The sequence below is a fragment of the Amblyomma americanum genome, chromosome 1 (genome assembly GCF_052857255.1).
Source record: "Amblyomma americanum isolate KBUSLIRL-KWMA chromosome 1, ASM5285725v1, whole genome shotgun sequence".
NCBI lineage: Eukaryota > Metazoa > Arthropoda > Arachnida > Ixodida > Ixodidae > Amblyomma > Amblyomma americanum.
The window spans coordinates 423,321,641-423,609,998 of record NC_135497.1 but is presented as its reverse complement, the minus strand read 5'-3'; the positions used below and the strand labels follow the sequence as shown (position 1 = coordinate 423,609,998).

The following is a 288,358-nucleotide window of genomic DNA, read 5'->3' as shown; positions in this document are numbered from 1 at the left end:
TCCAGCAAAGTCAACGACTATCGAAAATATTTACATGCGCACCCCGCGTGATTTACAGGCGTGCCAAAAACATTCAGAACCATCTAGTCCACCCCAAGGAACACAAAACCCCAAAATATGGATGCCAGCCCTGTGGTAAAGGTCGCTGCAAAGTTTGCAAGCACATGAAGACTACGTGTTCCGCAACTAGAACGAGGTCAGTTTTCCAGCATTCAATCAACGGCAAGTTTGACTGCGACTCATCAAACATTATTTACCTTCTTGAATGCACTGTGTGTAACAAGCAATACATAGGAGAGACAAACACTGCATTCCGCATTCGATTTAACAGCCACCGAGGAAACACACCAAGTCTTTCCCCAATCTTCCCCTATCCAAGCATGTAAACTCAGAAGGACACCCATTTGGCCAACTAAAAGTAACAATTATTCAAGGGGGCTTCAAAAACAGGCGAGAACGTGAACAACGTGAATTCTATTTTATCCACAAGTTTAATACTATTCAAGAATGTCTTAACGAAAAGCCTGGTATCCTTTCTTTTATTCACGACCTCCAAACAAAATAATACTGCACCTCTCGTTAATTGGCTAACTCAGATATACCCTTTATAACTCCTAGTGTATATCCCAGGCAATCATACCCCTCCTTACTTACACTATCCTGCCTCGTGCAGTATTGATAAGCTTTCACGTTCTTTCCTTACTTTTTCCCGACAATTTGAAATCTTTGTACACAGCTAGCCCAGCCCTCCTCCACTACAACCAAGTATTCCCGACGAAGTCGGTTCAACGACCCGCCCACGGAGAGGGGTGCACCGTTCTTACACATGTGCTCGTTAACGTAGCCCACTCCTTCCTTAACGTTCTAGCCCTCGGCTCACCGGAAATTAGTGAGACCCCCCAAAAGGCGCCTGGTTTGGCCTGTTCGTCGCTGCCAGTGTCATTTGCGCAGCGGCGCCTCTTTGGCCACGCATCTGCAGCGGCGCCCATCTTTGTGTTTGTGCATTTTGTTTGTGTCTTGTTTGCACGTTTTGCTTTCGTACGCCTGTGGTTGCCGCGCTGCCCATGTCCCCCGCACCGTCTTCCTCTCCCTTTCTCTCGTTTCGCCATCTCCTTTTTTTACCCCGTCCTTCCTTACTATAATAGTTCAACTCCTTTTTTTTCTTTCTATTTTTTGCTTCCTCCCCAATCTTGTCCCTGTCTGCTCCCCACACCCCTATCTTTATCTTTTTTTACTTTCTTGTTCAATTTTTTTAACTGTTGTTGCTATTTGCTTGTTACACTCCTTTTGCCCTCCTCTGCAGCTCACAAACTTAAAACGCTCATTTGACGCGAGACCACTACAGTCCTGAAGAAGACCGCACCGCGGTCGAAACGTTGATAAATAAAAGTGTCTTTGTAGAAGTGCCCACTTCTCTTAAATATCTCTCTCTCTCTCTCTCTCTCTCTCTATATATATATATATATATATAAATATATATATATATATATATATATATATATATATATATATATATATATATATATATATATATATATATATATATATAATTAGAACAAACACAAAAACAACGAAGCAAGTGACATATAGATTAAATGCAATGAAAACAATGAGCATGTATGTTCACTAACAATAGTTTACAGACGCATGAAAAGAAAGAGAAGACCCGAGAAAAATAAAGAGAAAAGAAACACTCAATAGGCATACATGTCACCGGCAGACAACAGAGGAACATAAAATGCAACCTGGCTATATATTAACAAAATACATTTTTAACTCGCTTGGTTTAACACTATCCAAAACTTTGTACTTATTAAGAGTGGTCGGTAAATTCTGTTCAAGCGTTTGTAGTTTATAATTAATTCGAAAATATGGAATATACCAGAGATCGGTATTTCAGGTGTAGAGTCAATTCGAAGCGGTCCTTAAATGTGTAGTACGTATTAAGAAATCTCTATAAGCAGGAGAAGAATGGTAAAAGAACCTCAAAATGCGAAAAACATATATGTTCAAAACGAATTATGTTATAATTTCTAAAAGCAGTTTGCGTTTGAGAAACAGATAAGGAAGGTTTGCAATGTAGCGGATCATTTTCTTCTGCAGAACTTGTATTTTTATCACATTTGTTTTTGTGGTGGTTGCCCAAACAGAGTTACGGAACCGAAAAGAGCATGATAAATTTGAATTTTCATGTGAGTGGGAAGGAGCCATCGACATCGTGTTAGAACACCTGATACTGAAGACAGCTTTTTGCAAATATTTTCCACATGTCGATCCCACCTGAGGTGCGACGAGAAAGTAACTTCAAGGATTTTGTGGCTGTCTACAATTTGAATTTCTTGACCTGCGTATTTAGGAGCGCGTTGTAGTTCGACTGGCTTGTTCCTTGCACGGAAAATTGTTACCTTAGTCTTTGTAGGGTTTATTTGGAGGCAATTAGAAGAGGACCAGTTCTCTAGTTTCGTAAGGATTACGTTGCACTCTTCAATTAACTTGTTTATGTCGTGACCAGGGATTAGTAAACTGCTATCATCGGCGTATATAATAAATTTCGCTTTGTCATAAATATGCACAATGTCATTTATATAGATGTTAAAAAGCATCGGGCCCAGAATGCTGCCTTGAGGCACACCATTTCGTACCGCCAGAAAAGAAGACTGATGGTTGTGGATATAGACAGATTGTTTTCGATTTTGCAGGTATGATTTCATGAGGTCTAAAGGTGTTCCACGAACTCCGTTTTGAGAAAGTTTATGAGTTAAAATTTGATGGTTTAGGGAATCGAAAGCCTTACTAAAATCAATGAAGAGTCCGACAGTGAGAATACCTGCTTCAGTGTTTTGCAGGATACATTCCTTAAGTGATAACAAAGCCGTTTCCGTCGACTTTCCCCTTCGGAAGCCAAATTGAGCATCAGACAGGATTTGTTTTGCATTAAAAAAGTTCACTACCCGGGAAAAGATTACTTTTTCCAAGCCCTTTGAAAAGACTAGAATCACTGATATTGGTCTATAATTGGACACTACATCTTTATCTCCCCCTTTAAACACAACTGTCATTCTTGCTTTCTTCATTTATTCCGGGTAAACTCCCGTTTCAATTAACAAATTGAAGATGTATGCAAGCACAGGTGCAATATATGATAGTACACATTTGACTGGTTTTATCTGAATATTGTCAACATCTAAGGCTTTGCTATTATTCAAATTCATAAAGGTCTCATTGGTGGGCTCAAGGAAAAGGCTTTCGAAAGGGCTACAAGATGAAGGAACTTCAGGTAGATGCATCATAGGTAAATGGGTGGTTAAAAAATTGCTGTTTAAATGGCCAGCAAGAGCCTGACCGGATAATTCCGAGCCCTTATAGATTATTCGTTGAGCTGGCGCATTTTTCGTATTGCGACGGAACAAGTTATCTACAACTTTCCACACAGTGTCTGAATTTTTCATTCTAACATCAGAGAACAGTTTTTGATGATACACGATCTTAGCACGCTTAAGCTCAGCAGATTATTTCTTGTTTTATTTTTAAAAAGAGATTCTAGAGAGCGATTATTTAAAAAGGCATGGTACTTTTTTGCTCTTTATTATTCTTCTGAGCTCTGGCGTGATCTATGGTTCTCTTATTCGTTTAGAATGCTTAATGTTCTTTATATATTTGTACAAAAACTTTGATAAACGCTGAATATGCATTATTTGAGACTTATATAGAATAACTAGGACTCCCGCCCAAAACCATTTCAGCTTATCTGGGTACCTCCAACCTTTTTTATTTGCGTGTAACTCCAGCCCCTCTTCATCTTTGTTATTGTAGCCGCTATTGTTTCTCAAGTACCATATTGATATTAGCAGTTCCTAATTCAAGCCTTCTGCAGGGTTTGAAGGACCTCTTTAATTGGAAATGAGGAGAACACGTGCACAGGGTGGAAAGCGTGTGATCTGCCAGGAAACACTGAGGCGGCCCCGAGAAGGGCCTTTATTAAGGTTGACAGCCGTTTTGTGCCTCTTCACTTGGCCGCGACGACACAGCGTGTGCGGTCCCCATGGTTTTGCCCCAGCTGTCGAAGCAATCCTCGGGCACGACCTTCGACATCTGATGTTTTTACTTAAAAAACACATGGACCAAAGTCGTGCTGTATGCAGTGCGATCGCCATGTGGTTCCACTGACAGCGAACAATCATCCACCTAGCCCTGCTCTTTGGACAGATTCAGGAAACGACTGAAAAGAACAAAAGTAACGAGCAAACAAGTTAGAAAGCAAAGAAACGAAGGCGCTCAGCGCTAATGCTGTAGCGAGGTCTAATATGTAAATTTTCACGGCTAGCGTCGATTTCTACAAAGCGCGGGTAGTCGCTACGGAAATAAACAAAGGCGCACTGGAGCTGGGTAAGTCTGCAGCTACAAGCACGAGTTTTTTGTCTCTACCGCCGATTTCCACACCGCGCGATCGTCATAACTTTTCTTGGACTTGCTGTTGAAGCTGACAGCGATCATAAAAATTAAGGCCGCCGACTGTAGTGACAGAGGCTTGCCATTGAAAGGAACAAAGCCGTGCACTTTGTCAACCAGGCAACGAGGCCTAGCGCGAGTTTTAGAGCCGACTTGGACAAAGCGCGAGACGGCGCGCGCTTCTAACGCTTGCCGACGCAAAGAAACAAAGGCGCGCTGCGCTGGGATAAAGCCGTAGCGAGGTCTAATATGTAAATTTTCACGGCTGCCGTCGATTTCGACAAAGCGCGAGAAGTCTCTAAGGAATTAAACAAAGCTGCACTGCACTGGGTGAATGCTGGACACTTTGGCAAGGCGCGATTTCCACAATGCGCGAGTCAGAACTTCTGGACTTACCGTTGCAGCTGATAGCGATCCTAAAGGGCAGATTGTAGTGGCAGAATTATTGTGGCCACTTTTATCCTGGACTTTCCACTGCAAAGGAACAAAGGCGCACTGGGGTCGATGCCCCGGCGTCTCGCCACGTGGTATCGGTCCGCGGCAAATAAGGAGAGCATCGGCTCGCCAGAAGCATCCAGGAAACGATGCTGCAAAAAAAGTTACGTTACAAGCGCCGCAATTTGGCGAGTTCTGCACGAGAAAACTTGCGAAAACGTTTTTCAACCCTTACCTCGTGATTGAGAACGTGCACGCGCGACAAGCGCTTCATCGTGGCTGTCAGACGGCGGTTCAGATGGCGACGCCGGCGGTCCTCAAACCGCACCTTATGTGGGTCGTCGTAATGGAGTTGCAAAAGTTTGAACACCAGCACGACACTAGCCACGTGATCCTGCAGCAGGAAATCGAGGTCCTGGAATGCGCAAGGCATGTAGTAAGCGGTACAGCACTTCATGAAGCGAAATTTGAGATAAAATGCGTACCTTTATGTCGCTGGCGATTTCTCGCTGGTCAGCGCCTTTTGGGGGTCGTCGCAATGTCGTGGAAGCAAGAACTGTACAGAAATTTCAGCTGCGCACCACGCAAAAAAAGCCGTACCTGGGACAGCTCCCGAAACGCGCGCGTCGCCGCCTACGCTCACGAAGAGAATTCCCGCAGACCACGCACGCCCGGCGGCCGGCCGGCCGGCCGGCCCTAGCGATTCCCTAGGCGCTCTAGGGACAGGCCGAGAGAGAGGCGCAGCGACCCCACATCCGATTGAGAACGAGGGCGAAGCGAAAAAACGTCACGCAGACACGCATCCCACCGACCAATCGGCGTTTCCAGCCTACCGACCCGCAAACGCTTCTGGTCGACAATACCTGTTCCTGCACAGCTGGACTTTCGGCAAAATGCAAGCACGTTGCTGCAGTTGCTGCAGTCCTCATCCACCTGTACAGGTAAGTAGAACGCTCTTTTTATCTTTTCGCCAGCCGGTGTAAAACATCGGTGTGGGAACGCACGACTTACTGCTCGTCTAGTGCCATGTATGTCGAGCTGTTTCGCTGCTATGAAAGAGGTGAGTGGTTTGAAAAGTTGAGTTCATTAGATTGCGCCGATTGCACAGTGCGGCACGCGAACTCGCCTTCCCTTTCATAAAGCTGTTGGCTGCACGTGCTTGGCTTTTTCGCCAAAACAAATATCGAATAGCCTGTGGTGGTAGGGGTGTACAGAAAATTTTAAACATTTTTATGCATTGATATAGCGTTTGTTTCCCCTCAGGTTTGTAAGGGTTCAGTAAGCCGTAAGCTGATCTTCGAATTGCCTAGGCACAATGGAATGTGGTCGGTGATATTACCGGCAGATCCCGTTGCTGGCAGACCGCGGCCTGTCGGATAGACCGACGACGACGCTAGCACGACCAAGCGACCGGTCATCTTCGTAGTGTGACCGTTTTTCAGGCCGGCGGACAGTCGCCCGATCTCCTCGGCAGATCGGCGGTTCCGCGAAACCACGCCTGTGAGGAGACGACGCGTGCGTTTCCAGAAATAAGCGAAACGAACACTTCGACCCTCGCCATAGATAAACACAGCAAATCCAGTTGCTGGAAGTTTGCTTACATACATGCCAAATGTTCATGTTTTGTTGTAGCATGGCTGCAAGAAGTTTATCAGTATGCACTGGGCCTTTACTTGTGTCTAGCTAATATCTTATTAATTTTGTACAGACATTACCAGCAGCGTGAGCCTGATGTTGCTTTAAGAGCCTGTTTTATGTATTCTGGCTGCTTGAATAATGTGCACTTTAACTGTTGTTTTAGCTGTTGTCAAAAATTAGTAAATCCTCTGATTCATTCAAAATATTTCTTTTAGGGTAGGGCTTCGGGCATTGCAGGTGCTGAGCTGCACAGATGTGGAATGTGCATGGGCAAAAAAAAAAAAAAAAGGACGTGCAAGAGAAGTACGCACCAAGGCCGCTGTGGAAATCTTGCCACACAAAACTGCCCACTCCTACACGTCTGCTTCCCAACAACGATCGGGAGAGCATGGCTGCATTACTTTGCAGCAGTGCACCAAACTCTGCATTGGCATTCCACAGGTAAATGCTACATGCATATAGTTTGTTTTAGTGCTGGTGGGTGAAACATGAATGTGAATGCCTTATCTCTTCATGGTGTTTTTGAAATTATTTGTGTATGGAGTTTTTGGTTAATTTCTTTTATCTCCTTTAAGTGTGGCTCCTTCTATGCATTATGCATTTCTCTGCTGAGTCTCTACCAAGGTTTCAATGTCTGTTTCATTTGCTTTTCAGCTTTACACAACAGTTGCGGTTTTTGATAAGCCAACACTTCTGATAGAAATTGAGGGTAAGTCAACAGCAGTACTCAACTGCCATAATATAATAATGCTTGACAGTGAAATAAATGATTTGGGCAGCCCATAAGGCAGAGTAGGTTTGCTTCCTCTGAGGCAAATGTCATCATCCGTCGGCTGCAGCTGCCAAGTTTCGAGAAAGTTGCACAGCCTTCCTTTGCAGTTGTACTACTTTGGTTAGGTAAATGCTAACATTCCACTCAATGTAAAATGCACCACTAAGGTTCTGCACAGATGTTACTGTAAGCAATAAAAGAAATGTACAGGCAGCATGGTTTAGCATGCTTACAGATAACAGAATGTGATGACCAGAGACAAGTGAGGACACAGATGGCCCTAGGTGTTGCAACTGCTTTGCGCTTTATGTTGTAATGCTTATGCACCATAATTAATCGTATGGTGTTACCTTGGCGTGGTATTCAAGAAAATTGTGAATTGACTAAAAAAGCAGAAAGATATGTCTGCTTCTACACTTAAGTCTTGTTCATAGTGAGGTGCACTTCATTATTGCCAAGTGTTCAACAATATTGTATTCTTTTGCAAAAAACCCAAGCAGCCAGGACAGCTGAACTCTTCATTGCCTGTTCAAGGAAAAAGCAGTGAGTATTGGCAAGATGTAATAAGAAATTCTGGGATAAATATGTAATAAGCTGCCCACATAAAAAGTGTAGTAGCAGGAACTTTCATTTCGTGTAATGGTGAGCATATGCTTACAGCCAGCTTCGTATCATGTATTTTTTTACATGCCATAACTGGACTGAAGAACTTGTTCAGTCAAGTCTATGTAGCATAGCTTCTGTTTTCATAACGGAACACGTAAGAGCACTACCATGCTATAACTGTCATCATGAGGCCATTATGGCCTGCTGATATCAGAAGAAATGTGGCTGAATGTAAAACAAATTTCTGTTCTTGCAGTGAGGCAAAAGTGCTGCAATAGTCTGCATATATATATATAAGTATGGTAACATGTTTGCCACTGTTCAGTTTCTCAGCACAGCGCTTTCAGGGGAACATTTTTTGGTGTAGTGTGCTTGTGTAGTATCATTCGTATCATTCATAATTAGTACATTTTTTGTCCTCCTTGAAGCTGTTTAGATGGCAAAACGGATGTCATAGGTCTTGGAACTATATTAAATTTGTTGTCTTGTGGCTCAGAAGCATTTAAGGAAAAGTGCTTTGCTTTGTGACATTATGAAAAGCTGAATATGCTTCTTAAAAAAGTGCAAAAGACATGGACGCAGACAGAAGGGACACACACAGTACTGACTCTGCTTTTGCAGGTACTGGAATATGCTTTTGAACATGCGCTGAATATGATTTTCGCAGGTACTGGAAAAACACACGCAGAAAAACAGATAGGAAAAAGCCTGGCAAGCGTTAAAATAATTTCATGTTACTCCATTCGCTTCATACAGATCTGCTAAATGTACACCTTTCAAGTGAATCATTTAGAGCTTGCGCAAGGTGAAGAAAAACTTCCTCATTCTGGTGCGCAACATGAAGGAAGGGAATGTTTAGAGGGTACTGTAGGTATATATACAATTTTTTAGGCAAAAGCTAGTTACTAAATAATTTGCACCAGGGGAACACCAGTCAATGAGCGCAAAGTAAGTTGAGTGCAGAGGTGTATGTTGAGAAAACGAAAGCAAGATGGTTCATAAGTGCCCTTGCTCTGTATTGTCTGATATAGATCAATGGCTGATTAAGCGGCTAAACAAAGTAAATCCTTGCATCGTCATGTGCTGATTGCAGTGGCTTGACATGAAGTGATTAATTGTACAGTTGTAGGAAGTAGCTGGCTATTTTTGAGGCAAAGGTGTTTAAAAGAAAGTGAGTGTTAATTCACTAGTACCGCTGCTCTTTTTTGATGTTCAAGAACAGCTGTTTTAATGTTGCTATGTGCTTATTTGTGCAAAAAAAATACCCGATGCTATTCCTGCCCTCCGCCACTTCTGGTGCTGCTCAAAGAAGAGGCAAAAGACCTGGAGAGCAAGACTCCAGAAGGCGTGTTGTAGTACATATGTGACATGTGTGGCCCAGAGACTGTCCGGAAAGAGATTGAGCGTTTAACACGCGGTCAGCAGTCTGCACCAGCATGGCACAAATATAGGAAGGGCCTTGTAACTGCAAGCATTGCACACGCTTGCATGACCCGTGCCAAAACATATCTTCGCGCAAAGGCTGGCTGCACCAAATATTGCTCCATTTCTGAGCCTCATTCTCAGAACATCTCATGTAAGCACCCCTGCCATGTGAGCTGGTAGTGCCAAGGAAGATGCTGCATGAAACACATATGTGCAGTGGCAGGAAGCCCAGGGCCATAAAGTCGAGTTGCAGCAGACTGGCCTCATTTTGCGCTGTGATCTGCCATTTATTGGCAGGGTAACCTTTCTCTGCCAGTGCTGCGAGGGCAAGGAGGTCCTTTTGGAAATTAAGTGCCCCGTAAAGCTGCAAAATTCTTCTAGAAGTAGTGAAATGCTGAGGCTAAAGTTAGAATATATGACTCAGCTAAATGTGCAGATGGCTATCTGTAGTGTTAAAGAAGCACACTTTTTTGTTTTTGTGATAACCTGCAATTTACATGTGTAGATGTGATTTATGAAGAAGAAATGTTTGAATCGTTCAAAGACTCGCTTGTTGGCATCTACAAGGCATGTGTAGTGTCCGAGCTTTTGCAGAAAGTAGGACAGTAAATTATTTTTATTCGTTTAGTCCCTTGTGTCTTTGCTGCTAAGTGCCAGATGTTTTATCATACTGCCTAAAGGGGCCATAAAACATGATAAAAAGAGAGCAAGGAGTACAAACTAAATTGTGGGGTGTAACATTCTGAAGCAACCTGTGGGCTATGAGGGACTCCATACTGCAGGGCTCCAGATTAATTTCGACCAGCTGGGGTTCTTTAATGTGCACAGAGCGAGAGTAAAACTTATTTGTTGGTCAGTGTTGAGCAGTGTGCTGGTGAGGGCCACCTATTCCAGGAGCCCTATGGCATCTGAAACTGCTGTTGACCAGCCGATCAGGTGAAGCTAGTCAGCCAAGTTGTAGCTGGCCAGGGCGGCTTCGCACTGCTCCAGGGAAGGGTTAGGAATTGGGGCACCACGAGATCACGCCAACATATTGCAGCATGAGTGCTCCTTTTGCGTTAAGCCTCCATCGAAATGCAGGCATTGCATCTATGAAGTTGCAAATACAAATCACTGATGAGGCGTAGGTAAACCTGCTCTTTGCCCTCACCAGAAAGTGCACATCCTTGTTGCATAGGTGAATTTCCAACATGCTTAGCCATTTCCCTTGCTCTTCTGTTATCATACCAGTTTGTGGCCCCTTTAATGCTTAGGACATAATGGCAGGTGCTCAGTCTGTGATATGAAAACTGCAAACATTACTTCCTGCTTCTTACACGGTACCTTTCTGCGCAGCTGTTGAAATTAGGGGACTGGGAGCATTTTTGACTGTATTCAATCTGAAATAAAGCCCAAGAATGCCTCTATCTTTTTGCAGAGCTAGGCAGCCGTGCTCGAGTTATGACTATCTGCTTCTAGTTGTTTCACGGGAATATGCCCGAAGTATGTGATGATGATTATGGATTTTTATGGCGCAAGGGCAGCTATGGCCAAAGAGCGCCATGTCACAAGGTATTTTTTCTTTTTCTCAAGGTGGGGTCAGAGACCCATTTCCCAAGCATTTCACCCTAAATAAGCCGAGCACCAGACCAGGGGAAAGCTTGTACCCATTGTATCACCGGTGGGTACCCGGCGGCACTGGGGATCGAACCCCGCACCTCCCGCATACGAGGCGGATGCTCAACCACTTGGCCACCGCTGCGGTCACGCCCGAAGTATGTGTATGCACTGCCCTGGCTTTTGGAATGCTAATGCTTGACGGTCACACCTAACATGTGGTCACTTGAAGTGCCTTGCAATGATCCTCATCTTTCAACACGCCTTTATTGAAAAGCCGGCTGAAAATCTGTTTTGATATGGTTTGGCCATGCATGCAAAACATGTCAGATTTATGCCCTATATGCACTCAGGGAAGAGAGTCGAACAGCCAAAGGATAACAGGTTACAGTACAGCTCGGAGAGCACACGAAATAGAGGTACAAAACAATTGTGTGCATGCAATCACAGCAGTGGCCAGCGGTTTGAGCATCCGCTTTGTGCGCAGAATGTGCAAGGTTCACTGTCCAATGCTACCAAACAGTGACCACTGGGTATAAGCTTTTGTGTTTGAATTGCTCAGAAGAATGGGATTCTTTCCCCACCTCCAGCAGACCACACTTCAGCCATGGTGTTCCTTGCACCATAAATAAAATCAGTTTGTCAGTTGTTTGCAAGCACATTTATTCAACAAGAGCAATTTTTTCTTCAGTATAGTTCTTTGGCTAGTTGGTATTCTTGATTCAAGCTCATAGTTTTTCAGCGCAACGGCACACAGTCAAAGAAAAAAAGAATAAAAAGAAGGACGAACACATTGCTGTGCTCGTCCTTTTCTTTGACTGTGTGCTGTTGTGCTGAAAAACTATGCGCTTGAAGCAATTTTTCCATTTTGTTACATTTAGCATTCACATACAACTTCAAAAATTTACACACAATTGCAGTATCTCACAGGAAACGATGTGCAGCAATAATTGGGGATGAAAGGTGCGTTATACCGGCAATGATCATGCGGATGTCGTCCAATTGCCCAACCATGTTCCATGGCACTTTTGTTGCCAGGATCTTAAAACGTTTTCATCCGTTGGATTGCACGTTCGACATGCACCCTGGCCGAAGCAATTGTCTGGGTTCGAAGAGCTTCCCCCTTAGACAGCTGCTGCTTTTGTTTCTTGAACGGAGGCCGGATAAGGTCAATGAGATAGTGTGCACAAATTTTGTCGATTAAAAACCCACGATCAGCCATTATTGCATCTGATACTGGCTCAAGTGCATCAATCAGGCCACTTTGTTCGAGTATGGCCTTGTCGGATGCGCGTCCCTCATAGCCTTCGCTTATATAAGCAATCATGCCAGCTGGAGTGACGGCTACCATGTACTTAGCTGTAAATCCCCTCTTGTAGTGTGAATACACTCTCAGTGCACACTGCCCCAAAGCTATCTCGGTGCAGTCGAGAACAACTCTTACATTAATGAACTGCTTTGGCAAGTGTTCAACAATTTCCTCTTTTGAGGGGAGCATGACAACAGATCTTAGAACTTCAGACAATACCTGCACTGTTTCTGCAATGATGCTGCTGCATGTTGTTATTGCGGAGTCAAACAAATGCCTGAGGAAGGCGGTTGATATATTATGTTTTAACTTCATCAACGTTAAAACAATCCTCTCTTTTGCTGACGTGCTCTTGACCAGACAGTGGGCGTAACTTTTTGTAGCACTCGATGAGTGCGTTCAGAACTGCTCCTGGCGGCAGCCCTGTGAATGTAGTTACATTTTTGTCACTTATCATGTCTGCAAACCTTTTTTGGAAATCCTCCAGATGTCACTTGCACTGTTTTGTTTTCTGTACAGCGCTTAAGTGAGCTTAATTCCAGGAGGATGCCTGCTATATCTTTTTCTTGCTCCAAGTGCTTGGTCAGAAATTGTGGCGCTTGAACTGTAGTTGTGCACGAAGAATGCTATTGGAAAAAAGAAGTGGCAATCACATCGCTTAGTAAAGCAAGTTTTGCTTTACACAACACACTTACACATTGGAAAACAAGACAGTTGTAGCGTTCATGCTAATGCATGTACTTATTGCATCAATAAAGAAAGTGTCGAGTGAACTGTGAACCCACTGTATTCTCTGCGTCTTCGCTGCTCAGAATCATTGGGAAACTGTGCTCTATCTCTGTGTCTTCGTTGCACAGAACCATGGGGGAACTGGAGCCCCAGGTCAGACTAGAGTCCTGGAAGAAAAGTTTGGTCTTAAGATAAAGAGATTTGCTTCACAAGTAAAACAGTATGAATGGCAAGTTGCCCATGCCAATAAGATTGAGGTGCAGTGCATTTGGCAAGTATTCTCAGATAGTGAATGGCAGTTTACCAGTTTCTCTTGCTGTATGTTGCTAGTACTTGCTATGGGGCAGAAACACTGACGCTATTGAAAGAGGTTGAGCTTAACGCAACAAGGTATGGAAAGCAAAATGATAAATGTAGCGTTTTGAGACTGGATGAGAGCAGAGTGGGACAGGGAATAAACGCGTTAATGATATTCTAGTCAAAAGCACTGGCAGGGCATGTAATGCAAAGGTGAGATATCTGATGGTCATTAAGGAGGGCAACTGACTGGATTCCAAGAGAAGACAAGCACAGCAAGAGGCAGCAGAAAGTCTGGTGGGTGGACAAGATTATGAAGTCTGCAGGTGTAAGACGGCTGCAGCTGACACAAGACAGGGTTAATTGGAGAAATATGTGAGAGGCCTTTGTCCTGCAGTGGGCGTAGTTAGGGTGATGATGAATGATGGTAAATACCGTGCTGGTGCTAGCCGATTTGCCAGAACAAAACTCTGCTTTCTCGGGTGACGGTGAACAGGGCTGTGTGACTGGTTCAGTCTGGAACATCTGCAGTAATAAAAAGAATCATAGTGCAGTGCAACTGTTTGCTTGGAACAATACTCCACACAAACATATGGTACCTGGGCAGAGCGTCGGGCACGCCGTGCAAGCCTAGCCGACGACAACTCCTTGATGCTGGCAGCCTTGTTTTCGTTGTGTGTTGATAGTTTTGGAAGATTCTCTGTTGGTATAGCTGTTTTCTTTTCGCGGGCATTTTAGTTGGCACTTGAGCTCTGAGAAATAAAACAATCACTTTTATGTCTTGTGGCTTTTCTCAAGTGGAAAAAATGGTGATTGGAGATGAAGGCCATCAACCATGGAAACAACAAATTTTCAATCACGTTAAGAGACTAACTCAAAACAATACAGATGGCTACCCCAATCCATGTTGTAGAAACTATTCGGAGCCCTCCCCTATGATGTCCCTCGTAGCTCATGTGCACCTTTTTAAACCCCACATACCATAACACATTGCCCTCAACCTAGGTGTCGGAGTCGGTATACTGCTGAAGTAAAATTTGTTCAATACAAATGAGGACAGCAAATGGTAAACAGAGTTTGGCACAGCCATTTGTGCTTGCTATATATTTGAAGTATACAGTAATGAGCAAGCTTTTCTGGAAGGCCTGAGCAGTGTACTGTGTAGTAAATGAAGTGAGCTTTAATGCAACTGCTTTGCTAGGGCCAAGGTACTTGTGCCTGCACAGTTTATACTTCCTGAATTTTTCGCATGCGGCAACTCAAATGCAACGAGTACAGAACTAACGAATTCATTGGCGCATTTACCAGGCTGCCTTGGAATTGTGAAGTTTTTGAGCTCAGTTAAGGAGCGATCCCTAACTGGGATTTATATGACGATCGAACTTTGATCAGAGGTCGGCTCACTTGAGCAGAGCACTCGAGCGGCGTGTTGCAGAGCAAATTAAGCTCAAACTTTACACAGCTGCTTCGCTAGGGGCAACCCACCGTGTTGGCTCAGTGCCTTGGCGTTCAACTACTGATCCCAAAGCAGCATGGTCGAATCCCGAGCGCGGCGGCCGTATTTTGATGCGAGGCGAAATGCAAAAACACCCATGCGCTGTAGCATGTGGGTGCGCGTTGAAGAAACGCGTTAAAGAGTGGTATAAATTAATTTGGAGCCTTCTCTTACAGCCCATGTGTCGCTTAGGGACGTTAAACCCGACATATCGCTAAGGGCAAGGCGCTTTTGCGCCTGTGCGGTTCGCTTATCGGCTGCGCTCGAGAGCAAGGTATGTGCTTTGGAATTTGACCTCATTTACTTCGCACAGCACCGCTTGAGCGCTCTAAGCAAATCATTGTCACATCTGTACGCAGAGAATGACCCGCACGTTTGGACAACGGCCGGCATTGGTATAATAATATAGTACACCATAGCAATGGGGCAGTGCGCGCCGCCTTCGCCCAGAATTTTGTGAAGAGAACGCCTCTTCGGCTCCGTGTTCTTCGCTGCTGGCCCGAACATCTACAAACGGATACATGCAACTTGAGGCGGTGTTACTCAATTGTCGCCCCGGCGAACACATTACACAATCGAAAGGATCCCAGAGTCATCAAAAGCGGCACAATTGCAATCATTCTCAGTCAGCACCTCCCGTGTCTGCACGCACGTATCGAACTCGCAAACTTTAGTATGCTAACAGTACTTCACTACTCTCCCGGGAAAAAGAATTGCTGAGTAAACTGGCGGGAGCAGACAAACATCGTTGATGATACCTGCTTTTCGATACGGAGCCTTGTTATCCACATTGCGTCGCGGATCGTCCTCGCACAAAGGGAACTTACGGAAAGAGATTGAACAGTCTTTCCACCTTGCCGACACGCACTGCGGAACACAGCAATGCTCCTTAGATTTTTGTTTCTTCGCCGCTGGCCGCTCCATTGTGCTTGTTGTTGTTGTTGTTGTAGGTGCTATGTACAGTACGTTGTGCAAGCAGGGGGGTAAAGCGCGGAGAGGAGGTTGTCATACACTCGGGCCACTCGGGCAGCGCCATCTTGCTACTCCCATAGTTGCCTGTACTTATTAGTTGTTTGCGCTACTGAAAATTAAGCGAATATTTTCAATATAGCTACATTAAATATAAACTTCTAAAACTTTAAACATCCAAGAAGATGTTTGAGCATTACACCAAACTCTTTTTGTTGTTTCAAAATTTGAAATATGCAAACGTGTACAAGAAAACTTGGGAAAGTTTCGTTTTCGTTTCGTCTGCTGTAGCAGCTGTAGGTTACCTACATATGCTAGTTTATTACTACTTACGGCGTAGACTGCAGGACAGAATTAAGATACGGCAGTTTCATACGCCCAATACGCGCTGCATTACACACCTCTCCACCCCATGTGTCTGCTCAAGGCACTCCCTTGCATAGTCCACTGAGAGCGGTCTCCCTCTTTTTCGACCGTGCGTTATAGCCACTCTTCGCACTTTGGACTCATTCACTCCCGCCGCTCGGTTCGCAGTCTTTCGCACGAACGTTGCTTTCACTGCTGGTGTTGGTTTTGGATGTCTGATTCTGTGCCAGGAAAGCGCTGCACACGCAAGTCGTTTCCCGTGCGCTCGTTGGCCGATCGTATCTCTTGCGCGCACGGCGGTCGATCGATCGCACACAAGAATCTGGCAGCGTTCAGAGCGACACCCGAAACTACCATAGAAGTCGGCCGGGCGAGTAAGTCCGCCTTCGATCAAAAGCATAAGAACACAGATAACAAATAAGATAATACAGAGAACAGAACCTTCCGCTTATACACGCACGCCTGTCAGTTGCTCAGTAGATGCCGTAAGCACGCAGCGCGCTGTGGCTCCGCGCCTCGCGATCTACCGCTTTGTCTCGCTCGTGCACAGTTTCCGCAGAATGCCGCCATCGTGCTTTATGTGTGAGTACTGTTCTCTGAAAAATTCATAACGGCACTGTCGCGTTTTTTTTTAAAGATTTTCCGCTGCAGTGATGAGCAAGGGCACAAAAACGTTGACCGCTTGGCCATGCAGTCCTTCCAGCAGTTCTGCCAACGACATGAGCAGAGCTTGAATGAAGTAGAACATTACAAACAGAGCCCAGCACATGTAATTGGAGTGATCAAGTTCGTTTTGAAGAAATATGTGACACTCAGACTGAGAGAGGAGGCTAGAAGGATAACAGAGAAGGCAAGAGGGGCATATGTTAGAGCACTGCTTACAAAGCAAATCTTGTTTCAGCATCAATAACAACCATTTCCAATTGCACTAATCAACTTAGCGACATATACATGAAGGAGTCCAAAGTTAATGAACTGTAAGTGTATATGTCATAATGAGCCCCTCGATTATCTCCCTTTGTCTGCACCGCAACTTAATGACAATTATTTAGTGCAAAGCAAGGAATGAAGGAAACACGAATAAACTAATAATAATAAATTTTTACAAGCCAAAGTCGCACTTGTGTTATGCAGCACGCAGCAGAAGAGGATTCTTCAATAATTTTGATACCTGGGGGTCTTACACACGCCGAAAATTTATTACAAAATACAGAGTACCAGCTGTTCCAACTAGCCGCATTGCATATTCTCTTAAATACTCCTGATTTTAGATTATCACAAGTTGGCGTTCAACAACTGTTGATACAGCGACAGTAGTGGGGTAGCTTCACCAGTGCATTGTAGGAATGAACCTGGCCAATGTACATGTATATAGAGTAGTATCGCAGTGTAAAATTCAGGACTGCGTTCCATTACCTTGCAAAGATCTCTTGTCGCGCCTTATGTCAGATAAATGGCAATGATGCATGACATGCAAGGTAAATATGTCTGTTGATTGTAGTAGAAGAAATAAGAATCCTTTTGTTGAAGTTCCTTAAAACACACCTTATATGTGTAATGCAACAACTCTTCACCAGTGCAATGTTCAGTGCAGAAAATGTTTCCGAAGCTAAGATCACTGAAGTGCTCAGCAGGTACTCAAACATTTATTCGCGTTAAAGAAATCTAAATGCAAAGCAGTTGCACATTTCAGCTTTTACACAGATGCTCATGTGCATTTCTGAAGGTTCTATTTTTTTGGTTTTGTGGGGTTTAACATCCCAGAGTGGCACAGGCTATGAGGGATGCTATTTCTGAAGGGATCTGCACCAAATGCACAGTCCTGCTATAGATAACAAGTATGATGAAGAGTGACATCGAACATTTATTCGAACATTGTTCATGCAAAATCACTGTATTGATACTATGTTGAACATGTGTTTTTTTTTTCCAAGTTTCCCTCAGTACTGCATCAAGGCTGCCCTATTAGGTGTTCAACAAATGAGAGCAGAGGTCTTGGTACTGTTTCTATTTTTTTTTTCATGTGCATTCTTTGAGTGTGTGAAAAGATGTGCAAAGTATTGAATGCTATATTGTGTATGACTGAGACATTATTTACAAGCTATGATACTTTTGTCTAGTGTGTACAACAGTAACATCAGGGAATTTATGGCAGAAATAAAAAGCAGGCATTCACAAACATAACTGCTGAAGTTAAAAGACTGTCAACTATGAAACCAGCTGTAACTTTGCTGTGGCAGGTTGCTTAATAATCTCACATGCTTGTAATTTTGCAGATACACTGATTGTCAATTTTTTGTTTTACAGAATATGGCCTGAATTTTTAATATTTCCAAAGCTGTACGCAAGCAAACCGCATTCCAACGTTTCTCTTTACTATCATCACCTTGCACAATACTCTGTTAGTGCTCTCCGAGTGCGACTTATCCCACATGTCTCTTGCATAAAGCTCTTCCATGTATGTACGCTTTGGTGCTTCGTTGCAAGCAGATTAAACCTTTCGGAACGGAGTCTGTTACAGATCTTCCGTTGTATTCAAACAGAATTCGCATCTTCACAGGCAGCGGTACAGAAGGCATGCGCTGCACTCCGCGCGAGTGTCGTCTCCCTTCTGCCTCGTCTCCTGTATGGAACACCAACGAGATCTGACCGCCGGAGAAGACAGGAGGTGGCGATGGTGCACACTTTACTAAAGAGACTCCAGGTTACGCCAAAAGGCATGGGGCATGCATGCTTTATAATACCCCGTACATCAAAACAAACCTTGCTGAACCTCGCCAACCATCCTCGTTGATCTCGGCTCACACAAACACAAATCATACGTAATGAGCGGCACAAGATTCACCACTACCTGGAAGTATTGGAAGTATCTTCGTGCTCGCACCATCGCGAACATTTTGCGCATGAACTAGAAAGGAATTCAACACAGTACGTAAGCAAGCCGCAGCACCATTCCTCGTACAACTTTTTGACGCGCACTACGAAGCGTGCGGCCATACTGGGGGAAGTTGTGAGGTTGCCAGATTAGTACGCTGCAAACTGCCGTTAAACCTGGTCTAGGTCGCCTGGACCATGCAGGTAATGCAGGGAACCATGAGCGGAGTAACAAGATGGCTGTCGTCCACGGTTATAAAAAAAGTGGAGAGGGTTTACATTGGAGTGCTGCCGCCGCTTTCGCTCTAGTGTTGGTAGTAGTAGCTCTATGTGTGCAAGCGGCCGCCGTCTGCTTCGCAACCTCACTCGGTTGTTTCGAGCGCCTGCCGCTAGGCGTCGCATGGAATGCTGGACTTGCGAATAGCTTTTGCTGCTCCACATAGGCGGCGCTTCCATCTGATAAATGTTCCGTCCCCGAAGTTAAAACACGTGGAAAAGAGCCACGGGCGAGGGCAATGCTCCTCAACACACAGCTGAGGAAGATGTGCGCCTCGGGGAACACAGTTTTCGTTGACTTCTCCGAGCTCTTGGAGGGCGACAAACGGATGGCGCAGGATGGCGTACACTACCTGGCAGCCACAGCTCGCCAAGCAGCAAAAGAAGTGGCACTCGCGGCTCGCTCTTTTTTAGAGTGGAGGCGAGAGCCTCGGGGCGGACGACCCAACCGACTGCATCCGAAAGCGCCGGCCCTGAAGAGCGGTCGGCCGGCCCTTGGAAAAGACACACCCCGTCGACAAGTGGAACTGGCCGGGAAGAAACCGAACACAGCCGATGCGGTCGGGGCAGCGGAACCAGCCCCAGCAGACCAAGGTGTCCGGGCGAGCTCCGGAACAAGGACAGGCCTCACACAGGCGCCTTCACCTTGGGCCCAACCGATGTATTGGGAACAGCTGCCCCCCAGGACGCAGCTGCCGCTGTCGGCGGCCCCATGGCATCTGGGCACGATGCGGAGCAATGTGATGACATCGCACGGTGGCCCAACCCCTCTCCAGGCGACGCCGCACCTCTCGCAATTGGCTCAACCGGGGGGAGTGCCCGGCGACCTTTTCCAGATGGTAGGCGACTTCGTCCGACACCACATACGGCAGCAGTGGCCGCGGCAAGCGCAGTAAGGGGCGCGCAGCAGCGTCGCCGCCCAGCACCTCGGCGCAAGGAGCAAAGAAGCTTCAGAGTTGGCTTTCTCAATCTGCACGGCGCTCGACGAGAACAAAAGTGGGCGGAACTGTACAGCGCGCTTCGAACAGAGGAAGTATCCGTATACGCGGTTGCCGAAACCCACCTCCGCGATCTCGAGGAGCCTCCCATCGACCCGAGCTGGTGTTGGGCGGGAAAGAACAGATTGGGTGAAAGTCGGAAAGGTGGAGGTGTGGGAGTGATGTGGCGCCGTGATTTGGAGTGGCAGGCGCAAGAGTGCAGTGATCGTGTGGGTCATGACGAGGCATGCAGCGACCACTTATGGGTGGTAGGCGATCTTCTTGGGGTCCCCACAGCGCTATGCGTGGTATATCTTTCCGTACGCAGCAATCGTCCCGACACTAACTGTGGTTTAGTGGAGTGCGTGTACAGAGACGCTCACCTGGTTGCAAAGGACAGGGAGGTGATCATTCTTGGGGACTTCAACGGCCACCTCTCCGAGCTTGACGGATACACTGACGCTAACGGTGACCTTCTCCTCTGGCTGGCGGAACAGCTCCAGCTCAACATCGCCAATCTAGACTCGAGATGCAACGGTCAATATACGTGGTGCGCCAGAAACAGTGCAGCATGTATTGACTATGCGCTGGTATCGCCTCGTCTTCTGAGCCTTATGCAGCACCCCCACATTGATGAAGAGGGGTGGTTAGCATGGGCAGCGACCATAATCGCCTGCGTCTGGACTTCACCCACACACATCGTCGGAAAAACAGACCCCAACGGTCGAAAGCTCTCTACCTTCCGGTAAGGCAGATGGAGGTCGTCGCCAAGGAATTCGAAGAGAGCCAGAGGCGGCTAGGAGCCGCTACATACGGCGAGTACATGGAAGCCTTGCGTGCGATAATGCGCTCACATATGGTCCACAAGGGACATAGGCAAGCCTACAAGAAGCCATGGTGGGACAGGCAGGTGGCAGAGGCATGGCAAGCGCGCCGGGACGCGAACCGCGCCCATCACAGGGCGGTGAAAGATAAGGACCAGGACGCAGCAGCAGTGGCGTGGGACATGTACCTGCAACGCAAACATGAAATGCAATCACTGGTGCAGGCGAGGTTGGCTGCCGCAAATCTCAAGCAAATGCAAACCCTGCGGGCAGAAGGCAAGTCGGCGGCTCAGAAATTCTGGCGGTATGTCAGCTCCCTGGACAGGGAAAGGGTGGGGCCAACAGAAATGGTCGATAGTGCCACGGGACAACCCATCACCGACCTGCAACAACACGTCACGGACTACTTGTCAGGCCTCTTTGGGCCACCAGCCTGCATGCCTGAGGACAAGCTTGAAGGGTCATCGCCCTCAGCTCCATCCCAGGACCAACCAGATATCGCATGGGAGGTCACACTGCCAGGCATGAACCGGGCACTGGGCCGCATCAGCGCTTGCACAGCCACGGGACCCGATGGAATACCAGCTCGCCTACTAAAACTACTCGGTCCAAACTCGAGAGAACAGCTGGCCGAGTTGTTTACCACCATTATTAATGGCGGAGACATACCCGAGGACTGGCGCAATGGCAGGGTGGTGCTCCTGCTGAAGCCCGGCGGTAATGCAGCCCACATCGGCGACTACCGGGCACTCACGGTCACCAGCGTGGTGTACCGAGTTTTCATGCAAGTCTTGAAAGCGTGGATCAGCGGATGGGCAGAATCAGCGCACGTCCTAACGGAGCTGCAGAATGGGTTTCGCCCGGCGGCTAGAAGACAACCTCTTCGTACTCACCAGCTGTACAGACATTGCCAGGAAGGAAGGCAGGAGACTCATCTGCTGCTTTCTGGACGTCGAAAAGGCCTATGATAACGTCCCGCACGAAACTCTCTTCCATCGCCTTGGTACTCTGGGAATGGCACCACCACTTCTCGAGACGATAAAGGGGTTGTACAGGGAAAACGTAGTCACAGCCGTTTTTGGCAATGTGCATTCGGAACGGGTCTACGTACACAGGGGGCTTCGGCAGGGATGTCCATTGTCTCCCCTCCTCTACCTCCTGTATGTGGCCGGACTGGAAAAGGCACTCCTGCAGGCAAACCTGGGATTCGGCCTTAAGTACAGCACCACAGGAATTGACAACTCCAGTCGACTGCCGGGTCTTGCCTTTGCTGATGATTTGGTAATCATGGGAGAAAACACAGAGGATGTGCAAAAAATGCTAGACATTTGTGCCGCTGAGCTGCGAAGCCTTGGCCTCAAGTTCAACCAGCGAAAATGCAGGGTTGTTCAGCTGGCAGGCGAGGCGAATGATCAGCTATCGCTGACGTTGAATGAAGAGACCCTGACAGTCGACAAATCGTATAAATACCTGGGCATAAATTTGTGTGCTGAGACTGACATGTTCAGACTGCACGAGGCCAAGGTCCGTCAATCTGCACTTCGAGCGCAATGCATCCTCCGACGTCGGTGCCTGTGGGGGTGCCACCAGTACACCATGGTCCGCGACCTCTGGAAGCTCGCGCACGTGCCAGGACTCACATTCGCCAACGCGGTCGTCTGCCTCCCATCAGCCACCAGAAATTGGTTAGAGCGCAGACAAACAGAGGTCGGCCGCACTGCAGTCGGATGTCATGGACGGGTGGCCAATGCAGCCATTCAAGGCGACCTGGGATGGTCTAGTTTTGAGGCAAGGGAGGCATGCAGCAAGCTGGAGTACCGCGGTCGGCTGCAGTTCATGAGCCACAACCGATGGGCAAGGCGGGTCTTTGAATACCTCGCTGCGACATGCCTACGCACTACATGGGTGAAGCGCCTCCACAAGATAGAAGGCAAGTATGGACTTTTCCAGACACCCATAAGTGCCGAATCGCCAACGGCATGGAAACAGGAGGCAAGGAGACGGGTCCAGGAAAAAGAGAATCGCCAATGGCTGCAGGCGCTCGCGGAAAAACCGACACTGGCAGTGTACCGCGAGTGCAAAAACAGCATCGGACCTGAAAAGATTTTTGACAACGGCCTGGGTAGCGCATTGCTGTTTGAGGCCCGTGCCGGAGCGCTGCGAACACTGGTGTACCGCCGTCGCTTCGACGCAACACCAGAAGCACAGGCAGCAATATGCCGATCGTGTGGCGACGCGGAGGAAACCATCGAGCAACATACGATGCCGACATAGGGCACCACATTCCCACAGGCGCTCGGGTTTCACTGTCCTGCAGTGGACGACGAAGGGGACAGCTACAAGGTCAAGAGCGAGGGGGTGCTGCGAACCAAGCGTCGACTAACTCTTTGGTGGAGCACTGTGTTTAAAAGCGCCAAACCGAAGAGTCGGAAATGAACGAGGTCGATGACCGAACCTCCCCCCCCCACCTCCTGACTTTAGCCTTTGCGTGTTTTTTCTTTCTCTTATTTTTCCTTTTTTTGTGCATTTTATCTTTCTTTCTCTCCTTGTGTGCTTCCATCTTCTTGTTTTTTTTTTGTTTTTTTTTTTGGCCGGGTGCCCAACCTAGTGGTGCCCACCCGTTACAAAGGGCAAGGCCTCAAGTATCTATCTATCTATCTATCTATCTATCTATCTATCTATCTATCTATCTATCTATCTATCTATCTATCTATCTATCTATCTATCTATCTATCTATCTATCTATCTATCTATCTATCTATCTATCTATCTATCTATCTATCTATCTATCTATCTATCTATCTATCTATCTATCTATCTATCTATCTATCTATCTATCTATCTATCTATCTATCTATCTATCTATCTATCTATCTATCTATCTATCTATCTATCTATCTATCTATCTATCTATCTATCTATCTATCTATCTATCTATCTATCTATCTATCTATCTATCTATCTATCTATCTATCTATCTATCTATCTATCTATCTATCTATCTATCTATCTATCTATCTATCTATCTATCTATCTATCTATCTATCTATCTATCTATCTATCTATCTATCTATCTATCTATCTATCTATCTATCTATCTATCTATCTATCTATCTATCTATCTATCTATCTATCTATCTATCTATCTATCTATCTATCTATCTATCTATCTATCTATCTATCTATCTATCTATCTATCTATCTATCTATCTATCTATCTATCTATCTATCTATCTATCTATCTATCTATCTATCTATCTATCTATCTATCTATCTATCTATCTATCTATCTATCTATCTATCTATCTATCTATCTATCTATCTATCTATCTATCTATCTATCTATCTATCTATCTATCTATCTATCTATCTATCTATCTATCTATCTATCTATCTATCTATCTATCTATCTATCTATCTATCTATCTATCTATCTATCTATCTATCTATCTATCTATCTATCTATCTATCTATCTATCTATCTATCTATCTATCTATCTATCTATCTATCTATCTATCTATCTATCTATCTATCTATCTATCTATCTATCTATCTATCTATCTATCTATCTATCTATCTATCTATCTATCTATCTATCTATCTATCTATCTATCTATCTATCTATCTATCTATCTATCTATCTATCTATCTATCTATCTATCTATCTATCTATCTATCTATCTATCTATCTATCTATCTATCTATCTATCTATCTATCTATCTATCTATCTATCTATCTATCTATCTATCTATCTATCTATCTATCTATCTATCTATCTATCTATCTATCTATCTATCTATCTATCTATCTATCTATCTATCTATCTATCTATCTATCTATCTATCTATCTATCTATCTATCTATCTATCTATCTATCTATCTATCTATCTATCTATCTATCTATCTATCTATCTATCTATCTATCTATCTATCTATCTATCTATCTATCTATCTATCTATCTATCTATCTATCTATCTATCTATCTATCTATCTATCTATCTATCTATCTATCTATCTATCTATCTATCTATCTATCTATCTATCTATCTATCTATCTATCTATCTATCTATCTATCTATCTATCTATCTATCTATCTATCTATCTATCTATCTATCTATCTATCTATCTATCTATCTATCTATCTATCTATCTATCGGTCGGAGATTTTCCAAGGTATATGTCAACGTGTCAACCGTGGCCATTGGTTTTTCAGCTTTCGTGATTCTTGTCACTTCAGACGATCTGCATTCGGACACGCAAAATGTGGACATCTGCAGGTCGTCGCGTCATCTCTACATAGTTAAGCTCTTTATAAGTTGTGTAGGAGCCCAAAGAGAAGCATCGAGCGCGCGTACCTGCGTGCGTGTACGTATGTGTCGCATAGCGCGTCGTTTGAACTTGCTGTACCATCGTTGTGGTGGTGTCTGCTTGCGAACGAGTCCGTCGTACCGACGTCCGATTTCGTGTATCGTAGTAAGGTTTTTTTAAAGCGGATCACTGCTTTGCCTTGGCCAATCAGTCGCTTCGAAGCGTTTATTTTCGTTTCAGCTTGCTGTGCTGCTGTCATTCTCGTCTGCTTGCCCGTGCGCGATATTCAGACGGGCGGCCTTGTATTCCATTTTTTTTCCCTTCAAAGCAGACTTCTCGAGAACAAAGCGGCAAATCAATGGCGGCTCTACCCGACGCATGAAATAATGCTAACGTAATTCGCAAAAGAGATGTTAATTGAAAAATTATAGACTGATTAGCTTACTGTCCGCAGGTTACAACATATTTACAGTCGCTAACAGAACGAAAGCGACCTAGCTTACGCGAAGGGAACAGGCAGGTTTTCGGACAGCGAGGAGCGCAACAGCAAATCGCGATAATGTCGGCCTTTTCTTCGTCCGTGTCAAAAAGTTGCGCTGTGTTGGGGTCCTTGCGGCGAGCATGATCAGCCACGCTCGCCGGTTTCCGGAAAGGTTACGATCAGGCTGCGATATATAGCTTTCATAGACTGCGAAAAAGCATTTGATTTACTGGAAACAGCAATCGTGCAGGCATTTTGAAACCAGGGTGTGGAAGAGGCACATGTAAAACTGCCAGAAAATATCCACAGGGACTGCACAGCGGCCATCGTTCACCGCAGGCAAAGTGATAGAATAAGTGACCAATAAGCAAGGGTTTGAAGTCTCTCTCTCTAACGCTATTAACCGCGTGTTTACGAGACTCACTCAGGGGGATAATTGGGAGGAGTTGGGGATAGAAGTTTATGGAGAACATCTTAGTAGACTCCAGTTCGCTCATGACGTTGTTCAGCTAAATAACTTGGGAAATGAATTTCCGCGCATGGGAGATTTAAACACTTAAAGTGGAACAGTGGGACTAGCAATTAATATGAAAAAAAACTCGGTGTTTAACAGTCTGAGAACGGAGCAGCAGTTTAGGTAAGTGGTAGCCTATGCCTATCTAAAAACGTTGGATAGGCAGCGAGGTACTAGGGCAAGTAGCGACCTCAAATACGCACCAATGGAAGGGAAAAGCTAGGAGAATAAAAATGGGGTGGAATGCACTTGGCAGGTACTCTCAGGTCATGAACGGTAGATTACTTAGCAGTGTCCCTTAAAACGAAAGGACAGTGTGTATATAAGGGGCAGAAACTTATAGGACAATGGATAGGCTTGAAATTAAGTTGAGGATAACGCGGGGGGCGTAAAGTTGAGAGACAGAGTGCAGAGTAGGCCAGGGAACAAAGACAAAAGATGTAAATGATATCCTAGCTGAAATGAAGAGGATAAGGGCGTGGACAAGGCGTGTAATGCGGAGAGCATGGTAATTGGTGGTTCCTTAGTATAACCGAGTAGACTCCAAGAGATAAGCTTAGCAGGGGGCGGCAGATTCAGGTGGCCTGATGAGATTGGGAAGTTTACGGGGATACGGGGTGGCCGCAGCTGGCGCAGGACAAGGTTAATTGGAAATCGCTGGTCCTCTAGTGGGGGAGGAGGGAACAACTTTATTCAAAAGGGACAAAAAGAGGAAGCTAGGGCATGGAAGAAAAAAAAACCTCCTCCATGGCCTCCTGACAGGGCTGCGAACGTCCAGGAGCACTCTGCTGGCAGCCTGGTCGATCCGCCGACGCTGCTGTCCTGGACCCGAGGCCCGTAGCGCCGTCTCCCAAGAGGTTCTGGTAGAGTTTGGAGATCGGGGGTATCGATTTGGGCACAAACGTAGTTGATGAAACCAGCCACCTCCTTCCCACATAGCATGCACTCGTTCGTGTGCGACGAGGTTGAACCTATGCTTCATGATCGGCGATGCGGACCGATCCTGTCGGGAGCTGTTTCCAAACAGCGCTCCCGGATGGGTTAAGATTCTCGTGTGGAGGTGCTTACAACCTAAGAACGAAGCGGCTTTTCCCTGCCAAAGGACCCCCTTCCAGCCAATAGCGCCGGCCGATTCTCATGACCCTACTAGCATGACAATGCAGGGAGGGGTCTATCCCTGCTCATGGATGGAGAGGACTAGCCCATTTCATCTGCCACACAATGCATTTTTCACGCCAGCAGGGTCATATGAGAATCGGCCGACGCCATTGGCTGGACGGGGAAAACCTCTTCGTTCTTGGGTTGTATTGGTTGTATACGACTATAGTTCCGCGGTAACACAAAGTGAACAAGGGAGGGGGGAGCCTGCCAACGTTTCGACAAGAGGTGTTATCTTCGTCTGGGCAAAGCATTCATCATCGGAGGGACTGTGATAAGGCTGTAGCCATTATGCCTGAACAAGATGCACGCTTCCCATCTTAACAACCTTCGCACTTGGCGCCCTCCTCCCCCTCACTGGGCCTTCCTCCTCGCAGTGAAAGCCCCATGAACTCATTGTCGAGAAGAAAAGACCTCTTGTCGAGACGTTGGCAAGCTCCCTGAGGCTTCTCCCCCCCCCCCCCCTTGTTCAGCTTGTGTCTTCAAGTAACCCATCTACCTGCCCTCTCTCTACCATAGTTGCGCGGAAGTAACTTATGATTGTGTTGTAGTCCAATAACATCTCCGCTTCTCCGTCGTATGGGGTAGGGTGAGTGTTCCGCCGGCACCCCAAAGTATGAGAGCAGCCCGAGAACTGTTCCGCGGAACAGTTCTCGGGCTGCTCTCATACCCTGGTGCCCAAATGACAGAGATTCTGTGGCTGAGGCGGGGGGGGGGGGGTATTCTTGAGAGCTTCCGCTACTTTGCTGCAAGTTCTTTTAAGAGATATCTATATACTGTCTGCGAGTCCGTACATATTGTGCTGATGGTCTCATCTATTGCAGCTAGTCTGATGGCCTCTGCTATGGCCAGCCTCTTTCCATTGTTCCTATTTCTTTGGCCATAGTCCTAATCCTCAATTCGCGCGTGGTTATTAGGCCTAGGGTCGCATCTACCACAGTGCCCTCACCTGTTATTTGAGCCTTGGCTGCATCCTTGATTCTTGACTGCCCTTCTCTGAATGCCTTGGCTCGAGCAATTCTTGTGCCCCGATGTCCCGATGTAAGTACGGGTGCGTGCTTCTCGGGAGGGGTTTGAGGTTGACTTATTCTGCTGCCCGGAGAAGTATCTCTTCTCTTCTCCTCCTTCTGTCTCCTTTTCAACTTTGTACCCCAGCGAACTGCGGAGTTTACATCCTGTCCCAGTTGTTCTGAGTCGTATACATTGCTCGATTCTATGTGCCTCTAAGATCTCCTCCACCGTGTTGTGCACACGCAGTTGTAACTGCTTAAGAGCGCTCGTGCACTTTATAAGGCACAGTGCTGTTTTAGCCGCCTTAGGTAGAATCGTATTTGCTTGTTTCATTTGCCCTTGTGTGAGATTATGGTACGGTATATAGAGAGCCACTCAGGTAACTACCTATGCCTCTAGCAATCTCATGGTGGCCTTTTCGTTCAGCTGTGATTGCGATTCGCCACCTTTCTTGTGAGACCCGTTAGTCAGGTGGCCTGCTTCTTTGTCATAGTAAAATTGGCATCTGTGTTGGCTTCTATGTGTAGGCGGGCGAGACGAATGTACAGCGCAAGACACAAATACAAGGGACAGAAACAGTGAATGAGACACGAAAGCACTGTGTCCCTTTCACTGTTTCTGTGTATTTGCGTCTTGCGCCGTACATTCGCCACGCAGAACCCTTCCAGAACTAGCCCATCAACTCGCTCTTGTTCTATGTGTAGCTCCAGAATACCGCTACGTTGTACCCTCGGAACTCGACCATCCCCTGTATTAGTTTTAATCTCCAGGCCTCCTTTTCGGTGTCTTCACCAGCAGTTCACTTTTGTCCTGTTTCCCCTACTGCCTCCGTGACCACATTCGCCGCTCCCATGGAGTGTCTAGTGCTTCCTCTATCGACCTTCTCAGCTGTCACATGTGGGTGATATCTGTGTATATGGCCCCTGCACTTTCTCCAGTTCTCGTGAGAGCCGTGGCATATAAATGTTGAATAACATAATAGGGGTTAATACAGCCCCTTGTCCCCCTGTTAGGTAGCCGAAATACCGGTGTGGTAATCGGTCCTATGTTAATTTCTGCCGTGCAGTTACTTAGGAACGCTTTTACATGTTTCCAGACCTGGATCCCAGACTCAGTAAATCCCAGGGCTTCGAATATGTAGCTGCGGCTAGTGTTGTCGAATGCCTTGTGCACGTTCAATGCTGATATTGCCCTTGTGCTAGCTGCCGTCTTTCTGGTACAGAATATAGTCTTCTTTAGTAGTAAGGCGTCCTGCACCGATATATTCGGTCTAAAGCCGAACTGCGAAGGTGTGACGTGCTCATGGGTCTCAATAAAAAGCTGTAGTGTTCTTACCCAGGCAGCTAGTCGATGAGATAAGTCTCAGATGTTGCAGTGTTTCCCGGTTTGGGTATTGTCGATCAATCTGCGCATGGCTCCATTCCCGCGGCTGCGTCTCTTCTATCTAGTGTTTGTTAAATAGGGTACCTAGTTCCTCGATAGATGTCTGATCCAGGTTGCGAAGAGCCCTGCAAAAGGCCCTTTCCAGGCGCTGTATCGCTGATGATGCTGTTAGCTCTGTCTCCTTAATTCTTCACTACCTAAGGGGTGCCTTTCCACTGTCCTGCACTGTGGGTTCTGGTTTGTATAGCTTATTTAAGTTGCTCACAACATTACAAACACAATAGTCGCTGCGTATCTGTCTCTGAGCGGTTTTTCGACGCGTGCGAGTCCAGCGTCGACCTGAGTATATTCCAAATCCTTTTTTGCATCCAGAGCACCCTTCAATATGTTGCAGAATTCTGTCCAATTATCCCGCGCCAGTTGCGCCGCCTATTCCGCCGTTTTAGTTATCTCCGCAATGCGTCTGCTTAGTCTTATATTCAGGCGTTGTCTTTTCCGCCGCTTAACTATAGCTGCGCCTTGTTTTCCATAAGTTCAGCATGTTCGGATCGACCTGGGGCGCCTCCGGTGTGTTGGAAATGATTCTGCTACTATCTCTGACAGCCATATGCATCTTGTATATCCACTCCTTCATGTTCTGTAGGGCCATCCTTTGCCGGAAGCCGTTCCAGCACTCTTGGTCATTCCACCCGAAACGTCCCAGGCTGCAAATAAAAGCGGCCATCGCCGATTCTTTGGAAAATATTGGGCTAGTTGGCGATTATGTTAATGGAACTTCAACGAGGTAATCTTCTTGAAAAAAAATTTTTGCTCGCGTGAGCGCTGTTTGAAGTTCCCGCGAAGAAGCAAGAGAAGTAGTTAAAAGTTTTTAAAATCAGACGTGAAACTGGTACAATGACAAATCTTAGTTTGGAATTTTCACTTCCATTGCTCTTTCACCTGGCTTCATTAATGAAGCCATGTAAGAATTTCCTGCGTTTTCTTGGTTCAATAACAAAGCAAAATATATGCTGTTTTAAGACATTTTTTTACATAAACGTCTTTAATGTTGCAGCCACAATAATTTTTTCTGCTTTGATCTGTTGCTGTAGCTTATGCTAAAAATAAATTAAAGTTGTTAAACACAATAATTCTTAAGAAAATGCTTCCAAAGTTCGGAATAAGTAACTTTTCCTGAGATTCAGACCTAATAAGTATCAAGGCCCTCCAGATAAAAAAAAATACGTGAGAAAGATCATAATACGTACCAATTTTGTTGCTTGCAATCTAGAAATTTTAATTCGATGAAATTTGTTTGAGGCGATAAAAATATTTTTGGAGTCTCCACCAGCATCCTTGGTAGATACTGCAGAGCTGTGTCTTCACTGTAGAACACATACTATCGTGCTCAGCATGAAATTGGTTGTTGTGTTTTGGAGGGGGGGACGCAAATGGCGCAGTATCTGTCATATATCGCCGGACACCTGAACTGCGCCGTAAGGGAACGGATAAAGGAGGGAGCCAAAGAAGAAAGGAAAAAAAGAGGTGCCGTAGTGGAGGGCCCCGGAATACTCTCGACCACCTGGGGATCTTTAACCTGCACTGGCATCGCACAGCCCACGGGCGCCTTAGCGTCAATGTGCTGTGCGATGAAAATTGAAAATTGGTTTTTGGGGAAAGGAAATGGCGCAGCACCTGTCTCACATCTCGGCGCACACCTGAACCGCGCCGTAAGGAAAGGGATAAAGGAGGGAGTGAAAGAAGAAAGGAAGAAAGAGGTACCGTAGTGGAGGTCTCCGGAATAATTTCGACAACCAGGGGATCTTTAACGTGCACTGACATCGCACAGCACACGGGCGCTTTAGCGTCCCTGAGGTAGGTAGGTAAACTCTTTTATTGCGCCCAAAAACAGGGGACCAGTCAAAGGACCGGTTGCACTGACTTAGAGGAGGTCGGCGGGGATCCTTTGGGATGCCGCGGCCTCCACCGCGCGCTGGATAAGCCAGCGTTGGTCTGCTGGCTTGGAAGTACACAGGAGAGACTCCCACGTCTCTGGGGTGTTTGCGTTGTCTGTGTTGTAATGTGTACAAGTCAACACCATGTGTATGAGTGTGGCCGGAGTTGAGCAGTGTTTACACATGGGGGCTATCTGTTCCGGAAAGATCCTGCTGTATAAGAGGGGGTGTGGGAAGCTGCCAGTTTGTAGTTTGCGCCATTGGACGGCCTCGCGTCTTGTTAGATCGCGGTGTGCGGGAGGATATGTGCACCTTTGGAGTCGGTAGTGCTGGAGTATGTCCGTGTAAGTGGTGAGTAGAGAAGCGCGTGGGATATTAGTGTCAGCGGAAGCAGGGTGGCTGATCATACTCTCGGCTCGGCAGCTGAGATCTCGAGCGAGAGTGTGTGCCTGGGCGTTTCCGCTGAGCGACTCGTGGGCTGGAGCCCAAAGAAGTAAGCGAGATGTGGAAGAGGGTGCTGTAGAACGTAGAATGTGTAACGCCTGGCAAGAGATACGGCCAGCATCGTAATTGCGAATAGCCTGTTGAGAGTCACTGATGACGACTTTGGTATTAGGGTCGGCTAGCGCGAGCGCAATGGCAACCTCCTCAGCTGCGGTGACTGTTTCTGCATTGCGAATGCTGCAGGCTGTGTACCAGCTGCGGTGAGGGGCCTCGATGGATCCATCGCTGGCCTCGATGGATGGTAAGAGGCGTCCGTATACGTGACGTCCGGACGTCCGCTGAAGCGTTTCTCGAACTGACGAGCCCGGTCGGCCCGTCTCTCGGCGTGGTGTTCCGGGTGCATCCGTTTGGGAATGGGAGGAATGCGGAGATTTAGGCGATATTCCGATGTAAGTTCAGCGTAACTTGGGGCTGATCTCGGCGGGGAGATCCCAACTTGCTGCAGTACCGCTCGGCCAGCGTGTGTGAGTGAGAGCCGCTCATACTGGGCGGTGAGGGTTGCTTCGATCAGTTCGCTCACGGTATTGGAGATTCCGAGAGCCATGAGCTTATGGGTAGCTGTGGACATGGGAAGACCTAGGGCCGTCTTGTATGCTTTTCGAAGTGACGCGTCTAGCCGTTCGCTTTCGGCACGAGTGAGACGTAAGTAGGGTCCAGAGTAGGTGATGCGGGAGCAGACGAAAGCTTGAACGAGGCGCAGGAGGTTGGACTCTCGCATGCCATGATGCTTGTTGGAGATTCGCTTAAGGAGGCGTCCGATCTGCACAACCGACTGGTCGATGCGTTGGATCGTGATGTTGTTGCTGCCGTTGGCCTGTAGATGCAAGCCCAGGATCCTGATGTTGTCTGTTCGAGGAATCGGGTTTCCTTGCACCTGGAGGTTGATGTCCGGAAGTATCTTTGAAGGGCGTCGTCCAGGGGAAGGAATGATGATATACTCGGACTTTGTCGCCGAGCACGTGAGGCCAACTGTACTTAGATAATCTCCGATCCGTTCGATCGCGGTCTGTAAAGTCTCTTCAATCTGGCCGTCACTGCCGCGCGTGATCCAAAGTGTGAGGTCGTCAGCATAAATGCTGTGATGCAGGTGGGGGATGTCGGCCAGTAGCTTCGGCAGGCCTATCAGTGCGACGTTAAAAAGAATCGGCGAAAGTACGGCGCCTTGCGGCGTGCCACGGTTTCCCGGAGAGATGATGGAAAGATCTCCCGTGCCGGCTTTAAGTTGCACTGTGCGGTCGGTGAGAAAGTTTCGGATGTACGCATACATGCGATGTCCGACACCGAGAGCTTGAAGTTGTTGAAGAATCGCTTCATGGAGGACGTTGTCGAATGCCTTGGCAACATCGAGGCCGACGATGACTTTCGTGCCTAGTGTACGTCTCATGACTACCTGATGATGGAGAAGAAGCATAATGTCCGGGGCTGCTAAATGAGGGCGGAAGCCGAACATAGTGTCTGGTAGAAGATGGTTGTCTTCAAGGTATCGTGAGAGTCTGGTCTGGATAACGTGTTCCATCAGCTTCCCAACGCAGGACGTGAGAGAGATGGGACGGAGGTTGGCCAAGGTTGGTGGTTTGCCTGGCTTGGGGATGAGGACTAGATTGGCGCATTTCCACTCTTGAGGGATGGTACCGCTGGCCCAACATTCTTGAAAATAGTCGGTAAGAGCATGAATGGATGCGTCGTCTAGATTCCTAAGCATTTTATTTGAAATGCGGTCAGGACCGGCCGCCGAAGTCGTCTTGAGGCGATTGAGTTCTGCTCGGACCTCCGCTAAAGTGATCGGAGCGTCTAGACAGATATTTTCCGCGCCCTGATAGAAAGGGAGGTTGGTTGTTGGTTCAGGGCGGATGTAAGTATTTATAAGCTCTTGTTTAAGCTCGTCAGACGTGCCAGGATACTGGTGGAAGATTCGCTCGAGCTGTTGGCGTGTTTGGAGCTTGCCTCCTGCTGGGTCGAGTAAATGTCGAAGGAGGTTCCACGTCTTACGAGCGTTTGGAGTGTTGTTCATCTGGTCACATATGGCTGCGCGTCCGCAAGCGAGCGCACGAGTTGAGCCCCAGCTTTCACAGCTGTTGTGACGTCATATCACGTGGTGCGCCGATGTAGGTCAAGTGGTAGCTACGCGGCCGCGCGCGGCGCAGCAAGGAAGAGCTCGATTGTGCGGCTAGTATGCTTCGCATAAAAAATTATTTACATATGTACACATGGCAAGGTTACCGGATACAATGACAGTGACAAGTGTGATGATGATTATGGATTTTTATAGCTCAAAGTCATCTATGGGCCAAAAGCGCCATGACACAAGCTATTTACGATTACTTATGGCGGTGTCAAACACCTATTTTCCCAAGCCTTTCACCCTTGATAAGCCGAGCACTAGGCCAGTGAACACCTTTTACCCATTGTACCACCGGTGGGTACCCAGCGGCACTGGGGATTCACAAGTAGACATGCGGTTCCATAAACATCTTTGAGTAGCACACGAATCGCTCGTGGGCGGTGTAAAACGGGATAACATGCTTATTAACAGAATGACATATGAGTGAAACAGCACTAACCTGATCTGATCTGATCTGATGTGACCCCGGAAAAAAAAAAACACCGGACCATACAAGCATGACAACTGCACCGCGAATAAAGCCAACCGTCCCCACCGAAGGGCTCTGACGTTCATATACATTACACTCTACAGTGCACTGGTTGCTTTGCGAGAATCCTGTAATTGTTGATGGAGTATATGGAGGCCCCGAATCTCAAGACCAAAAGAAAATCTAGCACTCCGCTGGTTGCACAAGGTTTGTACATTATTATGTCATCGGAGCAGTTAAACATAATAATAGATCATTTCATACTCAAAACTGAGTGTGGGCCTTGGAATGGTTCCATTTGTTTGCATTGAATGAGTGCGATAAAATTGGTTTTCTAGGAAAGGATAGGGCGCAGTAATTGGGTCACTACAAGGTGGACACCTGAATCGCGCCGTGAGGGAAGAGACAAAGGACGTAGTTAAATAAGAAAGAGAGAAAGAGGTGACGTAGTGAAGAACTCATAATTTCAACCGCCAAAGAGTTCTGGCACTCATTGATATCGAATAGCACACGGGACTCCAATACACCAGATTGATCAAAACCGAATCGGATACTCCCCTCCCCACTGAACCAACTCAACCCCATCCCATCGGTTTGCCCACTTGTTACACCCCACCCTCATTGCTCCGTGCTGTACCAACTGCGGCGCCAGTTACGTCCCACTCTATCACTATATCTGAGAATGCCCACATCCAGCCTGTGTCCAACTCGCCGCGGTGGCTCAGTGGTTAGGGCACACTGCTATTGATCCGGGGTACCCGGGGTCGAACCCGACCGCGGCGGCGGCGTTTCGATGGAGGCGAAACGCAAAGGCGCCCGTGTGCTGTGCGATGTCAGTGCACCTTAAAGCTCCCCAGGTGGTCGCAATTACTCCGGAGCCCACCACTGCACAACCTCTTCCTTTCTTTTTGACTCCCTCCTTTATTCCTTCCTTTAACGGCGCGGTTCAGGTGTCCGTCGATATGTGAGACAGATACTGCGCCATTTCTTTTCCCCAAAAATTAGGCAGTGCCTTAGCTCTGGTTAAGCCTGGATATACAAGCGAAAAGCCAGTCGTACCGCAAAAATTTTTTCCTTCCTTTTTACTATTATTTTTAATAAAACCACTACCACCACCACCACTAAGTCGTACCACGTAATCCTTGTAACGGCGAGTCTTGGGATTTTCCTCTTCTGACTCTCTTGTTTCCTCTTCCTCAATCGCTTGTCTGCTGCTAGCTGAAGATAATAATAATAATAATTGGTTTTTGGGGGAAAGGAAATGGCGCAGTATCTGTCTCATATATCTTTGGACACCTGAACCGCGCCGTAAGGGAAGGGATAAAGGAGGGAGTGAAAGAGGAAAGGAAGAATAGGTGCCGTAGTGGAGGGCTCCGGAATAATTTCGACCACCTGGGGATCTTTAACGTGCACTGACATCGCACAGCACACGGGCGCCTTAGCGTTTTTCCTCCATAAAAACGCAGCCGCCGCGGTCGGGTTCGAACCCGGGAACTCCGGATCAGTAGTCGAGCGCCCTAACCACTGAGCCACCGCGGCGGGGCGCTGAAGATGCGGCCAAGACACACTTTTCAGCTTCTTTTCGACGTCGTTTAGCAAGGCGTATTTCCTATTGTTCAGGCGCTTCGGCTGCACGTTTAGCTTTGCCTTAATCATTTTTTCACTGTTGTCCAGCTAACTCACAACGAGTACTTCTGGATCGGATGAATATAGTTTCTGAGGTTTTCTGCGTAGTCTAGCTGCAGCCGCACTCTCCTTCCCTTCCATGTCGAGTGCCCATGGCTATTCTCTGGCAAGCGGTTATATAGTCGGCCTCCGCGACAAACACGCGCTTGCGGCGAGCGTCAAACGATGACGCTTAGCGCGCGGCCGTGGCCACCTGCATCGCGCGTGACGTCTAGCGCGGCAGCGGCGAAAGGTCAGGCGACGGAGTCGGCGGCGGCCACCCGCGCCGTGCGTGACGTCACTCGTGTTCCGACATACTCCGGCTCTCGCGAAGCGCGGTGTTGACTAGCGTAGTGAAGCTTTTCGCGTCAAAACCCAATTTTCAATTTCAACCTGTGTCCCAGCCATTTTGAGCAGCTCGTGCTGGCCGACCAGGACAAGTTGGATGGGAAGGGCTGAGGATTCTTGTAGTCGGGAGACTCCCAGGAAGGTTGCGCCTATATTTTAAATAAAGTTTAATCCCTCTCTTTTAACTCGACAGCGTTAAGAATCTCGTGTCGCAGAAAAGCCGGCGTCGTCGGCGGCATTGGCCGTGAGCGCAAAATGGCGCATTTCGGTGGACACCTGAACCGCGCCATAAGGAATAAGATTTTGCTTCTCTTACGGCGGAGTACGGGTGTTCAGCGAGAATTGTGAGACAGGCGTTATTTTGTTTCCTTAAAATTAATAATAATTGGTTTTTTTGGGGGGAAAGGAAATGGCGCAGTATCTGTCTCATATATCTTTGGACACCTGAACCGCGCCGTAAGGGAAGGGATAAAGGAGGGAGTGAAAGAAGAAAGGAAGAAGAGGTGCCGTAGTGGAGGGCTCCGGATTAATTTCGACCACCTGGGGATCTTTAACCTGCACTGGCATCGCACAGCCCACGGGCGCCTTAGCGTCAATGTGCTGTGCGATGAAAATTGAAAATTGGTTTTTGGGGAAAGGAAATGGCGCAGCACCTGTCTCACATCTCGGCGCACACCTGAACCGCGCCGTAAGGAAAGGGAAAAAGGAGGGAGTGACAGAAGAAAGGAAGAAAGAGGTTACGTAGTGGAGGGCCCCGGAATAATCTCTACCACCTGGGTATCTTTAACGTGCACTGATATCGCACAGCACACGGGCGCTTTAGCATCCCTGTGCTGTGCGATGAAAATTGAAAATAGGTTTTTGGAGAAAGGAAATGGCGCAGAACCTCTCTCAGATCTCGGCGCACACCTGAACCGATCGCCGTAAGGGAAAAGATAAAGGAGGGAGTGAAAGGAGAAAGGAAGAAAGAGGTACCGTAGTGGAGGTCTCCGGAATAATTTCGACCACCAAAGGATCTTCAACGTGCACTGACGTGGTACAGCACACGTGCGCTTTAGCGTCCCTGTGCTGTGCGATGAAAATTGGTTTTGGGGAAAAGGAAATGGCTCCCGGGTTCGAACCCGACCGCGGCGGCTGCGTTTTTATGGAGGAAAAACGCTAAGGCGCCCGTGTGCTGTGCGATGTCAGTGCACGTTATAGATCCCCAGGTGGTCGAAATTATTCCGGAGCCCTCCACTACGGGCACCTATTCCTTTCTTTCTTTCTTCTTTCACTCCCTCCCTTATCCCTTCCCATACGGCGTGGTTCAGGTGTCCAACAATATATGAGACAGATACTGCGCCATTTCCTTTCCCAAAAAACCAATTATTATTATTATTAAGGAAATGGTGCAGTACCTGTATCGCATCTCGGCGCACACCTGAACTGCGCCGTAAGGGAACGGATAAAGGAGGGAGCCAAAGAAGAAAGGAAAAAAAGAGGTGCCGTAGTGGAGGGCCCCGGAATACTATCGACCACCTGGGGATCTTTAACGTGCACTGGCATCGCACAGCCCACGGGCGCCTTAGCGTCCCTGTGCTGTGCAATGAAAATTGAAAATTGGTTTGGGGGAAAGGAAATGGCGCAGTACCTGTCTCACTTCTCGGCGCACACCTGAACCGCGCCGTAAGGGAAGGGATAAAGGAGGGAGTGAAAGAAGAAAGGAAGAAAGAGGTACCGTAGTGGAGGTCTCCGGAATAATTTCGACCACCAGGGGATCTTTAACGTGCACTGACATCGCACAGCACACGGGCACTTTAGCGTCCCTGAGCTGTGCGATGAAAATTGGTTTTGGGGAAAAGGAAATGGCGCAGTACCTGTATCGCATCTCGGCGCACACCTGAACCGCGCCGTAAGGGAAGGGATAAAGGAGGGAGTGAAAGAAGAAAGGAAGAAAGAGGTGAAGTAATGGAGGGCTCCGGGATGATTTCGACCACCTGGATATCTTTAACGTGAATTGACATTGCACAGCACACTGGCGTTTTGCGTCCCTGAGCTGTGCGATGAAAATTGAAAATTGGTTTTTGGGGAAAGGAAATGGCGCACAACCTCTCTCAGATCTCGGCGCACAACTTAGCCGCGCCGTAAGGGAAGGGATAAAGGAGGGAGTGAAAGAAGAAAGGAAGAAAGAGGTGCCGTATTAGAGGGCTCCGGAATAATCTCTTCCACCTGGGGATCTTTAACGTGCACTGACGTGCACATGAGCGCTTTAGCATCCCTGTGCTGTGCGATGAAAATTGAAAATTGGTTTTTGGGGAAAGGAAATGGCGCAGTACCTGTCTCACATCTCGGCGCATACCTTAACCGCGCCGTAAAGGAAGAGATAAAGGATGGAGTGAAAGAAGAAAGGAAGAAAGAGGTGCTCTAATGGAGGGCTCCGCAATTATTTCGACCACCTGGGGATCTTTAATTCGCACTGACATCACACAGCACACGGGCACTTTAGCGTCCCTGTGCTGTGCAATGAAAATTGAAAATTGGTTTTTGGGGAAAGGAAATGGCGCAGTACCTGTCTCACATCTCGGCGCACACCTTAACCGCGCCGTAAAGGAAGGGATAAAGGATGGAGTGAAAGAAGAAAGGAAGAAAGAGGTGCCCTAATGGAAGGCTCCGGAATAATTTCGACCACCTGGGGATCTTTAACGTGCACTGACATCGCACAGCACACGGGTGCTTTGGCGTCCCTGTGCTGTGCAATGAAAATTGAAAATTGGTTTTTGGGGAAAGGAAATGGCGCAGTACCTGTCTCTCATCTCGGCGCACACCTTAACTGCGCCGTAAGGGAAGGGATAAAGGATGGAGTGAAAGAAGAAAGGAAGAAAGAGGTGCCCTAATGGAGGGCTCCAGAATAATTTCGACCACCTGGAGATCTTTAACGTGCACTGACATCGCACAGCACACGGGCGCTTTAGCGTCCCTGTGCTGTGCAATGAAAATTGAAAATTGGTTTTTGGGGAAAGGAAAATGCGCAGTACCTGTCTCACATCTCGGCGCACACCTTAACTGCGCCGTAAGGGAAGGGATAAAGGATGGAGTGAAAGAAGAAAGGAAGAAAGAGGTGCCCTAATGGAGGGCTCCGCAATAATTTCGACCAACTGGGCATCTTTAACGTGCACTGACATCGCACAGCACTCGGGCGCTTTAGCGTCCCTGTGCTGTGCAATGAAAATTGAAAATTGGTTTTTGGGGAAAGGAAATGGCGCAGTACCTGTCTCACATCTCGGCGCACACCTTAACCGCGCCGTAAAGGAAGGAATAAAGGATGGAGTGAAAGAAGAAAGGAAGAAAGAGGTGCCCAAATGGAGGGCTCCGGAATAATTTCGAGCACCTGGGTATCTTTAACGTGCACTGATATCGCACAGCACACGGGCGCTTTAGCGTCCGTGTGCTGTGCAATGAAAATTGAAAATTGGTTTGAGGGAAAGGAAATGGCGCAGTACCTGTCTCACTTCTCGACGCACACCTGAACCGATCGCCGTAAGGGAAGGGATAAAGGAGGGAGTGAAAGGAGAAAGGGGTACCGTAGTGGAGGTCTCCGGAATCATTTCGACCACCAGGGGATCTTTAACGTGCACTGACATCGCACAGCACACGGGCGCTTTAGCGTCCCTAAGCTGTGCGATGATAATTGGTTTTGGGGAAAAGGATATGGCGCAGTACCTGTATCGCATCTCGGCGCACACCTGAACTGCGCCGTAAAGGAAAGGCTAAAGGAGGGAGTGAAAGAAGACAGAAGAGAGAGGTGCCGTAATGGAGGGCCCCGGAATAATTTCGAGCACCTGGGTATCTTTAACGTGCACTGACATCGCACAGCACACGGGCGCTTTAGCGTCCCTGTGCTGTGCAATGAAAATTGAAAATTGGTTTGAGGGAAAGGAAATGGCGCAGTACCTGTCTCACTTCTCGGCGCACACCTGAACCGCGCCGTAAGGGAAGGGATAAAGGAAGGAGTGAAAGAAGAAAGGAAGAAAGAGGTACCGTAGTGGAGGTCTCCGGAATAATTTCGACCACCAGGGGATCTTTAACGTACACTGATATCGCACAGCACACGGGCGCTTTAGCGTCCCTGTGCTGTGCGATGAAAACTGAAAATTGTTTTTTGGGGAAAGGAAATGGCGCAGTACCTGTCTCACATCTCGGCGCACACCTTAACCGCGCCGTAAAGGAAGGAATAAAGGATGTAGTGAAAGAAGAAAGGAAGAAAGAGGTGCCCTAATGGAGGGCTCCGGAATTATTTCGACCACCTGGGGATCTTTAACGTACACTGACATTGCACAGCACACGGGCGCTTTAGCGTCCCTGTGCTGTGCAATGAAAATTGAAAATTGGTTTTTGGGGAAAGGAAATGGCGCAGTACCTGTCTCACATCTTGGCGCACACCTTAACCGCGCCGTAAAGGAAGGAATAAAGGATGGAGTGAAAGAAGAAAGGAAGAAAGAGGTGCCCTAATGGAGGGCTCCGGAATAATTTCGACCACCTGGGGATCTTTAACGTACACTGACATCGCATAGCACACGGGCGCTTTAGCGTCCCTGTGCTGTGCAATGAAAATTGAAAATTGGTTTTTGGAAAAAGGAAATGGCGCAGTACCTGTCTCACATCTCGGCGCACACCTTAACTGCGCCGTAAGGGAAGGGATAAAGGATGGAGTGAAAGAAGAAAGGAAGAAAGAGGTGCCCTAATGGAGGGCTCCGGAATAATTTCGACCAGCTGGGGATCTTTAACGTGCACAGATATCGCACAGCACACGGGCGCTTTAGCGTCCCTGTGCTGCGCGATGAAAACTGAAAATTGGTTTTTGGGGAAAGGAAATGGCGCAGTACCTGTCTCACATCTTGGCGCACACCTGAACCGCGCCATAAGGGAAGGGATAAAGGATCGAGTGAAAGAAGGAAGAGGTGCCGTAGCAGAGGGCTCCGGAATAATTTCGCCCACCTGGGGATCTTTAACGTGCACTGACATCGCACAGCACACTGGCGCTTTAGCGTCCCTGTGTTGTGCGATGAAAATTGGTTTTGGGGAAAAGGAAATGGCGCAGTACCTGTATCGCATCTCGGTGCACACCTTAACCGCGCCGTAAAGGAATAAAGGATGGAGTGAAAGAAGAAAGGAAGAAAGAGGTGCCCTAATGGAGGGCTCCGGAATAATTTCGACCACCTGGGGATCTTTAACGTACACTGACATCGCACAGCACACGGGCGCTTTAGCGTCCCTGTGCTGTGCAATGAAAATTGAAAATTGGTTTTTGGGGAAGGAAATGGCGCAGTACCTGTCTCACATCTCGGCGCACACCTTAACTGCGCCGTAAGGGAAGGGATAAAGGATGGAGTGAAAGAAGAAAGGAAGAAAGAGGTGCCCTAATGGAGGGCTCCGGAATAATTTCGACCACCTGGGGATCTTTAACGTGCACAGATATCGCACAGCACACGGGCGCTTTAGCGTCCCTGTGCTGTGCAATGAAAATTGAAAATTGGTTTTTGGGGAAAGGAAATTGCGCAGTACCTGTATCGCATCTCGGCGCACACCTGAACTGCGCCGTAAGGGAACGGATAAATGAGGGAGTGAAAGAAGACAGGATGAAAGAGGTGCCGTAATGGAGGGCTTTGGAATAATTTCGAACACCTGGGTATCTTTAACGTGCACTGACATCGCACAGCACACAAGCGCTTGAGCGTCCCTGTGCTGTGCAATGAAAATTGAAAATTGGTTTTTGGGGAAAGGAAATGGTGCAGTACCTGTCTCACATCTCGGCGCACACCTTAACTGCGCCGTAAGGGAAGGGATAAAGGATGGAGTGAAAGAAGAAAGGAAGAAAGGTGCCCTAATGGAGGGCTCCGGAATAATTTCGACCACCTGGGGATCTTTAACGTGCACTGACATCGCACAGCACACGGGCGCTTTAGCGTCCCTGTGCTGTGCGATGAAAATATAAAATTGGTTTTTGGGGAAAGGAAATGGCGCAGCACCTGTATCACATCCCGGCGCACACCTGAACCGCGCCGTAAGGGAAGGGATAAAGGAGGGAGTGAAAGAAGAAAGGAAGAAAGAGGTGCCGTAATGGAGGGCTCCGGAATTATTTCGACCACCTGTGGATCTTTAACGTGCACTGACGTCGCACAGCACACAGGCGCTTTAGCGACCCTGTGCTGTGCGATGAAAATATAAAATTGGTTTTTGGGGAAAGGAAATGGCGCAGCACCTGTCTAACATCTCGGCGCACACCTTAACCGCGCCGTAAGGGAAGGGATAAAGGATGGAGTGAAAGAAGAAAGGAAGAAAGAGGTGCCGTAATGGAGGGCTCCGGAATGATTTCGACCACCTGGGGATCTCTAACGTGCACTGGCATCGCACAGCCCACGGGCGCCTTGGCGTCCCTGTGCTGTGCGATGAAAATTGAAAATTGGTTTTTGGGGAAAGGAAATGGCGCAGCACCTGTATCACATCTCGGCGCACACCTGAAGCGCGCCGTAAGGGAAGGGATAAAGGAGGGAGTGAAAGAAGAAAGGAAGAAAGAGGTGCCCTAATGGAGGGCTCCGGAATGATTTCGACCACCTGGGGATCTTTAACGTGCACTGGCATCGCACAGCACACGGGCGCTTTAGCGTCCCTGTGCTGTGCAATGAAAATTGCTTTGGGGGAAAGGAAATGGCGCAGTACCTGTCTCACTTCTCGGCGCACACCTGAACCGCGCCGTAAGGGATTTGATAAAAGATGGAGTGAAAGAAGAAAGGAAGAAAGAGGTGCCCTAATGGAGGGCTCCGGAATGATTTCGACCACCTGGGGATCTTTAACGTGCACTGGCATCGCACAGCCCGCGGGCGCCTTAGCGTCCCTGTGCTGTGCGATGAAAATTGAAAATTGGTTTTTGGGGAAAGGAAATGGCGCAGCACCTGTATCACATCTCGGCGCACACCTGAACCGCGCCGTAAGGGAAGGGATAAAGGAGGGAGTGACAGAAGAAAGGAAGAAAGAGGTTCCGTAGTGGAGGGCCCCGGAATAATCTCTACCACCTGGGGATCTTTAACGTGCACTAATATCGCACAACACACGGGCGCTTTAGCATCCCTGTGCTGTGCGATGAAAATTGAAAATTGGTTTTTGGGGAAAGGAAATGGCGCAGCACCTGTATCACATCTCGGCGCACACCTGAAGCGCGCCGTAAGGGAAGGGATAAAGGAAGGAGTGAAAGAAGAAAGGAAGAAAGAGGTACCGTAGTGGAGGTCTCCGGAATAATTTCGACCACCAGGGGATCTTTAACGTGCACTGACATCGCACAGCACACTGGCGCTTTAGCGTCCCTGTGCTGTGCGATGAAAATTGGTTTTGGGGAAAAGGAAATGGCGCAGTACCTGTCTCACATCTCGGCGCACACCTTAACCGCGCCGGAAGGGAAGAGATAAAGGATGGAGTGAAAGAACAAAGGAAGAAAGAGGTGCTCTAATGGAGGGCTCCGGAATAATTTCGACCACCTGGGGATCTTTAACGGGCGCTGACATCGCACAGCACACGGGCGCTTTAGCGTCCCTATGCTGTGCGATGAAAATTGAAAATTGGTTTTTGGGGAAAGGAAATGGCGCAGCACCTGTATCACATCCCGGCGCACACCTGAACCGCGCCGTAAGGGAAGGGATAAAGGAGGGATTGAAAGAAGAAAGGAAGAAAGAGGTGCCGTAATGGAGGGCTCCGGAATTATTTCGACCACCTGGGGATCTTTAACGTGCACTGACATCGCACAGCACACGGGCGCTTTAGCGACCCTGTGCTGTGCGATGAAAATTGAAAATAGATTTTTGGGGAAAGGAAATGGCGCAGTACCTGTCTCACATCTTGGCGCACACCTGAACCGCGCCGTAAGGGAAGGGATAAAGGATCGAGTGAAAGAAGAAAGGAAGAGACAGGTGCCGTAGTAGAGGTCTCCGGAATAATTTCGACCACCTGGGGATCACACCTGAACCGAGCCGTAAAGGAAGGGATAAATGAGGGAGTGAAAGAAGAAAAAGATGCTGTAGTGGAGGTCTCCGGAATAATTTCGACCACCTGGGGATCTTTAACGTGCACTGACATCGAACAGCACACGGGCGCTTTAGCGTCCCTATGCTGTGCGATGAAAATTGAAAATTGGTTTTGGGGGAAAGGAAATGGCGCAGCACCTGTCTCACATCTTGGCGCACACCTGAACCGCGCCGTAAGGGAAGGGATAAAGGAGGGAGTGAAAGAAGAAAGGAAGAAAGAGGTGCCGTAGTAGAGGGCTCCGGAATAATATCTACCACCTGGGGATCTTTAAAGTGCACTGACATCGCACAGCACACGGGCGCTTCAGCGTCCCTGTGCTGTGCGATGAAAATTGAAAATTGGTTTTTGGGGAAAGGAAATTGCGCAGTACCTGTCTCACATGTCGGCGCACACCCGAACCGCGCCGTAAGGGAAGGGATAAAGGAGGGAGTGAAAGAAGAAAGGAAGAAAGTGGTGCCCTAATGGAGGGCTCCGGAATAATTTCGACCACCTGGGGATCTTTAACGTGCACTGACATCGCACAGCACACGGGCGCTTTATCGTCCCTATGCCGTGCGATGAAAATATAAAATTGGTTTTTGGGGAAAGGAAATGGCGCAGCACCTGTATCACATCTCGGCGCACACCTTAACCGCACCGTAAGGGAAGGGATAAAGGATGGAGTGAAAGAAGAAAGGAAGAAAGAGGTGCCCTAATGGAGGGCTCCGGAATAATTTCGACCACCTGGGGATCTTTAACGTGCACTGACATCGCACAGCACACGGGCGCTTTATCGTCCCTATGCCGTGCGATGAAAATATAAAATTGGTTTTTGGGGAAAGGAAATGGCGCAGCACCTGTATCACATCTCGGCGCACACCTTAACCGCACCGTAAGGGAAGGGATAAAGGATGGAGTGAAAGAAGAAAGGAAGAAAGAGGTGCCCTAATGGAGGGCTCCGGAATAATTTCGACCAACTGGGGATCTTTAACGTGCACTGACATCGCACAGCACACGGGCGCTTTATCGTCCCTATGCTGTGCGATGAAAATATAAAATTGGTTTTTGGGGAAAGGAAATGGCGCAGCACCTGTATCACATCTCGGCGCACACCTGAAGTGCGCCGTAAGGGAACGGATAAAGGAGGGAGCGAAAGAAGACAGGAAGAAAGAGGTGCCGTAATGGAGGGCTTTGGAATAACTTCGAACACCTGGGTATCTTTAACGTGCACTGACATCGCACAGCACACGGCCGCTTTAGCGTCCCTGTGCTGTGCAATGAAAATTGAAAATTGGTTTGGGGAGAAAGGAAATGGCGCAGTACCTGCCTCACTTCTCGGCGCACACCTGAACCGCGCCGTAAGAGAAGGGATAAAGGAGGGAGTGAAAGAAGAAAGGAAGAAAGAGGTGAAGTAATGGAGGGCTCCGGAATGATTTCGACCACCTGGGGATCTTTAACGTGTATTGACATCGCACAGCACACTGGCGTTTTGCGTCCCTGAGCTGTGCGATGAAAATTGAAAATTGGTTTTTGGGGAAAGGAAATGGCGCAGAACCTCTCTCAGATCTTGGCGCACATCTGAACCGCGCCGTAAGGGAAGGGATAAAGGAGGGAGTGAAAGAAGAAAGGAAGAAAGAGGTGCCGTAGTAGAGGGCTCCGGAATAATCTCTTCCACCTGGGGATCTTTAACGTGCACTGACGTGACACAGCACACGAGCGCTTTAGCATCCCTGTGCTGTGCGATGAAAATTGAAAATTGGTTTTTATGGAAAGGAAATGGCGCAGTACCTGTCTCACATCTCGGCGCACACCTTAACCGCGCCGTAAAGGAAGAGATAAAGGATGGAGTGAAAGACGAAAGGAAGAAAGAGGTGCTCTAATGGAGGGCTCCGCAATTATTTCGACCACCTGGGGATCTTTAATTCGCACTGACATCGCACAGCACACGGGCGCTTTAGCGTCCCTGTGCTGTGCAATGAAAATTGAAAATTGGTTTTGGGGGAAAGGAAATTGCGCAGTACCTGTCTCACATCTCGGCGCGCACCTTAACTGCGCCGTAAAGGAAGGGATAAAGGATGGAGTGAAAGAATAAAGGAAGAAAGGTGCCCTAATGGAGGGCTCCGGAATAATTTCGACCACCTGGGGATCTTTAACATGCGCTGACATCGCACAGCACACGGGCGCTTTAGCGTCCCTGTGCTGTGCAATGAAAATTGAAAATTGGTTTTTGGGGAAAGGAAATTGCGCAGTACCTGTCTCACATCTCGGCGCACACCTTAACTGCGCCGTAAGGGAAGGGATAAAGGATGGAGTGAAAGAAGAAAGGAAGAAAGAGGTGCCCTAATGGAGGGCTCCGCAATAATTTCGACCACCTGGGGATCTTTAACGTGCACTGACATCGCACAGCACTCGGGCGCTTTAGCGTCCCTGTGCTGTGCAATGAAAATTTAAAATTGGTTTTTGGGGAAAGGAAATGGCGCAGTACCTGTCTCACATCTCGGCGCACACCTTAACCGCGCCGTAAAGGAAGGAATAAAGGATGGAGTGAAAGAAGAAAGGAAGAAAGAGGTGCCCTAATGGAGGGCTCCGCAATAATTTCGACCACCTGGGGATCTTTAACGTGCACTGACATCGCACAGCACACGGGCGCTTTAGCGTCCCTGTGCTGTGCAATGAAAATTGAAAATTGGTTTTGGGGGAAAGGAAATTGCGCAGTACCTGTCTCTCATCTCGGCGCACACCTTAACTGCGCCGTAAAGGAAGGGATAAAGGATGGAGTGAAAGAAGAAAGGAAGAAAGAGGTGCCCTAATGGAGGGCTCCGGAATAATTTCGACCACCTGGGGATCTTTAACGTGCGCTGACATCGCACAGCACTCGGGCGCTTTAGCGTCCCTGTGCTGTGCAATAAAAATTTAAAATTGGTTTTTGGGGAAAGAAATGGCGCAGTACCTGTCTCACATCTCGGCGCACACCTTAACCGCACCGTAAAGAAAGGAATAAAGGATGGAGTGAAAGAAGAAAGGAAGAAAGAGGTGCCCTAATGGAGGGCTCCGCAATAATTTCGACCACCTGGGGATCTTTAACGTGCACTGACATCGCACAGCACTCGGGCGCTTTAGCGTCCCTGTGCTGTGCAATGAAAATTGAAAATTGGTTTTTGGGGAAAGGAAATTGCGCAGTACCTGTATCGCATCTCGGCGCACACCTGAACTGCGCCGTAAGGGAACGGATAAATGAGGGAGTGAAAGAAGACAGGATGAAAGAGGTGCCGTAATGGAGGGCTTTGGAATAATTTCGAACACCTGGGTATCTTTAACGTGCACTGACATCGCACAGCACACAAGCGCTTGAGCGTCCCTGTGCTGTGCAATGAAAATTGAAAATTGGTTTTTGGGGAAAGGAAATGGTGCAGTACCTGTCTCACATCTCGGCGCACACCTTAACTGCGCCGTAAGGGAAGGGATAAAGGATGGAGTGAAAGAAGAAAGGAAGAAAGGTGCCCTAATGGAGGGCTCCGGAATAATTTCGACCACCTGGGGATCTTTAACGTGCACTGACATCGCACAGCACACGGGCGCTTTAGCGTCCCTGTGCTGTGCGATGAAAATATAAAATTGGTTTTTGGGGAAAGGAAATGGCGCAGCACCTGTATCACATCCCGGCGCACACCTGAACCGCGCCGTAAGGGAAGGGATAAAGGAGGGAGTGAAAGAAGAAAGGAAGAAAGAGGTGCCGTAATGGAGGGCTCCGGAATTATTTCGACCACCTGTGGATCTTTAACGTGCACTGACGTCGCACAGCACACAGGCGCTTTAGCGACCCTGTGCTGTGCGATGAAAATATAAAATTGGTTTTTGGGGAAAGGAAATGGCGCAGCACCTGTCTAACATCTCGGCGCACACCTTAACCGCGCCGTAAGGGAAGGGATAAAGGATGGAGTGAAAGAAGAAAGGAAGAAAGAGGTGCCGTAATGGAGGGCTCCGGAATGATTTCGACCACCTGGGGATCTCTAACGTGCACTGGCATCGCACAGCCCACGGGCGCCTTGGCGTCCCTGTGCTGTGCGATGAAAATTGAAAATTGGTTTTTGGGGAAAGGAAATGGCGCAGCACCTGTATCACATCTCGGCGCACACCTGAAGCGCGCCGTAAGGGAAGGGATAAAGGAGGGAGTGAAAGAAGAAAGGAAGAAAGAGGTGCCCTAATGGAGGGCTCCGGAATGATTTCGACCACCTGGGGATCTTTAACGTGCACTGGCATCGCACAGCACACGGGCGCTTTAGCGTCCCTGTGCTGTGCAATGAAAATTGCTTTGGGGGAAAGGAAATGGCGCAGTACCTGTCTCACTTCTCGGCGCACACCTGAACCGCGCCGTAAGGGATTTGATAAAAGATGGAGTGAAAGAAGAAAGGAAGAAAGAGGTGCCCTAATGGAGGGCTCCGGAATGATTTCGACCACCTGGGGATCTTTAACGTGCACTGGCATCGCACAGCCCGCGGGCGCCTTAGCGTCCCTGTGCTGTGCGATGAAAATTGAAAATTGGTTTTTGGGGAAAGGAAATGGCGCAGCACCTGTATCACATCTCGGCGCACACCTGAACCGCGCCGTAAGGGAAGGGATAAAGGAGGGAGTGACAGAAGAAAGGAAGAAAGAGGTTCCGTAGTGGAGGGCCCCGGAATAATCTCTACCACCTGGGGATCTTTAACGTGCACTAATATCGCACAACACACGGGCGCTTTAGCATCCCTGTGCTGTGCGATGAAAATTGAAAATTGGTTTTTGGGGAAAGGAAATGGCGCAGCACCTGTATCACATCTCGGCGCACACCTGAAGCGCGCCGTAAGGGAAGGGATAAAGGAAGGAGTGAAAGAAGAAAGGAAGAAAGAGGTACCGTAGTGGAGGTCTCCGGAATAATTTCGACCACCAGGGGATCTTTAACGTGCACTGACATCGCACAGCACACTGGCGCTTTAGCGTCCCTGTGCTGTGCGATGAAAATTGGTTTTGGGGAAAAGGAAATGGCGCAGTACCTGTCTCACATCTCGGCGCACACCTTAACCGCGCCGGAAGGGAAGAGATAAAGGATGGAGTGAAAGAACAAAGGAAGAAAGAGGTGCTCTAATGGAGGGCTCCGGAATAATTTCGACCACCTGGGGATCTTTAACGGGCGCTGACATCGCACAGCACACGGGCGCTTTAGCGTCCCTATGCTGTGCGATGAAAATTGAAAATTGGTTTTTGGGGAAAGGAAATGGCGCAGCACCTGTATCACATCCCGGCGCACACCTGAACCGCGCCGTAAGGGAAGGGATAAAGGAGGGATTGAAAGAAGAAAGGAAGAAAGAGGTGCCGTAATGGAGGGCTCCGGAATTATTTCGACCACCTGGGGATCTTTAACGTGCACTGACATCGCACAGCACACGGGCGCTTTAGCGACCCTGTGCTGTGCGATGAAAATTGAAAATAGATTTTTGGGGAAAGGAAATGGCGCAGTACCTGTCTCACATCTTGGCGCACACCTGAACCGCGCCGTAAGGGAAGGGATAAAGGATGGAGTGAAAGAAGAAAGGAAGAAAGAGGTGCCCTAATGGAGGGCTCCGGAATAATTTCGACCACCTGGGGATCTTTAACGTGCGCTGACATCGCACAGCACTCGGGCGCTTTAGCGTCCCTGTGCTGTGCAATAAAAATTTAAAATTGGTTTTTGGGGAAAGAAATGGCGCAGTACCTGTCTCACATCTCGGCGCACACCTTAACCGCACCGTAAAGAAAGGAATAAAGGATGGAGTGAAAGAAGAAAGGAAGAAAGAGGTGCCCTAATGGAGGGCTCCGCAATAATTTCGACCACCTGGGGATCTTTAACGTGCACTGACATCGCACAGCACTCGGGCGCTTTAGCGTCCCTGTGCTGTGCAATGAAAATTGAAAATTGGTTTTTGGGGAAAGGAAATTGCGCAGTACCTGTATCGCATCTCGGCGCACACCTGAACTGCGCCGTAAGGGAACGGATAAATGAGGGAGTGAAAGAAGACAGGATGAAAGAGGTGCCGTAATGGAGGGCTTTGGAATAATTTCGAACACCTGGGTATCTTTAACGTGCACTGACATCGCACAGCACACAAGCGCTTGAGCGTCCCTGTGCTGTGCAATGAAAATTGAAAATTGGTTTTTGGGGAAAGGAAATGGTGCAGTACCTGTCTCACATCTCGGCGCACACCTTAACTGCGCCGTAAGGGAAGGGATAAAGGATGGAGTGAAAGAAGAAAGGAAGAAAGGTGCCCTAATGGAGGGCTCCGGAATAATTTCGACCACCTGGGGATCTTTAACGTGCACTGACATCGCACAGCACACGGGCGCTTTAGCGTCCCTGTGCTGTGCGATGAAAATATAAAATTGGTTTTTGGGGAAAGGAAATGGCGCAGCACCTGTATCACATCCCGGCGCACACCTGAACCGCGCCGTAAGGGAAGGGATAAAGGAGGGAGTGAAAGAAGAAAGGAAGAAAGAGGTGCCGTAATGGAGGGCTCCGGAATTATTTCGACCACCTGTGGATCTTTAACGTGCACTGACGTCGCACAGCACACAGGCGCTTTAGCGACCCTGTGCTGTGCGATGAAAATATAAAATTGGTTTTTGGGGAAAGGAAATGGCGCAGCACCTGTCTAACATCTCGGCGCACACCTTAACCGCGCCGTAAGGGAAGGGATAAAGGATGGAGTGAAAGAAGAAAGGAAGAAAGAGGTGCCGTAATGGAGGGCTCCGGAATGATTTCGACCACCTGGGGATCTCTAACGTGCACTGGCATCGCACAGCCCACGGGCGCCTTGGCGTCCCTGTGCTGTGCGATGAAAATTGAAAATTGGTTTTTGGGGAAAGGAAATGGCGCAGCACCTGTATCACATCTCGGCGCACACCTGAAGCGCGCCGTAAGGGAAGGGATAAAGGAGGGAGTGAAAGAAGAAAGGAAGAAAGAGGTGCCCTAATGGAGGGCTCCGGAATGATTTCGACCACCTGGGGATCTTTAACGTGCACTGGCATCGCACAGCACACGGGCGCTTTAGCGTCCCTGTGCTGTGCAATGAAAATTGCTTTGGGGGAAAGGAAATGGCGCAGTACCTGTCTCACTTCTCGGCGCACACCTGAACCGCGCCGTAAGGGATTTGATAAAAGAAGGAGTGAAAGAAGAAAGGAAGAAAGAGGTGCCCTAATGGAGGGCTCCGGAATGATTTCGACCACCTGGGGATCTTTAACGTGCACTGGCATCGCACAGCCCGCGGGCGCCTTAGCGTCCCTGTGCTGTGCGATGAAAATTGAAAATTGGTTTTTGGGGAAAGGAAATGGCGCAGCACCTGTATCACATCTCGGCGCACACCTGAACCGCGCCGTAAGGGAAGGGATAAAGGAGGGAGTGACAGAAGAAAGGAAGAAAGAGGTTCCGTAGTGGAGGGCCCCGGAATAATCTCTACCACCTGGGGATCTTTAACGTGCACTAATATCGCACAACACACGGGCGCTTTAGCATCCCTGTGCTGTGCGATGAAAATTGAAAATTGGTTTTTGGGGAAAGGAAATGGCGCAGCACCTGTATCACATCTCGGCGCACACCTGAAGCGCGCCGTAAGGGAAGGGATAAAGGAAGGAGTGAAAGAAGAAAGGAAGAAAGAGGTACCGTAGTGGAGGTCTCCGGAATAATTTCGACCACCAGGGGATCTTTAACGTGCACTGACATCGCACAGCACACTGGCGCTTTAGCGTCCCTGTGCTGTGCGATGAAAATTGGTTTTGGGGAAAAGGAAATGGCGCAGTACCTGTCTCACATCTCGGCGCACACCTTAACCGCGCCGGAAGGGAAGAGATAAAGGATGGAGTGAAAGAACAAAGGAAGAAAGAGGTGCTCTAATGGAGGGCTCCGGAATAATTTCGACCACCTGGGGATCTTTAACGGGCGCTGACATCGCACAGCACACGGGCGCTTTAGCGTCCCTATGCTGTGCGATGAAAATTGAAAATTGGTTTTTGGGGAAAGGAAATGGCGCAGCACCTGTATCACATCCCGGCGCACACCTGAACCGCGCCGTAAGGGAAGGGATAAAGGAGGGATTGAAAGAAGAAAGGAAGAAAGAGGTGCCGTAATGGAGGGCTCCGGAATTATTTCGACCACCTGGGGATCTTTAACGTGCACTGACATCGCACAGCACACGGGCGCTTTAGCGACCCTGTGCTGTGCGATGAAAATTGAAAATAGATTTTTGGGGAAAGGAAATGGCGCAGTACCTGTCTCACATCTTGGCGCACACCTGAACCGCGCCGTAAGGGAAGGGATAAAGGATCGAGTGAAAGAAGAAAGGAAGAGACAGGTGCCGTAGTAGAGGTCTCCGGAATAATTTCGACCACCTGGGGATCACACCTGAACCGAGCCGTAAAGGAAGGGATAAATGAGGGAGTGAAAGAAGAAAAAGATGCTGTAGTGGAGGTCTCCGGAATAATTTCGACCACCTGGGGATCTTTAACGTGCACTGACATCGAACAGCACACGGGCGCTTTAGCGTCCCTATGCTGTGCGATGAAAATTGAAAATTGGTTTTGGGGGAAAGGAAATGGCGCAGCACCTGTCTCACATCTTGGCGCACACCTGAACCGCGCCGTAAGGGAAGGGATAAAGGAGGGAGTGAAAGAAGAAAGGAAGAAAGAGGTGCCGTAGTAGAGGGCTCCGGAATAATATCTACCACCTGGGGATCTTTAAAGTGCACTGACATCGCACAGCACACGGGCGCTTCAGCGTCCCTGTGCTGTGCGATGAAAATTGAAAATTGGTTTTTGGGGAAAGGAAATTGCGCAGTACCTGTCTCACATGTCGGCGCACACCCGAACCGCGCCGTAAGGGAAGGGATAAAGGAGGGAGTGAAAGAAGAAAGGAAGAAAGTGGTGCCCTAATGGAGGGCTCCGGAATAATTTCGACCACCTGGGGATCTTTAACGTGCACTGACATCGCACAGCACACGGGCGCTTTATCGTCCCTATGCCGTGCGATGAAAATATAAAATTGGTTTTTGGGGAAAGGAAATGGCGCAGCACCTGTATCACATCTCGGCGCACACCTTAACCGCACCGTAAGGGAAGGGATAAAGGATGGAGTGAAAGAAGAAAGGAAGAAAGAGGTGCCCTAATGGAGGGCTCCGGAATAATTTCGACCACCTGGGGATCTTTAACGTGCACTGACATCGCACAGCACACGGGCGCTTTATCGTCCCTATGCCGTGCGATGAAAATATAAAATTGGTTTTTGGGGAAAGGAAATGGCGCAGCACCTGTATCACATCTCGGCGCACACCTTAACCGCACCGTAAGGGAAGGGATAAAGGATGGAGTGAAAGAAGAAAGGAAGAAAGAGGTGCCCTAATGGAGGGCTCCGGAATAATTTCGACCAACTGGGGATCTTTAACGTGCACTGACATCGCACAGCACACGGGCGCTTTATCGTCCCTATGCTGTGCGATGAAAATATAAAATTGGTTTTTGGGGAAAGGAAATGGCGCAGCACCTGTATCACATCTCGGCGCACACCTGAAGTGCGCCGTAAGGGAACGGATAAAGGAGGGAGCGAAAGAAGACAGGAAGAAAGAGGTGCCGTAATGGAGGGCTTTGGAATAACTTCGAACACCTGGGTATCTTTAACGTGCACTGACATCGCACAGCACACGGCCGCTTTAGCGTCCCTGTGCTGTGCAATGAAAATTGAAAATTGGTTTGGGGAGAAAGGAAATGGCGCAGTACCTGCCTCACTTCTCGGCGCACACCTGAACCGCGCCGTAAGAGAAGGGATAAAGGAGGGAGTGAAAGAAGAAAGGAAGAAAGAGGTGAAGTAATGGAGGGCTCCGGAATGATTTCGACCACCTGGGGATCTTTAACGTGTATTGACATCGCACAGCACACTGGCGTTTTGCGTCCCTGAGCTGTGCGATGAAAATTGAAAATTGGTTTTTGGGGAAAGGAAATGGCGCAGAACCTCTCTCAGATCTTGGCGCACATCTGAACCGCGCCGTAAGGGAAGGGATAAAGGAGGGAGTGAAAGAAGAAAGGAAGAAAGAGGTGCCGTAGTAGAGGGCTCCGGAATAATCTCTTCCACCTGGGGATCTTTAACGTGCACTGACGTGACACAGCACACGAGCGCTTTAGCATCCCTGTGCTGTGCGATGAAAATTGAAAATTGGTTTTTATGGAAAGGAAATGGCGCAGTACCTGTCTCACATCTCGGCGCACACCTTAACCGCGCCGTAAAGGAAGAGATAAAGGATGGAGTGAAAGACGAAAGGAAGAAAGAGGTGCTCTAATGGAGGGCTCCGCAATTATTTCGACCACCTGGGGATCTTTAATTCGCACTGACATCGCACAGCACACGGGCGCTTTAGCGTCCCTGTGCTGTGCAATGAAAATTGAAAATTGGTTTTGGGGGAAAGGAAATTGCGCAGTACCTGTCTCACATCTCGGCGCACACCTTAACTGCGCCGTAAAGGAAGGGATAAAGGATGGAGTGAAAGAATAAAGGAAGAAAGGTGCCCTAATGGAGGGCTCCGGAATAATTTCGACCACCTGGGGATCTTTAACATGCGCTGACATCGCACAGCACACGGGCGCTTTAGCGTCCCTGTGCTGTGCAATGAAAATTGAAAATTGGTTTTTGGGGAAAGGAAATTGCGCAGTACCTGTCTCACATCTCGGCGCACACCTTAACTGCGCCGTAAGGGAAGGGATAAAGGATGGAGTGAAAGAAGAAAGGAAGAAAGAGGTGCCCTAATGGAGGGCTCCGCAATAATTTCGACCACCTGGGGATCTTTAACGTGCACTGACATCGCACAGCACTCGGGCGCTTTAGCGTCCCTGTGCTGTGCAATGAAAATTTAAAATTGGTTTTTGGGGAAAGGAAATGGCGCAGTACCTGTCTCACATCTCGGCGCACACCTTAACCGCGCCGTAAAGGAAGGAATAAAGGATGGAGTGAAAGAAGAAAGGAAGAAAGAGGTGCCCTAATGGAGGGCTCCGCAATAATTTCGACCACCTGGGGATCTTTAACGTGCACTGACATCGCACAGCACACGGGCGCTTTAGCGTCCCTGTGCTGTGCAATGAAAATTGAAAATTGGTTTTGGGGGAAAGGAAATTGCGCAGTACCTGTCTCTCATCTCGGCGCACACCTTAACTGCGCCGTAAAGGAAGGGATAAAGGATGGAGTGAAAGAAGAAAGGAAGAAAGAGGTGCCCTAATGGAGGGCTCCGGAATAATTTCGACCACCTGGGGATCTTTAACGTGCGCTGACATCGCACAGCACTCGGGCGCTTTAGCGTCCCTGTGCTGTGCAATAAAAATTTAAAATTGGTTTTTGGGGAAAGAAATGGCGCAGTACCTGTCTCACATCTCGGCGCACACCTTAACCGCACCGTAAAGAAAGGAATAAAGGATGGAGTGAAAGAAGAAAGGAAGAAAGAGGTGCCCTAATGGAGGGCTCCGCAATAATTTCGACCACCTGGGGATCTTTAACGTGCACTGACATCGCACAGCACTCGGGCGCTTTAGCGTCCCTGTGCTGTGCAATGAAAATTTAAAATTGGTTTTTGGGGAAAGGAAATGGCGCAGTACCTGTCTCACATCTCGGCGCACACCTTAACCGCGCCGTAAAGGAAGGAATAAAGGATGGAGTGAAAGAAGAAAGGAAGAAAGAGGTGCCCTAATGGGCTCCGGAATAATTTCGACCACCTGGGGATCTTTAACGTACACTGACATTGCACAGCACACGGGCGCTTTAGCGTCCCTGTGCTGTGCAATGAAAATTGAAAATTGGTTTTTGGGGAAAGAAATGGCGCAGTACCTGTCTCACATCTCGGCGCACACCTTAACCGCACCGTAAAGAAAGGAATAAAGGATGGAGTGAAAGAAGAAAGGAAGAAAGAGGTGCCCTAATGGAGGGCTCCGCAATAATTTCGACCACCTGGGGATCTTTAACGTGCACTGACATCGCACAGCACTCGGGCGCTTTAGCGTCCCTGTGCTGTGCAATGAAAATTGAAAATTGGTTTTTGGAAAAAGGAAATGGCGCAGTACCTGTCTCACATCTCGGCGCACACCTTAACTGCGCCGTACGGGAACGGATAAAGGATGGAGTGAAAGAAGAAAGGAAGATAGAGGTGCCCTAATGGAGGGCTCCGGAATAATTTCGACCAGCTGGGGATCTTTAACGTGCACAGATATCGCACAGCACATGGGCGCTTTAGCGTCCCTGTGCTGTGCGATGAAAACTGAAAATTGGTTTTTGGGGAAAGGAAATGGCGCAGTACCTGTCTCACATCTTGGCGCACACCTGAACCGCGCCATAAGGGAAGGGATAAAGGATCGAGTGAAAGAAGGAAGAGGTGCCGTAGCAGAGGGCTCCGGAATAATTTCGCCCACCTGGGGATCTTTAACGTGCACTGACATCGCACAGCACACTGGCGCTTTAGCGTCCCTGTGTTGTGCGATGAAAATTGGTTTTGGGGAAAAGGAAATGGCGCAGTACCTGTATCGCATCTCGTTGCACACCTGAACTGCGCCGTAAGGGAACGGATAAAGGAGGGAGTGAAAGAAGACAGGAAGAAAGAGGTGCCGTAATGGAGGGCTTTGGAATAATTTCGAACACCTGGGTATCTTTAACGTGCACTGACATCGCACAGCACACGGGCGCTTTAGCGTCCCTGAACTGTGCAATGAAAATTGAAAATTGGTTTTTGGGGAAAGGAAATGGCGCAGTGCCTGTCTCACATCTCGGCGCACACCTTAACCGCGCCGTAAAGGAAGGAATAAAGGATAGAGTGAAAGAAGAAAGGAAGAAAGAGGTGCCCTAATGGAGGGCTCCGGAATAATTTCGACCACCTGGGGATCTTTAACGTACACTGACATCGCACAGCACACGGGCGCTTTAGCGTCCCTGTGCTGTGCAATGAAAATTGAAAATTGGTTTTTGGGGAAGGAAATGGCGCAGTACCTGTCTCACATCTCGGCGCACACCTTAACTGCGCCGTAAGGGAAGGGATAAAGGATGGAGTGAAAGAAGAAAGGAAGAAAGAGGTGCCCTAATGGAGGGCTCCGGAATAATTTCGACCACCTGGGGATCTTTAACGTGCACAGATATCGCACAGCACACGGGCGCTTTAGCGTCCCTGTGCTGTGCAATGAAAATTGAAAATTGGTTTTTGGGGAAAGGAAATTGCGCAGTACCTGTATCGCATCTCGGCGCACACCTGAACTGCGCCGTAAGGGAACGGTTAAAGGAGGGAGTGAAAGAAGACAGGATGAAAGAGGTGCCGTAATGGAGGGCTTTGGAATAATTTCGAACACCTGGGTATCTTTAACGTGCACTGACATCGCACAGCACACGGCCGCTTTAGCGTCCCTGTTCTGTGCAATGAAAATTGAAAATTGGTTTGGGGAGAAAGGAAATGGCGCAGTACCTGCCTCACTTCTCGGCGCACACCTGAACCGCGCCGTAAGGGAAGGGATAAAGGAGAGAGTGAAAGAAGAAAGGAAGAAAGAGGTGCCGTAATGGAGGGCTCCGGAATGATTTCGACCACCTGGGGATCTTTAACGTGTATTGACATCGCACAGCACACTGGCGTTTTGCGTCCCTGAGCTGTGCGATGAAAATTGAAAATTGGTTTTTGGGGAAAGGAAATGGCGCAGAACCTCTCTCAGATCTCGGCGCACACCTGAACTGCGGCGTAAGGTAAGGGATAAAGGAGGGAATGACAGAAGAAAGGAAGAAAGAGGTGCCCTAATGGAGGGCTCCGGAATTATTTCGACCACCTGGGGATCTTTACCGCGCACTGACATCGCACAGCACACGGGCGCTTTAGCGTCCCTGTGCTGTGCAATGAAAATTGAAAATTGGTTTTTGGGGAAAGGAAATGGTGCAGTACCTGTCTCACATCTCGGCGCACACCTTAACTGCGCCGTAAGGGAAGGGATAAAGGATGGAGTGAAAGAAGAAAGGAAGAAAGGTGCCCTAAAGGAGGGCTCCGGAATAATTTCGACCACCTTGGGATCTTTAACGTGCACTGACATCGCACAGCACACGGGCGCTTTAGCGTACCTGTGCTGTGCGATGAAAATATAAAATTGGTTTTTGGGGAAAGGAAATGGCGCAGCACCTGTATCACAATACGGCGCACACCTTAACCGCGAGGTAAGGGAAGGGATAAAGTATGGAGTGAAAGAAGAAAGGAAGAAAGAGGTGTCGTAATGGAGGGCTCCGGAATGATTTCGACCACCTGGGGATCTTTAACGTGCACTGGCATCGCACAGCCCACGGGCGCCTTAGCGTCCCTGTGCTGTGCGATGAAAATTGAAAATTGGTTTTTGGGGAAAGGAAATGGCGCAGCACCTGTATCACATCTCGGCGCACACCTTAACCGCACCGTAAGGGAAGGGATAAAGGATGGAGTGAAAGAAAAAAGGAAGAAAGAGGTGCCCTAATGGAGGGCTCCGGAATAGTTTCGACCACCTGGGGATCTTTAACGTGCACTGACATCGCACAGCACACGGGCGCTTTATCCTCCCTATGCTGTGCGATGAAAATATAAAATTGGTTTTTGGGGAAAGGAAATGGCGCAGCACCTGTATCACATCCCGGCGCACACCTGAACCGCGCCGTAAGGGAAGGGATAAAGGAGGGAGTGAAAGTAGAAAGGAAGAAAGAGGTGCCGTAATGGAGGGCTCCGGAATTATTTCGACCACCTGTGGATCTTTAACGTGCACTGACATCGCACAGCACACAGGCGCTTTAGCGACCCTGTGCTGTGCGATGAAAATATAAAATTGGTTTTTGGGGAAAGGAAATGGCGCAGCACCTGTCTAACATCTCGGCGCACACCTTAACCGCGCCGTAAGGGAAGGGATAAAGGTTGGAGTGAAAGAAGAAAGGAAGAAAGAGGTGCCGTAATGGAGGGCTCCGGAATGATTTCGACCACCTGGGGATCTTTAACGTGCACTGGCATCGCGCAGCCCACGGGCGCCTTGGCGTCCCTGTGCTGTGCGATGAAAATTGAAAATTGGTTTTTGGGGAAAGGAAATGGCGCAGCACCTGTATCACATCTCGGCGCACACCTGAACCGCGCCGTAAGGGAAGGGATAAAGGAGGGTGTGAAAGAAGAAAGGAAGAAAGAGGTGCCCTAATGGAGGGCTCCGGAATGATTTCGACCACCTGGGGATCTTTAAAGTGCACTGGCATCGCACAGCACACGGGCGCTTTAGCGTCCCTGTGCTGTGCAATGAAAATTGCTTTGGGGGAAAGGAAATGGCGCAGTACCTGTCTCACTTCTCGGCGCACACCTGAACCGCGCCGTAAGGGAATTGATAAGGGATTGAGTGATAGAAGAAATGAAGAAAGAGGTGCCCTAATGGAGGGCTCCGGAATGATTTCGACCACCTGGGGATCTTTAACGTGCACTGGCATCGCACAGCCCGCGGGCGCCTTAGCGTCCCTGTGCTGTGCGATGAAAATTGAAAATTGGTTTTTATGGAAAGGAAATGGCGCAGTACCTGTCTCACATCTCGGCGCACACCTTAACCGCGCCGTAAAGGAAGAGATAAAGGATGGAGTGAAAGACGAAAGGAAGAAAGAGGTGCTCTAATGGAGGGCTCCGCAATTATTTCGACCACCTGGGGATCTTTAATTCGCACTGACATCGCACAGCACACGGGCGCTTTAGCGTCCCTGTGCTGTGCAATGAAAATTGAAAATTGGTTTTGGGGGAAAGGAAATTGCGCAGTACCTGTCTCACATCTCGGCGCACACCTTAACTGCGCCGTAAAGGAAGGGATAAAGGATGGAGTGAAAGAATAAAGGAAGAAAGGTGCCCTAATGGAGGGCTCCGGAATAATTTCGACCACCTGGGGATCTTTAACATGCGCTGACATCGCACAGCACACGGGCGCTTTAGCGTCCCTGTGCTGTGCAATGAAAATTGAAAATTGGTTTTTGGGGAAAGGAAATTGCGCAGTACCTGTCTCACATCTCGGCGCACACCTTAACTGCGCCGTAAGGGAAGGGATAAAGGATGGAGTGAAAGAAGAAAGGAAGAAAGAGGTGCCCTAATGGAGGGCTCCGCAATAATTTCGACCACCTGGGGATCTTTAACGTGCACTGACATCGCACAGCACTCGGGCGCTTTAGCGTCCCTGTGCTGTGCAATGAAAATTTAAAATTGGTTTTTGGGGAAAGGAAATGGCGCAGTACCTGTCTCACATCTCGGCGCACACCTTAACCGCGCCGTAAAGGAAGGAATAAAGGATGGAGTGAAAGAAGAAAGGAAGAAAGAGGTGCCCTAATGGAGGGCTCCGCAATAATTTCGACCACCTGGGGATCTTTAACGTGCACTGACATCGCACAGCACACGGGCGCTTTAGCGTCCCTGTGCTGTGCAATGAAAATTGAAAATTGGTTTTGGGGGAAAGGAAATTGCGCAGTACCTGTCTCTCATCTCGGCGCACACCTTAACTGCGCCGTAAAGGAAGGGATAAAGGATGGAGTGAAAGAAGAAAGGAAGAAAGAGGTGCCCTAATGGAGGGCTCCGGAATAATTTCGACCACCTGGGGATCTTTAACGTGCGCTGACATCGCACAGCACTCGGGCGCTTTAGCGTCCCTGTGCTGTGCAATAAAAATTTAAAATTGGTTTTTGGGGAAAGAAATGGCGCAGTACCTGTCTCACATCTCGGCGCACACCTTAACCGCACCGTAAAGAAAGGAATAAAGGATGGAGTGAAAGAAGAAAGGAAGAAAGAGGTGCCCTAATGGAGGGCTCCGCAATAATTTCGACCACCTGGGGATCTTTAACGTGCACTGACATCGCACAGCACTCGGGCGCTTTAGCGTCCCTGTGCTGTGCAATGAAAATTTAAAATTGGTTTTTGGGGAAAGGAAATGGCGCAGTACCTGTCTCACATCTCGGCGCACACCTTAACCGCGCCGTAAAGGAAGGAATAAAGGATGGAGTGAAAGAAGAAAGGAAGAAAGAGGTGCCCTAATGGGCTCCGGAATAATTTCGACCACCTGGGGATCTTTAACGTACACTGACATTGCACAGCACACGGGCGCTTTAGCGTCCCTGTGCTGTGCAATGAAAATTGAAAATTGGTTTTTGGGGAAAGAAATGGCGCAGTACCTGTCTCACATCTCGGTGCACACCTTAACCGCACCGTAAAGAAAGGAATAAAGGATGGAGTGAAAGAAGAAAGGAAGAAAGAGGTGCCCTAATGGAGGGCTCCGCAATAATTTCGACCACCTGGGGATCTTTAACGTGCACTGACATCGCACAGCACTCGGGCGCTTTAGCGTCCCTGTGCTGTGCAATGAAAATTGAAAATTGGTTTTTGGAAAAAGGAAATGGCGCAGTACCTGTCTCACATCTCGGCGCACACCTTAACTGCGCCGTACGGGAACGGATAAAGGATGGAGTGAAAGAAGAAAGGAAGATAGAGGTGCCCTAATGGAGGGCTCCGGAATAATTTCGACCAGCTGGGGATCTTTAACGTGCACAGATATCGCACAGCACATGGGCGCTTTAGCGTCCCTGTGCTGTGCGATGAAAACTGAAAATTGGTTTTTGGGGAAAGGAAATGGCGCAGTACCTGTCTCACATCTTGGCGCACACCTGAACCGCGCCATAAGGGAAGGGATAAAGGATCGAGTGAAAGAAGGAAGAGGTGCCGTAGCAGAGGGCTCCGGAATAATTTCGCCCACCTGGGGATCTTTAACGTGCACTGACATCGCACAGCACACTGGCGCTTTAGCGTCCCTGTGTTGTGCGATGAAAATTGGTTTTGGGGAAAAGGAAATGGCGCAGTACCTGTATCGCATCTCGTTGCACACCTGAACTGCGCCGTAAGGGAACGGATAAAGGAGGGAGTGAAAGAAGACAGGAAGAAAGAGGTGCCGTAATGGAGGGCTTTGGAATAATTTCGAACACCTGGGTATCTTTAACGTGCACTGACATCGCACAGCACACGGGCGCTTTAGCGTCCCTGAACTGTGCAATGAAAATTGAAAATTGGTTTTTGGGGAAAGGAAATGGCGCAGTGCCTGTCTCACATCTCGGCGCACACCTTAACCGCGCCGTAAAGGAAGGAATAAAGGATAGAGTGAAAGAAGAAAGGAAGAAAGAGGTGCCCTAATGGAGGGCTCCGGAATAATTTCGACCACCTGGGGATCTTTAACGTACACTGACATCGCACAGCACACGGGCGCTTTAGCGTCCCTGTGCTGTGCAATGAAAATTGAAAATTGGTTTTTGGGGAAGGAAATGGCGCAGTACCTGTCTCACATCTCGGCGCACACCTTAACTGCGCCGTAAGGGAAGGGATAAAGGATGGAGTGAAAGAAGAAAGGAAGAAAGAGGTGCCCTAATGGAGGGCTCCGGAATAATTTCGACCACCTGGGGATCTTTAACGTGCACAGATATCGCACAGCACACGGGCGCTTTAGCGTCCCTGTGCTGTGCAATGAAAATTGAAAATTGGTTTTTGGGGAAAGGAAATTGCGCAGTACCTGTATCGCATCTCGGCGCACACCTGAACTGCGCCGTAAGGGAACGGTTAAAGGAGGGAGTGAAAGAAGACAGGATGAAAGAGGTGCCGTAATGGAGGGCTTTGGAATAATTTCGAACACCTGGGTATCTTTAACGTGCACTGACATCGCACAGCACACGGCCGCTTTAGCGTCCCTGTTCTGTGCAATGAAAATTGAAAATTGGTTTGGGGAGAAAGGAAATGGCGCAGTACCTGCCTCACTTCTCGGCGCACACCTGAACCGCGCCGTAAGGGAAGGGATAAAGGAGAGAGTGAAAGAAGAAAGGAAGAAAGAGGTGCCGTAATGGAGGGCTCCGGAATGATTTCGACCACCTGGGGATCTTTAACGTGTATTGACATCGCACAGCACACTGGCGTTTTGCGTCCCTGAGCTGTGCGATGAAAATTGAAAATTGGTTTTTGGGGAAAGGAAATGGCGCAGAACCTCTCTCAGATCTCGGCGCACACCTGAACTGCGGCGTAAGGTAAGGGATAAAGGAGGGAATGACAGAAGAAAGGAAGAAAGAGGTGCCCTAATGGAGGGCTCCGGAATTATTTCGACCACCTGGGGATCTTTACCGCGCACTGACATCGCACAGCACACGGGCGCTTTAGCGTCCCTGTGCTGTGCAATGAAAATTGAAAATTGGTTTTTGGGGAAAGGAAATGGTGCAGTACCTGTCTCACATCTCGGCGCACACCTTAACTGCGCCGTAAGGGAAGGGATAAAGGATGGAGTGAAAGAAGAAAGGAAGAAAGGTGCCCTAAAGGAGGGCTCCGGAATAATTTCGACCACCTTGGGATCTTTAACGTGCACTGACATCGCACAGCACACGGGCGCTTTAGCGTACCTGTGCTGTGCGATGAAAATATAAAATTGGTTTTTGGGGAAAGGAAATGGCGCAGCACCTGTATCACAATACGGCGCACACCTTAACCGCGAGGTAAGGGAAGGGATAAAGTATGGAGTGAAAGAAGAAAGGAAGAAAGAGGTGTCGTAATGGAGGGCTCCGGAATGATTTCGACCACCTGGGGATCTTTAACGTGCACTGGCATCGCACAGCCCACGGGCGCCTTAGCGTCCCTGTGCTGTGCGATGAAAATTGAAAATTGGTTTTTGGGGAAAGAAATGGCGCAGTACCTGTCTCACATCTCGGTGCACACCTTAACCGCACCGTAAAGAAAGGAATAAAGGATGGAGTGAAAGAAGAAAGGAAGAAAGAGGTGCCCTAATGGAGGGCTCCGCAATAATTTCGACCACCTGGGGATCTTTAACGTGCACTGACATCGCACAGCACTCGGGCGCTTTAGCGTCCCTGTGCTGTGCAATGAAAATTGAAAATTGGTTTTTGGAAAAAGGAAATGGCGCAGTACCTGTCTCACATCTCGGCGCACACCTTAACTGCGCCGTACGGGAACGGATAAAGGATGGAGTGAAAGAAGAAAGGAAGATAGAGGTGCCCTAATGGAGGGCTCCGGAATAATTTCGACCAGCTGGGGATCTTTAACGTGCACAGATATCGCACAGCACATGGGCGCTTTAGCGTCCCTGTGCTGTGCGATGAAAACTGAAAATTGGTTTTTGGGGAAAGGAAATGGCGCAGTACCTGTCTCACATCTTGGCGCACACCTGAACCGCGCCATAAGGGAAGGGATAAAGGATCGAGTGAAAGAAGGAAGAGGTGCCGTAGCAGAGGGCTCCGGAATAATTTCGCCCACCTGGGGATCTTTAACGTGCACTGACATCGCACAGCACACTGGCGCTTTAGCGTCCCTGTGTTGTGCGATGAAAATTGGTTTTGGGGAAAAGGAAATGGCGCAGTACCTGTATCGCATCTCGTTGCACACCTGAACTGCGCCGTAAGGGAACGGATAAAGGAGGGAGTGAAAGAAGACAGGAAGAAAGAGGTGCCGTAATGGAGGGCTTTGGAATAATTTCGAACACCTGGGTATCTTTAACGTGCACTGACATCGCACAGCACACGGGCGCTTTAGCGTCCCTGAACTGTGCAATGAAAATTGAAAATTGGTTTTTGGGGAAAGGAAATGGCGCAGTGCCTGTCTCACATCTCGGCGCACACCTTAACCGCGCCGTAAAGGAAGGAATAAAGGATAGAGTGAAAGAAGAAAGGAAGAAAGAGGTGCCCTAATGGAGGGCTCCGGAATAATTTCGACCACCTGGGGATCTTTAACGTACACTGACATCGCACAGCACACGGGCGCTTTAGCGTCCCTGTGCTGTGCAATGAAAATTGAAAATTGGTTTTTGGGGAAGGAAATGGCGCAGTACCTGTCTCACATCTCGGCGCACACCTTAACTGCGCCGTAAGGGAAGGGATAAAGGATGGAGTGAAAGAAGAAAGGAAGAAAGAGGTGCCCTAATGGAGGGCTCCGGAATAATTTCGACCACCTGGGGATCTTTAACGTGCACAGATATCGCACAGCACACGGGCGCTTTAGCGTCCCTGTGCTGTGCAATGAAAATTGAAAATTGGTTTTTGGGGAAAGGAAATTGCGCAGTACCTGTATCGCATCTCGGCGCACACCTGAACTGCGCCGTAAGGGAACGGTTAAAGGAGGGAGTGAAAGAAGACAGGATGAAAGAGGTGCCGTAATGGAGGGCTTTGGAATAATTTCGAACACCTGGGTATCTTTAACGTGCACTGACATCGCACAGCACACGGCCGCTTTAGCGTCCCTGTTCTGTGCAATGAAAATTGAAAATTGGTTTGGGGAGAAAGGAAATGGCGCAGTACCTGCCTCACTTCTCGGCGCACACCTGAACCGCGCCGTAAGGGAAGGGATAAAGGAGAGAGTGAAAGAAGAAAGGAAGAAAGAGGTGCCGTAATGGAGGGCTCCGGAATGATTTCGACCACCTGGGGATCTTTAACGTGTATTGACATCGCACAGCACACTGGCGTTTTGCGTCCCTGAGCTGTGCGATGAAAATTGAAAATTGGTTTTTGGGGAAAGGAAATGGCGCAGAACCTCTCTCAGATCTCGGCGCACACCTGAACTGCGGCGTAAGGTAAGGGATAAAGGAGGGAATGACAGAAGAAAGGAAGAAAGAGGTGCCCTAATGGAGGGCTCCGGAATTATTTCGACCACCTGGGGATCTTTACCGCGCACTGACATCGCACAGCACACGGGCGCTTTAGCGTCCCTGTGCTGTGCAATGAAAATTGAAAATTGGTTTTTGGGGAAAGGAAATGGTGCAGTACCTGTCTCACATCTCGGCGCACACCTTAACTGCGCCGTAAGGGAAGGGATAAAGGATGGAGTGAAAGAAGAAAGGAAGAAAGGTGCCCTAAAGGAGGGCTCCGGAATAATTTCGACCACCTTGGGATCTTTAACGTGCACTGACATCGCACAGCACACGGGCGCTTTAGCGTACCTGTGCTGTGCGATGAAAATATAAAATTGGTTTTTGGGGAAAGGAAATGGCGCAGCACCTGTATCACAATACGGCGCACACCTTAACCGCGAGGTAAGGGAAGGGATAAAGTATGGAGTGAAAGAAGAAAGGAAGAAAGAGGTGTCGTAATGGAGGGCTCCGGAATGATTTCGACCACCTGGGGATCTTTAACGTGCACTGGCATCGCACAGCCCACGGGCGCCTTAGCGTCCCTGTGCTGTGCGATGAAAATTGAAAATTGGTTTTTGGGGAAAGGAAATGGCGCAGCACCTGTATCACATCTCGGCGCACACCTTAACCGCACCGTAAGGGAAGGGATAAAGGATGGAGTGAAAGAAAAAAGGAAGAAAGAGGTGCCCTAATGGAGGGCTCCGGAATAGTTTCGACCACCTGGGGATCTTTAACGTGCACTGACATCGCACAGCACACGGGCGCTTTATCCTCCCTATGCTGTGCGATGAAAATATAAAATTGGTTTTTGGGGAAAGGAAATGGCGCAGCACCTGTATCACATCCCGGCGCACACCTGAACCGCGCCGTAAGGGAAGGGATAAAGGAGGGAGTGAAAGTAGAAAGGAAGAAAGAGGTGCCGTAATGGAGGGCTCCGGAATTATTTCGACCACCTGTGGATCTTTAACGTGCACTGACATCGCACAGCACACAGGCGCTTTAGCGACCCTGTGCTGTGCGATGAAAATATAAAATTGGTTTTTGGGGAAAGGAAATGGCGCAGCACCTGTCTAACATCTCGGCGCACACCTTAACCGCGCCGTAAGGGAAGGGATAAAGGTTGGAGTGAAAGAAGAAAGGAAGAAAGAGATGCCGTAATGGAGGGCTCCGGAATGATTTCGACCACCTGGGGATCTTTAACGTGCACTGGCATCGCGCAGCCCACGGGCGCCTTGGCGTCCCTGTGCTGTGCGATGAAAATTGAAAATTGGTTTTTGGGGAAAGGAAATGGCGCAGCACCTGTATCACATCTCGGCGCACACCTGAACCGCGCCGTAAGGGAAGGGATAAAGGAGGGTGTGAAAGAAGAAAGGAAGAAAGAGGTGCCCTAATGGAGGGCTCCGGAATGATTTCGACCACCTGGGGATCTTTAAAGTGCACTGGCATCGCACAGCACACGGGCGCTTTAGCGTCCCTGTGCTGTGCAATGAAAATTGCTTTGGGGGAAAGGAAATGGCGCAGTACCTGTCTCACTTCTCGGCGCACACCTGAACCGCGCCGTAAGGGAATTGATAAGGGATTGAGTGATAGAAGAAATGAAGAAAGAGGTGCCCTAATGGAGGGCTCCGGAATGATTTCGACCACCTGGGGATCTTTAACGTGCACTGGCATCGCACAGCCCGCGGGCGCCTTAGCGTCCCTGTGCTGTGCGATGAAAATTGAAAATTGGTTTTTGGGGAAAGGAAATGGCGCAGCACCTGTATCACATCTCGGCGCACACCTGAACCGCGCCGTAAGGGAAGGGATAAAGGAGGGAGTGACAGAAGAAAGGAAGAAGGAGGTTCCGTAGTGGAGGGCCCCGGAATAATCTCTACCACCTGGGGATCTTTAACGTGCACTAATATCGCACAGCACACGGGCGCTTTAGCATCCCTGTGCTGTGCGATGAAAATTGAAAAAAGATTTTTGGGGAAAGGAAATGGCGCAGTACCTGTCTCACATCTTGGCGCACACCTGAACCGCGCCGTAAGGGAAGGGATAAAGGATCGAGTGAAAGAAGAAAGGAAGAGACAGGTGCCGTAGTAGAGGGCTCCGGAATAATTTCGACCACCTGGGGATCACACCTGAACCGCGCCGTAAGGGAAGGGATAAATGAGGGAGTGAAAGAAGAAAAAGATGCTGTAGTGGAGGTCTCCGGAATAATTTCGACCACCTGGGGATCTTTAACGTGCACTGACATCGAACAGCACACGGGCGCTTTAGCGTCCCTATGCTGTGCGATGAAAATTGAAAATTGGTTTTGGGGGAAAGGAAATGGCGCAGCACCTGTCTCACATCTCGGCGCACATCTGAACCGCGCCGTAAGGGAAGGGATAAAGGAGGGAGTGAAAGAAGAAAGGAAGAAAGAGGTGCCGTAGTAGAGGGCTCCGGAATAATATCTACCACCTGGGGATCTTTAAAGTGCACTGACATCGCACAGCACACGGGCGCTTCAGCGTCCCTGTGCTGTGCGATGAAAATTGAAAATTGGTTTTTGGGGAAAGGAAATTGCGCAGTACCTGTCTCACATGTCGGCGCACACCCGAACCGCGCGGTAAGGGAAGGAAGGGATAAAGGAAGGAGTGAAAGAAGAAAGGAAGAAAGAGGTGCCGTAATGGAGGGCTGCGGAATAATTTCGACCACCTGGGGATCTTTAATGTGCACTGACATCGCACAGCACACAGGCGCCTTTTGCGTTTCGCCTCCATCGAAACGCGGCCGCCGCGGTCGGGTCGAACCCGGGTACTCCGGATCATTAGCCGAGCGCGCTAACCACTGAGCCTCCTCGGCGGGTACAAAATGTATGGTGGGGCAGCCAGAAAAAGAATGTAAACCAATATGCCCCTGCCTGTGCCACTAAGTATAACAGGCAGTATGAACTCCAACTCTCTCTTTTTGATTCAGGGCTTGCTTACGATAAAACGGTAATAAAACAGTTGAAGAAAAAGAAACTATCGCTGCTCGCAGTGTCATTGCTAAAAAGAAAAGCCATGTGCAGAGTGACGCAAGCGGGCCAGCGCCAGAGTCGGCAAAGTGGCACCTCGACGCTCGAGGAGCTGCGGGTTTGACAAAACTAGCTACCTGCGTGTACTACCCGTTGCCGCAATCGTGGGAACCGGGCCTGGAACTGTCGCTATCAGCGTGTTCGCGAACCACTGCGCCGCGCGGTATTTATTATTCGTCACCGTATAAACCAACAACTTGGTGACAGCATCGGCTCCCTCTGGGCGCCCCGTGAGCCCACTTCACGGCTCGAGGGCTGCGTGCCTAGTCCTAGACGAGACCATGGAACCACTGATATATGGCAGTAAAAGGCAGCGCGATTCGCACCCAGTCTCCACAAATAAAATACATAAAATGGCGCTTGGCCTCTCTGAAATTGTGTTTGGGGAGGCTGCCTTTCGATCGACCAAATTGATGTTGTGGTTTTTCCACTCTCCCTCATAGACCTTGCCCCGGGATGGCGGCGTGTAAACAACATCGATTGATGTGCCGAACACGATCTTCCTGTCGTACCTATGGCTGCGGAAAAGGGGCTATTGTTCTGCTACTCCAGACGACCATTACATACGTGTTGCCTGGCCCGGCGAACTCTCGCATCGATTCTGGTGTAGCGGGTGCAGGGTAGAGGGCGTGACGCGCGGTCGCTCCTCTAGGCGGCCACGTTGAACCAACAATACAGAGGGGGTGTTGGTTGAACACGGCCAGTTGCGCAAGGCCTCCGCCGCTGGCGACCCGTCAGAGGTCAAAGATTGAGGCTTCACACATACCTCGGGGTTTTCAGCTTTGCTAGCGAAGTATTGCTTTTGCGCTAAAAAGTCGCAACAGAGCGCCAAATGTTTTTTTCTTAATTTTTTTCCCCGATGCCTTGTTTCATGTCGGCAGGAAAATTACGAGGTGCTCAAGCGGTAAAAAAAGAAGTCAGGTGGGAGGGGCGGCAAAAATGTTTAGAAGAGCTATTTATTATTCCCTGTACACCAAATTAGCAATATCCGCCGTGGTGGCTAAGGCACTGAAGAAAAAAAAAGCCGTGGTGACTCAGTGGTTATGGCGCTCGGCTGCTGACCCTAAAGACGCGGGTTCGATCCCGGCCGCTGCGGTTGAATTTCGATGGAGGCGAAATGGTTCAGACGTCCGCCGATATATGAGACAGATACTGCGCCATTTCCTTTCCCCAAAAACCAATTTTCAATTTTCCAATTCTAGAGGCCCGTGTATACTGTGCGGTGTCAATATACGTTAGAGAACCCCAGGTGGTCTAAATTTGCGGAGCCCTTCACTACGGCGTCCCTCGTAGCCTGAGTCACCTGGGACGTTAAACCCCCATAAACCAAATTAGCGGGTTTTTTTCCCGACAAATCTGAGGTGGCCTAGCTCCACACCGTGTGAGAGTCACTTAATTATCTTTATCAGCGCGACATCCGCATGGCGGTCCAGCGTCTACGGCCGCCCGCCCCGCCACCAGGAAGGCGATAATCACCCCGCAAACTGGCGCCATCCGTCCGACGCCGGTGATTATCTGCTTTCTGGTGGCTTTAGCGCAGCAGCAGCACAGGCCGCTCCCGGCCGGGCGTCGCTGACACACGCACGCCGCCATGGGACGTGTGGGTGTGGCTGCTTGCGCTCTTCCGCCAACCGGTTGCGGTTTAACGCGCTCTGAGAGCCGGAATAGAATATTTTTTTGGAATACTCACCACTTCTGCGAATATTCGTACGAAACGAATAATCGTGCAGAACAGCAAGGCCCTATAGCGGCGGCGCTGCGGCACGATTATATGTATAACCTACGGAGTTATCGCCATAGCTGTAATCTCCATTAAAGGGTATAGGCAACACGAAGCCAGCATATTAACCCTGTGACCGCCATGTTATATGCATAGCAGTGGCGTAGCCAGAAGTTTTGTTCGAGGGGGGGTGGGGGGGGGGGGGGGGGGCTCATGTTGCAGCCCGGCTTCCTCATTCAATTTGTGGAGGGATCAAACGCAACAATAATAACTGCATTGCCATTGAGAATGCCATTGTGTATTAGATAACGCTATGCACTGTCTAGACAAGTGAAATATGTATTTTTTTTAATTGAAAGAATGTATTCGTATGTCTTAAAAATCGTGGCAGACATGATTACAAGACAAACTGAGCAGGGGACAAGACACGGGAGAGAAGCAAGCAGGACTCGTCCTGTTTGCTTCTCTCCTGTGTCTTGTCCCCTGCTCAGTCTTACGTCTTGTAATCATGTCATACCAACTGTCCCCTTGTGGTTCACCCGTGGCAGACATAACTGACAGCAATGCTTCCATGTTTTTGCGTATTTATTTAGCAAAGAAAATATCACACCAAGTCTAGAACTACATCGATCTGGAACCAGCAAACCAGTGCATGCCGCTGATATGAAAAGCGTAAAGGTCATGAAATTAGCAAGTAGAGGACAAATGTTTTAATGAATTTTTTGCATATGCAACGGCCAGGGAAAAATCTCAACAATGACGCTGTCCTTTGCTCCAGTGTACTGTGCAGCAGTCATGTATTCGAGTAATTGCACTGAAATTTCAGTCGCCATCGATAGGCCCTTGAGAAAGTTTGTGCTAGGATGGGGCCCCCCTTGCGTTACATGACTCCAGGTGCATGGGCGTTGCAAGTAAATCCAACCCGAGTTAGCAATGTTCGCGCCAAAATGTCCTTTCTAGTCTGAAAAAGACACTGTAGGTGACAAAATCCAGAATGACTCCCGGCGCCGGTGGTTGTTTCGGTCAGGGGTGCGTGACCGTTCGAAAAAATTTCGGGGGAAGGAGGAGGGGCTGAAGCCCCATAAGCCCCCCTGGTTACGCCTCTGATGTATAGTACAGTTACCTTTTCCTGCCAGTTCCGATAGCAAATTATATGCCGCCACCTCTCAGTAGATGAGAGGGGCGAGATCTATATATGAGCCGTGGCTGTGGCTACCTCGCAATCTTCATGTATGGGCATTATAAACGCCGCGACTCGAATGGATCGCGCAGAGAGATCGCGGCAACGTGCGGCGCACTGCGCACAGTCGGCATGGGCCTTTTGGAACAATCGTCGAAGAAAGTACAGCGTGCCTTATTGAAACATCGCACCAATTATTCGAAAACTCTTCGAAATCTTGACAACTTATTTGATTTGTTTCATGAAGCGAATAGTAGAATACACGATTCGCAATTCGAAAGTATCGAATGCTCGAACACGCGCCTCTAGAATTACACAGTTTTGAAAACATATATAAAACTCTTCTGGCCAATACTAACTGCGAGCTACAAATGTCTACTTACAACCTCTAATTACAACAGTGTAAAAGTTAACTGTAATAAATTTTAGTTCACAAACGGGCGAGGAAGTAATTGTATTCTTAGATTCTCTTCCAGGAATTTTTATCCCTGCCCACAGCAACAATTAGGGGACCAACGAGCAGCCCACCAAAAGCAGACATCCTGGGGCCAGACGTCCGCAGCGTCCTCTGTATATTAAATAATTTAATTTCGATAGTCAGCCCAGCGCGGAAGCAGTTATCATTCACTACTACATTTTTGTTTTTTACCTATTCCTTTTGAATCCCATCCCCCTTAACTGCCCTTATCTCCCATTATCTGCAACTGATTTTTAATTAATTTTTGTACTTTCTGGTATGCAAAATTCTTATTACTCTTTTCGAGCGCTCTTTTTTATTTTTTATTGGATTAAGCCCGTTATAATTAAGTGGCATGAGCCGGGACGCTTTATCTTTAATTCTTTTTAATAAGTCCCACCTCTGTAAACAAAAACTAAACCATACTACGCGTCTAACTAGGTCTCTCATTTCCTCCACGGTTGGCGTCACTATGTCTGAGAAGCCGTTCTCTTAACTCAGAGTTCATTTTTTATACTCTCTGACGGAACACACGGAAATTTATCGGGTGTTTCAGCGAACAAAATTCCTCAAAGTGGGCCGTTTAAAATACAAATATTTTCAGGAACACACTCTCAGCCGTGGCGGACGCCAGTTGCTTAAATAACCATACTCATTAGCTAGGCAATTAAGGTGCTGTTTAACTTTTAATTACCAAGGTCTGATGGTTAGTGCCACTGGCGAGTTTGTTGTCACTGACAAGGCAATGCCAAATCAGTTTTTAAAAGGAAGAAAAAGTATTCTCTAAAGCTCTGCAACGCAAGAAAATCCGGTGACCACCCCCTCCCCTCAGGCCGAATCTGCGCGCACGAGACGCGTAGGAAGCGCAGTGTTTTAACGCAATGTTGATGATATGCTGCAGTGCCTAAGGCGCCAAATTCAAACTGCCTGCGCTTTTGCACCGCGTCATGCGCATTTAACGCGACAGAAAATCCGGCGTCGGCGTTGTGAGCGAAAAATCATGCGTCCCCATAGAGCAACCTAGGAGGCAGGTGGGCCACCCAGGTCACGTGACCTTGCTCCGTCATCACAACCTGCCCACCGTGGCAGTTAAATTAATGATTGGTCGCTCGGGAAGAGCAACCTAGGTCTCCCGAGCCCCAGCGCTGGGGGCACCTGCCATCGCAGGGCAGTGGCGCATCGCTTAACCGCTATACACCACTGCGCCAGGAGGGTTATGGTGACTCCCAGGGATCTACGAATGTTAAGTAGGGGATGACCTTCCGCATATATGGGAATGAACCCATCAACGCTATCGCCTCATACCCTTTAAGGCGGAACTTATTTGTGCCCTCTCCAATTTTTTACTTGGTCGCTTGGTGCAAGTAGGAGGATAGTCATCGGCAATAACATGGTCGTTATTGCACACGTCGATAATCAGTTTTGTTCGCTGAAACGCGCAATGTATAACAGTCGGTTCGAACAAAAATCCTTGTGGAAATGGCTGGAAGATGCACGTCCATAGCGTGTGTCGAAACAGTTTAGTTGTTTCCCCACACCCGCGTTCCGTAAACTTCTGTTGACAATAGCACATTTACGGGCCTGTTATAGCGTGCATGAACCAGAAACGAGTATGTGCTAAAAGATTAATGCTTTGTTAAAATAGCGCCCGGTCAGCTTGTTGTCCATGTACGGAAGAAACCTTTCGTCGACAGGGAGAACAGGTCGTCGTACTACGGTGAACCATGACCCAGACCATGCAGGTCTCAGACCGCATAGGCCCATTCGACGGCTTTGACTTGAGCGTCTGGGTCTCAGCTGGCCTTTACAGAAACCATGAGCCAGGTGAGGGAGCAGTGTTGAAGCTTCCGCTTGCGGTAACTCCGCGAGAGTGAGGGGAGGAGGTGCACACAGCCTCGCACGAGTAGGACATCAGTTGAGTTCTCTGGTTTTGTCTTTCATTTCTACTTCCGCAGGAACAAACAACCAGGGTCTGTTCACTTTCGACTGCAAACGCTCCAGCCATCCAAGAAAGAGAGAGAGAGAAAAAAAGTACTCACAAGGACAGTTTTAGTAAAACCATTATTTCCTTTAGTCCCTCCGGAACGCGGCAGTGTTGTGTTCTGCCCCACGTGTTGCCTGCTGCCAAGGTAATTGTCTCTTAAGATGCCGAGGGGCGGAAATTCTTAAACTGTGCGCTTGGGATTTTGGAAAACGCAGTGTGCAGAATTTCGTGCCTTTTGGACTGCTTTTTAGTTCACCAGTGCTCATTTCGCAATTTTTTTTTCTCTGCATAACAAAAACCAATGTAGCCAATCTTTGGTTCACTTCCAATGCACATGTGGTAGGCCATGCCAGCTAAATACCAAGTTTTTGTGATGACATAAGCTAGGGGTCACTAAAAAACAAAATGTCACGCTTTGCCCCACACTCACCTATTGCGAGCTTCCTTTCGTCACAATCAATTTTAATTTTCATATTTCCCGACTCGACGTCGGCACGAATCCGCTGCCGCAGTGCGCCTATGGCCTTTATCGCCTAAAAGGAATAAACTCTGCTGCTTTGCCTTTCACGCAAAGTAAAGTTCGGCAGAAGCCCCGCCAAGCACTTGCGTGGAAAACGGACCTTGGAAACGCGGATTGTGATTGTGGCGTTTTTAAGTCCCGAAGCGACTCAGGACATGGGGGACACTGTAGTGGAGGGCTCCTGATTAAATCACGCCATAGGAAACATTGGTTGCGCTTTCTAGGCAATCACATGTAAGAAGACAGGACAGGCGCCTGTCCTGTCTTCTTACATGTGATTGTCTAGAAAGCGCAACCAATGTTTCCTATTGCAATGAACCAACTTGCCCAACAACGCATCCTGCTAAATCACGCCGCTTGGGCTTCTTTAGCGTGCAGTGACATCGCACAGTACACGGGCGTTTCTTTATTTACATCGAAATACGGCCGCCGCGGCCGGTACCGAACCCGCGACCTTGGGATTAGAGCTTTAATTGTAAAGCAGTTGAAAAACATCTTTACAGTAAGGAGAGAAGGAAAAGTTCTGGGACGCAGTGTTTGAAATGTACAGTATTGTGCATCTTTATAGTGAAGACTTCAAAAATTTTTCTCCCCTCAACCGCTGGCTCGTTTGCGGTAAAACTGAGCATAGAGCTTGCGTATTGTGATAGCTTTTGTCTCGTGGCAAGTTTTACAACGATACTTACTTGATTCAACAGCAAAGGATGCAACTCTGCAATCGTCTGCGCCGAGATCGACGAACTGAAAGCCGCAAGCGCCGGATCGCCGCGAAGGGCGGCAGTGGCGTCATCAAAGGACCTGCGCAGCTTGTAATGCTGACCTCGGAAACCTTCACGTCATGGCGCTTTCCTCTGCAAACAACAGATGGCGCCACTAATGCCTTTAGGCTAGAGTCACTGGAAAAAATTTCAGAGTACCGCAAAGGTCGGGATTTGACTGGCAACACTGAGCGGCCACCGCCATATACCTTCCAAGCCGACTGCGTCGCAGGAAGGCCGCCGTGTTGGAAGAGCTCGATATTCGGTGAAACATCGGGTCGAGTGTCGACTGAAGTACAAATACTTTGTGCCCGGAGATGATGGTTGCTAAGAACGAATAGAAAATGTTATTTTGTGCGAAGTAATGCAGCTTGTGCTTTTGGGCACGAACATCGTGGACCGCCGTCGGCTTGTTTTCAGTGTTTCCAAGGAGGACGAAACAAAAAACCTGATAGTGTCAGAGGCACGTACGCTCATTGTATAATTTCACAAGCTAAATCGGATACATTTTATTTAGTTCGTAATCGGATACCGCGCGTTCTCGGCTCTGCCGTACGACTTTGCCCGCCGTATGCAGGACACACTGTGACTGCCGTGTGCGCACCGGTGTTTGGCCGTGATCGTAAGCCGATCTGTGCACAGCAGGCGTAAAAACCAACTTCGATGGCCATTTTGCGCAATACATCTTGTGGAAGGCCAATATGAGTCATTTGCGTGATTACAGCAGCCTCTGTACACTGATAAGTGAGAGTTTGCTATTGCGATTTATGAACGCGGCTGTCTAGTGCGTTCATAAGCGGCTGCTCTTCCGAGCTTATTTATGACTGCTTTTATTGACAGCGATCGTCGCGGTCTGCGAAAAACAAACGCCATGGGTCTATGTGACTCGAGGCGAGAGCGCGCTCACGTGCGCGGAGAAATCATGTGAGTACTTGGCGCACGTGAGGACGCGGAATTGTCGTGTGACAAGTGTGCCTTCGCGTGCCACGAGCACGGAATAATCGCGTGTGCTGAGCAACAAACGCGTACACGTGTACCCGCGTCAAGTGTGCAAGGCGCGAACGATCCCTGCAATGAACTCCTATTTTCGTAGCATCGCTAACATCGCGTGCACTTCGCTTAAATATCTTCTTAAACAGTGCCGAAAAGCACAAGCAAGGTGTACTTACCTCGCACACGCGGGTGTTTTGTGTAGGCTTGAAGTTCTCCCTGCCGATTCTGTGTAACCACGCAGAACGACGCTCGCGGTCATTTATCAAGGTCGGAATCGATAAAAAAGTCTTTCCAGACTCGATTCGTTTGCTGCATTCGAAGGCGTAACAGCAGCCAGGCATGATTTTCTTGCAGTCAAACGCGAGGGCGACAATCGGAACACAAGAAACCTGCGCTGCCTGCGCTCTAACTCAACCGGCCCGCCCGGCGCTTGGAAGGTATATGGCACCCCAAAGTCACGTGGTGCGGTTGGGCCAATGAACGCGTCGGCGGCGAGGGGCAAACGAATGCGATACTCTGAAATTTTTTTTCCAGTGACTCTACTTTAGTCGAAAACTCTGAGTTGGCGGCTTTTGGTTCGTCGATTTCGAGGCAGACGATTACGGGTTTGCATCGTGTGCTACTGAACCGGGTAATTGCTGTTGACAAACTTACTACGAGGAAAAAGTTACCGCAATACCCAAGTTATGTGCACAGTTTCAGCTTTGACGAGCCAGCGTTGAGGCAAGAAAAATTTTAAGTCTTCACAATAAAGATGCACAGTTATGTTGTTTTACAGTTATGATTCGTTCATTAAACTAGTGAGAACCTAATTTAATGAGAACTCTATTAAAACAACTTTTGTTTGAAACATTAAGCAACTGATCTCCACTAGGGGACTGGATGGCGCATCGGGTGCCCGAAAGTGAAGCAACCGGAAGTAAGCGGCCTTGTCCCGGAAGTCAGCCTTTGGCAGTGCACGAAATCAGGCCTCAGCACGGTATTTCAGTTTCAATTTTCGCTTCCCACTTACCATTTCGTCTTTTCACCGTTCTCGTGTTTTTCCACGACGATGCCTACCTGTTGCGCCGTCAACTGCATGAGGAGATCAGCAAAGTCTTCGGGAAAGACGTTTCAACAATGAGACTCCAATGCATCGCAATGGGACGACACTGGCAGACGACAGGACGTCGCTACACACAGCTGGTACGGAGCCTCGTCTGCTCCGCTCTCTGTTGTCCCGTTGCGCTAGCTTCGCCAACTCTGCTCTTTGTTGCGATGCACATTATCGCGCTCAAGCCAAAGTTACACATCAGTGGGGGATAAATTGAAGAAAGAATAGGTGGACAACGTCACCAGGCAGCCGACTTTGCAGTGACAATTTTACCGAATTATGTTCAGACCGAACCCGAGGGAGAGGCTACTATCTGGTGAGGTGCCGATGGTTTTCTGCTGGTTCACGTTAGCGCATCCAAAAGGTATGGTACTGCTTTTTCGACAGAGTGTATCAAGTACTGTTTCGTACTGCAGCAAATTATGCCTGAATGGGCCTTTATTCGTGCTTCTTGGTGCAGTTGACTTCAAAAAGCGCTTGTCACTGGCGCTGCACCATTCGTCTTTCTGGTCAGTCGTTTCTCCCGCGCGGTGCAGCTGAAACATGGATGTTCTGTGGAGTTGTGTTTATATATCGTCTGCTAATACGTCAGCGATACTTTTGGCAGTTTTCTCTATGTGATCGCGACGATGAGTGAAATAGAGACTGCAAGCACAAGCTCCAGCCCGAGTGGAATCGTTTGTATAAAGAGCCGATGAAGACCGGCAAGGACACTTCGCACCGAGTCAGGTATACATATGCCAGCCAACGGTCCAAGTTGTCACCGTTTTCGGCGTGACTGTTTCGCAAATGGGATATTGCACTCCACCCTGCTAATGAGATGTTATAGCCGCACTCAGCCATGCGCGAGCGACCTTTCGAGGAGAGTTTCATCGAACGTCCCCTCCACCCATGTACACGGGGCGATGAAAACAATTGGGAACAGAGTGGAGCCTATATATGCGCTCCGCCGTTCGCATTCCTTTTCATCACGCTTTTACTTCGGTGGTAGAAAAAGGACGCTAGAGTTGTCCGTGATGCATTCTAGGACGACTCATTACTTTTTAACCACCCAGGTAAAAGCGCGATCAAAAAGGTTGGAGGACTCCTGTGCTGCGCTTATGAGTGACGTGACAGCGTACGCCGTTTGGCATGTCATGTGATGCAGATGCGACTGTGCAATTTTTTTACAAGATTATTTTATTAGGGCGATGACATACACCGATACTTGGCATCAGCAAGCACTGGCTTTCCATTTTGAGCAGTTTGACATCTTTGAACGCCTTTTTCATTTTTTTCTCAATTGTTTCACTTGATTGATCAATCACATACTCTAATTAGCATAATAAAGCATTGGCTTTTAATTTTGAGCATTTTGACCGCGCTGAGCCCCCTTTTTAATTTTTCATTCCTTTATTAATCAACACATTAATTACAATGATTTCATTAACTCGTCATCGCCTATCACACACCAGTCAATCATCACTCACTTGAACCAGAAATTATCATGATACAATTTTCTTCACGCAGCCCCCGATTATTTCCGACACGCGGTGCCGACTACGCCGACGGCTTTTCGGCTACAGGAAGAGCGCTCCTGACAAGGTTGGGTCGCGACCCAAAGGGGCATCTCGATCGATCCGCCGATATACCCGACGAGATCCGTAAAACCCTGCAGGTCAATCCAATTCCGAAAAACATGGACCCAAATCTCCACGCGGCCAGGAGACAGGCGCGGGCAGATTATGTGGAGAGGCACTTAGCCAAATTAGAAAACAGTCTCCACGGATGCAGCCATGTATCCATGGAATAGATGCGAAAGCTTCTACAAGACAGCTTCGGCATGGTAGTTGATAACGCAGGCAATCTAATCACCTGCGCAACTACACGTAGCGTCAGGATAGCGGAGGAGGTCGCTGTTGCGCTGGCAGCGGCTGAGGGCTATCGAAAAGACGTATCATTGGTCACTTAACGGACTCAAAAGAGACATGCAGAAACTATACGAAAGGTAGAATCTGCAGGGCTGCCTTAGCTATCCTCCGCGAAGCAGTGCACCTCAGAAAAACAGCAACCCACAAATTAATCTGGATTCCGGCACACACAGGGATAGAAGGAAACGAAAGGGCAGACAGCTTGGCTCGAGAGATCACGTACCGAGCCGAGAGGCCATACGCCCTGGGACAGCACTTCACCGCGGAGATCGGATTTTCAGAATACCTAAACTACCAAAGAGCCAGGAGAATTGGATACTCCCCACCACATAAGGGCCTAGCACAACAGGAAGCAGCTAGTTGGCGGAGGCTGCAAACGGGAACATTCTTTAACCTACATATACTTAGCAAGATGTATCCTACACAGTATAGGAACACATGCCCGAGGTGCGGGGCAACCCCCACGCTTTACCATATAACCTGGGAGTGTAAGCGAAACTACACGTTCCGCCAACACAAAACCCCGAGTGCGGAGCAGTGGGAGGCCGGCTCACTAGCTGCGAGCTCGCCGCCCAAAGGGCAATGGTGCAGCACGCAAGCGAAGCAGCGTGACTCAGTGGAGCCCTGGACTAGGGGCCCAACCCTGCTTTGAAGGTCGAGAGTCTGCAGCGATGCAGACGAAGACCGAACGCTAAACCCTTAATGGACCAAATAAAGTTTTTCTCTCTCTCTCTCTCTCGACCGAATGAGCTGCATAAGCGCTCAAAAGAGATTCGAACAGAGGAGCGCGTAGGCGCCGCGTTGTTCGCGTTTATTCCTATCGCGATAGTACGTGGTAAACGGGGAGGTGATGAATATTCCGAGGGAATATGTGCGGCTGACAAACTAATCCCGCTCCCGCCTATCGCTCGAAGAAATTTCTGGGAGAATGAGCTAAGCTTCGACGGAGTGCCGGCTCTCCGAAATAATCGCGCGAATCGGTTGCTCGACGCCGCGGATCTCGGTGCATGCCCCCCCCCCCCCCCCCCCCCCATTTCCCGCCACTCTTCGCGCGCGGCTGACGATATCTTGCATGCGGTTGCCTTTGAGGGGCGGTTGCCTCAAGTGCTTTCGCACGTCCTACTCGGTTTAACTACGTTAAAACCATACCGTTTTTTTTTTTTGCATTTTAAACATTTTGTTGCTACATGAGTTACTTTGTTTTGGTTTTCTTCGCCATAAACTCACGTGTGCACCTATAGGAACTGCAAATTACTAGCCTATAACACTCTCATAAAAAAGTACAGCGACGTGCTGTGCGGTTTATTTATAATAGATACAGAACTGATTCCCCACCTTTATTAATGACGGCAAATAATATCACACCACTTCATGTGAGACGCAACATTCTCCGCCCACCCTAGCTCCACCAATAAGTCATTCACGGCAAACTAGGCACTTCTCCCGCCCCCTATATAGTTTTCTGAAACGCGTCCAACTCGTCATCGCCACGATCACAGGTCGACGCTATACTTCACGAAAAATAACGCTTTTAAGTTTTCTTTTTTTCCCGACTGTAATGCTCTACCTGAGAGTGTGATATCCGCTGGTGACTTTCTGAGGGCACTTCGTGATGTATTTTAGATACTGCATATAGGCGTATTCTTCCTTTTTTTTACCAGTCATTGATTCCTCTTGTATGTTATACCTGTGTGTCCTCCCTGCTTGGACCTAAGCAAAAGGTCTGCAGTATGCGTAAATAAAAAAATACAGTGCAGTAGCATTCTGAAGAATACACAAACTAGCTCAGCTGTCCGCCCCATTGAAGCAGATGTTTTGTCATCGCTACATGAGTGATGCATATAAATACTGCACCAATCATTTTGTTTTCAACACAACCATCAAAAGAGCGGTTTATCTGTTGCCGGATGCCGTTTTTGCAAGGAACGCATTCCCTGAAAGATCGGAATCCAGTTGCGCAAAGAAAAACTGAAAGCGCAAATGATGCGGAGATTAACATTTTTCGACGGCGTTTCACACTCCTCAAAGCTATAAATTGTTGCTCGGTGCGTCACTTTCCCAGAAAAAATAAAACGCGCTTCATCTAGCTCCTTTGAGCATAAGTGAAGCTGGACTAGGGGTTAAGGGCAGCCCGTTCCACCCGTTTGCGCCCCATGTTTCTAGCCGATCGTGGTTTTAGCTAGTTCCTCTTCTATAGCCCTGACTGCACAGTTGACTGGTCTTAACCTAGATGTGTGCCATACCGAACTGCTCGAAAACTTTAATTTTTGCCTGCTCGTACCTGCAGGACGACGCAAATCTACGCACTTCCGCCTTTCAGAGGACTGAAGCAAAAAGAATTGAATTCGATAAGTTTATCCCATTTCTATGGTAAATGTCATTTCTTGGTCCCATTTACGTTCACATTAACATTTCTTGGTCCCATTAACCATTGCAGGGTCGCTTTAATAATACCCATGGGGTGTCAACTTAATGTCACTGTTTACGGTCGCGCAGTTAAATTTAACTGTGATATAATACGCGATCGAATGAGTTTCACTAACTTCCTGGCATTCAACATCGCACGTGTCATCTCGACGGCAAATCCCCAACACAACGCAAAAAGGTGCAGTAACATAGGAAACTACAAAGGAAACGTTGCGCCTTAATCATTTTCTATACTCAACATATTTTGATATGCTAAATATAAATGCGGCGTTACTGCAGACAGCCTCCCCCCCATGCCTGCTTCCAACGCCACGTAGCGCCACGTAGCCGCTGGCACTAACCGTGCCGCTATGTTAGGCTCGAGTTCTAGATGGCGCTAATTGCTGCTTCTGTACGAACGCAGTACGGAGGGTCCAATATTGTCTCTTTCCTTTTCTCAAAAGAGCCGCGATAGGCCACCGCACAGTATCGCTCGCTTCGAGCCGTTATTCGGTTAAGTATAGGCTTTTCCACTGCATATTATATTAGGACATTGGCAACTATGTAACCATAACAAGCTACCACCAATGCTAAGGGAAGACTCGGGAAGTGGGGGCAGAAAAAACGGCATTTGCTGACTTATCCTCCCTCCATCAGAAGAGGGAAATTAAGACTCTCTGATTTCGAGAAAACCTGCTCTGCTCTGCCCCCCCCCTCCCCCTCCCTGGTCCAGTTTCCCGACAAGGAAAGCTGGATTTCAATGTGCACATAGGAGAGCAGCCCCTACCCCAGTTGCTCCCTCCAAGCGTTTCTCATAAATCTGCCATTAGCCAGTCAAAGCGAAACCGTGCACAAGCGTTTGCGCTGGTCATCGCGCGGACCACGTGACAGGCGGCTCATCTCGGTTTCGTAACTCCAGAGCGAAAGCGGCGGCGGCACTCCCACGCACACCATCTCACATGCTTGCTAACCGCGGTAAAATGAGTTTTTTTTTTTTTTGAGGAATGGAAATTGCGCAGCAACTTTTTCGCTTCGTGGCGGGCACCTCAAATGCGCCGTGAGGAGAGAAAGAGGTTTCGTAGTGGAGGGTTCTGGAATAATTTCGACCACCCGGGGATCTTTACGTGCACCGAAATCGCACAGCACACGGGCGCCATTTGCATTTCGCCTCCATCGGAACGCGGCCGCCACGTCGGGTTCGAACCCGGCTACTCCGGCTCAGTAGCCAAGCGCCCTAACAGCGGTAAGCAAGCCATTTCGCCAACAACTTGCGACAGCCGACCGCTACTAAGTACAGGGCGTGCTAATCTGGCAACATTGGTATTATCTGATCACGTGGCTCAAACCGGCACTGCCCTGAGTCATGCTACGGTTCAAACAGATTTCAACGGTTGTTAGCAGTGCAGTAAGATGCTGCTTAAGTGGAAAAGCTTGTGCAACTGTGCGAAGGAAAATCATGACGAGGATTACCCTTACCTGCGCTGCTCTTCGGGCGCATCAGACGAAATGGCAACAAAGGTAAGATATGTTGTCGATCACTGCGGACTCCCACACCGTCACTTTTTTTGATGGTAGCGTTTCCTCGTGCAGTAGCGGATGTAAGTGCGACTATTTGTGCCTTAGTTACTGGTAACTAAACTGTTCGTGCGAACCAAAGGGTCGAGATACTCATCGACACGTATTCACAATATATACCAGTTTCTGAATATGCCTGGCTGCTACCCATAGAGCTTTGGCTGTGCAGTGCAACTGAGCGCCAATTACTGCTGTGGCTGATAAACGCCAGTATGCTTATAAGAGTCGAGCAGACAGTCTCGATCAGACCATGCCCAGTTTACACCCCGAAACCAGAATGATGCGCACTGCTTTGCGGTGGCGGCGCAAAACCTCCTTGGAAATGCGCGGCCGGATTCATGTACGTCCATGGCCGGACTGAGAGTTACGCGCGCTCCGCTGTGTTATAGTAGCTGCGTCCGGACCAGTTGTTGTGGGCCAAATGACAAGAATGATTATGGCGATAATGATAATAGTATAGGTTACGAGGAAATGAAGGGCGCAGCAACATTTCCACTCGGTGGGCAGCTGAACCGCGCCGTGAGCCAAGGGACAAGTGCGAACGCAACTGCGGAGTGCTATGATAGCGCACATGGGTAGCATCGCGCAGTGAAGAGCTATGCAACAGCAGAGTACTCTGGTGAAGAGTGGTAGTGCTCAAGGCTCATTCAGCTGGCTCGTCTTCGATCAGGCAAGACGGGACGTGCATGCGCGCTTGCACCGGCGCGCGCACACACGCACATTAGGCCCAAGATGCTGTGCACGGGCTTTGAAGCATATGCCACACTGCAGGTCTACGCGGACGTTTTGCCACTGGCCCGAGCCATTCGTGGACCGTTCTTGCTTGCACGCAAAACTCGATCGTAATTGAAGCTTCGTCGTGCTGGCACCAGCTGAATCTTCAACATCTGTAGATTTATTTTAATAATACATTTCTTTCTATAAAATGGTCTAAATCGAGCTCTGAAATAGGACTTCGATGTAATCAGAAGGCGAGTACAGGAAGATTATCAGTAAACGACACGGTATTGTAATGTTTGATTGCGTAAAACAAGCCAGGCATCAAAATCCTTGCAGGCAGATTTAGCGACCCGCCTTGCGAATCCAGACTCATCATTGCCTCGGCTCCTTCATTTGGACAACTTTACCCTCCTTTCATCAATAAAGGAACTCCTCCGGCGCCGCACACGTGCTCTCATCCCTCCGTGTGCGGTAACCCTCCCCCGCGGTCTTACCCGTGCAGAGGCTTTCCCAAGGATCACTCAGCTCGCGTACTAAGTTGAAGGCTTCCCAAAAGAGAACACGGAAAATGCATTTTATTTCGCTAAGCTAAAAGAAAAAAAAAACTTTTCGAGCGACCGCTGTCTACGGTGTGCATGCAAGCAGCTCAACAGCTCGCAGCAGACGACGCGGGGCGTGCATGCCCTCATGACGTCAGCGATCAGACGTTGCCAGACCAGCAAGCAGTTCGCAAAAGAAATGAAAAAAATTCGTTTGAAATATTTACCGCACAGAATCAGCTGAAAATTGGGGGAATTGTAATTTAACCTGTTGGGAATTAAAGGGTATGCAGGGTATGCGTGAAAATAGGCTGTCATGGCCCCTTTAAGACAAGGACTGAGGAAGATATGACACCAGCGCTGACTTCAACTAGTTCTTTTGCTGAAAAGTGGGCGGGAAAACATGGTGCGCTGTTTTTTCCAAATATGAACTACCAGCTAGCCCGTTCGACCACCCTTGCAAGAAAAATTGGTTCTCGACCAATTAGTTTCAACTAAAAATTTTCCGATTGGACCCATTTTTTTTTTTTTTTTTACTGGGCGTTGAGGGGTCGGGTCTATGAGTGGAGTGGTCCAGTCAGCCCTACAGCAAGAGGGGGGTTGACTCGCAGACTCCTTTCACGCCTGGCAGCGAGTTCATGTAAACGGGCAGTCCTCTAGTTGGGGTGGCGTCGCAGCTCGATGCCTGGCCGAGGCTAGTTGTATCTGAAACAGTCCAAGAACATGCTAAGTTATCATGACTACTTAAGTTAGTATAACTTTGTAAATCATGGTGAAAAAATATACAGATATACAAATAAATTCAAAGCACCTTATTACAGTGATAGTACAGTACAGCAGTGAGATGCTATGCAATATTAAAACATAAATGCGCTATAGCTGCACAAAGGGAAAAAAAATTGAAGTGCAGCATCAGAATAAAACAAGAAAGCCCTCAAATTTTAAAAGATGAAATTCATGAAATTTCGGTATACATGAAATGGATGAAAATAGCCCGTTTGCTGTAAGCACTGTTTGCCACATGTAAAATAAATTGTTATTTAGTGTGGAACCTAATAGTGCGTCAATGTGTGCGACAAGCAAGTTAGGAGTACTGGAACTGCAGTACATACTCCTAACTTACTAATGCAACTGCAGACAGAGTAGTTAATTTGTTTAAATATAAAAATAACCCAACTATATTTTACCTGCTCTGCCAATGACAGATTGCTATTGCAGAACAAATTTAACATTGTGGTGATAGGGGCTGAATGTCAGTATTGTGACAGTTTGATTCTGAATAACACGGAATAAATATTATTGAGTCTGATGTGATAATTTATGTGTGAGAGAATAAGAGGGTCATATATGAGGTCGGGGGTAATAGTGTAATGCGCTTTTACAAGTACATTATCTGGTTAGCAAACTTGTTTATGGCAGCTTTGACCTAGTCCGATTTAATGTTACATTTGTGTTGGACAAAATGAGCTTGGTAACATAAAATTTCCAAGAGAGTTGGCTAGAATAGGTGGGGCGATTTTTGTTGTAGTCTAAAAACAGCAAACTAGTTTCAGATGGATTAATCTGGAATTGATTGACGTGGCGTTTGTTTATTATGCTTAGGTCACAAATAAATCTTGTAATTAGTATTGCTACGCATTCATCAGAACTTATCCTCGTCTTGTCAGCGTGAAGTATGAAATATGATCAATGCAGACAGATCATTTGTGCATGTTGAAAATGGAAGGAGGCCTGATATAGAGCCCTGTAGTGCAGCAACTACAGGCTTTAGAGGAAAGACTTAAAATGATGATATGCATTCTCTATTTCAAATAACTTAGAAGTATTAGTAATGGAGGACTGGCTGTTCCTGTCGATTCAGGTTAGGAGTTAGAATATGCACATTATTTCAATAAATGCTTTGGTGAAATTTGCAAATGCAGGTCTGTCATAACTTTTTGTCAATGTAGTTTTTTATTCGGTTTGTGAGGGTAACAAGAGAGTGCAAACTTGTCTGAAACGAAAGCTGGAATGGTGGTACTTGGCTAGGCATATTTCAATATTTATTACTTTACTGAAGAATGATAGTGCATGAATTGTTCAGCAGTTTGTCAGCAAAAGTGATTGCTATTGTCGAAAACTGGTGCACATCTGTATCTCTAGCTGCAGAGCGTTCTGAATTTAAACGTGAAAATAGCAGTGTGAACAAAAAGTGTTAGTGATCAGATACAAGATATGACTTAGGTGCGACTTGGATGGATGTCGCCGAGCCCAGTGCTCGCTGTTGTTATTATCAGGTTTCTTGTGATGGTAACTGTTTTAGAGCGTGTGGCTAGAACCAGAGTGAATGAATAAACATTTATTGGCAGGTGGCAAGGTGAAAGGTTGCATCCTCGGAGAAGTGGTGTCAGTGGTGAAAAAGGAATTCGCAAAGGCATTAGCTGTTTCTTGAGAACTGCTGTGCAAGATACTTTTGAAAGTGATTTTGGATGTGTTTATGGCTTTTGTTTCTGTTCCAAATGTACTCAAAATATCCCACGTTTTTATATGCATTTGCTGGATTTCAAAATTTTACTTTTATATTAGCTTACTCTTTTCTGTTTTAACTCCACAAAATAACATTTTGAAACTTTTTATAGTTTGTTTGTTATTAGCTGCACAGAACACAACTTTTGAGGACAGTTTATATTTCCAAGAGTCAACACTGCAGTGAACTCATATCACTAACAATTGGTAGGCTGGTATGAACACGGCTGTTATTGCAAATTAATTCTTGAACAGCTCTGATGGCCAGTGATTTTGTAAATGCACTAGTCTTTTTTTACACTACAACAAATATAGTATTTTACGTAGTGTGCAGATTGGCTTTCAGCAGTAGTTTTCCCCATGCTTGAAAGGGCCCTCTGAGCATGCCCCCAATCAACTGCAAAACCCATATATCTACTTAATGCTCATGATTAGTCTTAACATGGTGTCCCAGTGCAATGTGCAGAGAGAGAGAGAGAATGAAAAGGAAACGCAGGGAGGTTAACCAGATGTGAGTCTCCGGTTTGCTACCCTACACTGGGGATGGGGGATAGGGGTTAGAAAGATGACAGAGAGGAAAATACAAAAAAAGGAACGTGCACACATGGAGACACACACACACAAGGCGTTCCAGTTAGTCTTTCACACAGGCCGGTAGATTGTAAGAAGCGCAAAAGCGCTTGCACGGCCTTCTTCTGCGAATGTGCAATTATGCTTCATGGACATAGACCTCATAAAATGTAGTATGAACCCTGCAATGCTGGTTGTATGGCTAAATTCTTAATTTCTGATTTGGTTTTTCAATCAAGCTAAATAATTGGCCACTTCTGTGAGAACAATGGCTCATATACTTCCATAGTTCAAATAGTGCTATATTAGTCTTGGCGCTCAAAAAGAAAGTGATAGCCATTGCAGAGTACCTGCAAGGTGATAAAGTTTTTTTCTCCTTGACTGACATGTAAGCTTGTGAACTGCAGATGCTCTGAGTCATATGAGGGGAGTGGTGCACATTTTTGTTATTTGTTGTGGTCATTTTATTCTCAAGGATGTTTCATGCACTCAAAAAATTAAAAAAAAATGCTTCTTCATAATTGTACATATGTTGAGTGCACACAGGTGCTTCGACAGGCCTACACCAAGCATCCTGAATGCTCATTTTTACATCTATGCTACATTATTTGAATGCATGTTTTGCAGAGAACCCTTTACTGCACAATTTTTGTTTCATAAAATTATTTCAGGAGATGCAGGCAGCCGAAAGAATCACCATGTGCACATGGTGATCCACCATGCGCATATGGCGACCGTGTGCACATTCACCATTGGGCCACCATGCGGCACATGGTGACCCAAAATAGGTATGTTGCATATTTGCAACAACATGCAAATAAAGAACACATTACAAAAATGAACACCGTGCTTAGTGAGAATGAAATACAAATAATGAGTATTGAATCAAGCAGAACGAAGGAGTCATTTCGCAGTGTGGTACAAAAGAAAACAATTGCTTTTGTTTGTCGCGCAGACGTTAGTACCACACTTCAAGCAATAGCTCACACAGATTCCTGTGAAGATATAGGAGGCGCTGCCTGTGCATTTGGGAAACTTGCAATGCTGCCTCTTCTGGCTCCAAACGAGGCAGTGACCAACCTGAAAACAGAAATGCATTTAGTAGCTCTGAAACGTCGCATGATGTTTCAGAAATTATACCTCATCTAGCCTGACATCCTGTGTTGAAGTGGGTGCTGTTGGGACCCCACAACGGCACCCCTACGAAAAAATTCAGGCATTCTACAAAAAAAAAAAAACATACTCTAGAAAATAAGTCTACTCTCAGAATCATCGTCACTCCCGGAAAGATCCTTGTCTTCGCTTTCCGAAGGAATCGCCAGGTCATACAAGGTTTTAGGATCCATCGCCTGTTCTGACAAGAGACTCTATGTTTTATAATAAACAGCACATCTCCAACCAAAAACTTTAATTTTGGCCAAATGTTTCGAAGCCGACTCGGCTCCTTTATCGGTGACTGAGGGCAGTAGCTAGCGTCTTTAAGTATGGAGGGGGTCGAAGGAACCAAAGCTGTGATGCGAAAGGCGTGGGGGAGGGGGAGGAAAGGGGGGTTAAGGCTGTTTGTGTGGAACTGTGGGGAGGCGGTTAATGGCGACTTTTTTTCGTTGAGTTGAAGAGCGAAGTCCCTGAGCATATACTGGGAGCAGGTTTCCTTTTGTGCGGTTGATGCTGTTCGGGAACGTGCCCTGGGACTTCGCTCTTCAACTCAACGAAAAAAAGTCGCCATTGACCGCCTCCCCACAGCGCGACAACGTGACTAACAGCCTTAACCCCCCTTTCCTCCCCCTCCCCCACGCCTTTCGCATCACAGCTTTGGTTCCTTGACCCCCTCCTCCCCTCCATATCAAAGACGCTAGCTACTGCCCTCAGTCACCCCTGATGAAGGAGCCGAGTCGGCTTCGAAACGTTGGGTTAAAGTTAAAATTTTTGGTTGGAGATGTGCAGTTTATTATATAAATCTTCAAACCCAACCACACAGGCAAATCTGTCAAAATGTTGTTTTCGAGACTCCATGTGCACGTTGTTGCACATGCGCAACATAGCAACTTTCAGCTTCCAGAAATTAACCGCTTCAAAATAAGAAAGTTTCGTGACTTCTACACATTGAGAATGATAATAAGCAAAGGCCAAAAAAGTTGAATGCTCTTAACTCAGTTCAGAAACTCAATAAAATTGGAAAAACTTATCGGCGTTACTGCACACAAGCTTCCATCATGTTGTTTGGTAATAGTTCCGCTGAAGAAGCAGAGATGGCAGCACAAGACGGCGCGCATTTCAAGTGTATGTTGCTGAAGTGCAACAGCCAGCACAGGACGCTCCAAATCGAATTTCATTTTGTTTTTGGAGCAATTTATGGCTACTCTGCGTATATGCAACAACGTGCAGTAAAGAGTTAACATTAGACGGAAAAATGACCACCTCATGTGTCGAATCTCGAGAAGGATGGGAAAACAAAACAAAAGCGCTCTGGGTATTCTCTCGTTCATCTGTAAATGGAATCGCACCAACGTTTACTCAAAGTGCAACACGAAACTGGGCTTACTTGTAGCTTGAACTTGCGGAGTTGCTCGGCGATTTCCCGTCACTAGCAAACGTTCTAGAAAGTATTGCAACGCTCTTGCACTGCCAATGAGCGCTAGTTTGTAATGTTCTCATGCGGCTTGTTTTGCGCACTGCAGCAGTTCAAATGCAGCACATTTCTTGTACTGCAGACAACTCCAGGGTGCGTTAACCTTACGCTTCGAACGGTGCTAGCCGAGCAAACGCGCCTTTCTTCCTGTGTGCCAGTTTGCGTGGGCTTTTTGGTGACGATTACCTCGCCAGTACAACGCGAGAGAAGCTTCTCCCCAAGTCGGCGTGCTACTCAGTACATGTACAGCATCCTCGATAACCCGCACCGGTGCGCACTGATCGGCCTCGGTGAACGGGGCTGACGGGGCGCACCTTGCTGGGGCGCTTTTTTGTTGCCCGTCGTGCACCGAGAAAAGCGGCTGCGCGCCGAGGAGCGATCCCGGCAGGCATCGCGGGCGCAGCAGACGACGAAGACAGACACCGTCATGGCCAGTGGCGAGGCCGCAAAAGCGCGTGTTGCTGCTCCTCCTACTGAATGCTATCAGTTTTCCCCGCGCACTGCGTCAATTTTCAGCGCCACTGTCACACGCGCCTGACGACAGCTGTCGATAGCATTCAGCAGCAGCAACACGTGCCTTTGCGGCCTCGCCACTGGCCATGACGGTGTCTCTTCGTCGTCTGCTGCGCCCGCGATGCCAGCCGGGATCGCTCCTCGGCGCGCAGCCGCTTTTCTCGGTGCACGACGGGCAACAAAAAAGCGCCCCAGCAAGGTGCGCCCCGTTCACCGAGGACGATCAGTGCGCACCGGTGCGGGTTATCGAGCATGCTGTACATGTATCACTGCGTAGCACGCCGACTTGGGGACAAGCTTCTCTCGCGTTGTACTGCCGAGGTAATCGTCACCAAAAACCCACGCAAACTCGCACACAGGAAGAAAGGCGCGTTTGCTCGGCTAGCACCGTTCGAAGCGTAAGGTTAACGCACCCTGGAGTAGTCTGCAGTACAGGAAATGTGCAAATTTGAACTGCTGCAGTGCGCAAAACAAGCCGCATGAGAACATTACAAACTAGCGCTCATTGGCAGTGCAAGAGCGTTGCAATACTTTCGAGAACGTTTGCTAGTGACGGGAACTCGCCGAGCAACTCCGCAAGTTCAAGCTACAAGTAAGCCCAGTTTCGTATTGCACTTTGCGTAAACGTTGGTGCGATTCCATTTACAGATGAACGAGAGAACACTCAGTTACTAAACTATTTCACAATTAAACGCTCACGAAAAGCAGCCTTTGTTAAAAATTAAAGTACGAAACTGCTTACATCCGGGATTTGGCGTGGAAATCCTTCAATGCTCTAATGGCTGCTTTTGCTGGCATGTAAATTGTTTGAATTATTCTCTGTAAATTGCGTGGACACCTAGACTGTATTATAGAGTCGCGTATCTCCGTAAGGTTGTAGGACTTGATGTGGCCCAGTCGGATGAAAAAAAAATGCAGAATGTAGTTCATGGAAATGCGTGCGATGCCGTGAGAGAGGAACCACAGGAGGTTAGTAAAGGACGTGCTACAGGAACTAGCGATAATTTCGAGACGGGCCAGAGGCAAAGCTTGAATTCCCTGCATTCCAATTTTATGGCAGATTTAACCGAGAGCGACGACGACGAGGCATCCGAGGTAACCCTGCATTTTTTTCTGTTATTCCTTTTGATCTCTGCGTGTGCGCCTCTCCTGTGTGCGTGTGCCATACGAAACGAGAAAAAAAATGCTGCTGCGATTGTTAGGCCTAAGGAGGGCTTTTTCTGTCCCCATCGCGTCGGCCAGCCGCTCGCTCCAGCATTTTTTGCCGCGGCGCGGTGAGTAGGAACAGGGTCCCGCCCAGCCGTGCGGCCGTCACTGGCTGAGCTCCGGGTGCGAGCCGGCGCGGCTTTGCGAGCCCTGAGCTTCCATGTCGGAAACTGAGGGACAGTGGCGAGAGCTCGCGGGACAGCACGAGGGTTGCGGTCCCGGCGGCGCCAGCGCGGAGCAGACCCCGCGCTGTTGCCGGCCGCGATCGTGACTCTGCTGCGGCCGCGTATTTGTCAGCATGCATTTTGCGAAGGCTCGCTGCGTGTGCTGCGCGTAGCCATCGCGTCGCGAAAGAAAAGCTGCCACTAGCGGAGGGTCTAGGCCTATCGTCCCCAGACCCCCCTCTTTCACGACTTCACCTCGGGATATTGCACCCTTCGGTCGTTTGTCTCGGCACAGCCCCGCTCCGGGGCATCCTGGCGTGTTTTTTTGGTTTCGTTACGTGCATATGGATTCGTGTGTGGACGTGGAGACATTGTAGGACAGAGGAAGTGGGGCCCCGTGCCCTTTCGTGGTGCCGAATTTTCGGGAGCTTTAACGAATGAGCAGCTGGGCCGACTGCCGGGCGATGTTTCATCGTACAGGTCAGACCCCTCGGCAGCCTCCGAAGCAGGGCGCGTCGCTGCGCCCCTTTTATTCTCTGTCGTGCCTTCTCCCCGCGTCACGTTGTGAGTCGCCGATCCGTGCCCCCGTCGAGAGTGAATGCCCCGCTGCCAACGGGCGCAGACCAGCAGTGCCCGGGACGGTTTGGCTCCGCGAGATTTCTCGCTGTGCCGCGCCCGGGAGGGGCTCCCACTGTTCTGGGTGAGTCTAGCGGAATATTTACCGATTTTATTTTTTTAGCCGTACTCCGTCGTTCGCAGCCAGACAGAACAAAAAAAAAATTTGAGGAAGGGCGCTGGGGGAGGGACTCTACTGCGCTAGGCCTAAACCTCTGGGCAACGTGTATTGTGCGCTGTTATGCAGCAGTACGACTGTGCGAGCAATGGGAAGGCTCCGGTGAACTGGCCGGGCAGAGAATGAGGAAAGAAGAAAACTCATTTAACTTGCTCCTGCGTGGCTTCCGTTCCTGAAAGGTGTGCGACGTGGTCCAGTCGCCTCGTCGTGTGGACGAGCATCGCTTTTGAATTCGTCCTGATGGCACTCGGCCGCCTAGTAGGGCTGTCTAGTTGCGTGTGTCAGTGGTGTGCTACCGTTAGCGAAATGCTAATGTGCTCGGTGTGTAGCTGGTTCTTTTACCCGTCAGAGAGCTCGCTGCCGGGCAGCGCTCATGCTCGGACCGCAGCCGCGATGTCCTAGCCCTCCGTTGACAAGCGCCTCGGGGTGAGCGCGCGTTGTCGGGAAGCCATCTGCCCGCTCTCGCATATGCCTCCGTCACTGGCCGTCGTCCGCTGACGCGAGCACTCGTCCAAGAGTGCTGCCATGTTGTCTACTTCTGTCACTAGTGGTGTCTAGCTGCAGCGATTTGAATTGGCTTTCTCGTAGCTTTTAGCGAGCGTTGGAGTCAACTTTCGCATGCCCCGCCTCCTCGTGAGACAAAACGCTGGCAGCTTTGTTTTCTCGTATACTCAGCTTGACAGGTGGGGCCCCCCCAAGTGTAAATTGAACGCGTTAAGTGAGCCCCTCGCAAACAGCTGTGCGTGGCCTTGATTCAGTGAGCTCTTGCCCCTGTGCACCTCATCCATCTTCTGAGCTGTGTTCTTTGCATGTTAGCTGATAGCGTGCATAGTCCAGGCGTCATGTGTGTGCGTCCAGTACTGCACCATTTTGAAGCCTACTATTTTTTGTGCACCTTGTATCATGGATGTGTGCTGTTCCCTGCATTGTAGCATGAATTTAAATTGTTCATTGGGCCGCAGCGGTGGCTGAGTGGTTATGGCGCTCGGCTGCCGGCCCGAAAGACGCGGGTTCGATCCCGGCCGCGGCGGTCGAATTTCGATGGAGGCGAAATTCTAGAGGCCCGTGTGCTGTGCGTTGTCAGTGCACGTAAAAGAACCCCAGGTGGTCGAAATTTCCGGAGCCCTTCACTACGGCGTCCCTCATGCCCTGAGTCGCTTTGGGATGTTAAACCCCCATAAACCAAACCAAATTGTTCATTGCTGATCACATTTTGCACAACATGTGGCCACTGCCATTTCTCGGTATGTGTTTGCCGATTATACCACTCCTCTCAAACTTTGTCAGCTGTGTGGTGAGCTTTGACTGAATGTGAAGGGGCATCACTCTCAATCACTCTGTATATATGTGAAATTATGTTTTCATTGTTTTCAGTGTGTCTGTGTATAAAATGTGAATGAGTGGAAAAGGTCACGTTTTTTGAAAGCTAGTAACCATTGCAGTTGCTCACTGGGTAGAATTAATGCACATTTTTGGTGAAGGAATCATATGCTATTCCTTTAAAGGCAGTTTGTTCTGTAGGTGTTAGCCACGCATGTTTATCCATGATGCTCTTGGGACATTTTTGTCGTAAGCCTTCTCTTGTTAGACTTGCATTGGTGCCTATTAGTGCTGCATTCATTATTTGTTTTGGTTATCTGCTGTGGTGGGCAGGTTGCAGAAAGGAAAGAGCCTGCCCCACAAGGGAAAGTGTGCTATCTTATCTGTTGCATTGAAACAATGTGTAGTGCTGACTGTGATGAAAATGTGCATGGTTATTTGCTGTGGTGCATCTGACAGTCACATGAGCCTTCATGTCACACAATGACCAGCTATTTCTTGACTTGCGCATGTCATGGGTGCCATGGTGGTGTACTATGTGCTGCCAGCAGTGTTGGTGGCAAAACTGTACCAGACAAATGTGAAATGCGTGGTTTGCAAATGTAGCCAGGATAATTAATGGCAGTGCAAGCAGTTCAGCTAGGCAAATTGAAACTTGGTTACTACTCTTGTCTATTAATGGCAAAGGCAATGGGAGTGCAATCTGATTGCTTGCTTGCACTGTGTGGCAAGTACTAGGCGTACTAGTAGTTGGCAACTATTTTTTTTTGTCTGAGTGGCTTCATAGCATGAATTTAAGTTTAATGGTTGTAGTGAAGAAAGTCTCATCATGTGTGCTACTTCAAGCAGATTGACAAATGTCATTACCTGTCCATGTATTGAAGTGTTAGTAAATGGGAATTCTGTTGGAGAAACACATACATGTATGTATGCTTTTCTTCACATTATCTTTTCTCCTTTGCAACTTGTATTGTGCATAATTGCATGCAGTGTTCTTGCTTTTTAACTGTTATACTTTGCTGCCTAGTCACTAAGGCAGGGTGCATGAAAAATGGTAGACTCTCAATGGTGAGCACTCGGGCTTCACTCACTGGCTTAAAAAGCTGACAAGGGTTCCTTGATGTCAGATCAAGAAATTTGCTGTGTTTAGTTGCTGCTGTTCATATAGTTTCGTGTGATTAAAAGGCCTGTTGGGCAATATGTCTGCATTTAAAAGCACTGTTCCATTTGCAAGTAGTGGATGAAGTTACTGATTTTGGAATTTATAGTGGTGTTGAAGCAGTGATTCAAACCCAGAATTTTGGGTTCAAGCCTTAATTGTTATGGAATTCTGCTTTGTAAATTCCCCAGTCCCATAAACAAGTTATGGTTTGCCCTGCTGCTAGCTGTGCATGCAAAGATTGATTTAACAAAAGCCTCAATAGCAAAATAATTTATGGCACTCCTAGATTTATATTGCATCAAGGTCTAACATCAGTTGGTGGAAATGATAGTAGCATGAAAAATTGTCTGAATACCTAGAGTGCCCAGTGGAAGCAGCTGCTGAAGGAATGCACTTCATCATGAGAGTGATTTTTCGTTGAATTACTATTCTCCAATGAAAGAAGTAAGATCAGTGGAACTGAATGGTAATTGGGTGTCGAGACAAAACCTTCATAATGGGAGCCAGTGGATCCCATGCTGTTTTTACGATTGAGTTCAGTTCATATTTCTCTATAAAGGGCATTTCCTTAATGTTCATTTCAAGTATAAAGGGTCAGAGCATAATTTCTTTAGAATGATTTGTTTCTACTCTAAAAAGAAGTTCTCTGATGTGTTGATTTTTTTGAAACTGCCATCAGCATTCCTTTCTGAGCTAGCTGCACATGAGACAGCTTTAGAATGTGTGCAAGCTTACATATGCTAAACGCAAGCATTTTGCGGGACGTTACGCTATTTGCCAAATCTACTCTTTCAGTGTATGCAGACGAGATGCACCGATAACTTCAGCCTAGTGGTGTGATCTGGTTGTTAGAATGGGAACCATGTTTTCTCAACAAACCAACGCCCCTCTTTAGGCCTGAGAGCAGCAGAATCGTCACTCAAAATAATAAAAAAGGAAATTTATCGCTTATACTTTTTGTTATAGGTAAGATGAGATGAAACGAAAGCTCGGTGCCCCTTTGTCATGAGTGAATGTACTGAAAAAATGCAGTAATGATGACGGATTCACGTAGCAAGGGGTCCTGCTTCGAAGGGCGCCACCATGTTGGAAACACACAGGAGTCACGCACACGAAACTCTAGAAATAGTGCACACAACCTGAGTGTGCATTATAGATAAATTTGAAATAGCGTTTGGCATGTAGACACTTTATTATGAAGCACGTTATTTTTTAGCATACGCTTTCCCTTTGTGTCGGCATTCGCTAAACTAAAAAGCCGATTGTTGAGAGGATGTCTTAGAATTTTGTATTCTCGAGACAAGTTTTTTGCTGGGTACACGGTTCTGCGAGTCAACAATGACTCCTGAAGCAAAAATGACAGGCTGCTGTAATATGGTTGATGAGCAGAGTACCGATATTTATGCTGTCTCATAACTGGGACCTGTCATAAAAATCTTAATTTTTGTGTTGCAGTAATTACACAAAAAAGTATCTTGGTAAAGGCCTAAAGGCTAGGGAGATTTGACGTCAGTACTTGCACAGTGAAAAGAAAATGTTCGTGTCTCTTAAAGGGACTGATCATGGATTTCTTAATGCATTGTTATGCTGTGCAATGTCTGTTCTGGACAGAAAGGTGTGCACCATGTTGAGCCGGTGAAAAAAACAAGGAAAATGAGTAGTGGTACGGTAATGTTATTTTTTTTTCATGGGGGATGCAGGTCATGAGACCACAAAAAAAATCCTAATAAAGCCAGTTTTTGGTAAAACAGTTTCTGATACCAAATATACTTAAAACTACACCTTCATAAAATATCTGCTCTCAAAATAATCCCTAAGAAAAAAAAAATGTATATATTGAGTCGAGCAGCTAAAATGTTCCACTGCATGCAGTTGCCTTCTGAAACCACACCACAGCCATTCTGCTACCGTTTCAAACTTTTTTTCGCACCCTTTCATTTGACATCTTCCAAAATGGCAGCAGAGCAGTGCTGCAGCCAACACTACAGCCATTTTCCCACGACTCATAATTGTACGCACAGACTTCGAGTCTGTAATTTTAGAATTAGTCTCTGCCTTATGGGCTTTTTCTGTGGCTTGCCTTAAGGAGTTAAAATGAGCTTGGTATCAATTTATTCGGCAGGGGTAGCTGTGCAGTTGCCTTTTAATTGTGCAAAAATTTTAATTAGTTGCTTTCCAAAATTACCAGCCAACCCATTGTGTTCTCTCTATTCATACTTTTTACCAATGTATTTTCACTGAGGCAAGTGAAACATCACCACACTGAGTGCATCTTGGGTAATGCAGCTCTAGATATTTCTAATTTTGAAACATTTTTTTGGCAGGCGGCTAAGCTATTCAAAATCTATTTGCATATTCGGACTCTGCATGAAAAAAATTTTGTGGTAGGTATGATAAGTATAGTGGCATAAATGAAATGGCCTGCATCGCCTCTTAAGAGCCATAGTTATAATGGATGATCAGAGGGTTTTTTTTTGTTGAGGTTAGAGGTCAAACTTCAGTGTACAGCTGCCTACCTGCCGCTGTTTCTGTGCACTGCGGGATACACTAGTATATCTTATTCATTTCACAAGGGAAATTGGCCAAGTGTTTTTAAATATGTAGGCAGCCCCTATACCATGGAAATGTCTGGATATAAAGTTTCATGCACGGAGTCAGAATAAAATAGCTACTGGTCTTTTTGTAATTATTTTTGTTTAAAATGCTGTGCCTGCTGGTTATGAGGTGAAGGATGTGTAAAGTGAGTTGTTTCGTGGTGTGAACATCAGTTACAGTGTTAGCTTGCCATTTTCACATAGCAAGGATTACTTTTATGCGAGAACCTCCTAAATAAGCGTGTGCCACGATAAATGCGCATTGTTTTTCACTTGGTTGGTATAGACCCTTGTAGTACACTGGCATCTTGGTACCTTTCTTGAGCCAGTGGTGCTATGATTTGGGTTAGTGTTCTGTTTCCACACTTGTGCTGGTCAATTCGCAATGACATGTGCCGATTGGCTGAGTGGATGTTGTGGCTCCAATGCAGTGAACAGTGTTGGCGGGCAGGATGTCAATGGCAGGGGCAGATTTGAGTCCCTAGGGGGTTGGGTGGTTTTCCCATCAAGCAAGACATTTTCTATGGGAAAGCTACTGTGCCCCCCCCCCCCCCCCCTTCCCCCTTTTATTTTGATAAAAGGAATGTATTATGTGAGTAAAGCTTCCTCCAGGAATTTTCCCATAAATCTACCCCTGCACATAAGTTGCACTTGTCACCTAGCTGTGATAGGCGCACTTTGGGGAGAGGGAATGCAAGCATGTTAGTGCGCTAACATTAATTATATGCACAGACAAAATAAATGCCACCATAGTGTCCACCTACGATAGCTGAGGTGCTGCCGAGAGATTTGCAGGGTGAAGAATCATAAGTATATGTGGCAAACGAGTTACTGTGATTGTTACTGTGGGTTGCTCTAAAGCTTGGTGTGGAGACTATGAAGTTGCATGCATGTGGCCATTGCAAGGAGCTGGTTTCAGAATGTGGCTTGGAGAGCTCAGCACTCCAAGGAGGAGCATTCTTTAATGCCTTGCTTGGACAGGGTATCTGCTGAGGTTACCGTTAACCCATTCACTTCGCAGTCCGTCAGCGAGAGCAAAGCATGATCTGGGTTGCTGGAGAGAATTTGCAATAACTCGCGCTAAAAAAGTAGCATGTAAGAAATTTTTTTTATTTGGCTTGAAGCAAAAATCTCGCAGTCAAGTGTGCGAAGTGCGAGGTGGCATTTGTCGCACTCCCAACAGCTTTCGTTGTTTTTTCCTGGGCTTTGTACACTAACATTTATGTAATACTTTCTGCTATGCTGCTCCTCGGAATTATTTGGCGATAAAAATGGTGCCATTGACAAGCCTGTAGATGCATTTGGGATGGGAGCTACAGCTGCTTACCGGTGCTCATGTACACAGCCAAGTGAACGATCATTTCGACAAGGTAAACTTTCCTCTCAGCGTAGCACATTCTTTTTCAGTTGCTTTTTGGTAGAGTATGTAGCTAATGTAAAAATGTTTAAAAAAGATGAACTACATCATATTGACAAATACTTCCTTGCAAGCTGTCTGATTTCCAAGCTGGGGCTTAAGCTACATCTCAAGTGTCAGGCTCAGAGGCAGTCCTAATCCTCACCTTGTGGATTAAGTCACATTGACTGCTCTCAGGATCATTTAAAAGTTAAGGCTATTTGCAGTCTGCATACCCCTCATTGCCAGAAAGCAGTGCATGAATTTCAGGGCCCCTGTAACTTCAGTCTTCCTGCAATGCCATGGGGTGTGTTAAAAAATTTTTTCCTGCAGTATATTTTTGAAACTAGTGAGCAGCTAGTGTCATGACAGGCAAACTACTATCCAAAAATTAGAAGGCATACATGTGGCAACCTCTGCTGATGCGTATTTAAGGTGAGGACAGCGAATCACTGACTTTGGAACTGAATGGGTTAAACTGAGGGTAGCGCTAAGTGAAAAGCCTGTGCTAAGTCACAGCATGTGGCGCTTCTGTGAAGTGGCGAGTGTAAGTCCCTTCCAACTTTGTTTACATCTCTATTGTGCTTGTGCCAAGAGGTCTCTGGCGGAGGTGATGCATCGAGGAGGAAACAAGGCATGCAAATGGTCTTGCAAGAATCTTGAGAGTGCTGCTTTGTAGGATATAAGATTATTGAGGACTGTCTTGTTGAGGTGGCATGTTGCTACTTTCAGTGGACCATGAAAAATTTGGTTGTTCAACTATGGGTGTGTAGTGCAGAAGTGTGCAGAAAAAGATGTGATACAGAGTTTGATGCTTGCTTAAGAGCTGTGGCTATCAGCATTGTATCGTACGGGATGAGCATATTGAAAAAAAAAAGTTGTGTATGTTTCATTGAAGTTTACCATATATGGCAGATTGCTAAATGCAATGGCATGGACACAGTATGATGCTGTTCGGAGTGTTTATATTTCCTCGAACATTCTAAGCGTGAAAAATGCTCGAGGGCTTTGTTGGCTGCAGAATATTGATGGGCAGCAACCAAACGGTCATAAGAAGAACTAAATTGTGCTTAAGCAGCGTAACATAAGTATTCAAGGGTAGCTTGAGTAATTCTGAAGGAATGCGTAATGGTGACAGTTTCATGGGCACACTTTCTTGAACAGGAATTTGCAAGCGCTTTTAATGATGAGTGGCCCCCAAGGGGGCCTGTTAGCTTATGTATATCATGTTATATTACATGTTACATGTTATGTTACAGAGGGCCTGGGTTCAAACCGCAATGCCGGCGAATCTTTTTTCGAATGAGGTCACGTGAGCGAACATACTCTGCGGACGCTCTGCTGACAGGTTCTGTACACGCCACTCATGAGAGAAGAAATGTTTTTGCATTAATATATCAAATCATAAATTAGTAAAACACTGCATGAGGACTAGACAAATGAAGTAGTATAACTTGGTTAGCACAGTGTTTCTGAACTGTGTTAAATGGGCTTCTCTTTTATGTGCAAGCAGTCAAGATTAGTGGGACTGTGGATTTGCTTATAAAGGGGCTGGCAATTGATTTTTATGCAGCTTAATTTTTTTTGGCCCAGTGGAAAGCCCGACACACTGAGTGACCGACCCCACACCGGTAGTGTCAGAAGTTGCGAGTAATACTTATAAGAATTTTTGGGTCAGCAGACCCGTTTTTATATATCCTCAAGGTGAAAACATACCACAGTAGTGATTCTAAGCAGGCAGATGTGAGGAACTGAAGGATATCGCCACAGCTGTAAGAAAGTAATCTTTTCTTTACTAATGCAACTGTCATTTTTGAATGTGCCTTCTGGACTGCTGCATTATTTTGTGCTAATGCACACAGACGCATTTTTTTGCACCTCAAGCATACAAAAGTGCAGGTGTGGAGAGCCATGCTCCGAGGGCTGCTGCTGCTGCAATGCTGCTACTCGTTGATCCAAAGACAGCGCTGCTATTCAACAGAGGCCTTCTTAACACATCAGATAAACTAGAAAGATAGTAAAATGTAAGACATTTGAAAAAACAAAAAAATCTGGCGAATAAATAACGAGCTACATTATTTGTACTGATGTATGGTAATGGATGTGCCTTGGAAAAATTGATAACTGGTCGAGTTAGCTTAGCAGCACCTTAAAAAAAAAGTGTGAAAGACTGACAAGAAAGCACAGGACAAGTGTATGTCCTGTCCTTGCTTACTGTGGCTTTGTCTTTTGCATTTTTTTTTTTCATGATGATGGCACCACAGAATGCCCACAATTTTCTGTGCCAGTTCTCACTGAGTCTACCAATACAAGGAAAGGTCTTTTTGTTACCACCATAATTTGGTAACACATTTTAAGTTGCCAGTCCCCTTAGAGGAGGGCGTGTGTGAACATGGGAAAGCATTGGTTGCATTTTCTTGCCACTGGTCCGCTACAGACAACATTGGCAGAAAGATATTATAGCTTAAAAAGCCAACATTCAACAGTTAATATTTTAACCCAGCAGATAAATAATTAGGCTGTGTTTGTTGTTAGCTGTCCTAATGCAGGCAGTTGTTTTGGCTGCCTGTCGTTAGCACTGAAGATACAGGTTAACGAGCTCTACACTAACTGTATGATGTGATAAATGTATTGCATGTGAAGAACTGTTTGGTGCTTGCAGGTTTAAACGGTTCACCTTGTGCAAGGAGGCTCTGTTAAAATTAAAAAGCATTTGATGTGTTGCATGTGTGCCCACAGTTTTTGTCCTTTACTCGGGGGCAGTGCGTGGCCAGGCAAGGGATTCGGGTTAAAGATGGCATTGGGTGCAGTACTGATGTGGATTTTGTGGCTGTATCTCATTGTGCTTTGGTACATAGTTTGATCGCTTACTGAATATGTGTACACTAATGTGTTGCAGTCTGGGAATGCTGGTGATTCATGGTGTAAATGTACAGCGCAAATAAAGACGAGGACACAAGGAAGACACTGCTCGTGTGTTTCATGTTTTCCTTGTGTCCTTGTCTGTATTGCGCTGTACATTTCCATCATGAATATGTTATGTGTAATGTGTGCGTTTCAGTCCCCACCCCCTTTTTATGATTTCAAGTAACGCTACCACTGAAGCAGGTCTCCCACAACACGCCAGAACAAAATTGAAGCCTGCAGCGGCAAGAAATATTGGAAAAAAAGATTACTGCAAGAACTTGCAGCATTAAATGTGCTGAGCTGGCCTCATTATTTGTGGACTCTAGCCATCTGGGGCAGTTGTAAGAGATATTTTAGCGCTGTGTGACACAGGCTGATAAATCCATGACATGTTCTATGTAAGGCTACCCCCACCGCTATCGCCACTGAGGCTGGCCCCATCGCCAGAACTTTCGAGATAATTTTAAGACTTTTTGGCAGTTTGTATAGCGTCAGCAGATGACTATCAAACAGGTTTTCTTATGCGTATCAGCTCACCACCTAAGATGTTTATAGTGAAGCTCTGCTTTCACTGCTCTGCCCAAGGAGATGCCTGTAGTAGATACAGGCGTGGCTTCCGAATTTTTAGCTGTTTTTGAGCACATTGGACAAATAGCCTTACGAAGAAGTGAAGTGGTGGTGAGGGTATGTGCACAATGCGCCTGCCTGCCATTTGCAGCCTGATTCACCCCTGCACTTGGACACAGGGATGCATGACCGTTGTTTCACACGTGGTGCTGAAACATCGGCCAGCTGTGCACTGACGATTTGGTGAGGGAAAAGGAGCAGCGGTGCTCTGCTGCATTTGTGATAACTGACCTTGGAAACTTCACTGGTTGGTATGGTCATCACAATAAGTAGCCATTGCTGTGGCACTTAACTCTCCATAGTGTGGTGATCCTGACTTGGCACTCCACCATGGACAGCTTTAGTCTTGGCTAACGTAAGTGTAAGGGATGACTTCTAGTGGCTCCTCTCTCATCATAGTCATGGCTGTGGATTGCTTTTGGCAAGAGGCAGAGTTGCACCCATCGTCAGTGGCAGTTCCAAAAGATGCAGACCTCGTGTGGTGCTCCACATCATTTCAGCTGCCTCTTTGTCTCCCTTGTGCTACTAGGGTCTACCTTGAGAGAAAGCCCTTCTCCTGTATCGCCTGCATGCTGACTGTGCGTACATGCCAGCGTGTCCTGTCAGCTCTGTGCACTAATAGTGCCATTTTGGTGATGTGCAGCATTTCCTTCTAATGTGCCCATGTTTTCATTACTAGCATCAAACATTACTGTGGAACCTTGGTACATTGGATGTGACATTGGGCAACATTGTCTAGGTTGTGTTCCCTCAGGGATCACGAACCTTGAGAGGTGCACAGTAGCTGTTTGATGTTTTGAGGGCACTGTTGAGAGATAGATACTTGTTTGACTGAGGCACAGGCAGAGCAATTAAACATTGCAAGGCCAATCCAGCCTACATCAAGGCACCAGCACTGCCACCTTTTCTTTTCACAGTAGTATGAACTTGCTGCTCCAAGTTCTTGTTGGAATTTTCTGCAGAAATTGCCAGGAAATACTGTATAAACGCGTGTAAGGGCCGGACACCGTTTTCCAGAAGGAAATATTAGAAAAAAATATCCATGTAATGGCCGCACCCAAATTTTCCACATGCCCCACGCGGGTATAGCCTTCGAAATGCACGCACCGTGGCCTCCGAGATCGGCTCCGGCTGCGAGCAACGGTGCTCTTGATCGTGGAGGCAACGCATGCGCACAGGAGATTCCAGGTGCCGCCCACGGATGGCGCCAGTGGCCGCGGCTCATTATCATCATCGTCAACTTTTTCCTCCGCCGCCGGCTCCCGCAATCCATATCAGAATCAGTATCACTAGCTCCAGCTTTTTGTGACTGTCAAAAGCACGGGAGTTGTGGTTCACCATAGTTGTGGCTTTCACTTGCTGCAGCCGAGCGTTATTGTTTTAGCACGATGGGCAAGCACCTTAATAGCTACATGGCTGGGAGTTTTCCGCCGAACACTGCAAGCGTGCGGCGGGCAGGAAATTTGACATGGCCGAGAAGTGCATCCGACGATGGTGGAACCAAAAGGATGCATTGAGGAACACAAGCTGCAAAAAGTGCGCTTTTCGAGGCAAGCCGTGCAAGTTTCCCGAACTGGAAGAAGAGCTGCTCAACAGCTACGCGTTGATAGCAGACGTGCTGCGCGACTTCTTGTGGGATGAGCGTGCACCAGAGCAACCAGAGAGCTAAGCTAGGGTGGCTAGAACTTGAAAAGCACAGCACCAACTCGGAGTTGCAATATACCGTGAGTGGCGATTGAACATAGAATTAATGCCGCTAATTTCCTGATTGGTGTGTTTGTACTTTTTTTTTAGAAAATCGCGTGTATGGGCCGCACCCCGAATATTGACCCTCAAATATGAGGAAAAAAAAGTGCGGCCCTTACACGTGCTGATAAGGTATGCGGTGAACTTGAAATGGCCTGCACATGTGCCAAATGTCGTTGGAGAGGGAGGGTGCTACAATGTGGCCATGAAATGTGCGTTGTTGGAGAAAATTCCTTCTCATGGGGCCCAGAACACTCGTTGCTCAGTTGCAAATGGTGAATTAATGTGGTGAGGAAAGGGTAGAAATTATCTCCATCACAGCAAGCAAGTAAAAAATCATAAAGTAGTTCTATAAGCCGAAATTTGTGATACGAAAATTTGTCAAAAATGCACTTAAGAGCCATGCAAGTTATTGAAGGGTCAACAACTTGGGCAACCCTTATTAGAAAGTAGGAAGGGGTATTTTTAGTATTTACAGCCGTTTTGTAAGTGATTGCGGCAATCCACGAAAAACCGCGCTACACACTAGTTTGGCTGGCTTCCCCGCACAGCATGCGGCAGCAGCAGGCTAAACTCTAGCTAGGGTGTCTTCTCTGCATTTACACTTCTTCCCATGGAAAATGGCACACCGAACCAAACATTACTGTTTTCACCAGCTTTGTGTCAGCTGACTTGAGTTGGGCAGGATGGTTACTGCGTGGCTACAACCAACCCCACCGCAATGTCTTTGACGGTATTCTTGGTGCATGCGAGATGAATGTGCTAGAGCACTGCAGCACTACCACCACCACCAGCCATTTGTGTAGTGCGGCAAAGCCTGCCACCTTTCACCGGAGCAGGCATTCCTTGGCACTCGGGAGTGTATCTATTTTACATCCAACCGCATTCAATATATAAAGTAAATGTGCATATTTGAAAGAAAGAAAAATATTTGGAAAAATTTCATATAACCAATAATTAGTTATTCATGTACAGTACATCGAATTTTTGATTGCAATATTGTAATATTGTGCTTCAAATGGAGGACCTGAAGTAACTTGCACACAAGCAGTGGATCAAGAATATGCTTACTTCTAATGGTAATCCATTTTGACTCCAGTTTCATGTCCATCATTTTGCAGTGGAAGCTGTAAAGGAAAACAGTTGCAAAATTAAGGGCATTACATTAGTGGAAAGGTCAGTATAGGAGGGCAGCAAACATTTTAAAACACAATTTTCTAAACTATGCAGGTACACACAGTTGGCCACAGCACTGTTGACGAAATGCCACGCCACTCACCGTTCATGCTGTTCCAGGCGCTGCTGCTGACCTGTTTCTACTATCAGCCACCCGCTTCACCGAGATGCCTACCGGATCCGCAAGCTGGATCCTTGACATCTGCAACCATTGTACAGATTACCTGTGCGCACCGCAGCCGTTTTTGGAGGCGTCCAACCTTCTGACCTGGCAACAGTCAACAATATAAGCTGACCTGGACACCTACATAAGGCGTGCGGTTTTCACCGCCCCCTTGGGCCACGGCACTGCTGACGAAATGCCACGCCACTCACCGTTCATGCTGTTTCAGGCGCTGCTGCTGACCAGTTTCTACTATCGGCCACCCGTTTCACCGAGATGCCTACCGGATCCGCAAGCTGCCGCCGCTGACTGGATTCTTGACATCTGCAACCGTTGTACAGATTACCTGTGCGCACCGCAGCCGTTTTTGGAGGCGTCCAACCTTCTGACCTGGCAACAGTCAACAATATAAGCTGACCTGGACACCTACATAAGGCGTGCGGTTTCACCGCCCCCTTGGGCCACAGCACTGCTGACGAAATGCCACGCCACTCACCGTTCATGCTGTTTCAGGCGCTGCTGCTGACCGGTTTCTACTATCGGCCACCCGTTTCACCAAGATGCCTACCGGATCCGCAAGCTGCCGCCGCTGACTGGATTCTTGACATCTGCAACCGCTGTACAGATTACCTGTGCGCACCGCAGCCCTTTTTGGAGGCGTCCAACCTTCTGACCTGGACACCTACATAAGGCGTGCGGTTTTCACCGCCGCCTTGGGCCACGGCACTGCTGACGAAATGCCACGCCACTCAACATTCATGCTGTTTCAGATTAGTTATTACGAATATTCCTGTTACCAAGATGACGATGTCTGCCTTTTAGCGGTGTCGTGGCCCCCCCAAGTCCTGAATCGTTTTCGCACTGTGGCAACGTATATGGCGCTTTTTGGTTCTGGGAAGGGACATTGAAATGAACCCGGGTCCTATGACAAAAGCTCAGGAGGAAAAGCTTGAGCTTGTTTATGACGCTGTTCAAAGGCTCGAGGCTAGCCACACGAACGTCCTTGAAAGTGTTAATAAGATCCTCACCATTCATATCGACTTGCAAAAGGATATGCAGTCTGTAACTAAACGTGTACATGAACTTGAGCTCATAAACCAGACAAGTTCAGACCTGCAAAATGAATTTAAGTCTATAGCTAAACATGTGGAAGAACTTGAACTTAAGAATCAGTCAACACGTTCATCGGAGGCTGCCACGAGCTGCACTCACGATGTGTCTAACATTCATGTTAAAATTGATATCTGGAAAACCGATCGCGCCGGTCCAACATTCTTTTCTATGGCTTTCCTGACAAGGATAAGGCTGAAACTTGGGAAGACTCTGAACGTCTTGTTAACAAATTTTATTCTGATAAACTTGGTCTTACTGTATCTTCATTGTCCTGGGCTCACCGCATAGGCCGTTTTTCAGACTACAAAAACCGGCCTATTATTGCTAAGTTGTTCAATGAAAAAAGTTGAATCTGTCATGAGGAGGGGCTAAAAGCTCCAGAATACGAACTTCAGTATTTCACTTGATTACTCTCAAATTGTTCGCAATAAACGCCGCCAACTACTCATGTATGCGAAATCAGTAAAATCGGAAGGTGACAAAGTGCGTTTGGTTTTTTATAAGCAGTAAATCAATAGTGTGTCTTACTTTTGGGATAACGAAGCCAATCGTGCAGTGCGGGTGTTTCAAGAGTGACGCAGACCTTCCAGTCCTCACGAATTGGCAGACAGGCCACCCTTGCAGTCACTTGCACGGCGCTGTGCTGTTTTGGGTACAAACTTCCTCTACACCAACATAAGAAGTGTTCTTTCTAGAAAGGTGGCTCTTTCCTCACTAATCGAATCGTGCTGTTCGTCGATCGTCGTGCTTACCGAGACTTGGTTAAATGACACGATTCCTGACAATGTCCTTTTCACCTGTGATTCTGAATTGAACATATTTCGTTGTGACCGCGTGGTCCGTAGAGGTGGTGGTGTACTTCTAGCAGTTAAGAAATCAGCGCTTTCCTTACTGACGTCGCGTCGTGCCTGGAGTCAGTGTCGGTTCGCTTGCAATGTGGCCCTTCTGTTATCATTATTGGTGTAGTCTACCGGCCTCCTGACATGAGCACTTCATTTTTAAGTGAATTTTATCGAATATTAAGCGAACTTCCTGTTCGGTTTCCGAAGTCAAGCTTCCTGTTGCTAGGTGATTTTAACTTTCCGACAATTAACTGGTCCTCACTATTTGCTCCAACTAATGATCCAGAAGCTTGGGCTTTCCTCCAGTCTTGCCTGGACTTCTCACTGCAGCAACTAATCTCTGAACCCACGCGTTATTTCGCCACTCCTGCAAATGTTCTGGATCTTGTCTTAACCAATCATCCTTATCTTTGTTCTAATTTTACGCTCTTAGAAGGACTTTCGGATCATTCCATAATCACCGGAAAGATTAATTTCACGCTCCATAAAAAAACAACTCGCAAGAAACAAATCAGGTGCTACAACCGAGCAAACTTCGATGAAATTAACGCTGAGATGACAGTTTTTGCTGAGGACTTCCTTCTCGATTTCTTAAAGGCACACTGAGGAGAAATTGAAGTTGGCTTGTCTCGATAGAATAGCAGCTCCTGATCACAAAAACGCCACTCTTACTGAAAACAAAGCTCTTGTAATGTAGAAAATAGCAAGAACCAAAATACAGGCATCGCCGCCACAGGCCAATCTCGCAAGTACAAGCGTGATGACTTCCTAGGACAAGAGGCACCACCTTGGAGGAATTTTCCTTACTTCATCGTTCTACGGATCTCTGAGGCTGGCAAAGGAAGGTTGCGCACCGCACCGCTAGCAGTCAGAAATCACGGAGTCTGCGTTACGTCACGTCACGTTTCACGTCACTCCGTTCTGTGACGTCATAAGAGTTGCCGTGATGTCATAAGAGTTCCCCGAGTTTGAATCGGAGCGGCGGGAAAAACTTTTTCAACTTCGAATCCAAATTTCTTTGAAATAAATGCATCTTTCGCGCCCGGACAAGCGGCAACAAAGCCATGAAAATGCCGAAGTATCAGATTTTGCTAAAAAAAAAATTGATTGAGTTCTCCTCAGTGTCCCTTTAAACACGTTCAGTGGAGGACAACTGGAACATTTTCAGCAACAAACTTGCTGTTCTTATCGACAGATTTATACCTGTTATCAGTATTCAGACTAACACCGCGCCCTGGTTTAATAGACACCTGCGGTGCCTGAATAATAAGAAAAAGCGTCTTTACAGACAGACCGACAAAAGCAGGCACTCTGATTCCTGGCAACGATACAAAAAGTGTGATAAAGAATATCAGACGGCGCTTAAATCTGCTCGTCACCATTTCTTACCCACGATCAATGTTAAAGAATAGCCCTCGTAAGTTCCGGCAGACGATCAACCCTTCGAATCATCCTGATATAACTCTTACCAATGCCGAAGGAGGCAGCGTTCCTGTGGCTGAATGCGCACAAGTTCTTAACGACGCATTCACATCAGTCTTTACCCGAGAAGAGGTTTATTTAGCCCCTACTACTACGAATCATTCTAATACCTCAATGTCCGAAATAGTTATTAGCGGGATTGGTATCTTTACTAAGGAAACAAAACGACATCAGCGTCTGATCACCTTGGTTTTAATAACAAAATACTCGAGAACTCATCTGAAGGTATCCATGGCATCTTGTCCGCTATTTTTTCGCAATCCCTTTCATCTGGTTTGGTTCCACGTGACTGGCGCCTAGCTAAGGTTGTGCCTATTTTCAAGTCTGGTGATCGTTCTTTACCACTCAATTATCGACCAATTTCATTAACTAGCACGATTTGTAAACTAATTGAACACGTGATTCATTCGCAGGTTTTTAACTTTCTAGAACAACACATCATCTTTAAATACCAACATGGCTTCCGTAAAGGGTACTCGTGCGAAACGCAACTTGCTGGTTTCATCCACGAACTTCATTCATCTGTTGATGCTGGAGTTCAAGTCGACTCGATATTTCTTGATTTTTCCAAAGCGCTCGACAGGGTACCTCATAACTGGTTATTAACCACATTAACACTTCTTAATATTCACCCTCTTGTTATTGCAGGGGTTAAAGATTTTCTCTGTTCCAGGTTTCAGTTTACCAGTGTCAATAACCATAATTCGTCTCTCAGCCAAGTACATTCTGGCGTCCCACAAGGAAGCGTGCTTGGCCCCTTGCTTTGTTTCTATATTTATTAACGATTTACCTAACTCCATTTCTTCCCGAATCAGACTTTTTGCCGACGATCATGTAATTTATCGCAAAATTTATACTAACGAAGATCGCCTAGCCTTACAATCCGACCTCGAGACAGTAACAGCATAGTGCTCTATTTGGCTTATGCAGCTTAACCTTTCCAAAACAAAATTTGTCTTTTACTAACCGAATGTCTCGATTTCAAACAGCGTATTCTTTAAATAACACTCCAGCCGAGTTGGTAACCACGTATAAATACCTCGGTCTTCACGTTCATCCAGACCCAACATGGAACCACCACATTAACCTTATTCTTGCATCTGCTAATCGGTCATTAGGCCTCTTAAAACATGACAAAGCATGCTCCCTCTCACCTCCGATTACGTGCTTACACCACTCTTATTCAACCTAATATTGAATATGCTTCGGCTATTTGGGACCCTCATCAAGCATATTTAATAAATAACATCGAATCATTGCAGAATCGCGCAGCTCGTTTCATCTACTCTGATTATTCACGTCCTACCAGCATCACAGCCTTGAAGAAATCTAAGATCTGTATCTCAGTCCTAAAGTTGCACGCTTATCACTTTTTCATAAACTGTATCACCACTCAACGCTTCATAATGACTTTTTTCTTTGCCTTCCATTTTTGACCGCCACGACCATCCATTTAAAGTTAAGCGCTTGTCATGCCGTACATCTAACTATACACATTCATTCATTCCACGCACTATAACCAACTGGAACGCTCTCCTTTTCAGATGCTGCTACCACCACTGATCCGGAGAAATTTTATAAACTAATATCTGCCACTACTTCTGCGTAACATCCTTTAGTACATTGTTAACTTGCCAGTGCATTAGGTTTTTGCCTTTTATTTCTGTTATTGATGATTCTCGTTTTATTTTCATGCCGTTGTGGATAGCCATTGTATAACTTGTATTAACTTTACTGTCTGCTGCTCTGTTAATGTTTCTGTTTCTTGCCATTTATGCTTCAATGTTTAATTATGTTGGTTTTGTATTTTTATTCCAAGGATCCATATGCTTTTATCTGTTTTTTGTTTGTAGTTTCTTGAATTTTTGGCTTATTTTTCTTTTGATTACTTGCCTGTACCCCCCCCCCCCCCCTTTCTGTGTAATACCCTCAAATTGAGAGCCTTTAGGGGTATTTTGCGTAAATAAATAAATAAATAAATAAATAAATACAATGCTCGGCACCAGATGTGTAGTTGAGTGTGAAGACACCGTCGTGTGTGTTTGGTACTGGTTGGTTAGCGCCAAAGCTGATTGCACAGCTGAGCTGTCTGCTGATCACACAGCCAGCAGGCAGCTCAGTGAAGCTGTGAGTTTGCTTTGTCTAGCTGCATCCTTTTTAGTGCTGTTTGCAGATGTGCTTTATGCAAGGTTTGTGCCAATCATTGTTGTGCTATTGTGTCAGTCTTGTTCCTTCGTGGGTGGCGGCAGTTGGAGAAACTGTTGTGGCCACGCAATGCAGGCCGAGTCATTCATCTTGGACCCGGAAGAGCTGGAGGAAGAACGCGTGCTGGACACGTCCAAGTTCCTGCTAAGCTCATCAGAAGGTGGTGGAGGCGAGAGCCCTGAGCTGCAGGTTGGCACTGTTGACCCTGACACCCAGGCACGCCTTGAGGCCCTGCTTGAAGCTACAGGTGAGTGGCCTCTTTCTGGTTTAGTGCTGGTGCTTGCTTTCCTTGCAACGGAAGAGCAAAACCTTGTATGCAGTTTGCATGGTCCACTACCATATGCTACAAATTTAAATTTGTTGGCAGTGTAAAAATGCATATTGCATTTACAAAGTTTTGTCTGTGGGCTACCCATAGGTAATGGTTGTGGCATGAAAACATTGCGTTATTAAGGACATGTAGCAACACCCCACTTCTGGAGTAGTACCATGGAACCTAGGTTTGTTCTAAAGGACCAGTCAGCGTAGTATGACGGCTGCGGTAGGAAAAAGCTGATTGCATCTGTATTTAGCTGTAGATCCAGCTACCTTTTGCTTTGTTCAAGTGTAGTGTGATAGGGTAAGTGTGGTGTGCGTTACTTTTACTGTTTGAGAAGTGCATGATTACTAATACTATAGTCTAAAACCAGTCAAGAAAGAAGCAGCAAATGCCGCCCAAAGGAGACCCTCCAGCCAATGGCATCAAACGATTCTCATGACATCGTGGTTGATCCCCTTGGATCTGCTAGTGTGACATCGCAGGGGCTAGCAGATGGAAGGGGATTAGTAATGGCTTACCAGGATTAACTCCCGTGTCATGAGAATCTGCCGACACTATTTTCTTGAAGGTCTCCTTTGAGGTGCATCTGCCGCTTCATTCTTGAGTTGTATCTTACTATAGTGCATGTAATGTAATTACTATGTTTTGAAGCTTTGCCAGCAGTGTTACCTGGGGTGGCCTGTGGAAACGCACATTTGTATTAAAATTCTACTTTTTGTGCATGGTAGAAACTGCTTATGCTGAGCCCAGATATGTCAAGCGATCAGCATCCAACCGTTGACAAAACTCTGTTACAAATTCAGTGTCAAAGTGCAGAATCATTGTGCTAGTATGTTGCGACACTTCATTTCTTGAAAAAAAAAAAAAAAGAAACCCTTCCCACATGTCTGATCACAGTGCAGTGTTCATGTGCGCGAGGGAAGGCGAGAGCAGTGCCTGTGTGCTTATTCAGCATGCACAACATAGAATTACACAGAAAGATGGCGCTCGCTTTCATTTGTCTCGTGACTGCTTCCTTCCAATGCTTTTATCTGCATAGCCTAGCTCTTTTAAAGATAATTAGCACTACTCAATGCATTAGACCTGCTCCATATCTTCACTTGCTGCATCCAGCATCATGTTCGGCTGGTGTGCGGTTTGCATCACCCTGTGGCAGAGGTCATCTTTTTCTTAAACAATGTTTGGCTGCCTGTTTTAGCAGTTTTTGTAGCACTGAACGCCAAGAAGAGTTTTAAAAATGCAGCTTTGCCCTTTATAGTGCTTCTCAAGGTTTGCAGACATGGTAAATGTGACGAAAAGTCTTCTGTCAGTTTTCCTTTAAGGGTCTCTTATGTACCTGTTTGAAATGAATAGCTGCCTAGAAGCACTTAGTCCAAACAGCGCGAAAAATTAATTTTAATTCTAAATGATTATGAGGGTTAGGCAAATTCTACATAATTTGTGTTTACTGATGTCTTGTGCATCATTACAAATAAAGATCACCAAAACAAATTTTGGCGTCTGTACTCTTAAATTCCATGCTGGCCAAAGACCACTGAGGAGGGCTGTCTTTGTGAGTAACTGTAGTTTTCCGCGTAAGCAACATAGTGTGTACATTTAGTTGTGTGGCTTGTGCCAAGACTCGCATTTAGCTGTGAATGTCTCCAAGAATTGACAGACTTTTATTCTGCTATCAAGAAAGGATGCTGAGTCGCTGGGGTGGCTCAGTAGTTATGATGCTCAGCTGTTGGCCCGAAAGGCGCGGGTTTGATCTTGGCCGTGGCAGTCGCGTTTCGATGAAGGCGAAATGCTAGCGGCTAGTGTGCTGTGCGATGTCAGTGCACATTAAAGAACCCCAGGTGCTCGAAATTATCCAGAGCCCTCCACTACAGCGTCTCACAGCCTGAGTCACTTTGGGACGTTAAACCCCATATAACCATACCAAGAATGGGTGGGCTTCTCTTAGGACTTGTCATGATTAATTATGGTAGAATGGACATTGCATACTTGGGTTTACCAAGAACAGATGCCCTCACATTTAATGAGAAGACAAACCTTATAAACTTAAGTTTATTAGAACGTTTGCTCTAAAATGAAGACCAAAAATTCCTTGTTGACTTTGTACTTTGGGAATGACAGTCACTGCTGTCTTGCCCTTTTCTGAAGCTACTGGGCATGTACTGAATTTGTAAAGGTCATATTGGCAAATGTTTGTGCATTGAATTATTGGTGCTTTGGACTAAGTTGCAGCCCCTTGGAAGTTTGATATATCTGGGCTCATGTTCATAGTTTATTTTGTACTTATTTGCTGGAATAAAATATGGAATGTTAGGCTGGATGATGCTATGGTCATGAAAATTGGTTGTGTTCCTGCGAGCCACCTCAGTAGGGGGGAAAAGGGATTGGATGGCCGCTGCCTGACTGCCTTGGTGGATGCAGGGCTAAGCAAACTCTCCCTGGAGGGCAAGCAGTTTGCGGACCCAGAAGTTCTTCGGCGGCTGACAACGTCTGTGAGCTGTGCTCTGGATGAGGCGGCGGCTGCGCTTACGCGTATGCGGGCTGAGCACGGCGGGGGTGTCCCCCATCAGCAGCAGCAACAAGTACAGCAGCAACCACAGCAGCAACAGCAACAGCAGCAACAACAATCATCAACTGGTGTTGTGGCAGCTAGTAGCAGCCGGACCCTGGCGGAGGCGTGCAGTGAGGGGGACGTGCGTGCCGTGCGTCAACTACTCGACGAGGGCCGCAACGTCAACGAGGTCACCGAGGAGGGCGAGAGCCTGCTCTCCCTTGCCTGTGCCTCGGGATACTGCGAGTTGGCACAGGTGCATTTCTTTCTACTCGCAATCACAATGTGCTTGACTTGTGGGTGGTTGCTGCTCCTGTGCACCATGTTGCATCTTTCTTTGTGGGGGACTGAAGCATTGAAAATGATCTGCTTTGCTCAAACATTTCGTGGTCTCTTGTCACTTTGGCATGTAATAGCTGTTGTGCTATTGCATCCTGTAGCTGAGAAGGGCTGGCATGTAGGCATGCACACTTTTGGCGGCTTGGACTAGCTGCTAAATATTTCAAGGGCACAAGAGAGCAGAGAACCCTACATGTAGCTTGCATATTGCAAACCTTCACCTGTGTTGAGGTATTTCAGTGCACGAAATGCATTATACGGCCACATTTTCCTGTGTCTGGTCTCCCTCCCACTGTCCAGTCTCCCATGTCAGCTAATTTTTGTTGCTCAACCTGTCTGCACAGGTGCAGAGGTCATGTCCACACACAGGTGCACCTGTGCGTGGACTGACTTCAGTGATAACCCGCCTCACCAGTACAGGCCTACACTCACCTGGATGACGGGATGATGATAGCCTCTATAAAAGCCCCGTTGTGAGGGTGTACCTACTGCTTAACAGAATGCCATACTGCATTTTGTGCAGTAGGGGCAATCCAGGTGCTGCACGGATTAGCCTGCAAGTTTTTTTTTACTTGCTCATCAATGGAAATGGTGAAGCACCATTAAGGGAGTGCTCGCCCAAGCCTCTCTTTGACCATTTCAAGCATCTTTCTTTTAAAAGTTTTTATAAACTACCCCTAAAACGAAGCCGATTAACTTGTTTTAAAAGGGTAATCATCCATTTTTTTTTATCTTCTGTACAAATGTATGCAATTTCAAGAGGTGGGGCAGCTACGTGAACTGTGCAGGCTTAGTATCTGTGTCGGTCTGCAAAGAATGCTGAAATCAAAGTGCACCATAATTGCACCATGTTGCACAAAAACCTCATGAGAGGCACCCTTGATTTTGGGAACAGGAATTGTAGTGAAGGGAAACTTGGAAAAGCTGCTTCAAACTCGAAAAATAATTTCAGGGCTGTTTGGTCGACCTTATCTAGGGTTTGAGCTCGGTGAGCTTTGATAGCCTCCCAGTGAAGGAGTGCCGTGACAGTCCCATTCAACTGACGGCATCTTATTCAAACAGCTATCTGATCTGAGCTCCTGCGTGCATTTGGTGTGTTTATGAGCTTGGGGGGGGGGGGGGGGCCTTATTACTGCAGCAATGTTTGCTGTGCTGCTGTGGTCTTGAGACTTCAGGTCAGCTTTTATGGCTAAGCAGGTTTCTAGGTGGTAGCAATGTCCAGTCGCAAGTTTAATGCCTTGAAATGAGTGCATGTGCAAGTGCATGGTAGTCAAGAGATGATCAGAAGTTGAGGTGGCTGTGATGTTTCCATATAAGGGCATCATCTGATATTTGATTGAGGCCGGCCTTAAGACGTGTTAAGGAATGGTGCTTAATGCAGGCATAGCTGCAGGTTTATAATGAGAGTGCGACAGTGCGTGTGCATTTGGTATTTTCATGTGCAAAAGTCTGGAGACCATGGAAGAGGTAGCTAAAGCGCATGTTGGTGTTGTCTGGCAGTGTGGTGCTTGGTGTCGAGCTGTGCAGTGTGCACATGCATTGGCAAAACATTTTTTTCTGCTGGCCTGCTCGCTTCAACCCAACTTGCTTGATAAAAGAGGCACAAGGAGGCCGGCCACTTTGACGACAATTGTCGTGCTTTATTCCAAGTGCATGCGATGAGCAACAGTGTGTGTGTGCCAAAGGGTGCAGGTAGGCATATGTCCTGTATTAGACAGTTTTTGGCAGTGCGTCCGCAAAAGCTTCGCGTACGCAAAGGGCGCACCTTGCATGCACTGTTGCCTGTCCTGGCAACGACAGTTTTAATTGAGAGTGGCTAGCGTAGTGCCCGAGAAGCATAACATGTTGTGGCGCCATATAGTAATAGGAAGTCAAAGCCCCTGAATTGTGTGCTGAAGAAACTTTGTTTTATTAATGGTAGTAATGGATGCATTCAAAGGCTTTTTTTTTTTTTGAAAGCATGAATCAGTTGAATCAAATGAAAATGTAAATTCCCATGTGGAGTTGGAAAAGTACTTTGCCTGGCGTCGTTACTATGAAAACAGTGTACACCGAACATAGCTAGGCTTAACATCAAGAAATTAGTCAATTTATCTCAAGAACGATGACTATATCTCACCTATATCTTTACAGAGGGCTGAGAATACATCCGTTTAGAGCAAGGTATCGGGTCGAAAAACAGAGTGGCAATGCAGTATTTGGTTCCAAGCATGTGGGCAGGGTGCCGTCATGCTGTCAATGTTAACTACACAAACACCGTAACGCAAAGTCCACTGGCTTGCATGCGTACACAAGACACAGGGCTCGCACTTGTGTTCTGCGCATGCGCACTACCGTCCCTGCAATCTCCTTGTGTACACTAAGCCGTTGTGGATGCACAGCTAAAACTCTCTTGTCAGTGTTGATTTGAGAGCTGCTGCAAGCAGTGGAAAGTCTGCTCCCCAAGGTTAGTGCTCCCCCCCCCTTCATTGCCTCCATCCCCACTCCAGTAAGTTCAGTAATTGTGCTGTGCCTCTCCTGGACTAAAATCCAAATGCTGCTACATATTTTTTCACACACAATTTGAAACTCAAGATTGGGAGAACAGAACAAATAAAAATGTTGCATTATATTCAGAGCATGGTTCTGAATGTAGCGAGAGTTTTATTTTCTCCAGCCGGTAGTTAAAACACCTGCATACACACACGGTGCATAAAAATATAGTTACTGTTTGTGTAAATATGGTATGTTTGGGTACATTAGAAAATATATCTTAATCTTTATAGGCACTGAGGACATAGGGACATAACATGCTACAGTAAAAGCTTGTTAATTCCAACTTCACGGGACCGGGAAAAAAGTTGGAATTATCCGATGTTCGAATTATCGAATGGCCTCGAAAAAGCTGACAAGAACCATTTGCATTACGGTATATGTACCGTATGCTAAGCCGCCCAGATGGGGCGGCACAGCACGTAGTTCGAATTATCCATAGGGGAACCGACTCGCTTTCGAATTAACGGGCTTTTTTATACACAGATCTGTATCGAGCTTGGCCGGACCTTGTAGAGTAGTTCGAATTATCGAGGTTCGAATTAACGAGCTTTCACTGTGCAGGATTTCTGTATTTCTGTGAGGCTATGAAGCTACATGAAGATGGATGTGGGCATGTCTCTTCCCTTGTCCGCTTCAGGTTTTGTGCATTTTGATGAGGCTGAAAATGTAACAGCCATGAACCAACTAAACTAAACCACTGAAGCCTTCCCATGCCCCATGCAAGTGTGTCACTTTCCCTCCTGGCTACCTCTGCTTTGCACGGAGAAGAAAACCTGTGAGTCTTTTTTTTTTGGCACTCTCGCTATGCCAATGGACATTTACTCCCCATGGTCCAAGTCAAGCAGAGGCCATGGAAGGCGGCGATAATGGGACTGCATTGGCCCTTCGGTGACTTCACTTGAAGCCTGTAACGAACCTGACCACCGCACAGCATTTGTTTGGTGTAGGTGCTGTGCATTCCGTAAGGCAGCACTTGCATGACGTTTTTACACGATGTACGCGAGTTGCTAGCAGCTGGGTAACGCCTTGGCGCTGCTTAACACAATTTTAACTAAATTTTTCTTGCATCAATGCTTGCTTTTGCTTCGGGGAAGAAAAAAAAACTCGATCCGAGTGCGCGCTGAGGTTCATTGGCCAGTGATGACCCGAGGCATGCGTCTTACTTAAACTTTAGGCCTAGCGTAGTGCCAAACGGAGTTCGTTTTGCATTATACTGGTTATGTCTGGTAATCATGAAGTTTGTCGCCAAGGTACCAAAGGAGTATAGACACCTAACTTTTGGGTGCGTGTTTTCTTGTTTGTAATGCGTGAGGCATTATTTTATATGGATTACCACATGATATTCTCCTACGACTGCTAAATAATTTATAATCGCATTTCTTTCTCTTGCTATTTCGGTATGTGTCAACAGCCCAATGAGGACATGTCAACGTGTGCTTGCAGCTCACGTGAGACATGAAAGAACTGCAATATAAGTTCTGCTTCCACATTCGTTGTCATTTCAGCTCTTGAAGAACGCTGGCTTCAGCACTGCAGTGAATGAAAACGATGAAGCAGAGATTATATGGACGGCTTTCTATGCACCACGGGACTAAAAGCACTCTGACATCACAGCCATCGTTCGGATGTTGAAACCAAAAACATCATGACAGAAAAAATTAGGTTATAAATTATTTAGCAGTGGTAGGCGAATATGACATGGTGATTCATTTGTATTAGTGTCTTCCGCATCATTGTAGAGAAGAAAACATGCCACCAAAATTAGGTGTCTATGCTCCTTTAAGCTCGTGGCACTGAGCGTTTGTCGGGGCGCCGTCTTTACTAAACGGTAATTAGTGATGGCCGTGCCGCGCTGGCCTCACTCGGCGCATCTAAGCCTAATCCTGTGAAATGAAAATGAAAATTGGATTTTTGGGGAAAGGAAATGGCGCAGCATCTGTTTCCCATATCAGAGGACACCTGAACCGCACCATAAGGGAGGGATAAAGGAAGGACTAAGAGAATAAAGGTGCCATAGTGGAGGGCTCCGGAATAATTTCAACCACCTGGGGATCGTTAACGTGCACTGACATCGCACAGGACACGGGCGCCTTTGGCCCGTTTCACATGCTGCGACTAGAACGAAAACAGTCGGCCTAGTCGGTGACACCGCAGTGCGATTTTTGGCCAGTGCTTTCACATGCAACGCCTACCCTGCGAATTCGGTCGGAGGGAGAGGCAAGGTTGCTTGATGTTTCTATAGGCAATCCATGATTAAACGCGACAGAAACGCTACACGAAATGTGTTGATGATGTTATGACCAGCGCATTTTTAGATGCAAGACATTATTTCGTATCTTTTGATTAGAATAAACAGTTTTGCTTCCACCGCGTCAACAGCTACCACGTGACCGCACGTCGCACGCCATCTCGGCGATCCCCATTGGTCAGTCGCAGAGCGAACACACCGACACTGCGACTGAATTCCAACCGGACGGAACTCGGTCGCAAGCCGTCTGCGACTTCACCGACGGCCCTCCCCAGCCGCAGACCGACGGAATTCGCAGTGTCACAGGTGAAAATAGCATGCATGTGAAACGGGCCTTACCTTAGGCCCGTTTCACATGCTGCGACTGGGTCGAAAATATTTGGTGTAGTCGGTGAGGCCGCAGTGCGATTTTCAGTCACTGCTTTCACCTGCAACATCAACACTGCGAAATTGGTTGGAGGGACAGGCAAGGGTTGCATAGGCAACCCATTATTAAACGCGACCGAAACGTCACACGGAATGTGTTGATGATTTTATGACCAGCGTATTTTTAGGTGCAAGGCAGTATTTCGTATGTTTTGATTAGAGTAAACAGTTTTGCTTCCACCGCGGCAACAGATCGCACTTGACCCCATGACGCACACAGTCTCGGCGCTCCTTATGTGTGTGTGTGCGCGTAGACGCCGCAGTGCGATTTTCGGCCAGTGCTTAGGCATGCAACGCGTACCTAGCGAATTCAGTCGGTGGCATAGAGTTCTTACTAATAACTAGAGGGAAAGCTGGCGTCGCCCCGCCTATGGGAGTTTCCATGGAGCTTCTTCGAGACCACCTGGGCCACCATGGGTGCTCTAAGCATCATGGGGCGGAGAGGTACCGACTGCAGAACCACAACTTTTGGCCAAAAAATAATGAAAAAACAAACGCTGCTCGATAATCAAGAATGTCCTGTCATTCAGTATTGTGTCTATAAATCGTAACAAACGAGCAGAAAAGCATGTAAATATTCAAAGTTTGCTCAAAATAAGCGATGGCTTGCTCTCCTATTGACCAAGAATTGCAGACCACAAAAGCCAATATTTCGTGCTTAACAGGCGCAGTTTTAAAGAGAGTTGTGTTTTTGAAAAAAAAAAAAGTTGTTTGAACACTTTAAGAGGTTTTTCCACAGCATTTTGGAAAACTAAAACCGTTAATTGGCGTCGTGTGCTGTTGCGTTTTTGCTACTATGGCATTTGCAAACTACTTTTACGCCGAAGTCATCTGCGCGCCATGGATACGGAATGGGTCACCTTAGTAACGCCACTCTATGTTCCTGAAAAAAACTTGCTGTCCCGCACCAAGTAGCTCATCGCCCCACGATGCTTTGCGCGCCCATGGAGGTTCAGGTGCAGCGCCGCCAGCTTTCCTTCTAGTTAATAGTACGAAACACTAGGGCCATTTTTTTACCTACACTGGCTACACTAGTGTAGCATGGTTTCATTTTTTTTTTTGTCAGTAGCAAAAGTATAGCTCCGCCCACCTACACGGACGCATTTCTTTCACGCGTGGTGTAGAACGAAAATTAGTTTCTGCACCGCTTTCTTTGGAGGTGTAGGCTAGCAGACGAAAAAAGAAGGCGCGCGTTTCAAACGCACGCCATTTTCTGATGGTAAATGCCGCCAGCGGTTGCAGCGCAGCCTCTCGTTAAGTCCGTGAATTTCGTCCGCGAGGACGACGGTAGCGTTGTGGCGGTGCACCCATGCGTCTAAGACAGTGGCAACCTTACATTCGACGAAGATGAAATCGCTTGCACGACTGAAAGTGCATATTTTAGTCTGCTGAACGCTACTTCGCGTTTAGGTATACGCCGCGTTCGTTCCGTAGGTATCGGCGCTGGGCGGTTCACGTGAAAAATAGAAGTATATTTGCATATATGGTAGTCTACTTATCTATGTATGTTAGTGCGAAGCTCCCTAAGCTTACAGTATCGTCTCACGTCTGTGTATTAATACGGCGGCGTCTCAAAGCGGTCGGTCAGCCCGCTGGCTGAGAGCCGAGAAACGGCCATCGAAAGTCTTATAAAAAAAAATAAAAGTTCCGCGTCACATGGGTGCGACTTTCGATGGCCGTTCCTCGGCTCATCCAGCGGGCTGTCCGACCGCTTTGAGACGCCGCCGTATTAATACACAGACGTGAACGCCGGTTTCAATTTCAACGCGGCGCATAACGCTGTTCCCCTAGTCGCGACAGAAGCATGGATGCTTTGTATTTCGCACGAGGAACTCGTCACCGACCCTTCATCCGACTTACTGTGCAAGAAATTTAGCGACAGCTGCGTGGTACGCTCCATGCACCCGCTGAGCAGACGTTTGTGTGTTGCACTCCATTTGAGGGGCAACAAAAATGTCCTTTGCATTTTTCTACCCTAATAAACGCCACGCAAAAACGTTTTGCAGTTTATATTTCTTATTTCATCTTATAGTATATTACGACGACCAAAACGTTCAGAGCTTGTCGTAGGCGGCGGCGATCGATATCACGCTATTGGCTGACGCTCGTGCAGACGAGTACAGCGCCTCACGTCATAGCTTTAACCACGCCTTCCACTCGCCTACACCAGCTTGCACGAAGTGTAGGTTAAAAAAAAAAGCCCTTTTATGTTGCAGACCATAAAAGGCCAATATTTCGTGCTTAACAGGCGCACTTTTAAAAAGAAATGTTTTTGAAAAAAAAAAATGTCGCTTCAGCATTTTAAAAGGTTTTCCACAGCATTTCGGAAAACAAAAACCTTTTATTGGCGTCGTGTGCTGTTGCGTTTTCGCTACTATGGCTTTTGCTCACTACTATTACGCCGATGTCGTCTGCGTGCGGAGCGCGCCGTGGATACCGAATGGCACATCTCAGTGGCGCCACTCTATGTTCCTGAAAAAAAAAAAAACCTACTGTCCAGCACCAAGCAGCTCATCGCCCCATGATGCTTTGCGCGCCCATGGTGGCTCAGGTGCAGCGCCGCCAGCTTTCCCTCTAGTTAATAGTAAGAAGCTTGATGTTTGCATAGGCAATCCATGATTAAACGCCACAGAATCGCTACACGAAATGTGTTGATGTTATGAGCAGCGTATTTTTAGATGCAAATCATTATTTCGTATTTTTTTATTATAATAAGCAGTTTTGCTTCCACCGCGGCAACAGCTCCCACGTGACCGCACGCCGTCTCGGCGCTTCCCATTGGTCAGTCGCAGAGCGAACACACCACAGCCCTTTCCAGGTTCACCAATGACAGTCGCCCCCAATTGGCTGGGTTACAGGAGCACGCCTAGGGCCTTCATCACCGTGTCGCTTCCCGGCCTGCCCTGCCCAGACCCGGTGCCCCCTCCCGCCCCAGATCCGCCTCCCCTCACCTATTCTTTCATCCCCTCTCCCTAGCAAAGCCCAGTTGTGGTGACCCCTTCACTGGAGGCAATTACCGGGCTGCGCTAACCCCCCATTTCTTCCCCCCCTCCCCGTGTCATCCGGGAATAATAATCACAATCTTCTTCTCATCGCGGAAGCCCGCTGGGTTACAGGAGGACGCTACCCCTCCCACCGTTAAGGCGCGCTCACACTAGCGGGAAGCTTCCCGCGCCGGCACAGCGTCAACGTCGACGCTGCCTCGCAGCTCCTCAGAATGACGCTCACACTGCGCGCGTTTTCACGCTGCGGTTGTCTTGGAATGTGGAGAGAGGAGGCGCTGAGGGAGGACCCGAACGAGCAGAAAGAGAAGGGGATAGTCACGTGACACTAGAGAAGACTGGAAAGCGCACCCTGCTAGCTCCCCTCCCGTCGCCCTGGCAAAGCAGCCGCCGAGTGCCCGGCCGGCCGGACGCGCGCAGCCTCCGCCTCCGCCGACGGGGTCACTGAACTGGGACCGACGTCACGGTTCACGGTCGGCGCCCATTGGCTGTTCTGGTCACCGGCACGGGAAAAATAGGTACCGAACCCATCGCTCCGCGGGACGGGAGAGCAGGCTGTCCGCGGGAGAAAAACCGGCTTGGGCGGGAAGCGGCACGCGGGAAACGCCCGGCGTTGCGCGTTTTCCCGCTAATGTGAGCGCGCCTTTACCCGGCCTGGGAGCACCTTTGGTACTCCGCAGCCCCGGACATTGGTCAGTCGCAGAGCGAACGCACCGACGCTGCGACTGAACCAGACGGAACTCTGTGCAAGCCGTCTGCGTTGGTGCTCTGACCGACGGCCCTCCCCAGTCGCAGGTCGACGGAATTCGCCGTGTCGCAGGCGAAAATCGCATTCATGTGAAACGGACCTTAGCGTTTCGCCTCCAACGAAACGCGGCCGCCGCTGTCGTGTTCGAACCCGCGGGTACTCCGGATCAGTAGCCGAGCGCTCTAACCACTGAGCCACCGCGGCGTCTAATCCTGTGTCCAGAACTGCGTAGGCTTCGCGATGGTCAGCTGACCTTCTACTTTCGGCGGACGAGACGTTTAAGGCTGTTGTGCATAAATATTGGCGTCCGTCGACCGCCTGTGACACAAAATGGAAGATAAAACGACTTGCCAGTTCAGTGACGACGCTGCCGGTCCCTGACCGTTGCTTGCTCCCCGGCGATTGCGGGACGACACTGAAGCTTCCATACACCAATGGAGCAGCGTTAGTGGTTCGTCTCGCGAGACATTAGTTGGCACAGCTAAGCACACTTCATACCAGGCAGGGGTAGCGCTGCACGAAGTTCAGGCGTCATGCTTATCTCCCGAGATCCGGCAGATTGGCTCACTACTCTTCGTCCCTACTGCAAAATCGCTTCCCCTTGATGATGATGACCTCTGACTGAATGGCACTTACGGGGGATTGGCCAGGGTACATTGTTGATACAAACTCGCACATGGGTAAGGAGTGGAATAATTAGATAATTTTGTGAAGGCGCAAATCTGGAGAAAAGAGGTGAAAAAGGAAATGAGAGCCGTGAATTCACATTTTAGCCTGAGAATCGACCTGATGCAATTAATAAAATCGCGCACTGGTTTCAAGGCTTCTTCCCCTTGCCACGTGACCTCGTGGTCTCGCACCTGCGCGCGCCCGGCGTGTCTCCGCGTGGGGAACGAGAGCCTTCGGTAGCCTTGGTTCCGACGTTTCGCGTCCACGGTAAGGAGGTTGAGGGACGCGACCGCTGTTGCGTTGCGGCCGGATCTGTGGTCGTTCGTTCCGAGGTCCTGCGTCGCAGCAGCCCTAACGTGCGACCCTTCGCTTTCGTTCGTAGCGGGCGAGTGCTAGGATCAGCTGATCCAGCTGAGCATTCCGCGGTCGTTCGTCCCGAGGCCCGTCGCTTTCCACGTCCGTATACCAGGCGGGTGTTAGTGGAGCCACTCAACAGTCGGAACGCCGACGTCGCAGCAGGTCCGGGAGCGTCAGAGCCGGACGCCAATCGTCGCCGCCGGCCTGCGCTGCCGTGTGGCTCCTCGCGCGAGGTCTTAGCGCCAGTGTAACCGTTAGAGCCCGCGGTCGTGCGTTCTATGGCCCCCCTAATGTGGATTTGATCATCTCGTCGCCTTCGTTCGCCGTAGTCAGAACGCACTTCACCGGGCGATGGTCAAGGTACACCGGTGGTAGATGGAATCGTCGCCGCTGCGAAAAAAATTAGTACTGCGCTGAGTTAGTACTTTTTGCTCGCTGCCGTTCTTCACTAGCACTCCTGCCCCAGTTGATCATGTGCGTGTGGCGAATTTCCCCTGCGTCCTATTATCGCCACCGCCTCCCGCGTTCTTCCACCTTGCACGCCGTCTCGTTTTACTCGCGGCCTCGCAATCCGCGCGTAGTTCGAAGATGTCGGCCGCGACCTTCAAGTTCTTCTAACCCACTGAGAAAGGCAGCTGATTTCTTCAAGGCGGACATTATCAAATGGGGCTTGTTCACGTCCAGCGTTGCTGAAATAACAGAGCTAACACTAGACACAGTAAGTCAAGAGGGTTGTGTGTGTGTGACATGCTTGTGTGGGATGTCTTATTGCGAAAAGAAAGTGTTTTTAATTAGGTTTTAACTTGGTGGAATTTTTGGTTCTATGTTTGCCTGTGGCATGATTTGCATCACATTGATTGCTTTATTTTTCGTTCTTAAAGGTTTTAATGTGAAAAGCACGTTTCACATGCATGCTATTGGCACCTGCGATGCTGCGAATTTTGACGCTCTGTGACTGGGTAGGGCCATTTGGTCTAGCCTCAGATGGCTTGCAGTCGAGTTCTGTCCGGTTGAAATTCAGTCGCAGCATCAGTGTGTTTGCTCTGTGACTGACCAATGGGGAGCGCTGAGACTGCTTGCTATGTGGGGTCACGTGAGAGCTGTTGCCGCGGCGGAAGCAAAACTGTATTCTGATCAAAGCATGCAAAATATTGCCTTCCATCTAAAAGTACACTGATCATAGCATCATCGGCACATTCCATGTAGCGTTTCTGCAGCGTTTAATCATGCATTGACTATGCAAACATAAGCAACCTTACCTGTCCCTCCAACCGAATTCGCTGGTTACGCGTTGCATGTGGAAGCACAGACCAAATCGCATTGTGGAATCATCGATTACACTGCATATTTTCGTTCTAGTCAGATCATGTGAAATGGGCCTATCTCTGTGGCCTAATGAGTTGTTTTGTGTGGCTTCACCCATGTAAAAAAAAGATTGAGGGCTTAAAAAAAAGATTGAGGGCTGTAAGGTGTTGTGAAAGATGCTTTAAAGCTGTTGCAAAAAGTTTACGCTTCAGCATAGTTGTTTGCAGCAAATTTTCCTGCTTCTGAATTATTCATAATTGTGGATTTTCTTGATCCAGAATGTTCTAAAATGAAAATTCACGCACATCTGCTTTGATACATCTTTGTGTAGTCTTGCTTCTGCTGCTGTTTCCTAGAATGTCATGATGGTGAAGAAATTTGTGCACTTCTCATATGTAAAAAGTCCTGAAAAAGCTTTTCTTTTGTCAAGCAGAGGAGGTACAGATATTTCGTGTAAAACACTTCTGACTGCTGTAGCCACCATGGAGGCTCAGTGGTTATGGCTCTCGGCTGTGGCTGTTGAAGAACCGCAGGTGGTCGAAATTTCTGAAGCCCTTCACTACGGCAACCCTCATAGCCCGAGTCGCTTTGGGATGTTAAACCCTCATAAGCCAAACCGAAGCAAACTTCTGACTGCTGCACTTTTCCATTTACATCTGTACTCGGGCAACTTGCTGTAGAATGGAAGCTACAGGCACATGGTGACTGTTTCCAGACTTGTGTGGTTGGCTCGTGAGCGTGTAAAAACAGCGCTGCTGTGGAAGCAGTCGCTTTATGTGTATTAGTGTCTACTCTGGTTTGGGCATGTTGCGAGTCTGTGTGTAAGAGGGTTTCACTGAGGCTGAGCTCTCCCAGGCTGTATGAGCATCATTGAGACTAGTGCACCATAATATTGGTCATTTATTCACGCTGGCCTGCTTAATGTCCAGTTCACCGCAGGGTACCCGTATTGTATCGGTAGCGACACTTGGCATTTTTTGCATGGTAAATGCATCCATGTTACTTTTCTGTTTCGCACCACGACATAATCGTGCTGTCTGTCCACTGTTGCAGTTTTGCAGCCAGTCTTGCATCGCAACTCGACAGCTAAATTGGCTGGCTGCATGCACCACACTAAGGAATACAATGTCTTGCTTTTGACATATGTTGAGAACGTACCATGCAGTACTTATTGTGGTGAAACAGCACATAAATTCTGGAATTCCAAACCTTTGCCGCAGCAGTGGATATTTTCAGGGGCTGTATGTAGTCTGTGAACTACTAAAGCTTTGCTGGCACTGTTCTAGCTGAAAAGTGATGTGCCTTGGCTGCTTTATTTGTGTAACAAAGCAGTAGAGAAAAATGTTACGCATTCGTAACGTGAACGGCAGACCCAGCTACAAGGTTTTGCCATCTTGACAGTTGCAGTGTGCAATACTTTGAACGCGCACGACCTGGAATTGAGGTTTTGCACGACAGTGATATGCAGCAATTCTGCTAGATTTAGTTGTAGCTTGTCACTTGTAAGCAGATGGCAGTTTAGGTCAGCTATGCGAAACATGGTGCCACTTACCTGTCCGACAAAGGCACGCTGGCCATTGGCGCACTTAAGCATGGCTCCTGGCCTCATCTGCTTGTCAAGAAGTTGCGCGCTTTCTCAGATTTGTGCGCTTTAATTTCATCTTGTGTTTAAAAACTCTAGCATGTGTTGTTTCTGGACGTTAAACCCCACATTTGCAGTTTACCTTTTATAGGACAGGCTGACATTCACAACTTCAGCTCGTTCAAGCAGTCTTGCATCATGCATCTTGTCAGCATCTCCGTAGTCGTAAGGGTTGATGCAAGTTGAACATTTCAAGGTATCCAGCCTTTTCTGCTCTCCTCAGACGACGAGCACATCCATTGAGTTGCATACTTTTGCAGGACTGGTAAAGATTATTTACGTCCAGACGTGAAAGGCTGTTGCGGGTCGCAGATTGTAAGCGATGAATAGCTGTTGTTGGCTGTGGCGTCACAGAAACGACCGTGAACATAGTGTATGGCCCGCCAATTGCCTAGTGCTCCTTGTGGGGTGACTTCCAAGTGAAACCCCCCTGTAGATGGCCGTGGTCACTTACAACCTTCTGCCATTGCAGCATGTGTGAGCACCTGCAGTTTCTTGTGATAGGATGTCGTATAGATGGCTTGCGCCTTTGTTGACAGAACAAGTGCGCTTTATACTCCCTCTCAGTAGTTCCTTGCAGACTACCAAAGCTGCAATGAGTGCTGAAGCGTCATTCTGATGCTGCAGATAGTGTACGCTAAAAGAATAGCATGCTTCATAGTGTACATGTGCCAAACGCTATTTAAAATTGAGCCTTACCATATGCTCATGTTATGTATGCCATTTACGGAGATTTAGTGCTCGTGGATGCTAATTAGCAAAAATATCATTCTAATATGATAGCGCCCTTCGCAGTAGAACCCCTCGCTTCAGACTGGATTCGTCGTTGTTACTGCCATTTTCAGTATGTTCAGTGGCCATAAATGGGGCACCGGCTTTCACTTTTATCTAATATTCCCTGTAACAAAATGTCTGAGAGATAAATTTGCTTTATTTTTTATGTAGAGTGACGAATCTGCCACTTCTAGGCCTAAGCGTTGGTTTGTTGACAGAAATAGTACCTGTTCTAAACCAAATGGCGCCAATAGGATGTTTTATCGTTGAGTCTCCGTTTACATACGCTGAACTAAATTTGCAAATGTGACAAATGGTGTAACATCCCGCAAAATGCTTGCGCTTAGCGTACGTAAGCATACTTACGCTTAGGATACGTACACAGCATTGATTTATACTCTTTTCTAACCATATCTGTGTACGCCGCGAGCAGAAGGCCAGGCGCGGAGGAACAAGTTTTATGTGCACTCATGAAGGGGATCTTCTACCTTCCATAGTACTGCAGAGAATTTATGAGAGTAGTGGAAACCAATCCAGTTCAGCGTCATACTTTTCTCTGGCTTTTTCTGCTATTACTTGTGCAAGAATAGGACTCTGCAAGTCCACATAATACAGATAATTCAGCTTTTTATTTTGTATTAACATAATCACTAGGATGGTGCACCATAGGAATCAGCTGCTCAGTATTCAGCAGCCCAACTTGTTACAGAAGCTCTATATCAACGCTTGTTGGCAGCAAACTGATATCTTGTAACATAGTTTTGGGTCATTCCACTTGAAACATCCCAGACTGCAAAAGCGACCACCGCTGATTCTCTTTACAAAAATTCGGTTAGTTGGCAATTCGGTGAATAGAATTTGAATGAAGCATTTCTCTCCAAATTTTTTGCTCATCGCATGAGCACTCTTTGAAGTTTCCGCAAAGAAGCAAAAGTTGGTTGGAGTTAAAAATTGTAAAATAAAATGTGAAACAAGATACAATAACAAATATTATTTTAGAATATTTCACTCGCATTGTTCTTTAATCTGATTTTGTTAATGAAGTCATGCAAGAATTTTCCACATTTTCTTGGTTTAATAAGAAAAAAAGTGTGGCACTGTAAAATTTTTTACATAAACGTTACCATTTCAGCCACAATAATTTTTTTTCTACTTTCACCCATTGCTGTAACTTACGTTAAGAATAAGCATTGTTAAACGAGGTACTTTTAGCAATAATTGCATGCAAAAAGTGATTTTTTCTTGAGATTCAAACCTAAATTAAGAATCAAGGCCCTCCAGATAAAAATGCGAGATGACTCACTATACACACCAACTTCATTGCTTGTAATCTAGAAATTTTAATTCGAATAAAATTTGTTTGAGAGGAGTGTAAAAAGTGCAGGCACTGCCAAACTGTCTTCACTGCAGGACACGTACGGTCGTGCTCAATATGAAATTTTTTTTTCCCCACTTCAAGGGTTTCGATTTGGCCTGAATTTCACGTTGATTTCGCGAAAAGTGGATGAGTTGGATTGGCTTGAGCACTGTGCAGAAATGCAGCATGCAAATAGTGAGCTTCATTGCAGCTGCAGTCATAAGTGGGCAAGCGGCACATGCATACTTAGCATTCAATTCAAAGCACGCGCAGAGCTGGTCTTTGGCTCATAGCTATTCATGCATATTCAGTACTAAAATCAGTGGTGTTATGAATCTTGCAGCCATATGGGTGACAAGGGAATGGCAGCTTTGGCAACTGAAGATATGTACACAGAGTGGATTATTCTGTAGCTGACTATGTGACTTTTTAATTGATCCCTGGAAGCATTCGCCAGTTGGCCAGAGCAGCTGTGGCGCTTATTTGCAGTGCAGAATATAGTTGGACTAACTGCTAAGATAGTGATAACTATGTCGGTAATGAAATCCTCTTGATATGGGGAGTGGTTCTGAAACATTGCTTATGGAATGCCTTAAAGTGAGACACTAAACTTAGCAGCACTTGTGTAGTGGCTGTGCACAAGGCTAGTGACCAGTCATTTTTTTTTGTCCATGAAGACTCATTTTCACAATTTCATCGTGATCAGGTGATGATTTTACAGTGAAAGCTGTTATATGAAGCCCTCCCCAGCAGATTAGCAGCATAAACTGTTCACATCCGGTCATGTGACCAGTCACATGATCACAGTAGTCCAGGTTGCCACAAGGTCTGTAGGTCTTAGGCATTAGCAAAAGACAACCCAGCATCATGGTGACAGCTTTCACAGAGTTCAGTGCATTACAGAGTAGAGTGTAAACATTTTGCAAATTTTATTAGGACAAATCATACATAGCAGCAAGAGCCAGGCCTTCTCTATTCAAGGAAAACCAGGAAAGGTGGTGCAACTGCACTCCAGGCTTTTTGTTGCAGCTCAGCACGATAGCATCTTTCAGCTGTTTCAGCCAGTTGAACACTTCCAGGGATCGGTCTTGGCAAGATTTGGAGTTGGACTGCTGGCCCTAACGCAAAAATTTCATTTTTGTGGGCAGATGTGGGTAAGAAGTCCAAGCTCTTGCTCAACATTTCAATTGGTCGACTACAATCTCCACATGAACCAGGGGAATTTACAATGAGAAATTTCATCTATGCACAGTGCACTCTCAAAAAGGATGCATGCGACGCATGCTTGGACGTACTCAATCAAGCATGCGAAAATGTGCTGCATAGTATTAGCGTAATATTATATGGGAGATTAAGTCTTTCCCTTTTCACAGCCCTTGTCTCTGGTTAAGTGCTCAGTCAAATAAGCTTTCGGCATCATAGGATCAGTGTCCCTTCTTTTCCGAACCATCAAAGTGCTCTCTGTATAATGCCAGCAGCATCTACCACAAGAGTTTTGATGAACCCGCCACCAAACTCTGCTTTGTTCTAGTCATTCAGATTTGCCCCCAGGCAATGGCAAGTGTTAGTGCTCTTGCAGTGTACAAATGTTACGTTCAGTTGAAATTTTGGGTCCCCTCAAGACAGGTTCGCTTCAAGGAGCTTGAGCCGTGTTGTGCTTAACTTGCAGTTGCTTCTGGCGATGCGTGCCAACGTGGAGGACCGAGGCCTCAAGGATATGACCCCGCTGATGGAGGCGGCCACTGCGGGCCACGTTGACATCGTCCGGCTACTCATAGAGCACGGAGCTGATGTTAACGCACAGACAGCACAAGGCATGCATTCTCTTTCTGTCTAGTTTGTGTGCTTTCTTGGGGATGTTCAAACAGCTGTCAGGGTGGTGGAGGGTGGCACAGCAGGCATTGCACATCGGTGTCCACCTGGTTGTGTATGCTGAAATCCAGGTCCCTTAAAACCTAGCTTCACTGCTTGCCGCATGACTTGTAGTCTACAGCAAGGCTTTGTCTCGTCTATGCCGAAACTGTTTTGAGCCTCATCGCAAGTGGGACTGCATGCTGTGCACAAAATACATTCTATGGTCGAATCTTGGCCTTTGAGCCGCCTTGACATTGAGGAGGGCTGTGCTGGTGCAGGGCACACGCCGCTGATGTTTGCCTGCCTGGGGGGCCACGAGGCTGCGGCTCGAGCCTTAGTGGAGGCAGGGGCCAACCTCGAGGAGCACAATGAGAATGGCCACACACCCCTCATGGAGGCTGCCTCTGCTGGCCACGTGTCCACAGCCCGTGTTCTGGTAGCTGCTGGCGCCTCCATCAACACCCACTCCAATGAGTTCAAGGAGTCTGCGCTCACTCTCGCCTGCTACAAGGGTACGCTCATCAACTCCTCACTGGTTGTACTCTTTGCTTTCGCTTTAGCAATGCAGTGAATGGCAGAGAGCTAGCTGTAGTGAGAGCCAACCCATGACAGGTCTGGAGAGAGTGCTGGCATCTGTATTCCCGCTTCAGTCCGTGCCTTATGGCTTGAGCCTCGGACAAATGACATGTAACTTTGACTGATGCTGCACTTGCCACGGGATTAATGTTTGTAATGCAAAAGTGAATACTGGTATAATGGCTGCTGCGCACTTAAAATTTATAGTAGTTTCCAAAAGCTCAGCGCCCCCCCTGTCTTGCACGTCTTCTGGTGTTCGTGTTCCATACCGCTGTGTTAATCATTAGTAAAAAGTAGAAACAGGCATCCAATTGATTTAATCTCCCAATGGTTTGGTCTGGCCGCGGCAGTCGCATTTCGATGGAGGCGAAATGCTCGAGGCCCGTGTACTATGGTGTCCCTCCTAGCCTGAGTCTCTTTGGGATGTTAAACCCCATAAAAGCAAACCTGATCTCCCAATGGACACATTTTTTGTTTTTTAAATGGTTCTAAAATGGGCATTGTGTACCCATGCTGCCGTCTATTGGCAGACCAAAAAAAAATGCTTTGGACAAGCCCTACTTGCCGTGAACCGGGCACAGAGAACCAGAAAGCACTGGATAACCTGGACTCATCATGAGCCAGAAATGGTAGTCAGCTTATGACAAGCCTGGCTATCTAAGTCTGCAAGGGGGTCCAAGGCGATGCAAGACTCTATGGAACTAATGTTCCGAGACAGCGGTGGCAGTGTTTACCCCAGTGGGGCAAAGCTGAGCCAGCAAAGCGGTCTACATCAGTCAGCCGTCATCTTGGACCCCAGCTTACAACACATTGCGGCCAGCACAGTTTTTTCTAAGTCAAGGATGGGTAAAGTTACTTGAATCCGTAAAACTGATTATGCCACTCTTATGTGTATTTGCTGTGTTTTTAAACATATTTTGTAATGTTCAGTGTACTGATTGTGGTCCTTTGTTTTAATATCTGATGATTGTGACAAGTAAACTCTCTTGGAGTTTCGGTTTGAAATTTCTGTTTTCGAGCCTGGTTTCAGGTTGCTTAAGGGGTTCAGCTATGGGATCAAGGCACTTAAAGCAAGGAGCCGCTTACGACAAAGAGCCACTCGCGCTCTCATGCACCGCGATGCCACCTCCGTGTGTTGTATACAAGGCAAAAGCTCCAAAAGGATTGGGCATGTTGCGACACCTGTGAGTTAACATGCCAGATGGTACATCTGCAAATTTCATGACGACCATGTGCTGCAATGCGCATGAACGAAAATCTCCTGCATTCAGAACTTTTTTTTTTAAAATGCGGATGGCGCCAAGCGAATCAGTCTTCCTACTGTTAACTTTTTATGGCACTCGGCTTTAAGGCCTTTGCCGCAATCTGCTTGACAGTACACATTGGTGCCGCTTATAAAGGATAGGTGTTTGGGTGGACCCTGGTCTTTTTTTGATTTACTGGCAGATTTTTATGACAGTTGCACGGTTTTGTAGTTTTCTGTGATTTTAAATATGCATATAGATTTTCTATAAGTAATCTAGTTTTGAAGGTATTGAGCACTTTGTGTTTTTTGTTTGGAGGTGAGCTGCCTGTAAAACTACAGGTGTTACAATGAAAAATGACCTGTCAAATTATTCTAGAACACACATGGAATGCAAAAATCAAGTTTTAATGTCCTGGTCCCATTGTAACCGAAGTTAGAGTTTGTCAAAGTTTACAAATAGCTATCTGGACACTCAAGGAAACATGTAATTTTTAAAAAGATTTCTGATAAAGTACCACAAATTTATGATTTTGCACTCCATATATATATAGAGTATGTTTCTGGTGCAAAAAGAATTATAGCAATAGCATAAGTAGAACCAGAGATATCACACCTCCAAGCACGTATCAAATCAATATTTTGATTTTGAGAAAATGGAGAAACACGTTTTACATTTCTACTCACTGGGAAGTTTAAAAAATCCTGCCAAAAGCACTCAATACGCCCCAGGAGGATAATACGGGTGCATGGAGTCCTGGTGTTTGCGCTTGACACCTTTCTTCAGTAGATGTGAAACTGCAATGCGCTGCTTCTTGCTGGACATGCGACTGCCGCGTAAGTCTCTCTCTCGAGTCCTCTTGAGTCCAGTTTTTGGCAGGTTTGTGCTTAGTTCGCTCCCTGTGCTAAAGCGTAACACTGCCACAGCAACCGCTGCTTCGACAGCAAAAAGCGAAGAGTGCTGTGTTTTGCGCACAAGACTCCAAATGATTGAGTGAAAACTCTCAGTGGAGTTGGGTTTTTCCTCGAGAACACCTTTCAAGCAGCTTCCTTTTAGAAAGCCGCTGATAGACTGGCAAAAGAGCCGTGGCGACATCCTTTGGCAAATTGTATTTGTGCTTAGGGACTGGCTCTCCCTTTGCTTTCGCAGCATTATGCCGGCACCACAACTCTTCACCAGCTGGGCATAGTGAATGGTCATGCTTCTCATCAGTTGATGTGGCAATATGTAGCCATTACTGCCCTCTTCATGGCGTCCACGTCACCTCCGTGGGATTTGAGTGCACGGCCATAGTACACTCTCATCTTTGTGATGAGATCTGATGTGAGTCGGCCTTTCCTTTCTAGGTTTCGTCCATCTTCAGTTCTGTGCTTTTGCTTCAGGTTTCTCAGTGCAGTTTCCATCCTTTTTTTAACGTGATTAATGCAGTCCTCTTTTCGAACTTGCACAAAACCATATACTTCAGCCTGGGTAATTGCATCATAGGTACGGCTGTTTCCACACGGAGGACAGTAGTGTATTGAAGGTTGTGTTTTTCAATGGACCTTTGAAATAAAATCAGGCCTGCCTCTACCGCCATTTGCCCTGAACTGCAGCCAGTTTTTTTTTTTTTTTGGAGCCGGTGTTTTCCTTTCCATTCTTCATTATGCATTGTGCCAGGTTTCAGGCCAACTTCGCACCCCAGGCAAAAACTGCTCAGAACTACGAAGTCGAGCACGTATCCTGTAATTAGTTGAATGACGGCACCGCCGCCTGTGTGAAGAGTGGCCCCGCGTCAACATACGAAAGCACAATTCTCGATAAAGCTTCGCTACTTCGCGCGCGCTCTGCTCCATAGCGGCCTCTGCCGCTCGCGCGACAGCGGGCCTCAACGTTTTCTTGTGCATGCCGCGGTCGGATAATCCCATAGTGGTAAATATATGGTTCGTGGCTGCTCCCAGTCGAAAGCATTGCTCGTCCCAGGAGTATGTTAATTTCGAAGGGGTTGCATCGCTTTTCGGTGTCCACCCTCCGCGAGCTCCATTCTGAGGCAACTTCACCGCAGGTCTCGCAAACGAACACTAACTTAGCGAGGCCGTAGTCATGGTCGCCCCGCACTGACTTGACGGAACCACGGCACGTTTTGCGCGTCACAACACTGCGGCACGATCCAAAACGACCGACGCTTCCGCGGTACTTGCCTGAAAGCACTGGGGCTTCTTTTCTGTGGCAGGCGTCGAGTCCAGCCTTTTAGCGGGCACTCACTCGCTGGGTGCGATTCTTAAGGCTGTTTCACATGCAAGCGAATCCTGCGGCGGAAAAACCTGCTTCGAGTCGTCGTTGCGGTGAGCGGCGGTTCCAACAAGTTGCAAATTTTCGCTGCGACGCGCCGCTCAATCGCTTGCATGTGAACCAGCCTTTAGGCGGCCGGAGTCGCCGAAAAAAAAAAAAAAAGAAACGTGCTGTCGACGCAGGCCTGCGGAGCCGGCGAAGCGTTGAAGTCTGGCGGCGATTCCGAGTCCGCATCGGGTCGCCAGGCATCCGTCGTGCGTTCCCATGGATTTGATTCATTTGCGCACATTTTTGTTCTCTTTCGCCGCCGCCCGTAGCGGTTCTTCGAGCTGAACTTCGTCGGGCCTCCAGGCATGGCGAGAAGCCTCGACAAAATGGCGTCTTGTTCGGACGCCCGTGGCCACCGACTCCATATGAGCCGATGGTCACGTGCCCTAACTGGCCAATAGGAACTCGCGCTGCGCGTTTTTTCGTGGATATTTTTATTGCAACCCCGCACACCATAGTGTTGCTGCTTGACTATTAAAGTCCGGCTGTGAGAATGTGACAGCCGGTTTTTCCCTTGCTCCGTTGCGCCCGCAGCCGACGAAGGGGGCTCTTTTTGGGCCGGTTTCTTCGCGAAATCGGGGGGCCGGTGCCGCTGCGCCCTGCTCAACGTTTCCGTTGTCGCTGGAGCGACGGAGCCCCGCCCCACGGAGAACGCACCAGTCGCAGCTCGAGCTTACTTGCTGCAAGCGAGAGATGGCGCTGGAGAGCGTCGCGGGTGCGTGGGTGCCCGGGCACGAAATTTTTTTCTTTCTTTGTCGTGAGATGCACGCCCGCTGCCAAGGAACAGAGAGCGGATGACTGTTTTATTTCATTTACGAGGCGTTCCAGCTAAACGACTCTCCGACTGAGTTTTGTGTCCGCAATGGACGCGGGATATACGATAAGCGAAAATCTGGTGCGCTCACTTGTAGCACCACAGTTATGCAGTATATTTTTAATTCCGCTCGTTTTCTTTGAGAATTTTTTTAAAGATTGATCCTTGAATGGTTGTACGAACATTCCTATATTGATAACAAACTTCATTATCACCCTAGATAACTTGATTTCGCTGACTGGCCAGAATAATTTTGCTGCAGTGTGCATTTCTGTACCGCTTTAATATTAGGTTGCTATATTCGTATCCATTAGTTTTAGTGCCGTATTCGCGGTGTTCTGCAGCAAAACTGCGCATAGTTATTGAAACTAAATCCAAACTTTTGCCAGAGCTCGCAGGACCGCGTCGTTGTTTCTATGATAAGGGGCAAACAAACCAGAGTCAAGCAGACGACGACTTTCACCAGAATGTTCTTCGGAGCCGGCCTCCCACCGCGCAGCTGCGCTTTTTTTTTTTTTTTCGCGCGGGAGAGGAAAAAAAAAGGGGGGGGGGACGTATAGTCACGTGGGAGCAGCGAGCGCCCATTCCAATTGGTTTTCCGGTGTCCGGCGCCTGTTTTGATTCGAACACCGCACCGCTCCGTTGCTGCCGCGGTTTCCGCCTTCGTCGGCGCCGGGCCGTAGAGAAGGCCGGCTTTGACAATGAGGCCTTGCGCGCCGCGGAAATCGGGCGTGATTTGTCGTCAATTTAAAGGGCCGCGCTCGAGGACTCGGTTTTTTAAAACTATCTAGGGCAAGAAATATTCGGTATTTTTACAAAAAATTGCAGATAGGTGCGGAAACGTGCCAGGAGCACACAAAGCACGCCTTGAAAATAGCCTTGAAGCCCAGCCATAGAAAGTAAAATAGAGAGGGTCGGTCCATTGGCCACGTTTTATTCATTCAGCCAGCGTTGTTGAGCTTAGTGTCAGGCGCTGTTTCATGTGCTACACCTCAGTTTGCACTGTTTGCCTGCTTTGTTTTGGCGTCATGAGTGCGACTCGGTGGCAGTGTTTCACAGCGAAAGAGAGGCTAAAGATTATAGCCACTGCCGAAGAAATCGGCAACGGAGCTGCTGCGACACAGCATGACGTCGACGAGTCTTGCATTCGCGACTGGAGGAAGAAAAAAGTCTTGAAACAACGAGCCGGGGCAGGTGAGTGTTACCCCCACCTGGAGACGCAGCTTGCCGAGTTCATTGAGGAGCAGAGACGTCGTGGCCACGCTGTTTCAACTGAGATGGAGCAAATGGAAGTCCTGAATTTGGGCCCGGAAATGAACATTCCAGGCAAGTTTTCATGCGAAGACGTGGATTTTCTATGCAGCGACGAACAGCCATGTGGTGGCGGCTTCCTGATGCCTACGAGGAAAAATTGCTGAAATGTCAGTGATCTGTCACCGCACTTGGGAAGGAGCACGGCTATTTGCTGTCTCAGGTGGGAAATGCTAATCAGGACACAGATGCCGATGGACACATGACCATAGTAAAAAAAGGGTTCCAAATTAGTCAGCGTGCTGACTGGTGGAAATGCCAAGCTGGGCTGCACAGTCATGTTATGTGCTTTGGTTGACGGCACGAACTGCGCCCGTATGTGATGTTCAAATGCAAGATGCTACCTAGTACCTGTTGCGTATGGCACTCCGCCTTGCTGGAGTGGGCAGCGAGCGGCATCGCGTCTTTCTACGGGCTGTGGATGCGATCGCTTAAAGAAATAGCCCTCCCTTATCGCCCACTCAACAGTGGTTCATCGGTTTCGATCGCCAAGAAGGGAAATCCTGGTCCAGAACGAAAAGTCATCCGCTCGCTGCACGCTCTTGTAAGGCCACACGCAACAGCTGCGTCACGCGAGGGAGGCGCTTCACGCCGAGAGCCGCCGTCGCGCATGCCTAATTAGACGAACTGGGACGAAATTTTATACGCGCGCATCTCAGGACACAGGCGCGAGCAACTGCCTCCAAGTTCTCAATATAAACATCCACGCTAACTTCAGCCAATAAAAACTTAATTTTAGTTAATTACTGAATTTATGGGGACAATTATTACCCCAATTTGTGTCCGCGTGGCCGCATTACCAACGTGCAAAAGCGGCATTAGCGTACGGCGTTTCACGTTTTCAAAAAAAAAAATAGTAAAATTAGTTTTGAACACACTGTTTACCGTGTGTAACCTCCTGTACGTCGCCGCCAACTCGCACCCCTCGCTGGCGAGAAAAAAAGATTACTCAAAAATATGGGGTGCATAGCGAAATATAGTGAACGTCATTATTAATCAAACAATAGAGAAAGTGGGACCAGTAAGTTTCTGCTGGAACCAGTTGGTCCAGTAGAAAAGCAACGAGGTCGAACCCGACCGCGGCGTCGGTTTTCGACGGAGGTGAAACGCAGCAGGCGCCCGCGTGCTGTGCGATGCCAGTGCGCGTTAAAGATCCCCAGGTGGTCGAAATTATTCCGGAGCCCTCTATAGAGCCACGGCACTTCTTTCACTCCCTCCTTTATTCCTTCCCTTACGGCGCGGTTCAGGTGACCAACGATCTACGAGACAGATACTGTGCCGGTTCCTTTCCCCCCCCAAAAAAATTTTCAAATAATTCCGGAGACCGCTACCACGGCACCTCTTTCACTCCTTCCTTTACCCCTTATTTTACTGCGCGGTTCTGGTGTCCATCGAGATATGCGAGACAGTTATTGCGTCATTTCCCTCCCTCAAAAAATTTTGTTTTGTTTTGGGAGGGGTTGGGCCAATAGAAAAGCAGCAAGTGGTGTTGGCGCTGTACCATTGGCTGCTGCACAGAACCAGCAGGGTTTCCTGCTGGAACCAGTAACCCCCGTGTTCTTCGTACTGGCCCCGAACACCTAGCAAGTGCGCGGTGCAGCTTGAGCAAAGCGTGTATGGAGTACTACGTGCGGGAATTGCAGGCCAGCGCCGAAGAGTTTCTCCAAGCTTTAGTCGGAGGAAGCAGTGAGTTGGACCAAGCCGCCAAGCGGAACCGCCGTACGTACTGCATCCAACTAGGCTGTCCGTTTTTAGGCCGAGAAAATCGTATTTGCGACCCATGTGTCGGAAGTAGAACCAGCCTGCTTCCCGCCCGCGACGACAGAAAAATGCGCTGGTGTGTTGTTCGCGGAAATTATAGGCCCTGAGGTAGAGAAGTGTCGGTGATATAGTTTTCGAGTATAGTTGGCGAATGCCGAATGGCTGGTAGAAGCGACAACCGGGATACAAGCAAATTTTTCCCTCTGCTGCTGCCCGGTGTGGTTTACCTAGCGCCTACTGGAAACCGCAATTACAGCGCTGGCCGGTTCCGAAGGGCCGCCCGTTGGCCGCTTCGACGTGTAACAGGCTAGGCCTAGCGACGATCAGGGCGCATTTGGTCGCCCGCGAGCGACGCCGTTACGCAAAACTTGCTTGTGCCGGCACGCTTTGCCATGGCTCGGAATATAGCGGGCAGACTTTCTGATGACGTGGCTTTGTAATTTTCTGGTGCGAGCGTGGTTCCGAGCCAAGCAGCGCTCGGACACCGCGGTGTCAAAGGCTCGTTGATGAGCGTATGCGTAGCCGGGCTATTTCCTGAGGCCACAGCTGGATTCAATTTGGCAGGTCACAACGAATGGCGTTTTCAACGGCAGTTCAGTTAACCGCCAGTTAGGGATTTCAACTGGCGTTCAACTCGGAACTGGAATCGCCTGCTGTTCCACGAACACTTCGCGTTCAGATGGAACTCGGTCGAACCACACGACTCGCATCTAGCGCGAACTGAAAATAGTAAACAAAAGCAGCGTATGCATTTTTTTATTGCCACGATCGTCGTGTATATATTTTTCCGTTTTGTGTATTTTTGCTTTGCGGTAGAAATTTGCGCATGCCGAAGCACACTGAGGCGAGACAATCCAGTGAGGGGGGTCGTTTTTCGGTCCGTTGGACGTCATTATTATAGTCGCCGCCTTACCACTTATCAGGTTGGCCGTTCAGCTGGTATTCCCGATCTCAGTCGAACTCTACTGACAGTTCAGCTGGACTGCCGTTGAAAACTCCCGTGTAACAGCCCAGAATATTCTGTAGCGAGGGAGGCCAGCGTCCCTCTGTTATTTAAGCGCGCGACACGCGACGTATTCTTTGGTAATATCTGGGATGGGAGGTTCCGAAGCGGCGTCTGGTGCGTGCAGCGTCATCACTGCCGAAGCAGAGGAGATAGGTCGGCCAAAGCATTACTCCTACGAACTTTGCTTGAACGCTGTGACGTGACTTCTGAAAGATTCGCAGTTGCACGCCCGCTAAGCGGAGCGAAAGCATCAGCGACGGGAGGATGCAACCGTGGTGGAGTTGTGCCCCAGCAAGACAACGCCACCAAAGTCAGCTTGTGATCCTATCTTCTTTTACAGCTCAGCAGCTCTTTGAAAAAAAAAAAAAAAGCAGTGCCGAACACTGCCGTTATCAGGCTGTTTTGTTCGGCGCGAGCTACGCGATCGTTCGCGAAGATAAGCAACCAAGTCTAGCCACCACCGCGACGAATGGAAAGCGGAAAACAGAGGGAGGTGTTTGTCGGCGGTGTGATGGCTGTAGCAGGGAACAGCCAACTCTCTTCTTTTTAATGCATTTTTACTTTTTACGACTAGGCTTCAAGAGTCTCGCCGGATGCTCCCTCCTCAGTTTTTTTTTTTTTTTTCCTCCAAGGAGCACAGTTACGCGTCTGTGTTCAACTTTCCGCGGGGAAGCTCAATTCATGGGCGCAGTGCCGAGCGACCCCTCGTCAGTCAGCTCGGCGCCTCCCCACGCTGCCGGCTACATTTCACACATTTCCCGTGCGGGGTTCTGCTGTGGCAGTGAACCACGCAGTCGTCAGCTATGACAAAGCGTTTTACCAAGTGCCATTTCTAAGATCAGCGGCTAAAGTGCGTTGGCGATTAAAGTGGTTTTTGAGAATGGGCCGCGTTAAGTGCGACGAAATATAACTTAATAACACAGATGAAAAGAATGCTTTTTAATAAAAATTAGGTAAGCTAATAACTTCAACGAGAACGAGTACTTTCAAGGTCCTTTAAAGGTTCGTCATTTCACTGCATTTAGCAATGGGGTACATATTGTAAAATGTTTTAGGCAAGCAATTGAGTTTGAAATTTTTCCGTTGGGTCAGACTCGCCTGTTCAACGCATTGGTGTTGCTTTAGTCTGCTTGCCTGTAACCAGCTGCAGAATCATTTTAATGTGGTTCTAGGGAGATGCATTTTCATATTTTCCGTGCATAACTCGCATAGAACACGCGGCGGTGCTAGTTGTGAAAAAGAAATTCATTGCAATACTTTTTTTTCTTAAGACGCACACCGAGGAAGACAGGACGGGACAGACGCTGTCCCATTCGGAACGGGACTGCTTGTTCGCCTGAAATTACTTGTTCCAGAAAAAAAAAAAAAACTCGCAGGCCGTTCCTATTATTTTTCGTCAATTTGTAGACTCATGACAAAAATTTGCTGTTAACCTTTGGCGATTTTTTTTTCATGCTGTATGCACAGCCTCGGCAAGGGAAAACAGATTAGTTTTTGGCGGTACGTTTAAAAAATTGCGGTTGAGTGCAATTTGTACGCAAATAAAAAAACGGGCCCAAGCGCTCTACACAGGGAGCCCATGAACGCAGCCCCTGCACGCATGAGCGGTGGCTTTCCTGCACAGCTTTGAACATGATGGCGGACCTTCACACAACTCTGCTCCCTGCAGGAGCATATACAGGAGCACTAGTCGACGGTTGCGCAATAACCTTCAAATTGCGCCCTTCCGCGCCAACTGGTGACGCTGTGGTGCCTGGTTTATTGAAACCAGCAGATTCCTAGTTGGAAATTTTCACCTTGGAAGACTGGTTAGCGAGGAAACCCGACACTGGTTTTTAGTTGGTCCACTGTGCTGGTTTCAGCTCAGGAAAAAGGCAGCTGCACACTTTTTTCAGTCATTGTATCCTCCGGCTCCTGAACATGACCACCCAAATCGGTGTGCTTTGGTGGCATAGTACTAGTGATAACGGTTGTTGCAATGCTTTGGTATTCCTGCAGGGCACCTAGAAATGGTGCGGTTCCTGCTTGAGGCTGGCGCTGACCAGGAGCACAAGACAGATGAGATGCATACGGCTCTCATGGAAGCCTCCATGGATGGCCACGTGGAGGTGGCCCGGCTGCTACTCGATTCAGGTGCTCAGGTGAGCAGGGGCACCTGTGCTGGTTGTTCATGTGCTTGACGGCAGTAGACGTCACTGCTGGAATTGTTGATGCTGCAGTGTTTTGTCTTATGGCCAGTGTCAAAGAGGCATTCAATTATAAATGCCTTAGCGGCCTGCATGGCATGCTGTTTTGTGTGATTTCAAGTGCCAGCCAGTGTTGCCGAATCGCGGGAAAATCAAGTCACTGAGGGAAAAAGGGAATTTCGTTTAATAACCCATTGAAAACGTGGGAGGTTTTCGTTTCGCTAAAGACCGGTGTTCTAAAGGTGCTTTCTCGGGAAAATGTGCATAGATGAAGGGAAAGTGTTATCATGGCGGCCTGACTAGTGTCACAAGGAGAAATTTGCCTTCATGCTTCCCTTTAATTTGCTGCCTAGCCTTTCATACAGAGCCCTTACCCTTTCAGGTTCATTCAGGCTTCGAGTGCTGCTTCCTTGGATTTCTTCCAGCTACAGTGGCAATTACCCTTCCATTAATTGCTTCCAACCACTACCAACTCTTTAGTCACACAATCTTGTATGTGCGCATGTTGTTGTGAAGGCATTTCCGAAAATTTCTACGCTCTATGCAGGAGAGGCTAGAAAAGCTGGTCCCCGTCCCAATGCGAAAACTAATGAAAACGAAGTGGTGATTGACGATGATGTGATCAAGAACAATCCAGCCCTAATCATTATTAATGGGTTTTGTATTTATTTTATTTCACTCATTGTTATATATATTGCCTTGGCTGTATTGACTCTAATGTTACTATATTTTGAGAAAAATATATTTGGTGGGAAAAATGGGAAATTTTTAGCAGACGACCGGGAAAAACCAACTGGCCAATGCGGCAACACTGCCAACCTCAGCTCATGTTGTACGTCGTCCTCTGTCGAGCCTTTCCTCTGGCTTTTTGTCAGTGCAGCCAACATCCTCGAGATATTGAATTGAATTACTTTAGGAAATAAAGTCGGGTGATTCACTGGTTAATTAAATCATTGTTGTTTTTGAGTGTTAAAATCAAAGAACAGATGGATTGTTTGTCAAGCTGGTGACTGATGTAGTGGATCAAGCCTTATGGCTGGTTGTGTGGAGCCCTGTCGGGCAAAATGTGTAGCATTGACTGAGCAAGCCCTGTGGTGGTCGTTTGCTGCAGGTGAACATGCCGACAGACAGCTTTGAGTCGCCACTGACGTTGGCAGCTTGTGGGGGCCACGTCGAGCTGGCCATGCTGCTGTTGGAACGGGGCGCAAATATCGAGGAAGTGAATGATGAGGGCTACACGCCACTCATGGAAGCTGCGCGTGAGGGCCATGAAGAAATGGTAGCCCTGCTGCTTTCCCAAGGGGCTGACATCAATGCCCAGACTGAGGAGACACAGGTGAGCCCCAGTGCTTGGGGGCTAGTTTGCATCTTAAGGGGAGGATGGAAGGCATGCAGTGCAGCTGTGTCAAATATTTTGTGCACTTTGCCACCTCCAAGGGTGGATTGTGCAGTGTATGTACAGGTCTGCTGGGCACGCCATAATTTGGGGGTGTGTTTGACTCACAGGAAACGGCTTTAACACTGGCTTGCTGTGGGGGCTTTCTGGAGGTTGCCGACTTTCTGCTGAAGGCAGGTGCCCAGCTGGAGCTGGGTGCCAGCACACCGCTCATGGAGGCTGCCCAGGAGGGCCACTTGGAGCTTCTTCGATACCTCATCAATGCTGGTAAGTCTGGCACCAACCTGTGAGGAAGCTTCTGCGATGTGTGAGGCTGTAAATGCCTAGATTCCTGTGCCATCTAGAGTCTATTGTAAAATCTCATCACAGCGCTTAACAAGGTTTGTGAACAGTCCAAAGAGCCTGTGTAAGGCACCTCATTGCAAAAATTTCATATTTACTCGGATATATCTGGATGTAATGAACCTCCATATAGCGAATTCCTCAATGTTTTAATTCCCCAACGCGACCCCCGTTGAAGCGCGTGTTTGAGACCTCCATGTAACAACCGCACAGCGGCACCTTGATATAACAAACTCGCTAAGCCAACCATCTGTTAGCTTGTGCTGAATTACAAAATTCGGGAGAAAAGTTTCACGGCGATAAAGCACTGACATGAGACAAACGCCAACGATAGCAACGAGCAGCGTTCGTCCGTGTTTTTTGCGTGTTCCTTCTCTGTGTGTGTGTGCTTCTTCGCTGCAATATGAATCAAAAAAGATCGGATATACTGAAGAATTTGCTCTTCGGTGGGCTCAGCAGCCTGCCTCGGACTTCGCACACAGCCACCAGTCAATCCTAGAAATCCTCCAGGCACCAGGTGCTGCCCAGGACACGCCATCGTTGACAGATTCCTACAAAACGTGCTCCGCAGCGGCACTCAGTCCGGCCGGGTTGGGCGCGCAGTACCCTACCAGTGAGCTTCCAGCGTTGTACGCGAGGTGGCAGCACAGGAACATGAAAAAGGCGGATTGGCGCCCCTGCCTCTCCCACTCTCCCAACCCCACTCTAGCGGCGTTGCGCGAGCCGCGGCGGAGGTGGCAGTAGCTGCAGCATTGCGCTCTCAGCGCGATTGTGGAATCTTTCTCCGTGTTTATGACTTCGAGTAATGGGGTTTTCTGTAAACATTTTGAAGGTGATTTCAACTACATTTATTTCTTATTTTGGTTTTCATTCTGCATTATCTTTTCGGGTCTCCTTGCAATAACTGCATGTAACGAAAAATCCCGGACTGTTTCCAACATCGTTATATCCAGGTTTAACTGCAAAGCAATGTTTCTCCTTGCGTTATAACTAGGGGTTGGACTTTTCGGTTTTTATTTTTCGAAAATTCGGTGAAGTTTTTCGGTGTTTATTTCAGAATGCATTTTTTTTTTTTACAAATGAATTACTGACTTTTTTCAGTGATATAATGGGGCAGTTTTCTGTGGTCAAAAGTCTATCTCGGCATTTGTTAGCTTGAGCAGTTCGTTTGTGAGTAGTTAAAATAATGTACCAGTAATTTTGCACTTGGAGATGTGCTTGTAGAAGGAATTGTTTTCGTCATTAAAAAAGTACCGCACGGTTTAATAAGACAGCTGGCAGATAATGCTGGTGGAAGTTTACTTCTAAGAACTAGGTTGACAAGGTTTCTTTGGATTGTCGTGCTGGGTTGAATGGGAGGGCTGGGCATCACGTGGTCTGCATGTTGATGGCAGTGATGGCTCTGAGGCTCAATTGTTGATAGCCAGAATATGCCACTTTTCATGACGATCATACACAGTTTCGTGTCAGTGTCCTACTTGCAGTTGATAAGCCTCGTTAACATACTAACTGCTCTAATCAGGTGGTGATAGTGAACAGGGCTTGGCTAGCAGGCGGCGATGAGGTGGTGCTTGCCGACCTGCACAAGCTTGTTAGCAAGCAGGAAAATGCCTCAAACCGCACAACTGCATGGCTTATCCAACAATACAACTGTCTCGTCGCTCCCCTAGTTTTCTTACCTGGTCAGTTCTCAACTCTGAATGAGTGTAACTCGTACTCAACAGCCAACTATCTATGCCTTGCATGCCAAGACTACTGACCCCCTTCTGTTAAAACTGAATTTGCAAAACTATGTTTGGCATACTTTTGTTATTTATTTTTTGTTTAAAATGTTGGAATGTCGTATTGGTGTTGACCTATAGATGCTCTGAACCATCAATTCATTTAAGCTTGTTGGTGCAGCATCGCAAATTGGAGCAGTGGATTCTGCTATTTTCAACTGCTATCACGCTCCTGATAGCAGTTGGATGTCTCGCCAGTAAATTACCTTGCCAGTACAGAAACCCAACCTTTCGGCGCAGTTTTTTAAGTTTTGACAAAACAGTCTGATGTTCGATAAAATTCTATTCTGTGGTACTACCATAAGACCCGGTCAGTTAACTGATGCCTGAGCAGGCTGAACAAAAGGTGGTGAGGGAATAATGATGCCTTCTGCGGTTTATTTAGAGATTAGAGTGCATTTAATTGCCACGCTTGCAATAAGACACAATATCAATAAAAGCTTACGATTATAAGATATACTTTTTAAAGTATTCAGTTTTAGATTGTAACGTTTTGAGCTCCTAACTACTGCACTACGGGTAATATTGCCGGTGTAATGTATTTTTTAGCAAGCTTTGCCACTTGGAACTTGGTTGAAAAAAAAAAAAAGTAGCAACGGCACCGAGTGGTTGATTTTCGCCCGACTCCTGTCAGCTGTTGTGATTTTGTAGCGCGTCGACGTGGTTGGTAATTTGGTCGGTGTGTATGCTGGGCTCTTGATGTTTGATTTCTTCCCATTAACAAAATTCTAGCTGGAGATCTCTCTCTTTCGTTATACACTTAGGGACTAACATTGTTTCTGAGAGGGCTAACAAATCTGCAAAAATTACTTGGCTTGGCGGCTTTGGCATTTCACGACTGTCATCGGCAAATTAAACAGAAAGTGTAACAGAACAAAGCCCCGCGGCACACCCAGTTCAACTGGAAGACTCGCTGAGAGAGCCCCCTGAAACGCAAGCACATATTGTGCTCCCGCTCAAAGAGCCCTGGACATAGCGCAACAGGTGCCCGGTCACCCCGTGGCTACAGAGACCAAAGTTGTGGGATCAAACCCTGACCGCAGTGACCTCATTTCAGCGGAGGCGGAACACAGAAGAATTGAACGTGTAGTGTCAGTGCACCCCTATTGTACTTAATTGGGATCCCTCCGCTATGGCATCACAGTCCATGTGCGGTTTCAGGATGTTACACCTCGCATATATTTACACCAGTCCATCCTCACTAAAAAAAAAACTTATTTCTGTTGACGAGAGAAGACAAACCTGTTTGTAAAAAATATGGAGATGAACTAACAGTTAATCACATTTTATACTCTTGCACGAAACTTGAGAAACTAAGGAAAAAATGTTTTACTCGCTTTTGTAACAAACACCCAATGTTGCCCTGGGTGAAGATGCAATTGTAGTAGTAGTAGTGGTAGTGGTGGTGGTGGTGGTGGTTTATTTAGAGAAAAAAAAGTGAAGGAAAAGAATGTTGCCGGCCACAGCAATTGCTATCCAATATCTTTAGCACCCGAGCTGCATCTGGCGGAGGTGAAAGGGAGAGGATATAGAGGGGAGCGATAGCAAGAAAGGACAGGCAATTGTTGTCATGTCTTGTGTTTTTAGCTTTTTAAGAGAAGCAGGTTTTCTCGGAAAACTGTAGATTTCTACCAACAGCTTCGCTTCAGCCTTTGTACACCTCGGCCACTTCTCACTCCTGAGAAGAAGGCTGAGGTTTTTTGTTTTGGTTGGGAGCCTCGAGATCCTTGCCTAGCCAAGGATGGCCGCTGAGGTTTCCCATCCCTCTTGAAATCTTTTCTTTGTAGCCATTTGTTAAGTATCTTTCGTTTGTCATCGCTAGGTAGTACTAACATTTTGGGCACTGCACTATCGATGATTTTTCACGTTTCTATAAGACTGTGCAGGAAACTTTTCTTATATCTTGAGCTTGGCGCATGATAGCCTTAGTTGCCTATGTGCCATAAAACCCAACACAACAAACTAAAAAAAAACTAGCAAAAACAAACAAAATGAGATCACTATCTTTTGACAATACCATTAGCCTTGTGCAATCAAAAGTATTGCAAGCAAATACGTACACTATGAAGTTTCATGCTTCAGTAAATTTACCTTTTGAGCTGCGGAGAAGTGTCAGGTATCATTCGCAGAATCGTGCACAAGTGTCAGTGAAGCCTATGATAGTGAAATCGAAAGGACATCTGCATGTTGTAGGGATAAAGTGACTGCTCAATAGAGCGTGCAGGAATGAGTCAGAAGCACAACATGACACGGTACAGTGCATCACAGAGGTAAATAGGCAGCGTAAAATGCAGACTTTCCATGTAACCTATAGCAACCAGTGAAACTTGCTATACCAGTGTACAGCATGATTAAGAGTTTTGCACAGTTAAGCAGAGTAATGCTATTCATGCATAAAAGAAAGCAAAGGCAGGAAAAGATAGAGGTTGATCACATCTCCAGAACAGTTTTTTTTTTTTTTTCGCGATATTTACCCAAGGGTTAGTTGCAATTCACGTCGTAAACAAGGCGGCATGCCTGAATTCCTCAGGAAGGAAAATCATGATTTCTAAGGCTAAACCCGCCTTTGAGATTAATAGCAAGCTTGTCCGAGTATTTCTTTATTCCGTAAAGCCTGCGTATGGCGGCACATGCAATTAGTATGTAGATTTTCTGTGGGAGATGCATGAGCCAGCTGTAGCAACCCTGTTGTTGCTTCGCAAAAGCAACAACAGGCGGTGCAGCCGGCATTGGGCTCATGGCGTAGGTGCCAAGTACGTGCTCTTCAAGTAAATTTTGACATTTTCTGTGAAGGTGTTTCCTCTCCAGTTATGCATCGTAAAGTCTAGAGTTGTACCAGACAAATCATCCATTCTGTAAGTTTAACGACAATACCTAATGACTAAACCAAAACCTTCGAAGTGCTTGCCACAGACATGTTGGCGGTTCTGCACATTAATCTTAGTGTCCATGTGGCAGGCACACCATGCCTGCCACATGCTTGCTCCTTCTTGTGAACTTTGTTCCGTCATATGTATGCCACAACACCAGATGGGTCCATAGTTATTGGCAGTTTGCAATTCCTTTTTTTTTTTTTTGGCAGTTGTATCGCACAGCTCACTGGTACACCATACATCAGTACAATGCTCCATGGTGGCTAGTAATGCAGGAAAATAGCTTTTATTGTAGAGTTGTTGCAAGCAGCTGGGGTCATTGGAGCACGAGTCTGGTTTTAATTATCAGTAAGGGTTTTCGCCTGTTCATATTTGTGTGACTTTGATGGGGCTGTAGTGTTCGGAGTGGGTATTTCCACAAAATGTGTGCAGTTTGGTCACGTGTGCTTTCTATTCAGTATTGCTTCACAAGTGTACCTGTGATTAAAGCAGATTAATATGCATGCTTCCACTGCAATGGTGTTTTAGGACGGTGAATAGCTTTCGTGTTGAGATGTCACGCTACTTGTCCCAGCCCTGGGATGTGGGAGCTTTGCATTCACCTGCCACATGGAATGGGTGTGTGCAGGGGCAAGTGTTAATGCCAAGACTGCCACGGGGGACACAGCTTTGACGTATGCATGTGAAAATGGCCACACGGATGTTGCTGACCTGCTGCTGCAAGCCAACGCTGACCTGGTGAGTGCAGCTCATTAGCATACATTGGGGTTGCCTTCCTGGTGGCGGGTATTGACGGTATACCAGATGCAGGTGCAGCCAGCATGGTTATGTTGCAGCTTCTTGCTGGTGCAGTTAACCATTTGCAAAATAGAAGTGTTGCACCAAGGTTTTGTATATATAGCTTTGAAGTATGCTCAAACAGAATGTTTAGTGTGGAAGTATGTGTACCATGTCAACCCCGCTGGATGGCTAAAGTATAAAACGGGGAGGAGTGTGACAGTAGTGCAGCATTCAACATGGAAGCAGAATACTGCTTCAGAATAGGCAAACATTGTAGAAGTGCCTATTGGGCTAATAATAATGAGCCCTGAAAATGTTATTCAAATTGGATAAGTGGCTCAAAACTTCTCTCCTTAGTCTGACATTTCTCCTTATGTCTTTGTCTAGCACGTACTAGGTTAACATCTGTAATTTTTTTGGAGGGGGGAGCAAAATACACAAACTATATTGCATCTCGGCAGACACCTTAACCGGCCCTGGGGTAAGGGAGGAAATGATGATGATGAATTTTCTGGCGCAAGGGCAACTTTGGCCAAAGAGCACCATAGCACAAGAAAGTTTTTCATTGCACAAGATAGGGTCAGAGACCCATTTCCCAAGCATTTCACCCTAAAGAAGCCGAGCACCAGACCAGGGGAAAGCTTGTACCCATTTTATCACCAGTGGGTACCCAGCGGCACTGGGGATTGAACCCCGTACCTGCCGCATGCGAGGCGGATACTCAAAACACTAGGCCACCACTGCGGTGGAAGGGAGGAAAGAGGGAGTGAGAGGGGCTTCTTAGCGGAGGGCTCTGGAATACCATAAAAACACGCGTATAGTACGAGGTTTTTTCCTATTATTAGCGCCTCAAATTTCTGCCTCTTGTTATTTGCGGATCCGAACAGAAATTTCGTTTTGCTCGAAGTTTTGGTTTCGTTATTGCCGCATGACTACGGCTTGGCTTTGTTATTGATGTGTGGCTACGGCTTTGCTTTGTTACCCGTGGCAGCGTACGCGCTGGCGCATAAACCACGTTTCGCGAAGGGAAGCTTTTTTTTTTCTGCCGTGGAGGAGCACGATGTCAGGGTCACGAAAACAGTATTCGGCTGCTTTCAAGAGGAAGGCTGTTTTATGTTGAATTCCAATGGCAGATCGAAAGCGCTCCGCCGGATCACAAACGGAGTGCGTAGTTCAGGCGGAGATCACTCCCTCCCATTTTGCCAATGGAATGCATGCGCTCCTACGGGGGCACTTCAGCGCAAGAATAGCTCCAAGTTCAGGCAACATGGCGGCGCCCATCGAAGCGCGGCCTCTCGCTTCACGAGCGATTCGTCCTTGCCGCCACTCTGTCTCTCACGTTCACGGCAAACAAAAGGCGCACGAAGCTTTCGCTTTGTGTGATGATGCCCGCACCACAAAATTCTAGTGATGAAACGCGCCAAATTTTCAGATTGCTTCCTTATTTACAGAGCTGCTAGGCTTAGACAGTACGCGTCGTCTGACGTCAGAAAGCGCGGGAGGTTCAAACAAGTCAACGATTTTGGTCTAAAAAGCGGTCACAAAGAATTGACCGCGGTGGAATTGACATCCTGTTAAGAAATTTTTTTGTTTTAACTTGTGCGGACGCGAACAAAACGAAAAATAATTACATTTGGGAGAATTCAATTTTAAAAAAAGTCAAAAATACTGCTTGTACATTGCCCGGATCACCGCGTAGCGACGACAGGAAAGCAGCAGCCGGTTTTGTATCCGACAATCTTCCTGGTGTGCATTTTATGTGATAAGCGAGATTCACAATAGGCTGGAGTAGTTTTCGCACCGGTTGACTTGTTTTTGCATTGCAGAGCAACTCGAGCAGTGCACTCGTAAGAACGTGCCCCCGAGGCGTTTCGTTGGCTTAGCACACATCATAGGTCACTTTGCCAGCCATGAAATTTCTGCCCATTGTGGGTGCTTCGTATCCGTCAGGGCTCCCTCTTTGTTGAGTAGTGACCAGTGGCAGCCTTTCAAAGAACGCGTCGACGCTGCGTGTGGTGACGATAGCGGTGAGCTTCTGTGCTCAGGAAGCGTAGCCGAACTCCGTAGCTACTCTAGGGAAGGCAGAGGCAGTCGATGAGTTTTTTAGGATGCCCTGTGCTATATTCAGCTTTCAGCGTTTAATCTGGCTTCGAAGGCATCGGTGGTCAACAATACACACTGCGCAGGTGGTAACTGACATGGTCGACGAACGCTACCTAATGCAGGATGAAATCGCATCGCTTCCTGACTGTACTCCTGGTCAGGCATGTTAAGATTCTTGGGGTCCTGTGTTTGAAGGGGAAGACAGGTATCGGTTGCTCCTCTTCCTACCTGGAAGGTCATTGCCTTACTGAGCAAGCCTCAGTGAGCGCTTTGCTTGCGGAAGCCGTGATGTGGCGCTTGCATGGCACACTTTTTCGTGTTCTTGGAACTGGCGACCTTCTTGTGCTTTTTGCCTAAAAAGAGAGAGCTGTTGTTTTGGTGCTCATGTACATCCTTTGTCAAAAGAGCCCAAAGGGGTTTGCTTCTGGACCACGCCGTGTGTTTCGTTATGCGTCCAAACCTCTTGGAGAGGAAGTCTCGTCCTACACCCTCCGAACATTAAGTGGGACCCTGCTCTTTAATAGAAATTTTTATTAATGAACCTCAGGAAACATGTATTTTTGTGTGCTGATAAAAATGTCATTTAATTTCATAAAATACAAGTCCTTATACACATACGCAATACAGTGAAAGCTCGTTAATTCGACCCCCGTTAATTCGGACAATCGGATAATTCGACCTGCACGCATGGTCCCTACAATTATATATAGGAGTCTATGGGGCAAAACTCTCGTTAATTCGGACAAATTTTACCACCCATCGGTTAATTCGACCTAGTTCCACGGCCCGCCAAGAGCGGCGCTACTGTAAAGTTGGAAAAAAAGAATGTAGCGTAGGCCATCCGTACGGTCATCGTCATCAGCAGTGCGAGAGAGGGCGAGGGAAGCAAGGTTAGCAGTGGCCGAAGCGCCCGGTGTCTTTCTTTGTGCTTCGTTGCCTCTTGCAGTCGTGCTCAGTCGTCGTGTTAACCCTATCTTCAGCAAGTCTCGTTTTGGCGTGTGTCGTCGTTGCCCCGTGTTTCTTGCGGCTACGATCGCGGTTATTGAACCCTAACACGCCTTTTCTGGATATTGCGTGCTTTGCCAGCGTGTTTACTGTGCTGTTTTCGAGTGTGTAGCGCGCCGTGCCTGCGCGCCTCGCCATCGCGTCCTGCTCCGATGGCGACACCGGCAAAGCGGCCGAAGTACAACCAGGCGAAGGACCTAGCCACGAAAGTGGAAATATTGAAGGTGCTGAAGGATGGTGTTTCACGCTCTGACGTGATGGTCAAGTGTGATGTTAAAAGAACCACCTTGGCCACTTACGTGAAGAATGAAAACAGCATTATGGAGGCGTTTGACAGTGAAGCCTACGGTGACAAAAGGAAACGACTGCGGACTGCAGCCCACCCGGAACTCGAAGAAGCCGTAATGCGATGGATTAGAAACGCACGTGAGGCCTACCTCCCTGTGAGTGGGCCATTAATTTGTGCCCAGGCTGAAAGGTTCGCCACAAAAATGAACCTTGAAGAGTTCAAAGCTTCTGAAGGTTGGCTTGCTCGCTTCAGAAGCCGTCACAATCTGACTTTTAAGAGTGTGTGTGGCGAAAGAGCATCCGTGGACGAAGACAGGATCGAGGAGTGGCGGATCACCGTGCTTCGTGAACACCTAGCTGCGTACGACGCTCCGAATATATTTAACGCCGACGAAACAGCGCTTTTCTTTAAAGCACTCCCGGATAAGACGATCACCTTTAAAGGTGACCCCTGCACAGCAGGGAAAAGAAGCAAAGAAAGGGTCACTGTGCTACTTGCCGCCAACATGACGGGAACAGAGCGTCTGCCTCTCCTAGTGATCGGAAAGGCTCAGAAGCCGAGGTGCTTCAAGAACGCGCGGCGCCTTCCGGTTGAGTACCAAGCCAACAGGAAGGCTTGGATGACGTCCAGCATATTTCAGTCCTGGCTTCATCAAATGGATCGGCGTTTTCGAGCTGAGAAACGGAAGGTCCTCATGGTTGTGGACAATTGCAGTGCTCACTGCAAGGTGTCGGGCCTGGAATGGATTAAGCTTGTGTTCCTCCCGCCGAATACAACCGCAGCCCTTCAGCCCATGGACCAGGGCGTAATCCAGCATATAAAATGCAAGTACAGAAATCATGTATTGCAGCGCATGCTTCTCTGTATGGAAGCTGGGAAGAAGTACGACCTTACGCTCCTCAGCGCTTTGAACCTTCTGGCGCTTGAATGGGCCAACACGCCTACAGCAGTTATTGCGAACTGCTTTCGGCACAGCGGTTTTGTGCAACCGAACTGCGGTGTGGGGGAACTGCCGACAGAAGCAGCTGACGCAACCACAGAAGACGACAGCTGTTTCGACAGCGTTTTGCCTCCTGCCGTGCGGCTCGCGGATTACGTGTCCATCGATGATGGTGTCGCCATTGCCGGTCAGCTGACCGAGGACGAAATCATCCAAGAAGTGACAGACGCCGACAACGATGATTCGTCGGAAGATGACGATTCTGAGCACCTGCCCCAAACGCCGAAGCGCACGGTGAAAGAAGCCGCAGAGGCCTTGTCCGTGCTGGAGGACTTCTGTGAACAAATTCGGGATGGTTCGCGTGCCGCGGAGCATCTGGCAGCTGTTAGAGCTATTGTAGCCGCTCAAATTCGCCCGAAAAAGCAGACGACGATAACAAACTTCTTTGCCAAATAAAGGTATGTCATGCTGAGGCAAATTTCATGTTTTTTGTGGTTCATTCGATATTTCGACATTCGGTTAATTCGACAATTTTTCGCGGTCCCGTCAGTGTCGAATTAACGAGCTTTTACTGTATGCTGTGTAATTTTTTGGAGAGAGCGTTTAAGAAATTTTGCTGCAGGGAACTTGCTGAAATCCATGCCATTCGTTTGTCTTGACATCAAGAGATGCATGAATGGTAAAATTATTCATTTATTTATTTTATTTATTTCGAATACTTTCCAGGCCCGAAAACATTACAGAAAGGAGTGGTAATGGTACATAACATAAACAGTGCATATTATGCAATATTATTTTACAAAACAGCAGAAAATACAGTGGTCTTGAAATCGTTACTGTCAGAAATGGCAGCGATTGAGGGAAGAAGGTCGTTCCAGTCTGCGCTGGTTTTGGAAATAAATGAATTATGACACATTTTTGTTCTGAAAAATGGAACAGCAACTTTAAACATGTGGTCAGAATGGGAGGATATATATGATGGGTGAGCAAAAAGATGGTCCTTTAATACAGGGTTGTGATGATGCATTCTATGGAAAAGACAAAGTCGAAAACATTTACGGCGCGAAGAAAGGTCCGGCAGGGCAAGGGTGCTTTTCATGGAAGTAATGCTGGTGTGACGGGAATAGTTAGATAAGATGAAACGTGCTGCACGATTCTGAATGGATTCAAGTGTGTTTATTAGTGTGTTTTGACTGGGACCCCATACTACACATGCACATTCTAGCTTTGGCCGCACTAATGTTTTGTAGAGTGTTAGTTTTATCGGCAGAGGCGCAGCAAAGAAATTTCGACGTAAGCATCCAAGAACCCGGTTAGCGTCATTAGTGGCGTGTTTGACGTGCATATGCCATGATAGATTACGTGAAATATGAATACCTAGGTATCTTTATGAGTTGACGGATTCAAGGGAAGTGTCTCGAAGAAAGTAAGTGCGCGTGTTGTCAGGGGTGTTAGTGAGACGCGATACGTGCATTGTTTTACATTTGTTAGCATTTAGGCACATGAACCATTTATCGCACCAGTTAGATATGCTTGTAAGATGATCTTGAAGCTTAATAGAATCAGTGTAGTCAGTTATTTTGCGATAAATGACGCAGCCATCTGTGAAAAGCCTGATAGATGAATGGGAAATGCATTTAGGAAGGTCGTTAATGTAGATAAGGAAGAGAAGAGGTCCCAGTACCGATCCCTGGGGATGCCCGATGTTATGGAAATGTGAGAAGGTGAACAGTCAACAGCAGAAACATACTGAGTTCGATTTGACAGCTTTTAATACAGTTTAAACCATTTGGATTAATGTTAAGCATGCTAAGTTAGAAAATTAGGAGATCGTGTGAAACAGTATCAAACTTTCGCAAAGTCCAAAAACACTCGGTCTACATCGAAGCTCATGTCAGCATGGGCAAACAGGTCATTAGTAAACATCTAAGTTGTGTTTTGCATGAGAATGTCTTTCTAAAACTGTGTTGTTCACCTGCAAAGAAGGAATTAGACTCAAGGAAATTGACGAGATGATATATAACATGCTCCAAAAGTTTACATGGAATACTTGTGAGTGATATAGGGCGATAGTGTGGGGCTCAATTGGGGAGATAAATGCGTTCTCCCCACTTAATCGCGGCTGACACGGTTCAAAGCCGCCCGGACCCCACCCCGTGATCGCGTACGCTACCGAACGCATGCCAACCACGGCGGGCCTTGTTCTGAGGGAACAAAGGAACGACACATTGGCTGACACAAACAGGCATTTATTGCTACAGCAACAATAACGTCAGCTAGCAACAAGGTTTCCGAGCGAATGTTCGCCCGCGCTTGGGCAAGGGATACTCCGCGGCCTGGACGGGACGAGATAGCCAGTCTTCCCGCCGCTTCCTCGCCCCGCCGGGGAAGAGCGGAGCCACAAGCGACACATCCGCTTGCGCCGATGATTTCTGCCGAAGAACCTCATGCCCTCTCTCGCGCGCGGGCTTCAAGCAGTCTCTTGCGCAGCGACGCTGGCGCCCTCTCTTGTCAGTTAATGTAACTGACAAGGGAATGCGTTCCTCCTCGAGGTGAGGCTACTGCTGCACGGTGCCTCGCGGGAAAGCAAACACGGGGGTCTGCAGGGCAGGTCCCCACAATAGTTATGGGGGGAATGAGTGTTACCTGATTTAGGGACCGGAACAACCTTGCCAACCCTCCATTCGCTTGGGAGTACTGAGGAACCTAGAGACTGCGAAAAAAGCATCGAAAGCATATTTGCAGAATACGGTTGAGTAATTTTTTACAATTGATTGAATCTTCACCTGATGAAGGTCATGGAAGAAATACTTTTGGTAAAGCTGCCAAGAAATTTTTTCTCTCTTGCAAGCTCAAAAAGATAAGCTTCCTTTCAAAGTTAGTGAAAGTTACCTAGAGGATAAAAGTGGTGCCACCGTCTGTGCGAGTTTCTGAAATAGCAGTGGAAGCATTTGTGGGTGCTCCATAGTTGCGACAGACACAGGTTAAGAAGGGACAGCAATTCTATGTGCTTGACCGTGTTGCGTGTCCTTTTTTTGTCCCTTCTTAACCTGTCTGTTGTAACTATGCAGGGCACACAAATGCTTCCATTTGTCAACCAACTAGCTCGAACACAAGCTTTACTTAGAGAGCGCTTCATCCACCAAGGGCATACAGGGAAGATGAGATTTTGTATTTTACTTGTCTAGTGTTGAAGAAAATGCGGATTCTGTGGATTTTTTTGGCTGTGCCATGATAGAGTGGCTAGATCTAGGCATCGAACCCGTGATGCTTTCCCACCCTGTGCAAATAAAATTTTTTTATTAGAGCTTTTTTACTTAACAAATTTAGCATGATTGAATGTACGGTACTAGGGTTGTATGAAAATTGGCAAAGCAATCCTTTGACCTTTACCCCGAAAAAAGTGAAGATTTAATCCGCGTTTTCGGCTTCGCACTGGTGAAGCCAAATCTTCCCAGCATACCCTTAGTAAATGAAGTGCAGCGCCTCCAGTTTTCCTTCTAGGTATATACGAGAAACTCTATGCTTTCAATGGCCACAAACTCAGAAGGCAGGTTGGTGGTGGTGTCAACTGCACAAACCATTGTGTACTGTCAGTGCTGTGCAAAACATCTGCATAACTAGGAGCATGCACATTTCATTTAAGGGGGGACCAGTGTCTTTGGGACCATAAAATGACCAAGAAATATATTTTTTAAGAATGACATTTTTTGGAGCCTATAGCCATTATTGTTCAACTCTAGCAGTTTTCTCCTCCAGGAAATTTGTATTTTGACCATAATATTAAATTTAGATCACCGTGTGGGCTCAATTTGTGTAGGAGCAGGCGATTTAACACCATGAAAATTTTGGACACCTGGCTGTCTTAGTACGTCAATATCTCAACGGCTAGGACAGATAGATGTCATATTGTTTACTAAGGGAAGCTCAAGGCACAATGTATGCAATAATCGAAGCACAATTGTTCAATCACGCTTCAAGAATTTATAATTTTGCAAAGTTCATCTATGCATGATATTCACACTTTGAATGCTGCCATTCTAAGTGCTGTAAAATTAGTAATGAGGGTAAAATGAAAAAGTGCTTTATTGCGCTCTTCACTCACCATAATATGTAGCCATGGTTTAAAAAATTGAGCCATTTTTTTTTGTACTGAGGTACTAATAAATGACCAATTAAAATTAATTATCTTAGGAACTAACAAATTAATTTAAAAAGCAATTTCATATTTGAAGTCGTATAGAAAACTGAGCAAGTTGATACAGTTTCATTAGGATTGGACTAAGAATAAGGAAAATAGGTGTAAGACCAGTGTCCCCCATTAATTTGTTATGCCCTTAGGGTTGTGAGGCATTGCAGGGGGGAGGGGCAGAAATTATAGTACAATAGTATACAAAAAAAATGCAGTGAAAACAAAGTTCAGAAATATGCGCACAAAATATGACACACACATTGACATGTCATGCCTTGTAAACATGAAACCATGCGAGCACTAATTTGGTCGTCTTTTACTGAACTCTGCTCCGAATGTTTCAGAAAGGCATTTCATATGGTTATGCTCTTCAGTCTGAAGCAAGAGTACCCGACAGAGATGGGCACTGCTCCATGTTTTCACCTATGTTTTATCAAAACTTGTGATGCAGCCCAAAATGTTATCGGCCCAGGGCATGGCCCTGATTGTGTACTGCTGTGCTCTTTGACTGACCGCAAAAGTGCTTATCCCAGGAACAGACTGAGAGAAAAAGGTAGTTGAAGACAAAATTTTGTTAGATGCTTTTGTTCAGTTAGCTGGCATGTCCCAGCAGATGTGGAGTATGCAAGTCCCCTCATGCTTCAAGCCTTCTATGTGAATTGGATTGCTGGACTGTGCAGAACCCCAGGTGGTTTAAATTTTCAGAGCCCTTCACTGCGGCGTCCCTCATAGCCTGAGTTGCTTTGGGGCATTTAATCCCCATAAACCAAACCTGTGCAGGATTTTTTTTTTGTTTTTTGTGAAACTGCACTTTGTCAACTTCTGTCTGTTACTGTACTTGTGGTGAAAAAGACTGCTGCCTGGCAGAACTACTTGCTGTAACCTTCTGGACTTATGGCTGGCACTGCCCAGCCATTTTCTTTGACAGTTCTCATGATTTGTATGAGATGGGCTGTGTATAATGTCATGTTATGCAATTAAAACTTTTAATGAAATATTGCTATGAATGGTTCGCTGGGCTTGCACTAATTCATTGTGATATGCTGGTCATTGCATAAATGGGGAGCATTTGACCGGTGCCCCATTGCAGGCTTGGGGTAATACAGTGGACGGCATAATATATGTAAGCATTCTGGGAGCGTTCAACATCCTGTAGACACTTGGAAAAAGAATGACGCTAGTACTTGTGGGAAGTTTGGTCTTAAATTTCCCCCTAGACTCTAGGATTTGTTCAATTCGCAAGTAGCCCATGACTTGGTCCTGCCCTGCATTACATATAGGAGAGTGTTGTGTCGAGGCTTCCAAGTGCGAACTTATCTGCGCCTCTGCAGGAGCACGAGTCCGAAGGTGGCCGGACACCGCTGATGAAGGCCTGCCGGGCTGGTCACCTGTGCACGGTTCAGTTCCTGCTAGGTCGGGGTGCAGACCCCAACCGGCCAACTAGCAGCAATGACCACACCCCACTCTCGCTGGCCTGTGCGGGCGGCCACCTGTCTGTGGTCGAGCTGCTGCTGGCCCACGGGGCGGACCCCAGCCACCGACTCAAGGACAATTCCACGATGCTGATTGAGGCCTCAAAAGGGGGCCACACGGCAGTAGTGCAGCTCCTGCTTGACTACCCCAACCTGGGGACGGCTGCCGCAGCAGCAGCGGCGGCGGCAGCAGCTGCAGCTGCGGCTGTTACCTCGACAGCATCGGCAACCACTGCAGCAGCACCCTCCCCCGCAGTTGAGGTGAGTGCTGGGTGAAGACTGGTGTCTGCAAGCACCCTGCCAAAGCGTAGAAAGCTCCTCAGGTTAGCTCTAAAAGGAGCAGGCAAGGAAAGTATCTTTGGCTGCTTTATAGTAAGTCTACCCTAGCAGTTATCTGCTTGGAAATGGCAAAGGTCTTATACTAGAAGCATCAGGGAGCAGCTCCTTTCTTGAAAGCCTTTTTGCAATAGGAGTGCTTCAGGGTGGCAATTCATTCTTTTACCCCCTTGCAAACATGGGCTTTATGGATTTGGTTGTCACAGTAGCCCGAACAATGCAGTTCATCCATTGTGCATGTTGCACCTGGGCATCATGTATGATGGTAATGTTCCAGTGTCCTATGTTAAGTTGGTGTTGCTGCGCTTGTTCACATGCAGCTAGTGCTAGCTAAAGGCACACACGGTTAGAACTGTTTGCATTGACTGTGTTTTGCAGCAATAGCTGTTAAAATGTTAGTGCAGACGAACATGTATTTTTGCTGAAATTTTAAAAACTCTGCTAGAAAGGGGATGCTGGCCCATTTCCTTTCTAGAAGAAACTGTATTAGTCGCCAAAAATAGACTAACAGTTTTATGGTATATTTTAAGCTGATTCTAACATAATCAGCCATGCACCTGTGCAACAATTAGGGGCCCACGGTTTTGCGTAAGGAAGTGCATCACTTGGGCAAGGTGGTACATTGTTTTTCCTAAGGCCTCCAATGTGTGCAGCCCATAACTGAGGGGTTGCCGGGGTATCTGCGTGCCACCATATCCACTGCAGTCTCTTTAGATCAGGTGGATGCGGTACACGTTTTAAGCATGGCTGCTATCTCTACATGCATTTAGGAAGTCATTACACAATAGCCAGCACGGCTGAGTGTGACCTCTCTTGCCTGCCCCGGCCGTATCCTCCTCGTCCACTTTGCACCTCACGCTTTCGGTTTTCTCTCTTACACCACTACCCCCTCCTTTGCCTTTCAAATCTTCCTCTCCCTTGCTATTGCCCTAGTTCCAGCCTTTGCCATGCTCTTCACTTTGCTGTAGCTCTTGCGCCAAAGACGGCGATGCGCAAGCCAGGAATGGGTGGCTAAGAGCTGGGCTTTGAAAGGAAATACAATCAGGAGACACTCCAGTCGACGTCTGAAAGCAGGGTGCAGCTGGGTTTGGATGGGTGGTGAAAGTGTCAGAGGTGCGCTATGTTACAATGATCTGCTAGTGACACCTTGGCTCAGCCCCCCTTCGGGAGCCCCAAGCGAAAATCTGTAGCCCAGCTTTTCTGCATATGATAGCTGACCAAAACAAGGTGGCAGAGCTTACGATAGAACAGTTGTGAAGGGGACAGGACGAGTGCCATGTGTGTGGCGTTAGGTAGGCATGTAACGTGTTATGGAAGGATAAAATGGAAAAGTGCGTGGCTTTTGCATTGCAGTTATTTAAAGCAGGTGGTCAGCCATCTTGTTTTCATCATGTGTGATATATGGGGAAAGCCCGCTTGTGGAATTTTGCTTTAGGTCCAAGCCTAGCGGCGTCCAAACATGATCAATCCATGTGATAAAAGACTGAGGAGATAGTGGAGAGGACGTCTTTATACTGTTTTTATTGTGTTTTGTATGGGCTTTGTATGGATTGTATCGTTTTATTCTTGATATTTGGATAATTCTCGGAGACTGTGGTTTTGCCATGTTTGGATTTATGAAAGTCTGTGTGGTGTCCGATACTGGGTGGGTGTTCAGATTGAAACTTTTGAATAATTGCACGCCCCTAGTTTCTTTGCAGACTGAGTTTGATGTGTCCTCGTACTGATTTACTGAAAGTGCCTGCATGCTTGCTCAGAATCTTTGGTTCCAGTACTTGTTTTGAGCTGAACTTGTGGTCTGCCAGCTTTGTGCAGTCTCGCTGACAGCAGGGTTGGCCCCGCAGGTTGTTCCCATGACCGAAGAGCAGCGGGTGGCTGCGCTGGCAGCGGCAGTTGCAGCAGGGCATCCGTACCTTCCTCAGGTGGCCGGAGGTGAGAGCAGCGGTAGGAAGCGGCGTGCAGGGCATGACCTCAGGTGCTACCCTCCTCTTTGCCCAGCAGTGACGCCTCGTGTCTCCGTGGCGGCAGCCTCCTCCTCTGCAGCCGCCCCTTCGACGGACGCAGCGTGGCCTCCCAGTGCCAGCACCCCTTCGACGAGCGGCAAGCGCAAGGCCAGTGGGGATTCCTCGTCGGGGCCCCTTGTGTCGTGTGGAGGGGGCACGGTGGTGGCACGGGGTGGGGCGGACCAGTTGGCTAAGCCAGGCCAGGGGCAGCCGAGTCTGCGGCCCAGCGAGCGGCTTGAGGCCTGCATCAGCAGTATGATGCGGTCGGCTGAGCTGAACCACCCAAGCCGTGAGGAGCAGATAATGCAGAAGCAGCAGATCCTTGAGGAATTGCAGAGGGTCGAGCGGGAGTTGCAGGTGGGTCGAGAACCAGTGGCATGCACAGCCTTGCATGTCTCTGGACGCTCTGCTTGGTGGACGCCTGCCCGCTTGTGGACTGGTGGGGTGCCTTCCCTTGCGCATGGCAGCTCTGCAGATCAGGTGCAAAGAAGGTGGTGAATTTGCAGGCTTTGCGCGGCTGCATTGGCACTGCACGCTACTCTGCTCCTCTTCCTTCTGTCATGCTCTCCAGCATGGACACCAAGGCCTATGTAGGCATGCACTACATTGCTTTGTATTGTCACCAGTCATGCAGAGCCAGCCCCCCTCACAGCTTGGGTGACTCCTTGGGCGTGGCCTGTGGTCAAGTCTGCTGATGTTGGCACTTGCAGTATCACAGTACTCTTTTTATTGACACAGTTACAGGGAGTCATATACAGAAGGAGGTCCCATGGTAGTGAAAAAGAAACAGCACTAAAGTAATAGTAGCAGTACAAATACCTTTCTTTATGAAATGCATGCCCTTGATTGCATACTTGTTATGAAACGTCCAGTAGATGCTGCAGTGTGCGTGGGCCCTTTGAAGGACTCTGCACACTTGGTGCTTGGGTTGCATTGTTTTAGAGTGCAACTCTTAGTTCCCGCGTTGAGCGGCATGCCTTGGTGGTGTAACCAAGCGAGGAGCACACTAGAAGAGGAAAGACATTGGTAGTAAAGAGAGTGCAAGGAGGGAACGGTGACAGTGTGAAGACTAGGGACGAGTAGCACGTGCCGTCAACTGATGACCTCATTGATCCCCAGGGATGGCACACCGCAGTTCTATAAGTGCACTGTCCATTCGCCCGAGGCGAGGCTCATCCGTGGCTGCCTCCATTTGGCAATGTGTATTCCATATGCGGTCGCCTATGGTTTGAGTATCGCAGCATCTGCACTCAAAAATCGCATTGCTGAGGAACGTAATCGTCTAATTTTTTTTTTTTTATTGCGAAAGCAATACCACGTCAGGTCTAACCGCCCGTCGTGTATGCCGTACGCCAGAGCCGTCGCTGCGCTTGGCACGTGGTGTGGCGTCAGCTTTCTCCGTTGCTATGACGACGCGTGACGTCTGCTTGCTCCCCGCCGCAGCTAGAAGGGAGCCGCTCGTGGCGTGTGCCCTCGCCCCGAGTAGGCGCCGCGTCTGGCAGGTGGTCTCTCCGTTGATGTGACGACCTCCTCGACTTGCGCTTGCTCCATGGCGGCTTCACTGGGATATATAGCGATGTGCTACGCGTTGGTTGATCAGTCTCGCCATGGAAGTTACCGACGAAGGGTATATCTGAATCTAGTTGATCTACTGCTTCGGAACAGTTAAATTCTAAGGCGAAAGCTAAGCAAGCATTCGCACTTCAACCAGGTTTAACGAGAGCCAAACCACAGCCAATTTTTTTGGCTTAGATTTGGCACGTGTTTTGAACAGTCTCTTTTGAATGCGTTGCAGATTATAGCTAGTTATTTAATTTTTGTGCAGTAAGTACCATATTTACTTGTGTAATGAACCCACTTTTTTTTTCAGAAAAGTTGACATATGTTTGGGAGGAGGGTTCATTACTCAGGAAAAACGGTTTTTTCTAGTTGAAATTTCGTATCTTAGTCCGCCCGTCCATCCACCCGTGTTCCTACAGTCAACAAAAGTGCATGATCGATAAGTTGTGTCCCTTTGTCATCTGCGTTCGTATCGCTGGTTGTTAGCATTATTTGCCTCAAAAGGTGTTTGCTGTATCACTGTGTAATGTGACAATTTTGTGATAGCCTATGGCACCAGCCAATCACTGAGATATAAAGTGAACACAGTGAACAGCAGCTCCGAAGGTCAGGTGTGCAATTTTTATATAAGGTATAAATAAAATAGTGGGATGGGGAGTTCATTACTTGAGTAAATATGGTGCTTGTTTTTTCTCTCTCTCGGGTGCCACCTCTGATCAGCAGTGAACAGTGGTGGTCATAGGGCATGGGCATGGTCGCTCAGACCATGAGGTCAGTGCGAGAGATGCTCATCATGTTACAGGTAGACAGTGCATCACTGATAGTTACATGAAGTGCCTTCTTGCTGGCCGGAGGGAAAGAAAAATAAAATACACCTACCAACTGATTTTTCAGACTTGACAGAGATCCATGTAAGGCCCGAAAAATTAGGAGCCAAAAATTGAATAAGCATTGCAAAAACTGCTTGGCAATTTACACGAGCACTTGATCACCCGTGTATGTTCAGCGGAAGAAACCTCTGGACCGGATGATCTGCAAACGAAGCCAATAGCTCTGTTAGCTGCAGACTGGAGACCACACTGGTGAAAGTAAAAGTCAAAATCCTGTTCTTGAAGTTTCCAGAAATGTGGTATCCAGCTGGTGGCTAATGATAGAGCTATCTGGCGGTCCAGAGGCTTTTGTCCCTGACTGTACAATGTAGTGCTGCATGTCAGCTGCCAAAAAATGTTAGGCCTGGAATTTAAATCTAGTATAGTATCCTATTTCAAACTGCACTTTACACAAACAGTTTTATCTTCTTAAAAAAATAACTGCCAAGGTTCCTCTGCACAAATTGTGGCATGGCTGTTGGTGACAATGCTGCGGGAAGTGTGACTGAGGTGGAGCAGTTTGTTGCGATGCACCTAAAATGTGCTCGTGCCGTGCGAAATCCCCCAAATTATGCCTGTTTGAAATTTCGGCCTGCGAAAAATTGGTTGCCTACTTCGGTGCCATTGAGTGCTGGCTAGGATCAATTTGAGTGTCATCGCGTCTTAAGGTGTAAATAAACCCCAAAGAAACACATGTACCAGCAGAGTCCTGCTCAGCTTTGCGTCAGTGTGTTGCAGTGGAGCTGAGGAGCTGACTAGGGGGGCACGTGCCTGATTTATTGGGCTGCTTCTTGATGCCTTTGCTTTCTGTTTAGTGCGTTGAGTATGTGCTCCAAGATCGGCTTGGCATGGTTGCCACACATGTAGTGAATTGTGCATGCATGTGGTGCATGTTTCGAAGGGTTTGGAATGGGCAGGGTAAATGCGGTGCTTGTAACTGCATCTCATCTGAGTGTCTCTTAATGCTGCGATTCTCTCGAGGTGCACCTGTGCCAGCTTGCCCATTTGATAGTCATTGGGAGCCAGCTAGTGCGAACTAATTTTGCATGACAGTGTGTCGGAGCTGAATTTGTGAGTGCCAAAAACACTGGTCTGGTATCAATTTCGCTTTGATCTGTGCTTCACTCCAGGGTTCCAAGGACTTGACACCCAATGAAGATGGTGCCCATGCATGTGCATGGCAGTTGCACACAGCATTCGCCCGCCAGCAGGCAGAGGTTGGCATTCACCCATATGTGCACATACATCGGCCCATACATGCTCACTGGAGGCAAAAATTTTAAATGCAAACTCACACTGGATTTGATTGTTGCAGCATGCATTTGCAGTTCAGTAATATAAAAGCTGCAAAGACAGTGAGAATGTGAATATAGATTCCTGCTTTAGACCACTGTTTTTCTGCATGCTGAAAGGTTGTGCTTATTTCTCACCTATACTCTGCTTCATACGTAGTGTGCAATGCTGCCAAAGCTAGTGTGCCCATTTGTGCTGACTGTCTGTGCCTACAAAGTGCGTGTTCAAGCACCCAGAGTGAAGACAAGTATCATTCGCTGTGACAAAGCTCAAGTACCTGACTACCTATTACCTCTTGCCTCATTTTCATCTGCATCTTTGCCGAGACCTCGAGAACTAAGAATGCTTTGCGGCGGAGTGATACGCAGCTGGCACACCGGTTTCCTCCTACTCCATTTGCGCTCCAAAAGTAGTTTGCTTTCAGTGAAAATTAGTCTAAGGGTTCGGTAACTGAATGCCTGACTAGTAGTAGTAGTAGTAGTGGTGGTCTATTATTACAAAAATACAAAAAACGAGGAAAAGATGTTGCCAGCTGCGGCAGTTGCTATCCAATATCTTAAGCACCCAAGCTGCGTCTGGCAGAGATAAAGGGACAGAGAGAGGATTGCAAAGAGAAGTGCAGAGGGGAGTGATAGCGGGAAACATTGGAAGAGGTTTATACGCTATACAGCATTGGCAAAAATACATAAAAAAAATGAACATGCCCGACTGACTTCACCGCAATTTGCAGTGCCTAGCGTGTCGTCTTAAACTGCTCCATGTTTTCGTTCACACGCTCACTTAGCTGCGAGAAGTGCAAATGAAATGCAGTGGAGTGATATGCTTTTGCGGGTGCACTACCTGTGCAGCTTCCACACCGTTGCATGCTAAGTGTGAAATGTAGTATAGGTCAAAAATGGGCCAGCGGGGTCACAGGTATGCACCGTTGTTTAGATCCACTTACAAATTGCTAACTTGTGCAAGAGTTAAGCCTACAAGTGCAAGCAGGGTCAATTTTCACACCTTTGTGCCCAGCAAAAGGGAATGTGGGACATTTGAATATTTGTGACTTGGCCTAGGGAGACTGCTCTTAAAAAAAAATTTTGTTTCTGCACCAAATTTAATCAAATTACACACCCTTGACTAGTTTTTCATGCTGATTCCAAAAATATTATTGGTTTCATGATAGGCTGATTAGTTCTTGAGATATACTTAACACCCTCTCATTAATAAGAACAGTTAAGAGAAAAAGCACATTATAAAAGTTCATAAATTGCACTATGTTAGGTTCTAGAAACAGAAAGGAATGAAATGTTGGAAACAGTTTTTTAATTTTACTATGATAAGTAGTTTTTTAAAGACATTGAAACTCAAGGTACAAATAGTGCCCAACTTGCAGTCAAAAACTAGAGCAAATTAAAAAAATTTCTGAACTTAATCACAAATTCTTCTTCCAACATTGCCTAGTCTACACATATGGCTACGGGCTAAGAATTGTGGTTCTGTCTGCCATAGACGCCGAGATATGCTAGTTTAGGATTTGCTACGAGTCCAAAATTTACATTTTGAGAAAAACAGTAAAAACAAATGAAGTGTTGTTCATGGCAAAGTACTTCAAATTTATTCATATACTGGCATTAGCGGACACCTAATAGCCTCCTGGGATGTAGTCTGTCTGACCAGAGTGATTAAAATAACGCTTTTTCAGTGTGCGCTGCAGATTTTCTGCAGATTCAACTCCGTGTAAACTTCCCGAACTGATCGCGCACTCTCTGAAGTCAGTTTGAGCAGCACGGTCCACCGCGGGCGTCAACTTTTTTTGTCGTATTTCTGCCAAGTTTTTGAACGCAGATCGCGGTGGCATATATTCATTATCGAAAATATGTCATTCAACGCGGCACGCTTGTTTCCCGTTGACTGCATCGCGCGCGTGGTGAGGATGTTTAGTACGGACGGGCTCACTGTCTGGTCGGTCTCCACACGCGGCGAACACTATCGAGATTAAATGTCGCCACAGTTCGCACATGTCAGGGTCAGTTTGGCAACGGGGCTGTACTTTCTGTCGGATTTTTCAATCGTCACGTCGCCATTGCATAATTTGCACTTCACTTACTCCAGCATCTCGTTCACCAAACGCAACCTGACAAAGGAGAAGATGTCGCCGAGTGGGGCAGTTGCGTAATCTCCCATTCCACTGAAAAACGCTTCCTTGCGCTCTGTTGCTGTCGCTGATGCTGTCTCCTGAAGCTTCTCCTGAGCTTTCTTGTCCATTTCTTCGATCTCACAAGGCTGCAGAATTGAGGTATCATGACGAACACGACCGCTGCCCGATGAGGCTTCCGCGACCAGCGCCGCAGTTAGGCCTAGCTCGGTCGGCACCTCCCAATCCGCTGGCGGAGCCGCATCCGTGGCGCTTGCGGTGCTCGAGGTGACCGTGGTGCTCTTCTTCAGGTTGCTAATGAACGATTTTTTCCTCTTTTTCCCGTATCTGTGAGTCGTGCGGAACTTTGGCGCCGGCGTTGACATCGTCTCGAGATGCACCAGCGAACACACATTGACAAGATGGGTACCGCTTGCGCTCAACGGACGCTTCCAGCAGCTGACACGAGACCCTTCAGCCAATTAGATAGCAGCCTTCAGTCACGTGCACTGACTAGCGAATGGCATTGCGCCTTGTGACTGCTTTTTGGCGGCATTTTCTCCCTCATCCAATAAGCATAAAAGAGCAGCAACTGCGCGAAATTCAAAACGAAAAGCAGCTCTTCCAATTGTGAGACCAAGATGGCAGCGATCGCGGCAGTGTAACGATAATAGCATGTCGCGGAAAAAGGCCTCTTATTGCGAGAAAATATGCCGAGAGAGCGCTCGGATCCAAGTTTTCTACTCATTTTACAGCTCAAATATTGGTTCTGGAGATTAGAAAATTCACAGGCTGGTAGAGAAACAGCTGCAGATTTCGAAAATTCCATTTTTGAAATATCGGATTTTTTTTTCGCGGTTTTTTTTGCCTCCGAGAGCTGTCTCCACCCTTAAGACCTTCGAATTTTTGGAGGGAACGTGCCAAGATTACATGAAAAAGTATTCTCTCCTAAATGATCACTATGTGCTATTTTTTTTATTCCTTATATATGTACAGTTAAAACTCGATTTAACGAAGTTGAGGGGAGCCGTGAATTATTTCGTTAAATCGAGAACTTCGTTAAATTGAATGAGGCATTTCTTGGGCACATAATTCAGTACATTCGATTACAGTAAAACCTCGTTAAAACGTACGCGCTTAAACAGTACTTTCGTTTTAAAAGTAGTAAAGTCAAGTCCCCGACTGAGCACCCATTGAACATAATGCATTTTGCATCCGCATAGACCGTACCAGCTTATCGCGGTCGTATCGGTTAGCACGTACCATTTTCACTTTTCGTCGCACTCGCGCGTGACGAATTCACGCCGGTAGCACCGACCCAAAGGACGGTTCGGCTAGCGGCGCAACAATCTTCCCTAAATACCGCCGACGGGACGGCAAGCCACACAGCTAATGACAAATTGGCGCCAAAGTTGGTAATCATACAACTAGCGCAATTTTTGGGGGTCCGTATGGTCATCGTCATGACCCCCCGCGCTACTTTCGAGTGGGTAGCGCCAACACCACGACCGGCGCCGCTAGCGCGTATGAAAAGAAACAACAAAAATTCTTACTCGATAAGAAAGGCCCGAGGGGACTACAAATTTATTTTCCGCCAAAGAAGTCGGTGATCTTTGCCTGCGTGCGCTTTGTGAGCAACGGCCGCACCGATTTCTCGTAGGTCTGAAGTGCGTCCAGCGCGTCTTCCGTCCCCTCGTGTGCGCCGGCAAAATGTCGCAGCAGATCGAGAGCATCCATCACCTGACCTGGTGTCGGCACGGGAGCTTCGGCACCTGCAGGGTCGTCGGCAGCGTCTTCAGCCGTCACTCCCTCCACGCTTCCTACAAGCCGCAACATATCGGCATCAGTCAAAACTTCCGTTGTGACTGCGTTTGCGTCGGCGTTCACGTAGTCTGAGAAACTTATGCCTGTGGGCACTTCATCCACTGAGCGAAGGTGTTCCCAGGCATCATCCTCGTGCACGGCGCTCGCGCAGTCCGGACCAGCTTCGGCAGTTTCAGGGCCTAGTGTACCGAAACCGGCAGTCCTGAAGCAGTTCACAATTATCGACGGCCTCAATGCTCTCCAAGCCGCCGCCACCATCTCAACCGCCATAAAAATATCTATTTTCGTCTCGCGCTTCAGCTCCAGGTTGAGGAGAACTCTGTCGACGACTCGACGCTTGTATGCGCACTTCACGCTATTAATTATCCCTTGATCCAAGGGCTGAACCACGGACGTTGCCTTTGGGGGGGAAGTAGCGGAGCTCCACGCTGGTCAGCTCGACCTCTGCAACGTAGTGGGCCGTGCAGTTATCCAGCAACAGGCACACTTTCCTTTTCTGGCGACACATGTCGCTGTCAAATTCCTTCAGCCATGTAGCGAAAATGGCACGCGACATCCACGCCTTTGAATTGGCAACCTACTTCACAGGAAGCTTTTTGGTGCCTTTAAAACAGCGCGGCCTCGCACTCTTTCCGATGACAAGCGGGTCTCGTTTGTCGGTGTTCACGATAGCAAGGCTAGACTGATGGAGGCCTAACAAGCTGAGCTTGACAAAGACGTGCGTTCAAAGGCACGGGGAAATCCGCACAAGAGCAAACACAGAGCACAACACACAAACACACAAAAAAAACGCGAACTGCAACAGCGCCATCTATGAAATGTGGCACGAAACTTTTTTACTGCTGGCGCCATCTCGTGAGCTCGACTCAAAATTAAAACTCGTTTTGCGCCGCGCAGTTTGAAAAAAGCGACGGGATGAAGATGCTCCGCGCTGTTACCGCTGACTCGCAATCAATAAATTTTGGGGTGCTGTCTACAAAATAGACCAAAAATTAACACTTTTCACCTTTATTTCTCGAAAAAAGGTTCGTTAAATCGGGACAGATCACGGAATCGGTTTCGTTATTTCGGGTTAGTCAAAGCATTGAACCCTATGGGCGTCTGAGGGGGAATTAGGATACCTTCGTTAAATCGAGATTTTCGTTAAATCGAGTTTTGACTATGTCCACATGAGGACTCAACTCTGTTGTCAGGCTCTCAGAAGTACTTTTGATTCATTCTACTAATTACGTGCGCAACCTGTACACATTTATTATTGTGTAAATAGTTTGTGTATGTTATCTCTCCCCCTATCCTCTCTTTCGGTCCCCTCACCTCTTTCATTTCATTTCTCCATTCTGCCTGCTATCCTTTATTTCCGCTGCCCCAGCTCAGGTGCTTCAGTATCGGTGGCAGATACCAAGGCTAGCAAAAATGTTTCCCTTCCTTTTTATTATTATTTCAATAAAACCACTTACTACTACTTCATTCTGGTCGGAAGAAGCGGTTATGTAAACAGATGAGCATGTTTTAGATGAGCGCTCGTGCTTGCAAATGACACGCACTAGCTGAAACCATACCAGAGCTACCATAGAGCTGGGAGGCGCCAGTCTTGAAAAGAATTTCAGAGTTCATTGTGCATGCTAGGCTTAAGCTGTTTCAGCGCAGCTCGTTGCAGTGTAAGCTGAAACCATTTGCATAACGTTACATCCCAGCAGCAATCAAAATCGTCGACGAGCAAGTTATGTGCTGAAGGTGTTAATTAGTGCACATGTAGAAAGCAGATTCCCTTGTAGCATCATTACGAAGATCAGGTACAAGCATCATGAGGACTGGTAAAAGATCATTTCTCACTTTGTGGCGTGGTGGTGATCATTTAGGAGGAAAGAATATTTTTTCATGTAATCTTGGCATGTTCCCTCCAAAAATTTGAAGGTCTTAAACTAAGGCCAAGTCACAAAATACCATATAAAAATTGTGTAAGAGCCGCACTTTTTTTTCGATTTGAGGGCCAAATTTCGGGGTGCGGCTCATACACGTGATGTGCGGGAAAAAAAATTTTTAAGTACATATAAACACACCAATCTGGGAATGAGCGGCATTTATTCTACATTAAATCGTTACTCGCGTAGTATTCAGTCTCCAAGAAGTTGCGCAGCATGTCCGCTGTCAACGCGTTGCTGTTGTTCCGCACTTCCATCACATAGCAGAGCAGTCTGGGAAACTTTTCAAGGCTTGCCTCAGAAAGCGCGGTTTTCGCAGCTTGCGTTCCTCAATGCATTCTTTCGGTTGCACCATCATCGGACGCACTTCTTGGCCACGTCAAAATTCCTGCCCACTGTGCGCTTGCCGCATTTAGCAGCAAACTTCCAGCCGTGTAGCTATAAAGGGCTTTGCCCATCTTGCTAAAACTGCAACACTCGGCGACAGCACGTGAAAGCCACAACTACGGTGAATTAACACTCAACCACAACTCCCGTGCCTTTGACAGCCACAAAAGGCAGGAGCTGATACTGATGACGATATGGATAGTGGGAACTCGCGGCGGAGGAAAAAGTTGACGATGATGGTGATGAGCCACGGCCTCAGGCGCCATCCGTGGGCAGCACCTGGAATTTCCTATGCGCATGTGTCCCCCCACGATCAAGCACACCGTTGCTCGCAGCCGGAGCTGATTGCAGAGGCCATGGTGCGTGCATTTCGAAGGCTATTCCCGTGTGGGTCGTGGAAAGTTTGGGTGCGGCCCTTGCGCGGATATTTTTTTCTTAATATTTCCTACGGGAAAACTGTGCGGCCCTTACACGCGTTTATATGGTATTCAAATGTCCCACCTTCCTTTTAGCCGGGCACAAAGCTGTGAAAATTGACTATGCCTGCACTTGTAGGCTTGCCTCTTGTGCAAGTTTCTTGCACATTTTTCTTTCCCACTGCCCTTGCTCTTTAATTATTAATACGTCATTAAGTTTGCTTCTCTCCTTGTGATTCCATTGACTCATGCTAGTAACTTGTTCAGTGCACTGAAGCCAAAAGGTGGGCACTTACGAATGTAGAGTAGATGCCAGGAAACATTGGGGTTCTTTCATGTTCTTGCCTTTTCATGTTGCCAGTATTAATGCCGATGCATAACATGCTTCACTTATTTTTCCTGCTGAGGCCAGAAATGGGCATCAATGCAAAGAATTTCTCTGGCCGAAAGCACCGTGCTTGACATGAATACAAAAATGCACCAGTTTGGTTTGTTGAAGGACTCATGGCTCAAACAAGCTTTGAAGGGCCCTGCTAGAAGGATGGGTGGCTTTGGCAACCAGGCAACCAGTCCGGCTCTTCTTCTAATGCGTACAACATTTCTTTGTTTTGATAGCTTGCTTCACTATTTTGCAGGCAGAGTTAGCTGTAAGCACTCCTCGATGGCTCATTTTGGGTGTTGCACAAATGTGCTGCTAATTCACACGAACACTTCACACCGGTGTCTGGTTCTGTGTACAGTTTCTTTCCTTTGTTTCGCTTCTTGCAAGTGAAGTCAGGCTGGTTGGTGCCTGATTTAATGCTACAGTTGCTGACAAATTTGTCTTGGCAAAGGTCACGAAAGGGTTAAAAAAAGAAGGCAGCCTGAGGAAATCAAATAACAAAAAAAATATCTAGCTTCGGTATGGCCTAGTAGCATAGAGAATTGCACTTCTGTGTAGTCTTGTCTGTTTGGTAGTGAAGTCAACAGTGCTATGCAAGCTTTGTGCTTGTTGGCTCTGCTGTTCCAAAGATGGTTGTTTTTATCATCCAAATCTTAGTTTTGCATGCATTTGGCAAAGTCGTTCCATCGATTAACTTTGTTAACTTCTAAAACGTTTCACCATCGGGAATGATGGCTGCAATGTTGCTGCCAGCGAAGAGCTGATCTGGTGACCTGAAGACTGACCTGACCTCAGTTCACAAGCTCAGCACTTAGCTTGAATTGTGCATGACAGTGACAGTTCCGAAATGTGCCCAGTCTCAGTGTATCTTTGGGTATGCTGATAGTTGGTGGGTGAGCTCCTGTCACTGTCCAGACTGTGCCTTGCAACAAGCAGGCATGGGGAGAACATTGAGGCTGTAGACTGTACCATGGTGTGGTGGGCAAAACCCTGTCAGCTGAAAGTAGGAGTTCGCTAGTGCCACAGAGGTAGGCTTGCAGTCTTCTCGAAGCATTGGAAGAAATGGGTGTATGGTGGATTAACCCTGAGCAAGAAGCAGAGGTGTTGTTTGCAGTGCTTGAGCTTGGCCTTTACTTCGCTTTTTGCAAAAATGAGCAGCTGCCTAGGCAGTGCCCAGCCTGGTCTGGCAATAGCACAAGGATCTTGCCGGGCTCACCAAGCACGGCCTAGCATGAGCACACATGCCTGACACTTTAGTGAAATTGATTAGTTGGAATGTTTAATTTCTAGTCAGTTTAATTTGGCATGTGCCGCTAGTTCGGGGAGCACCCATGAGGCCTCTGAAGGCACCATTGCTCCCGCTAAATTTAGCAGCAGAACTTCGGCACAGCTGTACGTGTTTCTAGAACCAGCACTGTGGCACACTTGAACTTAGTGAGTTGACGAGCTCCCTTAGCTATCGCTTAAAATGTCTTTAGGGCAGTGTTCATTAAAAAACGTCCTGGGTCTGCTGGTAAGGGCAAAGGCAACAAATGTGGTTCAGGTGCCTTCAAAATTGTGTGTGTTTAGGGGCCGTCAAGCCTGCCAATGCATCTGCACAGTGCAGCTGTGCACACTTATCAAGCGTTTCATTTTTCCCATTCTGACTGTCCGTCCAGCTTGCACACTCAGTTTTTAAAGAGGTGTCAAGCCTCTCAGGTTTTTGTGATTTTGCACATGAGCAACTGAACTTTTCAGTCATAAACATCGGAAGCTTTCCTATGCGAGGTATGCAGCTGTCAATAAAAAGTCTTTGTTGGGCTTGCCAGCATGGCAGAGGTCATTGGAAGGGCAAGCGTCTTCTCTAGTAGTCTGTCATGAAGCAGTCTAGTTTTGTTGTAGACAAACTTACTTGTTGGTAAGTGACGACTGGAATTTCTTGCCCAGATACTTCTTTTGACAAGCAGTGCTTTCATTCCATTGTCCTTAAAAAACTGATGCTGGAATTTTCAACCTTTCTTGTACCAAACCATTTGTAGTGCATTGCTAATCCAGATTAGTCAACTTGAAGCACGAGTACCTCTGCATCTTGTTCAAAAAGCCACAAGGCAGTAGTGCCTGTGGGACTCTTGGAGGGACTCTTGAATTTTCAGGCAGCAGCTCTGGCTCCATTCTCCTGATGCCTAGTAGATGTTCCGGCACTGCAGAAACTTCTCGTCCACGACACTTGAAGGGTGCATTTGTTTGGCAGCTGGAGGTTTTCTTGTGGTATCTGCTTGGGGCCAGTAAACTGTCTGCATTTTTCATTGTGGTCGCATTGTTTCATTGTTCTACATGGCATATATTGGTTGTTTTCTGGCTTCTTGCAAGGACAAGGCAGACGAAACTAGCATCATTTGGTTGCAGCTTGGGGTGGGTGATAGAGCAATGAAGTTGGCAGTAGTCACCATACCCCAACACTCAATGGAGTGAAGTTTATAATTGAAACCTCTCTAATGTTGGGAACTGAAAAGGCGAGAATAGCAGAGAGTAGTTAGTGACAACTTGTAACAACTTTTGGGCCAGCTTGAATATTGGGCCACAGAATTGCACCAACTAGCGTGGAAACATGCAATTCTAATAACTTAGCTTCGTGTTAACTGTCCAACATGTGAAATGGAATCTTGAGGCTTCAGGAAAAAGAAAACGTTAGTGGTATTGGCAACAGGTGTTTTTGTTGGGTCTGTTAGGAGCAGGGGAAGCCCAGAAAATCAAGCACGTGACTAAGTATTCAAAACCCTGGTTACCTCATACACTGATCTGTTGGAGGTATCTAAACATTTGGGGTGGTCTAAAATAGTAGTGGTTGGTGGCCATATTCCATGGCTGGAGTAAGAATTGCACTGTTTTGTTGTGGAAATTTCTGCCACTTTTGCTGTCCAGGAATTAGTCGTGCCTTGTGTTGCGTATACAAAACAAGGCACAAGGGTAGTTGCTAGGCATTTGTTGGGTGTTGTGCCTCTGGGATGTGTTCCTTGGGATATAGTAATGGGGTGAAGAGGTGGACTGTTGTCTACGTGGGCTGTGCGTGCAGGAAAAGGCTCATGCCCAGATCGTGCTATCTGCCCAACATCACCAGCACCTGGCCGTGGCTGCCTCAACCGAGGACGTGGTGGAAGAGCTGAATCTGCGCAATGCTGCCCTCTCCTCCTCGTCCGTGGTTGTCCCTCCCTCCACTGGAGCAGCAGCAGCCGAGATCACTGCCCTGCCTCCATCGTCCCTGCCTTCCTCCTCCACTGCCACGCCCTCAACTCTCTTGCCTGCTGCTGCCAAGAGGCATCTCGACAAGGCAAGTGCCCAGTTGAATGGATGGCCCAGAAACTAGGATTGGGGAAGCAGCACTTGGGGGGCTCTACACCTGCCGGCTGTTGTCTTTAGATAAGAAGGTTAGTTCTCGGTTAGGTTGGGTTGTGCCACAGAAAGTGTGTGTTTGTGTATTTCAAGTAGTTGAAAAGACCCTGTGCTGATGGGAGTGGTAATAATTTCATTTTATGCTTCATGACATTTTAGTTCTAGTGGTGCAGTTCTGCTGGCAGTGTTCTGACTTCAATCCGCCAAGGCTGTTCTTTGTAAGGGCATGCTGGTTGGCTAAAGCAGCGGTTGCGGCAGTTGCAGCATGTGCACTCTTTTCCGCTAGCTGTGGAAAGCCCTAAATGTCTGCAGTTATGTAAATGACATTTTTGAAATAAAAGTTTAATACACTCTAAACATTAATTGGTAAAAATAAATGAGCTTCTTGATCACTGCTTCTGGCTGCAGCTTCTGGGCAACTGCAGCAGTGTCATTGTGTGTGCCACTTTGATGTGTTGAAATGAATGAGTTGTAGTTCTAAAAGTGGCAGGCCTCGGAGATCACTAGTGGCCACACCCCATCTGCAGCATTGAATGCCGTAGAACAACAGTCGGGTGTCCTGGTTGAGTGTGTTTCAGTTTTGAATGGATCTCCAAGTGTGGCAATAGCAGGCACATTAATAGTTGAGCCAGTGATGCTTTGCATCATAGCTGACACCACAACTGCTTTGCTGCTTCAGCCAGTCTCTGCATGCTTCCGGGGATAATTCCCAGTGGGGATCGAAGTCTGCATGCTGACCTTGGTGCGGGCATTAAGCTTGTCCTCATCTTCCACATTTCGAATGCATTGCCAGGAAAAAGCAGCTCAGCATGCAGGATGGCATTTTTGCCTGACCTTCCTCTCCTGCCGTGTCGTGTGTGCTGTATTTGCGACTGTGGGGCTCAAGCCTACTGGTGGTCGTAGTAACAGTGTTGTGACTCGTCCCAGGTGAAGGCAAGCAGTGGCAAGCAGCAGCTTCCCCCAGCTGCTGGTGCAGCTGTTACCGTCCCAACTACTAAGGACGCCAGCACTAGCATGGTGTGTCCTCCCGGTGGGGCCTCTCTGCTGGGCTCATTTGGAGCTGCGCCCCCACAGGCTGAGGGGCTTATGGTAGCCGCACCTGCGCGCACACTTCATGAGGCTCTGGGCGAGATTGTTACTGGTAAGTGGTACATAGGGTGGTACTTGCTGGTGGGCTCTTGCTTGGGCAACACCTTTCCCAAAACCTTCCGACTGTTGAGGCTGTTGCCAGTCACCTTGCCTTTCACTTGCATTTAGTGCACCTGTTGTGTACATGAGGGCACATGGTGGCCTTGGGCCATGTATAGCAGCAGATGCTGGCAGGTTTATTTGCGTCTGACGGTAGCGTTTTTCCTAACTCGGCTCCTTGCTGCACCTGCTGCTGTGCTTGGATAACAAGATTGCTTGTGCCACCCGTTGAGATGCATGCATATCAGTCTCAAAGGTCAGCAGTGACTGTTGTCAGCCACATATGGCACTGTGAAGGAAAACATAGTTCCTACAATTCAAAGGTGCAAAAACATTGCTGTGTGCAAAATCATTGGTGCTTAATGGAACAAAACTGGGCTGTTTGCACTGCTCACTGCTAGTGAGGGATGAATGTTGTTAAAGGAAAACCAAAAAAAGTAATAATTTCTGAGCTTTGCGTCCCGTTTTGGCCTGTGTAGGAATTGCTGTACTGCAGCCAACTCTTAGATACGGACTGTGATGTACTGAATGAATAATAGTGATTGTGAAATATCTAACGGTTAGTTCTATGAAAGCAAAGCTTGCCTGTAAGGAATGTGGCTTTCAAATTTGCAAAAAATGGCCTTAAAATTCAGTTTTCAAAAAGTCAAAGTATCTGCTCGTATATGACTGGTTTCATTCCTGAAATCAATCAGGAAGTAGTATGAAAAAAATGTTCCATTAATTGCAGTGTTGCTGTAAACGGCACCACGGTTGAAATATTAATTTTTTTAACCTGGTATCTTCAAGGTGCTCTCATGGGAGTATACTACGGGCGTGCCGTAGAGCTTTTTCTGGCGCTCTTGCTATCGTGCAACAATCTGCTACAAAGCAGTGAAAGCTCATTAATTCAAACTTGAGGGGACTGGAAAAAAAATCTCAATTACCAATATGACCCTTGAAAAGCGTCAAGATTTGCTTGCATCAGGGTAAACTTATTTGGTGAAAGACTAGGCAATGGGTGTCTGCTTTTGAGATAAGAATGGCACTAAAATGACTGTTTTCACAATTCTGTCAATGCTTTATTGTGTGCATACTGTTGAGAGCGTCGAAGCAGAACTGCTAGTAAGGGCCTCCCCGGCATCCTTCACGATGTGATGCGGTGGAGCTCTACTGCTACCGCGCCACACCCTCACAAGCAGTACCGTTGCGTGCAAAGGTTCTGCACTGCATGAACTACAAATGGCATACTGGAAGAACAGAACTATGCGGACAGAAGCAAAGCAGACTGCCCAGCGGCAAGAGGGGGGGGGGGGGGGGGGGGGGGGGGGGGGGACACTAGCGACGTACCAGTCAGCATCCAGAACAGTGCTCAGCTGTGTTAGGTTGTTTGGCTGATGTTGGCTGGTTGAGCCGCTGCCAATGTGGGCTGGCACGGAACTCAACTAAGCAGTCGAGCAGTTCTCTGCAGACAGGGGCCGTCCATTGGTTGTCACATCTTCTGTTGCATGCCATTGTCAGAAATGCATGGGCTGCAAGGGACTCTGCAGCATGGAATTCAGGTTTTGAATAGTAGGGTTATTTCGATCTCTTGCTGCGCCAGTCTTACCTGAACATGGCCTCCCTTTGGGAGCCTGTTCGAATTAAGCGGTGAGAGACCTGTAATGTCGCAATTAACTAGCATACAAGGCCATAGACGTTGGCAGGGGCTGAGCCTTCAGTTCAGATTATCTGGATTTCCGAATCAATAGGGTTTGAATTAACGAGCCTTAGCTGAAAAGGATGCCGTGCAGGGTAAGAAGTCTGCAAAAGTGTGCCAGGCCGAAGGCCAGGTGGCCATGCAATGCTGCATTGAAAAAGACTCCAAGGGTGCCTTCAAGAGAAGTAAATATGGCGCTTGTGAATGTGTTCTTCTGAATACTTTTTCTGAACAGAAGCTGTTGCTTCAAGCTGAGCTTGCATGTAACAACTTTTTCACAGGCCAGCTGCAATTTTGGCTGTGACTTGGTGCCGTGATCCAGCCGAAGCAGTGGGTACTGCATCTGAATTTGAGTTGCTGGCAAGTAAACCATGAGTGTGCAAAAAGGGGGGTAGGGGGGGGATCTTTGTGGTTAGCCCAACTATTTCTCCAAGCCTGGTCTGCCTTCCATGTTTTGAAAAGTGCCTACTGTAAAAGATTTTTGTTAACTTGCGAGAAGTCTGTGGCGCAGCAATACTTGTTTGCTGCTTGCCACCTGCAGCACATTGCATTGCTGCCTAAAGTCATTTTTGACAGAGAAATCATAGGCTGCTTGAAGTAAGAGGGCTTATGGGTAGCATTTATCATGCATCGGTGCACCAGGGAGTACAGCAATAGTCATTGCTGCATGGCCTTTGTATTTTGTTCTTGCCTCTGACTGGTTATCAGGGTGTGCATTATGTTGAGGTCTTGTTGAGTGCTATGTTTAGCACCGTTAATGTGCCCTCGTGCATTCTTTTCACCTGGCGATTTCATCACAAGTGGTAATTCTTGTGTAAATTTCTGAAATTGTAGTATTAAATTTGTTAATCTGCATTGGGGATTCTCTTTTGGGGCTGATAGTGTTGTTAGTGAAGTGGAAGTTTTTATCAGATTGGATGTAAATGTCATTTGCCACTGCCTAGGCAATTATCCAGCCTTAATTTTGTGACTTTATATTCAACTTATGACTCCTGAAACTGTGCCTGTAAGCTTTGTTTCTTCGGTAAACAAACTGAAGTGTAGGAACAAAATGAACATATATTGATAATGCAAGGGGTGATGTTTGTTACTTCACTCCAAACACTCCTGGCGATGAGAGAGCTGTGCGAGTACTGCAAGGGGCTGAGGCTGACAAAACTTTATTGTGCATAAGCGTAGGGAATTAAGGCAAGTTAGTAGGCCGTGGAGACCTTTGGCAATGCCGGCCCATTCAATGGCCTTGGACTGAATGTCGGGGTCATTGCTGGACCTTAGCTTATCCCATGCTTCTTTGGAGGGATCAGGCAAGAGAATCCAGGAAACTAGTCTAGACTGGGGGAAGAAAAACCTTTTTTACCGAACTGATACTGAAAGAATTTTATAAGTAAGGATCGGGGAATTCCACAGTTTTCTCAGCTACCCTGCCCACAATGCTGTCAGGATTCAGCAATAAAACGACACTTAGGAGGCATGTCTGTGGTGTCTGCAGTGTGCTCGGTCAAGGCAGCCATAGCATACAATCTTTGGCTCTATGCATCGAAGGCACAGTGCTGATTGGCTGTGGCCGTTTTTATGGGCAAAACGTTTGTTTCCATCTGCTGATTATACTTGGAATGTTCCTCTGCATTGCCTGAGAATTCTTTGGAGAACAACAGTTGGTCAGGCAAAATGTATTGCAGGACCCCTTTGATGGAACTGTATGTAAAAACTGGGCAGGGCTATGCTGTTGGTTCTGCTTTGTTCTCCTTACAGAGTGTGCAAATGAATGCTTTTGAACATGGCGCTTTCTGCGGGGGCTGCAGGGCCCACGGCAGCTGGCACACAGTGTGGTGGAGGAAGTGGCGCCCAGGTATCGATAACGGCACAGCAGGCAGCTGCAGTGTGCCCAGATCACCACCACCACCAACATCACCACCACCACCACCACCATGGTGGTAGCACTCACCCAGCTGCCTCCAGCCTGACCCAGCAGCCACCTACCCTTGCCTTCCACCCCGCAGCCTTTCCAATCCATGCCCAGGTGAGCTGTTGGAGGATTTATAATATGGCGGTAGTTAGGTCATGCCTAAATGAATATTGACGCCAAATTTTGGTAGCATGCTTTCTTCTCTACAATGATGCAAAAGACACTACTATGCATGAATCACCTTGCCTACAGCTGGTAAATTATTTGTAATAGAATTTTTGTCATGCTGTTTCGGTTTCAGTTTCAACAGCCGAGCAACGACTGTAACGTCATAGTATGCTTATAGGTCACGTGAGATATGAAATAAATTGGAGTAGCACGGACAATTGAGCTAGTTGGTACCTCTGAAAACTTTAGAAAGCGCTGCAACAGGGGACACAAAGAGAAAGAGACGAAGGACAAGCACTACTATCAACTGAAGTATTGGAAAAAAACAAGGTTAAGGGGGGACACGGCTCTTTGGCACCGAAAATCGGCCCAAAAAATTAGATTTTCAATCTTTTAATTTTCGTGTTCCTCGCACCATTCCGCATCTGTATGCAAATTTTTATCATTATACCCCACGTAATTAAGAAGTTATAGCAATTTAAAAATGCAGTACCACACCCACTGCCCTTTAAATTGTGGACAAACGACACCCAATTTCGATCGCCCGGTGCATCGAAACTACGTGCTCTACCGCGGCCATTTTGGTCTCGTTCGAAAGCGCAGGCTTTCGGCTTATTTTTTCTTTCGAGCAGCAACCCTGTACATGCGGCCTTCGCCAAAAAAACTAAAGAAAAAATTAATAGTGGCGCGCGCTGCTATTGGCCGGTTTAGGCAAGTGATCAAAATGGCGTCGTCTTGTTGGTTCCGGCAAGCTAGCCATGGAAAGCGGACGCCCGGCGACGCCATTTTGTCTTTCTGCCGACCACGCTAGTGCAACGCGAGAACCATGCCAGGAGGCGCGAAGAAGTACTGCTCTGTGCACAAGTTCGGGCGAAAGTGTGCAAAAAGAAAAAAACGTGTTAATGACGCGACATTGTTGCATACTGTGCAACAAGCAAGCGCCAGTGGTACGGGATTGCGTGACGGTCACGTTGCGGGCGGTGACGCTTCTCCGTCTCCGCTGGATAACGGCGGTGTTCTTCGTGCCGATTGTAGTCACGTACGAATTGACACCGCGCCTGTCATTAACAGTGACATAACTCAAGCGAGTGCCCGTGAGCAGTCTGCACTTGATCGACTGGAATCGACGCCGGCGACGGCACGAAAGACAGCGCTGTTCGCCGACGCAAGTGGTGCGTCCGCAGGATCAGACGCAGACGGAACAGCCTCCTATGCAATAATTGACCTCAGCGTTGCGAACGTCCTCTTGGATGCCGTGTGATGCAAAACGTGTCGCGGATGTGTGAGGCTGATTACCAGCGACCAGAGCTATGGCCTCACCGTGAAACTGATCGTGCTATGTGGCAACTGTGGTGAGATTGTGGCCGAGTGGAACTCGCGGAGGGTTGACTGTGAGAAAAAGTGCAATCCTTTCGAGCTCAATATTCTTGCTAGTCGAGCAATTCTGTCGATCGGTAACGCCTAGACAGCAATGAACGATATCTTTTCGGCGATGGGATTGTCGCGGCATGGCATGCACAACAAGACGTTTTAGCGGCACTTGAAAAACACACTGCAACCTGCTGCTACTCGAGCAGCCGCGGCAGCTATGGCACAGGCCGCGCAGGCAGTGGCGAAGGTATAGACCTCCTGCATGTTTGTAAACAAACGAGGTGGCGCTGCAGTCGCTAGCGAGCTCGTGGTAGGCAAAAGGTCGGGGAGTGGCGTCGCGGATAGGTGTTGCGCGGGTTTTCAAGGCTTGTAGGCATGTTTCCAGTTTTTGCGAATCACAGTAATGGTTGATGTTTTAAACTAGTAATTTCTTGAATTACACAAGCTCGCGTTGACCACGTGCGACGTATTCAGAGAAATAGTTTGCCACTGTGTATTGTATATATGGTTATTAGTAAACAGAAAGCGTTTCTGCCGTTGATTTAATTCTACACTAGGCATTGAATAAAATAGGAAGTTTTTGACACTCTGCTATAGCCAGAATGATATTACTTCGGAGCAGCAGTGAGAGGATGTGCTGGCGTTCTTTCGGCGGAGTAGACATGCGCTCACTGTCTGCTGACACACGTACCTGTCGCGCTGAGTGAAACTGGTGGCTGGTGTGTCACGCACCAGCCAGGCCGACTTCTGTCTCCCCTTGTTAAACTGGTCGATTTGGTGAAAATTTTTGATTTCTGGAATTATTTTCTTTCTTACCCTGGGGTGATCTGTTTCGTGACGAAAAAATTATAGCAAAATAATCAGTAGAAATTTATAAATTACGCTTTCTTGATGTGTTGTCGAAAATTGTGAGGTAATTTCTCTGATTTCTTTGACGCTTTCTTTGAGTTCATTGCCACATTTCTTTGACCAAAGCGCAAGCGAACAGGCCAAAAACGAGGGAATAAACGTTAAGTTTGTTTTCTGACCTTTCACATTTACTGCGATTGGCATCACTCACACCTTCGTAATTTCGTAACGCAGAAAAATGGAATGATTCTATTTGTCGCAAACGATTTCTGAGAGATTGAGAAGTGTAATAAATCTCTTAATTTTTTCCTACACGTGCAGTACTATATATATGTTCGTTATTTTTGTAAGAAACGTTTTCATGTAACTATGTATGCATAAGTAAATTATCATCTAAAAGAAGAGCTAACAGCGTCATCATGTAGAACAGGGCTTTGTGAACATGCTGGCATAAAATAAAATAGCGCACTTTCTACTCAATTATTTAAGACCTTGGGGTGACTTGACGAGGGTGTTAATTATAATGACTCAAGAACTGCACCAGGTATACGTAAAAATAAAGCGCATTACTGAAACTAGTGCAGCAGTTTAATATTTGCACCAAATTTAGGTACATATCGCATGCATAAATAACGAAAACACTTTTCATAGCCGCGTCCCCTCTGAATCTCGCCACGTGTCTGTTAGTAGCACGCCTGCTTCTCCAAACAAGCTTCGCGATCATGGACCACATCATGAAACATGGCACATGCGTGATGCAATGAAAAAGCATGTGGCGTTTAGCACACTTAAGATACGTTATTCTAAGCATGTACGTGACCGCACAAGAACTTACCAGACTTCTTTCAACTCGAATCAAATAATTACATCGGTCATATTTAAAAAACATTTTGAGGCATATATTAAATGCCATAAAACGCGTCATTTAAACATGCTGTGCTATTAACAAAAGAATGCATTCCTTGGGTACGAGTGAACCTGCCGGCGCCCCGTGCACGCCGGCTCAAGATGATAAATACGTGCACAGCTTTATATGTGCTTTTTTTCTTTGCACAGTTATAAGCGCACCATGCTGATGTTCAGGTGAATGAACGCAGTAACTTGCATGCTTATATTAAGTAGATTAAGTGGCAGTGCCGATCGACTCCCAGACTTCGCGTTTTACTACCGCGGCCCATTCCCTGTTAGCCAGTTTCCTAATGCGGTATTTATCTGCGACAAACCTATCGGGGCTAATTTAAATTTCCTTTTATGCTACTACGCGGATCCAACAGTGATGCAACTGGTCAATACATGCTGCTTCTGCAGTGCGCAGGCATGATGCAGCCGCCGATAGCTAAGGCAGCTGCAGTAGGCACGGGCAGGCGGAACCTGTTTTGCCTACCATGCAAAAGTCTCTCCTGACATCAGCGCCACCGCATCCTCGTGACGTCGCGGGGTGAAGGAGGTCTATATGACGACTTGTGTTTTGGGCACAGGGGGAACATTGCCGTGTGTTACGACGGCACATGGATGACGCGAGGGCACTTGTCACATATAGGCGTCGGTGCCGTAGTGGAACTCTTCACTGGTTATGTGCTCGATTATGTGGTGCTGTCAGACTTTTGTCTGGGCTGCGAAACTGGCCCAAAGCCGAACACTGACGGCTATGAAAGCTGGAGATCGCGCCACGAGTGCCAAAAGAACACCAACTGCAAGGCTGGCCAAATGGAGGTAGAGGCAGGCAAAATTCTATTTGAGAGGTCTCTACAGCGGCCACAACATGCGCTACACAACGATGTTATGCGATGGGGACAGCCGCACGTTTAATGCCCTTCAAGATGCTAAAATCTGTGGCTACATTGAAGTAGTCAAGGAGGATTGCATAAACCATGTGCACAAGCGTATGGGAGCAGCTTTGCGCAACCTCTTGCAGAGGCACAAGGGTGCAGAGGAAGGCTCACAGCTGATCTAGTTGACAAGCTAGCTATATATTATGGCCGAGCGCTAAGGTCAAATGTAGGTAATGTGGATGCTATGCAGCGAGCCGTGATGGCGACATATTACCACATCACGTCTACTGATGACTGCCCCAATCTACAAGAAAACTAATCAGATATTTGAAATCAGCATGCAAAAATATACAAATGGTGCAAGTTTCAACCAGAGCCGCCCGTAAATAAGGAAAAAAGTTCTAAGAGGGCTGTCCCCCTTAAATAGCTCACACAAGGCAGCCAGCAGCGCATGCGCCTACCCCCAAAATGACAAAACGAATCACTGTGTCGAACCAAGATACCGAATTTCACAATCATGGATTACAACAGATGGTATGCTGACGCACTTGTCGGAGTTTTTGTGAATATGATATGCCTCAGATAATTCCCTTGTTAGCTGATTGGAATGCCTATACAGAATGTTTGTTCTATTGAACAGAGGTACACATGCATTTTTGTCCAACGAGCTAGAATTGCAGTCTCTGTAATTAATGCAGGGCCAAATTAGAGGTAGGAGCCCCCTTTAAAGACGAATTATGTTGGTGCAGCCGTGTGTTTACACATTATGACTGCGACCAAACCAGTACCAACAGTATGACTGCGACCAAACTCGCATTGTGCATTCAAGTTTTCAGTTCTCCTTTAAGCCTGAATTAACAAGGTTCTATTGTACACATGATATGGCAGCTTGGCTACTGGCAGCAGTGCTACAGTGAGTTCAGATAAGGTCCAAAAAATTAAGCAATCGAGCAATCAGTTGTGATGCGTCCGAAATTTCAGGTGCTCTATAATACATTGGCTCTGTGGGGAATTCACACACCTCTGCTTTTTATTCCTCGCCTTTCTCAGTCAAACTTCTTGGCCCTTTAACAAAGGAGTAAGCCGGGATAGTTGGTACATTCTTTGCATGAAAAACAGCCCTTGTAAAAAGCCCTTGTGAAAAAAAGCTTGTATGCACTGGCCATATGTATGTCGTTGTTTGCATTTGTACAGCACAAGGTTTAGTATTGCTTTTTCAGCACTGGTCAACAATAATCTAGTGTGTTTAAGCGGGGATGCGGGTTTCAGAGATAAAATTTTTCATTTTTTTTGCATAGAGCAATGAAATTTGGCATGCTTATTAGAAAGTCAACTGAATGCTTAAATACAAAATTTCAGTGCAATGTCTTAAGGGGGGACACGGGTCTTTGTGAAAAAATTTTTAATATTGAAGTTATTGCCATGAAACTTTGTAGGTACACATATTTCAGCATGCTGATCTCAAATATGAAATTAGTTTCTACAATTTTTTTTCTTTCTATTGTATGTAGTTTTTTATGAGAAGAGCTTCTGACAGGGTTTTAAAGAAAGCTGCTGAACAGATTCTCATAATCTGTATGTTGCTAGATTCTAGAAGGATCAAGGATTGCAACAAGGGTAATAGCATGTTTCTAGCTCTTCTAGTTCAAAAGTTGTGGTCATCTAAAGTTGTGGTTGAAGAACTGAAATTTTTATAACGTTAATTTTAGCAAATAACAAATTTGTGTTTACACGTAGCTACCATCTGAAACCCTTATTGCAATCACCACCTATTTAGGTACTAAACAACACAAAAGTTGGCAAAATCTGATGAGCAGAAGCAGAGATAGGCTTGTCATTAGACTGCCATGTGACGAAAATAATCGAACTGAGAAAATTGCAAAAAACAATTTACAATGTTTCCAATGCCTTCTTTGTGCAAAAAAAGTAGCGTCTAGCTTCAGAATGCCCCAGGCGAGTAATGTTCATCAGTTTTTCTTTGGTGACGTCGCTTTGCGGCAGAGATGAAGCAGGCTGAGGCTGCACGCTTCTGCTCGGAGCCTATAGCTCGGCGAGAGTCTTTCTCCTGTGCCCTCTGGCTGGCTATGTGGTTCTGTTCCACTTGGAGCTCTTGCAGAATGCGTGACGCAGCCTCCTGTGTCCCAGAATTAAACCGCATGACTGCCTCAGCGACAGCCGCTTCAACAGATATCAGTGAAGCATGCTTTGTCTTAGGCATCAAGGACCAAATCACTGAATGCAGTGCCTCATTTGCATTCTGCATTTGTCCTCGCTGGCATCTGCTGAGTAAGTCTTTGTGTGCAAGGCGCTTGTACACAGGTAGCAATGCTTGGCTGACGTAGTCGGGCAGGTTGTAACGGTGTTTCGGTGGCTGCTGTCCCCTTGCAATCGCAGCATTCTGTTTGCACCACGAGTTGGTACCTCGTGGGCATAGGCCATGGTTTTGGCACTTGTCGGTCAATGTCACATCATAATATGTGGCCATTACTGCCCGATGCATTTGCTCGACATCGCCTGCATTAGATTTTAGTGCCCAACCATAGTAATTGCTGAGTTTGGTGATAAGGTCTGCAGTCAGTCGACCTTTACCACTCAACCTTTCACAATCCTCTGCTTTGTGCTTTTGGAGAAGAATGCGCAAAGCACTGCCCATCCGCTTTTGTACATGATTTGTACAATCTTCTTTTTCAACTGGTATAAAACCATATACCTTTGCTTCCTCTACCGCACGGAAATGCTTGCTATCTCCATCGCAGAGCATTGTGGTGTAGTGCAGGCCGTGCCGCTCCAATGATCGTTGGAAGAGCATCAGAGCTGCATCCCGGATTTTGAATCTGTGTTCTTTTGGTATACATGCTGTGCCTTCCATGCGTTGTACTGGGGGTCCTCCTCTTTGGGTGCATTTTTGCAGCCAAGGCAGTAGTTGCACAGCACTACATAGTCTAACACATAGCCTGAAAAAAGCTCTATGACAGAGCCCTCACCAATGTGGGACTGGTGCCCTCTCGTCATCCATGTTCAATCGAAGCGGACTGCGATATTTCCGGGATTACCGAAATTCAGTTCTCTGTATAGTTCTTTCACTGAGGAAGCACAATCAGTCAGCACACTTTCAGCAGCTAGCGTCGCGGCAGGCTTCAACATAGACTTGAGGTGTGCTTGGTAGGTCTTGTTGTGAAGACCCCTGTGGGAGATTCCCATGGTTGAAAAAAGTCATTCAGTGCTGTTTGGCCGTTCTCTGCAGTTAGCGCAGCCCGGGCAGCAAGAATATTTACCTGGAAGGGATTGCACTTTGCGCTTCCAGGTAGACGCTGGGAACTCCACTCGCGCACGACATCGCCGCAAACAGAACACTCCGAGCACAACTGTACAGCAACACCGTATTCGCGAGTGCTTTTCTGGATGGACACTACGCCACCGCACTGGCGGCACACGGTTTTTTCGAGCAGCCGGTTGATTGCTGACAAATCGACGATCGTGTACATTGCCGTCGCCGCCGGGCCTGTGTCGCCTCTATCAGTGCGAAGAGTCTGCAGCTTGCGCTCGGTCGCAGATATAGAAGAGAGCTCTGAAATTCGGGCGTCAGCTCGTTCTTGTAGTCGCTCCAGGTCTTGGCGGCTCATAAACGTCGTGTCGACGCGCGTTCGTTGCTGGCGGCCACCCGTGTCATCGGAGTCGGCCGCGGAGACGCCCGTCACGACACTTTCAACTGTCTCGCTTCGATCACTTGCTTCGAGAGCGCATGGACGACCTTCCACTGCATCCTTATGCTTGTTAGAAGGCTTTTTACGTCTTTTACCGAACTTGTGCGCAGTGCGGAACTTTCGGTACGGTGGAGACATAGCTCGCTTCCAAAACCAGGCTGAGACTTCAAAATGGCGTCGCGTCCGTCGGCAGCGCGGACCCTAATAAAATGGCGTGGGCCAATGAGCTGCGCCGGTTTTGAAACGTGACGGGCAATGACCAATGGCACAGCGAGATTCTGTCTTTCCTTTTTCTTCTTTTCATGGCTAACAAAGCGACGCTGCGCGTGCAGCTCCGATGGAGAGCAAGAGACGCTCTTTCAAACGAGATCAAGATGGCGGCTTTCTGGCGCGTCATTTCAAAATGGTGCGCAGTGCAAAATGAGCATTTTTGAGGTTCTTTCGCGAGACATTCGGTCAGAATACTCCCGTTATTTGGCTTTTTCTGAAAAACTATGGGTTTCTCCGCTTTGAAACTTCACCCACATATAGAGAGTGACCTCATGGTCACGAATAATCCAAAATTGAAGAACTGATTTTTCCACAATTTTTCGGCCGCAAAGACCTGTGTCCCCCCTTAAGTTGCTTTGACATTATAAATTGTTATATGCTACATCCCTATACCATACTTGCAGAAAGCCTGGCGTGACAACAAAAAACGGTGCATGTGTAGTCACTTTTAAATTTGACCCAAAGGAATGGTTGATGCTGTGGCATTCTCCAAACATTTTCAGCACCCTGAATTTTTTTTTTACATGGAATGTTATATCAACACTTGCATAATATTGTGACTGACTAGGAGACGATGAAGCAGGCAGTGGTGCGGGCAAGAGCGCTCGTACTAGGCTTGCAGCCATTAAGTCATATCATCATCATCTGTCATCACGTCTAGTTCTTCGGCTTGCCGTCACGCAACAATATATTCTATGTCAAATTAGTTACATATTAAAAAAATGAGAGTGATTAAAAATATAGGAACATCACTGCATAAAAAATTTGTCAAGGTACACAATGCAAAAAACGGCAGGAAAATCCATGCAGTCATTGTCATGCTATGCTTTGTACAAGCAGGGCAGTCTGGTCAAAAGCACTTCAGAGAAAACTGGCATTTTGACAGATTTCAGTCGGTTATTTGCTACCTAAGGTCACAAAAACATTTTTAAAGTCACTTCTGGGTGGCTTTCTGGGAGAATTTTTTGGGATATACAGTCAAACCCACTTATAACAATACCGCTTTTAATAATACCGTATTTACTCGCGTAATCCTCGCACTTTTTTTCCCTGAAAATCAATGCGAAGTTTGGGGGTGCGATAATTATGCGGGGAAAATTTTCAAGCAAATGTTTCGGAGTGTTAAATGCAAAGATGAATGGGTGCAAGATCAGGATTGTCAGGTCCACAATTGTAAATATAACAAAAACATTACTTTCAAGCGTAACTTACCTTCGTTATGAAAGTACAGGGTGAACGTAAGCTCAAGCTGCTAAAGCACTTTATTTGCCGCGCGCAACCTCCCCGTCACTACTCGCGTTGCGTACGTCCTGCAGGCAATTCTACTCTTCATCAGAGTCCGTGTCGACACTGGAATCGATGGTTTCTTCATCTTCCGATGCTTCTTCGTCGTCCCACACCAGGTGGTCCTCGGTCGCATCCAGGGCGTTCGAAATTCCTGTTTTCTTGAAGCTTCTGGCCACCATGTTTACATCAATCATCCCCCATGCCTCTGATACCCAGCTGCACAACAGCTCCACGTACGGTCTTTTGATCTTGCCGCCCGGCATCGGAGCATATTCACCTTCGGCCATCCATTCTGCGTACAGCCTCCCGACGTCATCTTTAAATGGCTTGTTCAAAGATACGTCAAGAGGCTGTAGCATTGATGTGAGGCCACCGGGTATAACAGCCAGGTCCGTGCGCAGTTCCTTGAACTTCGCCCGAACCGACTCTTGAAGATGGCCCCGAAAGCTATCAAGCACGAGGAGCGACGGAAAAAGAAGCGCTCCCGGTCGCCACCCCCACACAGTCTTCACCCAGTCCACCATAAGGTCCACGGTCATCCACCCCTTTTCTTGGACGCGCACGTATATACCAGGGGGGAGCTTTCCTTTCGGGAGGGTCTTCCGCTTGAAAATGACGTACGGTGGGAGCTTCGGCCTGTCCGCCGTCACGCCTAGCATGACCGTGCACCTCTGTTTTTCGGCACCTATAGTCCTGACGTGCACAGTCCGAGCGCCTGTCTGTTCGACTGTCCTGCTGCTGGGCATATCGAAATTCAGCGGAGTTTGGTCCGCGTTCCCTATCTGGGAGAGCAAGAAGTTTTTCTCCTGCCGGATCCTGATAACGAATCGATGGAAGTCCACTATTTTCTCTTCATAGGCTGTGGGCAGGCGCTGGCAAAGCGTCGTTCGCCTCCTGAGCGAGAGCCCATTGCGCCACATAAATCGTGTGGCCCACCCGTTACTAGCGCAGAAGTCTTGCACCGGGATGCCCTCCTTTCGTGCGAGTACGAGCGCCTGGTTCCGTATCAAATCAATCGACACAGCACACCCATCCGCTCATCGAGCCTTGATATATTCCAGTAAAGAGGATTCGACGGCAGGAAATTTCCCAGTCTTCGGTCCACGGAAGGCCCGGCGCATCTTACCAGTCGTCTTGAGTTCGTCGTGCTACCGTCTCCAATACCGGACGCAAAACTCGTTGACGCCGAAGTGTCTGCTGGCGGCGCAGTTGCCATGTTCCAACGCATACTCAATAGCTTTTAGCTTAAAAGCAGCTGTGCAGCTTGCGTAGCGTCCCATGCCGAAGCGCCACAAAGAGCACGGTGCAACACGCAAACAAGGCAAACGAGGCCTACGAGACACCGGAGAGCTGGAGACACCTTCGCAAAATGGCGTAGCGGTGGTGAGTGGATGAGCGGTAGCGGCGGTGGCAGCGGATGATAGCACAGTACCGCCGCCTAGTAGCACGCGCGCCCAACCATGGCAGTTAGTTGTGGCCGCAGTCAATAGACGGTGATCGCTACGACAAGCAGACGGCTCGCGGCAGTAATTTTGGGGGTGCGATGATTATGCGGAGAAAAAAAAAAATGTTCCAATTTTTGATAGTCAATGTGGGGGGTGCGAGCATTATGCGAGTAAATACGTTATATCGGATATAGCAATGGACAGCCGCGGCACCGTCACCTTTGCAATGTGTTCTATGGTAAAATAAACTGCTTATAACAGTGCTATCATACTAGATTGTCGGTTATAATGCAAAAACCGAAAGATTGACGTGCCAGGAATAATGGGACATGAGGATAAAGATGCATGGGAAAAAGTAACATATGCACTGATATAGTTAAGAATCGCACAATACAACTGTATGTTCTCGTAACAAATTTTTGATATCGGAGTTCGAGTGGCGGACAGGATCAAAATTTTCTTCATTTAGTGTATTAAGATCAGCATCGTTTTTTAGTACAGGGTAATCCACTTATAACGATACCAGATATAACGATATATTGCCTATAATGATCAAATTCTTTAGATTTATCAGTTCTCCCATTACCCAAATGTAAAATTAAACCGTATTTAACGATACAATTATTGGCCAAATAACGCATACAATGATAGGATTCTGGCCTTCCGGAAGGTGTTTACCACCAAAAGTTTGATAAAAATAAAATACCCGCACGGTGCTAACTCCGGAACCCTCCCGCCGTGGTCGGCTGCTGCCTTGCGCAGCCCCAGCCTCGGTGACCAACTCTGGGCCGTCCAGAAGGCTCGTGAGGCGACAGCGAGGCAATACCTCGACGTCCCCACGTGGGAGACCTAATGCCCCGTCGGCGAAAGCTCTGCAGGACCTTAAATAAAGGTGTTACCAACCAACCAAAAGTGCATTCGGTACAACCGGCACAGTCTAGGACAAAGATTGCTTGCTGTCATTCGCGTGAGGCGATGGGATACTTCGCATTTCCTTATGCCTTGTTTCACAAGTGCTGCTAATTTTCTTCAGTTTTGCTAGAGATATGATCTTATCTTTTTCTTTTACATAAGACTTGTAGCACAACAATATCCTGTAATTATGCAATGCGAATACCGGAAGAATATGGTACTTTAAAAAGAAATCTCATGTGGGAAAACACTAGGAAGCATTTTCTATGCAACCCACAGCCTTTTTCTGTAGCAGATTTAATTTTGACAAATTTGCAATTCCATTCGTTCACCATACAACGCTACAGTACTGTAGAATAGACGCTACCTGAGCATTATACAAAGGAATTTTAACTTTGGCTGGAAGAATATGCCTTGTGCGCGTAATGATCCCAATAGCAGAAGATAATTTAGAGCTTAGATACTCAATATGCATATTGCATGTCAGATGCTTATAAAAAATCACTCCAAGAATTTTGACCGAGTCTGCGATTTCTAAAACATCAGTACAGAGACGTGCATAGGCTGTTTTAATGTTTTTACTTTTCGTGAATAAAGGACTGCTTTTGTTTATCTTGAATTTATTCGTAAAGAATTGACATCTGCCCATACTTTTGTACTGCTAAGCATGTTGTTTGCTGTGCGAGTTGGCAGCAGCAGTCATGGCCATGCAAGCAGCATCTAAGCAAAGATTGCCCCCTTTGTACGGGTGCTCTCAAATCAAGCATTGATCCGCAAGCTCCAACAGGATATATTTCACTGATCGCGGATTATCTGCCTAGCTTCTGCCCACAGAAGAAACCAGCAGTGCGCTGGAGGTTTTTTTTTTAGTTTTTTAAAATTAGATTTTTTTCCTGACGTTTATGTGATTTGAAAGCAGTTTCCCCTCTTAACTCTTTCTGTACCACACCCATTGGGCATTGTTAGCCTGCTAACGATGTTTTAGTGCACAGATTTCGGAACCTTCCACTTTCCTTACGCTGTGGTAGTTTTCTTTTTTCTTGCGAGGCGGCACAAGACTCGAAGACTCTGTACTGCGCTCATTGCCCACTAACGACGACTTCGCCGCATGGCTTCGGAGTCTGGTTTTCTTTTTCCCGCAAGGCGTCATTTTTTGAAAGCGTTCCGAAGGCTCGGTAGCATCAGTCGCATGTTGGCCTCCGCGTGCACGATGCACACTCTAAAGCGTCTCAGATCTCAGGACTCTGCTTTGTCTGCAGTAGATTTTATCGATGACCTGAGCAGCAGCGAGTTAGGAGATACAGTGAAAGCTCGTTAATTCACAACTCGTTAATTCGAAATTTTGGATAATTCGAAATAGTCATCGTGGTCCGGTCCGCAGTGCATAGAAGTCTATGCGCGTAACAGCTCGTTAATTCACTCAAAAATTGGCGCCGCCACCCATAATTCGAACTGTGCGCCGCCAAGCGCCGCTGTTGAAAACCATCGTTGGAAGCTTTCACGGCAGAACGATAGATGGCACAACCATCGGGGCGCCGCTAGGGTGCTGGAACAAGTACTAACCAGTCTTTCCTGCCGCGACTGCTTCGAGGAACGACGTTTTAGTGTTTTAGCCCTCGTTTTGCACGCCACTTGCTGTGAGCTTGTGTCCGCGAGATGTGTTTGCGTGGGAAATACTGCGCCAAGACGGTGGAGGATGGAGCTAGGGAAGCGTCAAGTTCTCCTCATTGTGGATAACTGCTCGGCACACAAAGTCGACGCCGTCCGCGGCAGAAGTTATGGGAGCACTGAATGTCGCGCGCCTTTTCTTCAGCTTTGAAGAGGGGGAAGAAGACTCCCTGCGTCGCATTCGCGCGCTAGAAGACCGAGTGACTATGGTAGCCCTCAGAGAGAAGAAGCAGAAGATGATAACAGATTGTTTTGCTAAATAAATGTTTTTCGTGCCCTCCGGGCATCAAACGCGTCCATTTTTGCTCACTTTCATTAGTTCAAATTTTGGTTAATTCGAACTGGCCTGGCGGCCCCGTGGAATTCGAATTAACAAGCTTTTACTGTAGTGCCTTTTCGTTGGGATTCAGTTCTGACAATGGAAACCAGCCTGGAACACAGGCAGCTGTCCTCTGGTGCCCGACTAGAGGGTTTCCTGTTACCTTGTGGCAAGAATGCTGTTCAAGATAGAAGTTAGATTTTTTTCACAAGTGGTGCCACATTTCGCTGTGAGACAGTGTTTTGTTACTGCGAAAACGAATTTTAAATTTTCCGATTTTGTGTTTTTTTTTTTTTCGATACAAATGAGCCTTTACAAGTTTTCTTCAATTTCTGCATAAAATTTGTTTTTGGCAATTAAAATTTTCTGTTGCTACGTGCAATTTGTTACAGCACTTTATATGCCTAAAAAGCACATTTATTTAGGTTTGCTTCGTGTATTTCAATAAGTTTTAAATGCAATAGTTTTTGCTGAAAAAAAAACGCAGTGAAACCTACAAAAATGGCCATTTTCCCCACGATCAGGAAAGAGTTAATAAGAGATGCCAGAATTGCAGTAGCAACTCCGTTACATGTGCATAGTTTTGTGTGTGGCAGCACCTATTTTATTTTTGTTTCTAAGCTCGCTATAAATAGTGCAATAGTGTGCATCATTGTTGACAGGCGGTGTTGTGCTTTAGATGTCTTGCTAGGCAGTGGTGGGAAACGTAATGAGATTTTTGTGATGGCTGACCTTAGTGATTTAATGGTGCTCAGGTTGACCTCAACTGGCAGACTGAGAGCAACCATGACACTGCTCTGACCCTGGCATGTGCGGGAGGCCACGAGGATCTGGTGAGCCTCCTTCTGAACCGGGGGGCCCACTTGGAGCACCGTGACAAGAAAGGCTTCACACCACTGATGCTGGCTGCCACGGCAGGCCATGCGGGCGTCGTCGACATTCTCCTGTCTCATGGTGCCGATCTTGAGGCACAGTCAGAACGCACAAAGGACACGGCGCTTTCGCTTGCCTGCTCTGGAGGACGTTATGAGGTATGGCTATGGTGTGCTGGTAGCTGTTAGTGGGAATTCCTGTGTGGCTTGCTTGTGTGCGTATCTGTGGGCTTGAAGCCACCTTTGCATGCAAGGTTGAGGCAGCAGCTGAAATTTGCCTTGTTTGTATAGTAGGCTATCAGGTAGAATTACCTTGGAGAGGAAAGAGCAGCCTGGAATAACAGGTTGCAGTGGCTTGTGTGTGAGCAGCTATATTTTAAGTGAGCAAATAGTTTGCAATTCAGATTTGATAGTAGCTGGCCATAAAATTTGACCAGGTGTTTTGAATTCCTTGTTCTGTATTTACTTGGTTCTAACGCACCCTTGATTGTATTGTGCACCCATTTTTCAAGGCACTGCACTGCATTTGTGTGTTGAGATGAAACCGTAACCGGGCTGTGTTTTCCAGTCTTTTTGATAAACAGCTAGTTTACAGCGGAGCTGTAAAAAGGTTTCAAAATGCACATTTACACCCGTTTACATTTGCTATGGCAGTGGTAATAAAAAAAAAGCAGGAAAGGAAATGCGGAAGAAATTGGACATTGACAGCTTGCAACAGGTCGTCACTTTTTTTTTTGTATGCATTTTCTGTTCGCTTTATGGTCAGCTGACACTTGATATGAGACATGACCTAGTGCTATTTGCTTTCCCGCACTGCCTTTGTTACCTAGCATGTGTGCATCTTTAAATGTTCCCAGCAGGGATCTTCCACTACTGTCTATTGACTAAGCAGATGCTTGATATCACTCAGGTGGTGGAGATCCTGCTGGCTCGTGGCGCCAACAAGGAGCACCGCAACGTGTCGGACTACACGCCACTGAGTTTGGCTGCATCCGGGGGCTATGTGAACATCATCAAGTTGCTGCTGCAGCACGGGGCTGAGATCAATTCTCGCACTGGCAGCAAGCTGGGCATCTCACCCTTAATGCTGGCTGCCATGAATGGCCATGTAGCAGCTGTGCGCCTTCTCTTGGACAACGGCAGTGACATCAACGCACAAATCGAAACCAACAAGAACACTGCCCTGACTCTGGCTTGCTTCCAGGGCCGCCAGGAAGTGGTTGCACTGCTGGTGGACCGCAAGGCTAATGTGGAGCACCGGGCCAAGGTACATGTAGCACAGAGCTGAGGGCATGCTGCAGCAGGGATGATTCTTGGGAGTCGTGTAGCAGAAAGGGCCAGATGATCTTCTTCCACAGCCAGGGGGCTGCCCCTGCAGCTTATGTAACTGTCAAATTATTTCCCGAGAAACGTGCCAAAATCGACAAATTGTTTTCGCAGTTCTGGGTGAAAATGACTGTTGTAATGCTTAAAATGCGCACTAAAGCCTGAAATGCGTTTCTCGTGGACAACTACCATCCTTTGGTGTTTAAAATTGCAGCCAACGCAAATGCCAAACGTAACTCGCTTTAGGCGTTGGGAGCAGCACAGCTTCAGGCCTGATGAATGCGACTCGTCATTGGTGATATCGGTGTGATCTTCCATGACGATTACAGCTAGGGGTTGGTGGCTGAAGGGTTAACTGCTGGCACGGCTTGTGACTGCACAGCATTATCCGAGGTGGGCATGCTATGGCATTTGTGACATTTGGCGCACACCTTTTAGCCACCGAAGAACAACTTTGCAACAAGTATTGAAATGGACCTTGCAGTAGCACTCGCAGCAAATGTTTCAGCAGGCAGCTACGGTGATTTTCGATTGGCTTTTGTTTTTTAGATGCAAGTCTTATGGTGCACTGTTGGACATGTCAAATTGTCACAGGTTATACGGTTCATTATTGGCAAGCTTCACTGTAGCCCAGATTGACTAGCTATGCACTGTGGGCACAGGGCTAAAAGGGAAGTAAGTAAGCAGGGAGGTTCTGTAGGTACTAGAATGGGTCAGCAGGTGCCTGGACACCTCGTCTGTGTACAGGTTCTGTTCGTAGCTTGGTTCATGCTGGCAGGTGCGTGAACAAGTTTTGCTTGGATGGAGCCCAGCACTCCTGACCCTGTGTGAATGTCCCATTTCAGACGGGGCTCACTCCTCTGATGGAGGCAGCATCAGGCGGCTACGTGGAGGTGGGCCGGGTGCTGCTGGACAAAGGGGCTGACGTGAACGCACCCCCTGTGCCGTCTTCTCGTGATACAGCCCTCACCATCGCTGCTGACAAGGGCCACTACGCCTTCGTTGAGCTGCTTATCAAGAGGGGTGCCGCCATTGATGTCAAGAACAAGAAGGGCAGCTCTCCCCTGTGGCTCGCGTGCAATGGCAAGTGCTCTTCCATGCACACTCTGTTGTGACATCTGTGTGCGTAGTTGAAAGAACTGCTAGTGGTGCAGTCCCAAGGCCTTCACACAAGCTTTTTGGTGCTCTGGGGAGTTTGTGGCCTCCAGGTTGGGCTCTGCAAACATTGCTCCTGTGAGACATGCTCCGAATAATTGAACAGCCCGAAAAATCCGGGAAGTACAAAAAATCACTTTATTGAGATAAGATCAGCTGAAAAAGTCACCGATTTTAACTTGCGGAAAATTTCTCTTGCTGGCGACGATTTGCGCCAAGGTTGTGCTTTCACTGTACACTCTAGATAGCAAGGTGACGGCGTTTAGCTGAATACTTCCCACTCTTCTTTGACGGACCCGGCGGCACAGGCGCCCTCACCACACTGCTCCTCAAGCACACGCAAAGACAAGGCACTTTTCGTTCAAAGCGGTGGAACCACCGGATGCAATCACAAAGCGGTGAACGGATGTAACGTCTGTGAAGACATGGTCGACATGGTCGGAGAAACCCACATGACGAAACGGCAAATGGCGAACTTTACCCGCCGCTCAGTGATTACAGTGCTCGGCTACTGATCCGGAGTACCAGGGTTCGAACTTGACCGCAGCGGCAGCGTTTAGATGGAGGCGAAGCGCAAAGGCGCTTGTGTGCTGTGCGACATGTCAGTGCACAAAGATCCCCAGGTGGTCGAAATTATTACGGGGCCCTCCACTACGGCACCTCTTTCTTCCTTTCTTCTTTCACTCCCACCTTCCTCCCTTCCCTTACAGCACCATATCAGGTGTCCACCGAGATGTGAGACACATACTACGCCATATCTTTTCCCCAAAACCCAATTTACCAATTTTCAACCTATGAGACAAGTGGTAACTGCCCGCAACAATGTTGGCGACAAAAGCAAGTTGACGGCGATGACAATCCAACTGCCACCTCGAAGTGTCAGAGATCGCAGGGGCCTCTACTGGCAAAAATGAGGTACCGAAAGTATGCCAAGCCAATCCAACTGCAGAGTAAATCCACCTCAGTCCAGGATGGGACCTTTTGTGCTGGCGAAAAGCCGATAAGATGGCCAATTTTGGCCCGCAGGCGACTGAAATTAGTCCAAAAAATCGAACTTTCGGACTTTCAAAGTCCGAAATATCCATCGCGAATATGTTTGCGCTTCTATGGGGTGACTGACGGTGCCTCATCGAAGTCCGAAATATCCTGAAAGTCCGAATTACCCGTTGGCTACTGTATAAAGTTAAACCTGGAGGTAACATACCTCCATGAAACGAATTAGTGATGTTATGAAGTTTCTCAATTCCCTAATGCTGCCACCATTGAAGCGTGTGTGAATTCCATGTAACGTAGGTGTCACACTGGGATCAGGTACTGCTGTAAAGGCACCAATTAGAAAATTTTGCACTTAGGTAATAGTAAAGCTGCAATGTAACGAATGTAACGAAATTGAAAAAAAAATGCGGGATTTTTTGTTTCGTTTTGGGTGCAACATAGTACCAATAGCACCTGCAGGTTCATGCAGAAAAGCTGACCTCCGAAGGTGTGCTGAGGGGAAGCCAGCTTTTTGAGTCGCCAGGTGTTGCTCGAAGTTTGATCTATTGATGTGTGATAGCCAATTTTTGTACAATGCAGCCATACATTTTCCTATACATTCACGTAGCTTTGCAGTGCACAGAAATTATTCAATTATAAAGGATAATTCGATCTGAGTTTCTGTATTTCTGTGTACATTTTTTTATATGGTGCTGAATCAGTCTAGTTTTGTTTATTTCAGTTGGAAAGACTGTGCATTATTTTTTTTAAAAGTTAAGGGCAACAAGAATTGCCTGTTTTTATTTTTTGTAAATATTTTTGTCCTACTGAACTAACAGTGATTTTATAATAAAAGCAGTTTTTTTTTTATTTTGCTATTCGAAAATTTTAATATTCGCACACCCCTAGCCGTATGTATACAGTTGCCGACCAATTTTTTGTACTCTGATCACTCGGGTTTGTGCAGTGTTGAGGAATAATTGTCACCGTTTTCAGGGGAACGTGTACAGTCAGACCAGAATGGAACACTCATATTGCCTATGAACAAAACAAATATTTTACCTGCACACTTTCAGCTGCAGTATACAACTAGCCTAATTTCATGTTTCTGGGAAAAGGGTGTACCAAAGTACATATTCCTAAACCAATTGTAAAAAATTATCTCGCTGCAAAGTAGTAAAGTACAACATATGCGAGTTTGTGTTTCATTCCGGCCTGACTACAAATTTACGACTGATATTTCAAACTACAGTAGAACCTTGATTATAAGACTTTTAGGGGACCACTTAAAGCTGTCGTATAATTGAAAATATCGCACAAGTGACGCATTTGCATAATAAGCACATCTGCGACTCGGGCTTTCAAAAATTAGTTATGCCCCTGCGTGTTAAGTATACATCTTAAGCACCTCCAAAATGATGATTTGGACGATGCGCCAGAAATGTGACTGCTATGACTGGTTGAAGACGTTTTGCAGCATGCAGTATGACCATGCCAGCGACTATTTCTGTTCAGACTTTCTTAGGCAATAACCTCATGCTGGGATGACCATACAGTTGATTTCCCTAACGCTTTTTGTCAGTGAAGCGCGTGGAACAACGGCCCAGACAAGCTGCCTTGCACCGATGGCCTCAGGTCGCACACACGGAGTCAGAGTCGGAGCCGTTGGCAGAACCGTCATTACAAGCCGGTGTGCGCTCTGTCGCATCGGTATTGATTCCAATCTGGAATTAACTTGGTTCACGTCACTTCTATCAATAAAGTGCACCGCCAGTGTCTCTCATTCCTACCAGTAAAGTGCACCGCCAGTGTCTATCATTCCGGACAGTTCCCGTTTGCTGTCATACAAAGTGGGGTGTGCACATTTTTCTGTCTCGTATAATCGAGGCTTTTAATGCATTATCCGTATGGGAGATTCATCTGGCCCGTGCCAATTCATCTTAAAATGCGAGTCGTCGCATGAACGGGGAACGCCTAATCGGGGTTCCACTGTATGTAGAGCTTGAAAGATCAGTTTTTCAGACTAAATTACCGTATTTACTTGCATAATGAACCCACTTTTTTTTTTTTTTTTCAGAAAAGTTGACATCAGTTTGGGGGGGGAGTTCATTACGCGGGAAAAAAAAGATTCAACCGATTTATTTGGAAGGGTCGATATTTCATATCATACCTCCGTCCGATCTTCCGTTATCAACAAACGTGCGTGGTCAGACAGTTCGTGCCGCTGGTGTTTAGCATTGTTCATTATGCGAGTAAATACGGTAGTTAGTGAGCATCACTGGCACAATCAGCCAACTCTTCATTGCCGCAGAATGCATCATCATCTATGCAAAAAATTCAATGTGCATATGGATTTGCTAGGACCAATGTGGTGATTCCTGTGCCTCATTGTTGCTACTCAAGGCGTTGGTACGCTTTGCTCTTCCTTTTGAGGTTGAATGCACCGCAAGGTTGTGGTTATTCATGGAGTCTTGAAATTTTCACCGCAGGAAATTAGTGGCTTTAGGCATGACTTTACCCTTCAAAACCTGCTGCTCTTCCTTTTGAGGTTGAATGCACCGCAAGGTTGTGGTTATTCATGGAGTCTTGAAATTTTCACCGCAGGAAATTAGTGGCTTTAGGCATGACTTTACCCTTCAAAACCTGCTGTTGGTGAAGGGCCACCATTATGAACCATGCTTTCAGCAAACCAACTCCAAAAAGTTATTGAAGCAAGCAAAGTCTGCTGTGGCTTAGTTATTCTAAATTAATCTGGCACAAGCCCTGGGCACTGATGTTACGCATCTTTCCTTGGTTAAGGAGAGATGCGGGTCTTGACATGATCAAAAAATGTGAAAATTCCAATTTTGCAAAAATGGCATATTCTTGATCTGTACATTCTGAAGTAGCTGCCTAAAAAGTTTCAAGGCCTAATTCGACCTTCAATTACTAAAAAAATTGCATATTTCTTGCCTACGATGACCGGAAATGGCGATTTGAGAGTGAAATGCGGCAGGACTTCGTGCCCGTTGCTTCCGACTGCGTCCTTGATGGCCGCCATCTTGGTTTTGTTTGAAAACTGGTCCCCTTCCCCACATCCTGGTATTACTCACATCTTCAAATTAAGATTTTCTCAGCTCTGGGTTTTTTGCCAATGGGACTAGCCTTATTATGTTTTTATAGTGCAATTTCAATTTTATACCGTTGAATTCGGAAAGAACTGAACTGTGGAACTCTGCTGTTTTCGTTTTGGCTGAATCAAACCTTGCATATTTTGTGAACCATAATGTCACCTAATTTCATAATTATGGTACCTGGACATTATTAACATTTTTATACGATGATGTACCTCAAAAACAGTATAATTAGCATAGCTTTAGATGGCAGCCCTTTGGCTACAGCATTATTTCAATCGAAACCAAAAGATGCTTAAAGAAAAAGTGTCTTAATGACCCATAAGTATTTAGCTAATTAGGCTTCAGTTATTTTCGCATATTGTAGGAACTAATTCAGGTGTACTTTTTGAAAACAGGAGGAAGAAACACATATATACATCCAATTTTATTGTGAAATCTTTAATAATAAAAATTTTTAATTTAAGACCAGCATCTCCCCTTAAATATATCTTCCTAACTTTGACATCGCTTTATAAGGAGGTATGCCCACAATAAAAATAGTGTGCCTGTTAGAGATTGCTGACAATGAGAGCTGCCATTGAATGAATATGAAGTAAGCAACCATTGCACGTGAATGGTTTCGGATGTTGCCAAGCTGAGAAGATGGTCAGTGAGCAAATTTCCAATCACATTGCATTTGGTCGCTGTGGCTGTCCAAGGGAGTATAACTGGTCCTCGGAAGAGGCCCTCCTCCTGTACAAGTGGTGCTTGTCAACCTAAACTGCATGTCGTGGGAGTGCATTTACAGTTGTGGCTAAGCGACACCTCCGCATGCAGGTGGGTACCTGGACGTGGTGCAGCTTCTGGTGGCAGCGCAGGCAGACATCGATAGTATGGACAACCGGCGGGTGTCATGCTTGATGGCCGCATTTCGGCGGGGTCACGTCAAGGCTGCCAAGTGGCTTGTTAAACAGGTGGCCCAGTTTCCGTCGGACCAGGAGATGGCTCGCTTCATGGCCACTCTGGGGCCGGACTCTCGAGACCTGCTACGCAAATGCCACCAGTGCACCGAGGTTATTCACGCAGCCAAGGAGCGCCAGGCGGCAGAGGCCAACAAGTGTGCCTCTTCTCTACTGGAGGAGCTCGACCTGGAACGCTCACGAGAGGAGAGTCGGCGAGCTGCTGCAGCTCGTCGGCGAGAACGCAAGCGCCGCAAGAAGAAAGAGAAGCAGGAGCAAGTGAGGATGATTTGCTTGTTGTGGCAGATATTTGCAGCCTGCGAATGGAAAAATGAGTGCCGGTTCATTGGTGCTTTGGTCATGTCAATATGAAGTGCATGAAGAAGCTGCAGTTGATTCAAGATTTGCATTATTCAAACCCGTTTTCAGCCCGCTTTGAGTGCAAATTGTCGAACGTTGGCTGTGTTTTGTCTTTCTGCAAACTTGACCTGCAGTAGGGATGAGGATACTGGCCATTATAACTGGCATTTTTTTTTTTTTCATTGAGGGCAGTGATTATGCTGCTAAAGGAAAAGAAAGGGGGGGAATTAGGTACATAATCAGCAGGTCACTGCAGGGGCCCATTGTTGAAGTAACTGAATTGAAGTTGTGTGTAAACCATTCCTAGTTTAGTGCCAGGGTTCTCCATAATTTGATGGCGTATGTGCTTGCAGATGCGGTTGGCAAAACTTGAAGCTGAGGGCGGGGACAAGGCAGCTTCGGCAAGTGCAAACAACGGCAAGGACTCTGATAAGGACTCCAAGAGCGAAGGAGACAAGCAACCAACTAGCTCCCAGTCAGAGGACGATGACGACGATGACGAGGAAGAGGAGGAAGAAGACACCCGAACCATGGCTGCTAGTGCCGGCAGCAGCAGGAACAGTCGGATAGCAGAACTGGATGAGCGGCTACCCAATCCTGGTGGGGCTGGTGGGAACCATATGGCTACCATTACAACAGGTGAGCTGGCAGCCACTGAGGTTGCTTGTTTTCCAACAGTGGTTGGTTGTTTGTTGAAGGCGTGATTTCTTGATCACTTGTGACCAAGTTGACAGCTTGCTTTTAATAGGTATACCTGTCTGCACATGCCTGCACAGGATGTCTGTAGCAGCCATGTTGGACTACTAGCTTCATCTTCTGCACTAAGGGAGCATGTTGACATTGTTATATAGAGGTACAGCTCACCTTGTTTATATGGAGGACTCGTGTTAGTTTTTCTGCAAATAGTTTTCAATGCCCTGTTACCTTGGATGTTGTAAAAACAGCTGAAATTTCCAGGTATGCAATCTACTCAAGTTTGCAGCACACTGATAATGGATTATAAAGATGTAAGCTATCTATCTCGCATTAATTTCCAATGCAGACTTTTTACCTTCCGTGCGAGCTGTGCGCTTTGCTTCACGGCTCCAAGGCTTTCGAAAAGTTGGCTTCTCCTGGCAGTTTACTAGCCTGGTGGTTAAAGAAGTATAGACACCTAATTTTGGTGGCATGTTTTCTTCTCTACAATGATGCGGAAGAAACTACTACGCATGAATCGCCATGTGGTATACACCCAAGACCGCTAAATAATTTGTAATTTTTTTTTCTCTCATGCTGTTTCGGTCTCGGTTTCAACAGCTGAACGATGGTTATGATGTCAAAGAGTGGTTTTATGTCACGTTAGGCATGGAAAAACGCCGATACAATCACTGCTTCATTTTAACTTACTGCAGTGCTGAAGCCAGCCTTCCTCAAGAGCCGGAACGTCAACGAATGTGGAAGCTGCGATTATATTGCAGTTTTTTCATGTCTCATGTGACCTGCTAGTACATGTTGACGTCACAGTCCTCATCCGGCTGTTGAAACCGAAACCGAAACAGCACTAGAACGAAATGCCATTATAAATTATTTAGTGGTCGTAGGTGCTAATTCAAGTATAGTAATGCATTACGCATCATTACAAACAAGAAAACACGCGCTCAAAAGTTAGGTGTCTAAAGCCACCTTTAACCATCTCAAAAGAGCACCATTTTATTATCTTTGGTATCCATTTGTCTCCGAATGTCTGCTTTGTGAGTACGCTGTTGCATGTCTGTGGTTCTGAGATGTCCTAAACTGCATGCATGCTGCAATGTAATCATTCTGCAGGAAGTATGTCGCCATTGCCAGACACTCTTTACTACAACCATTTATTTCTGAAAGATGTGACTACAGTTAAACCTTGATTTAATGAAGTTGGTAAAATCTACAGTTTACTTTGTAATGCTTAAATTTTGCTGCATCAAATTAGTCTCCTAGCATGCTAAGAATCTGCAAAAAATGCACTACGGATACCATATTTGCTCATGTATAACCCGCACCAAAATTCGAGAAATTCCATTTAAAAAGTGGGGTTGTGGGTTATCTGAATTTTTTTTTCTTTTGTGAAGGGGGGGGGAGGGGGGGGAGGCTTCACGGCAATGCGTGGCGGCTTCCCCCGTGTAGTCCGCCTTTCCCATCGTCATCGACGCTCGTCAAGCCGATGAGGGATCCACATTCATAGTCTGTTTATTCTTCCCCACGCCATTGGCCACGTTTTATTCAGCCAGGGTTGTTGAGCCTTGTGTCAGGCGCTGTTTCATGTGCTACACCTCAGTTTGCACTGTTTGCCTGCTTTGTTTTGGCGTCATGAGTGCGACTCGGCGGCAGTGTTTCACAGTGAAAGAGAGGCTAAAGATTATAGCCACTGCTGAAGAAATCGGCAACAAAGCTGCTGCGAGACAGCATGATGTCGAGGAGTCTTGCATTCACGACTGGAGGAAGAAAAAAGACATGAAACTACGAGCCCGGGACAGGCTAGCGTCTCGTGGTCCGAAGACTGGCGCGTACCCCCACCTCGAGACGCAGCTTGCCAAGTTCATTGAGGAGCAGAGAAGTCGTGGCCGCGTTGTTTCGACTGAGGTGGAGCAAATGGAAGCCCTGAAGTTGGCCCAAGAAATTAACATTTCACGCTAGTTTCGTGCAAGCCGTGGATGGCTTCATGCGAAGACGTGGATTTTCTATGCGGTGGCGAACAACCATGTGCCGGTGGCTTCCTGATGCCTACGAGGAAAAATTGTTAAACTTTCAGCGATATGTCGTCGCACTTCAGAAGGAGCACAGCTATTCGCTGTCTCAGGTGGGAAATTCTTATCAGATACCTGTGTACTTTGAGATGCCAATGGACATCACCATGGAAAAAAAGGGTTCCAAATCAGTCAGCGGACTGACCGCCGGAAATGCCAAGCTGGGCTGCACAGTCATGTTATGTGCTTTGGCTGACGGCACGAAACTGCGCCTGTGTGTGATTTTCAAATGCAAGACTCTGCTTAGCACACCACTGCTCCCAGGAATCGTTGTGCATGCGAAAGAAAATTCCTGGATGAACAGTGGCCTAGTCAGTGACTGGCTTCGAGTTATCTGGAAATGAAGACCAGGTGCCTTGCTGGCACGCCGGTCGTTGCTTGTACAAGATTCCTTCCAAGGCCGCTGCATTGATGCGGTGAAGGCTCGCCTCACCAAAACCGGCACCGACCTCATTATAATACCTGGTGGCGTGACGTCCATGCTACAGCCACTTGATGTGGGCTTGAACAAGCCTTTCAAGGAACACATGAAGCGGCTGCATGCCCAGTGGATGGTCGATGGCCTTTGCACCCTCACATTGATGGGACACGTGCAAAGGCCTGATATTCTATTGCTGTGCCAGTGGATTGTGGATGCATGGAAAGCGGTACCGGCCAACTGGGTGCATAAAAGCTTTAAAAAATGTGCCATCAGTAACAGCTTAGATGGTTCCAAGGACGACTACGTCTTTGAGAGTGACGATGCCTCGGAATGCAGCAGTGAGGGCAGCAACGATTTAAATCTGACAACCAGTCACGTGGTGGTGGTCGTTTGAAGACATGTTCTGAAAACGAAATGATCACTGAGTGTGCAGTTGTATCTTTCTAGCGCTCTTTTTTTTTTCTTCTTCAGGTAGACTTGTGGGTTATACTCAAGTTTTTTTTCTTTTCATGGAGTTCAAAGTTAGTGGTGCGGGTTATGCACGAGTAAATACGGTAACTAACGGGGAGAACTTTTATTTGCGATCAAAGTGGTCCCTTATTTGTGCCCTTTCTTTGCCAGGAGCAATGGCATTATGTGCATCTTGCTTATGTTGTAAGCTTGCAAGCTGCCTCAGCACGTCTATTACGCCTGCCACCTTGTTGTTGATGATGCACCTGTCTTGAGTTTTGCTGTCATCGTCTTGTAGGCGCCCCCCACGAGCACACTAACACTGCTGATGATGGTGGGAAAATAAAAAGAAACGGGAGGGGGCCAGCACTTTGCAAGCTAAGTGCTCATGAAGCCGCTTCCTCCCCCCTCTCCGAGTCAGTCCCTATTGTTTAGGTGTTGCTATGCTTCAGTAGTGCACGCATCTGCACGGCCCATATTGCGGGCGTCTACAGCAAGGAGGTTGATGCTGGTCCGCTCTGGGCATAGATATCACCGCACGCTATCACGTGGTGTGATCACGGGGGGTCTCCTTTTTACTTGTTACGCCTAGGCTTCAAGGCTCCCTCCTGAGTCCTTTTTCCTCCTTGCCTCTGACACGACCACGCGTTCCACGGTTGCCACCGCTGCGACCTCGTGGCCATCGACAGCGCCCGCCCGGCGAGCCACCCCGTCTGCCCCCCTTCCTCCTCCCCTATCCCTTTACCGATCTTTTCTATCTCCATGTCGGCATGGGTGTCTTCCAATCTTCAACCAATGAATAGAAATCAGACCCACCCCATTGCTAGTGTTTTCCGCTCTAAGCATGAATGTGCTGTCTTTTTGCACATAAGTGCACACTCAGAAGCGAGGCAGAAGTGAGGTTGTCAGGTGTGAAGCGCGCGACTGGCTTCAAAGCTGACAGGTGTGCAAACAGCACTAATCCTTCCAGCTCCTTTTGCAAGGCTTTGGGCATCTGTGAACACAATAAATGCGGCGCACTGCATTTGAACACGTGCAGCACGTCGCATCCTGCGCCGATTTTGGGTGAGTTAACGAGAGCCGCGGGCTGGCAGGCTGCCAGGGCTGCGCAGACGCTCGTGCCAGCCTCGCCTGTGCTATCCCAGATAGCATGTGGCCAGCAGCGTGCTTGCCATCGTCGTATTTGCATTGGTATGCGCTCTGCGTGTGAAAGCCGGGTTGTGCTCACATTACATACATACGCAATCTGATGCGCACTTTGGCACACACACCGTTCAACCACTTGCACCCACGACAGTTTTAGTGTGAAAGCACTGCTTCACTAGCAAAGCTGAAAAACCAGACTTATGAATTTGAGGTATGTGTGGCACCTTTGATGGAGTGCCAGTGGTGGACTTGCCCCGTCAACATGCGGAACACACACCTCCCCCCTCCCTGTGTGTGACTGGCGATAGCGGCTGACTATGAGATCTTGTATGCGGTTGCCTTTCAGGCGCAAGTGCTTTCGCACATGCTACTCAGTTTAACAATGTTGAAACCATACTTTTTTTTTTTTTTGCTTGGGTTCGTTTCCAGCCAGCAATAATATCTCGCACATTCAGAGTACCGTAAAATCTACTTGATTAATTGAAGCTAAAAATACATGATTTTCTATGGACGTGAAGATGTGAAAACAGGTACTTCGTTAGATCGAGGATTACGTTACATTGAAGTTTTGTTACATCGAGGTTTAACTGTATTATTGAAAAAAAAAATGTAGTCTTCTGTGAAAGGTGAGATGGGACTGCAGTTTTACATTTACTATATCAGTTTGCTATGGCGGGGTTCTACTGAAATGTTATCTTTCTCGCATCCGGCTGACCTAAGGCCAACGGCACATCCTCCTTTTCCACATTGCAAAGAATATATGGGGTCACCACTTTGTATGTTTTCACTCATCCAAAGATTTTTTTATGTAATTTATACAGTAAAACCTTGGTATAACGAATGTAGGCATTACAAATTACTGAATGTATCGAACTCTTCCTAAATATTTGAAAGAAACATGCAATTTTTACTTTATATATGTTGAACGTGGTTGGTCATAAAATGGATATAATGAGCTCCCCAGCCCAGCGCCCACTTGGTTGGCAGGGGACAGGCTTCGCCACATTGCACATATGACTAGTAGTGGTGCAGCAAGTGCTCGTACCAAGATTCACACTTTTATCTCACGCTAGTGTTCTTATCTCACGCTTGCGAACAATGCCACGAAAGATACAGCAGCGTTGAGGGTTGGTAGCTAGGCGTGTTTATGCCCCGTGCGCCTGTTGACAGCTCCCCTGAAAGCAGCTGCGTGGAGAGTTGTTGTTTTGCAGTAACCATCCTGTGCTCATGCCAGCTGTCACACAGGTAGCGAAAACAGTGATGCTCACGTACCATTTTCCATTCAATACATCTGTAATGTGGGGAAGCCACCCTAGCCGGAGCTTGGCCAGCCGCCATTGTGTGCTGAAGGTACTGTGCAAAGAAGCCAACCTAAACTGGTGGTATATTTTTGCAGCTTCTGTATTCGCCATGAGCACCTTTGCAACAGCGTCAAAACTTCAGAAAAGGCCTCCCCACTTCTCTAGCATGGGTTGCCTGAGTTGCCGTTCGTGGCTAAATTGTGCAGTTCTTGCGTGTGTAGTTGACAAAATTTTGTTACGAATTTTGCATATGTCAAACTAGTTTACAATATTTTCATAGTAATGAGATTAGAATGTATAGTTTATATTGGAGACAGTTCTGCGTCCCCCTGCGGGGCTATCTGCACATTTACAAATGATTCCAAAGGGCCAGCCGTGGATGCACACCTACCACATTGTTCAGGTGCTTCTGCAGCTGTAGACTTGCCTTTGAGCATGGGCATCAGTTATAGCATTGTCAGGTGACATGCCTGATGGTGCTGTGCAGGCTCCTCTGACCGCAGCGGTGGCCAGCCCAACGCACCCGGCCGACCTAAGGCCAACGGCGCATCCTCCTCTTCCACGCCCAGCAAGGTACGCTTAAAAGAAGACGACCTACCTCCACTTGCCAGCCACGAGTCATCGAGCAGCCCTTCCTCCTCTCCCCCCAAGGCCCCCTCGTCTGCTCCTGCTGAGAGCAAGAACTCCCGCAAGAAAAAGCAGCAAGCTGCAGCCTGCTCCACTGCAGAGCGCACTGCCGATCCAGCTTCACCCCGGCTAAACCACACCGTCTCTCCTTCGCCCATGGCCTCCAGCAAAGGTGGCAACAGTGGAAGCAAACAAGGAAAGGCAGCACAAGCTAACCAGGCTGTGCTGCAGCAGCCAACATCAACGGTGACTCGATCACCCCTGACTGTGACACAGTCTTCAACAGTACATCGCCAAGCAGCTGTGGTGGCCAAACGCGGCGGCGAAGTTATGGTCAATGGGCTCGCCGACGGTGAAGATTTCTCGACTGTGGTGAAGGGGACCAAGCACCGGGGGCAGGGACAGGCTCACCATGTGGCCACTGACACCTCCTCTAAGACCAGCACGTGAGTTGAGCTTCTGTGCTCGCAGGTTTATCATATTCGTTTAAATGTGGTGCGACTGCAGTTGCAATGCAAGTGGCACTTCTGTCATTTGGAACAGGAAAAGTGCATTGAAAGTAACACAAGGTCGAGGCATATTGCAGCAGCTGTATTACTGATTTCAATAGTCAATAGAATTGCTTTCCATTTGAAAATGTCATTGCAGCGGGAACAAGATCAGTGTTATATATAGCTATTGTTTTGGGCCCAGCACTAATTCTGTGCATGACTCCTAGATCCTGTAGCTATTGCTTCGTAATTTGTACTTCATGGTCTCGCCCCAGCCCATGCTACATGCATCTCTCTTGCTGGGCACCTTCATTTAAATGTGCCGAAAGGATTTCATTTGTGAAGATTTATTCTGAGCAATTGAGTGCATAAAATCGGGCAGTATTTTAGTACATCAGTCTATTTTAATAATGAGCTCGCTCCGCATAACAGAGTGCGGAGGGCAGCAGAGGATGAAAGTGACAGCGAAGAGAACACGAGGAGGAGGGTAGTAGGGCAGTAGCGTGAAGGGCTTAACAGTGGCGGTCTGCTTAGAGATGGTGCCAGAGTAGCGTGCCATCGTTCACACCACGTGTCTTTCAATGTGCCGCAGGCATTGTGCAAAAGCACATGACCTGCTCGCATCAATGAGATCTGGCCCTGTTAGATCACTGTGCCATGCCAGTCTCGGCAACCATGAAGTGCACCCTGTGAGCGTGTTTTTCGTCCTCCAGAGGCAATGCGTGGCAAGTTGATGCACCTGGGGTACTGAAATCCAGTCATGCCTGATATCTGAGCTGCATGCATGTCACTTGTCACGTGTACAGCTCAAAAACTGAAGGAAGTGTTCCCTTATTGTCTTCTTTCTTGCTTCGAGAGAGCTGCACGGACATCCATGAGCATTGCGGTGCAGTTATGGTCCCATGACTTGTGAAAGTTCATCTTACTTATGAATCATGCTAAGTGGTGTCAAAAACTGTTGTTCCTATGATGCATGCGCTCATTCTAAATGAATTGTGCTGTGCAGCACCACGAGAATTTAGATTATTTAGCACAAGTGAATTGATCACACTGCTTGCTGCTTGTATGCAGTAAGTTGCTTGCGGTGAGGCATCTTAGCAGTTAGTGTGTGTGCTAGACCATCACTCTTGCTCCTAGCTTGCACAGCAGCCATGGTAATTTCATTGTGTTGCTTGCATTGCTGGTCGTGTTGGAACTGGGCACCCCCTGGTGGCATCGTACACAGGCTAGGTGAGCTCGCCCTGGATGTGATGGACTCCTGTGGCGGTCCCCGCAGCCCTGGCAATGGGGCAGGCCGTCCCTCCCCCGGCGTGGCCTCCTCTCCCAAAAAGAGTAGCTCGGCTGTCCTGAGCACATCTTGTTCCACCAGCATGACTACATGTTCAGCTGCTGCTAGTGCAGCCACAGGCACCTCCAAGAGTCACCACCGGGGTGAGGAGGGCTGGAAAGAAGTGGTCCGACGTTCCAAGAAAGTGACAGTGCCTTCGACAGCAATCAGCCGGGTGATTGGGCGCTGTGGCTGCAACATCAATGCCATCCGCGAAGCCTCGGGTGCCCACATCGAGGTGGAGAAGCACAAGGGCCAGGGAGAGCGCACCATTCTCATCCGGTCAGTGCTGGTCAATCACTCTCACATGCCCCTCCACTGCGTCCCATTGAAAATGTCGAAAAAGTCTTTTTGCGCAGCATATGAGGACAACGTAGTCTACAGAAGCCCACTGGCAGCAGTCCCATCATTTTAGGCCACTACAGTGAAATCTCACTACTATAAATCTCACAATAATGAATTTTTCAGGTGCATGAGCTCTTCAAAAAATTCCCACCAGAACGCCTATAATTTCAACGTAAAAATATTTCACGACTATGAATGTCAAAAAACCGAACATTTCAGAATAACGTGCGTAATTTATTTTGTCGCCATAGTAAAGGCGCCTAGTTCTTGCAAACTTTTCCCGCATTAACGTCGCCGAAAAACGCTACTGAGGTGCTCAATTTATGGTGTGCATCTCTGGTGGTAGCTGTCATCATCACTCTTTCGCCAGAAGCTGGGTGCAGGACTGACAGAACAGCAAAAACCGCATGACTTCCGTCACATTTTTTTTTTTTTTTAAAGGGTACGATTGTGCGAATGAGGCTGCGCTAGCCTTGCTGCTTTGTGATTTCGCTATTGCTTGTGTTCAACTGTGCTACCAAGTTTTACGTGGTACTGAGAGGAGTGCTTGACTATCGGTTCTGCTGGTGCCCATGTTAGAACAAGCGATGACAGTTTTTGCCAGAGGAGACGCAGCCAGCCGACCGAGCCCAGACGCATGCTGTTTCTAATGCTGATTGGCACTGCTGTGCATTTCCCTTGCTTCCACTCACTTGCGTGGTTCTTCCAGTGTGTCGAAATTGCATGCTTGTCATATCTGCCGTCAGGCGCATGTCAGGGGTGCGCGGGTTGCAATACACCGTGCAGTAGGCAGGATTTTTACACGATCAATTGCTCTGCCAGTGAACCTCAACTCAGTCCCCATTCGGAAGCCCCATGTGCAGTTCTGCAAGTGGGCTTTCCAGCTTTACATAGACAACCAAAACGAGATCACGGTGCTCAGGCTAGGAGAGTTGTGAAGGAGATGGGATGTGTGCCATGGGTGTAAGCATGAAGCATGGAACACATTATGGAAGGGTCAGACAAAAAAACCATCAGTTTTGCGTTGTGATTGTTTGAAGTGGCTGGTTGGCCATCCTGTTCTTGTCAGTGTCGTATGAGGGAAAGCCCACTTGTGGAATTTCGCATGAGGTCCAAACCAAGCAGTGTCTGAATGTGATCGATCCATGCAATAAACGAAAGAGAAGATAGCAAAGAAGATGCCTTTGTTCTGTTTTCCCAAAGTCTTTAAACTCAATCATTGCATAATTTGCCCAGATGTTAAGCTTTTGCCACAGTAAGATTTATGAGTCTTCCAGCTTTCTATCGCTGCCTAATATTCGGAAATTTTTGAAGATCTGAAAATTCTCTATTATTAATTGAATTTAATATGAACCAAATAACAGAGGTATTCAATTCCTATTCAAAATTTAGAATACCGTATTTACGCGCATAATTTGCACACTTTTTATTCAGAAATTAGGGCTCCAAGAAGGGGATGCGCAAATTACGCGGGGATTTCGTGAGCGCGACTTAAAAAACTCCACAAAGGTCATAACGCGCAATATAGGTATGGTGTATATTCCTGCATATACGTCAGCACCCGGACCCGCACCCCACGCTGGCCGCCCCCCGAAAAAAAGTTACTTTAAATGAAAACCCGCGCGCACCCCCCCTTTGCGGGATGGCATGAAGGTGCATGCACGAAGCTGAATAAGACGCTAAAACAGCGTCATTGCTTGTGGCCCAGCCAGTTGTTCGGTAGTTCCGGATTCCTAAGTTTGCTTGCACAACTTCGTCCAGGAAAGCAACCATGAATCAATAAATCAATTATCGCACCACACAAATCTTTAACAGTACTGCGCGAGCGTCGACCAAACTGCTTGTCGGCGCCTTATCACGGCGCGGAGCTGAGAAGCCAGCGAGAATAGCCACGTGTGCACAAGTTTGCCGACACAACGATTGTCGTCTATGGGCAAACTTGTGCGCACGCTTTTATTCTCGCTGGCTTCGCCGCTCCGCGCCGTGATGAGGCGCCGACAAGCAGTATGAAACTTGCGGTATAGTTGTGATATCCCATCGTAAGACACGACTGAACAACCCAAACACAAGCCGTCAGAGCCACCAAGAAAAGCGTAGCCGGCAGTCGAGTCGCATGCATCAGCCAAACAAACAGCGGTGTTGGCTCTTCTATCAGCTGCCGATCCTCCCCGGAAGCGCTGCTGGCTGTTCCGAGTGGCGATGCCGCTGGTGCCACCGCGATTGTAACAGCGGCCCCTGACACCACCATGAACGCCCAGTGCACAAAAGATTCAAAAAGCCTTCCGAGCAAACACGCGGAATAGCCGAATGCTACTGGGTAGAGCCATAGGGTAGAGCCCGCGTGCATGATGGTGGTCTAGCGCAGTGCGGTGCGTAAAATATGCGAGTAAAAAATGTTTTTTTGTAAACCCGGGTGGTAAGTTAAGGGTGCGCAAATTATGCGCATAAATACGGTATTCACTCAATCCTAGTATTTTTTATTGCACTCTGTCAGCAGCTGCCATTTCTTTTTTAAAGGGCAACTGCAGAGGTTTTAAAATCCGACAAGCTCAAATGGGCCGAAGGTGTGAAATTTGCATTTAAAGCATGCAAAGTCCTTTTAGGCTAGCACTTGAAATGGTGCAGTGCCGCCCCCTTGCAAGGGTTTCCACTTGACATGCTTACTATAGCGAGCTGCATTTTAGAACACACATTAGTGATGTGAAGAAAAATCTCAATATCCTTGCTGATGACTGATATACAGGGTGTCCAGGCTAACTTTAGCCAAGACATTTGAGGAACCACTTGCATATAGCTACCAACCGGCTTGCGCATCATTTGTTTTGCAATTAATTAGCAGTTAAGTTCATTTTTCTGAATGCGTAAGTATCGACTTTAGACAGCAAATGTGAATAGCAAAGTTGGAGAGCACCTTCAGAAACCTCCATTCCATTCATTTGCGATAAAGAAAGCCTGACGTGCATCTTTTTTCCGAGCTCGAAATACGAAAAAAATCACGTGACTAGCGCATTCACGCGCCACGATTGTGCTGCTCTGTCCTCGTTTGAGTGAAAGAAATCAGCTGCTGGCAAGGCGCAACAACCCGATTGCTCCGGCAGGCGACCCCATTGCTCCGGTGGTTGCGACGCCCGCGCGAGTCAGTCTGCAAGCGTGATGGTGCAAGTTGCAGCGTTGCATTTAGAATTTTATTTATGCATTTAGAAAAATGAACTTAATTGCTAATTAATTAATTTGGAAAACAAAAAAACGTTGAAAAGTGTGAAACTGAAAATTTCAGTTTCGGTTTCACTTAGCACAGTGCAGATAACAGTTTAGCCTGTAACTTCTGAACTGCGCAAGATAGAATCATAATTCATTTTGCGAAATGTGCAGCAGGTTTTGGGCAATTCACAAAAAAAAAATGAAAAATGTCATATTTTGAAAAAGGTGCGCTTCAGGGGTGGCATTATATCTTAAAAGGGCTGTGAAAGGGGATCCCAACAAAGATGCTATGTGCCTAGGATACTAAAGGACACCGCTTCACAAATATCCTCCAGCAAGAATTTTTTAGATGCGTTTTGTGGAAGCTGAGCTATCTGCAGTCAAAATTTGAATTTCTGCGTCTTCGCGCTTTTTCCTCTTCTGTCGTCACTTTTTTCATGCTGAAATGTCAGCGTTCCTCCACCGGCTGCCGGCGCGCACAGACTAGTGCTAGCAGTCCGCTGCTGACGTAACGAGTGCTACATCACGTAATGAGCGCTGCATGACGTAACGAGCGCGGATTCAGGTGAAAACCCAGCACCGTAGGTCGCCGCTGGGTGCGGAAGTGACAGGTCTTAAAATTCTATTGTAAATTATCGGCTCGCTTCTGAGGTCTTGTATTCGGCATGAACGCTCGTTGGCCTGTACTCTACATAATGCAAGCATTTTATAGACATCAAACACCCTTTTCAGGGACCTTTTAAAGAAAGAAAACCGATGACACATGGCAGTGTGTGTTGGCATCAGCAGAGATTTTAAATCTTACCGTTTGTGGCAGAGAATTAAAACAGCAGCCAATGAGGGACAGCACACAGCAAAGAGACACAACACGAGGCTGTCTAACAACTGATCTTTGTTTGGGTGCACAGAAGAATATATAGGCAAAAGGGGGGGAAGGTGCATCCCCCTTAGTGCTAAAAAAAATTGGCATCAGTGGCTGTATGAGTTTAACTTGACACTTCAACTTTTGTTCATGCAGTGGTGCTCCAGCTGTCCCAGTCTGCTTCGAAAGTGGCAGATTGATCAATATTGCGCCTTAGCTGCGCCAAAACGAAAATGCGCTCGTGGGAAAACAATTATTTTTGTAACCATTCAGGCTTTCAGTTGGCAACCTACTAAAACGTTTCTGCAGTTGGTAACCTAGATCGCTGGTGGGCTGACTCGTGGTAGAATTTAGCAGCCACTTTATTCGCGCACATGGAGGAAGGAAAGCATACCTGCCAACTCTTCTGATTTTTCCGTAAATTGTGCTAATTTTGACCCGTCTTGCAATTTTATGAATCTTGCCGAAATCTTACACGAAATAAAGCAAGTACTTTAAAATTCTGCAAAAAAAAAAAAACACCGTTGCCGGTGGTAACCTTGCACTGCCACGAGAGAGGGATATATATACCATCTGTGAAATTAGAGCAGCACCTGGAGCATTTCACAGTAAACCATCGTTAATTCGAACAAACTAAATAAATGTTTATTCCTACTTCTCAACCCCCGTTAATTTAGATAATCTGGATTGCCGCCACAGTCCCGCCAAGCGTCCGTGCAAGATTATGGCTTCGGGAGCTTGTTAATTCGGACGCCCAGGGGCTGGCATCGGTCAAATCGGACGGGCTCCCAAAGTGGTGCTCGACTAACCAGTCGCCCAAATATTTGTCCCCAAAGCCTGAACTGTATTTCACATTGCTTATTGACGCCCCTTTGACATGCACGCAGCTGCAGGTGTTTTGAATATCAGCAGGCCTCTAGCGGAAGGCCGATAGAGAGTCTGGCCGCGTAGTTTCGTTTTCTGAGCTTCGCTGCCAGCCCGAAGCGGTGGCAGCTATCGGCTGCGCTTATCAGGCAGCCAGCTGAGCGACTCACCGTTTAGAACGACTATTGCGTTGTCGCGGACATTTTTCTGTTTGTTTTTTTGAACGCGTCTTAATTGCCACTGCGGGCAAGGCTCTGAAACAAATGTGCACTGCCCTGGATTCAGTCCGCATGAGACTTGCGTTCTTCCAGCACGCTGAAATTCAGCGCTCGTCAAGTGTTGTTAGCTGTTTCTGCGTTTCCTCACGTGCGACGCCACATGCGAAGAAGCTTCAGTGCTATCGCATCGTGCACTGGCACACAATAGTTAAAAAAAAATTGTGTGCTGGCTTGGCTGCACCCCCCTCCCGGTTGTGAAGGTTTTATGAATTTAAAGCCTTCCTACATGGCCGCCATCTCATCACGGTTGCGCATGTGCAGCAAGCATTGTAGCAGGCAACGACGCTACACCTAGAAATAGTATTGGCTGCACCGTCCACCAAAGACTTCCATTAGTTATTGCAAAAGCGCGTGAATTCGGGCACACTTTATGGCGTAAAGCTCGGATAGTGAGGGTCTCTCCCTAGTCTTCCTTCCTCCATGTTCGCAGCAGGCATTGTAGCAGACGACGACGCTACGCCTAGAAATAGTATTGGCTGCGCCGTCCACCAAAGACTTCCATTAGTTCTTGCAAAAGCGCGTGAATTCGGGCACACATTATGGCGTAAAGCTCGGATAGTGAGGGTCTCTCCCTAGTCTTCCTTCCTCCATGTTCGCAGCAGGCATTGTAGCAGACGACGACGCTATGCCTAGAAATAGTATTGGCTGCGCCGTCCACCAAAGACTTCCATTAGTTCTTGCAAAAGCGCGTGAATTCGGGCACACATTATGGCGTAAAGCTCGGATAGTGAGGGTCTCTCCCTAGTCTTCCTTCCTCCATGTTCGCAGCAGGCATTGTAGCAGACGACGACGCTATGCCTAGAAATAGTATTGGCTGCGCCGTCCACCAAAGACTTCCATTAGTTCTTGCAAAAGCGCGTGAATTCGGGCACACTTTATGGCGTAAAGCTCGGATAGTGAGGGTCTCTCCCTAGTCTTCCTTCCTCCATGTTCGCAGCAGGCATTGTAGCAGACGACGACGCTATGCCTAGAAATAGTATTGGCTGCGCCGTCCACCAAAGACTTCCATTAGTTCTTGCAAAAGCGCGTGAATTCGGGCACACTTTATGGCGTAAAGCTCGGATAGTGAGGGTCTCTCCCTAGTCTTCCTTCCTCCATGTTCGCAGCAGGCATTGTAGCAGACGACGACGCTATGCCTAGAAATAGTATTGGCTGCGCCGTCCACCAAAGACTTCCATTAGTTCTTGCAAAAGCGCGTGAATTCGGGCACACTTTATGGCGTAAAGCTCGGATAGTGAGGGTCTCTCCCTAGTCTTCCTTCCTCCATGTTCGCAGCAGGCATTGTAGCAGACGACGACGCTACGCCTAGAAATAGTATTGGCTGCGCCGTCCACCAAAGACTTCCATTAGTTCTTGCAAAAGCGCGTGAATTCGGGCACACTTTATGGCGTAAAGCTCGGATAGTGAGGGTCTCTCCCTAGTCTTCCTTCCTCCATGTTCGCAGCAGGCATTGTAGCAGACGACGACGCTATGCCTAGAAATAGTATTGGCTGCGCCGTCCACCAAAGACTTCCATTAGTTCTTGCAAAAGCGCGTGAATTCGGGCACACTTTATGGCGTAAAGCTCGGATAGTGAGGGTCTCTCCCTAGTCTTCCTTCCTCCATGTTCGCAGCAGGCATTGTAGCAGACGACGACGCTATGCCTAGAAATAGTATTGGCTGCGCCGTCCACCAAAGACTTCCATTAGTTCTTGCAAAAGCGCGTGAATTCGGGCACACTTTATGGCGTAAAGCTCGGATAGTGAGGGTCTCTCCCTAGTCTTCCTTCCTCCATGTTCGCAGCAGGCATTGTAGCAGACGACGACGCTATGCCTAGAAATAGTATTGGCTGCGCCGTCCACCAAAGACTTCCATTAGTTCTTGCAAAAGCGCGTGAATTCGGGCACACTTTATGGCGTAAAGCTCGGATAGTGAGGGTCTCTCCCTAGTCTTCCTTCCTCCATGTTCGCAGCAGGCATTGTAGCAGACGACGACGCTACGCCTAGAAATAGTATTGGCTGCGCCGGCGGCCAAAGACTTCCATTAGTTCTTGCAAAAGCGCGTGAATTCGGGCACACTTTATGGCGTAAAGCTCGGATAGTGAAGGTCTCTCCCTTCAGCATTCGTCCTGTCGTATGTGTCTTTTTCGTCCCCGTTTTTTCGTGCTGCTTCGTTTTCTCAAGATGGATGATTACCAACTGGCCCAAACTTCGGTGCTTTTGCTGGTCAAACCACTGGATGTTGACCAGAGGTTTCCAAAACAGTGCTGCTGCTCATCGGGCTAAAGAAAACTGCCCCTCATGGCCATGGCACGTTGGTGTTGCAGGCATGGAGGCATTTGGAAGTGGGTAAAGAAGGGTTGTTGACACGTCCTGTTGTCTCATGGTGCAGGGGCTCTGCGGAGGCGACCAAACAGGCACAGCTCCTGATCCAGGGCCTGGTCCAGGAGCCCGACCGGGACCTCTCGGATATCATGGCCCAGCATGGGGTGGTTGCCCCGTCCTCTGCCAAGGCACCGGCATCTTCCTTGGATCACCGGACTACCACCATCTCCTCCTCTTCCACCACCACCAACCACACGGTGAGTGATGACGATGATGTGCGCTACTGCTACTGAGTACTACTGCAGTTTTCTACGGGTGTCAATTTTAGTGTTCGCTTCTTTGCTTCAAACACACGGAATGTGTTTTGTGTTCCGGCAGGATTGCAGTGAGGGCTTTATGGCGTGTGAAATGTGTGATGCAGGAGAAGGAGGTTTATTAATGAAGTCACAATTCTGAAATCTTCAGGAAGCATGTAAATTTGCATGCTGGTTTTAAGTATGTCATTATTAATATTATTTAGTGCGCTGACGCTTATGGTTTGTCTGAATCCGGTTTGTGGCAGGCTGCTCAATTAATTGTGAGAGGCTGCTCGGGAAGAGCAACCTGGATCGCAACCCAACCCAAGCCCCACCGATGGCACCACCTGCCATAGAAGGGCCACTGCGAGCTCCCAGGGATCCATGAATGTAGAGGACCAATTCCGCATCTATTGGCATTAACCCAACATCGCTGTCCTATCAACTGCCATCCGTGAACACTAGATCTGAACACTAGAACCGAAGGAAAAACCGTACTGCTTGTGCGCCTAATTCGCATTTGGTTTAACTGCGCAAATCGAACATCATTCTTTTTTTTTTTTTCATGGAAGGCCAGCCCTTGTGCACTTGATATGCATGCCATTGGCTTGTCTTGCCATCAAGATATGCAGTAAGGGTATATTTGTCATCCTGCCTCCACGGTGGCTCAGTGGTTATGGCGCTTGGCTGCTGACCCGAAGATGTTGGTGTGATCCCGGCCGCGGTAGTTGAATTTCGATGGAGGCGAAATTCTACAGGCCAGTGTACTGTGCGATGTCAGTGCACGTAAAAGAACCCTAGGTGGTCAAAATTTCCGGAGTCCTTCACTACGGGGTCCCTCATAGCCTGAGTAAAACCCCATAAAACCATGAAATAACAGTGGTTTGTATTTCAGTTTTAGCAAGTTCCTTGCAGCACAATTTCTTTAAAGCTCTTGGCAAGGAGTTCTGTAATGTATTATGTAAGTGAACAAGCACTAGTTTTACATGCATTATTTGGAATCGACATTCAAAAGCAGCCTTCCGCGCTAATCAATTTTTTGGCGGCACCCAAATGCTGCTGAAAGTGGTGGGAAATCAAACTAAAATAAATCGGTAAACCAGTGAAAAGTGCAAATTTTATATCTAAAAGCACCTAAAAACAGCCAGTCGCATGGCCACATCTCAGTTTTTTCGTTTTGTTTTTTTGTTAGCATTGAATAGGCTCAGTGGGCTCTATTTTAACGCATTATGGCAGCTGGTTTTGAGTTGCACAGACATAGAAAACAGGCACATTTTAATGTGTCCTCTCGAGTTGTTGTCGCGGCACATTTCTCGGGCACTTTCTTAAAGATCACCAGTCCTGGCATCCAAACTTCACTTGTCAGTGGAAAAGAACCTCTCAAATCCAAATACGACAAAATTGAGAAATGGATATTTTCGCGAATTTTCGGCTCTTTAAGACCTGTGTCCCCCGTGAAGGATCCAGTCAACACAGTGCGTTTGTGGGTTGCATCCTGAGAGCGGTCATCCTCTGTTTCACCAGTGCAAGTCTGTGGCGCTGGCCTCCTGCATACGTGCAGCATTAAGAGCATGACGCTCCACATCTGTAGCATGTGTGGCCTTCCCACAACACAAGTGATGTGCCACGTCGCCACTAGCTGGGCTGTTTTATTGTCACTGAGGCAGCCACTACCAATTCAGGCATGCACGCACACACTCGTTGCCCCAGGAAATGGACTCGTCGCGTTATGTCGCTGACGCTCTCCACCATCCCCTCACCCGACACACGAGAGCTATCAGCGCCAGAATTGCGCGAGAAACCACGAAGCAGTGCCAGGTGCTCATTGCTTAACAAGTGTCCTTTTGGAGAAGGAAACGTAATGGAGGAAGCGAGCTTTCAAACGACACCAAACGAGTGTGCAAAGCAGCCATAGGCCGCCTGCTGTTTCTGCGACATACAGCTCTTGTTGCGCGTTTCACAAGCTTTTGTAAATCTTTCTACTTCTCATTTTGATGGATGCTGAGAAAAAAAAACTAGTTTCGCTGTCAAAAGTTTCAGACAAAGCATGAATTCGGACAACTGTCCACAAAGTAAAGCGGCAGCTAAGCCTAACTTCAGTAGAGGCGTCGTTTTGGAGATTGGACAAGCAAAGTCTGAGCGAGTGGTGCTAACTTTGGCTTCTCGCCATTCTTGATAATTTTTGGTTTTTTTAGATGGAGTAGGACTTTGATATTTTTAACAGAGGGCTGAATGCATAAACATGCCGAAAATGTGATTTTTAGAAAATCAACTTTTTCGCAATTTTTTTTTTTGCGTTTCAAAACCCTTAAGCAAAACTTGTTGTTGGGCTAGTTGGTAGGCCATGATCTCAGAGGAACCAGCGCAAAAGAATAACGGACAAGAAACAAGGAGGCCGACACGGACAGAAGCGCTGAACTTCCAACTTTATTTCGGAAGAATTATTACAACGTATTTATACAGTAACCTGTCAGAGGCAATGACGCACAAGCAGAGCAAGACAATCTTTTGATCGGACAATGACTCAGGAATTAAATGAAGGCGCAGTGGCAACAAGCAAGAAAAAAAAGCAATAAAAATAAATTTGAAGATGAATGGCCAACAGGGAACACGCCATAAACAAGCAAAGATAAAAATATGGTCAAGAAGCTAAAAATGATAAAAGGTATAACAGGTATAAAAATATGAGTTACAAGGCCAAAAAGTAACACGGCAAAAAGATGAAACTAAGCTATGCATGCAGATTAACTATAAGATGTGGTCAAATGTGATGAGAGTGCTAAAAAAAACCAGTAGACATGGTGGGAGGGTTGCACAGCTAATGCCTTGAATTTCGTGTCAGATACGCAGTTTCTTTTTCTGGTAGACAAATAGAAGGCTTGCTAATGCAGTTGTCATTTAATGATGCTATGTTGGCTGCTTCAATGATCTCACGGGACATCTTGTTTCTGTTCCTCGCTATTACTACAGTTTTTTCAATTTTTTTCAAATAGCTTTTATCGTCTTTAGCTTCATGTCCATATTTTTATCTCTGCTTGTTTATGGCGTGTTCCTTGTTGGCCATTCATCTTCGAATTTATTATTATTGCTTTTGTTCTCTCCTTGATAGTTTATAGTAAAGAGCTGCGTTGGTTTCTGCTTGCATGTTGCCACTGCCCCTTCATTTAATTCCTGGGTCATTGTCCGATCAAAAGATTGTTTTGCTCTGCTTGTGCGTCATTGCCTCTGACAGGTTATTGTATAAATAATAATTCTTCCGAAATAAAGTTGAAATTTCAGCGCTTCTGTCCGTGTCAGCCTCCTTGTTTCTTTTCCGTTGTTCTTTTTGCGCTGGTTCCTCTGAGATCAAAACCCTTAAAGCACTCGTAGTAGCTATGGGAGGTACAGATCGGACCCATTTTCAAGAGCGTGGTGTGTCAAATCGTGGCATCGCTTGCCATCGGGCTTGTGCAAGCCGGTAGGCCTATGCAAGCCGATAGGCTCATGCTTCTTCTCCACAAGGCTGGCCTCACCGCTTCGCCCTCCCAGGAAGTAATAATAAAAGGCACATTTTCACCGCTAGAACCAAATGCCACCTCTGAAGCTTTTAATCACGTGATGTGAATTTTGCCCACGCCACTGGCTACGAGTGTGCAAAGCAGCCATAGGCCGCCTGCTCTTTCTGCGACATACAGCTCTTGTTGCGCGTTTCACAAGCTTTTGTAAATCTTTCTACTTCTCATATTGATGGATGCTGAAAAAAAAAAACTAGTTTCGCTGTCAAAAGTTTCAGACAAAGCATGAATTCGGACAACTGTCCACAAAGTAAAGCGGCAGCTAAGCCTAACTTCAGTAGAGGCGTCGTTTTGGAGTCTGCTGGACATTCTAGCTTTATTTAAAGCATTGACAAATTTGTCAGTGCATCAGAAAATGAGATGAGGATCTTTTATATGAAGATGGGAAATGGCGATGAATTGCTGAGCGCTTGAATCGGAAAGATCAGCAGAGTGAACATTCTTGCGAGTCGCGGTAAGCCCAGAGTAGGGATGGTGTCGAGCTTTGTATCCACGAGTTGACCACAAAGCGAAAAAGACTGTCGCCTTTTCGAAGTTTCGCTGCAACTGTTACGCGTGTCGCACATCATGCGCTGTCCCATCTACGTATTCGTCGCACCATGCAACCCCTGCGGGCAACTACAGTGGTGCAACATGTCCTTGTGCCATCAAAGACTGTTTTGCCATGAATGTCGAAGCAGTGGTTGCGGCTGCGATATTGGAGCTGGACACAACCAAGTCATCAGATTTTGTGCAGTTCTTTTAAATTGTGCCGAACTTGTGATAAATGAATTTCCAGCATGTGAACAAAGCAGACAGCCAAGGCAAGGCCTCACTGCCGTCTAGCAAAGAAAGCTAGTCTTGAGGATGCCTCTCATAAATGAGGACTATCACGGAAAAACATATGGTACAGGCCAGTTCTAAAGCTGTGTGTGGTAATAGGGCACCCTTGCCTGCGTTTTTTTTTTTTTTTCAATTTTCATGCAGATAGTGCTGCTACAACAGTATCAAACAACATTTATAACTTTTGTGTTTTTCTAAACATTTTATTTGGGGGCAAACACTGCTTTTGTGCACAAAATTTTATGTACTTATTGTGCTCCAATCAAGGCCAGATTTGGCATGTGTTATTTTTTTAAGGTGTGTAGAATACAAGTATCTAGGTTTTTATGCAATCTGTAATGCAGTCGACAGCCGAAAATTCGGGCACCTCATTTTTCGGACATGCCTGATTATTCGGACTTTTTCGAGGCACCGCGACATGGCCCATAGAGCTAATGTATAAGAGCGCCTGAAATTTCGAACACACGGCAACTTACTGCTCAATTTTTTGGACCTCGTTCGCACACACCGCCAATACTCAAGCCGTTTAATTTGTACAGCGGAACCTCATTAATTCAAACTGCAGGAGAGATCAAAAACTTTGCCTCTTAACTTGCGATGCGGAAATTCTGCGCGAGTTGGCACATTGCGCCCGCGTGGTTTCGAATTCGTACTGTTCTTGAATGTCTTCCGCCACACGAACTTGAAAACTAGCCAGAATTCGCTTAACTCATATGTGCCGAGTCTTTCGTCTCTAATACGGAAAGAGGTAGCAGCGAAGCGTGTGGGAGGCGTACGCCTTCACGGAGACTGCGAGCGTGGGAGGAAATGGTGGTGCATTACAAAGCGAGGTCAGCGTACCCGCGGCAAAACGCGCAACAACCCTGACTTTTCTATTGTAAAAACGTAAACAGCTAGTGTTTTGATGACAGGCAAGACGCCTCTCATTATACGCAAGCCACCGCCGAGTGCATATCACCGGATACGATGCCGATTTTGGCTCTAGTTGCTAGGCCTAATGACGAAGGCCAACACCAACTGAGCGCTTGCTTTGGCTTTTTCTTGGTTCTTATTGTTTCTCCATCTTCGCGTTCTCATTCTGGGCCTATCGTACTGTGGGCGCAGCGTAGTTCGCACAGCGGCGTGTTCGCTTTCCCATTTCGACTTTGTCCCAACCCCATGCGTTCATCAGCGACATGCCGAGGGCAGCACAGCCAGGCTGAGCTCGTGAAAGTGGTCGCCGCCGGTCGTCTGTGCATGTCGTGCGGCGAAATTTAGTCATGAGGAACTTTAGAATGTGTGCATAAAAAAACTTCTCTAAAAAAAAAAACCTCTTCCTCCTGCATATTGGTAATAAGTTGGTGATTTTTTCGGTGAAATTTGATCTTCCGGACTGCCTGATTTTTCGGTCGTTTTCACGGTCTCTAGAGAGTCCTTGAAATCTGTCGTCGACTATTTTTAGGAATGAAAAGTTTGCAGAATATTCAGACACCAGGCACTGAAAATGAAACAAGAGGTATAAAATTGTCTCAAAAATTTACATGCCAAGGGAATGACATTATATTGCTTAATTGTATTCAGTAGAGAGTTGGGAACAATAAAAAGCATTTTTCTGCTCTGTCATGAGTACTACTATGTCCAGTATCTGCACAAGCGTGCATAGGTTTTCGCTTACGAATGGCACTTGAAATATGAAGGCATCGAGCCATCTTAAAACTGATGATTATGAATTTTTATGGCGTAAGGGCATCTGTGGCCAAAGAGCGCCATGGCGCAAGGTTGTTTTTTCTACTCAAGGTGGGGTCAGAGACCCATTTCCCAAGCACTTCACCCTAAAGAAGCCGAGCACCAGACCAGGGGAAAGCTTGTACCCATTTTTTCACCGGTGGGTGCCCGGCGGCACTGGGGATCGAACCCCGCATCTCCCGCATGCGAGGCGGATGCTCAAACGACTAGGCCACCGCTGTGGTCACCATCTTAAAACTAAAGCAGATTTGGAAAGAGATGGTCAAGCTTTATAAGTGCTACAATCTTCATTCACCGAGCGTTTAAGGGGACATTTAAGCTCCGTCTTGAGGGTATGATGCGATAGCTTTAATGGGTTAATAATGCCCATATATGCAGAATTGGTCACTCTCTACTTAGCATTCTTTTATAGCCCTCCATTTCTCAATGGCCTGTACTGCCTTCTTTCCACTGTCATAACCAATCACTCTGTCTTGCCCATGTGTTGCCACACTCTTTTCCTTGTCTTGCTTCTCCTTGCAGCTTATGAGCCTGGTGGTGGAGCTTGCTGTAGTTATCACAGGGTGCAGAAAAAAAAAAGTGCTCTATTCTTATCTTGGTTCCCAATATAATGCAAGGCACAGGGTCGGTCAAAAGTTCCCAGGCAACAGGGTCTGCTTTTGAGCAATAGAGTCAGGCACTTACGACACCCGCGAAACCCAAATTATCTGCAGAGGGTAACAGAAGTATCATTCTAACCCCTGACAACCTTGATAGCTTTATCGAAATCTCAAGTGCCAGGATATACAGCAGTAAAGCAGATTCTGTGGCCTGGGAACATTTGACCAACCCTGTACATTATGAAGCAGATGATCTGTAGGTTGAAAAAAAACGCATTATATTGCCGCTTTTGTGCAGTGCAGTTTCTTTGTGCATTTTGTAACATTATGTGTGATCTTTTAGCTGCTTCATGGGACCCAAAGGTGGCTGTGGTAGAGCAGGCATGTCTCTTTTTTTTTTGCTGCAGGGCTCTTCTTCTGTGCTAGTCTCTGGCAGTAGCAGCACCAACAAGCTCAGTCGGCAGGGCAGCTCGGCCAAGGTGGTGGGTGTCAAGGCTGCAGCCCCTGCACCTTCCCTGCCACCTTTTGGTCAAACTCGCCCGGCCCCACGACCAGGGATCCCTACACATTCTGGTGGAAGCAGCGGAAACTCCACGTCTGTGACATCGTCTTCAGCCCCTCCGTTTGCCTCTGGTTCTGCTGGTTGGGGCAATCTGGCATCGTCGTCTTTGGCCTCGACAAAGCCTGCTGCAACTGCAGCTACTCCTGTGACGTCTGCATCTGCAGTCGTCACTACAGCACCAGCTGTGTCCACCAACCCTGCAGCTCTAAATGGGACGACGACAACATCGGCATCCTACACCCAGGCAGTCATCTCACCTGCCAAGAGCTCAAGTCGTGCAGCCTCTGCGGATCCACGCCCCAGTTCGTCGCCCAGCTCAGGGGGGGGCAGTCCTTCACCGACACTGGGTAACACTGGCAGCATGGCAGTGTCATCGGCTGCAACAACGACCAGCAACACCACCATGGCACCTTCAGTGTCAACCTCCACATCTTCGACCAACACTGCGCCAGCCATCAGCATTCCGCAGACCTTCTCGCCATTCAACAACGTGTTTAGCAAGGAAACGCAGCCAAGTGTCTGGGGCCAGCGGGAAGCCTCCAAGCCTAACTTTGCCTCTGTGGCTGCCTCGGGCGTGTGTGGCGTGCCTAGCTCCAGTGGTGGTAGCGTCGGAAGTGTGTCGGCATCCTCAGAGCCTCTAGTGGATGCAGCCAAGGCTCCAGGTTACCGTGGCAACCTCCACGTATCACCACCCAACTTTGGCCCCATTGGCAGTGGACCCCGCAGTGCTCCCTGCACACCTCCCATTGGTGGGGGGGCACCACCTTCACCGCCTTCCCAGCCACAGCCGGCAGCCCAGCCGCAGGCACAGGAGTTCTACGAAAATGCCTCTGCACCCACAACAGCAGTGCCCCAGCCAGTTCAGGCCACCCCGCAGCCCTCGTCATCGCGCCTAGTGTTTGGTCCGCCCCACTACGCAGCGACTGCACCCGAGCTGGCACCGCCACCTCAGCAGCAGCAACAGCAGCAGCCACCGCAGCAGCAGCAGACGATCCAGAGCACTCTGAACCCCAACGCACCAGACTTTTCGAGCCGATCAGCCGCGCCAGTGATGCTGACGGCACCATTCCCACAAGTTGGCACGAGTCACCACCACCAGCACCACCATCCTGCTGCCACACCAAGTCACCACGGGATGCGCGTGCCATTTGCACCTCAAGAATATATGCACACAGTGCAAAGTAGTAGCCATATGTCACACCACCACCCCCACCACCATCAGGGGGCGGCAGGAGCGCTGGGACACCCTGGCGTATTTCCGCTGCAGATGATGTCTCACCTCCAGCAGCAGTACTCGGGTCTGGTGGCCCCCGTGGGACAGATGCCCAAGGGTGCCGACCGCGCACCGCTTGGGGTGCGGCTTACGGGTGAGTCACTTTCCCCAAGCCTGGAGGTGACAATTCGGGCATCGTTCTTCTGCTGTTCCATGTTGCCATTGTAGTACTTAGTGGCGTCCTTTGGGTTAGGTTGTAAGCGCACCACGGCTTTAAAGGGGCCATGACAGCCTATTTTCACGCATACCATGCTTATCGTTTTGAATTCCCAACCGGTTAAATTACAGTTCCCTGAATTTTCAGTTGATTCTGTGCGGCAAATATTTTTAAAACAAATTTCTTCTGCAAACTGCTTGCTGGTCTGACAACCTCTGATTGCTGACGTCACGAGCGCATACACGCCACGCGTCGTCTGCTGCGAGCTGTTAAGGTGCTTGCATGCACCCCGTAGACAGCAGTCACTTCAAAAATTTTTTCTTTTAGCTTAGCGAAATAAAATGCATTTTTCGTGTTCTCTTTTGGGAAGCGTTCAACATAGGACGCGAGCTGAGTGATCCTTGGGAAAGCGGACTTGCTCGTGGCGCCCGTTTTCCGATTGTTGAGGAAACAGAAATCGATGGACCCCTGCTTTATTATTTACACTTAAAAGCATGCTTTTCGTATGTTATGAGTGTGGTCTCTTTTGAGCAGTCAAGTGCTCCTGTATGTGAAAAGTGGCACGTGCCGTGCATGCCTTCGCCGATGTGCGCCGTGAAACCGCGGCGTTTTGTAGCTGTAGCTACCAAGTTCTTGTCCGCTATTCATCGGCTCGATAATTAAACTCAAATTATCAAAAGGTGCACTACAGTAACCTTGAGGCACGAAAGGAGCAGAGAAAAGTGCCGAGTGCGACGACTTCCGCCCTGATTGAACGCGTTTGTAAGTCGAACATACCTTTCCTTCGAGAACCCTTTTCCAGAACCAAGCCGCTTGCAAAACCCTACGCGACTCAAATGCTTTCACTGCCCGCACCGATGAATAGTCACTGCCGTCTAAATGAGTGCTTCAAAATAATAGTACAGCATTTTGCTGTGCGTGCGCATTGTGCCCCAGGAGTGGGACGATTACGACTGCAGCCCCGCGCTGAGGTTGTTTACATGGCTGTGCACAAACAGTGCATGCTTGCGTGGCATAAAACGCCAGATGGGTTATCCTTATCTTAAATATTACGTACTCTTGCTCACAAATTGCACTTTTACTCATTTACGCACCATGATAACCCTGCAATAAGCGCCGATGATGCTATATCGCCTGCTTGGGAAACGCTTCGCGTAGGATACCGGCGCTTTCCTTTAATTGTATCTGCTTTCTCTTATGTCACCAAAATTTAATTTTAGATCGGTTTAGCTAAAAATATGTTCGGACATTACTTGAATTAATGAAAACAACCAGATTTGTTGTGCACAGTCGACGCCGACGGCTGCTGCCAGCTGCCTTCTGCTTATGCTATGCAGACCGGATCACATATATCGGCGCTTCCCCCTTATTGTACTCGCGTCCTGCGATGTAGGCAGTCGTTGCTTTGAGGGCACTGTAGCCAAAACTACGCTCGACAGCTATTTGCAGGCGCTAAAGCTTGCGAATTCGCTCTCCGCAATCGCCGAAATCGCACACACGAATCCTGCATACTCGCTAGTTCTCGTCACGAAAGGGGCCGGCGATCCACCGTCGACCGAAATTCGAGAATATGGCAAAAGTTCCTCGCTGACTATTAAGAAAGTTTGAAGATATGATATACAGCCGCTCGTTTCGCTTTTTTCGATACGGATATGGTATACAAGCGCAGTTCTTCCGGCCGTCGCCTAACCGGGCGTGAAACTTTCTCTCGGCCGCACAAGCCCAAGCGACGGCGACGAGTTGCACAGTTGTGCGGCGTTTTCTGCCCATGTCACTTGCCTCGCTGATCGTTTCTATGCGCAGGCACTGATTGAAAGCACATCATCGCTGGTGCACGCACATCGCATATGTCGCCGTGGATAGCATGAGGTCCAATAAGTTTTAAATTTCTTAAGTTTATAGAATGTCATACCAACAAGTCCCATACCACACTGTTCTGGTTCCCACTAAGCTGACTATTAACATACGCAGCCGTTCATCGTGCTGGCGTCGCCGTCGGTCTAGCGTGACAGACCAGTGCGTCGGCGACGGCATTTGCATACCGACGAGCCCACCGACTTCGATCGCCGTCGCATCGACCTGTAGTGTGACCGGACCCTACCTATACCGAAGAAAAACTGCGTTACTGTTATTATCGCTTTTGTGGTACCAGTCATGCATATATGGGGGATGACTGCTACTTCGATCGCCCGCAAAAGTACAGGGGGGAATGAGACCTCGCTGCGCATACTGCAGCAATGAGAGCAGACGACATTGCTCTGTGCATGTGCTTGTGACGTCACGAGAGCGTTCAATATGGCGGTCGCTGCCAGTGGGAGGAGTCTTCCGGTCTCAATTTCGATCGCATTTTTTGGAATATACAGTGTGTCCAGGGCATCCAAATTTCAGAAATTGAATCATAAGCTCTTCTATTAGTTACTGAAGCACAAAACTGCAATATGAAGAGCGACCATGTCATGGCCCCTTTAAGAGCACAGCGTAGCTATACTGTGTGCTTGCATGGAATTCACTTTGGCCATGCAGCCCTTCTGGCACCTCCTACGTTCAGAGTTGAAGCATTATGACATTGCTGATGATGTGCAATGTAGAAAGCAGCATTTAAAGGGAGCTGAAATGATTTCAATGGGCATATTCTAGTGCAACAGATTTGTAGAGGTGGTCTTTGCGAGTATTCGAGTCAAGTTTTAAAGCTCTGCGTGGACCCTATAATTTAGAAATAATTTTTTAAAATCGCCATTTAGGGCGATACCTCTCCATGTCTTATCCCCCACCCCGATGACACCAGTGTACAATCTGGGCGAGCCTTCAAGCTGGCCGGACTTCCCACTGACGTCATTGGGATGGGGGACACGGCGAAGTGAGGTGTCACCCTAATCAGTTGCGAGCTGTTGCGAGTAGCGATTTTTAAAAATTATTTCTAGATTATAGGGTCCACGCAGAGCTTTAAAACTTGGCTCGAATACCTCCAGAGACCACCTCTACAGATCTGTTGCACTAAAATAAGCCCATCGATATCATTTCAGGGTCCCTTCAAACTGTACTTTGGACTTATGTTATCGTAAAGCTTGGGTAGCGTTGCGTCTCTTCATATTAAAGGGGCACTGAGGACAACTCCATGCAGTTATTGTTCTCAGTAAAAATTCATTCCTTGGCTCTTTCTGGGCATGTCAAGATTTGTCTGGCAGCAAAAGACTCGTCACCAAGATTATCACCAAGATTTAAGAGGGAACGTGACTTTCAAATCTCGAGAACATTGGAAAAAAATCGAATTTTAGAAAACACTAGATTTCGTATCTTTAAGGTCTTTCTAATTACTATATTCCCCAAAAGTAGCCCAGAAGTGACTTGTAGCTAAAAACTGGCAGAAATCTCCATGCCAATTTTCTCAGTGTTTTTTTGACATGACTGCCCTGCTTGCAGAAAGTGTAGCATGACCATTGCTTCACGGATTTTCATGCGGTTTGTTGCATTGTATTCCTTGATAACGTTTTTATGCATTGGCGTTCATATACTAAAATTTCCTCTTTTTTTTTAATGAGGAAATAATTTATATGTGTGTAGCATGACCATTGCTTCACGGATTTTCATGCGGTTTGTTGCATTGTATTCCTTGATAACGTTTTTATGCATTGGCGTTCATATACTTAAATTTCCTCTTTTTTTTTTAATGAGGAAATAATTTATATGTGAACATAACTGGATTTTTTTTTTTTTATGCCGCCATGGCGGCTCAGTGTTTATGGTGCTCAGCTGCTGACCCAAAAGACGCGGGTTCAATCCTTGTCGTGGCGGTTGAATTTCGATGGCGGAGAAATTTCAGAGGCCCGTGTACTGTGAGATGTCGGTGCACATTAAAGGACCCCAAGTGGTTGAAATTTCCGGAACCCTTCAGTACGGCGTCCCTCATAGACTGAGTTGCTTTGGGATGTTAAAGACACATAAACCAAACCATATTTTTAATCAGTCACTAATTTGACATGACAATAATGAATGAATTATTCAGGCATGGATATAATATTTTGTGTAGAAAAAAATGAGGCTACTGAAAATTTTTGAAGATACTGCATCAATCATTCCTTTGGGTAAAACTAGAGCAACTGCAGACTCCTGCCATGTTTCGTAGTGATGCCAGTCTTTCTGCAAGTTTGGTATAGCAATGAACTATACAAAATTTATGTCTAAGCTGCTTAAGTTATTTCAATGAAATTTCTGTTGAAGCATTCAGTAGACTTAAGCATGCCAAATTTAATTGCTCTAAGCAAAACAAATACATTCACCTCCAAAACCAGAGTCGCCCATAAAAATCTTCCTGCCGGTTGATTCAAATCTGTGACATCTTTACAGAAAAGGATGGGCTACCATCGTTTTGAAGTGAATGGCAGGGTAGCATATCCTCTGGAATCCGTGCCCAAAAATTGGTTTGCATGCTTGCATTTTACTGGTGCAATCAACCAGTGATGGCGACACCTGTATTTCGTCAGTGCCTCTTTGATCGATCAGTGATCTACCCTACCGATACAGGCTGACTTCAGTTTGTCCTCAGTGCCCTTTTAAGGGAACTTACAAGGGCTAGATTGAGGTGTAAATTTAATGCATGTCTTCAGACTGTCCTTTGTCAAAAGCCATCACAATTAAGTTATGATAGTTTCATGACCCTGCAAAATGTGTTGTTTGGTACTCATTATTGTTTTTTATTTAACAAATTTGTGAAATTGTGCAAAGGGTATGCAAGTTGCCTTTGTGAACAAGAACTCTGGAGTTACGCACTGTATAACAGCATTGCTGATGAGCCTGTGCCTACTTGCTGTCCCATTGATTGCTAGAGCACCTGGATGAGCAGCCATGAAAAGTGTGACACCCACTGTGAGTCAAGAAACAAACGTATTGACGTTTGCGCTCCTTTTTTCTTTTTCAAGTAGTTGGAAGTAAGTTACTTCAACTACTAAGTAGTTTTAAGTAGTCTTAAATAGTAGTCGGAGCCCTTGTCTGGAATGGGTTCGCTTTTGGGAGAAGTTAATTGCATTAATTTGCAGAGTTTATTGGAGTCTCTGAAGAAAAAAAATTTGTTGGAGGCACTTAGATACCTGTTAACTGTGGGAAGGCGAAAGCCATTTCCGACTCATTGCACTGATCTGAATTTGAGTGGTGGTGTCACGCTGCACATGCACAGTTGTTGCTTGGCGGCGGATCACACCACCCACCACAGTGAGCAGTTTGCTCACAGTCCAGTTGGCATGTTGTGATCACGTGACCTAAAATGTAACGGACAGACAAGGTCACGTGACCTAGAATGTAACGGACGGGCACGAGTATGACCCGTTACAGGCTGTCGCCTTAATACTTCATTGTAGCGGAAATTTTGAAGTGGCATTTGCTGTTCGGGGTGCGACTTTGTTCACTTGGTCCTAAATGTAATTAACTCATCAGTTTTACTTTTTTAAATTCTTCTGCACTCATTTTACTTGGGGGCTCTTTTTAATCTTAACAGCTGTATAAAAAAAATTATGCTGGGGATCAAATGGGTGCTGCCTTCACTGAGTGTGTGTCTGGTTATGTTTGCGGTTTCGTGTCATCATGAGATTGTCATCACGATACCTTTCGAACGAACTGAGTTATAAGAAAAAGAATGGTTGCGACACCTGTATTTCGTCAATGCCTCTTTATCAGTGATCTATCAGTGATCTACCCTACCGATACAGGCTGACTTCAGTTTGTCCTCAGTGCCCTTTTAAGGGAACTTAAGAGGGCTGCCTTCCCTGAGTGTGTTTTGGGCTTGACGGACACAAGATAGCAACTTAGCTGAAATTTGTTATTAATGCGTAAGCATTGTATGGCTATGTTTGCGATTTTGTGTCATCACGGGCTTGTCATCACGATAACTTTCGAACGAACTGAGTTATAAGAAAAAGAATGGTTGCAACACGATAGCTACAACTGGCCAAGTGGAACTTGCTCAGTCTAATTTGCAAAGTCGGTCTTTTGCCCCCTTCATTTCGCTGGGCGTTCCTCCTTCATCTTCGTCCCACTTGACACGGCGCATGCGCACAGCTGTCGCAGCTCGGTTTCGCCGGCAGCAGCTGCTGCTCCGCACCACGTGACCGTGGCGGCGCTGAAGGCTCGAAATGCTACCGTAATGTAGCTATCGCTACAAAAATCTCGCAGGAAAAATCATGAGGTGCGTGTGGGGTAATTAATTAATTAGAGCCAAAAATGTCCAAAAAGTGGGTGGGGCCGGAGCAAAAGTGTCATCAAACTTGAAAACACGGAAGTGAGCGGAGCTAAAGCGGGGCACCAAATTTAAAAAATCGGAAGTGTGGACGGAGCAAAGCGCGGCGCCAAATTTGAAAACGAAGCATGGCACCAAGTTTGAAAACTCAAAATGGCCACTGGTGAAACATGATTAATTTAGGCAAAGAGGGGCAAGGAGGCATCAATGCTTACGCATTCCTCCAATGCAGGTACTGCAGTGATCTCATAATTTTTATTTTTTGCTAATTATCTACTCTATGCTGCATGTTGCAGTCCATTGATGCGACTAATTCAGTTTACAGAATTTGCCAAAGTGGAATAGGTCTTGAGATATTCATCAGTCAACTCCCTGCCTTTTCCTCACTCTGCGCTCAGTTTCAGAATGAGGCACAAAAAAGGAGGAAATTGATTGATGAATATCTCAAGACCTATTGCACATTTGCAAGTTCTATAAATTGGGCTAGTCTCGAGTCAAGTCTTCAACATCTCCCTGAGAGGGGCCTGTAAATAGCTCAGAAGATATATACTGTAATTTGCAATTTCAGCATGCCAAAAAATAATCAGTGTTCAGGAGGGGCTTCTGCAATTGATAATTGAAATTGCTGACCTATTGGTGGCCTATTGGAATCTGTTCTGCATGCCTGAAATAAGTCGTTGCAGAGATTATGACATCTCCTCCAGAGCTCAGCTATAGTTCTTGTTCATTTGTTGATTTCGGAGCTGTTACCGCAGTTCATATATCTGCCAGCTTTTGCATATTGCTAAAATGCCCACTTTTGGCCACAGTTGCGGAAAGTGTTCCGTGTTCTGCAACTGCGGAAGTGGGAAACTAATTTTTGCTTAGTAATGCTTCACTTAAGTTCTCAATCTTAATAGTCCCCTCCTGGCGTGGGATCTGTCTCACCAACGTGCACACATGCTCATGCAGGTTGTGTGGGCCTGCTGTTGGGTGGTTTTGACTGTTGGGCTGTCATAGGTCCATTGTGGCTATGCCTTGAGGGGCTTGCTTGGGCTCCCAGTATTCTCGGGGGCTGACTTGTTTTGCCTCATGCTGAATGCCATGCATTTGCCTGGCTGAGTGCTGCAAGGTTACAGCTTACAAATGGCCTCTCTGCTACTCAATCATTGGCATCTTTCTAAGAGCCTATGCCTTTTGAGAAAAAGGTATCAGTTTGATGGGCATGGGTGTGTAACTTGGCCGTTGCCTGTGTGCTCTGTGCATTAGGCAGCTGTAGATTGGTCTTGTGAATGGATGCTGTTTGGGACCAGACTCATTCCAAGGCATGACACTGGCCCTTATTACCCATATATCCCTGCTTGCATGTGCAGACGAGGGTTCCCCGTCGGCGGTGTCCCCCCAGGGGGGCCTGTCTCCCGGTGGGGGCCTGGACGACCGCAAGCTGCCACGCCCCATCGGGACGGAGCGGGCCCAGAAAAAAGGGGCGCACACCTCCTACCCGGGCATCTGGTCCTACTCCAACAGTGAGCTTCATTGCTATCCTCTTCTCCTTGGGTATCTGTTGTCCCAAGAGCGTCAAGGTATCCTGGAGGCTGCATGTGACCCTGAGCAGCAGCTTTTCCTGCTACATGTAGTTCTCCCCAGTTTGGTGTTAGCACAATGTTGGCACCTTTCGCCTGCAGATCACTCCAATGAGCAGTAGATTTCCACATTTTGCCCTCATCCAAGGGGCTGTATTTTAGTGAGGCACATACTTAATTAAGGAAGGGCCCACATTTTAATTTTTACGCGTGTCTAGGGCCATAGGTTCCTGTATCAGTTGCCTGAAAACTGTGTCCACTTCCCTTTGGGAAGTTTTATTGTATGTGCCTATGTACAAGTAGAAGAGCTTATATGCTTTCAGAGGCAGTGCCTTCTACACCTTCTTGTGTCATCTGTGCTCCTCTCAGAGTAGGCCTTGCCTCCTAGGTGCGGCAGGCGTGGGCAGCAGTGGAGGTGGGAGTAGCCTGACTCCGGACCTGAGTGCCATGCAGGCCTGGGTTCAGTACCAGCACGCCACAGGACCCCAGGGTGACGGCCTGGCCCCACTGCTGCAGCACAATCGCTTTGCAGCTGCTGCTGAAGCTGCCCCAGAACAGCAGACCCTTGAGCAGCACACCTACCACCATGTGAGTGCCTTTCCTTTCATTCTGACTGTTGCAGAGGCATGAGGTGTTTTGCAGCACGCTTCAGTGGAGGCTGAATCAACAGCTGACTCCCTTTGAGGTGAACAAGATCGGATGTTGGAAACCTGTCGTGCTTTACAAGAAGGACCTAAATATTGGGCTGTGTACAAAACCTGCAGGTCCAATTAGCAGACAGATATAATTGTTGAAGTGCAGGAGTCCGCTAGGTTCAGAGTACCCTGAAATTATTTTTTCAGAAGAGGCTGGGTTAGGTGTGCGTGTGTGTGTGTATGTAAAGACCACGGAGTACAGTCAAGCCCACTTGTAATGACAGTCTCATACCATTTGTTTGTTATATCCGGAGTAAACAGACTAATCATAATATGGGTGACAGCCGCAAGGCAGAATTTCATGATGCCTGTCTACATGTTATCCAAGCTTTCATGTGCAGCGAAATTTTGATGCCGGTTGGCACATTTTCATGACTCTGCCTGTTTCTGCTTTGGATATGAAACAATGCAAGCATCACTTAGCACTGTCAGTGGGGCGATTGGCATCCTGCGTTTAGGCCTAATGTTATAAGGTATCGGGATGGAAGGCCGCTTTTAATTATGGTGCACACATCAGCCAGAAATTTGTGCTCACAAATATGATTATTTCTGTGTTTAAGGTATTTAAGTTTTGTCAGGATGCCGCTTTTGCTGAGCAGTAACCGGTGACAACCTTTCACTGAAGATCACGCCGATGCTGCGTGCGGGTGCAGTGGCGGCAGCTGCTTTTGCATGCAGAAAACATGCCACTCCATCCAAGGTACCTAGAGTCAATTTTTGGGCCATGTAAAAAGCGCAGGGGCACTTCGTACAGTCAGCATGGGCGGGCACAACTGCCTATCTGCTGTTGGCCAAGAGCCATACAAGTGCACAGATTTTAAAGGGGTGGAGACACCAAATTTTTGGTTGGCGTGTTCTTTGTTTCAAACGTTGCGTATTGCCCCGGGACGCATGATACATGCTGCACAATTCGTATAAGTGCGGTAAATAATTTATTATTGCATTATATATACTGAGCGATTTGGGTTTCAGTTTCTGAGCGCCGGGGTGTGCTGCGATGTCACGATCAGGGAAGAGTAGCAACCCCGGTCACATGGGCTCCAAAAGTAGTGACACACGGAGTGCTGCGTCGTCTGCTCTCCTACACACGCTGTGCATAGCAGCACCTTTTGAAATCATGTGCCGGCAAACTTGGTTGATACTGCGATATGCTGAGGAGAGCCAAGCGAGCGAGGAAGGACACTGAGTCCTGAAACCAAGCGGCTCGCTTCGGCCAATCTCAATCGCCATACCGCGTATGCGAACGCGGTTTCTGCGTTGTATTTCGCTTTGCCACGCCGACGCCTAGGCTTGGCGGACGTCTGTGTATGTGGCCCGTAGCTGACCCTGGCTACATTACAGCGACACGATGCCTCAGTTTTCCTACCGGCCAATACCCTTCTATGTCTTCACTTCGCGCCGCCCGCACAGCCGCTCTGCGAGACTGCATGCTCAGGGTCCCGTGGCTGCTGATTACAATATCTGCTGTTAGTTTAGCAAACAGTCCATATATTCGCTAAATGAATGCTTCCAGACAATTGTACAGGATTCAGCATCTACCGCACGGGTATGTAACTCCTCCAGGAATGCGCCCATGATGACGACTGCATCTCGGTGCTACTTTTGTTTACATATCTGCATCTGTATACAGGCAGCAATTGCGCGTTTGTTCGGCATGAATTGTAAGCTGCGTTCCACTTAGGTTAAGCAAGCTCTTCTCTTTTGCGCCGGTTGTGCGTTTGTTTCCGCAATGCGTTAAGTTTGCAAGAACCGCCGAAAAATGCGAGCGCCAGCCTGGGGAACGCTTCATGTAGCCAGGTTGTTAACAACACGTAGGACCAGCGTTTCTGACTCGTAACTGCTTTTTTGCTTTTTCCGATGAGACAATACTTGAATTTAAATTGGTTTATCTAGAGGTATGTTCGGCGCCCATTTGAGGAAGCCCATAACATGCTTATTATAGCCTTAAAATTTGATGTCCCAACCCCTTTAAGGTGTACGCCTCTCTTGGCTCATGAGAGACGTGGACGAAAGTTGTAGATGGAAGGTATAGACTGAAGTTGTCCGCAAATGTTTCTGCACAGACTGTCAATCATAAGTTGCGTGTAATTAAAATAAAATGTAAATGTTCTTTAAACAACATATATGTAATGATAATAGTGATAGTAAATAGGTAGTAAAAATAGTGATAGCTAGTGATAATGATAGCTACTGATAGTGTCAGTGCTAGAGATAGTGGTAGTGATAGTTATAGTAGTTATGATAGCTGCTTATAGCGATAATGCAAGAGGTAGTGATAGGGATGGTAGTGATAATGGTAGCTACTCATAGTGATTGTACTAGAGATAGTGATGATGATAGTGATAGCAGTAGTGATGATGACAGTGGTAGTGATGGTTGGTATAATGATGATGATGATGGCAATGGAAAAATAATAATTAAAAACCTGACAAAAATAATAAATAAAAAATTTAAAAAAGAAAACAGTTAAAGGCAGAAATGTAATAAGAAAATAAAATTGAAAAGGGGGGGGAGAAAGATTGGAAATGGAAAGGCTTTCGCATTTCTGATCTTAAGCAGACTTAAGTGCAATCCTGTAGTTATTTATGGAGCATCTGCTCAAGGTTTCTCAGCCTGTAATATTTAATGGTCGACTTGACTGTATATTAAACAGGAGAGCCGAATAGCTGAAAAGAGCATGTTACCATCGTAGCCATGACAGAGGTTTTTTTCATTCCTTGTCCAGATGATTGCCAGCTACAAAAAAAAATTTTTTTTTTCACAACCACATCTTGTCCGCTCACCATGTATACGTGCATGTCCACATTGTTTTCTAGTGCTTTTTTATTAGGGCTAGAGCATTGCCATCTGGCCTGGAAGGATGGCATGTGGTGTAACAGCTGGCACCACTCATCGCAGCTGTGAGAAGTAGAAGAGGAAGCATAAAAAGCAAGGGCGCGTAATGGATAGGAAAGTAGCATAGGGTGAGAGCGGTGCAGCAACATGCTGTGAGCATTGTGGATGGTGGGCTTCACTCCAGCAATGAGGGAAGAAAGCTAACACATTGTCTAGTTTTGGAGTCAGCACTCATGTATGTTTTACTGCAGAAACCTGTAAGTTATAAGTGGAGCGTTTCAGATTATTGTTTTTTGGGTGTGCTGCAAAATCTTATTAATTCGAAGCCCATCGGTCTGCAAAAAATATTAGATTTAATTGGGTTTTTTAGTTATCCAAATCGAAGCAATATGAAAAGGCAAGTATGAAATGTTCGAGCGCTTGCAGCACTTTATAGTTGTACCAATGCTTGCTACAAAACTGCAGTCGACGTTTGATTAACTCCTATAGTGGGAACTTGTTTGGGCTCATTGTGTGCGGCACTGCTGGTCTCTCAGACTTCAGTCATGCAGGTTTTGATTTTTGGAAAAGATGGTTGCACGTCTCTCTTAATGTAACTCATTTACTGGCAAAGCTTTTTTTCATTCACTGGCACCTTAATATTTCACTTGGCGCACATGAGGGCAGCAGCTGTGGCAGCCAGGGTTGGATGTGTCAGGCTAGTGGTACAGCACAGTTCTAGGTGCAGGAGGGCGGCTGTTGGTTGAAGAGGAGTGACAAGAAGAGTGCTTTATCCAGCCAGTCCAAGTGTAGCACAGTGTATTTTGTTTTGTCATCCATTCTGCAAAATGCACACCAAACTCTGATAGCCTCTCTATGAGCTCGAAAGTTCCTGTGAGACAAGGCAATGTTCGACGTGTAGTGCTTATTGTTCTTGCCTTGTGCAGGGAACATTTTCGACACTACCATGTTTTGTTGTCACGTCAGGCTTTCTGCAAGTTTGGTATAGCAGTAAAGCACATAAGAATTTATAAAGCCAAAACTACTGAACATATATCGGTGAAATTTTCCTGCAAGATTTCCAGGTAACCTGGGTACCCACACAGTGAGCTCTGAGTGCCGGCAAGACAGGCCAATTCTGGGCTCGTGTGGACATTTTTTTTTCTTTGTTTCGTATGTGTGACGCCAATAATTCTTACATTGTGCGCAGAAACTTATTTACTCGTCTATGTTCACAATAAAGACTGCGGCTGCTGGCGCATTCCCACTCGCAGGCTTCTGGTACCTGCATCTTCGCTGCAAGAGCACCACTTTCAGGGGTGTGCTATCTATCAGAGACTCAGTGCCATAGCCATAATGGGCATTTTAACACTTTCCTTACCGCGAAAAATTGACTGTTTCTTGAGTGTTTTAAAATGAAAATTACTTCTTCAAGAAGAGCTAAACGCACTGCGCATTGTCGATCCCGGCCACGGCGGTCGAATTTCGATGGAGGCGAAATTCTAGAGGCCCGTGTACTGTGCGATGTCAGTGCACATTAAAGAACCCCAGGTGGTCGAAATTCCTGGAGCCCTTCACTACGGCGTCTCTCATAGCCTGAGTCGCTTTGGGACGTTCAACACCCATAAACCAAACCAAGCACTGCGCATTGTAGTATGCATCAAACTGTAGCCTATTGAATAAGCTTCCGAACGAAAAAAACTGCCATAGTTGTGTATGCAAAACTTTTTGAAAATTTGTTGTGCTAGTAACACAAAAAAGAATACGAAAAAAAGTAAGCCGCTGCACTGAGCTAGATTTTGATTACAGAATAATTAAAACATACAAAATGTTGCGCATGTCCTTAGCTACCATTCTTGTGATTTTGAGCTGCAGTTTCCATGGCCTTTCGAGTCAGGCAATACTATGACTGTTGTACCACTAGAGAAAGCAGTCACGTGAGGGCGTGAAGTGGAGGTAGATATGGTATGTGCCGCATGTGACACTTGTTCAGAGTTGTTTTTTCTTGTAGCAGAGCTTGCAGTTCTTCCTTTTCTCCTCTTTTTTTGTTGGTAGTGAATGGATTCTATGAGTGAAAAGGGGGCATGGCCCTCCCTGACATCATCCTAATGAAAAATCTCCTGGCGCATTTGGTAAAATATCTTAGCTGTAAGTTGCAAAGACCCCAGAGCTGCAAATAAGACCACTTTCATCGTATACAAACCAAATGCACTACCTCCATATAACGAATTCCTTGATATTACAAAGTTTCTCATTTACCCAACGCCGCCCCCATTGAAGAGCGTGTATTGGAGACCTCCATGTAGTGAAGTTTTGCGGCGGTTTACCTTGATATAATGAACTGGCTATGTCATCTGTCAGCTAGTACTGAGTTATTCAAGATTTGGCAGAATCACGCGAAAGTTTCGTGACACAGCACGAACTGACATGAGAGGAACGCCGATCGCGACGAGCAACCACAGTTGGCACAACATGCCATGCTCCAGGGTCATCGGCGCATCTCCGGCACTTTCTTTTTTGGAACGTCGTACCACGTGGCATTACAACAGTTTATTCTCAAAAGCAGAGAGAAATAATAGGGCGTAGAAAAAAAAAAAGAAACATGAGTAGTGCACGCCAATAGCTCTCGTGCGTCTGGAGCCGGGGACCGGCGACACAAGGTGAATGCACAGACTGGACCCATGTTCCAAAATCTGTTTTATAAAAAGCAACGAGAGAAAGTAAGCGCGTTAATTGTTGGTCAGAAAACAGCTGTTGGCAAAGTTTACTAGCGGCCACCGTCGATCGCACAGTGTTTTTGGTGTCTCAATGTCGCAGCCAAGCTTTCAGGTGATAAGCAGTAAAGTAGCGTACATGCTAAGCCCAAATAACAATCTCCAGAAAGCATAAATACCAAGCGAATGTGAGCTTGTTAGGCGGAAAACAGCCGCTGCAAACAGGGCTCGCACAGCCATTCGTGCCCACTCTCCAACAGCTGCGCCACCCAGCGCGAATGGCTGTGCGTCGCTGTTCCTGAAAGAAACATTGAATGACTGTGTCAGCGGCCACTGGACTACGGTCAAAGTTTCATTTTTCACATCACCTCCTCACGTTAGAAAATGAAAAAAATGAAACTGAAACCAAAGAGATGGTGTTATAGAAGCAAACTAGATGGTGCAGCTTGTCCAGGAGTGCAGTCTTGAATTTTTGCCGGCAAGTTCAAAACTTCGGTTATATATGACCTATGGCCTGTGGTGCTGTAAGGAAAGAGTTAACATCTGTGTTGCCCTCATTCATAATAGACCTGTGCCATTATAAATTGGAGCAACTGCATGAAGTTGCTGCGTTTGCATTTCACTATTCGTTTTAAAGAAATGAAGCACTACACATTGTGCAGGGTTAGTGCAGGCTTTGTGCACCCTGCAGACAGAGTTGTCTTTGATGATGTTTCGGCCAGTACAGGGACTGATCAAGACTGGTCTTGCTCACAAGAATATGGAGGTGACTGAATCTGATTAATAGCTTCTGAGTGAAGCAGGCACAAGTGTGCAAGAAAACATGACAGAACAAAAATGAAAAACCGGAGTGGTTTTAATCTGGAGATTTGCCTTAAGCTTCGTAAAGTAAAGCGGAGAGCCACACATCAGCACATTTGTACTACTGTGCTCGCAAGTATGGGACATGTTTCACAAAAGTGTCTCCTCTTTAATTTACATCATAAAACTTCAGCATTTCAAGTGTCTCTGTGGCAATCATCACAAACTTGGTGGTGCAGCACACCTTTGTCACCCTCAAACTTTTCCAGCTTTGTTTGCTAACCTAAGAGATTTGAAAACTAAAAGTACATGACCCAGAGTGCTTCTAAATCAATGTCTTATTGCTCCAAAGTGCTCCTGGTCAGAAATTTTTGCGCTCCAGACCTCTCCTACATCGACATTCCTCCGTTGCAACTACTCCAAATTGGAAATTTCAGTGCTCCAAAAATTGCCCTAAATTTTTACCAGTAGCATCACTGTATGCACGTATTAACCCATTCAGTTATGCTCTCATAGCATTGCAGACAGTGTTTGCCGAATGCACTTTGCATTGTGTCCATAGGAATCTGAAGAGTAGCTCCTCTTATTAGAGGTCTCAGCCTTAGAGTTTGCCTCAAAGGGAGTCCGCTGAATGATTTAGCATTTCATGTATTTTTGAACTGCATTAGTCTTTGTGTGTCAGAGTTGCAGTAGAATCTCACTGTAGTAAACTTGCATGTGGTAAAAACACTGGTAGGATAATGCGAAACTGCTGTCCCATTTGGTCTTCGATAGACAATTGTGTGTAAAGATTTTGAAACCTAGGCTTTCTTCAGAGCTGACATCGCATGGATGTTGTTAAGGTTTAGCTAAAGGTACTGCACCATTTTTTTGCTCGTCCTACTTGAGAACAATTAGGCGAGATAAATTAACTTTTTAAAGATAGCTGGAAATGTGGAGCTCCACAAATATTGTCAAACCCAGGGACTTCCAATTCTAATCGGGAAAAACGAAAGCCCGCGGAGTTTAAAAAATACCACGTGACAGCGCGCTCCGTGCACCTGAATGCGCCGCTGTTGGAGCGCTCTCACCCGTGCTTTGTAAAAAACATTGCTCGCTTCGCGTCTTTCGCGCTGCACACGACAGAGCTTCGCGTCGTGCTTGGTTCCAAGATAAGCGCCAATGGGTTCAGGCGGCAGTTGAAGGAAAGCCGGCTCCCGTTTCTGCGGCAATAATTGCGCTCTCACGCTAGCAGAATGCACAATGCAATGCCAGCTGCTGCTGGCAACGTCGGAGCCAAGCAAATATAGTTGCCCTTTCTCGTAGGCAAAGAGAAGGCGCGGCTCTGGCAATGTTTTTTACAAATCACGGATGAGAGTGCGCGGCGCATTCGAGCGCACGGAGCACGCTGGCACGTAGTATTTTTAAACTCCGCGGGCTTTCGTTTTTCCCGAATAAAAGCGACCACGCCAAGGCTATTCCATTGGAAGTGCCTGGGTTGGGCAATATTTTTGGAGCTCCACAACTTTCCTACTGACGGCTGAATATTTCGGGCTATATTTGATTTTATTTGATTTGTTTCCTTTCTGATACAGAAAGAGGAGCAAGAGCAAAAGGCAAAATGCCTGACGATGGCTCTTGCCCCGCATACAGTTTGGCACAAACGGTTATTTAACATAGTTTTAAAAAAAGTTTCACACCAAAATCTGGGGGAAATAAGAAAATGTCACACGGCACTGAGGGGAAAAAAGTTAAATAAATCATGTAACGAAAAAATAACAGTATGCAATAAACAATACTTCTTCCATGCCGACACAAAATACTTAGTACAAAGATGCAAATATATCGAAATTCTGAACATGGTTGGTGCAAACTTAGCAACAGCAAAATAGCAACATCATAGTAGCAAAACACAACAGCAAGATCCAAAACGATAATGCACTCCTGAAAAATAGCAATTAGGGACAGAAACATGGCAGATTACTATGTGAGTTACAAGTTATTTTCCAGCAGCAGAGCTCTAAGCTTGTTTTTGGAGACATTAGCACTCAGATCTGTTAATTCTTGTATTTTATTTAGAAGGTTAGCTGTTTGATATTCAATGTGTTTTCGTTCATAATTCGTCCTTATTTTTGGCGGCCATAAAGTTTCTTTACGGAGTGTGCATGCTGGGGCTGCATTGGATTTTTGTACACTGTAAAGCTTCGCTTTTTTTATTTGCTGAAGCAATTTTAAATAATAAATTTGATTGGCCTTTAACATTTTGTATTTCAGGAAAAGTGGCCTTGTCCGCAGTAATTCCAGTGGGCCGTGATATTGCTCAAATATCCTTAACACCTTTTTTTTTTGCAGGCAAATTAGTCTTTTGTAAATGGGACTTGTAGTGGTACCCCAGACTAAAGCACAGTAGGAAAGCTTGGAATAAAAGAGTGAGTGATAAAGAACAGTTCGTAACCATTGAGGGATGAGTGGGCATATCTTAAAGAGGCAGCCAATTGTTTTACTAAGGTCAGCTATGAGGCTGTTTACATGAGGATTCCACGATAAGCTTTCTTCAAACCACATGCCTAAAAATTTTTGGGCCTTGACTTGAGCTATTTCTTTGCCATCAAACAAAATTTCTATGGGAGTTTTCCTAGGCTTGTTTAGCTGCGCAAACATATTTCGCTTTCTCAATGTTCAAGCATAATTTATTTGTGTTTAACCGAGTAGACAGGTGGAGCAAATAGTTACTGACAGCATGTTCATTATCCAGGAGTGAATGGCTAGAGAAAAATACGTTGGCATCATCTGCATACATGATTAGTTTTGGGGTATTAGGAATAGAGCATAAATCATTTATGTGTGTTATGAACAGCAAAGGCCCGAGAATATATCCCCGTGGAACGCCTTTTTTAACTGGCAGAACTGGAGATGTATATTTATTAAAACTGACATATTGATAGCGGTTTGACAGATAGCTTTTTATTAATTCTAGTGGTATTCCGCAGATCACATACCTATTCAGTTTAACTAGGAGGACATCGTGACACACAGAATCAAATGCTTTGCGCAGATCTAGAAGTAGTCCAAGCGTATATTGTCTTTGTTCAAAATTTGTTCTCATTCTTTATGTTAAGCAGGCCTGATTCTGTAAATTAGTTTTTTTTTTTTAGTCCATACTGCATATTACTGATTACATAATATTTATCGAAAAAGTTTTGTATCCTGACGTTGATGGCATTTTCAAAAAGCTTGGACAGATCAGCAGAACTGAAATTGGTCGGTAGTTGTCAAAGCATAGTTGTTCCCACCCTTAAAAATCGAATGTACGCGTGCTATCTTTAAGCGGTCTGGAAACACACCGATCTCAAACATAAAATTCATGATATGAGCTAGAGGAATAGGTATTAAATCAGCGGCATAGTTCATCGGTCCACATGAAATGTTATCATAGCCAGCAGCTATATTGTATTTTAACGTATTAATTATTCGTTTGACTTCGGAAGGTGTCACGAGAGTTAACATGATGAGTGCGCCCACAAAGCCTCATCGGGGAGAGCACACCACAAAAAAGGTGGATTCTGTTCTCTGAGACGCATCTCTATGCATGAGAGTTAGGCCGGGAAAAAAAACCTACTTGATCATGTTGAATTTGCAAGGTCAACACAACTAGTTGCAGGGTTATTTTTTTGTTTTGTGTTCAGATCGGTACATTCAGAGCAAGAAACAAAGTAGTTATTCATGGCGATTGTAGCTGCACAGCCAGACAAGATGCCATTCGGCGTTGTAATATGCAAGTCTACACATGGTTTCTGTTGATTGGTTAGGTTTCTATCTTCATTCCATATTTTTTGGGAAAATGCTTCTGATTTTTGAAAATAGCTGCTCATAATACCGGGTTTTCGCTTGTTTTACCAGCGAGTTAACCATATTTTTATACTTCTTGTAGTCAGTCAACTTTGTCGGGTCACAATTTTTAACAAAGGCGTGGTACATCTGGTAGAAAGTTAATTCATTTATATCGACTAATGATTCAAGTAAGATGAGCAAAAAATTGGTACTGAAACATAAGATAAGCCCTAACAGCATCCACGCGATTGAAGTTCCAAAGAACATTAGGCTTCTTTATTATCTAGGTCCAGGTTAGCTGGGACACCCTGTATATATACATACATGCCAGGTATGCAGCTAAACACAACCAGGTTTTTGAAAAAAACATGGGAGTGTCCTAGCTCAGTGAAACGAACTGAGATCTGTTGAGTCGCCTGGCCTAGTCTGCAGTAGTTTTTGTTCTCCAAAGTTTATTCATTAGTGAAGACTCAGTAGCTAACCTTTAATTATTGGCGTAAGAACAAAGTGTCAATTCAGCAGTTAGATTGTCTTGAAAAACAGCTGAATGAAATGTTTGCACCAAGGTGCCGTTTACATCAAGTAGGTTTTTTTTCCCGGCCTAACTCTCACGCATAGAGATGCGTCTCGGAGAACAGAATCCACCTTTTTTGTGGTGTGCTCTCCCCGATGAGGCTCTGTGGGCGCACTGGGACAGAGATGTGAACCAGTAGCTGGTCACATGGTAGCTTTTGTTAAAAGCCAATAAGATAAAGCTATGTGAATGGTACCTTTGTGGAAACAGCGCTGCTAGCTGTTTTCGAGACATTGTTCTCGAAGCCATAAATTTAGAAGTTAGCTAATTAGTCTTTACTATTAAACTTTGAAGGACTGAAAAATACTGCAGACTAGGCCACAAGACTCTGAACAACCTTCAGTTTGTTTCACTGGTCTAGAACAGTCTTTTTTTAAAAGCTTGGTTGCATTTAGCTGCGACACTTGGTGTGTGTGGGCTTGTTTATGGTAAAGACATCATTAATAAAGAAACAATTATAGTAAAGAGTGTTTTGCCGTGGCAACGTGCATCCCACGGAATGGTGACAGCGCGGCACGCATGCAGACTAGGACATATATTGGAAAACAGTAAAAGGCATTTTTTTTAGATGGCTTAGCCACCAGGCTCGTGTGCTGCCAGGAGACGCCAACTTCTCAAAGACAGGGGAGTGGAAAAAGGGCTGGCCGTGAACACGAAAGAAGACAGTAAAAGAGCGGAGAGAAGTAGGGAAGCAATGAAAAGGGCTAACTGGGCAATACAAAGCAGCAGTGGCAAAAAGCAGAGGTGCTGCGGCGCCTCTGCAGTTTTGTTGCATGCATATCTTGACAATTGCCTCTTAAGACACTGTAGCAGTGGAAGGCGATACCATGTTCACACAAAGGTATTGTTTCTATGTGGACTCAAACTCCCCCCTCACTATTCATGGCCATGTTATATCCGTGCAGAAATGGTACTTCTTCAAAACTTGGATGAAATTGAAAACATGACATGAAATGTAATAGCTAAAAATAGATGATTAGTACATAATGAGATGATTTTCTAGACCAACACTACGTGTTCAGCAAGTAGCCTAATTACCGGACAGCTATTGTAGAGCACAGAAGCACCAACAACTGTTGTAGTAAAGATTTTTACTGGTCCGAGCAACTGTACAGGGGTTCTACTGTACTTGGCTAAGAGAAGTCAATTTTTATGTTTTAGTCTCCTGTGCTACATTTTTATATATAGTGGCAGGTGCACTTTGTTTCTGGCTTGATGCAACATCTCATAGAACTAATGTAATACACATTTAAATAAAACTAGTTTTGTTTTGTGAGTAATTGTAGCTGTGCGAGTAGGGTCACCAGGTTGCTCCAGCAGGGCAATGTATGCTTTTAGAGGTAATTCAATGAGTCTGGTCAGACAAGTTCACATATACATGACCAACATGAGAAAGAACCCCTGAAGTACTTTTGTCCGAGGAGTGTGCTGTTCCGTTGTGTGCCCGGCTATTGAAGTAAATACAGTCGCTGACCGATTTGTCAGACTTGATGGGACCCAGAAAATGGTCCGAGTAATCAAACAGTCTTAGAAATCTGTGAACTTCAAACAAATAACTTTTCTGCGAAAAACCAGCTTTCAAAATCGTGAAAATTGCCGCTCCCCAAGTTCCGCCTGCAAGCGATAATATTAGGCAGTATGTGAGCCATGTCATGTGTTTGTCATCTCCGCACCCTCTCATGTCACGATGCCAAACAGTGTGACGCAGCCGCAAGTCATGCAACGAACGCATGCACCTGCCACGCAAAGCAAGGACAGTCAGTTTGCATGGGTGACGACAGAGAGGTAACCCACGGGAAGTCCTGAGCAGAAGCCAGCGCCTCCAAATGCACCACCCCCCCCTCCCTGCCTCCCGCCCATCACCACGTTTGCTGCCCCGCACCACGGGTGGCGTTGCCCAAGCCGCGGCAGACGCTGCAGCTGTCCCGCTGTCCTATTACACCATTTTCAATGCAACTGCGCATTCTTTGTAGGCAATCTTGATGGCAACGGAAAGCATCCCATTATCTCGAATGGCAATGCTGGAGAACAAATAGCGAAACCTATCCAAGCCAGTCCGTCCGATTCACTCCGTCGGCACCTGCCGCCCGCCGATTCCCTTTAAATCCAAGATGACGCCTTTCACAGCGGTGGAGGACGAGTTAGTTGCAACAGTGATGCCCATGCGTCTATACTAGGTCAAAACAACAAACTTTTGGTTGAAAAGCGATCTCCATAGTATTGTTGGCGTCTGTTTTAGTCTGCACAATTTTTAGACCCCACAAAGTCCGAAATATCGGTCGTGAAAACGTACACATTCCTATGAGGTGCGCTATGGTTCCTCAGCGAAGTCTGAATTATTGGAGTCCGAAAAATCGGTCAGCTACTGTAGCAGCATGAAGCTGCTCACTTCAACTTCCCATCCCACTGCTCACTGGGCTTACATCGTGTTTTTTTTTTTTTTAATTTGCTGCACAAGGATTCTTCCTACTGGGTGGCAGCATTTTGTTCGCAGACAATGCATAGCACACTGTGACTGAATGTAGCGTCATGAAAGGGGCTGACAGGCACAAAAACTCCATTCATCCAGCACCAGACAACTCTTGTTTCACTGACCACGATGACCATGTGTGAGCCTGTAACGCTTAACTTGCTTTAAATGAAGATTGTTAGGATCTTTTCTTTGGGACCAAAAATGAATCCAAATACTGGGTCTTCACGTTTTGGCATTCCTGAAAATCTGCTTCCATCACAGGTATAGCGTATTCATTCGAATATTGGTGGACCTTTTTTTACAGAAATATTGTCCGAAACAAGGGGGGTCGACCTATAATCGGGACCAAAGAAGGTATGCCTGCAGCAGTGACCAAACACGACCTGGCGTACCAACTCGCCTCGCCATCCCAAATTTCAACACGGTCAGTGTAAGGCCGCTAAATTCATTGCTTCGCCATATTCCTTCAGTTGAAGGCTCGCCAAAGTCGGAAGCTTGCAAATTTTATGTTCAATGCACCACTTAATAACCTTAAAAAATTTCAGGGTACTTCTAGAAATGGGGCTTGACTTACTAGTAAGCAAACGTCCAGGTGCATTCATGGTATATTCGCACTTTTTTGCAAACTTGGGATTCATGTGTTATATCAGTCTTAAAAACAAATCTACACATATGGCCCTTTTGAATTGTGGGTGAATCCCTCCAAATTTCTACCTTCTGTCTTCTGTTAGCTATGGGCTCTACTGGTGGAATTTTGACCCCATCTGAATGCTTGCATTTCTGGCTTTTCCTTTGTTTTGATGAGAAACGCTGACCAAAGTGTGAAAGTGAGGAAAGAATGCACAATAATAAATTGCCAATAAAAGTTGTTTTTGGTTACTTGAAGAACATGACCTAAAGAGGAGCTCAGTGTTGGCGTGTGCTACTTGCGATCCGTCATCATGTGTTCAATGCAAGCGAGTTTCACTTTGGCCCTAAACGGGCAAAAGGCTCCCAGCTTGTTGGCCACTTTGCATTTCTTACGGTCTTTCACCAGTTGGCAGTCTATGATCACATGATAATGGGGTAGTTATTGGTTGACTATGCTTTGCTGGGTACAAAGGAAGTGAGCGCAGTCTTGAAGTCGACTCTGGTAGAAATTGTGAAAGTATGCACCGGAAAGTGATGGAAGTTCAGTGGGTTTTGTTACGAGCTAGCAACAACACTGAAGGTTAATCATTGTGGAAACACCAGAGGCGCAGTAACCACGTCTTGTCTGGGAACGACTTGTTCTTCGATTTTGCAGCCTGATAAGAATGAGTTTGCTTTTCTGCATATTAGGTTGAAAACTGTCATTGCCTGGAAAAACTATTGTCATGGGCGTGGTAAAAAGGTTTTGTACAACTAAACCTCGATTTAACGAAGTCTGTGAAAATCTGCAGTTTATTCCGTAATACAGAAATTTCGCTACATAGAAATTCGTCTTCTCTCATACTAACGTTCTTGCAAAAACGCATTGCTGATGGCTCACGGGAAAAACCTTTATTTGTGATTAAAGTAGTTGTTTACTTCTGCCCTTTCTTCGCCAGCAGCAGCTGCGATACGCGTATATTATGTTGTGAGCTCGTGAGCCACCTCAGCTTGTCATCGCACTGACCATCTCATGGGTGACGGGAACGGTACTCCCGTCCCGAGTTTTTGTTTTCCTGTCATCATCATTCTATTGTAAGTGCCCCAAGTGCACTGGCGACACAACGTGTTCTGCTGCCGCTGCAACAGCTGCTACCTCATGGCCGTCAGGGCGGCCTCGTGTGGTGGGCCACACCGTCTGCCCCCCCCCCCCCCCCCCCCCCCCCCTCTTTGCTTTTTCTCTATTTCTCCATGTTGGCGAGATTGCGAAGAGTGTCCTTCAATCACCAACCAGTGAAATGAAATCATCTCATATTTTCTGCCGTAAGCATGAGTGTGCATCTTTTTTCACGTACGCACATCATCTTGAGTGAGAAGCGAGGTTGTCAGGTGTGGAGCGTGCGATGGGTTTTACAGCTGACAGGTGTGCCAACGGCACTGACTCTTTCACTCATTTTACCAAGCTTTGGGCATCTAAACGTGATAAATGGAGCATGCTGGCTTCAAGCACAGGCAGCACGTTACATTCGGTGACGACTACACTCCTCGATTAGTCCTCGTTACATTGAAGTTTGTAACATCGAAGTTTAACTGTATTCATTTTTTCCCCTGCATGATGAGGTGAACCAAAACTACAGGGCTAGGTGTTGACCGTTCTGAGGTTAACCACTCTTTTTAGCATTAAAGGGACACTGAGGATCTTGTTCACCGAATTTTTGTAAACAAAACCCAACAGTTCGACATTGCATGGCTGTGTTCTCACTTGTCCAGCAGCAAGAGGCTCATTTATTGCCGAGTGATTTGGATTCAAAGTTGGAAAACTTTTCCCTACCGCAGGTTCAGATTGCTGGTGGGTGAACATCGCAGGTCACATCATTTAAATGTCGACGTTTTGACCTTGAGGCCATTGTGTTCAAATAGAGGTAGAATATTTGCAGAACTGCTGTTGTGCTCCATTGAGGTCTGCTGTGCACTTGTTGTTAGTAGTATGGATGGAACTGCATCCCAGGATACCTTGTGACGCATCCAGTGAGCAAATAGTAGTGAGCAAAACAGGCACCTTGCAGTGTCTCTGGCACTCCGAATATGAAACTACCTACAGGACCACTGAGGTATATACTCGCCTGTACTTTGTTTTCACCAGTGTCGAAGGCTGCGGTGGCTTGCTGTGATAGCTTTAGTTGTTGAGTGATGGATGACGGGATCAGCGGTGAGATTTTGTTCCACGCATGTCGTGCTTCTGTGCATGACTGCGAAACGACGCAGTCATGCACGAAAGCACGACATGCCCGAAACAAAGTGGGGCTTTCAGTGATGTATGCTGCATGTCTTTGTCTCAGTTTTCCAGCGCCCTTCGCATCACATTCCATGTGATTGGTTGCAGCCATAGTGGCCAAACTAGGCGGCGGGACACTGTGTAGTGATTTAGAAGTGTCATCCATCTGCGGTTATTTTCACGCCAAAACACCTCATGAGGAGTTTTAAACCATGTGTGAAGTCGATGCCGGTGCATTATCGAAACAGGATATCGCCAAAAAATATGCTTGGCAACTTGCGACTCGGTGTTAAAAGGCTGGAAAATCTGGAAACGTATGTACAGCTACCCTGGTGACTTTCGCTTTCTGATTTAACGGTCATGCAACCTCCGTGACTCACAAATTCACACTTGGGAGGCGCGGGGGTTGCGCCATCGTTTTGGCGGAAAAGCGCCAGTCACAGGACGGTCGCATGTTCCTTAATATTCCAGCCTTGCGACCATGTTCAGAAGCAGTCGCATGGCCTTTGTGACTAGGGTGCGGTCCTCCGCTGCGCAAGTTGGGACACACTGTCCACCTCTTCACTTTTGAAGACAAAGAAAAGGCCCTCCGATGAGTTAAGGCTGTAGCGCCACTGCCTAAGCTCGCGTAAGGAAGATGAAGCGGTGGGCTGTAGAGCAAAGCAGAATGCTCAGGACCGTTGGCTCAGCCGGACGCTGCTGTCGCCGTTGGCTGATCACTACATCAAGCAAGTCCTCTAGTAAACGTGGCCGAACAGAATTATGGTGTTTGCCATTGCCTTTCGAAAAAAAAAAGCAATAGGTGATGACTGAATATTTTAAAACAATAAAATAGGGCAATCTCACTACCCGAGTGTGTGCGTTGTGCACGTGAGTGTGTGTGCGTGTGATTCAATGTTCAAAATTCAGTTTTAAGCAAAAAACGTGAGTACCCTTGACATGCATGCCACAGCAAGCTGACCATCGAGTCCAAAGTTACACTTGGCCTAAGGAAAAAATAAGTACGGAAGCCAGGTGCGGGGAGACTGTGGTACTGGCTTAGCAGTGTACCTTTTGAAGCATTGCTGCACTGTATTACATGCCTGTGTAGATTGGAAAGCACCATCTTGCCATCTGCTAGTCACTCGCTTAAGACAGCGATGTGATTAAGTAGGCCTCTTTACTGATCAGAAACCATTGCTTCTGTGAACACCCAGACCACATGATGCAGCGCCCTCTCGCTCAAAACCTAGTGCAACAAACCAAAGATGACATGATAGCCCAGCTTTTAGGAGTAAATTTCCACTTCGTTTTTGTCTATTTCAAATTTAACTTGTGTTGCTTGTAGGGCTTGTTTCTACAAGTCCAGGTTTGTTTGGCCATTTGTGCATTAATTACTTAAATTAACTTCTTGTTGTAATAAAATGATCAAGGTGCTCTTTAATAGATCTCTCCCGGCCTACGTCATCAGAGCACATGTTTCTGGTCTGATAGGCAAAAGGTGCCACATACCGAGGAGGCTAGAATCTGGTAACGAATGTCTGCGAGGCATAGCGAGGTGTGTGTACTGGGGTGAATAAAGGTGGTGGGGAGCGGTCATCACAAGCAGAAAAAAATTGGGTGCATTACGCGAGTATATACAGCATACAGGTTTTGTTATTGTTATTATTCACATATGTTAACTTGGTGGCATTTCACTGCATTTGTTCCTCCTCCTTGATGACTGGCGATTGTTTTTTTGCTACGAAACGACAATGACCCTTGCTTGCTTCATGTAGGAAGCTTGTTCTGTAATTAAACAGGCATCACTGCAGCTGCTGCCTTTGGTCAGCTGGCAGTGTGCATGTTTACCACGTGCACACCAAGTGGCCATTATCAGTTGCAGCCTTCTGAAAGCAGGATGCAAAATGGGATCTGCAGGGCTACCTGAATTGCTCTGTGCTGAGTGGCTATGGCAAGTTGAGAGCTGTAATGGCTTGAGAGAAGAGGTTGTGGTGAGGCAGAGAAGTGTGGAGTGAACCATGCCCTGCAGAGTTCGGGGCTAACTGAGGTGTGTTTGTTCCTTGTGCTACTACAGCAGCCCCAGCAACCAGCTTTGAATGCGGGCGGCCTGGGCAGCTGCCCTCCTTTCCTCAATGGCTTCCCAGGCGGAGCAACTGGTGCCATGCTTGGAGGAGCTGCGCAGCTCTTCTCCAACAGGGTGGCCGCCGAGGCACCCCACCAGGTGAGCCACCTGGGTGCAAGTGCCACTGCAGCTGTTAATTTTGGTGCACAGACATTTGAATTCTTGCACAATGCCGGTGATGTCAGGCTTGTAATTTGAGCCCCAGGTGATCATTAACCCCTTAACGTATACTTTTTTTCCCCAAAATGGTACCAAGATGGTCATCTAGTACCTGTGCTGAAATTTGTCTGCAAACAAAAAAAAATGCTTTGGACGAGCCCTTCTCTTCTTAAACTGAACAGAGTCCCAGAAAACACACAATAAGCTGAACTCGTCAACAACCAGAAATGATGGGCTGGCTTGTTCAGGTCTGCTATGGGCATTGGGATGGGGCTGTTTTTAGCTGAACTCTGGCCACTGAAAACGGCTTTAGTTTTGTGAAGCATATTGGATTCATTGCACTGTGAGCCCTACGATGGGACCATGAATACTGACCAAACGAAGCCATGCTGCAAGAAACTGCACAGGCACGCTGTACAAGGCAGTTACGCTAGGCTGGCTTTCAAGGCTTTTGTTTCTGTCATGTTCTTTTTTTTTTTCTTGCCCTTGTGGCCTGACAGTTGCAGCTGCTAGTTTAGAATAAATGAAAAATCTATGGGTTGAAACTGGTCACTACAAAAATGCCGCAGGAGTTCTTGCATTCTCCGCAGTTTCACTGGTTCCAGTGTTCTCTGTAAGCTGTTTCATATTACAGGGGTTGAAAAGGAAATGAGTGCTAACAACTGTTCAGTTTCTTAGCCAGTTTCTTGCTCTGTTTAGATGCCTCCAGTTTACATGCTCTATACAGTTGAATGCTATCTCTCTAAATGCACCTCCAGGGTACATGTGGGAAACATCTTATGGAGACAGTTCGTACATTAAAGTGGTGTTGCATTGTGCAATGCTTTGCTGCCCACTTGTTGTTAAAGTGCACTCGATAGGAAGTGTGCTGTCCAGCTCTGTGTCATGCTCATTGTATATCAATATTAAAGTTGGGAGACATGCAAGCGAGTAATTTTAAAACGTCCGAGTTGATCCAATTAGGGCAAGACTACTAAGTACATTTTCCACTGCTCCTACCCACATGATATCACCTTCGTGCGCTCTGTCACCGGGTTCACTCAAGCAACATAATTTTTCACAGTCGTGCACTAGTGTCTTAATATGCTGATGCAGTAAAAGCTTGTTAATTCGAACTCGAAGGAGACCGGAAAAATTCTTCGAATTAAGTGAAGTTCGAATTATCGAATGTGCGCTAGAATTAGCGGTCATTACCCCCCCTCCAACGAGTGCAGAACCCGAAGCAGTCACATCTAGACTCATTATTGCGAGCTAGGCGCTACTGCACGTTTGTGGCAAGTGATTCTGAGAATTAAATCCATGCGGTCCTAATGGCAAATGAAATTAATTGATCGGCCAGTTATGCTCCAGAAACAAGTACTGGAATGCATCCGCGTGAGCAGCGAGCTTTAGTGCTGGAATATTTGACGCTATTTATGCTCCAAAACATGTCTATGTACGGGGAAGGGTTGTCGAAATTAAAGTAATCAGTGAAGTGCATTTGCTTGCGTTTCTTCTGCCGAGACTCCATCAGCATCATCTGCAGCTTATGCGCAACGTCAGAGTTCTCACTGACAGACAAGTGGCGTGCTGCAACATCGAGCACCGACGCTACTTCATGTGCACTTGGCGGTGGCATAGTCTCGTTGCCGCCGTCGAGACTCATCAGTGTCGGCTGTTCTCACCGCACGTGAGCCATGCGGCATCTGCTGAGAGCATGCAGCCTCAATTATATCTTCATCACTCAAAGGCTCCGAAATTCCCGGAGCCCTTCACTACGGCGTCTCTCATAGCCTTAGTCGCTTTGGGACGTTAAACTCCCATAAACCAAACCAACTCAAAGGCTCCAACATCTCCACACTGCTGTCCATGTAGCTCGCGGCACCACCAATAAGCACGACTGCAGTGGCCGAACCGCCGAACTGCGTTGTGTACACCACGTGATGATGTGACCGTGGCACAACGAAAACTTCGAACGGCTTGTGCCGAAGCATCAGTGGTGGGCGACTTGCTTCGGCAGCGAAAACCTGCTACAGCACGCACTGAACCGCGGGCTCCGCGAGCCTCGTGCACTCGACTTTTACATTTCTAGTAAATTTGGAGCATGGTTTACTCACTATGGGTCAACTTCTGTCTGCTAGGAGCGGTGTCGCTCCTTGTTAGAATTAACTGTAGTGGATGCAAACTTGTTCGAATTATCAGGAATTTTCCCCTATTGAAATACAAAGGGCTGGTGCCGGCACCCGGGCGTCAGTTTGAATTAATGAGCTTTTAATAATATTCTTTCACCTAATACTTGGTTGTGGTCAAGAAATGTGATTTAAAAGTAAGAACATGTGTGTATCTTCAAGCCAGTGCTGCCTTTCTGACCTGAACTGAGGCCCCATTGCTAAACTTTGTGCTGAAAAGCCAGTCCAGCTGCAGAGCCTAGTGAGGCACTGCTTTCTTGGTTGGTATAGAGAGGAGGGGTGCTGTGAGGTGCATCACTGTGATGAAAGCTCTTCTATGCATTAATGTGTCATAGCTGTGCTTAAAATTCTGGGTTTTTGGTGAGGTGCAAATAGTGGTTCCATCATAAGGAAATCAAACAAGTGAATATGCCCTGAAAAAACTGCATAAAGCTGGTACACTGTAAACTAAGGAATAATTGGCAGTATACACGGAACAGTAAAGTATACAATTTTTGTCTAGTAAAGCCTATCTTAGAAGCATTAAAGTATGTTTGCATTGGTAACACGCCTCACAAAGCTTCATACCAGCAGAACAAGAAAAACTGACATGCGAGCTATGCAAAGAACTAGAGAAACTAAGGAAACAGCATTTCTCACGATTTTATGATAAGCACATCTTGTTCTACCCTAGCTTACTACTAGAAAAAAATGTAGTTATGATGACTGTTTTTACTCTCGTTAGAGAAGTAAGGCTCCTAAACAAGTTATATTTTAAAAAACTGCTTTTATTCTGTTCCACAAAACAGACATTCGAGGGGGTACCCAAAAGTTTTAATTCTCACCATGATATAAAGAACATACAATAGTCACTTGCAGTGGTCAAAGTTTGTTCTTCTCTACATAGTCTCCCTGCAGAGTCAATTTTTTCCAGCGTTTGCTCACCTGTTTCAAGCCCTCTTTGCTCGAAAACCACTGTTCCACTTCGAAAATGACATCCTCTCTGTCATCAAATCGCCAGCCACGAAGTGGTTTCTTCATCTCTGGAAAGAGGAAGAAGTCGCTTAGTGCAAGATCAGGCAAATAAGATGGAATAAGGGGGAGCAAAAAAATTTCATTTCGCTCCAGCTTAGCTAAATTCTTCTGGGAAAAGTCATGGCAAGATTGCATTTGAAGAGGTGTCAACAAGTGAGGTACCCCACGTGCAGACACCTTATTCATGTGCAGTTCCTCATGAATAATCCTCCACGCAGTTCCGTAACTTAGTCCAGTCTCCACCATCACTCTTTCCATGGTCGATCTTCTGTCGTCGAGGATAACGGCCTCCACTTTCTTCACCATGGCAAGATCATCTTTGATTGAGGGTCTGCCTACTCGTGACTCTTCTGTCAGGGACATGTGACCACTTTGAAAGTTCCTCTTCCACCTCACAGCCATCTCATGTGATGGGCTTTCATCCCCATAGACAGCTTTCATTTCATCGTGGATTTGGCGTGCATTGTTGCCATTCAAATGGAGGCACTTTGTAACATAACACTTAAATTTTGTGCATCATGCCATCAACCTCGATCAGTTGGGTCTCCGCACAGAGGCGACAGAGGCCACTTTGCCTATCACTGTTTTCAGCGCACAAAATGGGGAGACATGCTGTTCTCCGCAGGGAGCACAGACACTGCCAAGGGTTGTGGTTACTGAAACCACTGGCAGCAACTGGATCAGCACTGACCTGGATAGAAGTTTCCCGCAGTGCAGTGTATGTCTGTATGTATGCATGACATGATAGGCTTCATAGTGCTGTGACTGAAAGAATTTGGCTCGAGGATGATATCAGAGATTGCAGGTTGATTAGTTTATTGTTCCATTTCCACAAACTTGAACTCTCAATCTAGAGTTAAATCTGTTTCAGCATTGCATGTTCAGAAAACAACAGGCTTCAGAGGTGAGCCAGCCTGCTGGCAAGCATTGTGAGAGTGACCTTATGATAAACAGCAGTGGAGCTTGCCAGGTTGCTCTGCAGTGCTACTGCTCACAGGTGTTAAAAAAAAAATTGGAGCTACAGGACCATCTGCTGGATGGACATGCAAGTGCTGCTTATTGTTCATGGCAGGAGGCAACACCCTGGTCCCCGCACAAGCTAATGGGCAGCGCACCTGGTGACTCCTTGCACCACCATGCTGGCCACCACCCTCACCACCCACAGCAGCAGCCACCGCACCATGCCCACGTGGCCACCGCCAAGCTGGTGGGTTTCTTTTGCCCATCTGGGCAGGTGCACATGCCCCAGATGTTGAATGGGTGTAAAAACAACGCAAATTGCACTAGAATGTGTCTCTGTAGCTTACCTTGATTTTATGAAGTGTAGAATTTGTAATTGTAATAGCTGCTCAGCATCGTGCATGCTCGCATTGGACAAGCAGAGGTCCGCTCAAACAGCAAAGGATTCTTGCACTATGCAGCACTGCAGCAGCTGCTGTTCACATGAGCACAGACTAGTCCCTGAAAGACAAAATCAGCAATTATTGTGCATCAGCTGGGTTGCCCTTGGTTTCGCAACCATAGAAGGAAGCAACTCATCTTGGTTTCAGTTCCGCACAAAGTACCATGTTTACTTACTCAATTTGCAGACTTAAGTAATTTTTATGCAAGTATTTTGTGAGCAGCTTTGAAGAAAATTTGTTGCAGGAAACTCGGGATAATGTATGTATGCCATTGGGTTCTCTTAATACCAAGGAATGCAATAAGGGTAAAATAATTATCTTGGCTATCATAGAACTTGAGTTGTAGGGTACTGAAGCTGCCACTTCAGGAACGACAGTTTTCTTTGCATTGCTGAAGCGCCAACTTCGAAACCATATATCTTAAAGGGGCCATGACAGCCTATTTTCACGCATACCCTGCTTATCGCCTTTAATTCCCAACATGTTAGATTACAATTCCCCCAAGTTCTTGTCCGCTATTCATCGCTCGATAATTAAACTCAAATTATCAAAAGGTGCACTACAGTAACTTTGAGGCACGAAAGGAGCAGAGAAAAGTGCCGAGTGCGACGACTTCCGCGCTGCATGTACGCCTTTGTAAGTCGAACATACCTTTCCTTCGAGAACCCTTTTGCAGGAACCAAGCCGCTTGCAAAACCCTACGCGACTCAAATGCTTTCACTGCCCGCACCGATGAATAGTCACTGCCGTCTAAATGAGTGCTTCGAAATAATAGTACAGCATTTTGCTGTGCGTGCGCATTGTGCCCCAGGAGTGCGACGATTACGACAACTGCAGCCCCGCGCTGAGGTTGTTTACATGGCTGTGCGCAAACAGTACTGCTCATTTGCGTGGCATAAAACGCCAGATGGGTTATCCTTGTCTTAAATATTACGTACTCTTGCTCACAAATTGCACTTTTACTCATTTACGCACCATGATAACCCTGCAATAAGCGCCGATGATGCTATATCGCCTGCTTGGGAAACGCTTCCCGTAGGATACCGGCGCTTTCCACTAATTGTATCTGCTTTCTCTTATGTCACCAAAATTTAATTTTAGATCGGTTTAGCTAAAAATATGTTCGGACATTACTTGAATTAATGAAAACAACCAGATTTGTTGTCCACAGTCGACGCAAACAGCTGCTGCCGGCTGCCTTCTGCATATGCTATGCAGACCGGGTCACATATATCGGCACTTCCCTCTTATTGTACTCGCGTCCTGTGATGTAGGCAGTCCTCGCTTTGAGGGCACCGTAGCCAAAACTACGCTCGACAGCTATTTGCAGGCGCTAAAACTGGCGAATTCGCTCTCTGCAATCGCCGAAATCGCACACACGAATCCTGCGTACTCTCCAGGCCTCGTCACGAAAGGGGCCGGCGGTCCACCGTCAACCGAAATTCAAGAATAAGGCAAAAGTTCCTCTCTGATTAGTAACAAAGTGTGAAGATATGATATGTAGCTGCTTGTTTCGCTTTTTTCGATACGGATAAGGTACACAAGCGCAGTTTTTCCGGCCGTCGCCTCACCGGGCGTGAAGCTTTCATTCGGCCGCGCAAGCCCAGGCGACGGCGGCGAGCGGCACTGTCGTGCGGCGTTTTCTGCCAGTGTCGCTTGCCTCACCGATCGGTTCTATGCGCAGGCACCGAATGAAAGCACATCTTCGCTGGGGCACGCACATTGCGTATGTCGCCGTGGCTACCACTAGCGAAGAAAAACTGCGTTACTCTTAACATTACTACGATACGCGATCGTTGATCGTGCTGGCATCGTCGTCGGTCTAGCGTGACAGACCAGTGCGTCAGCGACGGCATTTGCTTACCGATCAGCCCACCGACCGTCGATCGCCGTCGCATTTGCCTGTAGTGTGACCGGACGCTACCTATACCGAAGAAAAACTGCGTTACTGTTATTATCGCTTTTGCGGTACCGGTCATTTATATATGGAGGATGACTGCTACTTCGATTGCCCGTGAAAGTACAGGGGTGAATGAGACCTCGCTGCACATATTGCAGCAACGAAAGCAGACGACGTTGCTCCGTGCATGTGCTAGTGACGTCACGAGAGCTTTCAATATGGCGGCCGCTGCCGATGGGAGGAATCTCCCGATCTCAATTTCGAACGTATTTTTTGGAAAATACAGCGTGTCCAGGGCAGCCAAATTTCGGAAATTGAATCATAAGCTCTTACATTAGTTACTGAAGCAGAAAACTGCAATGTGAAGAACGACCATGTCATGGCCCCTTTAAGTTCTATTATAGGTAGGAAGACAATTTTACCCTTATTGCATTCCTTGACGTCAAGAGAACCCAGTGGCATACAATTAAGCAAGTTTCCCACAACAAATTTTTTTTCAAAGCTCTTCACAAAACACATGCATAATAAATGCTCAAGGAATTGTTTTACATTAAATTAAATGACATTTTTAGAATCGGCACACAAATATACATGTTCCCTGAACATTTCTTAACTGTGACTTCATTAATAATTTTTTTTTTTTTTTTCAAGACAAGGCTCCCCCCATAAATGAAGGCTTCAAAAAGGCGGTGTGCAAATTATGTTAAGAATTTGCGAACAAGGCCGAAAAATCTCTACAAAGGTCATAACATTCAATATATGCTGTATATTGCCTCCTGTGTGTAGACCAACTCGTACCCTTCGCTGGCCCCCCCAGAAAAAACGTTGACGCCAAATATGACTCATAACCCCTCCCGCCCCTCCCCTCCCGTGGGATGGCTTGAGAGCACATGTGCAGCTCACATAAAAAACACGCAGCGGTGCAATTTCAAAGACAGCAGTGAGACGCAGACAGAGACAAAAAGGTGATAAAACAGTGCCCTCGCATGCAGCCCAGCTGACTAGCGGCAAACTGAATGGGAAACGGGTAAGTAGTTTTGCATTCTGACGTGTACTGGAGGTTGCCAGAAGTTTGCTCTCGCAGCTGTTCATCTAGGAAAGTAACCGCCAGCGCGAGCAAGCTGGGTAAACTGCATGCAGTTCATCCCCTCGCTACTCACACTTTTTGCAATTGCACATGGTGGCGTGGTCATGCATGCTGGTGGTCTGCCACACCAGGGAGCTTAAAATATGAGAGTAAAAGTTTTTTTGATAAATCTTGGTGATAAATTAGGGGTGCGCAAATTGTGTGCGTAATTACGGTAGTTTCGAAAAATTGGTAGATAGGGCTATCATGCGCCTCAGTCACTGCATGCACATTCTGGTCTCTTTTTTGTTCATGGTAGTAAACTGCATCATATGAGGCATAATTGAAGAGATTTTACCGCTCGGCTCGTTGGTTGTCTCAACACCATCATACGTAGCTACTTCCTTGTTCTGTGGGAGTTCCCACTATCAAAAAGCTTACTGTTGAAATGCATCGTTCTGCAAGGCTCACAATACAGTAGAACCTTATTAATTTAAATCCCCACTTGGCTTTGAATGTCGTAACAGAAGAATTATTTCTGTTAAGTTGGCTTTCAAATTTCCTGAAAAGGAAGGAAAAGAAGGCAAAAGCAAGTAAGTTTTTTCTATGCACGTGTCGCATGTATATGCAGTGTGATTATCTGAAGTCATTTGTGTGGGATTTCTTGTGATCTTGGGAACTCAGATTTTGTGTTCAAGTAGTTCTGCACTTCACTGTTACCCTCATCCAAGGTGTGTTAGGCATTCAGTGCTGCTGCAATAAGGCCTCTGGCAGGCTTGTCATTGCCGGTATTGTTGGCTGCCGGAACCCTAGATGCACTGGTCGCAACATATGCACGTCAGGTTCATGCACCTCATTTGTTAACATAATGTACTAACCAGGGGAGCTGATCTGTCAAACCATGCTTGATGCGTCCAGAAATGAGTCATAAAAAGTTTGGGAATAGAGGGTTGATGCTGAGGTGGGCTGCGCAGCTCCTGCGCTACATTCAGGAGACTCGTGCTCTGCAATCACTGGTGTATCCTAACTGCAAGCATATGGTCTCGTCTTCTGAAGAGTGCACCCATGCTGCAAGGGCAAGTTAGATCTCTTCTTACTGTCAGATTTGAACCCATGCTGCCTCATCACACCTGCATGCAGAAGAAAGAATTGCTCAGATTGAGGCGTTCAGTGGTGTGAGAGTGTGGCCTTGTGGTGTAGGCAGAGTGCAGCAGCTAAGAAGGAGGTGTGTTAAAGACAGGTAGGTTACATGCATTGTGCTCCCTTGCAGCACTGCAGAGACAAGCAAGGCTGTGAAATGCCCCCTCAGCATCGTCACAGTAATGATTGTGTACCTTGTTTCTTAACAAGCCATCTTGGGCTTGGTTCTTGCGTCTTAGCTTTGTCACACTGCGTAAAGGTCATGTGTGGCTTCCTAGGAAAATGCTGCAGGCTTTACTGTCACATTTGCCAGTGATTGTTAGTTGTGATTAGTGCCCTCAATGAGGCTTGATTGACCTTGTTCTTGTGTTCCTCTCTCCATTGTAATTTAAGGATTGTGAGCGGCATCTTGAGTGCGCTGCTGTTGAGGATACCGGTGCAGATATCCCTCGCTGCTGCTGGAAATGTGGTTGTCTACATCCCTTTGGTGCTATTAGTTGTGGCTGTCATTTGATGGCATGCCTTAATTTTTTTACTTTACTGTGTGGCAAACTTGGATTTTGTTCTCTTTGAAGTGTACATATCCTGTGGAGGGAGCAACTGATCAGGTCTGCAGCGTACTTTGATGGCCTGCGTTGCATGCCGGTGAGACTGATGGTAACAGTGTGTTATGTGTTGCCTTGCATTGCAGCCTTGGCAGAGCTGGACGCACCACCAGACGTGATTCGGTCCCCCGGTCCCTTCCATTGAGTAGCCGTCACCATCCCGACCACACGAGGCGGGCACGTCCAGCCAGTCCCTTTGACAGGGGAAGGGAAATAGGAGGAGGAACCCGTTTATATATATTATAAATATATATATACACACACACAGAAAAAGACACCAGACACACACAATTGTGCCAGACATACAAACGCACATACATGGAGACAACACATAGCGAGAGATTAGAAAACTACCGGACAACCCACCGGTATGGGAGGAGCTAAACTTGGGCGGGCAGGCTGCAGCGCTGTTAATAAATGAAAAAAAATAAAAGCAGGTTCAAAAAAGCTCAGTGTGTTGTGCTGTGCTTGCCAGGTGTGGTTGCAGGTCAGGTGACCAATGCTCACACCACTGACAGTCATTGCAGTTTCATCACTGTCCACCAAGAGGAGTTGTCTCTGGTGCAACTTTTTAGCTGTCTCTCAGTTTGCTATAGGGGCTTTCGTGTACTGTGGCTTTCATTGACAAAGTGCTGAAATGGGTTGTTGATATGGCGCAAAGTGCTAGAATGGCCTAGATTTTCACTGTACAGAGCTCATTGTGGAAAGTCTGTTAAAAGGAGCCTGATGTGTTTAATTGGGAAAGCCATAATCATCCGTTGGAACCAACCTCATAATCCATAATGAAGTAAAATCTTCTGTCTAGGAGTGGCATGCATGCATCTGCGAAATTTATTATACCTGCAAGGCCTTTCAGCCTTTAAGTAAGCAAGGGGGATGGGGGAAATCTAGTAATAAACATTGTGCAGTTCTTTGAATAAATGTGTTCTGTGAAAAAGGCTACCGTCATGTACAGTACGGAATGTCGAGCACTGTACTGTTGCCAGATGTCTGTTGGCAAAGTGACTTCGGAAGTTGCGGTCGTAGCGATACGGTGCGGCGCATTTGTTGGCAAAACTCTAAAATACTGTTCTCGAAACGAAGAGCGGTAGCTTGGAACTAAAACGCGAGAGGACCGACCCTTCATACTTCCTTGGTAAGCCTGACTAGCTGGCTGTGCAGCGGTGCAACATTCTCCATGAGGCATAGCCCACTTATCCCTTACATATGGGTTTCGCCGCGCTGCAAGCATCGTGCAGATCCCAAATTCCATGGCAAACCGTAGTCTCGAAAATGAAACGACGATACTGCTTAGGCTGGCTCCAAGGCTTAGTTTGTTGTCTGCCTTTTTCTTGTCCCCTGTGGCTTAAATTTCGCAGTTTCAGGGTTCTAATGAACTGGAATTTCGAAGGGTGAAAGTAGTCTCTGTGAAATCGCGCGCGCAAGCTTTTCCGCCACTCCAGCTGCTAGATGAAGTATCGGACAGCTTCAACCGGGCCTGCAAATCACAGCATCATCAGTCGAGCGGTTAAACCAACAGCAGAAATAACATGAGCTATCGCGTTGCTATAGAAATCTGATGCTATTGCATGGAGCTTGTATCTCGGCGTTTGGCGTGTTGGCAATCCTTCAGTGCAACCATGCCACAAGGTTTTTTTTTTTTTTTGTTCCGCGACATGGGCAAAAGACCAGGCGTGCAGTGACAGGCGCATAGGGGCGGCAACGCATTTCAATGCTCATCCTGGCCAGCACTGAGAATTTCTTGCACGTGGCCGTGCCACTGAACTTGCACTATCATGGGCAAGTAGGCACCCATAATAGTTCAGGTTTGGCGATTGGGCCATGCGCGTTCCACGCCTCATGCGGGCCAGGCTTTACTGCTTGGTCACCATGGCGCTGACGCTTACCGTGTAAAAGGTTCAAATAACGCATGAAATTAGGCCACTTGGTTAAGAGTCATCTCATAGGGCCTAGAGGAAATACAGGACTATCTGCCTGCGATTTGGGCCACTTTGTCTAAGATGTTCTGCAGTTTTAGGCTTTTTTCGCCATAGTATCGTCAGTGGTGAAGCCCATTGGAATGTGGCTTAAGAATTGCTGACTAGCAGGCTGCTTAACTTATATTGAATAGTTGACTTTTTAACTATTACTGTTATTTTCCTGACTTATTGAGAGGCATGGAGCCCACCATAAGTGATATCCGTATCAGTTTTTAGAATTTTGATAATGCACTTGCCCTCGGCGCTATGTCTCAACAAATTGCCTGTTTCAATGAGCTACGTGCACTGGAGAGGTCGCTTTGCCTGCAATCTTTTTGGAGGTGCATGTCTTTTGGCATGCTGTAGGCAAAATTTGAAGGGCCACAGTGTCATGGGTATGAATTTTCGAAATTCTCAAAACTGATATGAATGTTACTTACGGTGGGCTACATTGCTTCTCAATAAATAGGGAGACAGTAATAGTTAAAAAATCAACCTATTCAATATTAGTTAACCAGCCTTCTAGTTCGCACATCTTTGCTACACCACTGACAATGCCATACTGAAAAAAGCGCCCTGCTTACTCAAAAAGCCTGTTTTTAAAAATTGCAGAACATCTTAGGTGAACCGCCCAATATATCCTGCACCGTGGCCGGAGCTTTACTGTAGGTACCCATTTTATTTCTTTGCCAACGCACTATAGGAAGTTGTCAAATGCGCTGTGGCGGCATGACGTGCTGCGTGGTGTTGCACATTCTTTCTTGATCTGCGTGAGCAGGGACAGTAAAGTTCCATTCGGGGAATTTTCAGAGAATTCTTGGTACAAAATTCGGCTTAAAGGAGGAAGTAATCTTCGTAAGTTTTGGGGGAATTTTAAAAATTGCTGGAAAAGGGAGAAATTTTTTTCAGATATTTTTCAGCTGGAGATAAAGACAACAGTTAGTGCAAGGCGCAAACCATGGAAAGAGCTGTGCAATCAATGCCAGTGTAGATAGCTTTTTTTTTTTTTTGCCTGCTTTCAAGCCTTCTACACCAGTTGCTACCACTGCTACTGCGCAAAATTTCATGCGCCCTCTCTTGTCAAGGATAAGGCCAATACAATGATAGTACTGCGCCTGCCATAAATTACTGCCTTTAATGGGGATGCCGCAAAGCTTCAGATTTCGCTGAACATTAACCCTTTAAGGCGCTGTACCTAGCACTTAATTCTTAGTTCCAGGCAAATTAAGCAGTCTTCATATTGCAAATGGGATGCCTTTTTATGCCAAATTATGAACGCAGCAAATAATATATTTCTGTAAATAGTGAGAATGGTAGCACAGATATTGCCACCAGTGGTAATGTGACAGGGTAAGGTTAATTTGCCCTGCTGTGGTCATAGTCTGGCTGATGATGATGATGGTAATGTGAAATGTTTTGCGATTTGTGATTTTATTTTAAATTTGTTGCATCATGTGCATAAGAAGGAAATAATTCTGTGATCTTTAATGTGTTAATGGAGTATCGGGATCAAATTTTTGGTGGTTTGTTTTCTTTGCAATGATGCCTGAGATGTTTGTATGCATGGGACGAGGAAGTAAGAATTGAATTTTTTGCCCGTGCTGTTTCGTTTTCAACAGCCTAGCGATGGCTGTGGTAAAAAACTGCAATATAGTATGGGGTTGGACTTTTCATGGCTTATTTTATTTTAATTCGGCGCACTTCATTGGTGGTTATTTCATAACACAGGTTTTTTTTTTTCTGCAGATGGATTACCTTTTTTTTTTTTCAGTGATATAATGTGGCATTCGTGTGCAGTCAAAAGTCGAGAGTATATTTTTTTTGGCTATTTTGTGAGCACGAACATTTGGTTAACCAGTAATTAATGCATATATGGTAGTACCTGCAGCTGTGCTGTGTAGGCATTAAGGGTAATGGACTGGATACCAAGAGAAGGCAAAGTGTAGCAGGGGCCGCCAGAAAGTTAGGTGAGCAGATGAGGTAAAGAAGTTTGCGGGGCACAGGATAGGGTCAGTTGGAGAGGTATGGGAGAGGTTTTTAAGGCGAAGGACTTTAATGGCTCATACTCCCGGTTGAGATCCTGTCCGTCCGTTACATTGCCAGCCGGAAGTCACGACAACGGAAGTGACGTCATATCGTCCGTCCATACGTTATGCTTTTCAAGTCGATTAGGAAAAAAATGCCTGTGCACGATAGGATTCGAACCGCAATTCTTCCGTTTCGCAGCAGAGCGTGCTAACGACTACGCTGCTTCCTGCCAACGCGTATGTAGTTCTCCTTATCTTGGACGCTGGATAGTGTTTGCAGAAAGGCGTCGAATCAGACGGATGGCTCCCAAACGCCCTCCAGAGTGTCTAGCATTTAAGATTCACAAACAATTGAGTACTTAACATCTTAAGTTAACCACACATCAGTGACACAAGCAGCAACACCGCGCTAGAGGCTGTCACCTCGGTGCACTTTAGGTAAACAAAGCACCCTCTGAATTTTGCCCTGCAGTGGACGTAGTCTGGCTGCTGATGATGATGACAGCTATGCTTGTTGAAGGAAATTAAATCGCCATTTAAAGAAGCTGCGGAAGTTCAGTGATGAAACCGTCAGACAAAAGCACAAATTGAAGTTCATTTTGAAAACTGGGTTGTCATGTTATAGTTGTGTTGCTGTGTTAGGTCGAGCGAGAGAGCAGGGCATCACGTGGTCCGCGTGCTGACTGCAGTGGTGGAACTCCCGCTAAACTGTTACAGTAGGCGTAACACGACACTTTTTCGTGTTGATTATTCATGACGCTTGTGCATGAAATGGAGAAGCCTAGTTCCAAGTAACTGCCCTTGGCAATGTTGACAGTGACATGCTGTTAAGGATTCGATTCCGGCGCCACCGTGAACCTCTCTGCAGCAAACGGATGTTAGTTTGTAGCACCGTCATCCTCGGTTCGGCAGGCTTGCGAAATAAAGGATCGGTTTCACCACTGCTTTGCTCCTCAACGGTTGCCGTAACGTTTCGCTTTTACTCTCACGTGCGTCTGTCTATAGTGATGCACCTCGCGCTTCTATAACAGCACTACGCTAACCGAGGGCGCTTGGCGAAGGGTGGAGCCTCCCGTTCTGTAGAGGTGTGCAAGGTAGTGAAGCAATGCTTGAAAACACAGAAGTGTGCTAGTTATCCAGGGTAACACGGTCCGGCCATGCCCCTGGCTTCCATACCTTGTTACTTTCTCCTTTGAGTGTAACTCTTACTCAATATCCTGCAAGCTGTGATGCGCATGTCAAGGATATACTGGCCCTTTTCTATTAAAAGTGTATTTCTAAAACTGCATTTGCTGGACTTCTATCGGTGTTCCTCGGTTCAAACCGAAAGGCACAACCCTATACATTTTAATTTACTACAATGCTTAAAGCAGCCTTCCTCAAGAGCCAGAATGATAACGAAAGAACACGCTGCAATTATATCTGTTTTTCAATGCAAAAGCATTATTAGCCTCATAACCTGGAAAATGCGGGTGTGTGGTGAATCCTCTAAAATTTGTCACGTGATGCCGGAAATGGTGAGAAATAAGTCTTTCAATGAGGGTGACCTTAGCCAACCTGGAGAAATAAAGTAAATATTGCCGCGATTGGGTTTCGAACCGGCGGTGGTGTAAACAGATAAGCTTCGCTGCCCACTGCACGAGCGCACTGTATCCTATCGCCGCAGCCGGTCACGCCTCGCATTGTGCATAGCTCGTCATCTTCATTAACTTCCATCTGTGCGCAAGTAGCAAAAGGAAAGGGAACGGCCTTCAATTGCACTTTCAGGTACTTGGCATTGGTGTCCACCTGCAAAAACCTGCTTTTGCTTTATATCTCATGGTTAGCAATGCTACACCTCCAGCATTTTCTTTATGCCTCGCATGACCTATACTGAACTTTAATAGAAATAAATGAGCACTCGCCATATTAGAAAAAAACTGACGTTTGAGGGCCTGCACGGGTGCCTTGTTCACAATGGCGGCGGATGGACAAAGATGTTGACTTATGCCAATGGGCTTCTGGAATGAGTGCCCACGCAAACATTCTCTGCGTTAAACGTTTTTCTCTTTCTCTCAAGCACGGCATAGGTGGCGTAATGAGCATGCGTAAATCTCGGGAAGATTGCCCCGCCTCCGGTTTAAAATGTGTCGTTTGAATTTGCAGTGATTCCAGAAGTATGAGTGAGGATAGATGCTTCTCCGTAGCAATGAGAGAGGCGTCGTCCCACTCGATACCATGTTTCGCAGTGTTTAGCCAGGGCGTTTTCTTTCGTGTGGCTGTTGGCAACGTCATTCCCACTGTGCACGGAATTTCTTGTTGATGTTTTGAAACGTCTGTATTGGTAATAGATATCTTGAGCTACTGAAGACATCTACAAAATGCTGTTTGATACAATTATCTTAGGAATTATTTTTACGTCTTCAGCTACGCTAGATGCTTACAAGTCAGCTTAAGCCTTCAAGACATCATGCTTCAGAAGTCTAGAGGGCTTCCTCACAAGACGTATGTCTGTATGTGCATGTGCAGCCACAGTGCAATATTTACACTTAACCAGGAAAATGACCAGAGTCGCGTGGCTGTTGGAAATATGACAACAGGAAAAAGCTAAATTCTCATCTGACCACATACACGCATGCATAACTGCATGCGGCAAGAATATTTTATTGCCCCGGACATGCTATTGCGATTTCTGTCCACATGCATGACAACAAAAATTCCGTGCCTACTGAGCAGCAGTTCATGTAGAGAGACAGATATAAGGCTTCTTGCCAAGATTAACAAGCCGTCTCGAGGACTTCACACCCAACCTGTGAGACAGTCACTGGATGTTTATAAGACGTCTTGCAGACTGCTGGAAGACATTTGTAGGCATCTTGAAAGACCTAGCCATCTTCCAGTTCAGCTGATGCTCCAACTTTTTTGAGGTAAAAGATGTTTTGCTAGACTTCGTGTACGTACTTGGAGACAAATTCTAGATGTATACAAAGGGCTTTCCCTCTGAATACCAATCCATCCACTGGAGAGATCATCTTGCCAGGATGGACAAGCAGTCTTTTCGATGCTCAACTGACCCCTTTTTATTCAGTGTTTATAAAATGTCTTGACAATATGTGGAAGACATCTTGCTGATTGGTTGCGAGACATATCTAGACATCTTGAAACACCTTGTAGCCACCTTCTAGCTCAGCTAATGCTCGCACTTTTTCATCTATAAGACTTCATCTATAAACAGTCCTAGACGGGAAACATGCATGACAATCAGAAGTTCAGCACAGTACATCTCAGAGAATCGAGAGAGATTTTAAAGCTAGGCAAAACGTGCACAAGAAATTTTTTATTCATAAACAACACTTTTCAAGACGTTTCTATCATACTTTTTATGTAGAATGCGTGTGCTTGCCCATAAAATAGTTTCCACTTTTTAGGTTATTTTTGTGCTCTGATAGAAATCTAGTCATTCATGTAACAGAACGTCGCATTTTATGTGCTCTGAAACAACTTCTGAGGAGAGTACATAAACTCGCTCAATCACTAAATTCTCTCGTCATGAACACCTGAGCCAAATAATACACTTCTACATGCAGCAGAGAACCCACAATCGCGCGCGAAAGTTTACGAATGCTTTCCGGGGATATTTTCAGGCTCGCGCCCTTCTCCTCCGTCGCACGCTCCTGCATAATTCTGTTGAGAGATGGCTATTGGTTAAATTCTTTCAGGCGTCACACAACTACCATGGCCGCGGCCAGTCGGCAGCGGCGCTCCGGTGGGCCAGGAAGCTCTGCCTCCCGGGGAATTCCCGCGCGCCTCTGTGGTGGGGCCGACGGAGGAGTGCCGACCTTTGATGGTGCAAAAAGTGACGAAATGAGAGGTGATAACGCTAAGCTGAAATTCAAAATTTTGGCCACAGATAACTCAGCTTCTACAAAACGCATTAAAGAATTCTTGCTGGAGGATATTCATGAAGCGGCGTACTTTAACTTCCCAGAAATACCGCACCCTTATTTAGAACCCCTTTCAGAGCCCGTTTAAACCAGACTAATTTCAGTGCACCAAGGGTAAATTAACAGCCACAAAAATACCTTACACAAATTAGTTTATCGGCATGCTGCAGTTCTCCCCTTGCATATTGCGGAGCCCATTGGTTTGGTGTATATGAGAATGGGCAAAGGTTTTCTGGTGTGTGTGATTGCAGGTGATTGCAGGTTTTGTATTCGCTGATGTTTCATACGCTTGCATGGATCAGTCTGCGGCGGTCTTTGTTAAGCAGTACATCCTCAAAAACTCTTGGCCAGTTGATACTACTGTAAGGCGGCATGTTTATCTTGGCTAGACGCCTTATAGCCGTCCAGTAGGCGGGTTGGCGTTCAATTCAAAAGCCCTTTGTGTACTTATAGAATTAGCCATTCAGATTTCTACATCGTCTTGTAAAACGACTTCTAGCTTAAAAAGATGGGGCATCAGCTGAGCTATAGAAGATAGCTTCAAGATGTATCAGATGTCTGTAAGTTTCTTGCAAGCAGCCTCCAGGATATCTTGTCAAGACATCTTTTAAACGCTTAGTATCTGTCTCAAAGGCCAGCTGAGACGTCTATAAGATGACGTTGTCTCGTGCACTGGTTTGTGTTCAGTGTAAAACGCTTGTAGACATATCGAATCCGTCTCCGAGATTTCTACAAGTCTTGTAGCTAAAATAAGTGGGTGCATTAGCTGAGCTAGAAGATAGCGACCAAATATGTATCAAGATGTCTAGGAATGTCTTGCGTGTGTGGTCAAGATATCTGGTAGACGGTTAAGGCCGATTCACACGACGGTCCGTTCGCCCGCGGCCCGCACATCACGTGTTCATGCGCCACTAAAAACGCCTGTGAACCGATGACGTCAAGCGGATGCGACGGACCAAAAGAGCAGACGATGCGCTGGGTGTACCACTGTTGCCAGATTATTTTAAAGCATTTGGCAACGCTGGTCAAACTGGTTTTTCCTCCCGACCCATGTCTGCGATTGAATGGTGCAGGTGCGGCCCTTTGTCCAACTCCTCAATGTCCTGGGCCGTCTTGCTAGCCCAGTCGATCGCTTTGTCATGGTAGCGAACGCAGTGCAGCTTGTCAAAACAGCGCGCCAGCTCAACGCCACTCAGCGAAATGCGGCAGCCTAAATATTGGCAAGAGCGGTGGTTGCCAGAGCTAGAACTTCCTTGGTTGTCCAGTCCGCGGGCCGACGGCACGCCTCTCGATTTGGTGACGCACGAACACGTGATGCGCGGGCCGCGGGCGAAAAGTCCGTCGTGTGAATCGGTTGTCCAGTCCGCGGGCCGACGGCACGCCTCTCGATTTGGTGACGCATGAACACGTGATGCGCGGGTGGCCGATTCACACGACGGACTGTTCGCCCGCGCATCACGTGTTCCTGCGTCACCAAATCGAGAGGCGTGCCGTTGGCCCGCGGACTGGACAACCAAGGAAGTCCAAGTGCCTCTCCCCTCGCGGGAATTAGCGGCGGCCCGCGAACATGCGCGCGCTAGCTCTGGCAACCCCGCTCTTGCCAGAAATCTCCACCAAGGATGTCATGATCCGAACAGCATTTAAGACAGCACTACACCTACCCCTAAATACCTCAACCGAAAAACTCCTCCAGCTAGGCCTACACAACACGGTAGGTGAGCTTATCGAGACCCACCGACAGACACATCCTACACACCCTCGGTAACGGGATACCAGCCACGGATCCTACACAGCTCCAGGGCTCCCACCACATTCACCGCGAACTACTTATTAAGCCTCTCACCAAAAACATGCACCCCACCTACTACGAACCCCGCCGCAGAGCTCGCGCACGGGCACTCCACAAACACTATGGCACCGAACCGGATGCCGTGTGGGTGGATGCCGCATGCACAGGCGAGGACGCGGTTGTAGCCATCACGAACCCCTCCCTACAACCGATTGCCACCCTTCACATATCCCCCACTGCCACTTCGGACGAGGCTGAAGAGGCCGCTATTGCCCTAGCCATAACGCGCACGGAGGCCCGTATATACTATCAGACTAAAACTGCCATACTAAATTTTGCTCGCGGGAGAGTTCACGTCCCTGCATTTCGCATACTGAACTCCCTCGCCGCACAACCGCCCCGCCACACGGAGCTCATATGGGTGCCTGCTCCCTCTGGGAATCCCGGAAACGTGGCTGCCAACGCATTAGTCCGATGTTCTCTCAACCGGGCACCGGCGGCCTCCGACCTAGGGTTCTCACGGGAGCGCATGCATTCATTCAGTGAACTGACGCAGGCCTGCAAAGCCGAGCGTCGGCTCTACCCACCACCCCATCCCTCCCTCGACAATTATCACCAGACACTTTGGAGGCGGCTCTAAACACGCACCTTACCCTTATATACTTTTTTTTAAAAAAACTTTCGAAAGCGCTGCTACGGGGGACACCAAGAGAAAGAAGACGAATGACAAGCGCTACTATCAACTGAGGTTTATTGGCAAAAACACATGAGGTTATAAATGATGTACCAACTCGCTCAACTGTCCGTGTTACCCTTATATACGCTCGCTCTATCACCAAGTCCACACAAACCCCTCCTGTACCCTCTGCCACCACCCCAAAAACCACTCTTGATCATATCCTTTTCCTCTGCCCGGCGGATCCTCCCCCGCGGGGCCTGGAGCACCTTACCACTTGGGAGCCTTGGGAGACCTTACTGCGCTCTGAGGACCCGGCCAAGCAAGCCATCGCCACAGGCTGGGCTGCCAGCGTCATGAGCCTCCGGGACATGAACGTTTGAGCGCAGTGGGGCCGTGCGGGGGCCGGAGGACCTGCGTGTCCTAAACTCCCCTGTGTCTATTAAAGTTTTCACCACCACCATGCGCACGAGGTAGGCAACGAAGGAAGAACGTGCAGCGGTGACAGTAGACGAGAGAGGTACATTCTGTCAAAAATTGGAGAGGGCACAAATAAGTTCCGCCTTAAAGGGTATGAGGCGATAGCGTTGATGGGTTCATTCCCATATATGCGGAAGGTCATCCCCTACTTAACATTCGTAGATCCCTGGGAGTCACCATAACCCTCCTGGCGCAGTGGTGTATAGCGGTTAAGCGATGCGCCACTGCCCTGCGATGGCAGGTGCCCCCAGCGCTGGGGCTCGGGAGACCTAGGTTGCTCTTCCCGAGCGACCAATCATTAATTTAACTGCCACCTGCCACGGTGGGCAGTTTGCCCACTATCCGGTGGGCAGGTTGTGATGACGGAGCAAGGTCACGTGACCTAGGTGGCCCACCTGCCTCCTAGATTGCTCTATGGGCACAACCTACCGGTCATGCTCGTGATTTTTCGCTGACAACGCCGACACCGGATTTTCTGGCGAACGAGGCCTTCAACTATGCCGCTTTAAAAGTCTTCAGGCCAGAGGTTTCCCTTTGGAGCAGTACGGTCGGTCACTTGCACCACCCCTCCGGTGGACTGGAACTTCCTGTGGTGCGAAACTGTCCGAACAACACTATTCACGAGCAGACAGTGTGGCCTGAAGACTCTTGAGTTGACTCTTGAGCTTTTTTTTTGGGGGGGGGGGGGGGGGGCAGGGGGTATCGGTAGTGGTAGGGCAAGGTTTCTAGGCATGTGGCGTAGCGGGTGGACAGGGGCGCAGGGTGAGGAGGCCCCGCTCGGTGAGTATAATCACGAGCTAGGGTATCAGCCCTGATGTTTCCAGCCAGGCCCTTGTGGCCGGAGACCCAGGTAGTGACATGGTCTTGTTGCAGAGTATGCCCCAGGATGCGGAGAGCTTGCCTTGGGACGCGAGCACTTGTGTAAACTCGGCAGGTGGCCTGTGAGTCGATGAAGATAGGTGAGCTCTGGGAATGGGCGACACTCAGTTTAATCGTGAGAGCGATAGTGATCGCTTCAGCGACGATGAGGTCTACTGCCGGGAAGGATGCGGCCAGGTATGGAGTGTTGGTGCAGTCTACTGCTGCGCAGACGTGTTTGTGGATGGGCATAGGAGCCAATATCGACGTAGATGGCTTGCGGTGGTGTCCTGTCTATACTGATTGCGAAGATGTCGAAGAAGGGCTGGTCTTCTGGCCATATGATGTTCATGGTGCATATGGCAGGGGATAGGGTCAAGATAGAGATGGGTGCGGATATCAGAGGAGAGTACACCGTGACTGAGGGCAAGAGTCTGGGAGGCCTTTTGTTCACCAATAAGCAGAATAATGGCTCTGCCCGCTGAGATGGTGAGCTGACGCGTACGTTTGGAGGTGAGGACTACGTCACGGAGTACATCAAGGGGTTATGAATTCCAGGGTGAGCAGGCGGGCCGTGCACATTGGAAGGCCGAGAGCAGCCTTGTAGAAGGTGAGGATTAGGATGTCGACCTGTTTCACTGATTTGCGTGTCAGTTGGTGCTAATGGAGGCCATATTGTATGCGGCTGATGGCCAGACGAGTGGTGCCTTCCTCATGCATGCACTTGCAGTGCCCTGCTATGCGGCGAATCATGCGGGCAAGGATGAATGTGCGAAGAGTGGTGATGGTGTGGGTGAGTTTTTCGTCGTGCTGGATCCAGAAACCAAGGACTCACACAAGTGGGCGCTCCTCGATGGGCAACGTTCAAATTCGGGCTCGTTGATCGGAGCAATAGCGCAACAGGACAACCGGGACCAAGAACGAGTAGACACACACAGCGATAACTTCCAACCACTTTATTGGAAACAAATGCACAACAATTTGTGTGCATTACTGCCGTGTCATCCCAAAGCATGCGCAAATTCAGTGCGAACGTAGGTAGGCAATTTCTTTTTTGAGAGTCTGACAGAAGGAGTGCTTACACAAGCATCTGGCTATCTTTTCTGCTTCAATAATTTCACGAGTGCGCTCGTTCTTGCTTGTCCCAACTAAAAAAAAACACTTGTCGAGTAACGGCCTGCGGTTTACACATGCGTTGCGATGCAAGGAATAAAAACGAAGAAGACAGAGAGCTTGTGAAACATTGCAAAGCAACGTCTGACCCGCGCGGCCGTTGCAATCGCCTCGCGAACTCCGTCAGTTGCATTATCTCGGGCGCAGTCGCCTGCATTGCGGCGCCGTAGATCATGAACAATGATTTAGTCACTGCTGTTGACGAAGCAGTCATCGGGTTTGGTCCGCAGAACAGTCAGCACATCATTGGAACCGATTATGCGACTGTATGTTAACTGAATTTTATTGGTATCGCATGTATATTCGCATGGACAGTGAAGTTAATGTGCTGTTTTCTGCGCCTTGTAAACTGTCAAGTGTTTGCAGTATTTTGTCTAGAAATAGCAAAAAGCGCGAAGAATGTTCCAAAAAAAGCATTTTGTGAAGACGTGAAGACCACAAGCTGTGCTACTGGCGTGGTGTACGATATTCCCTTGTTATGTGCCAGCTCCTACATCGGGCAGACCGCCGATGTGTTAACGAGACAATAGGGGAGAACAGTCTGTGTGTTAACAGTAATGCGGGCTGCCATCTTGCGAGCCATTGCAAGAAATGCAAAGAGTATTACTGCGATTTTGCTTGTGGGCCGGAATGCGCCTTCCGGTGTTGTTCCATGAGTCAGAGATAAGGGCGAAAGAAAAATGTCAGCTGGGGAAGTGACTGAAGCATGGCTTATATCCAGAGGTGGTGCATGGTGCGTCAGTACGCCATCAATCTCCTTATCCAGTAAAGAAATTTCCTTTCTGGATGGCAGCATCAAACGATATCATGCCTTTGATTTCCCACGACCTCCTGGCTTTGAAGGTTATTTAAAATGCCTTTTACCCCTGACACTGGTTATTGTTGTTGCCTAGTTTATTTTGTTTTTGTTGAGGGTTCCTTTGACTCTGCTTTTGCTATCACGTAGAGACGCGTTCTATACTTATGCACTTCGGTCCTCCCTTCCGCGTTTGGTGGCACGCCCTTGAGATGGTTGCAGGTATATATATATATATATATATATATATATATATATATATATATATATATATATATATATATATATATATATATATATATATATATATATATATATATATATATATATAGTATGTAGTATGTAATGTGGCCTGCTTTCAATAAAAATTCAGTTGGTAGTTCAGCGCTTGTCCTGTGTTCTCGTGTCTCTCATCCTTTTTGCTTCGCGCTGCCGCTTTCCATGATCCTTCTGTATCGCGTCAAAGTATGCAGGAATGATCGCACACGTACGGCTTGAATGATGCACGAAATCAAATCCTGAGAATGTCAGCTTCGCCGTCTGAGATAAACTTAACACCTCGGGTGCGTCGACACACATTATCCGTATTGTACAAAACACTGTAACATAGACATATAGTGTATTTTGAGAAATATCTCTTTTGGACTGAAAGTAACGGGAATGATATATATGCGTCAATAAATTCACGGAAAATATGTTCTCTGTTCTCTGTACATTGACCTGCAGCGCTGCGGTTACCATTGTTGACCAGCAGCGCAACCAGTTTTAACACGCCACAACAGCAAAGAAATGGTCCACGCGCGGCCGCGCGCAGGGTAGGCGGACAACGATACACCCGCCCATCTCCCTACAGCGGGCCCGATTTTGGACCAGTCCGCGCGTGAAGCAGATGGCATGCGAACACCCCCCGCAACCGCGTGTTTCGGTCGTCCGTTGTCATGGGGGTTAGTGCGCCACAACTCGTACACCATTCCATATATTGCCGCGAATCTTTGCAGTGTTTATTCATTCTTCGAAGCTACCGGCACGCCGCTTTATCGCTTTGTTTGCGATGCAGGACGCGACCAGATTTATCTCGATTGATCGCGTCAAGGCAGAGCTGATTCTGCCTCGTTCCAGAATGTTCTAGTATAACTTTGCACGCTTTATCTTGAAAGCTCGCTGTCAGCTTTAAATTGAGCACGGCCGACAGCGGCGGGCATGGTGTTCGACGACAGCCGAGCACGCTTGTTGCTTCGCCGCCGCAGAGTGTTTCAGTCCATTGTGGGCGCAGGCCAGCCCAAATAAAGAGTTTTGTTTAGACGCCATTTTCGCAGCCTTTCTGCTCTCCGGACTGCAGTCACCACTTCGTGACAATATGAATGTAACTGAAGGCGCTACCGTCTGTAATTCGTGACCGCTGGGAGGTATACACATAGAGGAAGTTTCAGCCCCCTGGTGATATCGTCGGCATGCATGGTGCAACCGATGCTCTGGTGTGCTGTTAGTTGGTGTGGCAGTGGGGAAATGGCAATGCTAAAAAGCAAGAGTGAGAGGCCTGCCCTTGCTGGGGGTGATCGTGTGCAAGCGATGCCGATTGTGGCGTTGCAGTTGCATAGAAAGACAGCGATGCACGGAAATATGTGACAGCCGCAGTGGATGTGGTTGAGGCCATACAGAATTGCGGTGTGTGCTACCGATGTCGAAGGCGCCCTTATGCCCAGGGTGAGGAGGGTGCTCACCGCCGGAATGACGTACCGGAATGACGGTTACCATTGTTGACGAGCAGCGCAACCAATTTTAACGCCACAGCAGCAAAAAAATGGTCCACGCACGACGCTACCGCGTGAGTACGTCATGAAAAAAACCAGAAGAAAAGAGAGGCCAGGACGGAACCCAAGCATATAGGGGGATAGCAAGTCATGTTCCTCTATGTAATGTTGAAGCCAGGTATGAATGGCCCGTTTGTACAGCTTCCCAAGGTGAGAGAGATGGGTCGAAACGCCGAGATGGACGGTGGTTTTTCAGGATTAGGATGGCTTCCTCGTGCTTGCAGTCTGTGCGTCAGAGGCTCAATGTCAAGCGATAATTTTATATTGGTAACGCGGGGGTGGGTGTCGTAGTCGGATGAAATATATCGGGCTGCACGGTTTTGAATCACTTCTAGGCTATCGATTAGGTAAGCCTGATGTGGATTCCAAATTGTGGAGCCAAATTCTAGTTTGGTTTGGACGAAAGTTTTGTAAGCTAGATTGCGAATAGAGGGAGGGGAGAAGCTGAGGTGGCATCTGATGAACCCAAGTAATTTCGATGCATCGGCTGCAATCTTCGTAATGTGCTGAGACCAGGAGAGCTTGCTGGTGATGTGAATTCCAAGGTAACGGTATGATTCAACTTGGGAAAGGGTGGTTGAGTACAACGAATATGCGTAGCTGAGGTTAGTGCGCTTTCGTGTTACCTGGATGTATTCGCACTTAGATACATTCAGCTTCATTATCTGTGTCGAACAGCAGTCTTCAATTCTGCTTAAGTCATTTTGAAGCAACAACTGATCATTGTGTGCGGTTATGCGACGGTACAAGACGCAGTCATGTGCGAAAAGACGAATGCACGATGAAATGCTGGAAGGAAGATCGTTTATGAAGATTAAAAACAAAAGTGGGCCGAGCACCGAGCCCTGCGGGACACCAGAGAGAACTCCAGTTGTGGGCAAATGAACATTATCGATAACAGTGAATTGACAACGACCGGATAGAAAACAACGAATCCATGTTATCGGCGGATCGAGACACAAGCATGAAAGTTTGGCTAAGAGGCGCTGATGAGGCACACGATCGAAAGCCTTCGAGAAGTCCACATATGTGACGTCCGCCTGCAAATAAAGAATCTGAAATAAAGAATTCCCAGGACAGAATGCAAGACGCCTCTGGATAGCGTATTTCTGGACAGGAAATGTGTGCGCTTGGCGATCACCGCGTCACTGGACAAAATGGACCGACGAGCCGGTTGCCAAGTTTCGCCCGAAACGATGCAGACGGAGGTGCTGTTTGCCAGAGGCCGTGCGCCGAAGCGTCACTTCTTGAATGCCACCGGGTCGCGCAGCAACGTGGAGCCCACTTTGTGCGCTTCTTCTCATGTTCCGTCCTCTGATGCGATGTGGTGCACAGCACAGAGTGTGCTACTCAATGTCAAACAATGAACCCGAGGTGCGCGCTATACTGAACCTCCTCGCCGGCAGGGGATGCGAGGGGCAAACTATGACTGACAGCTTGAGGACAATGCGCTGCCTATCCGCACCTTACGTCTACCGTGACATGAAATGTTGCGTCTCCCATGCAGACCCTGTTCGCAGCACTGCCGAACACACACAGGTCATTGAGTCTTTTTTTTTTTTTTGGGGGGGGGGGGGGGGGGGGCAAGTGAAAATGGGAACCTTTCCATAGGAAAGCCATGCGGAACCCCATTTTTTCGATGCAGAAAGTCCAAACAATACTTAGTTCAAATGCGACAGCACACCAACCCCCAACCGCCGTTTCAAGAGCGACCTGTAAATCCGCCCCCGTCTGCCTGCTTGCGATTTCTGGGTTTTCTGGGACCTAAAAGCGCCGTAGAAGCAGGAGTAAACGCAGAGTGGAAAGGTACCAAAGGAAGAAAAAAAAAAATCTTGGAGGATGCTTTCAAAAAGCGAAATTTTTTTAGTGCAGTTCCAAGAAACAGTATTCTCTAGGCGTATATATAGAAATATACTGTCTCCTGTAACATTTACTTTCCATCAACGGTTGCACGCGGTGACAAACCGATTTACCCTGGACACCAGAGGGGCTGGCAATGCCGTAAGCCGACATTCATTTGCCTAAAAAGAGAGCGAGAGAGAAAAGTGGAGGGCTCGAATGACGGGTTTATGACAAAATACGTTCGGATCGCTGTGTATTAAACAAGGTAACGCTGAACAAATTGTCGCCGCGGTGGCTCAGTGGTTATGGCGCTCGGCTGCTGACCCGGAAGACGCGGGTTCGATCCCGGCCGCGGCGGCCGAATTGCGATGCAGGCGAAATTCTAGAGGCCCGTGTACTGTGCGATGTCAGTGCACGTTAAAGAACCCCGGGTGGTCGAAATTTCCGGAGCCCTTCACTATGGCGTCCCTCATAGCCTGAGTCGCTTTGGGACGTTAAACCCAATAAACTAAACCAAACCTTAAGGAATTATCGCCCACCGGAGAAAGCACTAGTACTCAAAACAAAGCAATGTCCCGAAGCAGCAGAGCATCAACACTGCATAAAACACTATGCGCCGAACTCTGCGTGCGTGAGCCGAAGTGGCTTTTTATTTATGGTTTTATGTGGGGGATGGTTTCCTTATTTTTAATCTTATTCGATTTTGTTTGGAAAGACGTCTTAATTGTAGTCTGGGGAGAAGCCCACCGAGCGTAAGCCCTTGTCGAAGAAACGTTCGGTTAAATACAAGCTGTCCTACTCAAGCCAGGGACTCCGGAACTTTTATTTTTTTATTTAAATTGGGGGGCAAGGCTGGGAGTTTGTTTCGTCATTTATTTATTTCATGTTTTGCTTGATGCTTATCAAAATTTATTTTTCTTTATGTTCTTATTTTGCACTGTTCAAAGGCACATTTGTTAATGCCGTTATGATCGGGGACCAAGTCTAGAGGAATTTTCACTATGTCCCTGACCCGAACCCATCCACAAAAATGACCCAAGACAATGCACATGATATCGTAATTGAAATGGGCAGCTTTATAAGTATGTACACACAAAGAGTGATCCACTGCATCGGAAACATTTGTCTGCAGTTTGTTTCAAATCTTCTAACCATGCTCATGAGCAGAGGTCATGAACATGATTGGTTTGAGTTTCTCTAACGAAATGCTTTACAATTTTCTATGAAGCCAACTATCTCAGCCCCATTGTGCTTTACATTAATAACGTCTTAAAATTGAAGCGTTTGTCAAAAATCTGATCTGAGTGCAAGCAGTTGCAGACTAGAAGGGGGGGGGGGGGGGGAGGAACGACTGCCTTGACCCTCCTGTTCCAGAGACCCTGACTCAAGCTCATCTTCAAAAAGGACAGTGAACCGTAGACACCCAGCGCACACCGCAATTTCAAACTGAGCGTAGGCGCAGTTATGAGCACTCGAAGGCCGTCGCAAAACACATGCCTCAGGATCCTCACTCACTCTCTCTAAGAACCAGATCAGAGAGTACAGTATATTAGGTATGGTTAAGCTCAACCGTAGTCCGCACGACAGGGTTGTGGACCCCGCAGACGAGGCACCACTAACACCACGCCCTAATTGATTGCGCTGCACGGCGTGTTGGCGAGCAACCGGACCGGGACAGTAAACGATTCTATCCTAATTCCCTTCTAGTGGCTCTTCAGCCCTTTGTCATGGGCTGAAGAGCAACCACGCCCCCGCTAACGCAGGTATCTGCCATTTGAAGCGGCCAGCGGTAAGAATGGGAAAGAATCGAAGGAAATGAGCCAACACCTTTTGCCTGTCTTGCCCTGGGTTTCTTCCTTTCTTTCCTACAGCGTCCCTGGATCGCCTGGGGCGTCCTGGCTATGACCAGACAGAAGAAGATGATATGAATAAAATATCTGTAATTCAGTTAACGGCATGTTAGAGTGAACAGGAAGGAATCATGCGAGAATCAGAAATCTTCTTAGCTGAAAGACTTGTTCTCGCCGCTTCGGATTTTCAAACTTCGCGGGTAGTCGAGTTCGCCTTTGGCTTTAAATAAACAGCGTTGTTGTGTGCGAAATTATTCTTTGTAAAGTATACTTTATTGTCGCAGTAGTAAATATGGGTACATTGTATTATTACTCATATCTTCACGAGAAAAAAAAAGATGAAAAAATTTGAGTTCCGGTTGTTTGCTTGGTGTCGAGAGTTTGCTGCTCACGTCGCGCCATCTAGGGAATGGGAGTGCCATTCATAACATGGCGTTTTGGAGGGTGACGGTTTCGAACTGTGGACTATTGCTATCGCATTTGCCCCGCCGTAACAGGACAAAGTCGAGGAAGTACCTCCAGGTAAGAAAGAGCAAGCAGTCTTCATCTTGCCTCTCGCGAAAACCGGGGCGGCCGCGAAAGCTGGGCGCTTCCGCGGCCGCTATCGGAGTCGCGCTTCTACGGAGAAGCCGCTGCAGACGACGTTCGCCGCCAGCGTCGAAGCAGCCGTTTGTGTGTGGCGCCTATGTATGTATACGTACTGTACTACGCTACCGCACACGCCGGCGGTAGTTGTCATTGCGTGTTGACGCGGTGCTGGGGGTGTGTGGTGCATGTCGCCGGATGTCACTGTACCGGTCGCCGCCCCGGCCCTTGACGCAGCGATCACGCGAAATTGCGCGCCCAGACTCGACACAAAGGGCGCGGTTCGCGGTGGTCAGCACGCCTTCGAGCGGGCCGCGAGATTCTGCCTAACCGAGACCAGGATAAATGCCGAGCGCGTCATCGGCTTCGCTCAAACACGGCGCTCCCTCACTGGGCGCGACGAGCTGGCTGGCCGGTTTGGAGCGTGTTTACATTTTCGGCGGAGACGACGTTTCGGGCGCGCTCTGTTTCGTAACGGGCGGAAGCGGCGGCTGGCCCGTGCGTCGCTTTGGCAAGCCGCACGCGTACGCGATGTTGCCCGGTTTCGTGCTGGAAATGGGAGGGTCGTCGCGCGCCGAGGCACTCCGCGTCATCCCCTGAATCGGCGCGCATGCTATGCAGACAGCGGTGTTATCTTTACGCGGCCTCTGAGCTTCCCTGATATGTGTACTACACCTCTGGCTCATCACATTTAACGGGAGGATATTGCGCTGTGTCCGGTCGCCGGGACCGGCGTCGTAAAGAACGCTTGCATTCCATCTTTCCGGTGACGCGTCGTTCGGTGCTGTCAGAGCTGCTGGCTGGCAGGTGCGCGGTGTGGCCATGTCAAGCAGAGAGGACACTGGCAAGATCAAATACAACTTTTGTTAAAAAATATCTGCGGAGTAGCTTATGCAGCTTTGATGCGTCAAGGGGAAACTGGCAGCAAATGGTTTTGCACATTGTATTTGCTGCGCTATGCGCGTTGCTTGTTGTCTGGCGCGTATTCATTGGGGGGCACGGCCTATACATAAAATTACCTTGGGCCCCTCCCGAAAAAAATTTCTGGTTATGTGCGCGCTTGTCGTCGTAGCATTGTCACTTAGTGCGGGTTACGTTGGCCTGCTAGTGATATTTTCTTGGACGGGTAGACCGCTCTGTAATCAAGTGCGTCACTTTACGTATTGATGAGGGCCACAGTGTAAGTACACCGTGATGAGGGCCAATCCATCGCTCTCAGCCATCAACTTCACGTCAAAGTCTGTGGTTGTGTGAGTTCGGGTCGTGTAATACCAAAGAATGGAACAAAAAGAAACGCTTAGTATGAAACAAAACGCGTTACATTTCAAGCCTATTTGTTCACACCGGAAGTTACACGAATCAACACATCACCTCGCAATAAGCTTTTTTTTCTATGGTGCAGTACTAATTAGGTCTTTAGGCTTTATTTTATCAGGCGGGGTATGTCGGGGCTTATTAGTGAACGCCGGCTAGAGGTTGTGTCTTGAAGAGAAGCTGTCACCTGTGTGCTGTCAGGTGTCATTGATTACGGGCAATGTGCCAGCACTGTGGCGCCGAATCCGTGATGTGCGCATGCCGTGTTAGTCCGCAGTGGAGCGTACACTGCCGAACAAGGGCTAAGAGCTCCACTGGTTCCGTGTTTCTCGGGGCTATCTGCTGGGTTGCCTAGCGGAAGCCTATAGTAGCATCCCCGAAGGAGGGAGGAAGACCCCCACACACCAGGTACTTTCAGCGCCGACGGTGCTGTGCGAGGAGACGCCTTGCTACAGAGGCAGCCCAGTGGCACTTTCGGATAGAGGAGCCCTTGGCCGCCGAGCAGGGATGGAAGGCGAAGAGCGCTACAGTCTGGCCTACGCGCTCTCCGACTCCCACGCTGTTCCCCGTGGCCAAGGGAAGCGGTGATGAATCAGCTCCGCGTGTAGAAACTTTCCTAGCGCGAGGGGGCTGGGGGGGGGGGGGGGGGGGGGAAGGGGGGGGGGGGCTTAACTGATAATCGCTGTAGTGACTGCATGCAGGCACGTGTGGTCATAGCTCGCACTCTCGGATTTAATGGTGACGGCGCTTGTTTGGCTCTGTCATCGGAAAGAGACGCAAGAGGCGGAGGCACCTGCACTAACAGCGCGTACACAACGTGATCAACGCCTTATCGGAAGCCTCGCGAAGCGGAACTCTTGGCCTGCTTCAA

At 47.2% G+C, this 288,358-nt stretch overlaps 3 protein-coding genes and 3 long non-coding RNA genes across 65 annotated transcripts in view; 3 read left to right on the top strand and 3 right to left on the bottom strand.

Moving 5' to 3' along the window:
- Positions 1 to 3,729: 3,729 nt before the first annotated feature.
- Positions 3,730 to 5,507, bottom strand: LOC144115855 (uncharacterized). Its single transcript, XR_013311586.1, has 4 exons — positions 5,370 to 5,507; positions 5,120 to 5,299; positions 4,846 to 5,036; positions 3,730 to 4,219 (listed from the first exon to the last, which is right to left on the bottom strand). It is a non-coding gene; the product is annotated as an uncharacterized LOC144115855 (long non-coding RNA).
- Positions 5,150 to 13,010, top strand: LOC144115853 (uncharacterized). 12 transcript variants are annotated; one of them, XR_013311585.1, is made up of 5 exons: positions 5,150 to 5,825; positions 6,738 to 6,963; positions 7,177 to 7,231; positions 7,795 to 7,837; positions 10,898 to 11,418. It is a non-coding gene; the product is annotated as an uncharacterized LOC144115853 (long non-coding RNA). The 12 variants fall into 12 exon arrangements; XR_013311582.1 differs by lacking the exon at positions 10,898 to 11,418 and adding an exon at positions 9,210 to 9,952; XR_013311584.1 differs by lacking the exon at positions 10,898 to 11,418 and adding an exon at positions 9,210 to 9,952 and having other exon boundaries at positions 7,792 to 7,837.
- LOC144115852 (uncharacterized) lies at positions 11,560 to 19,078 on the bottom strand. Of its 2 annotated transcripts, XM_077650402.1 has the most exons (6): positions 18,938 to 19,078; positions 15,579 to 16,916; positions 13,856 to 14,008; positions 13,692 to 13,781; positions 13,016 to 13,126; positions 11,560 to 12,856 (listed from the first exon to the last, which is right to left on the bottom strand). In XM_077650402.1, exons 4-6 carry the CDS (start codon positions 13,779 to 13,781, stop codon positions 12,677 to 12,679), a joined length of 381 nt encoding a protein of 126 aa, XP_077506528.1. In that variant the 5' UTR covers positions 13,856 to 14,008; positions 15,579 to 16,916; positions 18,938 to 19,078; the 3' UTR covers positions 11,560 to 12,676. The 2 variants fall into 2 exon arrangements, 1 of the variants encoding a protein (XP_077506528.1); XR_013311573.1 differs by lacking the exon at positions 18,938 to 19,078 and having other exon boundaries at positions 15,510 to 15,806.
- Positions 19,079 to 85,560: 66,482 nt separating this feature from the next.
- On the bottom strand, positions 85,561 to 91,487 carry LOC144115851 (uncharacterized). The gene is made up of 3 exons (XR_013311572.1): positions 91,160 to 91,487; positions 89,605 to 89,697; positions 85,561 to 86,247 (listed from the first exon to the last, which is right to left on the bottom strand). It is a non-coding gene; the product is annotated as an uncharacterized LOC144115851 (long non-coding RNA).
- Positions 91,488 to 92,512: 1,025 nt separating this feature from the next.
- On the top strand, positions 92,513 to 266,852 carry mask (multiple ankyrin repeats single KH domain). 47 transcript variants are annotated; one of them, XM_077650393.1, is made up of 32 exons: positions 92,513 to 92,728; positions 92,820 to 92,854; positions 112,731 to 112,902; positions 115,393 to 115,778; positions 132,594 to 132,738; positions 133,057 to 133,290; positions 143,808 to 143,950; positions 145,107 to 145,331; positions 145,502 to 145,658; positions 151,016 to 151,125; positions 161,028 to 161,429; positions 163,349 to 163,436; positions 163,506 to 163,864; positions 167,067 to 167,153; positions 177,332 to 177,586; positions 178,576 to 178,789; positions 182,317 to 182,534; positions 196,941 to 197,216; positions 197,968 to 198,324; positions 199,229 to 199,466; positions 204,446 to 204,846; positions 205,281 to 205,566; positions 211,495 to 212,080; positions 213,351 to 213,734; positions 221,373 to 221,562; positions 228,709 to 230,230; positions 237,872 to 238,024; positions 238,470 to 238,669; positions 252,267 to 252,392; positions 256,903 to 257,049; positions 261,364 to 261,498; positions 266,492 to 266,852. In XM_077650393.1, exons 4-32 carry the CDS (start codon positions 115,506 to 115,508, stop codon positions 266,522 to 266,524), a joined length of 7,944 nt encoding a protein of 2,647 aa, XP_077506519.1. In that variant the 5' UTR covers positions 92,513 to 92,728; positions 92,820 to 92,854; positions 112,731 to 112,902; positions 115,393 to 115,505; the 3' UTR covers positions 266,525 to 266,852. The 47 variants fall into 47 exon arrangements, with proteins under 47 accessions (XP_077506519.1, XP_077506496.1, XP_077506494.1 ...); XM_077650370.1 differs by having other exon boundaries at positions 112,700 to 112,902; XM_077650365.1 differs by having other exon boundaries at positions 92,590 to 92,728; positions 112,700 to 112,902; positions 163,310 to 163,436; positions 163,503 to 163,864.
- A 19,117-nt stretch (positions 266,853 to 285,969) lies between these two features.
- The window catches only part of MCU (mitochondrial calcium uniporter), a 398,794-nt gene continuing 396,405 nt past the window's right edge, over positions 285,970 to 288,358 (top strand). For both annotated transcript variants that reach the window (XM_077650351.1, XM_077650350.1), the window contains exon 1: positions 285,970 to 286,110. In XM_077650351.1, the coding sequence (XP_077506477.1) occupies positions 286,018 to 286,110 (93 nt within the window). In that variant the 5' untranslated portion in view covers positions 285,970 to 286,017. The remainder of the gene's footprint in view (positions 286,111 to 288,358) is intronic.

Coding starts and splice junctions, on each gene's coding strand:
- LOC144115852 (XM_077650402.1), bottom strand. CDS start 13,781: ATGTTCCAGACTGAACCAGTCACACAGCCCTGTTCACCGTCACCCGAG. Junction 13,127..13,691: donor AATCGGCTAGCACCAGCACG/GTATTTACCATC, acceptor CTTTTCTTCCAG/GACTCTAGTCTGACCTGGGG. Junction 12,857..13,015: donor GCGAAGACGCAGAGAATACA/GTGGGTTCACAG, acceptor TTTTTCCAATAG/CATTCTTCGTGCACAACTAC.
- mask (XM_077650363.1), top strand. CDS start 92,672: ATGCAGAATGTAGTTCATGGAAATGCGTGCGATGCCGTGAGAGAGGAA. Junction 133,291..143,807: donor CACTCTCGCCTGCTACAAGG/GTACGCTCATCA, acceptor GTATTCCTGCAG/GGCACCTAGAAATGGTGCGG. Junction 161,430..163,309: donor CACCCTCCCCCGCAGTTGAG/GTGAGTGCTGGG, acceptor GTGGTCTGCCAG/CTTTGTGCAGTCTCGCTGAC.